Below are 270,565 nucleotides of genomic sequence, written 5' to 3' on the forward strand. Positions count from 1 at the left end.
AAGCAATTGTGAATGGGAGTTCACTCCGGGTTTGACTGTCTGTTTGTGTGTTATTGGCGTATAAGAGTGCTTGTGATTTTTGCACATTGATTTTGTATCCTGAGACTTTGCTGAAGTTGCTTATCAGCTTAAGGAGATTTTGGGCTGAGACGATGGGGTTTTCTAGATATAAAATCATGTCATCTGCAAACAGGGACAATTTGACTTCCTCTTTTCCTAATTGAATGCCCTTTATTTCCTTCTCCTGCCTGATTGCCCTGGCAAAAACTTCCAACTCTGTGTTGAATAGGAGTGGTGAGAGAGAGCATCCCTGTTTTGTGCCCGTTTTCAAAGGGAATGCTTCCAGTTTTTGCCCATTCAGTATGATATTGGCTGTGGGTTTGTCATAGATAGCTCTTATTATTTTGAGATACATCCCATCAATACCTAATTTAGTGAGAGTTTTTAACATGAAGGGCTGTTGAATTTTGTCAAAGGCCCTTTCTGCATCTATTGAGATAATCACATGGTTTTTGTCATTGGTTCTGTTTATATGCTGGATTATGTTTATTGATATGCATATGTTGAACTAGCCTTGCTTTGCAGGGTTGAAACCCACTTGATCATGGTGGATAAGCTTTTTGATGTGCTGCTGGATTCGGTTTGCCAGTATTTTATTGAGGATCTTTGCATCGACATTCATCAGATATATTGGTCCAAAATTTTCTTTTTTTGTTGTGTCTCTGCCAGGTTTTGGTAGTGGGATGATGCTGGCCTCATAAAATGAGTTAGTGAGGATTCCTTCTTTTTCTACTGTTTGGAATACTTTCAGAAGGAATGGTACCAGCTCCTCTTTGTACCTCTCGTAGAATTCGACTATAAATTTGTCTTGTCCTGGACTTTTTTTGTTGGTAGGCTATTAATTGTTGCCTCAATTTCAGAACTTTTTATTGGTCTTGTCAGGGATTTGACTTTTTCCTCGTTTAATCTTGGGAGGGTGTATGTGTTGAGGAATTTATTCACTTCTTCTAGATTTTCTAGTTTATTTGCATAGAGGTGTTTATAGTATTCTCTGATGGTAGTTTGTATTTCTGTGGGATAAGTGGTGATATCCCCTTTATCATTTTTTATTGCGCCTATTTGATTCTTCTCTTTTCTTCTTTATTATTCGAACCCATGGCAAAGAAGTTAAAAACCTTAAAAAAATTAGATGAATGGCTGACGAGAATAATCACTGCAGAGAAGTCCTTAAAGGACCTGATGGAGCTGAAAACCAAGGCACAAGAACTACATGACGAATGCACAAGCCTCAGTAGCCGATTCCATCAACTGGAAGAAAGTGTATCAGTGATGGAAGATCAAATGAATGAAATGAAGTGAGAAGTTTAGAGAAAAAGGAATAAAAAGAAACAAACAAAGCCTCCAAGAAACATGGGACTACGTGAAAAGACCAAATCTACATTTGATTGGTGTACCTGAAAGTGACAGGGAGAATGGAACCAAGTTGGAAAACACTCTGCAGGATATTATCCAGGAGAACTTCCCCAATCTAGCAAGACAGGCCAACATTCAAGTTCAGGAAATACAGAGAATGCCAAAAGATACTCCTCAAGAAGAGAAACTCCAAGACACATAATTGTCAGATTCACCAAAGTTGAAATGAAGGAAAAAATGTTAAGGGCAGCCAGAGAGAAAGGTCGGGTTATCCACAAAGGGAAGCCCATCAGACTAACAGCTGATCTCTTGGCAGAAACTCTACAAGCCAGAAGAGAGTGGGGGCCAACATTCCACATTCTTAAAGAAAAGAATTTTCAACCCAGAATTTCATATCCAGCCAAACTAAGCTTCATAAGTGAAGGAGAAATAAAATCCTTTACAGACAAGCAAATGCTGAGAGGTTTTGTCACCACCAGGCCTGCCCTAAAAAACTACTGAAGGAAGCACTAACCATGGAAAGGAACAACCAGTACCAGCCACTGCAAAACCATGCCAAATTGTAAAGACCATCAAGGCTAGGAAGAAACTGCATCAACTAACGAGCAAAATAACCAGCTAACATCATAATGACAGGATCAAATTCACACATAACAATATGAAACTTAAATGTAAATGGGCTAAGTGTGCCAATTAAAAGACACAGACAGGCAAATTGGATAAAGAGTCAAGACCCATCAGTGTGCTGTATTCAGGAAACCCATCTCAAGTGCAGAGACACACATAGGCTCAAAATAAAGGGATGGAGGAAGATCTACCAAGCAAATGGAAAACAAAAAAAGGCAGGGGTTGCAATCCTAGTCTCTGATAAAACAGACTTTAAACCAACAAAGATCAAAAGAGACAAAGAAGGCTATTACATAATGGTAAGGGATCAATTCACAAGAAGCACTAACTATCCTAAATATATATGCACCCAATACAGGAGCACCCAATTTCATAAAGCAAGTCCTTAGAGACCTCCAAGGAGACTTGGACTCCCACACAATAATAATGGGAGACTTTAACACCCCACTGTCAACATTGGACAGATCAACGAGACAGAAAGTTAAAAAGGATATCCAGGAATTGAACTGAGCTCTGCACCAAGTGGACCTAATAGACATCTACAGAACTCTCCACCTCAAATCAACAGAATATACATTCTTCTCAGCACCACACTGCACTTATTCCAAAATTGACCACATAGTTCAAAGTAAAGCACTCCTCAGCAAATGTAAAAGAACAGAAATTATAACAAACTGTCTCTCAGACCACAGTGCAATCAAACTAGAACTCAGGATTAAGAAACTCACTCAATTGGGAGGCCGAGACGGGCGGATCACGAGGTCAGGAGATCGAGACCATCTTGGCTAACACGGTGAAACCCCGTTTCTACTAAAAATACAAAAAATTAGCCGGGCGTGTTGGCGGGCGCCTGTAGTCCCAGCTACTTGGGAGGCTGAGGCAGGAGAATGGCATGAACCTGGGAGGCGGAGCTTGCAGTGAGCCGAGATCACGCCACTGCACTCCAACCTGGGAGACACAGCGAGACTCCGTCTCAAAAAAAAAAAAAAAAAAAAAAAAAAAAAAAAAGAAACTCACTCAAAACTGCTCACCTACATGGAAACTGAACAACCTGCTCCTGAGTGATTACTGGGTACATAATGAAATGAAGGCAGAAATAAAGATGATCTTTGAAACCAATGGGAGCAAAGACACAACATACCAGAATCTCTGGGACACATTTAAAGCAGTGTGTAGAGGGAAATTTATAGTACTAAATGCCCACAAGGAAAGCAGGAAGGATCTAAAATTGACAGCCTAACATCACAATTAAAAGAACTAGAAAAGCAAGAGCAAACACATTCAAAAGCTAGCAGAAGGCAAGAAATAACTAAGATCGGAGCAGAACTGAAGGAGATAGAGACACAAAAAACCCTTCAAAAAATCAATGAATCCAGGAGTTGGTTTTTTGAAAAGATCAACAAAATTGATAGACCGCTAGCAAGTCTCTTCATCTTTTGTTTGTTCCCTTTTTGTGTAGAAGCTTTCTAGTTTGACATAATCCCATTTGTCTATTTTCACTTTTGTTGTCTGTGCTTTGTGGTCATATCTAAAACATCATTGCCCAGACCAATGTCATGAAGCTTTTTCTTTGTATTTTCTAGTAGTTTTATAATTTCAGGTCTAACATTTAAGTCATTAATCAATTTTGAATTGCTTGTGTATATAGTGGGAGACAAGGGTCTAATTTTATTCTTCTGCAAGTGGATATCCAGTTTTCTTAACACTACTTATTGAAGAGAATTCTGGTGATTAAAAAGTCCAAGAGCATGGTTCTGGCATCTGCTCAACTTCTGGTGAGGGTCCCATACTGCATCACAACATGGTGGAGTAGCAGAAGGGGAAGTGGGCATGTGCAAAACGAAACCAAACATGAGAGGCAACCTCATTTTATAACAATCCTCTTATGGCAACCAATCTAGTCACTCAAGTGTGAAAACTCACTTACTCCCTGGAGACTGTATTAATCCCTACGAGAGGGCAGATCCTTCACATCTCAAATGCCTCTTAAAGGTCCCACTATCTCTCAACACCATTATATTGGGACCTAGCCTTTACATGAATTTTGGTGGGGACACACCATAGTCAAACCATAGCACCATATAAAAGCATGGTTTATTTTTGGGCTATCTATTCTTTCCCTTTGTCTACGTTTCTGTTTCTGTGCCAGTAACATGTTGTTTTGATTACTATATCTTTGTAGTAGATTTTGAGATCAAGTGGTGGGATGCCTCTAACTTTGTTCATTTTGTTCAATAATTCTTTGGATATTTTAGGTCTTTTGTGGTTCCATATGAATTTTAGTGTTGTTTTTCCTATTTGTATTAAAACTGTCATTGGAACTTTGATAGGGATTGCATTGAATCTGTAGGTCAGTTTGGATAATGTAGACATTTAAACAATATTAATTCTTACAACCCAAGAACACAGGCTACTGTTTTATTTATTTTTCTTCATTTTTTAAATCAATGCTGTAAAGTTTTCAAGTGTACAGGTATTTCACTTTCTTGATTAAGTTTATAACTAAGTGTTTTAGGTATAAATTATTTTTTGATGCTATCATACATGGGATTTTTAAAAATTTGTTTTTCAGAGAGTTTGTTGTTAGTATATAGAAGTGCTACTGATTTTTGTATGTTGATTTTGTATCCTGCAACTTTACTGAATTTACTTATTTGTTTTAAGATTTTTTTTGTGAATACTTTAGAGTATTCTGTATATAAGATCATGTTGTCTGCCACCAGGGACAATTTAACTTCTTCCTTTCCAACTTGGATACCTTTTATTTCTTACTCTAGCCTAGTTGCTATGACTAGGACTTCTGGTACTATGTTGAATAGGAGTGGTGAGGGTGGGCATCCTTATTTTGTTCCTGATTTTAGAGGCAAAGCTCTCCACTTTTCACTATTGAATATGATCTTAGCTGTGGACTTGTCATATGTGACCTTTATTGTGTTGCGGTGCATTCTTTCCATACCTAATTTATTGAGAGTTTTAATCATGAAAGGATGTTGAATTTTGTAAAATGCTTTTTCTGCATCTATTGAGATGATCATATGGTTTTTGTCTTTCATTCTATTAATGTGGTATATCACATTTAGTGATTTGCATATGCTGAACCATCTTTGCATTCTTAGGATAAATCCCATTTGATCATAGTGAATGATTTTGTTAATGTGCTGTTGAATTTTGTTTCTAGTATTTTCTTAAGAATTTTTCCATCTATGTTCATCAGGGATATTAGTCTGTAATTTTTTCGTGGTGTCCTTGTCTGGTTTTGGTATCAGAGTAATGCTGACTTTGCAAAATGATTTTGGAAGTATGCCCTCCTCTTCAATTTTTTTGGAAGTGGGAAGAATTATTCTTTACATGTTTGTTAGAATTCAGCTGTGGAGCCATCGGATCATGGGCTCTTCTTTGATTGGAGATTTTTTATTACTGATTCAATTGCCTTATTATTGGTGTATTCAGATATTTTATTTCTTCTTGATTCTGTCTTGATAGATTGTATTCGTTTAGGAATTTATCAATTTCTTTTAAATTTTCCAGTGTACTGTCATATAATTATTTATAATAGTCTCATAATCCTTTGTATTTCTGTGGTTTCAGTTGTAATATTGTCTCTTTCATTTCTGATTTTATTTATTTAACTTTTCTTTCTGTTTTCCTTAGTCTCACCAAAGGTTTGTCAATTTTGTTTATCTTTTTCAAAAAACCAACTTTTAGTTTTGTTGATCTTTTCTATTGTTTTCTTAGCCTCTATTTCATTTATTTCTGCCCTGATCTTTATTATTTCCTTTCTTCTACTAATTTTGGCTTAGTTTGTTCTTCTTTTTCTAGTTTCTTGAGATATAATTTTAGGTTGTTTATTTGGGTTCTTTCTTCTTTTTTTATGTAGACATTTATTGCTATAAACTTCCTTCTTAGAATTACTTTTGCTGCATTCCATTTGTTTTGGTATGTTGCATGTACATTTTCACTTGTCAAGATATTTTAAAATTTCACTTTAATTTCCCTTTGACATATTGGTTGTTATGGAGTATGTTGTTTAATTTCCATATACCTGTGCATTTTCCACAATTATTATCATTATTGATTTATAGTTTCTAGTTTCATATTGATTTCTGTTGTGGATTGAAAAGTTACTGGATATGGTTTCAATATTCTTAAATTTGTTAAGACTTTTTTGGCCTAACTTGTGATTTATCCGGGAATGTTCTGTTTGTCCTTGAGAGGAATGTGTGTCTATTATTGTTAGATGGAATGTTCTGTATATGTCTGTTAGGTCCATTTTGTCTAATGTTTAGATCAAGTCCAATGTTTCCTTATTGGTTTTCTGTCTTGATAATATGTCCATTGTTTAAAGTGAGGAATTGAAGTCCTCCAGTATTTTCTTCTCATCTTCTTTGTGATATTGCCCCTACTATTATAGTGTTGCAGTCTATTTTTCCCTTTATATCTATTAATATTTGCTTTATATATTTATGTGCTCTGATGTTGGGTGTATGTGTATTTAAAATTGTTATGGCTTCTTGATGAATTGACCCCTCTTTATCATTATATAACTACCTTGTTTGTCCCTTTTTACAGTTTTTTACTTAAAGTTTATTTTATCTGATGTAAGTGTAGCTACCCCTGTTGTCTTTTGGTCTCCATTTGCACAGAATGACTTTTTCCATCCCTTCACTTTCAGTCTTGTCTATTTTTGAAGCTGAAGTGAGTCTGTTGGAGGCACACTTATTGGGCTGTTGTATTTCTTAAAAATTTTCAGCCTCTGTATATCTTTTGGTTGGAGCACTTAACCCATTTACATACATGATAATAATTGACAGGTAAGGACTTACTATTGCCATTTTGTTGTTTTCTCATTGTTTTGTATTTCCTTTGTTCCTTTCATCCTCTCTTGCGTTCTTCTTTTGTGATTAGTTGATTTTCTCTTCTAGTTTGCTTTGATTCTTTACTTTTTATCTTTTGTGTATCTACTATAGATTTTCGCTTTGTGATTACCATGAAGTTTGCATAAAACATAATTATAACAGGCTATTTTAAGCTGATAAAAACTTCAGTTCAATTGCATGTGAAAGCTCTACACTTTTACTCCATACCCTCACAACTTATATTTTTGATGCCATGATTTACATACTTTCACATTGTGTGTCTCTTAACATATTATTGTGCTATTATTATTTTTAACACTTTTGTCTTTTAAACTTTATGCTAGAGTTATAAGTAATTTACTCACCACCATTATAATATTAGACTGGTCTAAATTTTACTGTAGTTACTTTTACTAGTGAGTTTTATATTTTCATATGTTTTCATGTTGCTAATTAGCATCCATTCTTTTTAGCTTGAAGAACTCCCTTTAGCATTTCTAGTAAGACAAGCTTGGTGGTGATGAACTTCCTCAGCTTTTGTTTGTTTGGGAAAGTATACCTTATGTTTTGAAGAACAACTTTACTGAGTACAGTATTTATTTTATTATTATGATTATTTTATTTTTTGAGACAGTCTCACTCTCTCACCCAGGCTGGAGTGCAGTGGTGCTATCTCGGCTCACTGCAACCTCCACTTCCCAGGTTCAAGCAATTCTCCTGTTTCAGCCCCCCGAGTAGCTGGGACTACAAGCGTGCACCACCATTCCCGGCTAATTTTTGTATTTTTAGTAGAGACAGGGTTTCACCATGTTGGCCAGGCTGGTGTCGAACTCCTGACCTCAAATAATCTTAACCTGCCTCAGTCTCCCAATGTGCTGGGATTACAGGCATAAGCCACCACATCTAGCCTGAGTACAGTATTTTTTATTGGCTGATTTTTTTACTTTTGCTTTTTTTATTTTTATTTTTATTTTATTTTATTTTTTTGTGGCGATAGGGTCATAGGGAGCTATGTTGACAAGGCTGGTGTCAGATTTCTGGCCTTAAGTGATCCTCCCTCCTTCACCTCCCAAAGTGCTGGCATTACAGGCATGAACCACTGTGCCTGGCCAATTGACAGGTTTTGTCTTTTTTTTCTGACTTCAGCACTTTGAATATATCATTCCACTCTCTCCTGGCCTGTCAGCTTTCTTCAGAGAAATACACTGATAGTGCAACTGAAATTCTCTTATATGTGATATCCTTTTCTTTAGCTGATTTCACGATGCTCTGTCTTTGATTTTTGGCTGTTCAAGCATATGTCTTTGTGCAGTCTTATTTGGATTGAATCTGATTGCAGACTTTTGAGCTTTCTGTACCTGAATATTTGTATCTTTCCCCCAATTGGGAATTTTTCCACTATTGTTTATTAAAACAAACTTCCTATCCCTCCCTTTTTCTCTTCTCCTTCTTTTTAATGTCCATAATTTTAAAATTAGTTCTATTGATGCTGCCCCATAAATCCCATAGGCTTTCTTTATTTGTTTTCATTTTTTATTTTTCTCTATGACTGGGTAATTTCAAATAACCTGTCTTTGAGTTCACAGATTCTTTTTTCTGCTTGATCAGTTTTGCTGTTGATATTCTCTATTGTAGTTTTTATTTTATTCATTGTATTCTTCAACTGTAGAATTTCTGTGTTTTTTTAAAATCTGAGATGATTAACTGATTAAATCTTTCTGTTAAATTTTTAGTTTTAAAATTTATTGTTTTCCTGGTTTCATTGAATTTTTCCCCCTATATTTTCCTTAAGTTGCTATGCTTCCTTAAAACAACTATTTTCAATTTTTTTTTTCAGGCAGCATATAGATCTCCATTTCTTTATGGGCAGCCACTGGGAATTATTGTGTTCTTTTGGTGGTTATATGTCTCCTTTATTTTTTGTGTTTCTTGTCAGCTTACACTGATTTTTGTGCTTTTGGTGGAGCAGTCACCTCTTCTAGACATTATGGGCTAGTTTCACTGTAGAAAGACCTTCTCCTATGGTGGGGTGTATGAAGCCACTTGTTGGGTGAGGTACAGTAGTTCTGGTATTAGTGAAGATGTACCTCCATGCAGTCTTTGTGCAACTCTGTAAGCTGAGGTTAGTGTTGACAAAGCTCATATGGCAATGGCTCCAGTGTCTGAGGCATGGCAGGTATAGTGCAGGGTCTTCACTCATCAACCTCCGGATGTTTACAGTAGCAGTGAGGACTGTTGAGAACTTCAGTGACAATAAGTTCTAGGGTCTTCTTGATCTCTTGCTCCTACTGTGAGGTTGTGGCTGAGTGAGTTACTCACTGACACTGGATGCAGCCTGTGGGCTTGCTCCTAGTAGTGGAAGCACTGGTATCTGATGAGTAGTGCTTGTAGAGTGGCCATGGAGCCTAGGTCTGAAGCACAGGCACGTATGGAAGGGACTATAGCTCTGGGGTCATGGTGGTAGTGTCAGTGGTGCCTAGGGTGCAGATACCCTTGGTGAGTTGGTAATGTTATGCTATATGTAGGTGCTTGTAAAGCAGTCAGGGAGCTGGGAACTAGAGCATGGGCATGCATAGAACTACAGTGACTTCAGGGTCAGGGTGAGGTCTTGCTCTCTATGGTGGCTGAGGTGGCATCTGGAGTGAGGCACAGGGAGTCCTTAGCTCTAGGACCTAGGGTGTGAGCTAGTTTGCTATACTCATGGCTCTGATTTGTGACTTGGGGTTGCATGCAACATAGCCTTGGAGCCTGGGTCCAATGTGCAGGCTCTTAATGGCAACTGAACTGGTATCTATAGTGCAGTCACACGCAGAGAAACTTTGGATCTGGGGCCTGGGGTGTGAAGTAGCTTTTTATGGCCATGGCTCCAATGTCCAAGGTATGGCAGGTACAGTGCAGCCACAGAGATTGTGTCTGGAGTGTGGGTACTTGCAGAGTGGCTATGGCTCAGGGATTAGGGTCCTGCATGGGGTTGGGAGAGGTGGCAGCTCCATCCCTAGAGTGCCACACTGGCAACTGCTTCTTGAGGAGCAGGAGTGTGCAGCTATTTCTTCCTTTCTGGGTTTCCCAATGGAATGGCCATTGATTACCTAATTGACCAAAGATGCTGGTGTTCTCTGTGGAGCGGGTCACTGGGGAACCATAATGGTTCCTGCTGTGTGGCTGATCCCAATAGCCTCTGTCTTTTATCTTTGTTCCTAGCCAACTCCTTTCATTTCGGGTATGCTGATCTCACCTGCTATCCTGTGTGTGTGTGTGTGCGTGTGTGTGTGTGTGTGTGTGTATATATATTCTCTGTTTTATTTTGCTCCACTGTGTTCCTGAAGATACTTAAATGGGCCCTTGAATCCTGTCAGGTGTATTTCTGTTCATGGGTAGCTGTGTATATTTGATGTTTTTTTTTCGTGTGTATGATGGAATGAAAACTGGTATCTCTTACTTCACCTTCTTGGTGACATCCTTTTTTAAAAATTTTATTTATTTATTTATTTTACACCATCATTCTGCATTTCTCTTATTTTCCTTTTTTTACACCAGACATCTTAAATAGTAATTTTTTAAGATTTCAATTGTTTTTAATATATTTCCATTTTTCCTTGTTAGCAAATCAAAATACAACTGTTTTTTGTAGATTGAGTTTGTATCTAGTGACTATGCAAAACTTATTTATTTGTTTTAGGAGTTTTAGGGGTTTTTCTTTAGTAGTGTCTTTTGGATTTTATATGTAGACAATTACATCATTGGCAAATAGTGGCAATTTTATTATTCCTTTTCATCTTTATGCGTTTCATTTCCTTTTCTTTCCTTATTGCGCTAGCAAGTACAATGTTAAATAGGAGTGCTGAGAATGGGCATCCTTGCTTTGTTATTTCCTTAGAATATATTTTTGAAATTTATTTTTTGAGTTAGGGATTTGTCCAAGTCTATGGAAGAAGTATTCTTTCAGCATCAAGTATGATGTTACTCTAATGGGTGTTTTTTTGGTAGTTGATCTTCATCAAATTGAAGTAGTTTTCCTCTATTCCTATTTGCTGAAGGGGTTTTTTTTTTTAAATCATGACTGGTCAAATTTTGAAGAATAATATTTCTATATTATATTAGTCTTTGATTGCTGCATAATAAATTACCACAGTCTTAGCATCATAAAACAACACCTATTTATTAGTTAGCCATTCTGTAGGTCAGAAGTCTGCCACATTGCAGCTGGGTTCTCTGCTCAGAATCTTACAAGACTGCAATCAAATTGTTAGCCAGCTCACTTTTCATCTGAAAGTTCTGGGGGAAAGTTCACTTCCAAGCTCTTTCTTGTTGCTGGCAGATTTCAATTCCTTGTGGTGGTAGGACTGAGATCCCTATTTTCTTGCTGTCCGGTGGCTCGGGGTTGCTCTCAGCTCCTAGAGGCCACTGACATCCTTTCCATGTGCCCTTGTCTATCTTCAAGCCCGCAATAAAGTGTCAAATCCTCTTATGCTTTGAATCTCTGATTTCTTTGACCAGCCAGAGAAAATGCTCTGCTTTTAAAGGACTCTTGTGATTAGATCAGGCCCACTTGAATACTCTTTTATTAGTCAACTGTGCCATATAACATAACCTAAGCATGGGAGTAAAAGCCATCAAATTCACTATTTCAGGGAATTTACCAACTTGTACACTTGTGATGGTGGTGCCAGAAATCTTTGGAGACATCCTCTGCCTACCACATACATCTACTGAGATGAGCATTTTTTTTTATCATTAGTCTGTTGATATGGTGAATAACATTATTGAATTTCAAACGATGAATGACTCTCATTCTCAGTATAAACCCCAACTGGTCATGATGCATTATCCTTTTTTATATTGTTAAATTTGATTTGCTCATATTCTGTTGAGAATTTGAGTCTTTGTTTATGAAGAATATTAGCCTGTTTTATTATGCTTTTATAATTCTTATGTCTAGTTTTAGTATCAGGGTAGTTCTGGCCTTATAAGATAAGTTGGAAGTGGAGTTTCCATCTTACTGAGCTAGAAAAGACAGGGAGGGAGCAGTCTTGGTTCAAATTCCACAGACTTGACTTTTCTTACCAAATTAAAAAATGTTTCTTGCAGTTTCTTCTTCATTTACTGTATTCTTTTACAACCATTTTCAGGGCTTTAAATGGTTGTTCTTAATTTTTTTCACCAGTTTCAGTGGGGAATATGTCCCATGGAGCTCTTCATGCTGAAGTTGATCCCCTGTCCATTTTTTTTCCCATTTTTGAAAGATCTATTTTGCTGAGTATGGAATTCTGGGTAGTTTTTTCTTTCAGCACATTAAAAATATCCCTCAATTGTCCTCTGACTTGCAGAGTTTCTAATGAGAAACGTGATGTAATTCTTTTTTTCCTCTGTATGTAAAATGTACATATTTTCTGGCTGCCTTAAAGATTGTTCTCTGTTTGATTTTTAGCAGTTTGATATGTATAGGTGATTTTTGTTTGTTTTATTTTATTTTAGTATTTATTGTTCTTTGTGTTCTCTGACATTATTGGATCTGTGGTTTGGTGTCTTATTAATTTTGGAAAATTTTCACCAATTGTCTTTCAAATATTATTTTCTGCCTTATTCTCTCCCTTTTGGAATTCTAATGCACACAGGCACACATTGTTTGATATTGTTTTTTGATTCTTGGATTTTTTCCCCCCACTCCTTTCTTTGTGTTTAAGTTGGTTAATTTCTATTAATTTGTCTTCAAGTTCACTGATTCTTTCCCTGGCTATATTATGTTTTCAGGTGAGCTTGCCAAAAGCATTATTTATCTCTGTTAGCATGTTTTTCATTCCTAGCATTTCCACTTGGTTCTTTCTAATAGCTTTATCTTTTCTGCTGAAATCCCCTGTGGAATCATGCATATTGTTCACATTTACCAATGAAGCCTTTAATATATTTATTATAACTACCTATATTTCCTATTGGATAGGTCCAACATCTGTGCCATATCTGAGTCTGCTACTGATTCTTGCTTTATCTCTTGCCAGTATTTTTTTTCTTGCTTCTTTGTATGACTCATACATTTCTGTTGAAAGCTAGACATCTTGTATAGGATAATAGAGGTTGATGTAAACATTTTTTATGCCTGGAAATGAGCATACTTACTTTTCCTCTAGGCCTTTAGTCAGTTTAGTTAGGACTTAAACTGGGTTTGGGTTTTGCTGTTGTTGTAGTTACCCTCAGAGCACCACAGGATTCTATTTCCTCTAGCTTTACCTTGTGTTTAATATGGGGCTGATTTGCTACAGGGGTTTTTCAATGTCTGCTCCACTCTCAGATTTAGGTTTGAGAAAGAAATAAAAGGGCAGTTCCTAATATTCGGAAACTGGCCTGACACTCACAGGTAGACGATATTATTCTCTTGTTAGATATCCACGATATCACAGAATGCCACCTCGGATAAGTTTATTCTGAGACCAAGATAAAAATGAGACAAAGAAAGGTCACTTCATAATTTTTTTTCTAAGCATAGAGATAAGCAAGTTCCCTTTGCCACCTGCAAAATACTGAACATCTTTGTCCCTTGGCCAAAATAACTGGCTGCTACTTCTTTATTAATTAAAACTTTATTTCCATTCTAGTATCTAGATAAGATTTGTTGAGATAGTAAATAATAGGATTGCCCTTACTTTATGACAACATCCAATCTAGAATGAACCCACCCTTCCTTAGACCCTTTCCCTAAATCAGCCAACCAAAGCCCAAATCCTATAATTCTAACATCCAATTGTTGAGACATTCCATGATTCCCTATGATGTGTGTTCTCCTTCCTTGCAATGAAAAATAAACCAAAGATTTTCAGCTACCAATGTGTAATTGGCTGGGTGGCATTGACAGAATTAGAGGTTCACAAAGATTCAGCTGAGACCCTCACTGCATTGGACTAGAATGCTTAATTCCATGACATTTGAGACCCCTTCTTTCTTTATGTGCTCAATGTGCCACCTACTTTTGATTAGAAGATACGTTTATACTAAATTGAGCTCTGCTCAGGCCACTGCACTCCAGCCTGGGCAACAGAATGAGACTCCGTCTCAAAAATAAATAAATAAATTGAGCTCTGGTATTTTGTTGGAGGTCTTCAATGTTGTGTTTATTTTGTTTTCTTAAAAGTAGGCCCCCCTTTGGGATTTTGGTTTTCTGATTAGATTTGTGTTGTTCTTTGATGACATTGTTCTCTAGCATCTACAGCTTGCTTGCCAAATGCCTTGTCTTGTTTGTCTGCTTGTCTATTGTCTTGAATCTTGTTTTTCTACAAGAAGAACCATTTTTGGGGAGATAATGGGAAGAGACCTGATAAGTTTATCCTCAAACTAGGCTTGGGGGATGAGAAGTTCAGATTTCTTTTTAGACTGGTATTTTTTGGACAAACTTTGCTATAATCAACATTTCAAACCTTATAAGGACTTTTCCCTTATTCTTTTTTTTTGTCTTTGTGAACTGCTTTTGTTTGAGTTTCATCTGCATGAAATCAGAAGGTTTGTCTCATCCCTGATGAGTAATGATCTTTGACTAAGATCTAGATATACAAGGACACGTGACCACCATTCTTACAGGCATATTGAGGTTCTCATAGGATCTTTTCAATCTAAAACTGTATCTCCTCCAGAATGGACAGTTTCCTTTATTTTTTCTTGGTACAACACGAACTCCTGTGTACACCTAACTGGCACAATTTCAGTTTGAAATTACAGTGGATGCTTGGGAACCTTTTGATATAGACAAACTTGTTCATTTGAGAGGTGCCTTTGAACAAAAGAGAATTGAAATGCTGACTGTCCAATGGTTTGCTTTCTTTCATTGGTATGAAGAGGGATTTGAATAAAATTTGCACTAAAAATTGCCTTTCTAAAAGATCATCTAGCTAAAACTAATGCAAAATATAAGCAACCTAAGACCATTTGCCTTGTGGATCAACTAAAATCCCATTTCAATTCTTCCTATCTGTGTCCCATTCTCCCTCTACCTCCTTTGCCTTCACCATCAGAACCTTATTTAACTTTCATGGAGTTCTTCCTTTTGTCTCCTTCTCTTTCTAAATAAGTTGCACTACCTCTTCCTCAAAATCCCTTAAAATTGCAACCTCAACAGAAGAAAGATCCCGGCAGTGAGCGGGACACAGATTTTAAGCCTGGGTCACACTCACTGCAATAGTTACATACATCCCTAATTCCAAAATAAAAAGAGAAAATTCAATAAAGTATTCAAACTTATTATGGGCACATACAACACGGGCCTCATGGACCTCTACCAACAAATTCACCTTTTGGTGGGGCCAGGAAATACAAAACCTTAGTTAGAAAAGGCCAATTGGAAAGACCTAGAAAGTGACTTCAAAAACAATCAGGACACCTTAAGCACAGCAAATAGGCCATAACCTTTTGAAAACTATACCATAACTCTTTCCCACTAAAATAAACCAGACCTTGACAGAATAGATCCATAAGATACTCAAAGACAGACTAATAAGCATTCTTAAAAAAATTTTCAGGGTTCACCCCCAATGTTGACATTTCTAATACTCTTTCCACTTTCTTTGATAAATTAAAGCCAGAAATTGCAGATATGGTACATAAAAAAAATTGCCTGGCAAACCATGTCACTAATTGAACTTCAGCATTTGGCTAAACATTTTTAAATGGCTTTAAATATCAAATGAGAAAGTAAAACCCCAAACTAACCTTATACAATTATAAGTAAAGCATTTAAATAGATATTTCTCATCCACAAGGGACAATAAATATTTTCCCTTTAACAAAGACACTTGCTGATACTATAAATAAATGGGACACTGGAAAAAATAACTGTCCCATCTTAACTAAAAAGAAAAATGAACTACCAACCCTCTTTTTTCTAAAGAATTATTATATGAAGCTGCTCTGCGGGGGATTCCCTTAAATCACAAGGAGAACTATCTTTAATAATAGAAAAACAAAAACAAACTTTTTTGGTAGATATGGGCACTACTCTGTTGACTATAAATCCCATTACAATTGCAACTCATTTTCCTTGGAGTCATAAAACTATTCTGGTGACAGGAATTTCAAACAATCCTCAAACTATTCCCAATACCTCAACCTGTGACTGTAACTCTCAGCCTCCTCATTAGTCAACATGTATTTCTTCTCCCTGACACCAATTATTGAAAGAGATCTTTTATGTAAATGTATTGCCAAATCAAATGCTCCTCAGGTGAACTACTTCTCAAAATACCTCATTATTCTTCCATGCATGATTCTTTAATGGTGCAGTTAGATATCAAGTTGACTATCCTTATAAGCTTGACCAAATCTGGGTTTGAGGATTTATGTGAGGTTCCTTATTCTCCAGCAGTTCTACAGATGTGAGAAGAATTCTAGGGATTAAACTTCTAATGTAGAAAAGGACTTCTTGAAATTCTTCCCTAAAGTTGTTTGATACCTTCTAAACCTAAAACTAAAGAAGGATTGAGCCCCTTTTGTGGAAGGTTTTATGAAATGATGACTAGTTACTTCTCACACTAGTCCAGGTAATATTCCAATGTTGCCTGTTAAAAAGACTCATGGGAGTGGATATTGATTTGTGTAAGACCTTAAGTCTAAAAATAAGATTGTGATTCTTTGTTTCCCAGTGGTCAGTCCCAAATCTAAATATTTTGTCCTAAATACTGCAAGAAGCCACCTACTTCATTGTAGCAAAGTTATGTTCTGCCTTTTTAGCATCCCACTGGATTCAGATAGTTTATATTTATTTGACTTCTTATGAGAAAACCAATGATATAGCTGGACTGTTATGCTCCAGGGATTTACTGACACCTTCCCTTATTTATCTGAAATTCCTGACTGGGACTTTAAGGATTTGAGATTTACTTATGATTCTCTCCTTATACAATGATCTTTTACTGTGTTCCAATGATGATATTGTACTATGCTTAAAAAACAGGAAAAGCTTTAAGATTGATTCTGTGTATTTATTAAATCTCTACAATACTTCCCAATGCTGGGGTTGCAGAGATAGTATAAACCTTTTTTTCTTTTTCTTCATGAAGGGTCCGGACATAATTGAGTCATAATTGAGTATGGACCCAATTATATGGGAATCATGTATAAAATATATTTCAATGATAGTATGCTTTTCAGGCTAAAAGAAGCATGTACAAGTTTATGTGCAAAGACTGGCAGAATATTAAAGATTGCTTTTTAAGATTCTAGATTCAATTCTGTGAAGAAAGTCATGGTAGCTTGATGGGGATGGCATTGAATCTATAAATTACCTTGGGCAGTATGGCCATTTTCACGATATTGATTCTTCCTACCCATGAGCATGGAATGTTCTTCCATTTGTTTGTAGCCTCTTTTATTTCATTGAGCAGTGGTTTGTAGTTCTCCTTGAAGAGGTCCTTCACATCCCTTGTAAGTTGGATTCCTAGGTATTTTATTCTCTTTGAAGCAATTGTGAATGGGAGTTCACCCATGATTTGGCTCTCTGTCTGTTATTGGTGTATAAGAATGCTTGTGATTTTTGCACATTGATTTTGTATCCTGAGACTTTGCTGAAGTTGCTTATCAGCTTAAGGAGATTTTGGGCTGAGACGATGGGGTTTTCTAGATATAAAATCATGTCATCTGCAAACAGGGATAATTTGACTTCCTCTTTTCCTAATTGAATGCCCTTTATTTCCTTCTCCTGCCTAATTGCCCTGGCCAGAACTTCCAACACTATGTTGAATAGGAGTGGTGAGAGAGGGCATCCCTGTCTTGTGCCAGTTTTCAAAGGGAATGCTTCCAGTTTTTGCCCATTCAGTATGATATTGGCTGTGGGTTTGTCATAGATAGCTCTTATTATTTTGAAATACGTCCCATCAATACCTAATTTATTGAGAGTTTTTAGCATGAAGGGCTGCTGAATTTTGTCAAAGGCCTTTTCTGCATCTATTGAGATAATCATGTGGTTTTTGTCTTTGGTTCTGTTTATATGCTGGATGACATTTATTGATTTGCGTATATTGAACCAGCCTTGCATCCCAGGAAAGAAGCCCACTTGATCATGGTGGATAAGCTTTTTGATGTGCTGCTGGATTCGGTTTGCCAGTATTTTATTGAGGATTTTTGCATCAATGTTCATCAAGGATATTGGTCTAAAATTCTCTTTTTTGGTTGTGTCTCTGCCTGGCTTTGGTATCAGGATGATGCTGGCCTCATAAAATGAGTTAGGGAGGTTTCCCTTTTTTTCTATTGATTGGAATAGTTTCAGAAGGAATGGTACCAGTTCCTCCTTGTACCTCTGGTAGAATTCGGCTGTGAATCCATCTGGTCCTGGACTCTTTTTGGTTGGTAAGCTATTGATTATTGCCACAATTTCAGAGCCTGTTATTGTTCTATTCAGAGAGTCAACTTCTTCCTGATTTAGTCTTGGGAGGGTGTATGTGTCGAGGGATTTATCCATTTCTTCTAGATTTTCTAGTTTATTTGCATAGAGGTGTTTGTAGTATTCTCTGAGGGTAGTTTGTATTTCTGTGGGATCGGTGGTGATATCCCCTTTATCATTTTTTATTACATCTATTTAATTCTTCTCTCTTTTCTTCTTTATTAGTCTTGCCAGCAGTCTATCAATTTTGTTGATCCTTTCAAAAAACCAGCTCCTGGATTAATTAATTTTTTGAAGGGTTTTTTGTGTCTCTATTTCCTTCAGTTCTGCTCTGATTTTAGTTATTTCTTGCCTTCTGCTAGCTTTTGAATGTGTTTGCTCTTGCTTCTCTAGTTCTTTTAATTGTGATGTTAGGGTGTGAATTTTTGGTCTTTCCTCCTTTCTCTTGTGGGCATTTAGTGCTATAAATTTCCCTCTACACACTGCTTTGAATGTGTCCCAGAGATTCTAGTATGTTGTGTCTTTGTTCTCGTTGTTTTCAAAGAACATCTTTATTTCTGCCTTCATTTCGTTATGTACCCAGTAGTCATTCAGGAGCAGGTTGCTCAGTTTCCATGTAGTTGAGTGGTTTTGAGTGAGTTTCTTAATCTCGAGTTCTAGTTTGATTGCACTGTGGTCTGAGAGACAGTTTGTTATAATTTCTGTTCTTTTACATTTGCTGAGGAGTGCTTTACTTCCAACTATGTGGTCAATTTTGGAATAGGTGTGGTGTGGTGCTGAAAGAAATGTATATTCTGTTGATTTGGGGTGGAGAGTTCTGTAGATGTCTATTAGGTCTGCTTGGTGAAGAGCTGAGTTCAATTCCTGGGTATCCTTGTTCACTTTCTGTCTCATTGATCTGTCTAATGTTGACACTGGGGTGTTAAAGTCTCCCATTATTATTGTGTGGGAGTCTAAGTCTCTTTGTTGGTCACTCAGGACTTGCTTTATGAATCTTGGTGCTCCTGTATTGGGTGCATATATATTTAGGATAGTTAGCTCTTCTTGTTGAATTGATCCCTTTACCATTATGTAATGGCCTTCTTTGTCTCTTTTGATCTTTGTTGGTTTAAAGTGTGTTTTATCGGAGACTGGGATTGCAACCCCTGCCTTTTTTTGTTTTCCATTTGCTTGGTAGATCTTCCTCCATCCTTTTATTTTGAGCCTATGTGTGTCTCTGCAGGTGAGATGGGTTTCCTGAATACAGCACACTGATGGGTCTTGACTCTTTATCCAATTTGCCAGTCTGTGTCTTTTAATTGGAGCATTTAGTCCATTTACATTTAAAGTTAATATTGTTATGTGTGAATTTGATCCTGTCATTATGATGTTAGCTGGTTATTATGCTTGTTAGTTGATGCAGTTTCTTCCTAGCCTTGATGGTCTTTACCATTTGGCATGATTTTGCAGTGGCTGGTACCAGTTGTTCCTTTCCATGTTTAGTGCTTCCTTCAGGAGCTCTTTTAGGGCAGGCCTGGTGGTGACAAAATCTCTCAGCATTTGCTTGTCTGTAAAGGATGTTATTTCTCTTTCACTTATGAAGCTTAGTTTGGCTGGATATGAAATTCTGAGTTGAAAATTCTTTTCTTTAAGAATGTTGAATATTGGCCCCCACTCTCTTCTGGCTTGTAGAGTGTCTGCTGAGAGATCCGCTGTTCATCTGATGGGCTTCCCTTCATGGGTAACCCAACCTTTCTCTCTGGCTGCCCTTAACATCTTTTCCTTCATTTCAACTTTGGTGAATCTGACAATTATGTTTCTTGGAGTTGCTCTTCTCGAGGAGTATCTTTGTGGCATTCTCTGTATTTCCTGAATCTGAATGTTGCCCTGCCTTGCTAGATTGGGGAAGTTCTCCTGGATAATATCCTGCAGAGTGTTTTCCAACTTGGTTCCATTCTCCCCGTCACTTTCAGGTACACCAGTCAGACGTAGATTTGGTCTTTTCACATAGTCCCATATTTCTTGGAGGCTTTGTTCATTTCTTTTTATTCTTTTTTCTCTAAACTTCCCTTCTCACTTCATTTCATTCATTTCATCTTCCATCACTGATACCCTTCTTCCAGTCGATCGCATCAGCTCCTGAGGCTTCTGCATTCTTCACGTAGTTCTCGAGCCTTGGCTTTCAGCTCCATCAGCTCCTTTAAGGACTTCTCTGTATTGGTTATTTTAGTTATACATTCGTCTAAATTTTTTTCAAAGTTTTCAACTTCCTTGCCTTTGGTTTGAATTTCCTCCTGTAGCTTGAAGTAGTTTGATCGTCTGAAGCCTTCTTCTCTCAACTCGTCAAAGTCATTCTCTGTCCGGCTTTGTTCCGTTGCTGGTGAGGAGCTGCATTCCTTTGGAGGAGGAGAGGCACTCTGCTTTTTAGAGTTTCCGGTTTTTCTGCTCTGTTTTTTCCACATCTTTGTGGTTTTCTCTACCTTTGGTCTTTGATGATGGTGACATACAGATGGTTTTCTGGTGTGGATGTCCTTTCTGTTTGTTAGTTTTCCTTCTAACAGACAGGACCCTCAGCTGCAGGTCTGTTGGAGTTTGCTAGAGGTCCACTCCAGACTCTGTTTCCCTGGGTACCAGCAGCAGTGGCTGCAGAACAGCGGATTTTCGTGAACGGAATGCTGCTGTCTGATCGTTCCTCTGGAAGTTTTGTCTCAGAGGAGTACCCCGGCCATGTGAGGTGTCAGTCTGGCCTCTACTGGGGGGTGCCTCCCAGTTAGGCTGCTCGGGGGTCAGGGGTCAGGGACCCACTTGAGGAGGCAGTCTGCCCATTCTCAGATCTCCAGCTGCGTGCTGGGAGAACCACTGCTCTCTTCAAAGCTGTCAGACAGGGACATTTAAGTCTGCAGAGTTTACTGCTGTCTTTTTGTTTGTCTGTGCCCTGCCCCCAGAGGTGGAGCCTACAGAGGCAGGCAGGCCTCCTTGAGCTGTGGTGGGCTCCACCCAGTTCGAGCTTCCAGGCTCCTTTGTTTACCTAAGCAAGCCTGGGCAAAGGTGGACTCCCCTCCCCCAGCCTTGCTGCTGCCTTGCAGTTTGATCTCAGACTGCTGTGCTAGCAATCAGCAAGACTCCGTGGGCGTAGGACCCTCCAAGCCATGTGCGGGATATAATCTCCCGGTGTGCCGTTTTTTAAGCTCATTGGAAAAGTGCAGTATTGGGGTGGGAGTGATCTGATTTTCCAGGTGCCGTCTGTCACCCCTTTCTTTGACTAGGAAAGGGAACTCCCTGAGCCCTTGCACTTCCCGAGTGAGGCAGTGCCTCGCTCTTCTTCGGCTCATGCACGGTGCACTGCACCCACTGTCCTGCACCCACTGTCTGGCACTCCCTAGTGAGATGAACCCAGTACCTCAGATGGAAATGCAGAAATCACCCATCTTCTGTTTCACTCACGCTGGGAGCTGTAGACCAGAGCTGTTCCTATTTGGCCATCTTGGCTCGGTCCCCGCCCTTTTACTTAATCAACACATCACTCCAACAATTCTCCCATCTCTCCTTTATTACATTTAGCAATATATAAAAATAATAAAACTTCAAAAGCAAATCAGATATGTCTTGGGAATGCAAAACTGGTTCAATAAAAAATGTAACCCACCATATGAAACAGATTGAAGAAAAAAGCCCATATTATTGTATCAATTGATGCAGAGAATCAACTGGAAAAGTTCAACACTCATTCGTGACTTTAAATAAAACACTCAACAAATAGGAATAGAAAAGGATTTACTCAACTTGATAAAAAGTATCTATGATCTGGGCACTCTGGCTCATGCCTGTAATCCCAGCATTTTGGGGGCCAAGGTGGGCAGATGTCATAAGGTCAACAGCTCAAGACCAGCCTGGCCAACATGGTGAAACCCTGATTCTACTAAAAATACAAAAATTACCTGGGCATGGCGGCATGTGCCTGTAATCCCAGCTACTCGGGAGGTTGAGGCAGGAGAATCGCTTTAACCAGGGAGGCGGACATTGCAGTGAGCCAAGATCGCATCACAGCACTCCAGCCTCGACGACAGAGTGAGTGAGACTCTGTTTCAAAAAGAAAAAAAAAAGAAGACATGTAAGAAAATCTTTATGGCATGGGCATAAGCAAAGAGTTATTAGATATTGAAGCACAATCTAAATAAGATATAATTGATAAATTGGAATTCCTCAAATTTTAAAACCTTTGCTCTTAGAAAGTCAGTGCTGAAGGAAGGAAAAGATGAACTACCAAGTGAGAAATAATATTTGCAAATCACATATTCAACACAAAACTTGTAGCTAGAATCCACAAAAATCAATAATAAGAAAACAAATAACCCAATTTAAAGATGGGCAAAAGACCCAAGCAGACACTTGACCAAAAAGGATATAGTGGTGCAAATAAGCACATGAAAAGATATTCACCATAATTAGCCATTATGGAAATAAAAGCTAAAAGTACAATTAGTACTGCCATATACTTATGACAATACCTAAAATTTAAAAATATAACACCTTCAAGTTCTGGTGAGGTTGCGGGAGAACTAGAACTCTTAAACCTTGCTGGTAAATATGCAAAATGGTAGAACTGCTCTGGAACACAGTTTGGCAGTTGCTTATAAACTTAAACATATACTTAACATATGACCCAGAAATCCCATACCAAGTATTTACTCTAGAGAAATCAAAACTATGTACATAAAAACCTGTACACAAATGTTTTTATTTATTTATTTTTTAAATTTTATTATTACTATACTTTAAGTTTTAGGGTACATGTGCATAACATGCAGGTTTGTTACATATGCATACATGTGCCATGTAGGTGTGCTGCACCCATTAACTCGTCATTTAGCATTAGGTATATCTCCTAATGCTATCCCTCCCCCCTCCCCCTACCCCACAACAGGCCCCGGTGTGTGATGTTCTTCTTCCTATGTCCATGTGTTCTCATTGTTCAATTCCCACCTATGAGTGAGAACATGCGGTGTTTGGTTTTTTGTCCTTGAGACAGTTTGCTGAGAATGATGGTTTCCAGCTTCATCCATGTCCCTACCAAGGACATGAACTCATCATTTTTTATGGCTGCATAGTATTCCATGATGTATATGTGCCACATTTTCTTAATCCAGTCTATCATTGTTGGACATTTGGGTTGGTTCCAAGTCTTTGCTATTGTGAATAGTGCCACAGTAAACATACGTGTGCATGTGTCTTTATAGCAGCATGATTTATAATCCTTTGGGTATATACCCAGTAATGGGATGGCTGGGTATTTCTAGTTCTAGATCCCTGAGGAATCGCCACACTGACTTCCACAATGGTTGAACTAGTTTCTAGTCCCACCAACAGTGTAAAAGCGAAAGTCAGGAAACAACAGGTGCTGGAGAGGTTGTGGAGAAATAGGAGCACAAATGTTTTAAAAAACTCCATTCATAATCATCAAAAATGGAAACAACCCAAATATCCTTTAATGACTGAATGTATAGACAACCTGTGGTATGTATATCCATATAATGGAATACTAATCCAGAAGAAAAAGAAACAAATTACTGATACACAGACCAACTTCAATGAATCTCAAAGGCACTACACTGAATAAAAGAAACTATTCTCAAAAATCACTTATTCTTTTTATAATTCCATTTATACAGTAACAGAAAACAGACCAGTGGTTGTCGGAATTTAGAAATGAGGAAAGGGCATGACTACAAAGAAATAAAACACGGCAGTTTTGGGGTTAATAGTACTGTTCTGTATCCTGGTTGTGGTAGTTGTTAACCAATCTACATATGTGTTAAAGTTTATAAGACAATAAACAAAACTTTAATAATTAGCTAATTTTAAAAATAAAAGTTAAAAGGTAATTTTGAAAACAAATGAGTTCTGCTAACAGGACAAGATGAATTAAATGTAATTTTCTCTATCCCACTCAAAACCATAGATATTATACATTAAAGAAAGATAAGGCTCTGAAAGGTAGAAAGAAAAAAATACCCTATTATCGTATCAATTGATGCAGAGAATCCATTGCAGAGAAAAAAGCACACTGGCTAGAGAGCATACAAGATGTTAAGTTCTCTGGGTTTTCTTTTCTTATTTGTAAACCCTTATTGAAATATAAATCACATAGCATATAATTCACCCATTTAAAGTGTATACATCAATGGATTTTAGTATGTTTACAGGATTGTGCAATCACCATCACAATCAATTTTAAAACATTTTCATTAGCCCCCAAAGAAACTCCTTACCCATTAGCAGTCATTTCTCATATGCCCCCAACTTGCATAAGTTGCAGTCACCCCTGCTGGGGATCCCGAGGCCAGAGTATGTAAAGTTCCTGGGACTCTGTGCGTGCCTGAGCAGCTGCTCTACTAAGACTTTATGAAGCTTTGTGTGTCATAACAAAGTCCCTGGTAGAGTGCGTTCATGAGGGGATCTCCTGACCTGAGGGTTGCAATGATTCCTGGGAGAAGTGTGGTTTCCCGGAGTCACACATTCACTCACTGCCTTCCTGGGCCGGGGGAGGTTCCCTTGGCTCCGTGTCACTCTGGGTGAGCCATCGCCCTGCCCTGCTTTTCTCCATTCTCCGTGGGTCGAGCTATTTTTCTGATGAGTCCCAAGGAGAGAACCTGGATATTTCCATTGAAGTTGCTGTATTTACTCGCCCCTTTCGTTCCTCTCCATGAGAGCCATGTACTGTAGCTGCTTCCAGTTGGCCATCTTCACTCGATCCCTTACCTATTATTTTCTTTTGTCACTTGTGTTTTTATGTCATATTTAAGGTTTTCTAACACATATGTGTTCTGTTGTGTATTCATTCCTTCTAACACAAAGCCACAAGACTTACCGCCATGTTTTCTTCTAATGTTTTATGGTTTTAGCTCTTACATTTAGGTAGATAGTCCGTTTTGAGTTAATTTTTGTACATAGTATAAGGTATGTGTTTACATTCGTTTGCAAGTGGATATCCATTTGTTTCATGACCTTTTTAATATTAATTTCTATTTTATTGTGGTAAACACATTTAACATGAGATCTACTCTCATAACAAATTTTTAAGTGCAGAAAATTAAGGTAAGAAACTTGTGTATATATGCAGTATTGTTAACTATATGTATAATGTTTTATACATTCATCTTGCATTACTGAAACTTTATGCCCATTGATGAGTAACTTCCAATTTCACCTTTCTACCAGTTGCTGGAAACTACCATTCCACTCTTTGATTCTATGAATTTGACTATTTTAGGTACCACATATAAGTGGAATCATGAAGTATTTGTCTTCCATACTGGTTTATTTCATTTAGTATAATGTCCTCAAGATTTATACATGTTGCATATAGCAGAATTTCCTTCTTTTGAAAGGCTACATAGTAATCAATTGTAGGTGTATCTTTATCTATTTATCTGACAATTGACATGTAGCTTGTTTCCACATCTTGGCTACTGTGAATTGCGCTGCTATGATAAAAGGAATGCTAATATTTCCTCCAGAGACTGGGCCCTGGGTTGCATGGGCAGTGAGGCAGGGTGAGATTGTGAGTGAGGGTCAGACTTCCAGGGCCTGAGAGCTGAGGCCTGGAATGGGTCTGTCAGGCTGGGTTTGATGAAGGAGGCAGACAGGAACTGGATGTTGGATTTGGAGAGGAGTGTGGGGTAGGTGGAAGGGTATTGTAGGCAGGAGCAGCAGGTGGTGGTAGGAGTTAGACTTCTCACCTTCCCCGGATAGCACCCCATTTGCTGCCCTTTCCTTGGCTTTTCTGTCTGGTAATCCCTCTGTGCTTCCTCACCCCACCTCTACAGGTGAGAATGGCTCACTCTCACCCACCAGAATTAAGAAGGAAGAAGCTTGTATACCTATCATCTGCTACTCATCACTGTGAGGCCAGTCTGCCTTTTCCAGTTCAGTCATCATGGAAGACTTCATGGTCAAACACCATGTGGCCATAAAGGACATCACTGGAGACGTGAAGTTGAGGTGCTCTAGAGAAGTAGAAAACGCATGGACTATGTAGTTGACAGTTATTCTTGTACTTCCTAGCTATATAAACTGTAAACAAGTTCCCGAATACCTTAAGATATCTAGATATTCTATTCACAAGTAACTGGTACAGAAAACATGAAAAGAAAACAAATATAGCCATATTAGAATTAAAAAAGATTAAATTTAAACTTAAATTCACTAAATAGGATAAGGAGGGTCATCAATAATAATACAGCATATTTTATGAAGTAGTCATAAACAATATAAGAGCTGAATACCTACCACCAAAGCTACCAGAATGCTAAATAGAAACATACTATATAAGTGGGGCCAATGTGGCTGACTAGAAGCAGTGGAGATGGGAGGCTCACATCAAAAAGAAACATAGCAGCATGTGAATCATGCACTGGCAACTGAGGTATCCAGGTTCTGTCATCAGAACTGACTAGGTGGCTGGTGTGACCCATGGAGAGGAAGGAAGAGCAGTGTGGTGCAGCAGCCCACCTGAGAGCCACACAGGGCAGGGGAGCCCCCAGGGGAGCCCCCATCCCCTGGCCAAGGGAGGTGCCTCCTTGAGTGACATCTCCAGATGTGGGAGTGAACCAGATGAATAGGGCCTGAAAAGAACCCCAAGCAAACCACAGCAGACCTATAGAAAGGGACCTGGCCATTGAAAGAAAAACAAACAGAAAGGAACAACTACAGCATCAACAAAAAAAGTCCCCACAAAAATCTCACCCAAGGGTCAGCAGCCTCAAAGATCGAAACTAGACAAACTCATGAAGATGGGAAAGAATCAACAAAACAAACACTGAAAACCCAAAACGCCAAAGGCCTTTTCTCCTCCAAATGATTGCAGCACCTCTCCAGCAAGGGTGCAGAACTGGATAGAGGATGAAATGGATGAATTGACAGAAGTAGGTTTCAGATGGTAGGTAATAACACACTCCGCTGAGCTAAAGAAGCATGTTCTAACCCAATGCAAAGAAGGTAAGAACCTTGATAAAGTAGCAGTTACAGGAACTGCTACTAGAATAAACAGTTCAAAGAGAAACATAAATGACCTGATGGAGCTGAAAAATGCAGCACAGGAACTTCGTGAAGCATACACAAGTATCAATAGCTGAATTGATCAAGCAGAAGAAAGGATATCAGAGTTTGAAGCCCATCTTGCTGAAATGAGGCATGGAGACCAGATTTGAGAAAAAATAATGAAAGGGAATGAACAAAACCTCTGAGAAATATGGGACTATGTAAAAAGACCGAACCTACAATTGATTGGAGTACCTGAAAAGGATGGAGAGAATGGAACCAAGTTGGAAAACATACTTCAGGATTTTATCCAGGAGAACTTCCCAAACCTGGCAAGATAGGCCAACATTCAAATTCAGGAAATACAGAGAACACCACTAAGATACTCCATGAGAAGACCAACCCCAAGACAGATAATAATCAATTCTCCAAGGTTGAAATGAAGGAAAAAATATTAAGGGCAGCCAGAGAGAAAGTCCAGGTCACTTACAAAGGGAAGCTGATCAGACTAACAGCAGACCTCTCAGCAGAAACCCTGCAAGCCAGAAGAGAGGGGTGGGCAATATTCAATATTCTTAAAGAAAAGAATTTTCAACCCAGAATTTCATATCCAGCCAAACTAAGCTTCATAAGTGAAGGAGAAATAGGATCCCTTTCAGACAAGCAAATACTGAGGGATTTCATCACCACCAGGCCTGCCTTGCAAGAGCACTAAATATGGAAAGGAAAAACCAGTACCAGCCACTGCGAAAAAACACCAAAATATACACTTGATCTTAGCCAAAAGGCTGAGAAGCAATAAACACACCAAAATATAAAGACCAACGACACTATGAAGAAACTGCATCAATTAGTGTGCAAAATAACCATATAGCATCAAGATGACAGGATCAAACTCACACATAACAATATTAACCTTAAATTTACATGAGCTAAAAGCCCCAATTAAAAGACACAGATTGGCAAATTGGATAAAGAGTCAAGACCCATCAATGTGCTGTATTCAGGAGATGTGCAAAGACACACATAGGCTCAAAATAAAGGAATGGAGGAAAATTTACCAAGCAAATGGAAATAAAAAAAAAGCAGGGGTTGCAATCCTAGTCTCTGATAAAACAAACTTGAAACCAACAAAGATAAAAAAAGAGAAGGGCATTACATAATGGTAAAGGGGTCAATTCAACAAAAAAAGCTAATTATCCTAAATATATATCCACCCAATACAGGAGCACCAAGATTAATAAAACAAGTTCTTAGAGATCTACAAAGAGACTTAGACTCACACACAATAATAGTGGGAGACTAACACCCCACTGTCAATATTAGACAGATCAACAAGACAGAAAATTAACAAAGATATCCAGGACATGAACTCAGCTCTGAATCAAGTGGACCTAATAGATATCTACAGAATTCTCCACCCCAAATTAACAGAATATACATTCTTTTCAGTGCCACATGGCACTTATTCTAAAATCAACCACATAATTGAAAGAAAAACACTCCTCAACAATTGCAAAAGAACTGAAATAATAACACACTGTCTCTCAGACCACAGTGCAATCAAATTAGAACTCAGATTAAGAAATTCACTCAAAACCGCACAACTACATGAAAATTGAACAACCTGCTTCTGAATGACTCCTGGGTAAATAATGAAATTAATGCAGAAATAACGAAGTTCTTTGAAACCATTGAGAACAAAGAGACAACATACCAGAATCTGTGGGATGAAGCTAAAGCAGTGTTAAGAGGGAAATTTAAAGCACTAAATGCCCACATCAGAAAGCTCGAAAGATCTCAAATCAAAATCCTAACATCACAACTAAAAGAACTAGAGGAGCAAGAGCAAACAAATCCAAAGCTAGCAGAAGACAAGAAATAACTAAGATCAGAGCAGAACTGAAGGAGAGAGAGACATGAAAAACCCTTCAAAAAATCAATGGCTTGGAACCAACCCAAATGCCCATCAATGATAGACTGTATAAAGAAAATGTGCCACATATACACCATGGAATACTATGCAGCCATAAAAAGAAATGAGATTATGTCCTTTGCAGGGACATGGATGAAGCTGGAAGCCGTCATTCTCAGCAAACCAACACAGGAAGAGAAAACCAAATTCCTTATGTTCTCTCTCATAAATGGGAGTTGAACAATGAGAACACATGGACTCAGGAAGGGGAACAACACTCACCAGGGCCTATTGGTGGGTGGGAGGCGAGGGGAGGGAACCTCGATGACTGGTTAATAGGTGCAGGAAACCATCATGGCACACGTATACCTATGTAACAAACCTGCAGGTTCTGCACATGTATCCCGGCACTTAAAGTTAAAAAAAAAAAAGAAAGGAATACTAACAATTTTAATTCTTATTTCAAAATAGAGCATGTCTAGTAAAAAAATTATTAATGACATAAAATAATTGACTAAAACATTTACAAATTGAGTATATATGTGTGTATAGGTAAATCTACACACACATATGTAAATATATACACACATTTTTTCCATAGATCCATAAAACATGCCATAGAGCAATCATTGAGCTTTCATAATCTGTGTCTGCCTTTTGCTTTGTAGTTTGGAGACCCTAAGATTAGTCACACGTAGATTCATATGTTTGATCAGCTAAGTTTTTGAGAAGGGACGTATGTGAAAAAAAATCAGTAGTAAATTGGTCTAGGTAACACGTAGACATCTGTACGTGGATTATTGGAACTTAAGCTTATTGGAACACAAAGAAAGAAGAGGTTATTTCTACTTGTGTTGAGAAAGATGGAGAGACAGAAAAGGCTTCATAGAGAAATGGTTACTTGGGTTGAGATAACACACAAATGAGACCTAATATCCATTAAATCGACAAGGTTCAGGGAAGGATGGTTCTGGTTAGAAGAGATGGCATGTGTAGAAGTATACAACATACATAGGGACATGATACAGCATGGCATAGAGGGAGAAAGCATTTCTTCACTCCAAACTAATGAGAGCCTCCCCTTTAGAGTATACTGCCACGAGGTGGCAGTAGGAGTCTTATTCTTGTGTTCTGAGGCATTGGTATGGCTGGTTAACTAGCCAACAGCTAAATCAGGAACGCAATCCCATTCACAATTACCATACACAAAAAATAAAATTCTTAGAAATACAGCTAACCAGGGATGTGAAAAGTCTCTAAAATGAGAATTACAAAGCATTCTTCAAAGAAATTAGAGATGACACAAACAAATGGAAAAACATTCTGTGCTCATGGATAGGAATAATCAATATTAAAATGGACTTATCGCCCAAAGCAATTTACAAATTCAATGCTATTCCTGTCAAATTACCAACGACATTCTTCACAGAACCAAAAAAAACTATTTTAAAATTGATATGGAACCAAATAGATCCTGAATAGCTACGACAATCCTAAGCAAAAAGAACAAAGCAGGAGGCTTCAAACTATACTACAGGGCTACAATAACCAAAACAGCATGGTACTGGTACAAAAATAGACACATAGACCAATGGAACAGAAGAGAGCCCAGAAATAATGCCACATACTCACAACCACCTGATCTTTGACAAAGCTGACAAAAACAAGTAAGGGGGGAAAAAAAACTCCGTATTCAATAACTGGTGCTGGGATAACCATTCTGGACATAGGAACAGGCAAAGATTTCATAATGAAGATGCCAAAAGCAATTGCAACAAAAGCAAAAGTTGACAATGGCATCTAATTAAACCAAAGACCTCTGCACAGCAAAAGAAATTATCAACAGAGTAAACAGACAACCTACAAAATGGTAGTAAATTTTTGCAAACTATGCATCTGACAAAGATCTAATATTTAGCATCCATAAGGAACTTAAATTTATAAGAAAAAAAAATCAACCCCATTAAAAAGTAGACAAAGTACATGAACAGACACTTCTGAAAAGAAGACATGCATGTGGACAACAAGCATATGAAAAAAAGCTCAACATCATTGATCATTAGAGAAATGCAATTCAAAACCACAAGAGATACCATCTTACACCAGTCAGAATGGCTATTATTAAAAAGTGAAAAAAAAAATAACAGGTGCTGGCAAGGTTGTGGGGAAAAAGGAATGCCTATACATTGTTGGTGGTAAATTAGTTCAACCATTGTGGAAAGCAGTGTGGTGATTCCTCAAAGAGCTAAAAAACAAAACAAAACAAAACAAACAAAAGAACAAAACAAAACAAAAAAACCACCATTTGACCCAGCAATTCCATTACCAGGTATATACCCAAAGGAATATAAACCATTCTACCACAAAGGCCTATGCATGTGTATCTTCATTGCACCACTATTCACAATAGCAAAGACAGGGAATCAACCTAAATGCCCATCAGTGGTAGACTGGATAAAGAAAATGTGTTACATATATGCTATGGAATACTGCACAGCCAGAAAAAAGAACAAGACCATGTCCTTTGTAGGAACATGGATGGACCTGGAGGCCATTATCCTTAGCAAACTAACACAGAAACAGAAAACCAAATACCGTATGTTCTCACTTATAAGTGGGAGCTAAATAATGAGAACATATGGATACAAAGAGGGGAATAACAGATACTGGGGTCTAATTGAGGGTGGAGGTTGGGAGGAGGGAGAGAAACAGAAAAAAACAACTATTGGGTTCTAGGCTTAGTACCTGGGTGATGAACTAATCTGTACAACAAACCCCGTGACGTGAGTTTACCTATATAACAAACTTGCATATGTACCCGTGAACCTAAAATAAAAGTTAAAAATGAAATATGTTGGCTTTTCTACTTATAACTATTTCTAAGCCTACCTACATAAATATTTGCTCAAAATAAAGCCCACCAACTTAAGAATGTAAGAAATGTTACTTTCTTTGCTTTCTTTAACACTGATCTTCCCTTTTACCATCTCTACTGAACTGGATGGTAGAAACTTATAAAATTTTAGCTATTTATAGACCCCTTCTCCTGTGACCCTCTACTTTTCACCAGGATTGTATTTAACTTCTGGAGAGAAGTTTCTGGCTTCAAGATGGCTGACTAGAGGCATCTGGTACTCACCTCCTTCTAAACTAAAGTTCTTTTTTAGTTTAGAATAATTAAAACAATGAGTAGATAATCACATTTGGAGCAGATCATCTAAGAGAGAACACTGGAATTCAGCAAAGAAATGACAGGAAACACCTAAAAGAAGGAAGGAGCGGGAAGCAAGGCAGGCTGCTTGGCTAGGATCAGCTGGGAGCACAGAGAGTCTTCCTAATGTGGGGAAAGGGTAAGTGAGACATCCCCAGTGGTCCACATTCCCACCGTAGACACCTGCAATCCTAGCCATAGGAGAGCCCCTCGGCCCTCATGGACCCTGAGACTAACATAGGGAGCTATCTGGAGACTGTGTGATGGCATTGCTTCAGAGAGGGAGCTCACACTGGGTCCTACACAGCCCCCTGAGTCCTAAGCAGCTAAACAAAGGTGCCATTTTGAGAGCCCAGCCCCCACCAGACTGCATCCTGCCCTGGGGCCCAATAGCCCCTGTATCTCCACATTCCTAGAACCTCACTGACATCCCCCATCCATGGCCACCACTGCTGCTGGCTGCTGCCACTAGGGCTGATGCATGAGCCACTGGTAGCAAGCCTGCCTCACAGCAATGGGGCTGCCATGCATTTACAAGCACCCTAAGGACAGGCTGCCCGACCATAGCCACCACCTGGGGCTGAAACACACACACTTCCCAGCCACCTGCCTGTAACTGCTGCCACTGAAAGCAACCCCACCCTCCCTAAGAGCAGGACCAAAGTATAGCCACTGTTTCCCTCACCAGAATATTCTGCTGGGGGGCTGGGTGTCACCCTGCCCATGCCTAACACAAGCACTGCTTGCATGCACTACGGAGGGGCCTGAGGATCGTACCACCCAGCCTGGCTCTACCCTCTCAGTGCCTAAGCATGCTATCTGGAAGTCTGGGGACTGCCCTGGCCCATCCACTACCAATGATACCTGAGAAATCCTCCCAGAATCCAGAGGATATGCCCATCCAACTTGCTATTACCACCACAGTTGGCATGCACCACCTGTGGTCCTGGTGACTGGCTTGCCCAGCCTGTTGCAGCCACTGCCAACACCAGTGCCTACTACTTGGGAGCCAGAGAGTTGTACTGCCAATGCTACTGCCATCGCACGTGCCACACCTGCTGCTCAGGTACCTGAGGACCTGCCCATCTGCCTGGATCACCACTGCCACTGCCAGCACCTAAACAAGTGACCTGGAGGCCCAAGAATCAGTTTGCCTGGACCTGCTAACACCAGGGCTAATATATGCCATACTGAGCCAAAGGACAGGCATACTCAGCCAGTTGCTGCCAACAGTGGGACCTGTGGACTGGCCCACCTGGCACACCATCTCCAGCAAAACTTCATCACAGCCTCCAGAAACAGCTGCACCCTAAGCCACTGAATAAATCACAGACAACACTGATGCTGTTTATAATTGAAGAAATAATGGAGACTACACTACTGCATACATCCAGAATCACAACCAAAATACCCTATCCAACCAACACCGTAGATACATCTTCAGGAAAAATTTCTCATATATGAAAGTAAATTTAAAAAATTGGAAGAAGTGACTGGTAAACCAAATGCACAGTTATCAATGTAAGGACAAAAGACACATAAAAAAGCAAGGAAATATAACACCTCCAGAGGAACAAAATCATTCTCCAGCAACAGATTTCAATGAAAAAATTTATGAAATCCCAGGAAAATAATGCAAAATAATGAAATTAAAGTATCTCAATTAGATGCAAGAGAACGCAGATAAAAATTACAAAGAAATCAGACAAACAGTTCAGGATACAAATAAGAAATTTACCAGAGAGATAGCTACAAAACAAATTTTAGAAGTTAAGAATTCATTGAATAAAATACAAAATACATTCAAAATCTTCAACAGTAGACTAAATTAGGCAGAAGAAAGAATTTTAGAACTTAAAGACAAGTCTTTTGAAATGACCCAGTCGGATAAAAATAAAGAATTCAAAAGAATGAACAAAGCCTACAAGACATATGGGGCACTATAAAGTGACCGAATATCCAAAATTTCAGTGTCCCAGAAGGCAGAGAGAAAACAAAAGGCATAGAAAACCTATTTAACAAAATAATATCTGAAAACTTCCTAAGTTTAGGGAGAGATTTAGACCTCCAGATACAGGAAGCTCAGACATCCCCAGATAGATATAATGCAAAGTCTTCTCCACAGCACATTATAGTCAAACTGTCAAAAGTCAAAGAGAGAATTCTTAAAACAGCAAGAGAAAAGCATCTAGTTACTTATAAGGGAATCCCCATCAGACTAACAGCAGACCTTTAAAAATATAATTTCAACTTTTATATTAGATTCCAGGGGTACATGTACAGGTTTGTTACATGGGTACATTGTGTGATGCTGAGGTTTAGGATACGAATGATCCTGTCACCCAGGCAGTGAATATAGTACCCAACAGTTAGTTTTTCAACCCTTTCTCTTTCCCTCTCCCCTGCCTCTAGTAGCCCCCAGTGTCTATTGTTGCCATTTTTATGTTAGTGAGTACCCAGTTTTTAGCTCCCATTTATAAACGAGAACTTGTGGTATTTTGTTTTCTGTTTCTGCATTAATTCACTTAGGATAATGTCCTCCAGCTGCATCCATGTTGCTGCAAAGGACATGATTTCATTCTTTTTTTATGGCTGTGTAGTATTCCATGGTGCATATGTACCACATTTTCTTTATCCTATCCACCATTGATGGGCACCTAGGTTGATTCCATGTCTTTGCTATTGTGAATAGAACAGCAGACCTTTTAAACAGCAGGAACATATCACAGCCTAGGAGAGAGTAGGACAATATATTCAAAGTATTGAAAGATAAAAACCTGCCAGCCAAAGATATTATACCTAGCCAAGTTATTTTTCATAAATGAAGGAGAAATAAAGTCTTTCCCAGATAAGCAAAAGCTGAAGGAATTCATCACCACTAAACTGGTCCTAAAAGAAGTGCTTAAGGGAGTCCTACAGCTGGAAGCAAAAGAACTATATCTACCATCATGAAAACTCATGAAAGTATAAAACTCAATGTAGAGCAAACACACAAATAAGAAAGAGTAAGGACTCAAGTGTTACAATTACAGAAAACCACCTAACCACAATGATATGAGAAACAGGAGAAAACAACTGATATCCAATACAATAAAAAATTAGTAAGATGACAGGAATAAACTCTCACATATCAAATAATAACTTTGAATGTAAATGAATTAAACTTTCCACTTAAAATATAAGGATTGGCTGGATGGATTAAAAAACATGACCCAACTATATCCTGACTACAAGAAATTTATCTCACTTGTAAAGACACATATAGACTGAAAGTAAAGGGATGGAAAAAGATATTTCATACAAATAAAAACTAAAAGTGATGAGGAGTAGGTATACTTATATAAGATAAAACAGACTTTATTCAAAAATAGTAAAAAGGGAGAAAGAAGGTCATTACATAATGAAAAAGGGATCAATTTAGTAAGAAGATATAACAGTTCTGAAAATATATGTGCCCAACACTGGAGTAACCACATATATATAGCAAATATTATTAGATCTAAAGGGAGAGATAAGACTTCAACACAATAATTGTTGTGGACTTAAACACCAGGCTCTCAATATTAGACAGATCATCTAGACAGAAAATTAACAAAGAAAATTGGATTTAAACTAGACTTCAGACCAAATGAATCTAAAAGACACTTACAAAACATTTCACCCAATAGCCGCAGAATACACATTGTTCTGATCAACATATGGAACATTATCCAGGATAGCCCATATTTTACGACACAAAACAAATCTCAACAAATTTTAACCCCAAAGATAGCCTCTGAAAAACTACTCAGCTCCTGAGAAACAAACTGACAAAACAGAATCTTGGACGCAGGACTAGCATTTACTGTGGACAAACAGGAGAAGGACCAAGAAGACCTAGACACTCTTACTAAGGTTCGTGCTGGTATAACTGGTGTTGATTCAATGCCTTCAACACACCCTCTCTACCTAGATCGCACCCCCTTTAACAAAACAAAACTAGAACAGAGGCCAAGGTCCCTCCTTCTCTAAGACGGACCAGAGGCCTTATGTTCTGGTTAAGGTATATTGATGTTGAGGACTTGATGACAACTGAGGTTGCCAAATTTTTTCAGCTCTTTTGAAAATTGCGACACAAGCCATCATGGTGCCGGGTAGCACACATGGGCATGTTTGAAAAATTATTTTAACTGGATTTGGAAATAGCTCTTAGATTGTACAATGGACTGATGTACTTTGTGAGTGGGTCCTTTGGGGCCAATGCACATTCAAGTGGTTGTAATGGATACTGCTGAATGTGTTGTGTTAAGTATGTGTAATACTTCTCTTGCTTATAAGGGATGTTTCCAATGGGGAAATCTTACAATTAGAGCAATGGTAAAAGGATGAGTACACAACTGGGAGCCCACCTGGCTCCCCTAGCCCAGCCATGTGGTGTCAGTGAAGCAGGGAAGGGGAAGACAGTAGAAAGAAAGATCTTGGTCTTGATTAAAGAGCTAGTAGAGATAGGAGTGCTTAAGGAAACTACCCCACAGGCTGTAAAGACTTCTTTACACTTGGGCCAGTGAGCCTTAAGGAGACCTTTGAGCTACAAGTCTCAGTGATTGACAATTACACAGACTGAAGCAAGTGACAAAAAGATGTAGCCACTAAGCAATAGTGCTCCCTGGGGTTTTGGATGCAGCACTTGCCTGACATGATCACATGGTATACCCCACTTGAAAGAGTATTACTGGCTTGTTATTGTGTGCTGGTAGATTCTGAGAGACTGACAAAGCAACAGCAGGTGTTGTTACACCTGACATCCCTACCATAGGATGGGTCAGAAATGAGAACACCAACAAAGTGGATGTTGTCCAATAAGCAATCATTATTAAATGGAAGTGGTATATTCAGGGAAAAATAAGGTAGTCATTATAGAATCTCACAGTTAAACGAAAGGTGGCTGGAAATACTCCAGATAAGCCTGTCTCAGATGTGGGGTCTGTGCTAGCACCTTGGGCGTCTTGGGGGCTTCAGTACACTGAGGTTCTTGAGAATGCTGGGACCTGGTTCACATACAGATAGGATACATTCAAGGCCAGCAGGTTGTGCTGGGACACTGCTGTGATGCAGCCCCAAAGAAAATTGTGCACTACAACTGCGCATGAGTAAGGGACCTCTGTTCAGTGGTGTATTTCCATGATGTTTGCCTTGGAAAATACACTGTTACATTTTCACTTACTCATGGGCAAGAACCAACAGGCTGGAAGAGTAGTGCCTGACAGTAAGATAACTGGATGACCAAGTCTCAGCCTCTGTGGAGACAAACATTATGGCAGCACATTGCACAAGACTCACAACCTCTGTGACCCACATGGACGCCCATGAAAAAGGACCCTTTGAGGATGAACATCAATGACAATAGCAAGCTGGTGAAATCTTCACTACCCATAAAAGGACACATGGATACAGATCCATTTGGATACAGCATCACTCAGGATATCGTAATCCATCTACAGTTCAGTACTGGGCCCAAAAAACAAGGGCTCATAATTTCAGAATATGAGACTAGGAAGCCTAGTGAATGTGCCCAGACTGACAACTACATAGCTGAGTGGCAAAGGGAGCTTTGGGGCATATAGCAAGAGGTAGCATACCTGGCTAGTCCTGGAAAATAGATGTATTAGTCCATTTTCACACTGCTATAAAGAAATATCCAAGTCTGGGTAATTTATAAAGAGGTTTAACTGACTCACAGTTCCACATGGCTTGGGAGGCCTTAGAAAACTTACCATCATGGAGGAAGGGGAAGCAGGCACCTACTTCACAAGGTGGCAGGAGAGAGAGAGAAAAGCCCATGGGGAAACTGCCATTTATAAAACTATCAGATCTCATGAGAACTCCCTCACTATCACAAGAACCCACGGGGGAAACTGCCCCCATGATCCAATCACTTCCCACCAGGTCCCTCCCTCAACACCTGGGGATTGCAATTCAAGATGAGATTTGGGTGGGGACACAAAGCCTAACCATATCGATAGAGTATATACCTCCCTAGTCTCCTCTTGAGGGTACTGCTGGACATTGACTTCCATAACTTTCAGGGTATGACATTGCCATCCCCATCTGCTTAGCAAATGTGGGCCATACCATTTAATGACTCTTAGATGGTCTATGTTACATATTTGGATACTCTAAACACATGATTAGACACAGATACTGCTTTTATAGCAAAAAGTATCCAATAGTGAGGAGCTACACAGATATTTATTGGACCTTTTATGCCCCGTATCATCCTAGGCAGCAGGCGTCATTGAAAGACAGAATAAACTCTTAAAGGAGAAGCAGAAAAAGATAACTGGACAACCAAGGGTCAGCTTCCAGTGGAGCACACACTTAAGTCAGGCAGTTTGGTCTGTGGCCCAAAAGGGTACCTCTCATTTAAATAGAATGCTTAATTATGAGGTTGGTGGGCATGGTGGGAGGGCGAAGAGGTCCTAACTGGCTTCAAGAGAATTAACCCTCATTCTACTTTTTTTCCTTTCACACCTACCCCTGGGAAACAGGGCTAATGGAATTTGTAAGCATCAAATAAAAAGTTGGGGGTGTTTGGGTGATTCTACATGATGCTTCTTTTGCTGCCCAGCTATGCTTTCTGAATTTGGGAAATTATGGATATTGATGATAATTATAAATATGAGGTGACAGCTCCTAAGGTGGTCCTCTGGCATGGCCCACGTGTTAGGGAGTAGAGATGTTCCAAGAACGTACAAAGACTATAAAAAGAAACTACTGAGCCACATAAGGATGAGATCAAGAACACAGTATGTGTAAGACATGGGTGAATTCAGAAAACAGTGAAGTGATTGCTACTGGAATTGGTTTTACTGGTCATGTGGCTACAGAAAGAGAAAAACAACCCCGAATGGTGGAGAGAGAACATCTTTAACTCTGGAGGGTCAAGAGTGGGGAGAAAGTCAATCAGCTTCTCTCTCTTATCCCTCAGTCCTTGTCCACAAGGCTTCTGGCCAATTTACCCCAGATTGCTTCCATAACCCACAACTTCTGATCAAGAAAAAAAAAAACACCTAAGTGTAAGATTTCTCAGAAATTTCACAACATCCACTGACTCCAGAAAGGAATAGCCTCCACTTTAAACAAAAGAACAAGATTAACTTTCTGAACACCAATATGATTCTCTTTAGCTTTATGTTGGGCACTTTTTTCATTTTTCACAGAATACTGTTTGTGCTAAACTCTCTAGAATGATCAGTAGTGGACAATCTTATTGCCCAGGACTTCCTGCTGGTTGATCAAGGTGGGGTGTGTGCAGTTGCCAACACTTCTTGCTGCAGCTGGATGACATATTTAACAGGCTTAGCTCTGTAGGGGGAGCCTGGTTGTGGTCTATCCTCCAAGCAGGCTTGAGCATCCTACTGGAGGTCCTAATCTTGTTCACCTCTGTACCTCAAGTATTTAACAATTTGAGAGTAATTAAATCAACAAATATAGTAACTTTATAGAAAAAAGAACCCTCATTCTCTCTTCCAGTCACTTTCTCCCCACCCCAGGTTGACCAAGATATAGAAATGCTTTGCATTTTTGAGCTTGTAATCGATGCATTCCACAGCTTCAAATGAATCTAAATGTTTACGGCATATTAGCCTTGTGATGAAAAGCACGGTCCCAGAAGTCTGGTATGCTGGGTTTGAATACTGAGTCTTCTGCTTACTGAATATGTAACTTTGAGCTAATTACTTAACCTTATCTTTAAGATGTGGTAATAATAATAGCTCTGTCATAAGGATAAATGTAAAAGGGACAGGCCGGGTGCGGTGGTTCGCGCTTGTAATCGCATCACTTTGGGAGGCTGAGGCAGGCAGATCACCTGAGGTCAGGAGTTTGAGACCAGTCTGGCCAACATAGTGAAACTCTGTCTATACTAAAAATACAAAAATTAGCTGGGCGTGGTGGTACACACCTGTAGTCCCAGCTACTTGGGAGGCTGAGGCAGGAGAATTGCTTGAACCCGGAGGCGGAGGTTGCAGTGAGCCGAGATTATGCCACTGCACTCCAGCCTGGGCAACAGACTGAAATTCCATCTCTAAATAAAATAAAATAAAATAAATAAATAAATAAATGGGACAGTCAACGTGAAAATCACTCTGTCTATTACAAAGTAATCTCACAACTTTTAGCTACTTCTTGTAATTTTTCCTAGGCACAAGTTTGAATTGATCATACTAACAGGAGCTAGTTTTTTGGGCTGTCCTGCATTGGTTAAGAGTGAGCAAAATCTTAGCCAAAATCTTAGCCTTTTTGGGTGACCAATTAACCCCAGTTTCCCAGGGACTTGTCTGATTTTAGTGCTGAAAGCCTTACATCCTGGGAACCCTCCTTACACATGGGCAAATCAGTATGATTAGTAATCCTACCCAGAATCTACATCTCCAGCCTGGATTTGTGGTCCTCTATTCTCTTTTTCATGTCTACAATTTTTTATATGGAGTAACTCCTGAATTATGATAACCAACTTTAAAAACATAAAATATCTCAATATGCTCCACTCAAGAATGTAAAGATTTACTGCAATTTTTGAGCTCTGAATTAATAGAAGCATGCTATCTTGCTAGGATAGGATTATTTAAACGTGTGAGGATGAATATTTTTCTGTCACTTCTCATGAAAAATTGAATTCTGAATGACTTGCATGGATCCACACAGGCCAAACAGGCAAAGGCTTGAACCACAGCTTATCTGAGTCATGGTTGAACACACTGATTCTCCCAGAATGTGAGGTGGTGGGAGGAATTGTCACAAAGCCAATTCCTACTTGCCTCTCTATCCCTCCAGAGAGGCTGTCATGAGAGTTTTTCATTACTTTTAAGGTTCTGAAAAGGTATAAAGCTTTCTGCCTCACCCCTATAAGAATAGAGCTGCAAAATATAAACCGCTTAGCTGTAGTCTGGAGTTGGCTCCTCAGCACTGGGTTATCCCACAGCTCATGTTGTAGTCATCTGGCTCCTTTTGTTTTGGTTTCATCCTTTCTTGTGTGCGGGACAAGGACTATGAGGAGCTGGCATCTTTGGCTGCCACACTCTTCCTTTCAGTGTCAATGTATGTAAGAAACTTTGTAAATCTAAAAGTAGCTCATTCTATCTACCAACCAAATCTGACACGCTTTTGCATTAGCTTGTCTTGTGTGTCCTTGACAAGAGATTTTAAGAGTTCTTTTTAAGAGGTCTTTATTATCTTGGTAATTGTGTTCACACTACCGAAGAATTAGAAGCCCCTTGAGGATTGGCAGCTGTCTTATTATTACATTATATCCTACCAGTATTTTTTGCAGCTACTGCTAGATTTTGTATGTCTTGGTCCTGGACTGCTAGAACTGTTTGTTGTACATCTTGGTGAGATGTGGCACACCTGCAGCCTTTCAGTTACCCAGAACTTTCAGTTTGAAATTTCCAGGAAAGTTTGGGAATAACGAATCTAACCTATTCACTTCAGCTGAGAAGTGAAAAAGTACGATCTGGGAGTTATGCATGGCAGTGGAGAACCCCACCTACAGGGATGTTTTGAAACTATATCAATGATTGAAAAATATTTTGTATAAAATAACAACAAAATAATGATAAGAAGAATTTGTGTACCTTGTGAATGAGTAATTCTACTCCTATTTCTGTGAAATGAAAATGTGTTCATATGTACCCCAGAGACTACTATAGCAAAAAGATTATCATAGCAGCATTATTAATTTTGTAACAGCAGAAAGCAATACAAATGTCCATTAACCGTAGAATGCATGCATAAACTGTGGTATTTTTATGCAATTGAATACAGTAATGAAAATGAATGATCAACATTATATGCAACAACATGGGTAAACCTCACAAACGTAAGGTTCAATGAAAGAAGCCAGAGAGAAAAGATTACCTACTGCATTATTTTATTTATATAAACTTGAAAAAGAGGCAAGATTAATCTATACCATTAGACATCAGGATAGTGATAAACCAGGAATGGAGAGAAAATGACTGGAAGAGAGAATGAGGGTTCTCCTTGGAAGTGGTAATGTTCACTTTTTTTTAACCTGGGTAGAGGTTTCATGGATGTGTTCAGTTTGTGAAAATTCATTGAACTGTACAAACATGATTTTGTGAAGTTTTCTATATGTATACTTCAATAAAAGGCTTATTACAAACATTAGCTCAAATTTATTGACCATTTTCTAAGTACTTAAGCAATAATTTGGAATAAGAGATCATGGTATTGCACACCTATGATAAACAAGAGACTTTACAGACTCCTTTGCAAAAATGATGTTGTTTCATTTGAAAATTTCCCCCAAGAACTTCAAATTCTACTGCCAATCCTGGTGTTCAAATTCCTAAGAGTATTAGTTCTGCTCTGGGGTAAGTAAGGGTTATAGTACCTGTGAGACTTAAAGTTCTTAAAAATAATATAATGTATACAAACACATTTTTGCAGCAATAATGCACATGTGAGGGCAAATTAAACCCAGACTGTAATTTCTGCAATTTTTAAAAATAAACCTTTGAGGAAAATAAATTGTTCTACAAAAAAGACACATGTTCTAGTTTGTTCATCGCAGCACTATTCACAATAGCAAAGACATGGAATCAACCTAGGTGCCATTAATGGTGGATTGGATAAAGAATATGTGGTACATATACACAATGGAATACTATGCCGCCATAAAAGGAATGAAATCACGTCCTTTGCAGCAACATGGATGCAGCTGGAGGCCATCATCCTAAGCAAACTAATGCAGGAACAGAAAACCTAATACTGCAAGTTCTCACTTATAAGTGGGAGCTAAATATTGGGTACCTATGGACATAAAGATGGTAACAAGAGACACTGGGGACTATTAGAAGGGGAAGAAGGGTGGGGAGAAAGGGCCAGTAAAACCACCTATTGGGTATTATGCTCAATACCTGGGTGATGGTATCATTCATGCCTCATCACACAACATACCCATATAACAAACCTGCACATGAACTGCCTGCATCTAAATAAAAGCTGAAATTATAAAAAAATACAAACAAACAACCCAATCAAAAAGTGAGCGAAGGACATGAACAGACGCTTCTCAAAAGAAGACATTTATGCAGCCAAAAAACACATGAAAAAATGCTCACCATTACTGGCCGTCAGAGAATTGCAAATCAAAACCACAATGAGATACCATCTCACACCAGTTAGAATGGCAATCATTAAAAAGTCAGGAAACAACAGGTGCTGGAGAGGATGTGGAGAAATAGGAACACTTTTACACTGTTGGTGGGACTGGAAACTAGTTCAACCATTGTGGAAGTCAGTGTGGCAATTCCTCAGGGATCTAGAACTAGAAATACCATTTGACCCAGCCATCCCATTACTGGGTATATACCCAAAGGACTATAAATCATGCTGCTATAAAGACACATGCACACGTATGTTTATTGTGGCACTATTCACAATAGCAAAGACTTGGAACCAACCCAAATGTCCAACAATGATAGGCTGGATTAAGAAAATGTGGCACATATACACCATGGAATACTATGCAGCCATAAAAAATGATGAGTTCATGTCCTTTGTAGGGACATGGATGAAATTGGAAATCATCATTCTCAGTAAACTATCTCAAGAACAAAAAACCAAACACCACATGTTCTCACTCATAGGTGGGAATTGAACAATGAGAACACATGGACACAGGAAGGGGAACATCACACTCTGGGGCCTGTTGTGGGGTGGGGGGAGGGGGGAGGGATGGCATTAAGGATATACCTAATGCTAAATGACGAGTTAATGGGTGCAGCACACCAACATGGCACATGTATACATATGCAACTAACCTGCACATTGTGCACATGTACCCTAAAACTTAAAGTAGAATAATAAAAAAAAAAAAAAAACTAGGAGTTAGGTACAAAGTATAGTTAGATAGAATGAGTAAGATCGAGTGTTTGATAGCACAACAGGGTGACTATAGTCAACAATAATTTATAGTACATTAAAAATAACTAAAATAGTATAATTGGAATATTTGTAACACAAAGAAATGCTTGAGGTGATGGATACCCTATTTACCCTGGTGAAATTATTACACATTGTATGCCTGAATCAAAATGTCTCATGGACCGTACAAATATATACACAATCTACCAATAAAAATAAAAAATAAAAACATCTAAAAATAATGAACTTTTTGAGTAAGTTTAGATTTACAGAAAAGTTGCAAAAATAGTACAGATAATTGCTGTATACCTCTCACTAAGTCGCCCCTAATTTTATCATCTTATTTTTACCATGTTATATTCACTAAACCTAGGAAACCAACACTGATATATAACAGAACTCTACACTTTCATGTTTGTCCATGAATGTCCTTTTTGTATTCCAGGATCCAATCCAGGATACCACATTCCATTTAGTTGGCATGTCTTGCAGTATCCTTTGATCTCTGATAGTCTATTTTTGGTTTTCATGAGCTTGACGGTTTTGAGGAATACTGGTTAGCCTTTCTGTACAATGTCCCTCAATTTGGGTTTGTCTTATTTTTGTTTACTTGATTAAACTGGGTTTATGGGATTTTACATCATAACAGGGAGTACAGGATATCCACATGACATCATTAGTGATGTTAACTTTGATTACTTGGTTAAGATACTGTTTGCTAGATTTATTCACAACCCTATTCACAATACAATTACTATTTTCCCCTTTCCATACTTTGTTCTTTAGAATTAAGTCACTAAGTTCAATCTACAATGAAGGGGTAGTTAACCTCCACCTCCTATTAGTACAGAGGGGCTACATATTCTACTTGAAATTCTTCTTTAGGAAAGACTTGTGTCTTCTCCTACATTGATTTATTCATTATATTATTTATCAGTATGGCCACATGTATATGCTTTAAATTTTATTTTATTATCCATATTTTTTGAAATCCAATACTACATCATTTATTTTCTTGCTCAAATTGTTTCAACTTTGGCCACTGGGAGCTCTTTTGAGTGGGCTCTAGTGACCTTTTGACATATCCCATTCCTTTGTTTTTTGAGTATTTCCTTACTTTCTGGTACTACAAGATGTCACAAGTTCACTTTGTATTTTTTTTAAAGCCCAGTCCTAGAATCAGTCATTTCTCCAAAGGGCTCTGGTTCCTTTTATTGGAAAACAATATTTAGAAATCACTAAGTGATGGGTTTACTAATTGTTATTGGGGGTGTTATTATTTCTAGGCCTTCTCAATGAGAGCTAGGGAATGTATTTCTTCTTTATGCTTAAACCATACATGCATAGATATATTTAATTGTTTCTGTATTCATCCATCTGTGTATATATTAAACTAAACATTTTTTTTTTGTTTCTGTTGCCCAGGCTGGAGTGTAGTGGTGCGATCTCGGCTCATTGCAACCTCCACCTCTTGGGATCAAGCGATTCTCCTGCCTCAGCCTCCCAAGTAGCTGGGATTACAGGCATGTGCCACCATACCCAGCTAATTTTTGTATTTTCAGTAGAGACAGGGTTTTGCCATATTGGCCAGGCTGGTTTCAAACTCCTGACTTCAGGTGATCTGCCCACCTTGTCCCAAAGTGCTGAGATTGCTGGTGTGAGCCACTGTGCCTGGCCAACTAAACATAATTTCATACTGCAGTTTCTGACTTCAATTCAGGACTGCATGCTGAGTTCTAGCCTACCCATCTTACTTATCTGTAACTTCTCTCTCTGATGGTAAGAAGTCTGGCTCCCACCATCTACCATCCCTTTACTTATTTATTCAACCCCAGTATACATGTAAAGCAGTTTCTAAATTACTAACCCACACTACAATGATGAAAATAATTTATAACCTAAACTACAGCATGTATGTAAAGTTCCTTTTGTTTTTAGCCTTTCAGTTTCCAGTCAAAACACAGTTTTCCAAAGTTACTTGGGTAAGCTCTTCCTTTTCTTCACATCTTCACAAAGTTACTTAGGTAAGCTCTTCCTTTTTTTGTCCTTCACTTCCTTTTTCAACCTTCACTATGCAAATATATGTCATTGTAGCATATATTTGTAATATAGTTAGATTCATTTGTCATTGTCTATATGTCATCCAGGGATCCCTGTATATCCTGGCTAATTGTTTCTTTTTTTTTTTTTTTTGCATATATTGATGTTTAGTCTTTGTGATGTATAGTTCTATGGGTTTTGATAAATGCATAGAGTTATGTATCCATCACCCCAATGCCATATAGAACAGTTCCCAGCCCAAATGCCTATCAATGATAGACCGGATAAAGAAAATGTGGTATATACACACCATGGAATACTATGCAGCCATAAAAAGGAATGAGATCATGTCCATTGCAGGGACATGGATGAATCTGGAAGCCATCATCCTCAGCAAACTAAAACAGGAACAGAAAACCAAACACTGCATGTTCTCACTCATAAGTGGGAGCTGAATAATGAGAACACATGGACACAGGGAGGGGAACAACATACACTGCAGCCTGTCCTTGGGGGGCGAGGGGAGGGAGAGCATCAGGACAAGTAGCTAATGCATGCAGGGCTTAAAACCAAGGTGACAAGTTGATAGTTGCAGCAAACCACCATAGCACACGTATACATATGTAACAAACCTACATGTTCTGCACATGTATCCCAGAACTTAAAGTAAATTTTTTTTAGAAAAGGAAGTATGGGTACCAAAACAGAGATATAGATCAATGGAACAGAACAGAGCCTTCAGAAATAATGACACAACTCTCTGATCTTTGACAAACCTGAGAAAAACAAGCAATGGGGAAAGGACTCCCTATTTAATAAATGATGCTGGGAAAACTGGCTAGCCATATGTAGAAAGCTGAAACTGGATCCCTTTCTTACACCTTATACAAAAATCAATTCAAGATGGATTAAAGACTTAAACGTTAGACCTAAAACCATAAAAACCCTAGAAGAAAACCTAGGCATTACCATTCAGGACATAGGCATGGGCAAGGACTTCATGTCTAAAACACCAAAGGAATGGCAACAAAAGCCAAAATTGACAAATGGGATCTAATTAAACTCAAGAGCTTCTGCACAGCAAAAGAAACTACCATCAGAGTGAACAGGCAACCTACAAAATAGGAGAAAATTTTTGCAACCTACTCATCTGACAAAGGGCTAATATCCAGAATCTACAATGAACTCAAACAAATTGACAAGAAAAAAACAAACAACCCCATCAAAAAGTGGGCAAAGGACACGAACAGACACTTCTCAAAAGAAGACATTTATGCAGCCAAAAGACACATGAAAAAATGCTCACCATCACTGGCCATCAGAGAAATGCAAATCAAAACCACAATGAGATACCATCTCACACCAGTTAGAATGGCAATCATTAAAAAGTCAGGAAACAACAGGTGCTGGAGAGGATGTGGAGAAATAGGAACACTTTTACACTGTTGGTGGGACTGGAAACTAGTTCAACCATTGTGGAATTCAGTGTGGCGATTCCTCAGGGATCTAGAACTAGAAATACCATTTGACCCAGCCATCCCATTACTGGGTATATACCCAAAGGACTATAAATCATGCTGCTATAAAGACACATGCACACGTATGTTTATTGTGGCATTATTCACAATAGCAAAGACTTGGAACCAACCCAAATGTCGAACAATGATAGGCTGGATTAAGAAAATGTGGCACATATACACCATGGAATACTATGCAGCCATAAAAAATGATGAGTTCATGTCCTTTGTAGGGACATGGATGAAATTGGAAATCATCATTCTCAGTAAACTATCTCAAGAACAAAAAACCAAACACCGCATATTCTCACTCATAGGTGGGAATTGAACAATGAGAACACATGGACACAGGAAGGGGAACATCACACTCTGGGGCCTGTTGTGGGGTAGGGGGAGGGGGGAGGGATAGCATTGGGAGATATACCTAATGCTAGATGACAAGTTAGTGGGTGCAGTGCACCAGCATGGCACATGTATACATATGTAACTAACCTGCACATTGTGCACATGTACCCTAAAACTTAAAGTAGAATAATAATAAATAAATAAATAAAGTAAGTAATGGGTTTTTCAACTTGGCTTTCATGGAATTTATATTGTCTTGGGGTCACTGAGATTCTCATATATGAAAATTTATCTTTTGCCTCATTTGGAAAGCTTTCAGTTTTTACTTCTTCAAATGTATTTTCTGCCCAAGTCCTGTCTCTTTGGAACTCCAATTATACATATGTTAGTTGCATTGATAATGTTCATCAGGTCTCTGAGTTTTGTTTATTTTTTCCCCAACATTTTTCTCCATGTTACTCAGATCTAATAATTTTTATCATTCTATCTTTAAGGTAACTATTTTTTTCCCTCTGTAACTGGCATTCTGTTATTGAGCCCATCCAATGTATTTTAATTTTACTTATTGCATTCCTCAGTTCTAAAATTTTCATTTGTGTTTTTCTTACAGGTTCTATTTCTCTTCCGAAGTTTCTTTTCCCTTCATTCATTTCAAATATGGTTTTCTGTACCTTATGGAGTATAGTTACAATAGCTGCTTTCAAGTTATGTCTCATAATTCCAACATTTAAGTCTCTTTTGTTTTGTCACATATTGATTTTCTTCTTCCTTGAGAATGGGGCACATTTTCTGGTTCTTTGACATGGACTAATTTTCTATCATATCCTGGACATTGCAGATGTTATTTTGTGTAGCCTCTGGGTTGTTATAATCTTCTGAAAAATGTTGATGCTTTTCTTTTAGCAGGCAATCAACCCAGTTAGATTCTGGCCATCAGTTCTGTCTTGCCTTTTCTGGGTTATAGTTAAAATCTCAGTATAGTTCTTAAAACTGGTATATATATATTTATATATATATATTTATATATATAAATATATATATTTATATATATATATATAAATATATATATTTATATATATATATTTATATATATAAATATATATATATTTATATATATATTTATATATATATTTATATATATATATTTATATATATATATATTTATATATATATATATTTGAGGCTGAGACTTTTGTAGGCGATTTAATTCTCTGCTCAGTTCCCTAAGCCTTTAAATACTTGTTTGGTTAATTCTTGAACATGCATTGTTTAATGGTTGGGGTGAGAATTGTGTGGTTTCATACACATATATGGGAATATTTTCTCTATCTCTTTTCCTTCTGAGACTTCTTGTTCATGCTGCATCCTACCCAGGTTCTTTTTTCTGCTTCCTCTGGCCAGAAAGATGGCAGAGAATCCCTCAGAGTTTTAGTCATGTGCTCTGCTCCAGTCTGTGAGTGGGACACACTCATGGCAAGGCTGAGAGGAGAAAAAAAACCCTGGACAACTTACCCTTATGCAGGTCACTTCTCTATGTTTTAACTCTCTTCCACAATCTGCCTGGTTTTAGTTACCTTGCAGAGTGCTTAGGCAGGTTTTCTTTTCTTTAAAAAAATTTGACCAGAATTTTTAGGTATAATTAATCAGTGTGGTGGTGCCTGTAGGGGGTTTATACTGCCATAGCTGAGTGGGAACTTCTAAGAGCACTGTATTTTAAATTTCATTCTATTTCTCACTTCTTTATTTAACATTATGTTGATAACTATCCATGTTGTTATATACAGATTTAATCGATTATCTTTTCCCACTGCATGAGATCATTGTAAGAGATCAAACGCAAATGCTCATACAACAATTTACATATTTATTCTGTGATTATACACTGCTAGGTTGCCCAAACTTTTTGCTACCACAAATAATGCCATGATAAACATCCTGTACATGTCACTTAGTAGGCCAGAAAGAGATCTTTTCTGGAGTGGCATTTCTCAGTTATAGTGTGAATGATTCTTAATTTCGCTAAATACTGCCAGATTGCTCTTCAAGATGACTTCACTGGTTTGCATTCTCAATTGAAGTACCTAAGGGTTCTTGTTTCCCCTCATCGGTTGACATAATCTGATTTGCTTATTTTTCCTATTTTATGGGTGCTGAATGAGGTCTCAGGCATCACATTGCCTGACTTCAAACTGTGCTATAAGGCCATAGTCACCAAAACAGCATGGTACTGGTATAAAAATAAGCATACAAACTGATGGAACTGAACAGAGAACCCAGAAATAAAGCCAAATACTTAAAAGCCAACTGATCTTCAACAAAGCAAACAAAAACATAAAGTGGGGAAAGGACACTCTATTCAACAAATGGTGCTGGCATAATTGGGAAGCCACAAGTAGAAAAATAAAACCGGATCCTCATCTCTCATCTTATACAAAAATCAACTCAAATGGAACAAAGACTTAAATCTCAGGCCTGAAACCACAAAAGTTTTAAAAGATAACATTGGGAAAACATTCTAGACATGGGGAAATGCAACAAAAACAAAGATAAATACATGCAACTTAATTAAACTAAAAAGCTTCTGCACAGCAAAAGAATTAATCAGTAGGGTAAACAGACAACCCACAGAGTGGGAGAAAATCTTCTCAATCTATATATCCAGCAAATAACTAATATCCAGAATCTACAAGGAACTGAAACCAATCAGCAAGAAAAAACAAACAATCCCATCAAAAAGTGGACATGAATAGACAATTCTCAAAAGAAGATATACAGATGGCCAACAAACATATGAAGAAATGCTCAACATCACTGATTACTAGGGAAATCCAAATCAAAACCACAATGCAATAACCAACTTACTCCTGCTAGAATGGCCATAATCAAAACAATAAAAAAATAGTAGATGTTAGCATGGATGTGGTGAAAAGGGAACACTTTTACACTACTAGTGGGAATGTAAAATAGTACAACCACTATGGAAAACAGTGTGGAGATTCCTTAAAGAACTAAAGGTAGATCTACCATTTGATCCAGCAATCCCACTACTGGGTATCTACCCAGAGGAAAAGAAGTCATTATATGAAAAAGACACGTGTGCACGCATGTTTATAGGAGTAAAATTCACAGTTGCAAAAATATGGAACCAGCCCAAATGCCCATCAATCAAGTAGATAAAGAAATTGTGATTTTATATATATATATATATAATACCATAAAAGGAGGTCTTAAAGATCATTATATATACATTTATATATGAATATATAATTATATAATTATATATAAAATAATAATATAATATCTATAATAATATAAGAATATATTATAAATTTATATATAATAATGTAATATATATTATAAATTTATATATAAATATTTATATATAATATAATATATACTATATATAAATTATATATAGTATATATAATATATAATACAATATAATATAATATATAATATGTATTATATTTATTATACTATATAATATACTATATATTATATAGTATACTATATAATATAATGTAATATATAAATTATATATATTTATATATTAGTATATAATAATAATTATATATTTATACACAAATATATATAATTATTATAATATATAATGACCTTTAAGATCTTCTTTTATGGTTATTGTATATATATAATCACAGTTTCTTTATCTACTTGTTGATCGATTGATGAGCATTTGGGCTGGTTCCATATTTTTGCAACTGTGAATTGTACTGCTATAAAAATGCGTGCACAAGTGTCTTTTTCATATAATGACTTCTTTTCCTCTGGGTAGATACCCAGTAGTGGGATTGCTGGATCAAATGGTAGATCTACCTTTAGTTCTTTAAGGAATCTCCACACTGTTTTCCACAGTGGTTGTACTAGTTTACATTCCCACCAGTAGTGTAAAAGTGTTCCCTTTTCACCACATCCGTGCCAACATCTATTATTTTTTATTTTTTTTGATTATGGCCATTCTAGCAGGAGTAAGTTGGTATTGCATGTGATTTTGATTTGGATTTCCCTGGTAATTAGTGATGTTGAGCATTTCTTCATATGTTTGTTGGCCATCTGTATATCTTCTTTTAAGAATTGTCTATTCATGTCCGCTTTTTGATGGGATTGTTTTTTCTTGCTGATTGGTTTCAGTTCCTTGTAGATTCTGGATATTAGTTATTTGTTAGATATATACTAATACGTATATCAGTATATATATACGATATACTAATACGTATATCGTATATATATACTATATACTAATACGTATGTCAGTATATATATACTATATACTAATACGTATGTCAGTATATATATACTATATACTAATACGTATGTCAGTATATATATACTATATACTAATACGTATGTCAGTATATATATACTATATACTAATACGTATGTCAGTATATATATACTATATACTAATACGTATGTCAGTATATATATACTATATACTAATACGTATGTCAGTATATATATACTATATACTAATACGTATGTCAGTATATATATACTATATACTAATACTATGTCAGTATATATATACTATATACTAATACGTATGTCAGTATATATATACTATATACTAATACGTATGTCAGTATATATATACTATATACTAATACGTATGTCAGTATATATATACTATATACTAATACGTATGTCAGTATATATATACTATATACTAATACGTATGTCAGTATATATATACTATATACTAATACGTATGTCAGTATATATATACTATATACTAATACGTATGTCAGTATATATATACTATATACTAATACGTATGTCAGTATATATATACTATATACTAATACGTATGTCAGTATATATATACTATATACTAATACGTATGTCAGTATATATATACTATATACTAATACGTATGTCAGTATATATATACTATATACTAATACGTATGTCAGTATATATATACTATATACTAATACGTATGTCAGTATATATATACTATATACTAATACGTATGTCAGTATATATATACTATATACTAATACGTATGTCAGTATATATATACTATATACTAATACGTATGTCAGTATATATATACTATATACTAATACGTATGTCAGTATATATATACTATATACTATACGTATGTAGTATATATATACTATATACTATAAGTATGTCAGTATATATATACTATATACTAATACGTATGTCAGTATATATATACATATACTAATACGTATGTCAGTATATATATACATACACTAATACGTATATTAGTATATATATACATATACTAATATGTATGTGAGTATATATACTAATATACATATGTATACTATATGTATACTAATATGTATACTAATATACATATTAGCATATATACTAATATACATATTAGCATATATACTAATATACATATTAGCATATATACTAATATACATATTAGTATATATACTAATATACTTATACATATTAGTATATATACTAATACACTTATACATATTAGTATATATACTAATATACTTATACATATTAGTATATATACTAATACACTTATACATATTAGTATATATACTAATACACTTATATATATTAGTATACACACTAGTATATATATCTATATATCTGGATATAAGTTATTTGTCAGATATATAGGTATATATTATATGTTATATTATATATTATATATATAGTCAATAATAATTTAATTGTACATTTAAAAATAAGTAAAAGAGTATATATATCATGATATATTATATAATATATAATATTAAGTAATATATACTTTATATTATATATAATCACAGTTTATCTACTTGTTGATTGATGGGCATTTATATATACACACACACTCACACACACACACACACACACACACACATATATATATATATATATATATATATATATACACACCATAGAATGCTACCCAGCTGTAAAAAGGTATGAAATAATCACATTCTCAGCAACCTGGATGGAATTGGAGACCATTATTCTAAGTGAAGTTAACTCAGGAATGGAAAGCCAAACATCATCGTATGTTCTCACTTAAGTGGATGTTAAGCTGTGAGGACGCAAAGGCCTAAGAATAATACAATGGACTTTGGGGACTTGGGGGAAAGGTTGGGAGGAGTTGAGGGATAAAAGACTACACATTGGATACAGTGTACACTGCTCGGTGATGCATGCACCATAATCTCAGAAATCACCACTACGGAACTTATTCATGTAACCAAACACCACTTCTTCCCTTAAAACCTATTGAATTTAAAATTAAAAAAAGAAATACAACTGATTTTTGTATGTTGAATTTGTTTCTTAGTTATTTTTTGTGGATTCTTTATCTACATATAAAGTTATGTGGTCTGCTAACAGGGACAATTAAACTTCTTTTTTTTCCAAATTGGATTACATTTCTTTCTCTTGCTGAGGATGTCAGTACTATGTTGAATATAAGTGGTGAGAGCAGGCATACTTGCTTTATTCCTGACCTTAGAGAAAAGGCTTTCCACTTTTCACCATTGAGTAGGATGTTAGCTATAGGTTTGTTGTATATGAGCTTTATTGTATTGAGGTACGTTTCCTTTTATACCTAATTTGCTGAGCGCTTTTTCTTAAAATCAAGAATTATTGTTGAATTTTATCAACGCCTTTTCTGCATCTACTGAGATGATCATGTGGTTTCTGTCCTTTATTCTGTTAAGGTATTCTATCACATTTAGTGATTTGCATGTGTTGAACCATCCTTGCATCCTTGGGATAAATCACACTTGATCATGATGAACGATCTTTTTAATATGGTGTTGAATTTGGTTTGCTAGTATTTTGCTGAGGAGTTTGCATCTATGTTCCTCAGGGATACTGGTCTGTAATTTTCTTTTCTTCTAGTGTCTTTGTCTGGTTTTGGTGTCAGGGTAATTCTGGTTCTGTAAAATGACTTTGGAAGTGTTTCTTTCTCTTCAATGTATTGGTAGAATTTGAAAAGGATTGATATTCATTCCTCTTTAAATGTTTGGTAAAATTCAGCAGTGGATCCACCAGGTCTGGAGATTTTCTTTGATGAGAGACTTTTATCACTGATTTAGTCTCCTTTCCCATTACATATCTGTTTAGATTTTCTATTTCTTCAAGCTTAAGTCTTGGTAGGTTTTATGTGTCTAGGAATGTATCCATTTCTTCTAGGTTATCCAATTTCCTGGCATATAATTGTTCTTAGTATTCTCTTAAAATCTTTTGCTTTTCTGTGGTATTAATTGTAATGTCTCCTCTTTCATTTCTGATTTTGAGTCTTCTCTTGTTTTTTCTTAGTTGATCTAGCTAAGGGCTTGTCAATCTTATTTATCTTTTCATAAAACCAACTCTTGGTTTCACTGATTTTTTTCCTATTGTTTCTCTAATCTCTACTTCATTTACTTCTGCTCTGATCTTTATTATTTCCTTTTTTCTACTAATTTTGAGCTTATTTGTTCTTTTTTTTCCAGTTCCTTGAAGTGTGATGTTAGATTGTTTGGGATCTTTTTTCTTTTTGATGTATGTATTTATTGCTATAAACTTCGTTCTTAGAAGTGCTTTTGCTGCATTCTATAAGTTTTAGTATGTTGTATATACATTTTCGCTTGTCTCAAGATATTTTAAATTTTCCCTTTAATTTCTTCCTTGACGTATTGGTTATTCTGGAATATGTTTTTTGATTTCCATATATTTATGAATGTTCCACAATTCTTATCATTAATGATTTCTAGTTCCATACCACTGTGCATATATTACTTGATGTGATTTCAATATTCTTAAATTTGTTAAGACTTGTTTTTGTCTGTCACTTTGAAAAAATTCAACAACCTTCATGCTAAAAACTCTCAATAAATTAGGTATTGATGGGATGTATCAAAATAATAAGAGCTATCTATGACAAACCCACAGCCAATATCATACTGAATGGGCAAAAACTGGAAGCATTCCCTTTGAAAACTGGCACAAGACAGGGATGCCCTCTCTCACCACTCCTATTCAACATAGTGTTGGAAGTTCTGGCCAGGGCAATTAGGCAGGAGAAGGAAATAAAGGGTATTCAATTAGGAAAAGAGGAAGTCAAATTGTCCCTGTTTGCAGATGACATGACTGTATATCTAGAAAACCCCATTGTCTCAGCTCAAAATCTCCTTAAGCTGATAAGCAACTTCAGCAAAGTCTCAGGATACAAAATCAATGTACAAAAATCACAAGCATTCTTATACACCAATAACAGACAAACAGAGAGCCAAATCATGAGTGAACTCCTATTCACAATTGCTTCAAAGAGAATAAAATACCTAGGAATCCAACTTACAAGGGATGTGAAGGACCTCTTCAAGGAGAACTACAAACCACTGCTCAATGAAATAAAAGAGGATACAAAGAAATGGAAGAACATTCCATGCTCATGGCTAGGAAGAATCAATATCGTGAAAATGGCCATACTGCCCAAGGTAATTTATAGATTCAATGTCATCCCCATCAAGCTACCAATGACTTTCTTCACAGAATTGGAAAAACTACTTTAAAGTTCATATGGAACCAAAAAAGAGCCCGCATCACCAAGTCAATCCTAAGCCAAAAGAACAAAGCTGGGGGCATCTCGCTACCTGACTTCAAACTATACTACAAGGCTAGAGTAACCAAAACAGCATGGTACTAGTACCAAAACAGAGATACAGATCAATGGAACAGAACAGAGCCCTCAGAAATAATGCCGCATATCTACAACTATCTGATCTTTGACAAACCTGAGAAAAACAAGCAATGGGGAAAGGATTCCCTATTTAATAAACGGTGCTGGGAAAACTGGCTAGCCATATGTAGAAAGCTGAAACTGGATCCCTTCCTTACACCTTATACAAAAATTAATTCAAGATGGATGAAAGACTTAAACGTTAGACCTAAAACCATAAAAACCCTAGAAGAAAACCTAGGCATTACCATTCAGGACATAGGCATGGGCAAGGACTTCATGTCTAAAACACCAAAAGCAATGGCAACAAAAGCCAAAATTGACAAGTGGGATCTAATTTAACTCAAGAGCTTCTGCACAGCAAAAGAAACTACCATCAGAGTGAACAGGCAACTTACAGACTGGGAGAAAATTTTTGCAACCTACTCATCAGACAAAGGGCTAACATCCAGAATCTACAATGAACTCAAACAAATTGACAAGAAAAAAACAAACAACCCCATCAAAAAGTAGGTGAAGGACATGAATAGACACTTCTCAAAAGAAGACATTTATGCAGCCAAAAAACACATGAAAAAATGCTCACCATCACTGGCCGTCAGAGAAAGGCAAATCAAAACCACAATGAGATACCATCTCACACCAGTTAGAGTGGCAATCATTAAAAAGTCAGGAAACAACAGGTGCTGGAGAGGATGTGGAGAAATAGGAACACTTTTACACTGTTGGTGGGACTGGAAACTAGTTCAACCATTGTGGAAGTCAGTGTGGTGATTCCTCAGGGATCTAGAACTAGAAATACCATTTGACCCAGGCATCCTATTACTGGGTATACACCCAAAGGACTATAAATCATGCTGCTATAAAGACACACGCACACATATGTTTATTGCGGCATTATTCACAATAGCAGAGACTTGGAACCAACCCGAATGTCCAACAACGATAGACTGGATTAAGAAAATGTGGCACATATACACCATGGAATACTATGCAGCCATAAAAATGATGAGTTCATGTCCTTTGTAGGGTCATGGATGAAATTGGAAATCATCATTCTCAGTAAACTACTGCAAGGACAAAAAACCAAACACCGCATATTCTCACTCATAGGTGGGAATTGAACAATGAGAACACATGGACACAGGAAGGGGAACATCACACTCTGGGGACTGTTGTGGGGTGGGGGGAGGGGGGAGGGATAGCATTAGGAGATATACCTAATGCTAAATGACGAGTTAATGGGTGCAGCACCCCAGCATGGCACATGTATACATATGTAACTAACCTGCACATTGTGCACATGTACCCTAAAACTTAAAGTAGAATAATAATAAAATAAAATAAAAAAGACTTGTTTTTGGCCTAACTTATGATCTATCCTGGAGAATTTTCTATGTGTGCTTGAGAATATTATATATTCTATTGGATAAAATATTCCGTAGGTCCTTTTTGTCTAAAGTGTATTTCAAGTTCAATGTTTCCCTATCGATTTTCTGTCTGGATGATCTGTGAATTGTTGAAGATGGGGTCTTGAAGTCTCCTACCATTATTGTATTGCAGTCTACTTCTCCCTTCAGATCTATTAATATTTGTTTTATATATTTAGGTGCTTCTATGTTGGGTGCATATATTAAATATGTTTATAATTATTCGATATTCACGATGAATTTATCTCATTATCATTATATAATGACCTTTAAGATCTTTTATGGTTTTTGACTTTAAGTCTATTTTATTTGACATATGTGTAGTTATCCTTGCTCTCTTTTGAATGATTGATGGAATAGATAAATGTCATGAATTGTTTTCTGCATGGGGGCACAGTGCACCATGTCACAAGAGACAGTCTAAGTACAAACTGATATTGTTAAAACATCAATATAGTCATTGTGGGATCAATAAAAACTTTTCATAGATTTTTATACATTACTGTTTTTATTCTGAATTGCATAAGATGGACGGGCACCCTATCTTTTAGTGTTTAGAACCTCTAAATGTTTTAATGTGGTAACACTTGAAAAACAGAAATGAATATGACCTAGTCCCCTGCTCCAGAGCAGCTCTAGGGAAGAGAGACATAGACACAAGGTATAACAACACTATGTAAATAGTGTTGGGATAGAGGGTCTGTAGGAAGGGTTGGTGTGGGAGTTCAGAGAACTACATTCCTCCTAGGGGAAACAGGAGAATCAAATAGGAACGGAGATACAGAGTGGGGAATAGAGAAGTCAAATGGAGAATAAGAGGGAGTGATAACTGAATAGGGGTAGTAAGAAGAAAAAGGGAGCTACATTGAGGAGAATGGAAAGTTGAAAGTAGGTATGGAGGGGAGGAGACTGACAGGCAGGAACGGAGACCCCCCTCTGGAGGCGGAAAGAGGCAGGACCACTTCCGGCCAGGGAGGGGGATAGGCTCAGACACAAGGAGAGGCTTGGAGAGAGCAGACGCCTTCTGGATTCAAGAAGACGAGGTGAGCTGAGGTACCTGGCTTTAGTGAAGACCCTGTGGGGGCTTCCTGGCTGCGGCTTCGACGTGCCTGACTCCACACGCCCCTAAGGTTTGAAGAAAACCTGCTGGAGGTTTGGGACCTAACCGCATCAAAGTCGCCTTTAGCGGTGCCTGGACCCAGTTCGCACGGGAGGAAGTAGGAGGCAGAATCCCCTTTGGGCCACAGAAAGTAACGATCTGGACTCGGTTCGGGCCGTGAAAGGGAGGGATGCAGACCTAGTTGGGACCGCAGAAAGGAAGGATCGAGAAATCCTTCAGACGGTAGCAAGAGGGGAGGAGGATACACACAGTTCGGGAGGGAGATAGGAGACGGCAGGACTCCGTTTAGGCTGGAGAAAGGGGGCAGTACCCCGTTTGGGCCACAGAATGGAGGGATCGGGACCCAGAGATAAGAGTGGGCAGCATCCCTTTTGAGCAACGGAAAGGACCAGACTCAGACAGGAGAAAGGAGGGGATATGACCCGGTTGGTTCCGGTTTGAAAGGGAAGAGACAGGACCTGGTAGGGTTTGAGAACAGGAATACACAGAAGGTTCATACAGTTGGATTTGGGGGTGAGGTATTCATGTTGCAGAAAGGGCGGAGCTGCACACTTGCAGACGTGGAAAGAGGGGGGAGTGGTGTTGGTTGGGGAAGGGGTGGTGCAGAGACGTACCGCAGAGCGGAGGGAGGGGGCTTATTAAAGGAAGGGAAGATGAAGAGAAATGCTGCAGAGCGGAGGGAGGGGGGTGTATTGGGAAGGGGCGGTGCGTGGCAGTACCGCAGAGGAGAGATGGGCGGTGTTGGGGTAGGGGCGGTGCGGAGTGGTACTGCAGAGCGGAGGGAGGGGGCTAGTGTTGGGGGAAGGGTTGGATCGAGATGTGATGCAGTTAGAAAGAGTGGGTCGGGGTGGCGCCAAGATGTTCTGTTGCTCTGAGAGCAGGGGGCAGATGTGGGATTGAGCTGGTTAGAAACTGTCCGGTTTACCAAGGCGCATGCGCGCGGAGGGCATTGAAGAATGGTTCTTTTGGGATAGAGGTGGGCCTAAGATGGGGGGTGGGGGCGCCTCTAGTCGGTGCGCATGCGCACTATCGAGTTGCGGAGGGGGCGTGTAAAGGGGTGGGGTCGTAGAACTGACTCTCTCGGAGGCAAAAGGAGCTGGGCCTTGGAAACCAGATGGCCTGGGTTTTTTAGGTATGAAAACCCAGGAGTTGAAGGGATTAGGGCCCAAGGTTACATGAGACTCCCCTAAGTCAGGATAGGTGAGATGTCTGATGAATCTCCCCCTCCCTCTCATTCTCTAACTCAGGCCCATTCCCCTCAGGCTCACCTGTTACTCGGCCTCCCAGAAAGATGGATAGGAGAAATGACTACGGATATAGGGTGCCTCTATTTCAGGTGAGGCCTCTCTGCATTCTCTCTAGGCCATCTGCCCCATCCTGAGTTCACTTACTGCTCTTCAGACCCCTTCCACCGTGTAGTTTCATAATTCCCTGCCTAACTCGTCTCAGTCCTCCCTTACATGGTGAAGGAGAGGAGAGGAAAACCTGCCTGACTCTATTCCTTCCTTGCTCCCTACCCCATTTTAATTAACCACTGCTCAGAGGAAGGGAAGGCCTTTGTGGAAAGGGATGGGCTTTAGCGAGGCCAAATGGCCCAGAGGATGGTAATCCTAAGTGTGTAGGGCCCTCTGCCTCCCCCGGGGAGCCTGGGGCTTCCCTTCCCTCCAGATATACAGACTGAGACCACAGAAGAGGACAGTGTCCTGCTGATGCATACCCTGTTGGCGGCAACCAAGGACTCCCTGGCCATGGACCCACCAGTTGTCAACCGGCCTAAGAAAAGCAAGACCAAGAAGGCCCCTATAAAGACTATTACTAAGGCTGCACCTGCTGCCCCTCCAGTCCCAGCTGCCAATGAGATTGCCACCAACAAGCCCAAAATAACTTGGCAGGCTTTAAACCTGCCAGTCATTACCCAGATCAGCCAGGCTTTACCTACCACTGAGGTAACCAATACTCAGGCTTCTTCAGTCACTGCTCAGCCTAAGAAAGCCAACAAGATGAAGAGAGTTACTGCCAAGGCAGCCCAAGGCTCCCAATCCCCAACTGGCCATGAGGGTGGCACTATACAGCTGAAGTCACCCTTGCAGGTCCTAAAGCTACCAGTCATCTCACAGAATATTCACGCTCCAATTGCCAATGAGTCAGCCAGTTCCCAAGCCTTGATAACCTCTATCAAGCCTAAGAAAGCTTCCAAGGCTAAGAAGGCTGCAAATAAGGCCATAGCTAGTGCCACCGAGGTCTCGCTGGCTGCAACTGCCACCCATACAGCTACCACCCAAGGCCAAATTACCAATGAGACAGCCAGTATCCACACCACAGCAGCCTCCATCCGAACCAAGAAAGCCTCCAAAGCCAGGAAGACAATTGCTAAGGTCATAAATACTGACACTGAGCATATAGAGGCTCTAAATGTCACTGACGCAGCTACCAGGCAGATTGAGGCCTCAGTAGTGGCTATCAGGCCCAAAAAATCCAAGGGCAAGAAGGCTGCCAGCAGGGGCCCAAATTCTGTCTCTGAGATCTCTGAGGCCCCACTTGCCACTCAGATAGTCACAAACCAAGCCCTGGCAGCCACCCTGCGGGTCAAGAGAGGGTCTAGGGCTCGGAAGGCTGCCACTAAGGCTCGGGCAACTGAAAGCCAGACTCCAAATGCTGACCAAGGGGCCCAGGCCAAGATAGCCTCTGCTCAGACCAACGTAAGTGCCCTTGAGACTCAGGTTGCTGCTGCTGTCCAGGCCCTGGCAGATGACTATCTGGCTCAGTTGAGCCTGGAGCCCACAACCAGGACCCGGGGCAAAAGAAACCGAAAGGTGAGATCTCTGACATTGCCATCCTTAACTTTGTGCTTCTTTTCCATTTCTACCCTTCTAGTTTGTTCATTTCTTCTATAAAAGTTTTACTTTGAGCTAGTCCCTGTGTTCAGATAGGCTGTGGAAGATGCTGAGAAGAAGGTGATATAGTTTCTGCTCCCTAGCAGTTCACAGATTGGTGAGGAAATAAGACATCCATACACTCAGCTACAACCTGTATGTAATACTACTTGTATTTAAATAGTAGTTACCACGTGCCAGGCTTTGTGTTGGGTACAGTTACACAGGGTATGTCTGAATGTCTTGAAAGTAACTCTTACCAACAAGGGATCATAGGTCCCAGTTTTACACTTAAGAAAACTGAGTCTCAGAGAAATGAAGTGACTTGTCCAAGAGGTACCAGCCAGCATAATTGGTGGTAGCCAGAGGAAGAGAAAGACCCTTAGGCTCTTATCTTGAGTTGTTCCTGGCCTGGCAGAGGAACGAAACTCCTTCCTGGAAGACAGTGAAAGATAAGCTCAGGACTCAGGGTGGCCAATGGCAAGGTCAGGATCAGGCTCCACTACAGCAAGGCTGAGGGAGGGGGTTAGAGGGACTTTCTGTCTGGAGCAGGCAAGGTGAGGAGACAGAGCCATCTCTTTCACCTGGTGACTCTGGACCTTCCTTCTTTCTGATGATGAAGTCCAAGCATCTGAATGGGGATGAGAGAAGTGGCAGTAATTACAGGCGGATCCCATGGGGCCGGAGGCCTGCACCACCGCGAGATGTGGCCATTTTACAAGAAAGGGTAAGAATCCAATGCTGTCCAGTCTCTTCTCTTCTTCACTTGCCCTCTTCTCTGCCTCCTTCCAAGTTTTCTGCAAGCATGTTAAGATCTCTCCATCTATTCCTCTCCTCCCAGGCTAATAAGTTGGTGAAATACCTGTTGGTTAAGGACCAGACAAAGATCCCCATCAAACGCTCAGGTAGTGTCCTACCAACCCTCCTCCTTGAGCTCTCCTCTCCACTCCCCTCTCCTCCCATAGTCTGGGAGTAACACTTTATGGCCTCTTTGTTCTGTCATATCTCCACACCTGCCCTCCTTGCACTCTGCCATGGCTGGCATCTCCCATTAACTCACTTCAGGTCTCTGATTGCACTGACCCAACAGGACTGGCAAAAGGGCTGCAGCTCTGTGGCCCCTGCTAAGCTCAGCTACTCTCACCTCTCCTTTTCTACAGACATGCTGAGGGATGTCATCCAAGAATATGATGAATATTTCCCAGAAATCATTGAACGAGCAAGCTACACTCTGGAGAAGGTGAAGGGGCAGTGCTGGCGGATGGGCGCAATGGGGAAGCTTTGAATCGAGCAAAGACATACATGTCCCTTTTGGAGAGAATCACAGAAACATGCTAATCCAGCCCCATTACTGTGTGAATGGGCAGACAGTGGCCTAGGGAGAGGTGTAGATTTGCCATGGGTCACACAGCATGTCAGTGATGAAAACATGGCTAGGACAGAAGCCACTCAAATTAGTCTCAGCTTCTATTCATAGTTGGACATATTCTGCATGTATTTCAGATCTCACCTCTCCCTTGTATCCCCATTTTCTGTCTCCCTAGATTCCTGCTCATCACAAAGATGATGTTGATGACAATAGTACATTTGCTGTGTGTTTACTGGGTGCCAGGCACTTGGCTATGTGCTTTATGTGCATTATCTCACTGACTTCTTACACATGCAGACCCCCTAAGTACACTGGGAGTTTTAGGATGCCCGGAAAGTTCACTGATACCTAAGCTGAATTTTGTGATCTCACAGGCTATTCTTTTACTTGGCAGATGTTTCGAGTCAATCTGAAAGAAATTGATAAGCAAAGTAGCTTGTATATTCTCATCAGCACTCAGGAATCCTCTGCAGGCATACTGGGAACGTAAGCTGGGAAAGGGCTGGAGTGGGAAGGAAGCTTCTGCTTTTATCTGTGCTGCTACCCCTTCTTTGTCCTACTTCCCCCATCCTCTTAGAGAGTCAGGAAAAACAGGGTCTCAAAAGCCCTGTCTCAGCACCTGCACATAGTTGGAGCCCTGCTCACAGTAGTGGCACCTGATTATGATTGACTGAAGGGTATAGGAGCCTAGGGTGGGACATTCCTGCTGTCAGGTTTGCTGTCTCTGTAGAAGCTTCCCAGGAAAGCAGGCCTGTCATTGCTTGCCTCTTCCGATGGAGTGCCTGGCCTGGCTTTGACAGAGTGGTTCTCAAGGAGGGCTTCCTGGTGTGGCTGGATCAGTATGCATGAAGCGCAAGAGTGTCAGTGGGGCTGAAGGTTCTGGGAGAGAAAGAAGGGACTCACATTGACTGAGTGCTTGTGTTGTACCAGGTTGACAGCCATTCTTCCATCTTCTTGGCAACCTGAGGAAGGGAGAATATGATTTTCCCATTTTACTGAATAATAGACCAAGGCTTGCAAGGTCTAAGTGCCTTGCCCAGGGTGGCATAGAGCTGGAAGCAGAGACTGGGCAGAATTCTGTATCTGAGGAATCTGGGAGAGGTTAGCCTGGTGAGCTGGCTGGTGTATCTTTTGCGGATGGCTGCTGAAACATAAACCTTCTTTCTGTCCTGTTGAAACATAAACCTTCTTTCTGTCCTGTTATTCCCTTAGGACCAAGGACACACCCAAGCTGGGTCTCCTCATGGTGATTCTGAGTGTCATTTTTATGAATGGCAACAAGGCCAGTGAGGGTGAGTGGCTGGGCATGCAGCTGAATGGGCGGCCATGGTCTGGATTCCATGTGTTCAATTTCTGTCCCTGTCTCCTCTTGCCTCCCCTCACAGCTGTCATCTGGGAGGTGCTGCGCAAGTTGGGGCTGCGCCCTGGGTATGACTGGGCTCTCTCAGCGCTTGCTGTCCGTGTTGTCCTTTGGCAAGAGAGGATGGTCCTAGGATTGCATCAGTCTGGTGGTCTGGTGGAGCGGGTGGGGTGCTGGACTGGGTAGAGGGCCCAGGGTTCTGACCTGGGTGGATGACGGGCAAATGGTCCTGAACTCTCTGCTGTCTCTCTCCTTAATGTCCTCTGTCTGTTCTAAGCTGAGATGTTAGATAGACCTTCAGGGATCCCTGACAAAGAGGCATCTGGTCTTAACTGCTTGCTTCTAGTGGCCATGTGCTCATTACTTTCTTCACTTCATTGAGACTGCCCCATGTGCTAGAGAGGTCTCTTCCATGTTGGGAAATGCCTCTGCCCTCATCTGGGCAGTTCTGATCTGTGTTCATGGGTTATTTTTCCCATTGTCAGGGTGAGGCATTCACTCTTTGGGGAAGTGAGGAAGCTCATCACAGACGAGTTTGTGAAGCAGAAGTAAGTGGTGTTTGGGGCTTTGTCTGGCCCTGAAGTGTTCTGGGTATACTGATCTGGTTCAGAAAGTGCTTAGTCAGTGCCTTTCTTATACTAGCTTTAGAGGGATGGGCATCCTGTGTCCTAGAACTGATACTGTCTAAAATTCCCATGGGCAGACCTTTCCAGGACTGGGCCAGACTCAACACAAGGCCCTTGCAGTGGGGTGCGCTCAGAGCAGAGGGCCTTAAGAATGGCTCCTCTGTTTACAACACACCCAACAGGAATCTGGGCTTACTCCTCACAGGTGGCATGATACTTTGGCCTTCCTGTGACATCATGCCCTATACATGTCTCCCCTGGAGAAGCCCAAGGGACTGCTTTGCACAGGGCCAGTGGGAAATGGCTCAGTATTGGAGGCCAAGACCATAAACTGTGTTTGGTAGTGAGTCTGGGGCTGGAGGGTCTTAGAAATCCCTCTCCAGGGGCTGTTTGTATTTGTTTGGAGGAGGTTGCCACCTGGTGTCTAGTGCTTAGACAGCAGGGTTGCTTGGTTAGAAACAAGTTTCATTTCCTTTTTCCAAGGTACCTGGAGTACAAGAGGGTCCCTAACAGCAGACCACCTGAATATGAGTTCTTCTGGGGCTTGCGCTCCTACCACGAGACTAGCAAGATGAAAGTCCTCAAGTTTGCATGCAGGGTAAGAGGAGAGCTGCCCGAGCTTGGCATATTAAGGCAATGGGATACCCTTGGCTGGGGCAGGCAATGCACAGGGATGGGCAGGTACAGAGCAGCCTGCAGCTCATATATAAACATGTGGAGCCTCCTTTATGTCCCAGGGTGCTGCTAGATATATAGTTTACATCATCTCATTCATTCTTCATACTTTGTATTAATCAGCATGGGCTGCCATAACAAAATACCATAGACTGGGTGGATTAAAAAACAAATTTATTTTCTCATAGTTCTTGAGGGCGAGAATCCTAGGTCAGGGTCCACGAGGGTCAGTTCCTGTTGAAGGCTCTCTTCCTGGCTTGCAGATGGCTGCCTTCTTGCTGTGTCCTCACATGGCTTTGTGTGTGAGAGAGAAGAGAGCAAGCTTTCTGGTGTCTCTTCTTATAAGGACACTAATCCTGTTGATCAGGACCCCACCCTTATGGCCTCATTTAACCTTAATTATCTCCATAAAGGCCCTATCTCCAAGTACAATCACACTGGGTGTTAGGGATTCAACATACGAATTTGGGGGCGGGCACAACCCTTCAGTTCATAACATATTTACGCTCTATCATTTCCTGTAATTATAAAGACACTTAGGCTAAGTGAGGTTAAGTAACTTGTCCAAGGTCATATAGCACGTAAGTCAGCAGAGCTGAAACTGGAGTTCAGAACTGACCCATGATAGAGCCCCAATAACTGAGAAGTTTAAAAAAGTATTGCTACTAGTTTAATACAAAGCCCGTAGGTTAATACATGATTACTAGGGTTGTTTTCTTATTATGATTATCATCCCCATTTCAGGTGCAGAAGAAAGACCCCAAGGACTGGGCTGTGCAGTACCGCGAGGCAGTGGAGATGGAAGTCCAAGCTGCAGCTGTGGCTGTGGCTGAGGCTGAAGCCAGGGCTGAGGCAAGAGCCCAAATGGGGATTGGAGAGGAAGCTGTGGCTGGGCCCTGGAATTGGGATGACATGGATATCGACTGCCTAACAAGGGAAGAGTTAGGCGATGATGCTCAGGCCTGGAGCAGATTTTCATTTGAAATTGAGGCCAGAGCCCAAGAAAATGCAGATGCCAGCACCAACGTCAACTTCAGCAGAGGAGCTAGTACCAGGGCTGGCTTCAGCGATGGTGCTAGTATTAGCTTCAATGGTGCACCCAGCTCCAGTGGTGGCTTCAGTGGTGGACCTGGCATTACCTTTGGTGTTGCACCCAGCACCAGTGCCAGCTTCAGCAATACAGCCAGCATTAGCTTTGGTGGTACACTGAGCACTAGCTCCAGCTTCAGCAGCGCAGCCAGCATTAGCTTTGGTTGTGCACACAGCACCAGCACTAGTTTCAGCAGTGAAGCCAGCATTAGCTTTGGTGGCATGCCTTGTACCAGTGCCAGCTTTAGTGGTGGAGTCAGCTCTAGTTTTAGTGGCCCACTCAGCACCAGTGCCACTTTCAGTGGTGGAGCCAGCTCTGGCTTTGGAGGCACACTCAGCACCACGGCTGGCTTTAGTGGTGTACTCAGCACTAGCACCAGCTTTGGCAGTGCACCCACAACGAGCACAGTCTTCAGTAGTGCGCTTAGCACCAGCACTGGCTTTGGAGGCATACTCAGCACCAGTGTCTGTTTTGGTGGCTCTCCCAGCTCCAGTGGTAGCTTTGGTGGTACACTCAGTACCAGTATCTGCTTCGGTGGCTCTCCCTGCACCAGCACTGGCTTTGGAGGCACACTTAGCACCAGTGTCTCCTTTGGTGGCTCTTCCAGCACCAGTGCCAATTTTGGTGGTACACTAAGTACCAGCATCTGCTTTGATGGCTCTCCCAGCACTGGTGCTGGCTTTGGTGGTGCTCTCAACACCAGTGCCAGCTTTGGCAGTGTGCTCAACACCAGTACTGGTTTTGGTGGTGCTATGAGCACCAGTGCTGACTTTGGCGGTACACTAAGCACCAGTGTCTGCTTTGGTGGCTCTCCTGGCACCAGTGTCAGCTTTGGCAGTGCACTCAACACCAATGCTGGTTATGGTGGTGCTGTCAGCACCAACACTGACTTTGGTGGTACACTAAGCACCAGCGTCTGTTTTGGTGGCTCTCCCAGCACCAGTGCTGGCTTTGGTGGTGCACTCAACACCAATGCCAGCTTTGGCTGTGCCGTCAGCACCAGTGCCAGCTTCAGTGGTGCTGTCAGCACCAGTGCTTGCTTCAGTGGTGCACCAATCACCAACCCTGGCTTTGGCGGTGCATTTAGCACCAGTGCTGGCTTCGGTGGGGCACTTAGTACCGCTGCTGACTTCGGTGGTACTCCCAGCAACAGCATTGGCTTTGGTGCTGCTCCCAGCACCAGTGTCAGCTTTGGTGGTGCTCATGGCACCAGCCTCTGTTTTGGTGGAGCTCCCAGCACCAGCCTCTGCTTTGGCAGTGCATCTAATACTAACCTATGCTTTGGTGGCCCTCCTAGCACCAGTGCCTGCTTTAGTGGTGCTACCAGCCCTAGTTTTTGTGATGGACCCAGCACCAGTACCGGTTTCAGCTTTGGCAATGGGTTAAGCACCAATGCTGGATTTGGTGGTGGACTGAACACCAGTGCTGGCTTTGGTGGTGGCCTAGGCACCAGTGCTGGCTTCAGTGGTGGCCTAAGCACAAGTTCTGGCTTTGATGGTGGGCTAGGTACCAGCGCTGGCTTCGGTGGAGGACCAGGCACCAGCACTGGTTTTGGTGGTGGACTGGGCACCAGTGCTGGCTTCAGTGGCGGACTGGGCACCAGTGCTGGCTTTGGTGGTGGACTGGTCACTAGTGATGGCTTTGGTGGTGGACTGGGCACCAATGCTAGTTTCGGCAGCACACTTGGCACCAGTGCTGGCTTTAGTGGTGGCCTCAGCACCAGCGATGGCTTTGGCAGTAGGCCTAATGCCAGCTTCGACAGAGGACTGAGTACCATCATTGGCTTTGGCAGTGGTTCCAACACCAGCACTGGCTTTACTGGCGAACCCAGCACCAGCACGGGCTTCAGTAGTGGACCCAGTTCTATTGTTGGCTTCAGCGGTGGACCAAGCACTGGTGTTGGCTTCTGCAGTGGACCAAGCACCAGTGGCTTCAGCGGTGGACCGAGCACAGGAGCTGGCTTCGGCGGTGGACCAAACACTGGTGCTGGCTTTGGTGGTGGACCGAGCACCAGTGCTGGCTTTGGCAGTGGAGCCGCCAGTCTTGGTGCCTGTGGCTTCTCGTATGGCTAGTGAGGTTTCAGGTAACTGCAATATTTCCATAGCCAGGACCCACAGGGATGGGTACAAGAGCTGGGAGATGTTGTAAGAAACACTAAGGCAGGACAGCAGGGTGGAAAGGTGAGGGCAATTAAGGAATTATGAGAAGACAGTGTATTTGGTGCTAAAATGTGTTCCTATTTGTTTTGTTTTCAGATTTATTCCCCATGTTTACAGATACCGCTAATAAATTGCAGTAGTCCTTCCCATGGAGCCAAAGTACATCCTTGGAATCTTTGTCCACACAGCAGTCAAGGCAGTTATGGCCAATCAGCTGAGGGTGTCATGTGATGGAAAAATCTGTTTGCTGTTCCTGCTTTATTGTTTGCTTTCTGTGTGCTGTCATATTTTGGTATCAGAGTTACATTAAATTTGCAAAATGAATTGGAGTTTTTTCTGTCTTTTAATGTGCTTAGGTAGTTGTGGAGTGGCATCTTGGGTTCGTAGAAGAGCTGGAGATCAGCATAGCTCTTTGGAGAATGTGGGTCTCCAGCTTTTGGCTCAAAGGCAAATATGATTTCAGCAGGATAGAGGCCTGGGGAAAGCATGGCAGGCAAGAGGATAACAGGTTGAGGAAAGATATGGAGAGGGAAAGCCTGGAGCAGAAGGCAAACGGAGAGGCTTCTGGACAGTAAGTACAGATTGATTTTGAATCACTGGTGTAAGAATGGAGGGAAGGGCAGAGGTCACTAGGGGTGGACATAAGAACAAGGGAGGGTTTAATTGGGATAGGAGAGGAAAACTTGGGCATATTGTATAGACTGTGGGGCAAAAGCTAACAGGAACAGGAGATAGATATGGAAGAGTCAGGAATTGACTGAAGTAGCCCATCCCTGAGAAGGTGGGATGGAATAGGGTACCAGAGAAGACAACCCTGACTTTGAACAGACTTAAGGGTGGCTGTGGATGCAGATAAATATAGATCTGCTTCAAGCAGGGATCAGCAACTTCTGTAGTAGACAACAACAACAACAAAAGGAGAGGTGGATTATACAAGGTTTAGGTCTTGCTGGGTGGTTGTGATGGAAGGACAAGGGAACAAAGGCAGCAAGTGTATGAGTCTGTCTCTTTACCACTGGGTCACTGGTACCTGGCTTATGGTAGCTGCCTGGAGAGTGGCTGAAGAGATGGCCCATAGTATCCAACATAGTTAGGGACAGAACACTAAGGATAGATTGGGGGACAATAGAGCATTCAAAGGACTCTGCTCTTGATGCTGTACAGCAACAAATATTGTTCATTCAAAAAATACTACAGGGCTGGGCACAGTGGCTCATGTCTGTAATCCCAGGACTTTGGGAGAGGCCAAGATGGGAGGATTGCTTGAGCCCAGGAGTTCAAGACCAGCCTGGATAACATAGTAAGACTTCGTCTCTACAGAATAATTGAAAATTAGCCGGGCATGGTGGTGTGCACCTGTGGTCCCAGCTCCTTGTGAGAGAGGCTGAGGTGGGAGGATTGCTTAAGCCCAGGAGTTTGAGGCTGCAGTGAGCTGAGATTGCACCACTGCACTTCAGCCTGGGTGACAGAGTGAGACCCTGTCTCAAAAAAAAAGAAGAAAATACTACATATATGCCTACTGTATGGAGGCACACTGCTAGGGATTCAGTGGATGACAGAGAGTTGTAAGGACTGGGGTAGTGGGTGGGCAGTGGTCAGACAGTTGGATGCTTACGTTTAAGAAGTCAGACCAGGGAGATGATACCAAAATCCATGGAGTAGGTGGTTGAAGGGGAGAAGATGATCACTGGAGTTGAGGGGGTCAGGGGACTGTGAGGCCAGAGTATTGGTTGGATCATTCACATAAACAGTGAAATCACTCAGGATGGCAGCAAGAGTTGGAGAAGAAAGGAGCACTTGGCTCAAGTGCCAGATTCTTCCCTGAGTATAAGGATGAAAGTGTCATGCCCACAGCCACCTTGCTGGAACAAGGCCCACAGGAACTCACAGGCACCTATCTTCTCCCCCATCTTTGGAGGTGCTACTGTAGAACTTTTCCCTCCAGGAAATCCTCACCCATTCCATGCCCTCACAGCAGCAGAGCTGGGTCAGGATTAGGGTCAGTACCTTGAGAACAACTGGAAAAGCCTCGCCATGACCTCCTCCTCTCCTCTTGTAGGCAGTAAGTCTTTATTCGTCAGAGAATAGGAATTAAGAAAGAAAGTTTCCTCCAGAGCTAGATAGCTCCTTGGTTGCGGCCAGCAAGCGAGGCTTGTTTGGGAGTTGCGGAGGACTTCTTCACTGGAAGTGGGGTGCCTCAGTGAGGCCAAGGCAGAGTAGGAGAAGAGCAAAGATAGCATTTCCTAAAGGTGGAAGGCGATGAGGACACAGGCAGTTTGACTTCTTGGAAAGGGCTCAGTAGTGGGCTGGGACAGTATCCAGGGCTTCCTCAGGTTCCCGGGTGATGTCCACATTCTGAGGAGAGAGCGCAGGATTAATAGGAAGGAGACAGCAGTGCAGGGCCCCAACCTCTCCCCTGCCTCTTGTCTTCATTGCCAGGCTCCCCTCTTTCAGCCAGGCCCGGATCCTGACCCTCAGGTAGGCCTGGGGGAATCTCAGCCTGAGGCCTTTTAGGCGGGAATTGCCCCAGCCTTGCATCTCCATGGTGCCTCGTGTCTGGGTTGTGGTTTCTGCATTTCTGGGTGCTGTTTGCTCCATCTGTTGGTGCAAAACACCCAGGCTTGGTGGGGTTGGGGCAGCCTTTCTGTGGATAAGGTGCTTTCACCATGTGCTGTGTCCACAGCCAGCTTGGGCCATGGAGTCCCCCACCTACCTCAGGCTTCTCCCGGTGTGTGTTCACGGCCTCCACATTCAGGTAGATGGATTCCACTTTGCAGCCTTAGAAAAGAACAATCCATCTGTCCATAGGCCCCCAAGGTAGGCACAGGTCTTCCCTGAGGTATCACCTCCCCTCCCCCATCACCAGCCACACCCCCAGCTTCATACTGTGTACAGATCATGACTCGCCTGTATGGAGGAGAATTTAGACAGCTATGTGATGTGTGGGGAAGACACCAGGCCTAAGAGGCAGCCAACAGGGTATCCTGTCACCTCTGCCCCTAACAGTCTTAGTTCGCTGAGCTTCAGGTGCTCATTTGTAAATGGGGATGGAGATGAGAGATGAACTCTGGCTGCCCACAGCTCTTGAGGTCCGCAGGACAGCAGTCTCATCTATGTAATATTGATGTAGCTCTGCGGATCCTCCAAGCCGTGTTAGGTGGTGAAGAGGTGGAAGAGTCCTGGGGCCACTGCCTTGGGCGATCAGTGCCAGGCAAAGTTTATCTGGAGGACAATGTGGTTGTGGCAACACCAGGAGTATGGAAGTTCACCTGGGAGTTTTAGGAAACCTGAAGACGGATGAGGGTGCATCATTGGGGCTTGGGGCTGACAGAGGGGGCCTAATGCCTGTGGAAGCTCCCTTAGCTTCATCCCTGTGGACTGCACCTTACTCCAGGCTTCAGTAGGTCATCTGCCCTGTTCGCACCCCAGAATAGATTTGATTCTGTCCCTCCCCTGTTCATGAACCTTTCATAGCTAATGTCCCAAGAAAGACCCTAAACTGCCCAGGCTGGTCTTTGTGCTCTTTCTCCAATACGGCCCTAACCTATAATTTTCCTCTGGTCCCCTTTGGGGAATCCCCCTTCCACAGCTTGGTGCTCTGTGCTGGGTGCTCTGGCAAAGACACAGAGTCAGAGCCAGCCCCAGATTTAGAAACCATCCTACTCTTTCCCTGTTATCCTACTACCATCAGTCCCACCCCCACCACCCACTAAGGGAACCTCCTGCAGGACACCCACCCAGGAAACCTCCTGCAGGACTCTTCTGGGCAAATGGTAGGCACTAGGGCCATGCTCATAGCCTCTATATGCCTGTCCTTTGATCAGGGTGGGAGTACTTACCATAAGCCACAGGAGTGAGTTTGAGCACTGTGTGCAGAGGGCACTTGAGATATGGAAGCTCATCTAGAAAGGAACAGGAAGCAGCCCTCAGAGGCAGGGTGCTGGCCAGGACACAGCCTCCCCAGGCCCCCAGGCTTGCTGGATGCTCCCCATTCCATGTCCCCTTGCCGTGGTGGGGCCTCACCAGGGGCCCACTCCCCACACCCTGCAGGGGCAGCACTGAGAGCACCTGGGAAGAGAGGAGGAGAGCAGGGAGGCAGGAATGCCTTGGAAAATGGTGGTAGACTGGACTGGGTGTCCTGCAGGAGGGTTGGGCCGGCCACCCTGGAGACGGCCACCACCTCACTCACAGGACAAATGAGACCCAGGCAGGCTTCTCTCCCGCCCCAAGCCTGGGGCCTTCAGCAGACCCCACACCACAAAGGCCCACAGTTCACGTCAGCAAGTGTTTTTTGAGACCCTGCTGTGGCAGTGGACAGCTCCCACAGCCTTCTCCCAGCCTGGCCCGCTCCCTCTGATCATCCCTGCCTCAGGCCTGGTGATGGACAAGCATTTGTGCATTCACTTGTTTCCAGTTATTGACATTATGCATAAAGTTGTTCTGAATATTCATATGCATTCTTGTCTGGGTCTATGTTTCCATTTCTCAGGCAAGCCCAAGAGGTGGGGACAGTAAGCCCATTTCATGGTCTCAGCCAACTGAGGCCTTGAGAGGGAAAATGCTCTCCGCAAGTCACACAGCCAGGAAGCAGCAGAGCAAGGCCTTGAACCTGGGACCCTGTGAGGCCAGAATGCATGCACTGGCCCCTACTGTCAACTGCCCCTGCCATCCAGGGGCTTGCAGTGTCCTGGGGGTGATAAACCCACCTGCTAGGCACTCTCTCCTGACACCCACTTTCCTGCCCACCTGCACATAACGCTACCCATTTCCCTTCATTTTGCAGGATCACCGACCCTCATGGCTTCCCTCAACAGCAGGTTCCACCCTAGGTTTCTGAGGTCTGCCACTGCCCTCCCAGCCTCCTGAGACATTAGGTTGGCTTTTTTCCTTCCTGGGCATCCATCCTGCTGCTCCTCCTTGTTTTTGTCATCATCAGGCCCTGGGCCAAGGGTGTTTTGCCCACTACCTCATGACACCCTTAAAGCTAGATTGAGGTACTACTGTACACCCTCCTTGTACACTTGAGGAAACAGACTCGGAGAAGGGAAGTGACTTGCCTGAGATCTCTGACCCAGCTCTGCCACTGCCTCCACTAATGACCTTGGCCCGGGCTCTTCTCTCTCTGGTCCTCAGTGTTCCCATTTCACAGGACAGGATTGGACTAGATGTACTCTGAGGGTGCCCCAGCCCTGATGTTCTGTGGGTCTGCATTCTCAGTCACATCATCTCTCTGGGCCTTGTTCCAGCATTCACCTAAGTAATGGGGTGGGTGGGGGGGTGAGAACATCTGTCCAGTGCTGCCCTGTCTGGCTCCCAGGACAGGTAGCCTGTGTGTAAAAAGCACTCCACACATGTCTGAGACGGGAAGTCCTCTGGCATGTACCTGGGATCAATGTCTATCCCTCACACTCTGAGCCCCATGACCTTGTGCCAGTCACTTCACCTTTCTGGGTCTCCCATTTCCTCATCTGGACAATGGGAGTTACAGCACCTGCCTCATGGTCTCAAAACATTGCCCTGAAAAGTAAAGATGTGAACAGAGAGAAATCTACCAGTGCAAGGACCCCCACCGCACATCCTATCACCTATTTCCAGTGAGGAAACTGAGGACCAGGCAGAGGAAATTCCTTATTTAATGTCAAGTTCTCAAGTGCCCTGGGTTCCAATTCTGGATGACTCCATATTACAGTGTTCTTTATTTTCAAACTAGCATCGTAGAAAAGATCCAAGACTGTAAAACAGTGTAGACATTGAATATAATTTTGCATTGCTCTGAGACACCTTAAAAATATCCTGGAAATGCTAACACATCAGCATCCACATTGGAAATGGAATCTCATGCCTGAAAGTGATATAACAGTTTTTTTTTTTTTGCCAGGCCAGCTGCCCCAGTTTGCAGTTCAGCCTATGCAGTCAGTGTGTAAATACTCTGTAAATGCAATGCCTACATATTTTTTTAAAAATAAATTATCATTTGAAAAACAATTTAAAATGAAAACATCACTATCTTGGGGAAATTACCCCTATAGCAAGGACAGAAACTTGTAATCAGGATCATGAAGCTATGAAAGGCCCTACTATCACCTGATGGTAGCATGCTTCACAGAAATACTAGCTCATCTTTTCCAGATTGAGGCAGACTGTTAACGTTGGCTTTGAAAATGTTAGCTAAGAATAATACTATACTAATAATAGCAGTTAATATATAGCCCACACAATGTGTCATGAACTGTTCTAAACTTTTTACTTATGTTATTTAAAATTCATCATTATTCTCCCCATTTTACAGATGAGGACACTGAGGCCAGAGAAGTTAAAGAAATTTGTGAAAGGCAGTACAGCTAGTATGTGAAAGAGAAAGAATCTGAACCTAGGCATCCTTGTTCTAGATACTCTTCTCTTAACTACTAAGATATAGATATCTAATTGTTGGTGTCAGTGTCTCAAATACCATCAAACATTCCCAAAGCAGAGATGAGGGTAGTACCTGAACTTTTATCCAGGAAATAGGCCAGGAGGCACCGCATGACAGCCTGGTGGCAGATCACCAGTACATTCTCCTGTCGTTCTAGCTCCATTATCACTGGCTCCAGACGCTGAACCAGATCCTCATAGGACTAAACGTAAGAGAGATACTTGAGTGAGAAAGGAAGATGAGGCACATTTGCCCAGAGGGGAAGAACTCTAAACTAGGAATCAAGAACATTTGGTTCCAGTGCCAGTTCAATTGTTGACCCACCAGTATGACCTTAGGCAACTCACTTCCTTCTTAGGGTCTTAGTTTCATTATCTGCTAAATGGGGGCTATCAATATAGTGGACCAAATAAATGTATCAATACAGTGGACTAAATAACAATAACAACAATACAACTCCCCACTGCAAATTGTCTTCTTAAATGCACTGCTGACCTTTCACAAAAATAAAGAAAATTTTATAAATATAGGGCCCCAAAATAGAGAAAAACGGAAAAAAACAAGTGATAAGTGGATGTAGCAGCCACAGCTGCCCTGCAGGCATTTGCCAATCATAGTAACTAAGAGTTTTGAGTTTTAAAAACCGTACGGAAGTAGAAGACAAGGCCTTGGGTGTGCACAAGGTGGGGAGTTAAGACTGAGACTCTCACATAAATCTGAGATGCTCAAAGGCCAAATCTTTACGCTCTAAGTGCAAACTAGAAAAAGTTCCTTAACAAGCAAAAAGAAACAACAAGAAAATGTGTCTGTCTCTCCTTGGCTCTCAGGGGAAATAAGTGAAAATCCTCCTGTATCAAATTCACACATAACAATATTAACCTTAAATGTAAATGGGCTAAATGCTCCAATTAAAAGATACAGACTGGCAAATTGGATAAAGAGTCAAGACCCATCAGTGTGCTGTATTCAGGAAACCCATCTCACATGCAGTGACACACATAGGCTCAAAATAAAGGGATGGAGGAAGATCTACCAAGCAAATGGAAAACAAAAAAAGGCAGGGGTTGCAATCCTAGTCTCTGATAAAACAGACTTTAAACCAACAAAGATCAAAAGAGACAAGGCCATTACATAATGGTAAAGGGATCAATTCAACAAGGAGAGCTAACTATCCTAAATATATATGCACCCAATACAGGAGCACCCAGATTCATAAAGCAAGTCCTGAGTGACCTACAAAGAGACTTAGACTCCCACACAATAATAATGAGAGACTTTAACACCCACTGTCAACATTAGACAGATCAATGAGACAGAAAGTTAACAAGGATATCCAGGAATTGAACTCAGCTCTGCACCAAGCGGACCTAATAGACATCTACAGAACTCTCCACCCCAAATCAATAGAATACACATTCTTCTCAGCACCACACCGCACTTATTCCAAAATTGACCACCTGGTTGGAAGTAAAGCACTCCTCAGCAAATGTAAAAGAACAGAAATTATAACAAACTGTCTCTCAGACCACAGTGCAATCAAACTAGAAGAACTCAGGATTAAGAAACTCATGCAAAACCGCTCAGCTACATGGAAACTGAACAACCTGCTCCTGAATGACTACTGGGTACATAACGAAATGAAGGCAGAAATAAAGATGTTCTTTGAAACCAACGAGAACAAAGACACAACATACCAGAATCTCTGGGACACATTTAAAGCAGTGTGTACAGGGAAATTTATAGCACTAAATGCCCACAACAGAAAGCAGGAAAGATCTAAAATTGACACCTAACATCACAACTGAAAGAACTAGAGAAGCAAGAGCAAACACATTCAAAAGCTAGCAGAAGGCAAGAAATAACTAAGATCAGAGCAGAACTGAAGGAGATAGAGACACAAAAAACCCTTCAAAAAATCAATGAATCCAGGAGCTGTTTTTTTGAAAAGATCAACAAAATTGATAGACCAGTAGCAAGACTAATAAAGAAGAAAAGAGATAAGAATCAAATAGATGCAATAAAAAATGATAAAGGGAATATCACCACCGATCCCACAGATACACAAACTACCATCAGAGAATAATATAAACACCTCTACGCAAATAAACTAGAAAATCTAGAAGAAATGGATAAATTCCTGGACACATACACCCTCCCAAGACTAAACCAGAAAGAGGTTGAATCTCTGAATAGACCAATAACAGGCTCTGAAATTGAGGCAATAATTAATAGCTTACCAACCAAAAATAGTCCAGGACCAGATGGATTCACAGCCGAATTCTACCAGATGTACAAGGAGGAACTGGTACCATTCCGTCTGAAACTATTCCAATCAATAGAAAAAGAGGGAATCCTTCTTAACTCATTTTATGAGGCCAGCATCATCCTGATACCAAAGCCAGGCAGAGACACAAAAAAAGGAGAATTTTAGACCAATATCCCTGATGAACATCGATGCAAAAATGCTCAATAAAATACTGGCAAACCGAATCCAGCAACACATCAAAAAGCTTATCCACTATGATCAAGTGGGCTTCATCCCTGGGATGCAAGGCTGGTTCAACATATGCAAATCAATAAACATAATCCAGCATATAAACAGAACCAATGACAAAAACCACATGATTATCTCAATAGACGCAGAAAAGGCCTTTGACAAAATTCAGCAGCCCTTCATGCTAAAAACTCTCAATAAATTAGGTATTGATGGGACGTATCTCAAAATAATAAGAGCTATTTATGACAAACCCACAGCCAGTATCATACTGAATGGGCAAAAACTGGAAGCATTCCCTTTGAAAACTGGCACAAGACAGGGATGCCCTCTCTCACCACTCCTATTCAACATAGTGTTGGAAGTTCTGGCCAGGGCAGTCAGGCAGGAGAGAGAAATAAAGGGCATTCAATTAGGAAAAGAGGAAGTCAAATTGTCCCTGTTTGCAGAAGACATGATTGTATATTTAGAAAACCCCATCGTCTCAGCGCAAAATCTCCTTAAGCTGATAAGCAACTTCAGCAAAGTCTCAGGATACAAAATCAATGTGCAAAAATCACAAGCATTCTTTACACCAAAAACAGACAAACAGAGAGCCAAATCCTGAGTGAACTCCCATTCACAATTGCTTCAAAGAGAATAAAATACCAAGGAATCCAACTTACAAGGGATGTGAAGGACCTCTTCAAGGAGAACTACAAACCACTGCTCAATGAAATAAAAGAGGATACAAACAAATGGAAGAACATTCCATGCTCATGGGTAGGAAGAATCAATATCGTGAAGATGGCCATACTGCCCAAGGTAATTTATAGATTCAATGCCATCCCCATCAAGCTACCAATGCCTTTCTTCACAGAATTGGAAAAAACTACTTTAAAGTTCGTATGGAACCAAAAAAGGGCCCGCATCGCCAAGTCAATCCTAAGTCAAAAGAACAAAGCTGGGGGCATCATGCTACCTGACTTCAAACTATACTACAAGCCTACAGTAACCAAAACAGCATGGTGCTGGTACCAAAACAGAGATATAGACCAATGGAACAGAACAGAGCCTTCAGAAATAATGCTGCATATCTACAACTATCTGATCTTTGACAAACCTGAGAAAAACAAGCAATGGGGAAAGGCTTCCCTATTTAATAAACGGTGCTGGGAAAACTGGCTAGCCACATGTAGAAAGCTGAAACTGGACCCCTTCCTTACACCTTATTCAAAAATTAATTCAAGATGGATGAAAGACTTAAACGTTAGACCTAAAACCATAAAAACCCAGAAGAAAACCTAGGCATTACCATTCAGGACATAGGCATGGGCAAGGACTTCATGTCTAAAACACCAAAAGCAATGGCAACAAAAGCCAAAACAGACAAATGGGATCTAATTAAAACTCAAGAGCTTCTTCACAGCAAAAGAAACTACCATCAGAGTGAACAGGCAACCTACAGAATGGGAGAAAATTTTTGCAATCTACTCATCTGACAAAGGGCTAATATCCAGAATGTACAAAGAACTGAAACAAATTTACAAGAAAAAAACAAACAACCCCATCAAAAAGTGGGTGAAGGATATGAATAGACACTTCTCAAAAGAAGACATCTATGCAGCCAAAAGACACATGAAAAACTGCTCATCATCACTGGCCATCAGAGAAATGCAAATCAAAACCACAATGAGATACCATCTCACACCAGTTAGAATGGTGATCAATATAAAATCAGGAAACACCATGTGCTGGAGAGGATCTGGAGAAATAGGAACACTTTTACACTGTTGGTGGGACTGGAAACTAGTTCAACCATTGTGGAAGTCAGTGTGGCGTCTCCTCAGGGATCTAGAACTAGAAATCCCATTTGACCCAGCTATCCCATTACTGGGTATATACCCAAAGGAGTATAAATTATGCTGCTATAAAGACACATGCACACGTATGTTTACTGTGGCACTATTCACAATAGCAAAGACTTGGAACCAACCCAAATGTCCAACAATGATAGACTGGATTAAGAAAATGTGGCACATATACACCATGAAATACTATGCAGCCATAAAAAATGATGAGTTCATGTCCTTTGTAGTGACATGGATGAAGCTGGAAACCTTCATTCTCAGCAAACTATCTCAAGGACAAAAAACCAAACACCACATATTCTCGCTCATAGGTGGGAATTGAACACTAAGAACACTTGGACACAGGAAGGGGAACATCACACCCCGGGGCCTGTTGTGGGGTGGAGGAATGGGGGAGGGATAGCATTTGGAGATATACCTAATGTAAATGACGATTTAATAGGTGCAGCACACCAGCATGGCACATGTATACATATGTAACAAACTTGCACATTGTGCACATGTACCCTAAAACTTAAATTATAATAAAAAAATCCTGTAAGAATTTATAACCACCAGACTTCCCTCAGGTGGGCTGGTGATTCAGAGCTACACTATCCATTTGGTTTGAAGAATGTTATGCTGAGAGTTTAATAAAAAGTGATCCCAAGTCGTTAGCTCCCAGGACTGCTTAGAAGAAGCAAATGAAATCTCTCTGGATTCTCTCAACTCAGGCTGCGTGAGATTTCCATAGATAAATTCTTGACAAGCTGGAGCTCATATAACACACAAGGAAATAAGCTACCATGAGTGAGAATAAGCAGAAACAAGAAGAGAACCCTAAAAACTTAAGATAAGGGATGCCACAATATAAAATAAATATGTTTGAAACTTTTAAAGAAATAAAAGGTGGAATAAAAAATGTAAGGAAGAAACAAGATGCCATCAAATATACAATGTAGATTTGAAAAATAACTAAATAGAATTTCAGAAATAAAAAATAGTCATTAAAATTGAAAACTCAGTGTATGGGGTAAGGAGCATATTGGATACTACTTAAATAGTGACTAGAAGATAAAGCTGAAGAAATTACTCAGGATGCAGCAAAAGATACAAAGAGATAGAAAATAGGAAGGAAAAGTTAGGAGACATGAAGAATAGAGGCAGGAGTAACATACATCCAATTGTATTTCCAGAAGAAGATAATAGAATGTGAGAGATGAATTTTTAAAGATAAATTGTCTGAGAGTTTTCCAGACTTGAAGAAGAATCCCAGTCCTCAGATTCAGGAAGTCTCACTAATCCCAAGCTATACATTAATAAATGAAAAGAAATTATCATCTAGACATATTAGAGGGAAACTTTAAAGCAACAATGATACAAAAACCTTAAAAGTAGCCAGAGAGGAAAGAAAACTAGACTGACAGCAGATTTCCTAGCCACAGTAGAAGCCAGAAGACAGTGAGGGTAATACTTTCAAAGTGCTGAGAGAAAACAACTGTCATCCTAGAGTTTTTACCCAGCCAAGCATCACTAGGATTGAGGACCCCCTCCTACCAAGACATTTTTAGACAAAAAGAAGGGTGTGTTTACTCACTAAAAAAGCTTCTAAAGAAAGATGGAAGGCTGGGCGTGGTGGCTCACGCCTGTAATCCTAGCACTTTGGGAGGCCGAGGTGGGTGGATCATGAGGTCAGGAGATGGAGACCATCCTGGCTAACACGGTGATACCCCGTCTCTACTAAAAATACAAAAAATTAGCCAGGTGTGGTGGCAGGTGCCCGTAGTCCCAGCTACTCGGGAGGCTGAGGCAGGAGAATGGTGTGAACCTGGGAGGTAGAGCTTGCAGTGAGCCGAGATGGGGCCACTGCACTCCAGCCTGGGTGAAAGAGCGAGACTCCGTCTCAAAAAATAAATAAATAAATAAATAAATAAAATAAAAAATAAATAAATAAAAATAAAAAAGAAAGACGGAAAATGAACTCAGAGGGAAGATTTGAGGTGCAAGGGGCAAGAATGATCAGAGGAATTAGTAAGCATGTGGTTAAATCTAAATAAACATTGACTGCATACAATAATAACAACAACAGGAATAATTCACTTGGGGGTTAAGACCAAGTTTGACCTAAAATACAAACAATTAACATGTAAATTAGGAGACACAATGGCCAGGGTTTTAAAGTTCTTCTGTTGTTTAGGTAGAGGGTAGAGATATTGATTTTAGATTTTGTTAATAATGAATATTAAAATGTTAAGGATTCAAGTTGGTTGCATAATAGCACTCAGCAAAAAATTATTATGAGTGATTTTGAAATACATTTTGACCTTACATCCTTATTGAGATATCAACTAAAAATTGAAAGAATCATGATGAAAAATTTTTAAAATGTTAAGGGTAATCTCTAAATGAATGGAAACAAATTATATAACTTAAATATGGATATAAAAACTTTATCAATCCTAAAGAGGGCAGGAAAAGAGAAAAAACTAAGCAGAGAGCTCAAGACAAGATAATAGTAATAAACTAAAAAAGTTAGTAATTACAATAAAAGTAAATATACCAAACTTACCATTCAAAAGACATATATTTTCAGTTTGGATTAAAAACAACGAAACCCAACTATAAGCTGTTTATAAGAGACACAAAACAAAGATACACAGAGAAGTTGAAAGTAAATGAATAGCTAAAAGTGAACTAGGTAAGGAGTCACCAGAAGTCACTGAATCTTGTACAGCTATATTAATATCAGATAAAATACGTTTTTAGGCAAAAAGGATTATCGAGGAGAAAGAGGTTTGGTCACTATGTAATAATAAAATGTGCAATTCACTGAGAAGACATAATTGCTTTAATTTTGTATACCTCTAATAACATAGCCTCTAAATACCTAAAGGAAAATGAGGGCAAATTAAGATGAATTTTATAATGTCATCTCTGTGGGTGAAGATTAAAAATGTGAAAGTGTTGTATAACTGAATAGAATATCTATTGTTTTATCCTCCCAGATGTCCTTCTTTTCTAATAACTTTTCCCAGCCATTTATATCAGAAATAAAGTATGACTAATAAATGCTCTAAAATGTGGAACTGGTTAAGTGGAGGCTTGATTAAAAGCAATGAGCATTCATCTCATATGGGGATAGGGAACTGATGGTCTGGTTCATGTAGTGGCAAAGAAGTTGATTAAATTATTAGCCATTGTCCCTTGGGACAATGCCAACTGCCCAGACAGGCTGGAGCTTTAGGCAACTTGGCAACAAAATATCAGGAAATCAGAGTATGTTGAACTATTTAAAGTGTCTTCATGAAGGGATACCAGAGACAAGGTCCAGGATAAAGTCAGCACTTCTGAAGCAGAAAGAGAATAAGCAAGAAAATTATGTAGCTTTTAAAAGAAAGGGATGGATCTATTGCCTATAGCCAAGAATCTAAAACAACCAAGGGCCAGATAATCATGTGCCTTGTGGGATGGCAGCTGCTGCAAGATATGCTTACTCTGTTTCTAAAGCTGTCTAGACAATTGTGGAATCCTAGCAGTTGCAATGAAGACACTGGGGAGTAGTCCTAGGCATTAGGCCACCCCGCAAACCTTACCTCTCCCTTGGGATAGCGGTAGCGATATTTATCTTGGTCTCGCAGTGCAAATTCTTCAGGGTAATGTTCCTGGATTTCTTCATAGGTCATCTCCTCACAGACACCCTGAGAAAAAGTATTTGGGGGCGAAAGTATTCACAAGATGAAATTCCACAGAGTCTTTGCCATAATTCTTCGATGATTGTGAAACAGTAGCACATGAGCACCTGGGTCTCTGTGAACACAGCTCTGGGTTTGTGCCTGTTGTCCATAAGTGTGTATGCGTGTGTGTGTGTGTGTGTGCGTGTGTGTGTGTGTGTGTGTGTGAGGTGTGTGGCTGTGTAGATGTGACAGTGAGTGTATGTGAGTAGATGTGTTCAGGCTGAGTGTATGATGTTTTTCTATGATTGTACAGATAGGTCTGTAGGTGTACATTATACATATAAGTATGTATTTTTATAAATATATGGGCATAAGGATTTGTGGCTGTGTTTACAAGTCTGTGTGCAGCATGCTTATGATATGTACTTGTGGTATGTTTAAAGACTTATGCCTTGTGTTTGTGTATTTGTCTCAGCATATGTTGTGTGCTTGCGTGTGTGTGTGTATGTGTGTGTATAGGGTGTCTAAGCATCTGAGAATGTGTCCATGTGGTCTTTCCATGCAGGTCTCAGTGTGTCTGTGGCATGTGTGTCTGTTAATGTATATGTCCCTCATTATGTCTCTGGTGTATATGTGAGAGTATCTGTGTGCCTGTGTCTGAAGACCTCTACTTTGGGAACTCTGGCAGATAAACAGGCATCCATAGACATCTCAGACAGGAAAAATTAACAAATTCCTAATGGTTTCAGAGTGGATTTGGGGGAGATACACTCTCCTCACTCAAAAAAGGAATTGAGTACTCAGAGAATGAGTTCCTAAGGAGCTTATGAGAGATTCCAAGTCTACTGAGAAACTCCCAGAGGTGAGGTGACTGCTGCTGGTGGTGGAAAGTGATGTTGGGTTTCTAAGGTTTCCTTCTGGGTATGTGGATTCCAATTAAATCTCCCTGTAGGGGGCCAGTGGCCTCTGGTTGTTGTCTATTGGGCCCATCTACCATGCCCCCATCAGGGGTGAGGAAGTGAACCCCTACCCCAACCCACAAACATCTCTGCAGTGTGAAACTTCTCCAACCCACACTGCCCATGGAAGAAAGTGCACCCTACTGGGTACACGAGGTCGTTCAAGATTGGCTTCAACTTTCTATTCTGAGGAGTACTAGGAGCCTGTCGCCTATGGAAATGGTCATTGACTCCTTATTGAGTCAAATTGCTTAACCTCTCCGAATTTTACTTTCCTTATCTGCAAAATGTGGAGAATTAGAACTACTTCACAGAAGTGTTTTGAATATTGGGAAAATGTAAGTAAAACATACTAGTACAGAATGCGCAAGGGACATTTTAAAGACTCAATCATTAGAATGAAGTATTAATATTTTATTACTCATGGAAAATAAACCAGAAACGTAAATTCTTGCTTTATCTTCATCCTAAATTCTTGCTTCTTCCTCACTCACCCCTCATAGCCAATTCCTGAGATTCCACCTCCTAAAGCTCTCTCAAATGGATTCCTTTTTTCCAGCCTCTCCATTTGTACTACTACAACCTTAGCATTTCCACACACATACAATACCCTCTTTGTTTATGAAGCTCCCTATCCCTGTCTCTCTGCCTGGAATGTCATTCTTGATCCTTTCTACTTGGTTCACTGTTACTCAAACCTGAGGCTTCAGCTAGGTATCACTTCTTCCAGGTAGATCTTGGCTGAGTTAGGTGTCCTGCCCCAAAGTCTATGCACCCATAGTCTTACCTATCAGAGCCTGTATCACACATGCTGTTCTCTATTTCTCTGTTTATTCCTCTGTCTACCCTATTTAGCCTGAAAATTCAGTGAAGACAGGAATGAATTAGATCAATTTCCACCTCCAGCATCACTCCAGAACCTGAAACAAGGAGGGGTTCAATAAATGTTTATACCACATGTGGGCCAGAAATAAGAAGCCACCAAACTTATGATGAAGAAATTTCATATTTGCTTGCATATATTTTACAGCAAATGTATGTGGTATACAGAACAATGCTGTATAGCCCTTTTCTAACTATGTGTATTTCTGTACCTCTATATTTATATACACATATGTATGAATGTACACACACATATATGTCTGTTTCTATAGAGGCATATCTAGCAGGCAAGTAAGTTAACCTACCCACACGCAAGTTATTTACACAAGTGGTGAAGCTTTTATGTTGACGCCTAACAATCATAACCTGTGCACTGCTGCCCAGTGCCATTGTACCTACAGTGCAGGTGAACAATGGAGAGGAAACAGCTCCTTTCTCAAAGAGCTCATGGAAGAACCTGACCCTGAAGAGAGACTGCTATACCACCAGGGTTGGGTCCTTCATGTCTCCCTCTCCCTCATCCCTTACAGCCAGTGCACCAGCAAGCCCTGCTGATTCCACCTTAATTTTTTTTTTTTTTTGAGACAGGGCCTTGATTGTCACTCAGGCTGGAGTGCAGTGGCATGATCACAGCTCACTGCAGCCTCAACCTCCCAGGCTTAAACAATCCTCCTATCTCAGCCTCCAGAGTAGCTGGGGTCACAGGCATGCACCACTGCACCCAGCTAATTTTTAAATTGTTTGTAGAGATGGGGTTTTACTATGTTGCTCAGGCTGGTCTCCAACTCCTGGGCTCAAGTGATCCTCCCACCTAGCCCTCCCAAAGTGCTGGGATTATAGGTATGAGCCACTGCACCTGGCCTGATTCCACCTTTGAAACATTCCCAAAGTCCTTCTTCATTCCATCTCCGATGCCACTACTCTGGTTCAACATGCCCCCACCTCTTGCCAGACTAATGAAGTCAACTTCTTACTGGTCTACTTGTTCATTCTGGCCTTCCTCCCACCAAGTTTCCACACATGCCCAGAGTGGGCTTTTTTGAAAAATGTGCAACACATTCAGATTACTCCTACTTGATGTGGACCCCATCAATGACATCTCATTGTTGTTTGGGCAGCATTTGAATCCCTCAACATGAACTATAAAGCCTGGTGGCCTGGCTTCCTTTCTAGCCTCATCTCCCTTTTCTTCAGATCTCACTATTGCTGTCCCAGCCTCTGTGCTATTCTTTCCTTCAATCCCCTGAAATTGCCATGCTCTCTTCTCATCTCTGGGTCTTCACATGAGTTATTTTCTGTCTCTGAATTAAATTTATTTCCCCACTCCCCAGACCATTTCATCTCCTTCTTATATCACCTCTAGCTTCCTCCAGGAAGCTTTCCTTGTAAATTCCCCAGCACCAAGTTGAGTCAGGAGCACCCTTACCCTCTGATCCTCCATAATCCCTTCTACTTCTCCTCTCATAGCCCTTTGTCACACTGAGATGTAATGTCCTATTTACTGTCTGTCTTTAGGATGAGGGCAGAGACTTTGTCTATTCTGGCCTTCACTGGATCCCCAAGACATAGAATAAGGTCTAGCACATGGCTAGTTGTCAAAAAAGTTTGTTGAATTAATTAGGCTCCCCATAGGGGCTGGAGCAGAGGCAACCCAGGGGATAATCCCAGACTCAAGTCACCCCCACACACAGGAGATTCACCCCATGCATCTCACCGCATCAATCTCATTCAGGGCCTTCCACTGCTCATAGGGGACACCCAGGGCCTCAGCTGTCTGGATGGTCCTCTTCATGTGACTGGTCCACACCTTCAGGGAGCTGATGCCCTGGGACTGAATGAAGTTGGCCAGGGCATAGGCATACTAGGATGTGGGGATGCAGAGGAGGAGAGAAGGGGAAAAGGAGAGGTGAGAGAGAGCAGGGTGGCCATCAGAACAAGCTCAGATCTGCCACAAATTGAGTGGTGATGAACAAGCAGAGCAAAGAGTTTAAATGTTCCAAACTTATAAAAAGCCATACTCTTTCCAATGTGATGGTGGGCCAAGGGAATAGAAAAGAGCATGACAGAGAGAGAGAGAGAGAGAGAGAGAGAGAGAGCGCTTATTTGACGATTGCTCACCGAAGCCCCTACTTGGTTATTCATTCATTCAAACAGGCCCACCTCTAACATTTGTGGAGCCTGGGACAAGAGTACCAATGGAGGCACTCCATGCACAGTCTATCTCTCCATTTCTGGCTCTATCCTGCACTTCTACGTGCCTTTAGTACATGCTTGTGGATAACCAAGTCACATGACCAAGTTCTGTCCACATTTCCACCTCCACTGATCCCCATGCTCCACAAACAGCAACCCCTTGGTCGTGTGATATGGCCTGACCTCAAGTGGACAGGCCATGTAGGCACTGATAGGCCCATGTAGGCACTGAAAGCGGACTCTAGACAAAAAGGGCAAAGAATTCTAGGTTTGGGGTTACCCAGAGTATGGACTGGAAGTAGGGGTTGTGGGATTTGGGAGACATTACTTTTTGACACTGTGAACACTTATTGCTTAAGCAGGGTTCCTGGTACCCAGGTTCTAAGGGCATTCACACATGTATTGAGTGTTCGTGGCCCTGTGCTGGGTGCTGGGGTGTTCTTGTTCTCAAGACATGGCCAGTCCAGTGAGGGAAACACTGGCAGCACCGAGGGGAACCATAAAGGGCTGTGGGAGCCCAGAGGAGCTAGTGATTTCCTCCTCTGTGTATAGGTGTGTCGTTAACTGCTGACGGCATGTGTTAGGAACATCTGCACAGGTGCAAAGTTCCAGGCACACATTTCTATATGCAGCTATAGGCGTTTCATACATACATTTCATTATGGACCTGAGTCAGGAGTCAGCGTGCTCTGGTGGAAGGAGCCCTTGACAGGGAGGTATGAGCCATAGGTTAAACTCCCTCAGCTCCCTTACATGGTCCCTTGTGCCCTCGGACACATCCCTGCCCCTCTCTGGCCTCATATCCAAAGAGCATTGTCTCATCTGGCCTGCTGTCTGGGGGCTGCACTTTAGATAGTGGATGGGGAGCACCCAGACCACAGCCTGGTACACAGTGGGTGCTGCGCAAGTGAGAGCTACCTCGACGGGGAGGTGCTTTGTAAACTGGGCCTGGTGCTCTGTGAGAAGCGTCAAGGTGGCGCCAGCTGTGTGCATGCACACACACAGGTTTGTGTGCAGGGAGGCGTGCCCTGTGGAGACAGCCACATGTCCAGCTGGGCTCCGAGCTGTGTGGGCAGGGCCGGGCTGGCTCCACCCAAGAGGGCCCTGGCTGCAGGGGCTGCCATGGGCTGGGGTCACACCTCGAGCAGCCTCTGACTCTGCTCTGAGGAGTGGGACATGAGGGAGTCACAGGTCAGCGTCTACCTCGAGGGGAGGCTGTCAGTCTGGAGGTAACAGAAAGGGAGACACCAGGGTGTGGCCATCCAGGATAGTGCCTTGCCTGGGGCACCTCCCCCCATCTCCAGTGGGGGAGCTGAGGGCAGGCCAGTAGGCCCGGCTTTCAGTCCTGGCTCTGTCTCATCCTGGCCGCCTGCCCTGGGGCTGCTCTCTGCTTCTTCATCCATAAACTTGTGGCAGGAATGCCCACCCCACAGACCTGTGGTGAAGATGAAATGAGCCACACATGCGGAAGCAGATGGCACCGTGACTGTGCATAGGTGTCCAATAAATGACAATTATGACAACAACTGTCCTTCCTGCACTTCATTTCCCACCTGTTCCATCCCCAAGCGGTCCTGCCAGCAGGAACAATACCTGTGCTAATAAGCCCAGGCACAGGGCCAAATGCTGTGGAAATGGATCCCTGTATTCAGCCAGCAACCAGCCAGTAGGTCACTGTGCCGGGCTGGGGAGAAGATACTCAGGCCAGGAGAGCCACACATAGGCCAGAACTGGGAGAGCTGGAGCCCAGGGCATGGCAACCTGCCTGGGAGGGAGGAGAGGATGGGGAGGGCTTCCTGGAGCAGGTGCTGGGCCTTGGAAGGGAGTGGGGAGGGCAGGAAGGACACTGTCATGAGTGGGGACAGGGGCTGCCAGTGTGACACCTGCGTTGGGATAAGGTCGGGAGGGCAGAATTGGGAAGAAGAGTGATTCAAGGGTGGGTCTCTCAGGGCAGCTGTATGTGCCACTGACAGTCACCCACTGACAGAGGAGACAGAAGAGGGTAGACCAGGTGGGGAAGCTGCACTAGCAAAGGCACAAACTCGTGAGAAAGATGAGGGAACCAGTCAGGCAGGGCCAAGGGAGTCACTGTCATGGAGCAGCTGGCTTTGGGCAGGCCTTGGGTGCCAGGGCCAAGCTCTTAGACCTGCAGAACAGGTGGCATTGGGAGCCATTCGGCGGCTGGGTCCAGACTGAGCAGCTGATGGGTGGAAGAGCAGGAGTGATGGAATCTGCTTCTCCCCCATCCCTGGGTCATTCCACCTCAGGACCCAGAATGTGGCCACCACTACACCTGCAGCCCACCTAGGACAGCCCAGCCAACCCATCTGGGTGTGTGTGGCCCACCCTACCTGCTTGCCGCGAACTGAGAGGCCAGAGTCACCTCCGATGCGGCCTCTGATGTTGAGTTCACTCTCGCCATGTCGGCAAAGGTAGATGGAGCGAGGTGTGACATGGATATTCATGAGGTAGTAGACTGTGCGGCTCTGGATGTGATCCTGCACTCGGTTCACCATGTAGCGTGTGCCCACGTCGAAGATCTTGATGTAGGACAGGTGGCTGGGCCAGACCCAAGCAGGAGCAAGGGCAGCTCAGGGGCTAATGGTGGTAGGGTTGACCCCGAGAGAAACCCCGAACCACACACCCTTTCAAACCTCTTCCACAACCCAGCTGTCACCTAATGTGATGCAATGCCTTGCCCTGTACCGAGTACCTGTCCTAGAGACTTGGTTATTGGCCACCCAAAGGAGCTCATTGCATGCTACCATTTCCCCCTGTCTCCTTCCTTCAGCCTCAACTTGAGCCAAACTGCCTTTTCACCTTCACTCATCCTGTTACAGGCAGCTGGGTTCTCTCTTCTGTGGTTCACACCCCTAACATAGTCAGAGAGAAGCAGTATCCTTTGCATCCCTGGCTAGCTCCAATGTCTTACTGGCAGCTCCTGACTTGTTCACTCCTCTACCCTTTCTGATCCTGAGTTGAGCTCTTCACTCCTCTTTTTTTTTTTTTTAGCCTCTGCTACATATTGTCTTTTATACTCTACACACAGCTACCAGATTGCCTCTGTGTGCATATGTGTGTCTGTGCATGTGTGTGTTTCTCTCCTCACTCAGAAGTGGGGTTGGCCTGGGTTATTTTCCTATTTGCTATGCAGTCAACAAACATACTCCAAACATACTCCTCTGTTCTAGGCATTGTGCTTGGCATGGAGACCCACTGTCTGTGCTTTGGGAGCTCTCTGGCCAGTCAGGAACAAATACTTGGAAACACATGATCAGTGCTCAACATTCATTCCATAAATAGTCACTCCCTCTAAGGTGTGCCAAGCAGTGGGGCATGGGGATACAGAGGTGGTCCACAACATTATTGGGGAACTTGTGGTCCTTGTCCCAAGTTCCTTACTGTATCCTCAATTCTGTGCTCTGTCATGAACTAATACCTATATACTGAATGATATTTAAACTGTTCAACCACCTGTTTGTGTAGAAGCTGAAGGGTGGAGTATAGGCACTGACTAATCAGAAGACTAGAAACATGGAGCAAGACTTCTGAGGCCTACGCTGTACCAGGCATTAAATCCTTTAGTTGTTGGCCTGTACAGAGTTCAGAGAAATCCCTGGGAAGAGGAGTGGAAGGCTGGGGCAATGGGGTGACACCAGCAGCCCTGGTTGCATGGTAACAAAACCGAGTGAATGGAAAGAGCTGCACTGCACTAACTCCAGGCAGGTAAGGTTGCTGATAGGTTTGGTTTCAGAAAGCCTCTCCCTAGTTCTTCCTAGAGAAGCCCTTTATGGCTGCACCACACTCATCATGCCCATCTGTGCCTAATGGCTTCCACAGGGCACTTGTATTTGTTGAACACTTTCTGTGCATCTGGCAGGGAGTGGGAACTTTTAAGCGCATGAATCCTCATAATATTGCTACAGAGCAGAGATTATCACCTCTGTTTCAAAGATGAAGAAACTGAGGCATAGAGAGAGAAAGTGATTTCTCCAAGGCCACCTTCTCGGGAAGAAGAACCCCAGAATGCTCCCCTCTCCAATCATTTCTTCTAGAACCCTCAGAGCCTAGGGATAGAAAATATCTGATGTAAACTTGTTGCCTGGCTACTGTCTGTTCCTAACACTAGGTCCTTTGAGGCTCTAGGAGCTTCCAAATTCCTCAGCTTAGTCTGATCTTCTGGTTTTGCCTTCTCACACTGAGCCCAGTTGGCCTCACTTTATGGTCCCATGCCCATACCCATATCTTCTCTGTTTCATTCTTGTCTTCATACCTTTGCTATTACTCTTGGAATATTTTCTGTATTTCTCTACTCTTGTTCAGATTTAACTAGGCACTTACAAAGTGCTATTCTCTTTGCCCGATTTCCAAAGTTGAGCTGCTATGCATTTATACCTCAAGAGCCGGCATATTCACTCTCTTTTTTGAGACCAGGATCATGTGAAGTCATTTAGAGGTGTTCCACACCAAAAATAGCAGAGTAGCTAATGCCTACCCTCATCCAAACTTTTAATTTTATTTAAAAATTTTTTAAAAAATTTTTAAATTTTTATTTAAAATAAAAATTATAAACTACAGAATATGGGGAGGTCCTCCCAAGTTCTGGTTTTATATTTTTCCACTTTGACTACCTTGATGCTGTTTTTGAAATAGTCAATATTATAAAAGCCTTTAAGCCAGCTGGGTGCGGTGGCTCATGCCTGTAATCCCAGCACTTTGGGAGGCCAAGGCGGGCAGATCATTTGAGGTCAGGAGTTCGAGAACAGCCTGGCCAACATGGGAAACCCTATCTCTAATAAAAATACAAAAATTAGCCAGGCACGGTGGCGGGCACCTGTAGTCCCAGCTACTCAGGAGGCTGAGACAGGAGAATTGCTTGAACCCAGGAGGCAGAGGTTGCAGTGAGCTGAGATCACGCAACTGCACCCCAGCCTGGGTGACAGAGCGGGACTCTGTCTCAAAAATTAAAAATAAATAAATAAATAAAAGTTTTTAAGATAGTTTTTTTTCTTAGTTTGGTAGCCCTTATCTTGCTGGTAACCTCAGTGTAGTCTGCCTATTGGGTAATCCAGCTCGTTTAGACCTTCTTCCTCTAAGCTGGACTGGGTCCTATGTTCCTACAGCCCAGTTGGTTTACTGTCACCAGAGTTGTGACCAACTGTGTACTCATTGTCTTCTCCAACTAACTGGACATTCTGTCAAATCAGGGACAGCCCTTTCCTCTTTTGATTCCACGTTCAGGGCTGGGACCTGATGCATAGACTGTAAATGTCTGTTGATGGAGAAATGATGACATAAAGCTGACCTTCTAGATCTGTCTTCTTCTGGCCCAAACTAATTCATCAAACAGCAACCTAGCAACTGCAGGGTCTAGGCCCAGGGCTGGGGCTTTGTCAATGCCGTTCTTTCACTTACATCCTTCACCCCGGCCTTCAGGCTCCTTTCACCATATGCTGTTAGCCCATATTGTGCCTTTGTGATAATTTTAAAAAGCCGTACTTTCCTCAGGGTCACACAGCCCTACTTCAGCACACATCTTGGTGAGAGAAGCGAGTGTACCCTTGACCAGGGTGCCTGTACAATGAACAATCTGCACAACTGGGATATGGGTTCGAGTATATATTGTGCTACTGACTCATTCATTGTGTAGCCCAAGGTAAGACTTTGACTTGATCTGGGTCTCAGTTCCTCCATCTAAAGAGTGGGGCAGTAACAGTGCTCATTTCTTGGTACTTCAGTTGGGTAAGGCCACTCTTTAGATTTCTTAGAGTGGTGATGACCATTTGAAGCCTCTTTATACTTCTCACTTGGGGTCTCTTCTCATCATAATACATTTTCAAAGAGAGTAGGGTTCTGGGAACATTCTATATCTAAAACTCACATCTGCTCTCTCCTATCTTTAGTTGGTATGATGACAGAACATTTCTTGTTTTTTTTTATGGGTCTTCTCATATGTCAAAGCACTATAGAAGCTACCCGAGGATAGAACCCACCTCTTTTGCCCCTATTTATACCCCCTACATATACCACAGCCCAAAGGGTCCAAATACTTGTTGATTGATGAGACATGGGAGTGTTGTGAAAAGAGACATGACTAGGAGACAGAACATGTAATTAGAATCCTAGCTCTACCCCTTGTGGTGGGAGCTTGGGAAAGTAATTTCAACTCTCTAAGACTCAATTTCTTTTTCTTGAAATTTTATGACCATAAGACTTATCTCAGCCTCCTTTACAGGAGTCCTAGAGGATTAAATGTAAGAAAGAAGGTATACATGTTTGGAAACTGAAGTGTCATTCACGTGTGAAGAACACTTTTGTAATAATAATCGCAACACCCACAGGAGGGGGGCATTTGTTCCCAGGGTCCTGAACTGTTCATATTGCTCAGGAAAGCACTATTTTAGTCATCTTAGGAACACCTTACACATCAAGGAATCAGAGCTGAAAGGATCCTTGAAGAAAGATCATCAAGTTCAGTTTCCTGATATTACAGATAGAGAAGTTGAGGCCCAGCAAGGGAGGATATTTACTCTAGGTTCTACAGGATATCAAAACTGGGTGAAAGATCTAGACCTTGACTTTGGGGTGCTGGCTCTTACCTGTCCAGTTCCTCATCCAAGGGTTGGTAGTTGACCTCATAGCACTCAATTCTCTTTAGAAAGTCTTCCAGAACCTTTTCCCGGTCACAGTCTATATAATCAGGGCTGCCAAGTTTCACTTGCTGGGAGCAGGGAGAACAGAGGTATCAAGGGAGACATTGGGAGACAGATGGTTTTCTTTGGAAGTTCCCTTAGAGACCATTGAGTACAAGATGCCTCATTATAAAGATGAGGAAATTGAGACCTGGAGAACACATCTTGCCCAAGTTTACAAAAATCAGCCAATTGAAAAGAAGCTGGTTGTGTGACTCCTCATTCCTAATCTCAAACAAGGCCTGTTACATTATACTCAGTCCCAGAGAATACACTCCTTATAAAAGAAGAACATTTATAAGAGGACCAGAAATTGTGATATGAGAAATGGCTGAAGAAGAGGAACTAGAGATCTTGGCCAGGGGTCATTATGACTTACATGTATCAAGTGTTTACCGGGAGATTATGATGTGCTGTCTTTGGATTTCTGAAGACTGGCCTCTCCTAATCCACCAATACCCACGTCTCCTCCCACAGTCCTCATCTCAGGTACTGGCACTATCACCTACCCAGTCATATGATCCTAAATGGAACCTGGGAGTCATCCTAGATGTCTGTCTTTCTATCATCCCTCACCTCTTAGCAGGTACCAAATCCTCTCCACTCTATCATCTCCTCTAAATATCCATTCTTTCTTGCTTGTGCTCACTATAGCTTTGTGCCCAATTACTTTGTCTATATTCTTTTTAGTTCTAATGTATTCACCATACTGGCAGCCAGAAGGGTATTTCTAATATGAACATCTGGCCAAAGTATTCTCCTGCCTAAAGCCCTTCTACATTTTGTCATACCTTTTAGAAAAAAGTGTGAATTATTTTAGCAGGTGGCTCATGGCTTGTCATGATTGGGCCCCAAATTATTTCTTCATCCTTATCTCCCATGGCTCCCTTATTCCTCCACACATTTGGCTTTAGCCAATTTAAGCTACTTATAGTTCTCTGGAGATGCCATACTTAGTATATGCTTATATCCTTATTTTCCATTCTTCACCCACCAAATTCTTATGTGTTCTTCAAGGTACCATTCATTTTAATTTTACCTCCATTAGGAAGGCTTCCCTGATTTCTGCCCCCATGCAAAGTTAGGCCCTCAGCACTGTCTTCCCAAAGTTCCTCTGTTCCCTCATCTCACCTCAGTTCTCAGAGTTCTGTATATATACTTGCCAGTCTTCCTTACTAGACTGTGCGCTCAAGGGAAGGACTCTCCACTATCCATATATATGTCTCTAATGCCCAGAATGGCCAAGACCAGGTATATAGTCAATTTCTATTGAATCAATAGATAGATAGATAGATGGGAGGATGAAGAAGGAAGGGAGGAAATGGACATGCTGTATGTCCCAAAAAGTTAAAAAAATGACCTATTAATAAAAATTACAGGGAGGCAGATTCCAGCTTGACTGGACCGCATTTGTTGAAAGCAATGGGCCCCTTGTCATTGCAGGTATAAAAAGAAAATATAGATATACATTTAGGTAAGATTTCAAGTATCTGATGGAGGGTAGAAGAAAATTACCCTTAAGGTCTCTTCTGTTCTTGAGCTCCAGTAATTTGATGAAGTAGGGAACAACAAAATGTGGTAAATGACCTAGTTCTAGACCACATGTCTAGAATCTAAGAGCAGTGATAGTTCTGGTATGAATTTTGGGGCAGAATAAAAAATGTAGGCTTTTGAGGCAGACAGCCAAGCCTGAGGTCCAGTCCCACTTCCATCCCTTTGTATGAATTTTTGACAATTCATTTATGCTTTTGGAACCTCAGTTTCCTCTCTCTAACATGGAAATAATCTCTAATATGCAGTTTTGTTGTGAAAATTAATGACAGTCAAGTTTGATATCTGGAGCATACAAAGGGCACTATATATGTTGGCTTCATTAAAATTAATAGAGTCATTGTAAGCCAGGATGGTTAGGGAATGCTTCCTATGAAAACTCAGAGAAGATCAGGGAGGAATACTTTCTTTAATCTCATGGAGTTGCCTTAGGCATAATCTCACCTCTGCCTTAGGCATGATCTAAGCCTAAGGCAGAGCAAAGTGGAAAAGTAACTGGTGGTCCTTACCCTGATGTTTTCTGCAATTATGCCAGGGTCATTACAAATGGACTCAATGAAAAACACCTATAAAAGAAACAGAAAAGAGATTTCCAGCAGGAAATTATGTTTGGTAGGAGCTGAACATAGCTTTACTCCTTTTCAATGGCTCTAAGTCATCTCCAGGGGCATCTCTGACAACATAATGCTCTCATACAGTGGTACTTCCAGGCTTCTGAGTTTCATGAGGCAAATTGGCTCTAAACTGAATGACCCCAGACTGTTGTTTTATATCTTTACTGGGTTTAGGTCTTATATAAGTTTTTTGTAGTGACTCTCTCCACTCTTTCCCCATAGCCAGCCTGTCTGCAGTCAACTTCCATTGCCTAATGTGGCACCCCTCCTTTCTTGTTCTGCTTTGCTGCTTCTGACTATATCCTGGAAAGTTAGAGAACCAAATTAAAATGTTGAGCTTATGGTTGCGGATTTGGCCGCTCTGAGTCCCCTGGTTTGCCTTTCTTTGGGGTTTGTGCTGGAGAAATAGGCTCTAGATAAGAGTTGGAGTGTTACCATACCTTGTAACCATGTTCTTTTGCAAACTGCAGGATCAGTGACCGTCGTTCTCTGGTAGTGTTGGTGGCATCAAAAACCTAGAGGCAGGTAATGAGATTGGCTTACTCTGAATCTGGTGCTAACAGAACACCTACTCTTTGCCCATCCCTGTGCTAAGTGGAGGGCTTCCATATGGAGGTAGAACTTGAACAAGGTCTTGAAGGATAGGAAGGATTCATGATTGGCTTATGACAATTTCACAAGCACATATTGGGCCCTTATGGTCTGTCCAGAAATGTATGCTACCCTGTGAGTGTAATAAGGCAAGAGGAAATTGTGGGTTTTTATTAGGGTCATTTTATAGGTGAGGTAACTGAGGCCTAGAAGAAGTTGGCTTGACCAAAGTCACCGAGAGTTGCTGACAGAGCAGAGCTAGAACTGGTTCTCTCAATTCCTAGCTGAAGCTTCTTCCTTCCTTATCACTTTAGAAGTCCTCTAAAACAGGAAACAATTCCCTAACCTCAGCACCTGAGATTGGACCATTTGCATATTTGAGAATCTCCTCCCCTTTTATAATTTGCAAATCCTAGCCAAAATATTGACTAGATATTTAGGTAAGTCTCTATAACTCAAAACTGTTTGTACTGCAGTTTTAAATTCTAATATAGTCCTGCTGAATTATTGGGGGTAGACTGGTAGTGTATAGTGGTTAAGAGCGGGGATTCTGAAGCTATGCAACCTGGATTCCACTTCTGGCCCTGCCAGGTATACGTTGTACCACCTTGGGAAATTATTTAATGTCTCTGTGAACCATTCTTCTGGGCTCTGAATTGGGGCATAATAACAACACCTATCTCAAGGGGGGAGCATAAAATTAAATTATTAATATATGCAAATACTCAGAACATAATGTTCTGTACACATTGGTAAATGTTCAGTACATATTAGCTAATTCCCTTCCCAGTAGTTACCCAAGGAAAAAATAAAAAATTTCTTTACCGCAACATGACCTTCCTCATGGCTGAGATAGTTGTGAACATCCTTCAGGGCTGCCAGGGCGCACTGCCTGAAATAGACCAGGAAAGAAAAAGAGGCAACCCTTATCCCCCAGGATGGATTTCTCTCTCATTGTCTGCAGTATCTTCTGTACCATCTCTCATGTCTTAGACTAACTTATCATGTATTGAACATCTACACAGGGTGCCCTACGCTTTAGGCACCGTGCTAAGCACAGAGGGGTCAAACAGTTGAAAGTGGCTATGTGTGCACAGCTTACACGGTTTACGGGCAGGTATAAAGTGACACAATCAGGAAAAGCTGAGCAATGACAGAAGCCATAATATTAAGGGCTCCAACCCTTGAGCTAATGGAACTCAAGCTGAACTGTTTTATGGACCCAAGTAGAGCATGTGGTCTGTGAAGTAAAAGGCATTCCTGGCATGGGTAACACACAGGCATGACAGTGGCAATGTATTTATGCTTTCAGCAAAAATCTCTTTAGTGATTACTCACTGCCAGGTTCTATAATGAAGGCATAAGGCACAGGCTCTATTCTGCAAGTACTCAGAGTCTTGTAGTGCAGAGAGACCTTGAGGTTGAACTGATGAGACTACAGAAACTAGAGTAGGCCAAGGTATTGAGATTCATGCCTCAAATGCTAAGCTGAGAAGTTTCTACTCTCTCCTGTCAGAAGTAGAAGACCATTAAAGGTTCTTGATAAGTGGATGGTTATGACCAGAAACAGGATTTGGGCAGGAAAATGGAAGGGCTGTTCCAACTACTGTTTGAGAGTCTAGAGGGCCTCCTTTCTGGTCCAGATTATTCTTGACCAGAAACAGGATTTGGGCAGGAAAATGGAAGGGCTGTTCCAACTACTGTTTGAGAGTCTAGAGGGCCTCCTTTCTGGTCCAGATTATTCTGCCCTACTCCCCCAATATCTGAACAAGGGCCTTTCAGCCATGAGACAGCACAGGTTCCTAAAATATTGGGTACTTACTTCCTGATTTGCAGGGCTTCCATGTTGTCTGGAAGAAAGAATTCATAGTTCTTGTAGCTCACTGCCTCTCGTCGATACTGGCCTAAATTAAACACTGAAAGCAGGGAGTGCCAGTGAAGAGGTTGGGAAGATCCCAGTGGCCAAAAAAATGTCCTTGCTGGGAGGGACCTCAGAGGTAGAAGAAGGTATAATTTGTAGCTACAAAATGTGCTTTTAAAACTTCAAATTATGGCTACCAGTTTATTTATTCCTCACAACAGCCCTGCAAAGTAGAGATCACTATTACCATTTTATAAATGAGGAAACTGAAAGTTCAGAGATAGGAAATAACTTACACAGTGTAAGTTATTTCCTATCTGTGGATATCTGAGATCAAACCCAGGTCTATTTAGCTCCATAGCTGGTGGTCTTTCCATTATTCTACTTTATCATAAATGCCAATCCTTAAAATGCCCTACTCCAGTGGAAAGATGAAGAAATGGAGATCTAGGGAGTAAAATTAATCACCAAGGGTCAAACAGTGAGTGAGCTGGTGACAGATATAGACTGGACCTCCTGACTTCTAGTCCAAAGTTATTTTATTTTTCTATATTATGAGGAAGATTCTAAATCTAAATCTCTAGGCCATACTTTCCCACTTGCAATGATGAAAAACTAGAGAGGAGGGAAGGAAAGGAGGAGAAAGAAGATAAGCAGCCAAAGAGTTAATATTTCATTCACTCATCTAACAAATACTTTTTGACTCCTACTCTGTGAATCAGGATATGAGCTCTGGGTCTCAGGGATTAGCCCGATCTTCATGATGGGGCCTTTAAGGCACTCACAGTCCAACAGGTAAGACAGTGAGTAAACCAGTAAATGGAGAGCTCCCACAGAGTTTGTTCAATGCTCTGACAAAGACAATATTAAGCCACGGAAGACAGTGAGAGAGAAGGAAAGACTAATTGTACTTGGAATGATCTGAGAAGGTTTCACCACTTGAACCAGGCTTTTTAGGGTAGGCACCTTTTACAGGCAGATATGGGCAGCGGGAGTCAGGAACAAAGGCATTCCAGGTAGAGGAACAGCTTGAGCAAGAGTATGGCATTGGCAGAAGGAAGAGCATGTTTGGAGGATGGTGAGTCATCCACTATAGCTGAGGCCTGAGATGCTGGAAGGGGCCAATTGTGGAGGGCCTTGAACAACAGGGTAAGGAGCTTGGATTTAAACCTGCAGGCCAAGGGGACCTTTGGAGGCCACAGGCATGTTCAGCTTTGTGCTTTGAAATATGACTCTGGAGGCCTTTGAGAGAATTGAGTGAAGAAGATAGAAAGCAGGGGAATCAGAACCCATGATGGGGCCCTTAAGGCAGAAACCCGTCTGCCAGTGTCCCATGTGCCTCTACACTCAGCAGATTTTCCTGAGAGCTTGCAGTCCTCCATGAGAGCTGCTCCTTCTCTCCTTCCCTTCTGCCAATGTCTTATTCCTCCCACAAGACTCAGCTCAAACATATCCTATGTAGGAAGCTTTCCTTGCCTTCCAGTTGGCATATCCCTTTGTGATTTCATACAGCGCCCTGCTCCTGCTCTAGAATTCCTAGATGATATGAGGTATTCTTATACATCCCAGCTAGACTCAGAACTCCTCAAGGACAGGGTGTGAGTCTCAACCAGTTTTGTATCCCCACTGCCTAGCAGGAGTTTGGGCACATGGTAAACCATCGGGAAACTCCTCACCAGTGAATTAGATAAAGAGAACATAGATGAACAGAAAGAAGAAATGGGAAAAAGAAACAAAAATTGGGGAGAGGAAGGAAGAGGGGGAGAGATAGAGTGAAGTGGGGCAGAGAGACAGGATGTTGAGATTAACAAGGAAAAGAAGGAGACAAAAAGAATGAAGAAAAGGAGACTATAGGGCTAACATGGGATTCTTTTCTCTTCCAATCAGTAGAATCATGCATTAGACTTGGCACAGTGAATATCAGGCTTAGAATCAAATAGACCTGGGTTCATATCTTGGTTCTGTAACTGGATATATGCCTTTAGACAAGGCACTTCACTCCTTGGGCCTTAATTTCCTCAGCTATGAAATGGTGAAGAAGTGGTAATGCTAATAAAAGTAGTAATATTGGTATGGCAATAATAGTAATGGCAATAAAAATAATATGTTACTCACAGGATTGTTTTGAGGTCATGGAACTTCTTGAGAGAAGACATTTAATCTTAATACTAGTTTTCCTATGCTTAGCACCTAGAGTGGTGTTGGGCACAAAGTATGTGCTCAAGAAGTTATAAAATGTATAAGAATGTAGTAATAGTGGTAGCAGTAGTCCTAATGCTGGTAATAATAATGATGGGGCATTTCTGGTATTGAGGACTTTGGCCTTCTACCTAAGTAAGGTTTTCAGCCAGTAGCTTTTATGGGGTTGTTGAACAAAGGCTTTCAGAGACATACCTTTAGTTGGTGTTCCTATCCAGTTGAGATATCGTGTGAGCTTTGTGGAGATATAGGTCTTGCCTCGAGCTGGTAAACCCACCATGATCACCATTGTGGGGGAATTGGTAAACTGGGGTATGGATGCTGAAAAATAAACAGACCCTCAAAAGCTTATCCTCAGATTCATAGGCTCTTCTGGTATTAGGCCAGAAATGTAGAGTTGTAAAGAACATGTCTCCCACCATTACAGTAACGAAAAAACCGGGAAAGTGAAAATTAAGAACTTCTCTCAGACTCATCAGAAAACTGAGGTTGCAGTACCACAAACCTGTAGAAACAACCATCTTCAAGGGAGCCACAGGAACAGGCATTTGCTTACCTGGTGCAGATACCACTGAACAACATACAAACTTTATAAGAGGATTCAGCTAAAAATTATAATGAATTGCTAAAGGCTGGTTATGGGCTAGTGTGAGAATGTGAAGCCTGTAGGGGCTGCAGACATAGGCAATTTTGCACCCCTTTGCAGAGTTTTCCTCCAGGAACTGCCCCAGGTGCTGACAAGAAAGACTGAGAAGAATCCTGAGAAAGATATCCTGTAGTTCTGCTCGGGCAGAACAGTATAATAGCTGTTGCTGAAATTCTGCACAGACTAGTTTCCCTATATTCTCTATGGAGCAAAAGCCTTACTATTCAGGGAAAAGGCAACAAAAACCAGCTTGAAAGTACTGGGAGAAACTCACTGCAGCTGGCAGAGCAGAATGGCCAACATCACTGAAACTCTGCCCATACCAATCTACCTTATCTTCCCAAAGGGAAAAAAGTCTTAGTCCTCAGAAGAAAGGGCAACAGAAACTGAGGGCACTGGTGAAAACTCACTACAGCTGGGGGAGAAAATTGAAAAAAAAAAAAGTCCTAACCCAGGAGGGGCAGGAAAATGTGCTAAGCCCACTTGGGTTAGAACATAGGAGGAGGGGCAGGAACACTTGTGAAGGTCATACCTCCAACACCCAGGGTAAGCCTGCCTAAGACTGAGACTTAATCAGCATAGCATAGAATGTCCCAGGTCCCCATTCCCCCACTACCAGGCTAAAAAGCATCAGTAAAAATAACAGTGGAATACATCTATAAGAGATTTAAGAGATATATTATCTCCAGGGTGTAGCACAAAGGGCGAACAAAGCAAGGAATAAAAACAATGTCTGAAGAGAAAAGCAATCATTAGGACCAGAGTAAGTTATGACACAGATGTTGGAAATATCAGACAAGGAATTTGTTTATTTATTTGGATTATTTTACTTTCTTTTTTTACATTATAGATTCAGGGGTTATATGTTCAGGTTTGTTACCTGGGTATATTGTGTAATGGTGGGGTTTGGGCTTCTAGTGAACCCATCACCCAAATAGCGAACATAGTACTCACTAGGTAGTTTTTCAACTCTTGCTCCCTCCCACTGTTCCCCCTTTTGGAGTCCCCTTTGTCTACTGTTTCCATCTTTATCAGATAGGAAACTTAAAATAGCTATGATTAGTATGTTAAAGGCTCTATTGGAAAAGTTTATCATGCAAGATCAGATAGGTAATTTCGGCAGGGAGGTGAAAAGTATAAGAAAGAATCAAATATAAATGGGAGAGAAAAAAACACAGTAACAGATCTGAAGACTATCTTTGATGTGCTCATCAGTAGACTCCGCACAGCTGAGGCATCAGTGAACTTGAAGATAGGTCAATAGAGATCACACAAACTGAAATGCAAAGAGAAAAAAAGAGCAAAAAAAGAAACCAGAACAAAACATCCAAGAACTGTGGGACAATATCAAACAGTATAACATATACGTATTTAGAACACAAGAAGGGGAAGAAAGAATAAGGCAGAAGAAATATTTGAAGACATAATGGCCAAAATTTTCCAAATTAATGACTGACACCAAACCACAGATTCAAGAAGCTCAGAGAACACCAACCAGGGTAAATACCAAAACCAAACCAAAAACCACACCCAGACAATATCAAATTCAAATTGCAGAAAATCAAGACAGAAATAAAATCTTGAAGATTGCCAGGAAGAAGGCGGTAGGTGGGGAACATCTTACCCACAGAAGAACAAAGAGAAGAATTATACCAGACTTCTTGTCAGAAACCACATAAGCAAAAAGACAGTGAAATGAAACCTTTAAAGTATTGTAAGAAAAAAATGCCAATCCAGAATTCCAAGTTCTGCAAAAATATCCTTCAAAAATTAAGATAAAATACTTTTTCAGACAAACAAAAACTGAGGAAACTCAACATCAGCAGACTGTCTTACAGTCTAAATATTAAAGGAAATTCTTCAGAAAGAGGGTTATGATATAGGTCAGAAAATTGGGTGTACATAATTAAAGGAAGAGTGTTGCAAAAGGAATAAATGAAGAAAAATATAACTATCATATTCTTAATTGTTCTAAAATATAACTGATCTTTTAAAGCAATAATAGTACCAATGTATTATATGTTTATTGCATTTGTAAAAAAAATAATGGAATACAACAATGAAACAAAGAATGGAAGGAAGGAATTGGGGATAGTCTTGTACTACACATGAAGCAGTATAGTATTATTTAAAGGTGAACCAAATTATATAAAAATGTACATTACAAACTTAATGGAAATGACTAAAAAAGTTTCTTTATAAGATATCTAAATAATAAATAAATACATGAGACAAAATGGGATCACACAAAATGAACAAATAAAATAATGAAAGGCAGAAAAAAAGAGGGAAAAAGGAAACGAAAGCCAAATACAGTAAATAGAAAACATCAAGAACAAATATAATGAAAAGAAAACAGAAAGATGGTAGATTTTAATCTAAGTATATTGACAATCACTTTAAATGTGAATCGACTAAACATTCCAATTAAAGACCGAGATGGTCAGATTAGATTAAAAAGTAGGATCCAACTACATGCCATTTACAAAACATATATAGTTGGGTCCAATTCTCAGACCTTTTATCTCTCACTAACTCAAATATAAAACTCTGAGAGAATGCATGGACAACTATATGAAAATTGAAAGGAAAATCTAAGTAGGTAGATCAGAGAAGACACCAGAGTTTGAAGTACCAACTAAACAATTGCAAATTCAACATTACTTTTCCCCCATTCAGTATCCTGAGCCTGAATTCAACATGGTGTGCAATCCAAAATGAGCATTGTTTAGCAGACAGAGATGCAGGAGAAGTCTTGGAGTTTTGGCTCAAGGAATGTAAAAGAGAACTAAAATTCGGAGAGTGGGGGAAATCCATTGGGTTTTTATTTACTCCTTCTTTGGTTCCACAGTGGAGGTAGTAAAAGCAAAGGTGGCTCAGAAGCAATAGTGGCCCAGAATGGGAGCCTCCAGGAATCAAAACTGTGGGATAAGGTCCTTCCTCTAGGTGAAGCCACGATGTCAAGAAGACACCTTTATACCAGTTTTTCCTCTCCCTCTCCCTCTCGTTCTCACTCTCCCTCTCCCTCTCTCATCCTCACTCTCTCCTCCTGCTACTTGTTTCTGGAAATGCTACAACCATGACAGTGGGTAGTTTTTGAAGAGAAAACAGAAATGAGAGCCCAGGGAACTGGAAAGTACTGAAAAGATAAAGGAAAGGGAAGAGTTTTGAAAAAGCAACAGTGTAAAGTTGATTTGAACCCCTGGGCTTACCTCTGACTTGTGACTCCTTTGATCTTCATTAGCATACCAAAGATTTGGAAACTCAACTACAAATTACACCTCCACCCAAGTCTCAGACTAACCACTAGATGGTACACATGCAGGACAGACCTATATAGTACTGAGAAAGGCTGGAAAATTGAATTGATGTGGGAACCAAAATATATAAAAGGCTAAAACAAAAATATAGACCTTCTCCATAGGATATAAACAAGATACAGAATCTCAACACAATACTCACAATGTCCAGGATACAAACTACAATTAATCAGCATGCAAATAACCATAAAAATTTCAATTAACATGGAAAAAGACAACAGACATGAATGATGAGATTACATTAAATTATCTTAAATTAGCTATAATAAAAATGCTTGAATGAACAATAACAAGCGATTTTGGAACAAATATTTAAAACAGAAGCACTCAGTGAAGAAACAGAAGATATAAATAGGCTTTACCATTCAGGACATAGGCATGGGCAAGGACTTCATGTCTAAAACACCAAAAGCAATGGCAACAAAAGCCAAAATTGACAAATGGGATCTAATTAAACTCAAGAGCTTCTGCACAGCAAAAGAAACTACCATCAGACTGAACAGGCAACCTACAAAATGGGAGAAAATTTTCACAACCTACTCATCTGACAAAGGGCTAATATCCAGAATCTACAATGAACTCAAACAAATCGACAAGAAAAAAACAAACAACCCCATCAAAAAGTGGGTGAAGGACATCAACAGACACTTCTCAAAAGAAGACATTTATGCAGCCAAAAAACACATGAAAAAATGCTCACCATCACTGGCCATCAGAGAAATGCAAATCAAAACCACAATGAGATACCATCTCACACCAGTTAGAATGGCAATCATTAAAAAGTCAGGAAACAACAGGTGCTGGAGAGGATGTGGAGAAATAGGAACACTTTTACACTGTTGGTGGGACTGGAAACTAGTTCAACCATTGTGGAATTCAGTGTGGCGATTCCTCAGGGATCTAGAACTAGAAATGCCATTTGACCCAGCCATCCCATTACTGGGTATATACCCAAAGGACTATAAATCATGCTGCTATAAAGACACATGGACACGTCTGTTTATTGCGGCATTATTCACAATAGCAAAGACTTGGAACCAACCCAAATGTCCAACAATGATAGACTGGATTAAGAAAATGTGGCACATATACACCATGGAATACTATGCAGCCATAAAAAATGATGAGTTCATGTCCTTTGTAGGGACATGGATGAAATTGGAAATCATCATTCTCAGTAAACTATCTCAAGAACAAAAAACCAAACACCGCATATTCTCACTCATAGGTGCAAATTGAACAATGAGAACACATGGACACAGGAAGGGGAACATCACACTCTGGGGCCTGTTGTGGGGTGGGGGGAGGGGGGAGGGATAGCAATGGGAGATATACCTAATGATAGATGACGAGTTAGTGGGTGCAGCACACCAGCATGGCACATGTATACATATGTAACTAACCTGCACATTGTGCACATGTACCCTAAAACTTAAAGTATAATAAAAAAAAAGAATCAAATGGATATTTTGGACTAAAAATATAATAGCTGAAATAAAAACTTAGGAATGAAAGAGTAGATAGAAATTTCATAGGTATTACAATGACAAGAGTATATAATAGCAATTCTAAACACATAAATTCGACAACATAGATGAAACAAATTCCTCAAAAAGAACAAACTGGCAAACCTTATCCAAAATGTAACAAATAATCTAAATAATCTAAATCCTTCTATAAATATTACTGAAATTGAATTTGTAATTAAAAATCTTCCCCCAAAATACCCAGGTCCAGACGGTTTCACTGGCAAATTTTACCATTCATTTAAAGAAGAAATAGCATCAATTCTATACAATCTCTCTATGAAACTAGAAGACAGGAAAATACATATCAACTTACTCTGTGAGGCCAGCATTACCCTGATATAAAAACCAGAAAAATAAGTGATACAAAAAAAGAAAACTCCAAGTCAATATCCCTCATGAACATAAGAATCCTAAAAAAATGCAAATGAAATTTGGCTATATATAAAATAGATAATTAATATACCACAAGAAAGCACGGTTTTTCCCAGGAATACAAGGCTGGTTCAATATATGAAAATCAATCAAAGCAATCCATTCTAAAGATGTAAAACCCCATGGTATGGTTTGAATACATCCTCCAAAGTTCATGTGTTGGAACTTAATCTCCAATGCAACAGTATTGAGAGGTGGGACCTTTAAGAAGTGATTAGGTCATGAGGGCTCTACCTTCATGAATAGAGGCTTCTTCCCTCATGAATGAATTAATGGCATTAATAATGGAATGGTTTAGTTAACTCAGAAAACAGTTCCTGATAAAAGGATAAGTTTGGCCCCCACACTCGCATGCACAGGCACGCACATAAGCACACTCTCTCTTGCCCTTTCACCTTCCACAATGGGATGATGCAGCAAGAAGGCCCTCACCAGATGTGGCCACGTGATCTTGGACTTCCCAGCCTCCAGAACTGTAAGAAATAAATCTCTGTTCTTTATAAATTAGCCAGTCTGTGGTATTCTGTTTTAGCAGCACAAAATAGATTAAGATGCCCCAAATTATATCAGCAGATGAAAAAAACTTTTTACAAAATACAATATCCATTCGTAATAAAACTCTTAGCAATTTGGAATAGAAGGGAGCTTCCTTAACCAGATAAAGAATATTTACAAAAAATCTACAGCTAATGTCATACTTTATGTTGACAGACTAAATGCTTTCTCTCTAATATCAGGAACAAGGCAAGGATGTCCACTCTCACGACTCCCATTCAACATAGTATTGTAACTCCCAGTCAATATTATAAGGCAAGAAAGGTAATATAAGGCATGCAAATTGTAAAGGAAGAAATAAATCTGTCCCTGTTCATCCATAATATGATTGTCTGTGTAGAAAATCCCAGGAAATCTATAATTTATTTTATGTTTTATTTTTTGAGACACAGTCTTGCTCTGTCACCCAGGCTGGAGTGCAGTGCCATGATCACGGCTCACTGCAACCTCTGCTTCCGAGGTTCAAGGGCTTCTTATGACTCAGCCTTCATAGTAGCTGGGATTACAGGCATGTGCCACCACACTTGGCTAATTTTTGTATTTTTAGTAGAGATGGGGTTTCACCATGTTGGCCAGGCTGGTCTCGAACTCTTGGCCTCAAGTGATCTGCCCACCTCAGTCTCCCAAAGTGCTGGGATTATAGGCATGAGCCACTGCAGCCGGCCCAAAATCTATTTTTAAAAACCTTTCTAGTACCAATAAGCAAGTTTATCAAGTTCACAGGATACAATGTCAACACATAAAAGTCAATCATAATATTATATACAATCAATAATTCATTTTTTTATTTTTTTAGTTTTATTATTATTATACTTTAAGTTTTAGGGTACATGTGCACAATGTGCAGGTTAGTTACATATGTATACATGTGCATGCTGGTGTGCTGCACCCATTAACTCGTCATCTATCATTAGGTATATCTCCTAATGCTATCCCTCCCCCCTCCCCCCACCCCACAACAGGCCCCAGAGTGTGATGTTCCCCTTCCTGTGTCCATGTGTTCTCATTGTTCAATTTGCACCTATGAGTGAGAATATGCGGTGTTTGGTTTTTTGTTCTTGAGATAGTTTACTGAGAATGATGATTTCCAATTTCATCCATGTCCCTACAAAGGACATGAACTCATCATTTTTTATGGCTGCATAGTATTCCATGGTGTATATGTGCCACATTTTCTTAATCCAGTCTATCATTGTTGGACATTTGGGTTGGTTCCAAGTCTTTGCTATTGTGAATAATGCCGCAATAAACAGACGTGTCCATGTGTCTTTATAGCAGCATGATTTATAGTCCTTTGGGTATATACCCAGTAATGGGATGGCTGGGTCAAATGGCATTTCTAGTTCTAGATCCCTGAGGAATCGCCACACTGAATTCCACAATGGTTGAACTAGTTTCCAGTCCCACCAACAGTGTAAAAGTGTTCCTATTTCTCCACATCCTCTCCAGCACCTGTTGTTTCCTGACTTTTTAATGATTGCCATTCTAACTGGTGTGAGATGGTATCTCATTGTGGTTTTGATTTGCATTTCTCTGATGGCCAGTGATGGTGAGCATTTTTTCATGTGTTTTTTGGCTGCATAAATGTCTTCTTTTGAGAAGTGTCTGTTGATGTCCTTCACCCACTTTTTGATGGGGTTGTTTGTTTTTTTCTTGTCGATTTGTTTGAGTTCATTGTAGATTCTGGATATTAGCCCTTTGTCAGATGAGTAGGTTGTGAAAATTTTCTCCCATTTTGTAGGTTGCCTGTTCAGTCTGATGGTAGTTTCTTTTGCTGTGCAGAAGCTCTTGAGTTTAATTAGATCCCATTTGTCAATTTTGGCTTTTGTTGCCATTGCTTTTGGTGTTTTAGACATGAAGTCCTTGCCCATGCCTATGTCCTGAATGGTAATGCCTAGGTTTTCTTCTAGGGTTTTTATGGTTTTAGGTCTAATGTTTAAGTCTTTCATCCATCTTGAATTAATTTTTGTATAAGGTGTAAGGAAGGGATCCAGTTTCAGCTTTCTACATATGGCTAGCCAGTTTTCCCAGCATCATTTATTAAATAGGGAATCCTTTCCCCATTGCTTATTTTTCTCAGGTTTGTCAAAGATCAGATAGTTGTAGATATGCGGCATTATTTCTGAGGGCTCTGTTCTGTTCCATTGATCTATATCTCTGTTTTGGTACCAGTACCATGCTGTTTTGGTTACTGTAGGCTTGTAGTATAGTTTGAAGTCAGGTAGCGTGATGCCTCCAGCTTTGTTCTTTTGGCTTAGGATTGACTTGGTGATGCAGGCTCTTTTTTGGTTCCATATGAACTTTAAAGTAGTTTTTTCCAATTCTGTGAAGAAAGTCATTGGTAGCTTGATGGGGATGGCATTGAATCTATAAATTACCTTGGGCAGTATGGCCATCTTCATGATATTGATTCTTCCTACCCATGAGCATGGAATGTTCTTCCATTTGTTTGTGTCCTCTTTTATTTCATTGAGCAGTGGTTTGTAGTTCTCCTTGAAGAAGTCCTTCACATCCCTTGTAAGTTGGATTCCTAGGTATTTTATTCTCTTTGAAGCAATTGTGAATGGGAGTTCACTCATGATTTGGCTCTCTGTTTGTCTGTTATTGGTGTATAAGAATGCTGGTGATTTTTGTACATTGATTTTGTATCCTGACACTTTGCTGAAGTTGCTTATCAGCTTAAGGAGATTTTGGGATGAGACAATGGGGTTTTCTAGATATACAATCATGTCGTCTGCAAACAGGGACAATTTGACTTCCTCTTTTCCTAATTGAATACCCTTTATTTCCTTCTCCTGCCTAATTGCCCTGGCCAGAACTTCCAACACTATGTTGAATAGGAGTGGTGAGAGAGGGCATCCCTGTCTTGTGCCAGTTTTCAAAGGGAATGCTTCCAGTTTTTGCCCATTCAGTATGATATTGGCTGTGGGTTTGTCATAGATAGCTCTTATTATTTGAGATACGTCCCACCAATACCTAATTTATTGAGAGTTTTTAGCATGAAGGGCTGTTGAATTTTGTCAAAGGCCTTTTCTGCATCTATTGAGATAATCATGTGGTTTTTGTCTTTGGTTCTGTTTATATGCTGGATTACATTTATTGATTTCCATATATTGAACTGGCCTTGCATCCCAGGGATGAAGCCCACTTGAGCATGGTGGATAAGCTTTTTGATGTGCTGCTGGATTTGGTTTGCCAGTATTTTATTGAGGATTTTTGCATCAATGTTCATCAAGGATATTGATCTAAAATTCTCTTTTTTGGTTGTGTCTCTGCTCGGCTTTGGTATCAGGATGATGCTCGTCTCATCAAATGAGTTAAAGAGGATTCCCTCTTTTTCTATTGATTGGAATAGTTTCAGACGGAATGGTACCAGTTCCTCCTTGTACCTCTGGTAGAATTCGGCTGTGAATCCATCTGGTCCTGGACTCTTTTTGGTTGGTAAGCTATTGATTATTGCTACAATTTCAGAGCCTGTTATTGGTCTATTCAGAGATTCAACTTCTTCCTGGTTTAGTCTTGGGAGGGTGTTTATGTGTCGAGGAATGTATCCATTTCTTCTAGATTTTCTAGTTTATTTGCATAGAGGTGTTCGTAGTATTCTCTGACGGTAGTTTGTATTTCTGTGGGATCGGTGGTGATATCCCCTTTATCATTTTTTATTGCGTCTATTTGCTTCTTCTCCCTTTTCCTCTTTATTAGTCTTGCTAGCGGTCTATCAATTTTGTTGATCCTTTCAAAAAACCAGCTCCTGGATTCATTAATTTTTTGAAGGGTTTTTTGTGTCTCTATTTTCTTCAGTTCTGCTCTGATCTTAGTTATTTCTTGCCTTCTGCTAGCTTTTGAATGTGTTTGCTCTTGCTTTTCTAGTTCTTTTAATTGTGATGTTAGGGTGTCCATTTTGGATCTTTCCTGCTTTCTCTTGTGGGCATTTAGTGCTATAAATTTCCCTCTACACACTGCTTTGAATGCGTCCCAGAGATTCTGTTATGTTGTGTCTTGTTCTCGTTGGTTTCAAAGAACATCTTTATTTCTGCCTTCATTTCGTTATGTACCCAGTAGTCATTCAGGAGCAGGTTGTTCAGTTTCCATGTAGGTGAGCAGTTTTGAGTGAGTTTCTTAATCCTGAGTTCTAGTTTGATTGCACTGTGGTCTGAGAGACAGTTTGTTATAATTTCTGTTCTTTTACATTTGCCGAGGACAGCTTTACTTCCAACTATGTGGTCAATTTTGGAATAGGTGTGGTGTGGTGCTGGAAAAAATGTATATTCTGTTGATTTGGGGTGGAGAGTTCTGTAAGCAATTCAAAATCAAAGTTAAAAAAAATTTACAATAGTTCTAATAAGACAAAATCTTTAGGTATAACACCAATAAAACATGTATAAAAGATCTGTATGCTGGAAATTACAAAATGTTGTTAAAAAATCAAAGAGCTACATAAATAGACATACTGTGTTCATGGACTGGAATACTCAATATGGTAAAGATGTCTATTCTCCCCAAAGTGACCTATATACGTAACACAATACCAATAAAAACCCTATCAGGATATTTTAGATATAGACAAGCTGATCCTGAAACTCATATGGAAGGGCTAAGAAACTACAATGGCCAAAACAATTTGCAAAATAAAAACAATGTTGCTGAAACTTCAAATTATACTGCAAGGCTATAGTTACCAAAACAGCATGGTACTGGTATAAAAACAGGCACATAGAGCAATGGAACAAAATTCGGAACCCAGAAATAAAGCCAAATACTTACAGCTAACTGATCTTTAACAAAGCATGCAATAACATAAAGTAGGGAAATGATACCCTATTCAATTAATGATGCTGGGATAATTGGCAAGCCACATATAGAAGAATAAAACTGGACCCTCCTCTCTCACTTTATACAAAAATCAACTCAAGATGGATCAAAGACCTATACCTCAGACCTGAAATCATAAAAATTTTACAAGATAACATTGGGAAAACTCTTCTAGACATTGGCTTAGGCAAAGAATTCATGACTAAGAGCCCAAAAGCAAATGCAACAAAAATAAAAATAAATAAATGGGACATAATTAAACTAAAATGCTTCTGTGCAGTAGAAGAAATAATCAGCAGAGTAAACAGACAACCAACAGAGTGGGAGAAAATATTCGCAAACTATGCATTTGATAAAGGACTAACATCCAGAATATACAAGAAACTCAAAACAACTCAGCAAGAAAAAACAAATAATCCCATCAAAAAGTGGGCAAAGGACATGAATATAGAATTCTCAAAAGAAGATATATAAACAGCGAACAAACACATGAAAAAATGCTCAACATCACTATCTTTCAGGGAAATGCAAATTAAAACCACAATGAGATACCACCTTACTCCTGCAAGAATGGCCATAATTTAAAAATAAAAAAAAATACATCTTGGCATGGATGTGGTGAAAAGGAAACACTTTTATAGTGCTGGTAGGAATGTAAACTAGTACAACCACTGTGGAAAACAGTATGGAGATTCCTTAAAGAACTAAAAGTAGAACTACCATTTGATCCAGCAATCCCACTACTAGGTATCTACCCAGAGGAAAGGAAGTGATTATATGAAAAAGACATGTGCACACGCATGTTTATAGCAGCACACTTCACAATTGCAAAACTATGGAATCAACTTAAATGCTCATCATCCAACGAGTGGATAAAGAAAATGTATCCATTTTCTTTATATCATATACCATGGTATATATACACCATGGAATACTACTCAGCCATAAAACAGAATGAAATAATGGCCTTTGCAGCAACTTGGATGGAGATGGTGGCCATTTTTTTAAGTGAAGTCGCTTAGGAATGAAAAACCAAATATTGTTATGTTCTCACTTATAAGTGGGAGCTAAGTTATGAAGATGCAAAGGGGTAAGAATGATATAATGGACTCTGGGGACTTGCGGGGAAGGATGGAAGGAGGGTGAGTGATAAAAGACTGCACATTGGGGCCAGTGTACACTGCTCAGGTGACGGATGCACCAAAATCTCAGAAACCATCACTAAACAACTTACCCATGTAACCAAAAACCATCTGTACCCTAAAAACTATTGAAAATAAATAAATAAATAAAACAATGTTGGTGGACTGAACTTTACTACATGATTTTGAGACTTATTATAAAGCCACAATACTCAGGACAGTGTGGTATTGGAAAAAGGATAGCAATCTAGATCAATGAAATAGAATAAAGAGCCCAGAAATAGACCCACTCAAATTTTGGACAAAGTCAACTAATTTTGGACAAAGGTACAAAGTCAATTCAATAGAGAAAATAGAGTCTTTTCAACAAATGGTGCTAGAACGATTGGAAGTCCACTGCAAAAAATGAACTTGAATACTTAAACCTTACCCAAAAAATAATTCAAAGTGGATCATAGGTCTAAATATAAAATGTAAAACTATAAAACTTCTAAAAAAAGGACTTGGGAGAGAATGTAAAATATTGGATATGCCAATTAGTTTTTAGTTACATCACAAAAAGCATTATCCACACAAGAAAAAAATAGATAAATTGAACTATAAAAATTTAAACATTTTTATTTACGAAAAATTTTAAAATAAAAATTGTTAAATATTTACATATTAACATTTTTTTATCTGTGAAAGACACAAAGGAATGAAAAATGCCACAGAATGAAAGAATATACTTGTACATTATATATCTGGTATATCCAAAATATATAAATAACACTTAAAACTGAACAATAAAAGATAAAATTTAGTTTTAAAAATTAGCAAAGCATCTGAACAAACATTTCACCAACCCAAATGTACAGATGGCAAACAAGTGTATTAAAAGATAATATCAATCATTGGGAAAATGAAAATTAAATGTGTAATGAGAAACACTTCAAGATACAGCTATTAAAATGGCTAGAATTAAATACACATATAAATTTACATGACAATATGAAATGCTGGCAAGGATGTATTACAAAAGGAACTCTCACTCATTGCTAGTGGAAATGCAAAATGGTTCAGGCATTTTGGAAAACAGTTTGGCAGTTACTTTTAAAATTTAACATACACTTGACATATGACCTAGCATTTTCACTCATACATACCTTTGGAAGGGAATTGAAAAATTAAGTTTACACAAAAATGTATATGAGAATATTTATGGAGCCTTACTAAAAATCACTAAAAACTGGAAACAACCAAGATGCTCTTCAGTTGGTGAATGGATAAACAAATTGTGGTACAATCATAAACTAGAATACCATACGGCAATTAAGATAACTGTTGATATTCATACAGCTAGGATGAATCTTAAATGCATTATGCTAAGAGAAAGAAGCCATATCCAAAAGCTGACATGTGATATAATTCCATTTATATGACATCCTGGACAAGGCAAAATTATAGGAACAGAGAACTGCTCAGTAGTTGCCAGGGGTTGGGGGAGGTCTGAAGGGTTGACTATAATGGGCTGTACAGGAGAATTTTTAGGGTGATGGAATTGTTCTATACGGTACTATGGAAGAGGATATCTGACTTTATACGTTTGTCAAAACTCACAAAACTGAATTTTATTGCATTCAAGTTTTTATAAATCAACCAAAATGTCTGAGCAACTCAATATTGAATGCAGTTTGCAACAAATGGTTCTAACTATATTACAAGTATATATATCATAATCTCACTAAATGGGGTGGAGAAAGAAAACCTGAAATAAATAACCACGAAAATAGTGTTTTGCTGAATATTTTAAGACTAATGACAGAAAGTAATTGTGTGTAGACACTGTACTCTAATTGATAAAATTGTTTCTCCCAGGGGTATGAGTTAACAATTCTGAAACTACCAGTGTAGTAGGGTGGAATAAATAAATAAACAAACAAACAAACAAATAAATAAATAAATAAATAACTTGTAGATAATGAGAGTCAGGTATTTCACAGTCTAAGAAAGAAGCTCATAGTAAACAAGGGAGAAGGTCTAGAATGATGCCTTATAGTGCAATTTAGGGTCAGAAATGGTATTAACTCATGTTTATTTTTAACGTATATATAAATAGACATCAAAATACAGACGGGTTAGCATGCACACAAATATTTCTTAGCTCTGTCTGCTGAGCGGGCTAGAATTAATGATACCCTAAAAGTAACAAAAGCATCCAGATCTTGGTTTCCAAATACCAATTTTCAATTACAGGAACCATGGTTTCTTGGAGAAGAGGCTGGTGTTATCTTGTAAAAAAGTAACGAAGTGCTAGAAAAATAAGGAGAATAGAAGTATATCAAAGGGACACAGGAGGGGAAAAGACAGGGATGAATAAGTGGAGCAAAGAGGATTCTTAGGGCAGGGAAACTACTTTAATACTGCATACATGTCATTATAAATTTGCTCAAGCCTATAGAATGTGCAACTCCAAGAGTGAACCCTAAAGTAAACTATGGACTCTGGGTGATAGCAATGTGTCAATGTAGGTTCATCATTTGTAACAAATACCCCTGTGGCAGTGGCTATTGATAATGGGAGAGGCTATGCATGTGGAGGGGAGGAAGGGAGAATATGGGAAATCTTGGTACCTTCTGCTCAATTTTGCTGCAAACCTAAAACTACTGTAAAATATAAAGTCTACTAAAAATAGAACAGAACGCAGAAGCCAATATGAAAGAGTTCCTAATGGGCAAAGCTGGGACAAGGTGACCAACAAAATAAATAAGTTGAGTATTATAACCCAAATAATTAAATATTTATGAGTACACACTTATATATATACATTGTTGAATAAATAAGTAGGGGAGAAAGGAAAAATCTTTATAGAGGGATTCCAAATAATAAATGTAGAATAAATAAGGGAAGCAGAAAATCATCATTAGAACACTACTGTAATAATTGCCACAGGCACAATCCACTGATTCATGCTAAAATTAGTGAGTGAAACTTTAAGGAGAATCTGAAGAGTTGCATAGGCTCAAATAATTTTACCCAAATTATTACAGTGTTTTTAATAAATTTCCACAAATTAGTTGATACTTCTCCCTCTAGGGGGTGGCATTTAATTTCCTTCCCCTTGAGTGTGGGCTGGACATAATGATTCACTTCCAAAGAATACAGTATGGGAAAGACAAATAGTAACCTGGCAGACCACAACTAATCTAACAGTTCAAGGTTAATATCATCAGCAATAAGTCATGTTGATATCATCTTCCCTCTGATGTGATGTGATGAGAAGGATACCTCACCTCTATGGTATTCTCCTTAAAACCCACAGCCCCAGTCTAAACATGAGAAAATATCAGAAAATCTCAAATTGAAGGTCATTTCACAAAACACTTGACCAAAATTGTCAAAGTTATGAAAAACAAGGAAAGACTGAAAAGCTGTCACAGATTGGATGATTCTAAGGAAATAAGACAATTAATCCCAACGTGGTATGCTGGATTGGATCCTGGAACATATAAAGGACGTTAGTGAAAAAACTGAAGAAGTCTGAATAAATTATGTAGTTTAGTTAATAGTAACTTACCCATGTTAATTTATTAGTTTTGACAAATATACCATGCTTATGTAAAGTGATAACATTGGTGGAAGCTGAATGAAAGGTATACAGCAATTCTACAATTGTTCTGTAAATCTAAAATTATTTAAAAATAAAAAGCTAAAAAATAAAAAAGCTTACTCCCAGGACAGACTTAGGTAGTAGCCATTCACTTCCTGAATGCTTTCCCTTCCTATCTAGACACTTCAGGTGGATAAAACTCTTATTTATCCTATCACCTAATCATGTTTTTAGAAAAGGATCTTATGACAGCTGGTCACATTTTCCTCAAGCTCTTCTGTAAACTTTCAGGTAATTTTAAGTAGTACGGTATCTTACTCAAGTTGTATATGGTAGAATATAGAAGAGAGATTTCTATTTCTGGTGATATTTTAGGCTATATTTGTAAAGAGTCCTTCCAAATACAAAACACCTAAAAATAATGGATTTAAAACAAATAAAGCATGGCTGAGCTGGTGTGAAACCAACAGAAATCCTCAGAGGCCAGGAATGAGAAAATAATTACTGATCTAAAGAGATAAAAAAGCACTAAAATCCATGTTTACCCTGGTAGCCTGGAGCAGTGTTTCACAAACATGAAATCAATTCAGTGGGTGCAATAGGCAGCATACAATATCACCCTTAATGATCCATACCTCTTGTTATTCATGACATTGTGTAGTCACCTACTTTTGAGTGTGGGCTGAATCTAGTGACTTGTTTTTAACCCATAAAATAAGGCAAAAGTGATGGGATATCACTCCTGAGATTTTATCACAAAAAGACTGGCCGTCCATTTTGTTGGTCCTCTTTGGCTCTCTCATTGACTTGCTCTGTTGGAAGCCAGCTGTCATGTTGTGAGCTTCCCTAGGGAGAGACCCACATGGCAAGAAGTTGAGGATGATCTCTGGTCAAGAGCTAGTGAGAAACTAAGGACCTCATTCCAATATGTTATGAGGAACTGAATCTTGCCAACAACCTTGTGAGTAAGTTGGAAGTGGATCCCTATCCACTCACTCCTACCCAGTAGAACCTTGAGATGACCAAAGCTTCAGCCAATACCTTGATTGTAGCCTTATTAGAGATACTGAGCCAGAGGACCCAGCTGAGCTGTGCACTGATCTCTGACCCACAGAAACAGACAAAATAGATGTTTGCTGTTTTAAGCCACTACGTTTTGAGGTTAATTTATTACACAGTAGTTGACACAATAATACAGTGGATCATAAAAAGCATATTTTTTGATTTAACATACACACACACACACACACACACAAACGTGTGTGTTTATTGAGTGGCAAAGTAAAAAACAATGTTTCTTCTCTGGGCCATTGTCAAAGGATTGACACATTTCTGGCTTAAAACTTGGGCTTTAAGAGATAGCACGTATAGAAGATAGTAAACAAAACTCTTTGGGCTCAAAGTAGGAAGTTGGATCTGAGAGCCTGACTAAAGTGTGGACCAGACAAAGGTGACGTAATCAGCGGGTGAAGAAGAAGCACCTAACTGAGACTGTCTCAACCTTGGCTCAATCGTGGAGGGAAACAAAAGAGTGAACAGTTCCTGAGATTTCCTAGCCCAGTCCTGCATTTATGTGGGTTTGGGGCTGGGATGTACATTACCCGTGTAGGAAGAAAAAAAGCCAACACACACACACACACACACACACACACACACACACACACACACACGAAAAACCTGTATGAATAAGAATCCACAGAAACAAACCAAAGAATCAGAATTGCAAAAGCTATAATTGGAATTATCTGATTTATACTGTGAAATAAGCATTGGTTGTATGTTTAAAGAAATGAAGAAGGTATCAACAGTATGTCAACGAAATGTGAGACTATCAAAGAAAGACTACATGAATTTTTAAAAGAATCAAATACAGCTTCTAGAAATTAGAAATGAGAGCATTAAAATTAAAAACTCAATGTATGAGGGTTAAACAGCAAATTAAACAGAGGTGATGAGATAATTAATGAACTGGAAAATAAATCTGAAGAAATTATATAGAAAGTACTGTAGGAATAACAAGATATGGAAATATAAAATAGAGATTAAAACACATGGCTAGAATGATAAAGTCTACCATGGGTTTAATTACAGTTCCAGAAAGAAAAGAATTGATGAAAGATACCAGTCCTCAAGTTAGGGAAGCCCAACTTTAAACAAAACAAACAAACAAAAAAAAACAAGCAACATTTAGAAAAATCATAATAAAATTTCAGAACACTAAAGCTGAATAGATCTTAAAAAGCAATCAAAGATAAAAGACAGTTTACCTAATGAGTAACAATTAGATTCGCAGTTGACTTCTCAACAACAATAATGAAAACCAGAGATAGTGAAATAATATTACTGAAGTTCTATGAGAAAATAACTTTTAACCCAGAATTGTATACTCAGAAATAAGTCTCTTCAAGAATGAGGATGCCATAAACACATTTTCATGCAAACAACTCTAAGAGAATTTATCACCAACAGACCCTCAATAAGGGTTCTATGGAATGTACCTCAGACAGAAGAAAAATAGTACCAAAAGAAAGGGCTAAGAGACAAGAAGAAATGGTGAGCAAGTAAAATGGTAAACATGTGTGTCAAACTAAGCCAACACTGACTTGAGAAACAACAATAAAAATGTCTATTTCATGGGTTTATAAAACAACTAAGCAAGGAACTTCTAGTTTCAGTTCCAAGAGCTTGGGAGTTCTTATTCTCATCTTTACAATAAGAAAAATTGGGTCACACTGAAAATCAATGACTTTTCTGGGACCCATTAGAGAACTGAGGCCATAGAGAAAACTACTACCTTGAAATCTGAAGAGTCAGGCACTTTCAGAGAGAGAGAAAGCATCTGAAATTTGCTTATCTCGTGCGGAAAGCACTGGATGCCAGAAGCTATTTAATACTTAACTACTACAAACAACTTTACACTTGTAAATTTATCTATTTAGAATATATGGATCAATTCCTTGAAAACCACAGCCTCTCACAAGTCAACCAAAAATAAAACAGGCACTCGAATAATCCTATAAACATTAAAATAATTTAGTTCAACATAAAATCTCCAGAAATAGAAATCTCCAGACCCAAATGTGTTTACTTCAAAAGTCTGTAACACTTTTAAAGAAGAATTAATGCAAATTTTAAACAACATTTTCAAAGAAATAAGAAGAGGAGGGAATATTTTCAACTAATTTTATGAGGCCAGAATTACCCTGATATCAAAACCAGACAAATGAATTACCAAAAACCCAAAAACTCTATAGTCCACTCTGTCATAAACTTAGATGAAAAAATCCTCAACAAAATATTGGCAGACAGAATCCAACATTACATGAAAATAATTACAGTCAGTCCTCCATATCTGTGGGTTCCACATCTGCAGATTCAACCAACAGCAGATAGAAAATACTTTTAAAAACAATAAAAATAACAAGAATAAAACACTACAAATAAAAAGCAATACAGTATAACAACCATTTACATAGCATTTACATTGTGTTAGGTATAATCTACAGATGATTTAAAGTAAATGAGAGGATATGTGTAAGTTATATGCAAACACTAGGCCATTTTATAAAAGGGACTTGAGCATTCATGGATTTTGGTATCTGCAGGGGTTCCTAGAACCAATCCTCTGCAGATACTGAGGGATGACTGTATATGCAATGATTAAGTGGGATTTAGTACAGGTATGCAAGACTAGAATAAAATTCAAAAAATCAATTAATGTAATCCACCCTATCAACAAACTAAAGAAGAAAAATAAATACATACTGACAAAGCACTTCATAAAACCTATTAATGATAAAAACTTTCAGCAAGTTAGGAATAGAGATGAATTACCTAAACTTGATAGGCACTCCTTTCTTTAAATAATTTTAATGAGTTTGAGCATTCAGCAATTTGTGAATTGGGAAGCACAATACACAAGCAGTTCAGGGCTCCACTGAGGGGGATCAAGAGAAAACTTTTATAAGGTGTTCTCAGAAGAAAGACGAAATAAATATTTGATTGCTTAAAGTAGAAAGTCCATAGTTAGAGGTTAGTTGGTGGTTTCTGAATGGTTAAGCTTAAGATTTTATATTTTTATTTTTTATTTTAAGTTCAGAGGTACATGTGCAAGTTTCTTAGTGAGATAAATTAATGTCACAAGAGTTTGTTGTACAGATTATTTTGTCACCCAGGTGTACCTATTACCTATTAACTAGCACCCATTAGTTATTCTTCCTGATCTTTTCCCTTCTCCCACCCTCCACCCTCAGGTAGGTCTCAAATGTGTGTTGTTCCCCTCTATGTCCATGTGTTCTCATCATTTAGCTCCCACTTACAAGGGAGAACATGCAGTATTTGGTTTTCTGTTCCTTTTAGGTTGCTAAGTATAATGGCCTCCAGCATCCATGTCCCTGCAAAGGACATGATGTCATTCTTTTTTATGGCTGCATAGTATTCCACGGCATACACATACTACATTTTCTTTATCCAGTCTATCACTGATGGACATTTAGGTTGATTCCATGTCTTTGGTATTGTGAATAGTGCTGCAATGAACATATGTCTGCATGTGTCTTTATAATAGAACGATTTATATCCCCTTGGGTATATACCCAGTAATGGGATTGCTGGGTTGAATGGTAGTTCTGTTTTTAGCTCTTTGATGAATCACTACACTGCTTTCCACATGGTTGAGCTAATTTACATTCCCACCAGCAGTGTATAAACATTCACTTTCTTCTGCAATCTCACCAGTATCTGTTATTTTTTGACTTTTTTATGATAGCCATTCTGACTGGTGTGAGATGGTATCTCACTGTGGCTTTGATTTGCATTTCCCTAATGATCAGTGATGTTGAGCATTTTTTCATATGCTTGTTGGCTGTATGTGTGTCTTCTTTTGAAAAGTGTCTGTTCATGTCCTTTGCCCACTTTTTAATAGGGTTGTTTTTTTCTTGTAAATTTGTTTAAGTTCAACTTGATAAGAAACTTCTATAAAGCAAACAAAAACTATCACCAACATTATACTTAAAAGTGAAAGACTAAATGCTTTCCCCCTAACATCAGGACTAATGTAAGGATTTCCACCTTCTCCACTCTTTTGACATAGTACTAGAAGTTCTAACCACTGCAATAAGGCAATAAAAGGAAATAAAAGGCATACGGTTTGGAAAATAATTTTTAAAAAATCCCTATTTGCAAATGTCATGATTGTCTACATAGAAATATCCCCCTAAACTACAGAAATTCCTCGAACTAACAAGTGAGTTCATCAAGGCTGCAAGATACAAGATCAACACACAAAGACAATCTTGAGACTTTCATTTCTGGCATGACAGCATGAGGAGCTCTAAAGACCCATTCTCTAATAAAACAAGCTCAGCTGGCAAAATTACAACACAACAACCTTTTAAAATCTCTGGAAATTGTCTTAATGGAATACAGTACATGAAGATATTTTTATTCAAGAAAATCTACTGAAATGTGGTAAGAACACAGTCTTTGATACATGTGCCATGCTACTGTTCCCGACCTTACTACTGTCCCCTCACTACTGGCTCCAAGCTTAGCTTGATAGAAGCTCCACTTAAGGTGTGTATAGCCAAGATGAAGCTCCCTTTCGTCTTGGAGAGAATGTCCCATCAATACTTTGGCATCTTACTGGAAGGAGCAGAGAGCTAGCATTTAGCATTCCCTTCAGCTCAGAATTGCAGAGGCTAAATTCCTGGCAAGTGTGGTTAAGAGGTTGGAGGATCCCTTCCTCCTCCCAGTTTTTACTCATAGAATGGAGGCTATATACCAGGTGCAATAGGCTAAGAATACTGAGGTCCTGATTACCCTCATTCCATCTTGCTCACAGGGTAGGTTCCACACCAGGATAGGCAAACTAAGACCAGAAGCTGCTGTCTCGCCCAGCACCCAGAACAGTGCTCAGACAGTATACCCATGGAGAGAAGAAATTCATAAGATGAGAGAGCTCTGAAACTCTCCCCCCAAAACTAACTTTATTTTTAACATAGTACAAAGAAGCTCAAGCCCAAGGATGTTCTCAAAAACTACAAGTTCACTTAACTAACAGCAACATAGGCCAGCTTGTTCATCAGAGAGAACAAGAGAGAGAGGGACAGGTAAGAAGAGCCCTTCTGGGGTATGAAGAAACCTCCAAGACTTACTTCACAAACTACTCCTGCTAGAGTTTAATTAGATAAGGCTGCTGGGCAATGCATGCTTCAGGACACTGCCAAACAAACAAACAAACAAAAAACAAAAACAAAATACAGCATTCAGCTAGTAATTAGTGGAGCCTAGAGTGTAATACCCCCATGTGGGCTGACAGCTTAATAGAGAGACTGGGAAAAAGTCAAAGAAAGCCCAAATTACCTGCAAGCCAAAAACTATGCACTCCAAGAAGCAACACTGAAGGGTTCACACTGCAGGGAAACATACTTTAAAAATAGCCTAGCCAAGTCACAAAGCAAAGAGTTATATAGAAATAAGGAAATGATACCAGAAGGTAATTCAAACCCACAGGAACAAATGAAAATAATAGAAAATAATAAATACATACATGTTCTCCTTAATTTTCTCAGCTTCCTTAAAACATAAAATTATATAAAATAATACTTATAATGATGTATTATTTAGTTTTTAGCATATACAGATATAATATATATATTATAATAGCTCAAAAAGGAAGGTGAAAGAGAGCTATATATGAGTAAAATTTTTATATCTCATTGAAATTAAATTAGTACAAATCTGAAGCACACTGATGTATGATGTATGTGAAAAGCCCTAGAACAACCACGAAGAATATACCTAAAAAATATATAATAAAAAATGATCAAATGAATTAAAAAGTTAAACTAGAATAATTCATTTAATGCAAAAGAAAGCAGTAAAGGAAGAATAGAGAGAAAAAGACATGAGCTCTATGGAAAAATAAAACTGCATATTTAAACCAACTATATCAATAATGATTTTAAATCAGAACAGATTAATCAACCCAATCAAAAGGTAGAGAATATCTAACTGAATACAAACAAACAAGATCCAACTGCATGCTGCCTACAGAAGATAGGTTTTAGACTGAAAGATACAAGGCAGGCCTGGTGGCTCACGCCTATAATCCGAGCACTTTGGGAAACCAAGGTGGGAGGATCCCTTGAGTCCAGAAGTTTGAGACCAGCCTGGGCAACATAGTGAGACTCCATCTCTATTCTAAAAAAGAAAGAAGAAAAAAGAGAAAGAAGCAAATAGATTAAAAGTAAAATAACGTAAGTAATACATCATGCAAACAACAACCACAAGAAATTTGGAGTGACCATACTAATATGAGACAAAATGGATGTTCAAAAACATTACTAGAGATATATAGGGACATTCAATAATGACAAAAGGGTCAATCCATAATGAATATATCACAAGTATAAACGTATATGCCTAAACAACAGAGCTGCCAAATACATGAAGCAAAACTGGCAGAATTGAAGGGAGAAATAGACAATCCACTGACAATAGTTGGAAACTTCAAGACCACTCTTTCAATAATGGATAGAACAACTACATAGAAGATCAACAACAGGGAAATAGAGGACTTCAACACAAAGTAGTAATAACAAACATCTGTAAAACACTCCATCTCCAAACAGCAGACTATACATTTTTCCAAAGTGTACATCAAACATGCTCCAAGAGAGACAATATTCTAGGCCATAAAAGAAGCTTCAATAAATTTGGAAGAATGGAAATCATATAAAGTATGTTCTCCAATCATAATGGAGTAAAATAAAAAATTAATAACAGAGAGAACTTTGGGAAATTCACAAATATGGGAACCTAAAGGAAACAGAAGAAGGATATAATAAGGATTAGAGGTGAAAATAATAAAACAGAGACTAGGAAAACATTAGAAAAAAATCAACAAAATCAAAAGTTGGTTATTTGAAAAAATTAATAAACTTGACAAACCTTTAGTGAGACTGACCAAGAAAAAAAAGAGAAAACTCAAATTAATAAATTCAGGAAAAAAAGAGGAGACATTACTACTGACTTTATGAAAATAAAAAGAATTATAAGGGAATATTATGAACAATCATAAACTGTATGCCAACACAATAAATGCCTTAGGTGAAATAGATAAATTATTAGAATGATACAAACTCTCAAAACTGACTAAAAAAGAAATGAAATCTAAATAGATCTATAACAAGGGGTTGAATAAGTAATGAAAAACCTTGCCAGAAAGAAAAGTCCAGGATTAGATGGTTTCACTGGTGAATTCTACAAACATTTAAAGAATAATACGATTCTTCAAAAGCTCTTTCAAAAAGTAGAAGAGGAAGAAGCACTTCCCAACTCATTCTATGAGGCCAGTATTTCCGTGCTACCAAAGTTAGGCACATATATTAGAAGAAAAGAAAATTATAGACCAATAGCTGTTGTGAATATGGATGTAAAAATCCCCACAAAACACTAGCAAACTGAACCCAGGAATGTATAAAAGGATTTATATGTATACATTATATATATGTATATATTATACTTATACTTTTTACATCACAATCAAGTTAGATTTATTATAGGAATGCAAGCTTGATTTAACCTTTGAAAATCAATTAATGCAACAGATCACATCAATAGAATTAAGGACAAAAAAACCAAATGATCATCATAATAGGCACAGATAAAGCATTTGGGAAATTAAATACCCCTTCATGATAAAACCAACAACAAATTAAAACTAGAAGGAAAGGCCCTAAACCTAATAAAAGACACCAATGAAAAACCCACAGTGAATATCACACTTAATGGTGAAAGATTGAATAGTTTCTCCCATGCCGCCTGCCAAGATCAGTAACAACAGAAGGATGTCTGTTTTCATCTCATCTTTTCAACATTCTAGTAGAGGTTATAGCCAAGGTAATTAGGTAAGAAAAAGAAAATAAAAGGCATCTGGATTGGAAAGGAAGAGATGAAATTATTTCTATTTGCAGATAACATAATCTTGTATATAGAAAATCCCAAGGAATGCACTAAAAAACACCATTGGACCTAATAAATGAGTCCAGCAATGTTGCAGAATATAAGATCAATATATAAAAATCAATTACATTTCTATAAAGTAGCCATGAGCAAACAAAATGAAATTAAGTAAAACAATTTTATTTACAATAGCATCAAAACAATAAAATGCTTAAAAGAACACTTTAAAAAATGTAAAACACTCTGAAAACTGCAAAACATTGGTGAATATAATTAAAGACCTAAGTAAATGCAACAACATCTCATGTTCAGGGACCTAAAACTTATTATTGTTAAGATGGTAATATTCCCTAACTAATCTATAGATTAAATGCAGCTTCTGTCAAAGTTTCAGCTTAATTCTTTGCAGAAATTAATAAATTGGTCTTAAAATTTATATGGAAATGCAAAGGACCTAGAATAGCCAAAACAATCATAAAAACAATCTGAAAAAGACCAAAATTAGAAGACATACTTCCCAATTTCAAAATTACAATTAAACTACAATAATCAAGAATGTGTGGTACTGGTATAAGGGTAGAGATACATATAAACAAATGGAATAGAACTGAGAGCCCAGAAGTAAACCCTTCAACTTATAGTCACCTGATTTTCATCAAGGGTGCCAAGACAATTAAGTAGGGGAAAGAAGAGTCTTTTCAAAAAATGCTGCTAGGACAACTGGATAGCCACATGCAAAAGAACGAAGCTGGATTCCCATCTCACACCACATGCAAATATTAACTCAGAATAAATTGAAAAACCTAAATGTAAGAGCCAAGACTATAAAACTCTTAGAAAAAAGCCTAGGCATATATCTTTGTGACTTTGCATGCTACAACATGGATTAACCTTGAAAACATGCCCAAAGAAACGAGCCAGATACAAAAGGCCACATATTGTATGATTCCCCTTATATAAAATGTCCAGAATAGGCAAATTCATTGAGACTGAAAGTAGATTAGTGGTTGCCAGGGGCTAAGGGGAGAGGGTCATCTGGAGTGAGTCTAGAGTATGGAATTCCTTTTTGGCATAAAGAAAATGTCCTGGAATTAGTGGTGATGGTTACACAACTATGTGAATATACTCAAAACCACTGTATACTTCAAAATGGTGAATTTTATGGTATGTGAATTATATCTCTATCAAAAACAATTTTTTAAATGTAGGAAAACACATACCAGGCAAATATTAAGCTAAATAAAGCTAATGTAGGTATATTAATATGAGAAAAAAGATTGATTATAGGGCAAAAACATCAATGATACCAAATTACCAGGTATTACCAGAGTTAATAATTTCCTTACATGGTGATAAAATATTCAATTCACAAGGAAGATATAGCAATTCTAAATTTGTTTGTAACTACGAACTTTCAAGATTGACAGAATTACAAGGAAACATTAACAAATTTTCCATATCAACAGGCAGCCAAAACCCCAGAAGAATATAGAACATTTGAGCCAGATTAACAAACACAACTTAATCGAGGTATATAGTACACTAAACACAACTGTAAAACGCACATTCTTTTCAAGTGCTCTTGGAACATTTACCAGATTGTCCATAAGTTGGTCCATAAAGCAAGTCTCAACAGATTTCAAAGAACTGAAATAATACAAAGTTTGTTCTCTGACCAGAATGGAATTAAAATAGAAATGACAAGAGCACTGATCTATCAAAACAGAAGCTGGTCCAAGGGCTGGCACCAAGTACTGGAGGCCTCCTGCTGTGGTAGGCATTAATCCTTTAGTTGCTAGATGATAATCAGTAGGTCCTGGCTATCCTGGGAAAGGAATTGAGGTGGCCAGGGTAACTGGGTAAGTGTTGGAGAGACTAAAAAAGCCTGGGAGAGTGCCTATTTATAAAATGGACTAGAAATATTCTGAAAATTCATATGGCCATACGATTGTGAATCTGTGGAATATCAGCCCTGTTTAGTAGGCCAATTATCTCATTGGACACTTAAATTAGAAAAGAAGAAAGTCTGAAAATGAATGAGCTGAGCAGCAGGCAACTCTATGAGTTAAAAAAGAACAACAGAATAAATCCAAAGAAAGTAGGAGAAACAGAATAATGATGAAAAAATAGTTAAATAGAAAATAAAGATAAAAAAGGATCAAAAAGTCAAAAGTTGATTATTTTAGAATTATAAAAGTGTCAAACTTATAGCAAGATTGATCAAGAGAAAAAAGGTGCAAATAAATAATATTATAATGAAAGAGAAGCTATAACTACAAATGCAACAGAGATAAAAAAGATACAAAGATAAGAACTTTACACAAAATAAATTTGAAAACTATGTGAAGTAGAAAAATTCATAGAAAACCATAACTTAGGAAAGCTTAAGAAAGCTAACTTTAGTGGAAATAGCAAACTGAAAGGACTCTATAACTGATAAAAGAGATTGTATCAGTTAAAATGTTAAAGGAGACACCAGGTCCAGATATTTTACCTGGAAATGCTGCCAGGTAAAATATTTGAGGAATGGCTAGTTCTGCAGACAACCTCTGTCAGAGGACAGAATGAAAGGAAATAGTTCCCACCTGATTTTATGAGGTTAGTGTAATCTTGACACTCTTGGAAAAATCACAGGCCAATCTCTTTCCTGAGCAAAATGCTAAAATCCTAAACAAAAAATTAGTGAAAGAAATTCAGAAGTTTTTATTTATCCCAGGACTGCAAGATTATTTCAACACAAGAAAAACTCTAATGTATTGTACCACATTAATGGGTTAAAATAGAAAATTAATGTCATTTCAGTGAATACAGAAAACATGTTTAATAAAATTCAATATTCATTCATCTTTTAAAAATTGTATTGGCAAACTCAGAATAAACAGGAACGTCTTTAACCTATTAAATGATATCTACCAAAAAAACTACAGCAAATTTGCTCAATGGTGAAACTTAAAATCGGGATCAGCATAAGAATATACATTATTAACATTTCTTTTCAACGTGTACTGCACATCTCGTGTGTGTATATTAAAGGCGGGAGGTCTTAGCAGTGTAATAATATAAGAAAGATAAAAATGAGGGTTGTGGGGAAAATGAAAGCTGTCATTTACATACAAATTATCAAAACTCATAAGAAAGTTTAGCAGGTTTGCTAGTTACAAATTCATTACATGAAAAACAAATACAGTTGTATACATTAGCAACATACTGCTATAAAATTTAATTTTCTAAAAAGGTACTGTTTAAGATAGCAACAAAAAATAAGCCAAAAAAATCTTACAATGGCATGCAAACCTTTTATAGATTAAATTATAAAACTTCACTCAACATGAAAAAGTCTGAATATATGGAGTGATATACCGTGTTTAGGGAAGACTCAATGTCACAAAGATGGCAACTCTCCTCAAATTGACTGATTTACAGATTGAATGTAATTTCCATCAAAATCCCAAAAGTTCTCTCTCTCTCTCTCCCTCTCTCTCTCTCTGTGTGTGTGTGTGTGTGTGTGTGTGTGTGTGTTTGTATATGTGTGTAACTTGGAAAGCTGATTCCAAAATTTATGGAGAAGGGCATTGGACCAAGAATAGCCAAGACACTCCATAAGAAGGACAAGATGAAGGGACTTGCTCTACCAGGATAAAGGTACAAGAATGCCCATTGGATTATTCTTCATAATCAAAAATTAGAAACTAACCAAATGCTCAACAATAGTAAGATGGATAAACTGTGGGATATTCACAAGGGGAATAAACAAACTACAACTGCTTGCAACGATAAAATGGGTGGTTCGCATAAACATAATGTTGGATGAGAAAAGAATATGCACAGCTGTTCAAGTACTTTACATGTTAATGTATTTAATCTTCAAAATAACATTAAGTAACTGTGTGTCTGCTAGAGAGGATGCTCCAAGAAAAAGGTGATTCAGACCTTACAGGGACCAATAGACTGGCCTCCCTAGCAAGAAGTGAACCAGACATTGTCCAGACTTGGCAACCACTATCTAAGTTTTTTGCATCTATGGTCTGATAAAATTTAGTCAAATATTAATGAGTGACTGTCTTGTACACACAGAGCCCCATTCTTGGCTATGGTGAGTGGTAGAGTGGAAGTAGCACAGAGTGACCATTTACTGAGCATCTACTATGAGCCAGGATCAGGGCCTGATGTTGAGGATATGATGGTAAATAAGACCACACACCCGCTTTCTTGTTTATATAACAAGAACAATAATAATTAGGATAATTAACAATTACTGCGTATGTACTATGTGCTGGACACTCTTCTAAGCACATCCCATGCTCCAGTTCATTTAATCTTCACAACTACACTGTTATTAACTTCCTTTTACAAGTGAGGAAACAGAAGCCAAGAGAGGTTAAGAGAGTTGTCCAAGGTCACAGACACAGGGGGAGATAGAGCTGGAACTCAAACCTAGGCAGTCTGGATCCAGAACCTCTGAATCAGTGAATTACTCCCAATAACACTGGGTTGCAGGCATTAATCCTGTTTTATAGCTGAGGAAAGTGACACTCCAAACAAAAGTAAGCACATATTTATTTTTCACCTTCTATTTGATAGAGACTATATTAGGTGATTTATGTATATTATCTCTCCAACTTGAAAGACACAGTTCCCAGGACTATAAGCATTCTAGCTCTGGAGGACCCGTGTATGCAGAGAATGGCTTGCTTGTTTGTCAACTAAACAGCCCCTTGGAAAAGGCCAAGAGTGGCTGGCTGGGCGAGGGTACCTCTCAGTCTCCAGGCTCCTAGATCTCCAGATGAGTGAGTGAGAGAGCTGGTGGAGATAAGAAAGAGAGAGAATAGGAGCCTAGTCTTTTTTCTCTCTCTTCCTCCACCCACACCCTACCTCCTGTATATTATAACTATATTTAACATCCTATATGCTCCTAGATCCTCTAAGCAACTACTGCTACCCCCAATATCCCTAAGCCTGGGCCTCCTCTAGCATTAGCAGACTGGAAACTTGGTTAGCTGGCCTTTGGGGTGTCTGAGTCCCACAGTCCACAGCTGCCTTATCTTAACCCACCTTATGGCCACTCAGGCCACAATCCCTGGGCTGGATGCACCTTGGTCCACCACTGTCGCCTGTTATCTATGGGAAATGGTACACTCCAGATTTTGTTTTAAATATGTACAGGTTTTGTTTTGCCCTTGATCTTTCTTAAATTTCCAAAGTGAGCACCACACCAGTGGGCTGGCCCTGAGAGACTGCCTCTCTCAAATTTCCAGAGCAGCAAGGAAGTCCATATGTGCCAGGAAGGCAACACTGGAGACAGGACATTAAGTGTTTCCCAACCTAGGCAGGTATAGACTCAGAAAAGGCCTGAGAAAGGAGAGGAGCAATACTGACCAGTGACATGGCACTGTTGTGTACCCAGCACCTGTCCCCTGAAAGATGATGCCAGGAGCCATCACCTTATTTCACCCAGGCACTATCAGTCAGGCAAGACCAACTCCCAGACACTTCACAGAAGTCACCAAAATGAAACATACTAGGCTATCACTGAACAGTCCTAAACTAGAAATCTTAAATTCCAAACAAGAAGCATTCCAAACAAGCTCTGCATAAGAAAGGAAAAGTTCCTAAAGATCCCTCTGATTAAGATGGTCTTAACCTAATCCTCCTTTGTCTTCATCTCTCTTTCCGCCTGTCTTCTCTCTCATTCTTTTCCTCACGTTTTTGACACTAGCCTCTATTTCATCCAGTTGTTCATCTATTCCAACTTTTAGGTTGAGGTAGGAGTGGATGGCAAGGGGAGGTGCATCCTTTGCTCTTCTACACCCACTCTACCACCACCACCTTTAAACCCACGGAAGCAAACCCCACTTACAGCCCCTTCTCCGTTGCAGCCTGCTGCTGCCGCTGCTGTGTGGAATCCAGATCTTCTGCAACCTGGTTTGGGTGAGCTCTCCCATCTCTGGAGACATCTTAGGAGTCGCACCGAATGACATCACTGCCCACAAGGTACCTGGCCTCACTTCCTATCTTACTAGCTGTCTTTTCTCTCGCTGTGGCCACAGCAGCAGGTGGACAGGGCTGGGACAGGGGGTGTACTGGGTTTCTGAGCCCTCTCAAAGTCTGTCTTCAGTCCCCTCTCTTCTTTCCTCTGGTCCTAGCCTGCCTCTGCTCCTGTATGTACTAGTGGGGTATTGGGTGCAGAGGGCGAGAGGTTGGGCAGAGGTCAGGAGAGGCCTCTGAACTCCAAGGGCTGTGTACATAGGAGGTAAGTTGGAGCCCAACAAGGAAGGCAGCCAGCAACACAGCCCAGGTCTGACCAGTCACTTCCCTCCAATGAAGACAAGACTAATAGAGTATGCAAATAAAAGACCAAAGATCATGTGCTTACAGCCTGTGTGGGGTATAGAGGCAAAGGTGATGGAGGTAGGTCTCAGCGGCTTTCCCAGCTTTGAAATAAAAAAATGGGCCCAAGTAGAATGTCAAGCTCCAACCCAGAAACCAAGATTCACATCAGAAATGCAAGGTTCCCAAGGACAAAAACACAAACACAAAGTCCCTACTGGGGAATGCAGTGTTTTGAGCTGGCAATTAGAGGCCCAAACTGGACATGGAAGGTCCACTACTTCTCTGCTTCCCCGACCCAAAATGGCATTGCATCCCTTGTCTTCTCTGGATTCTGCTGCCTTCCTTGCCACAGGGCCTCTCCCACCTGAAATGTGCTGCCTGGAGCACTCTTGAAGAGATGGGCACTATCCGATCATCTTTCTACTCTCTCCAGCCAAGGGCTAAATAAATAGGAGTAAACTGACACCTTTGGAAGAGTGCAGCCATTGCCTGGGGCTGGAGGTGGGGGAATGGTAAGCTCTGCCCACATGGCTGTTAGCCACCATCAGATGCCCTAAGGAGAATGACACTGGCATCATGAACTGATAGAAAATTTCACTAAAGTTCCTCATGCCAAGCTATTAGGATGGAGATTTAGGAGGGTGGAGGCTGCAGCAGGGAACAGAGAGCAATGGCCTCAAAGTAGGACAAGTCCATAGGCCAGAGTCATCCAGCCCAGATGACTCACTCTCACCTGCCCTCTCCCGCTCCCCTGACCCGTTGTTTTGAGGCTTTTATGTGTATAACTCATAGAACTGCACAGCTTGCCTCGAAGATGCACAAGTGTCCTCTTACTTCACTCTTTTGCAACCTTCCCACCCCCAATGAACCTCCAACGATTGGCTATGAAGAAGCTCAACTTTCTTCCACTGAGCTGGGCTACACAAGGGCAATCTCTTGGGGACAGAAATTTCCAATCCCTGCCCTCAAATGCTCTCAGTTCCACTTTGCCTTTTAAGAAGTTCCCTAAAATACATTTGCAAGCCGTAGTCTACACAAGGGTCAGATTCCCTCCAGTTGTTGTGTATAAATCATACCAAATTTTTAATACATTCCAGAGCCCACCTATCTAAATGAATCAACTGAGATAGCAGATCATGATGGTTAAGAGCAATAGGCTCTGGAGCAATATTTCTTGAGTGGAATCCTACCTCTGCCCCTTGTTGGCTATGAGGCAATGAGCAGAAGACTAAACTTTTCAGTGCTTCAGTTTTCTTATCTGGAACATGGGAATGATAGGAGTACCTACCCTCCTTAGGACTGTTGAAGATTCAATGTGTTAAAAAATGTAAAGCAATCTGTGAAATGTTAAAAATATATTATCTAACACTGTTACTCCCTTTGGGAGGTAAATGATCAGACACCTCCTTGACTAATCTGAAACTTCTAATATAATGCTGACCATACAGAAAACTCTCAGTTAAGGAAACTTACAATATTATGGGAAAGGGTTAACATTTATAATACACAAAGAGCTCCTGCAAATCAATTAGAAGGATGAATTTGGTTTTACTCTTTTGATTTTGTGTAAAGACTTGCAAGATCATTTCATCTCACCCTCTCAGGTAAGAAAACTGAGGTCTAGAAATATTTTCCTAAGGTCATGTAGTAAATCAGTGGCCAAGTCAGGAATAGAACACTAGGGACCTAATTTCTCCCAGGCCAGGGCTTTTCTTTAATTAATCAAACAAGCCTGATCTAAGAATGTGGTCTTACAGGTTAGCTCAGAACCTCTAGAGTCTCAGAACTAGACTTTGTAAGAGATACAACTCTTTTAATTCTAATAAATTTCCTAACTGGTATAAATCTGTTAATATTAATAATCTTAATTATAACCCTTTCCCTGTATGTTTTCCATTGCCCACAAAGCAACAACATATTCCTTATCTTATTTGATCCTTGCAAACATCCTTGTTAGCCTTACAGGGAAACTGAGGTCTGGGGAGGGGAAGTGGCATGTTCAAGGTAATCTAGCTGGTCACATGAACATCTCTTTTATGTTTACAATTTTGTCCTCATGGCCCTGCCAACAGGCAGAAGGATAATTTTAGCAGCAGGAAATCTGAGATAAGAAGCTGGCAGGCTTTTGACAAAGTCTTAAAGGGTAAACCTGGGGTCCAGGCTTGAAAGCCTAACTTAAAATTGCCTGGAATTAGCTATGAGATTCCTCACTACTGTTACCAATTCTGATCCCAGAAGCAGGAGACCAAAACAAGCTTTATGGAAAGACCTCAGCTTGGCACTCAAGACTTTTCAATCAAGCTTCAGCCTATCTGTCCAGCCATATCTCTCCTTAGATCATCCTTAAACTGCACTGGCTGACTCACTGGGCCCCAAAATACATGGTGTATTTTCCTGTTTTTTGGCCTTTGCTCAGCCTGAAATGCCATTTTCCTCCTTCTATTCCCAACAAAATCTGATCCACTTTTCAAGGTCTGGTTTGATGTTCACTTCCTCTGGGAAGTGACCCCTGTATCCTTGGGACAGGCCTTGTATTTGGTTCTTATATTGCCCACATGCTCCTATCTGAGCAAGTATCCACCAGTATTTTCCTGGTCTGCTTCCCCACTAGACTGTGAACTCCTTGAGTATGGAGACTAGATCTCAGTGATCTGTAATTTGTGTTTCCAGTGTCCAACTCAGGCCCTGGCACAGAGGACAGAGAAGACACTTGCTTATTGTGTTTGTGCAGTCTACATCTCTCTGCCCTAGATGAGATGAACTTGTGGACAACTAATCCTAGTTCAACAAGGTAAATATTATAACAGAGAGCTGTGCAGGGAATTGGATGGGAGAACTAATTTGTCTGAGGTAGGAGGTGGCATCCAGAAAGGTTTCTCTACCTTGAATGGGACAGAAACAGATAAAAGAATGAAGTCCTCTCTGAAAAGGGCCAATGAACTCGTGGCAGAGAAAGGGTTCAGTCAGTACCAGATTCTCATTCAAGATCAAGCTCTGACCTGCAGCTCTTGGTCTAAAATTCTAAAATGGGGCTATCTCTAGGGAAGAAAAGATTACAATGTGATTTCCCAAGGCCCCCAGATCCTGACCCCATACCCCTCCCAAAGTATAGGGCATGTGTATCGGGGGAGAATACCATGTAAAGCAGCATATGACAGTGCTGATGGATAATAAAGTCACGAATGGGGTCTCCCTATTGGTAGCTCTCAGACTGTTTGGGTATGAATGCATTTGTGGAGAGTGAAGGTGTGAGGGGAGATCGACCACACACTTACAAGCTAGGTGCATGTATATGAGTGTCAGGCCTTCTGTGACAGCAGCCTAGGATCCCCTTCCTTCTCACCCACTGTCCTGGCCCACCATCTCTCCACTATTTTCGGCCTCATGCCTGGGCCCCAAACCTCACTGAATCCTAGTCATGGAAGTGGCTCTCCACAGACTATAGTCGCACAGCAGCTGGAGGGTTTTGGGTGGGATTGCTTGTGGAGCCTATAGAAAAAGCAAGATGACTACTCTTAGAGCGAGGAAGTCCTGAAATGTCTCCAAAGAGCTTTGGTTTCTGCCTTTCCACTCTTCTTGATCGTGACAGCCCTCTGAGGAACGTTGGCTAGAGACTTTGATTTCCATTTTACTGAGGAAGCTACTGATGCCCAGAGAAGCAAGAGAGCTTGTTCAAAGCGCCACAGCAAATCAACCCTACTTTACACATCAGTGGGGAGGTAAGAGCTATAATCTCAATCACTCAGTTCATTCAAAACCAGACTTGACCAAGTTAGAGAGACTTTCACAGGTGCTAGTGAATTGCCCTGGGGGCCAGTGTCCCATAAAGGCCAGAATGGACTTTTAAAAATATACAGACAGATAAATAGGTTACATATAGATATAATCTTTTCCCCCACTTTCCCATGCCCTTTAATGCACACGACAACCAACCATCTATGCAAAGAAAACTTTCCAGAGGGCCTGAAGAATGGATGTGGATTTGTGCAACTCCTGCCTACTTTCCCTTCTTTCTCACCTACCTTTTATTCTAGAGGTTTTTTCTTCCATCGCTAATTATCCAACACTCGGTTCTCTTGCATTTACAGACCCCCAAGGCAGGTCCAGTGGGTGGCATCAAAGAGGAAGCCTGGAGGTGTTCGTTGGTTCCCTGAGAAGGCTGAGGACGTACCCTTGTTAAGTGGGGGATGTATGTGCTCTGTTGAAATATCAGCTGTTGTAGTTGCCAAAGACGTTCCTGAGCCACCAGAAGCCTTTTCTCTTCAGTCCAACCATGTGTTCACCTTGCCCCAAAGGTCAGAACTAATATTAACAAGCCACTGCAGAATGGGGAAATTAAAACCAGCCATGGAGACAGGCAAGTTCTGGATTTCGCTGGTGCTGAGTTTCAGATCGATCTTCAGTGTAAATGGGCATAATCCCTTACTGGAAAGCAATCTGGCAATATGAAGCAAGAGCAATAAAAATGTTCATTTCCTTTGTCCTAGTTATCGCACTCATGGGAGTCAATCCTGAGTCAATAACTCCCAAAGCATGAAGAAGCTCAGGACATGCAAATTTTTATTTTAATCACAGAGCTATTTTCTGATAGCAACAACTGGTAACCTTTTAAGTCCTCCAGGAGGAAAAGCAGTTTACTGCGTCTTTGCTGTAACCATTGAGGATGATGGCTCTAAGACTTAAATTCTGGGGAACAAATAATTATGCTGCAATTCTGGGTGAGGAACCTAAAGATGCATCGTTATGCTTTTCCCTGGACATTGGGCATATCCATTACTTCTAATTTTTGTGCTCTCAAAAACAAGCCATGAACCTGTCGATGCTCTTGCTATTATCCTTTGTTCATTCATTCACCTGACAAATATCTATTGCTTCCCAACATATGCTGTGTCCAGTATTAGGGGATGGGGCTAACAAGATGAACCAGACATGGTCATTGCTCTCAAGTTGCTGGCATTCTAATGGCAGCAGAAATAGAAGTCAATGATAGCTGTGTATTATAAGTACTGTGACAGAATGGACCATAGGGTGCCGTGGGGCCCCAGAGGAAAAGACTTAACTGGGGAGGTGTGTGGTCAGTAAAAACACTCAGAAAAGTAATTATTGAGCTAATTAAGACAGGGTGTGAATCCTGGCTCTACTACTTCAGTGTAAGAGAGAGTGAACTGTGAGAATGAAATGAATTCATTCGACGTCTCTAACTTAGCCTCCATGTCCCGAACTGGGTTGTCTTGAGAATGAAATGAGATAACATATACAGAAGAGCCATGGATGCATCCGGAGACAATGCTGCTCACGAGCTTACATTTCCTGGGCTTCGATTTCACTTATCTGAGAAACAGAACCAAGAGTAAGGATGTGTCCGGCTACATCCTTCAGAATGTTAAGAGCCAAGACAAAAGCTACAGGGCAGGCTTGAGACAGCCTCCTCCTCCTCCCCTCTGCCCCAATAAAGCCAAAGGCCCTCCTCCTAAGTCTTATCTCAGTGGAGCGACTCTTACTGCTCCCTCCTCCAACCATGAACTTCCCTTTGCCCAGTCCAACGCGAGCACTTAGCGCCAGCTATTCCTGGGGCGCAAGCGCTGCAGCCATCTGTGAACTTAGGTGGGCGGTCCGCCGCACTGAGGGCGGGGCTTTGGCAGCTGAGCAGTTCCGCTCAGGGTTCCGTCGCTTAAAAAGTGGCAAAATGCCGTTTGTAAGTAACCGGACGCACCACTTGGACTTCTGAGTAGAGGAAAAACGCATTGAGACTCAGCTGTCCGAGCGGAAGGAGCGGGAGCCCAACTGGAAACTCCTCTCGCCATTCATTGCCCCTAGGCTTCCGCTTTGCTTCCTTCAGCGTCCACCCAGTTCCTCCTCCCGCCAATGAGAGCTGAGGAAGTTGAAGCCCCCGCCCGACGTGCGTCAGGCGCTTTAGTGGTACGCACGAGAACGCCTGCGCAAACGCGCGCGGGAGGCGGGCCTGGCCAACTTCTGAACAGGAAGCAGTTCGCTCGCGCCTAGGTTGGCGCGGGCTGGGAGGTGTTCCAGCCCTTTAAGATGTTGCGCGTGGTGAGCTGGAACATCAATGGGATTCGGAGACCCCTGCAAGGGGTGGCAAATCAGGAACCCAGCAACTGTGCCGCCGTGGCCGTGGGGCGCATTTTGGACGAGCTGGATGCGGATATCGTCTGTCTCCAGGAAACCAAAGTGACCAGTGAGCGCTCTGGATTCCAGGATCCCTACATACTTTTTCTTTCCCGCTAACTTTTGTCCCCTGTCCCATGTAATTTTACTTTCCCAGTTTCCTATTCTTAGAGTCCTGTCCTTAGACCCAGGTCCCTTCCCTCTTAAACTTCCATTTCCCACCCTAGCTAGATCCCCTAATTGCACTCCATCTCCTGTCTTCAGCAAACTTTAGCTCCTTCTCGAAACCCCATATCTAGTCAGATTCCCACTCATTCTCCGGCCCCAAACTCAGTCCCCTGAATTTCCTCCTTCCATACGCTGTCCATCTCCCCGCCGCCAAGTCAAACCCCCGAATTCTTCATCCCTGCCCCAAGCTCAGATCCTCTAATTCCCACCCCATCTTTGACCCCAGCTCAGTCTAATTTCCTCTTTTTCACATTTCCACCTCAGAACCCCAGTACCCCTTATCTATTCCCATCTCTCCTCCCAGCGGAAAGTCCCTAATTCCCACCTCATTTCCCACCCCAAGCTTAGATGTCCTCTTATTTCTTCACCCTCTTATCTCCCCTCAGAATCCCCTAATTCCTTTTCCCTCCACCCCCAGTTCAGATCCCCTAATTCCCTCTCTCTTACCTCTCACCCTTAGCTCAGATTCCCACCATCCTCTCGTATGTCCATCCCCATCCCCAGCTTCCTCCTATCGTTCAGACCCCCAGGCTTAGCTCTGATTCTTTCCCCTTCCCACCTAATTCTCCACCTCCACTTCATAGTCTCTAACCGCCCCCCACCAAGCCTTCTAATTCTGATATCAATTTCCTCTCTGACATTTCCCATCTTTCTAGGTCCTCCTCTAATCATGGATATTTCATTCCCGTCACCCCCAACTCTGGCTCTGATGTGTGCAAGGAATTAGCCTACAACTGTAATTCCAGGCCTTTGTGTTTCTCGGATGCTAGTTTTACCTCTGACTTAATCTTACATTTTTTTTTTCCAGGGGATGCACTGACAGAGCCCCTGGCTATCGTTGAGGGTTATAACTCCTATTTCAGCTTCAGCCGCAACCGTAGCGGCTATTCTGGTAAATGGGGCTTTCTGTGGACTTTAAATTAGTGAGGGAGGCAGATAGGGGAAAAGGGTTTCCAATATTTGATGAGAGGGTAATAAGAAATCTTAGACATTTAGTTTACAGAGCTAAAGCTGCATAATAGTAAATTACATGAAATATAATTTTTATGGATAGAATTATCCTACTGGACCTCAGAAGTACAGTAGTAGTGTGGTGCTTAATTGTGTGAACTGTGGAGCCAGACAGCCTGGGTTTGAATCATGGCTCATTTCCTAGCTGTGCACCCTCTGGCAAGTTACATTACCTCTTGGTGCCTCAGGTTCCTCAGCTAGAAAATGAGGATAATGTTTACCTTCCGGGGCTGTTACAAGGATTAAATGAATTAATCCATGTGATAATAATAATTGCTAATACGTCTTGAGCACTCACCATGTATCAATGTAAAACACTTAGAACATTCTGTGGCTTTTTTAGATGTAGGAACTGAGACTCCAGGGTTTGAATAAGGTTGCCCAAGAACCACACTTTATGAAGATGACTTAGATGACTTGTGTGGGGACAATTGGAGTGGGACAGGCTGTGCAACAGGCTATTGACTGCCAGGTCTGCTCAGAGTGCCCTGTCTGTTCCCAGGTGTAGCCACCTTCTGTAAGGACAATGCTACCCCAGTGGCTGCTGAAGAAGGCCTGAGTGGCCTGTTTGCCACCCAGAATGGGGATGTTGGTTGCTATGGAAACATGGATGAGTTTACCCAAGAGGAACTCCGGGCTCTGGATAGTGAGGGCAGGGCCCTCCTCACACAGCATAAGATCCGGTAATAGCTCATATCTCCCTGCTACTGAGCACTGCTGGTGCTACTCTTTGAGTGTGAAGATTCTAAGGCTTGCCATGTAAACATACATGCACCGTGGAGAAGTTCCCAAATTTGCCTTTCCTGGTTTAGTCCTGGCTGGGCTACTCAGTGTGTGACCCTGGCAAATTTTTCCCCCCTCTGAAGCTTGAGTTTCCATCTCTACAATGTGGGGCTGGCCTAGTGATCCAGCTCTTATTACCATAGACATCTCAAAAGCAACTTAGTGCTGAACTCAGTGCCCCAGGTTGCTGTCTTTCTGGGTGTTCTGTGTGAATAGCAGCACCATTACCTGGTGGTAATCCTTAGATATCCCTCTCCCTGCCTTATCAGTAGTCAGTCCCCAAGTCCTGTGCATGCCAGATCATTTGTGTCTCTTTAACCCCTTTCTTTTCCATCCCAGACAGTCACAAAATGGAAGCCATGTGGTATGGGGAAGGGACAGAAGGGGAGGTTTGAAACTGACCCCTTTTGGGGGTTTCTCTTTTCTCCAGCACATGGGAAGGTAAGGAGAAGACCTTGACCCTAATCAACGTGTACTGCCCCCATGCGGACCCTGGGAGGCCTGAGCGGCTAGTCTTTAAGATGCGCTTCTATCGTTTGCTGCAAATCCGAGCAGAAGCCCTCCTGGCGGCAGGCAGGTACTGCAAGCCTGGGCAGTAAGGCTTCCTTGAGTTGGTCCTGGGTGCCCAGCCCTGTGTCAAGCTCCATTGAAAGGGATATGGACCCTTTGTCTCTGAGTTCTTTCACAGCATAGTTGCAAACACCAATATGCCCACCTGAATAGGCTCTGCTCAAAACAAACATGGGTTTTGTACTCTGAGCACCTATTCAGGCTCCTGCTCTTACTCATTGTGAGCCCTAGGGCTAGTCTTGCCTCTGTTTTCTCTTTTGTCAAATGAATATATGAATCTCTACCCTACACAATAGTTTTAAGGGTAAAATGAGATGAGAATGGTAAAGTGCGTGGGAGCAAAGGAAAGTCTTGTTCCAGCGGAGGACAGGAAAGTGAGGGTGGGTTAGAGCAATCAAGGGGAGGTGGTATCTGAGCTCAGCTTTGAAGGACAAGAAAAATGCCCATTGGCTCCTGATTAGTGAGGCAGTCATGTCAAACATGGAACACTGTCACCTTTGGAGATCAGAATTGGGTTGGTCAGATATGAAAGGCAGCAAGTTTGTGGTAAGATTGGAGAGGTAGGCTGTTATGAGTTGCTGTTGGCTAGGAAGCCTCAATATGGGAGAGGGCCTGTCTGAGCTCTTGGGCCCAGGAAAAAGTATATGGGCCAGGACTGCTGCACCCCTTTCTAACAATCCCACATTGTGTTTTTCAGCCATGTGATCATTCTGGGTGACCTGAATACAGCCCACCGCCCCATTGACCACTGGGATGCAGTCAACCTGGTAAGGCTCCCTCTAGGTGCCTGGCCCCACTCCTGACTGATTCTGTTTGTCCAGCCAACCAACCCTGAGTTTTTGGCCCAGGGACAGCTTCCTTTATGGGAAAGCGGAGCTTGGCTTGCAATACTATTCTTATAGTACTGAGGATTGGTCATTCATTCAATAGACAATACTGACTCTGCCCATGGCCTGGCCCTGAGCCACATACTGAGGACTCAGGAGTCAGATCCAGCCCTTGGCTCCTAGGAGCTCTCCAGCATGGTGGTGGGCTACAGACACATGGCTAGCCAATTATAGGATGGTATTCTCAGGGCAGAGGCACAGATGGCATCCCAGAAAGCTACAGGAGCTCAGAGATGGGATTCCTAGGTGAGCTCGGACATCAGGACAGGCAGCTGAAAATGGCTGAATCTTAACAGATGAGTAGAACAGAGCTTTGAAGTAGAAAGCATTCTAGCATGGGCAAAGGTTTCAAGGTGAGAATTTGCATTGTGTGCATGGGGAACCACAAGTCCCTTTCTTCTTAGTGACACAGGAAGGGAGGTGAGTGGCAGAAGGTGGGGCTGGAGAGTTGTTGGGGGTCAGATTTCAAGGACTGTGAATTCCACATTGCCTTGGTCATTTCCTTAATACACTGTATTTCTTGTTTATGAACTTTCAGTACCTCCCTGTTACCTCTGTGATGCAGAGAAAACATGGAGACCTAGCATTCAAGGCTCTCCTTGGTCTGTGACCTGTCTCTTATTTCCACCTTCAGTGTCCCTACACATTTTGTCCTCTCTAGACAGGTTGTCTCCTGTCGGCCCGTTGTAAAAGTTATTCTCATTCTGGCTTTTCTCACTGTGCCCTGAATTGGTGGACATGACCCCCTCCCTGTCTTTTTGTTATATGAACCTCTTATCTCTAAGTTCCCCTAGGCCCATGGTTTTCAGCCCCTAACTGCATATTAGAACAAAAATATCAATATCTTAGCACTACTCCAGATCAATGAACTCAGAACTCTCGAGTGTGGGGCCAGGGTAGTGGCACGTTCTAAAAGCCCCCAGTGTGACTTTATTGTGCAGCCAGGCTTGAGAACCACTGCCCTAGAATCCACAAGCCAGCTCTCATCTTTTCTTGCCTTATGTCTCACGATGGGGGATCAGTGATTTATGCTGGTACAGTCCTACTCAGCACTGGGCTTGGCTTAGAGAAGGGACCGTGGGAATATTCCTTGATTAATTCACAGAAGAGCTACATAAATGTAGATATGGCTCCCAGCTGGGAAAATGAGCAGAAGTGAGAGAATGAGAGAATGGTGGTGGTGGTGTGGTGGGGAGCGGAGATAATGCTACAAAGTGTGAGCCTTCAGTCCCTCCCTGCCTCATTCCTCTTATGCATTCATTCAGTGTGTTCTTTCAGATTCCTGTGATAGCATCATACATCTTTGTGCCTTTTCTACTTAGTTCAGAGGTATCCTAGATCTCTTATGTATACCTCTTTCATTTTCTCCTCCAGGAAAAGAGAACTAATAGTGCCAGCTCAGATGACTTACACAGTCTTTCCAAAATAGCAGAACATACCCACTTTCTACCAGGCTTGCTCTTTTAGTCTTGTCATTTCTGTAAATGGCACCATCATCCCCTTGATTGCTTCAACTTAAAGCCTGGGAATTGTGCTAGTATTGTCTTTCTTTCTTACTCCACTTCCCACATTCAGTTAGTCAGCAAGTACTGTTGATTCTAGCTACAAATCATCTCATAATTTCATGTTTCTGTCTCCTCTGGCACCCACCCTAGTCCAAGTGACCATCATCTTGCTTGTGTGACTATGGCAGCCATTTCCTGCTGGTATTCTGGTCTCCAGTCTGGTCTTTCCTCAAGTCTTTTGGGTACGCAGCACACTCCCTCCACAGGCCCAGCACAGAGACTGTTCTTAAAGTTAGGAGCACCCTCCACCTAGGTTACTCTTACTCAGCCCCCACACCTCAGCTCCAGATCACTTCTCGAAAGGAAGCCTCCTTGGTCCCCAGGAGTAGATCAGGTTCCTACTTTGTCCCTGGCATCATGCATGGCACATAATAGGTATTCCATGAACATTTCTTGCATTGAATGAGTGGGTGGGTAGGTGGATTGAATGGATGGACTGATGGATGATGGATTGGGGATCAGAGCCTAAGGAAGTATTCAGACCTGGATCCTTGCAGGTCCTCAGCTCAGGAGGTAGGAATGGTCATTGAGGGCTTTGACACACTAGATAAACCAAATAGTGCCAGAGGGTTTAAAGGAAGAAGCTGACAGTCTTCCTAACTCTTAACCCCAGCCCTGCTTCCTAGAGGCAAACACTTTTAACTTCCTGTTTTCCATCCTTTTGAAAAGCAGTTCCAGGAATTGCTTTGAGTAAGCAAACTTTCAGATTTGCCATTGACGGACCAATGCAAGACAAATGCAAGCTCGTGCAGAGGGAAAAACAAGCATGGTCTTTTAAATCAGTAAGGATGAAAATCAGAATCCCAGCTCTGCCAATTCCGGACTGTGTGACCTTGAGCAGTAGTCCTCTTGGGACAACCAAATTTTCTTATTTGCAAAATGCAGCAGTTAGTCTAAGTCCCTTCCAGTTCTAGGTATCTAGTTCTGTCTCTCTCTCTTCCAACCCCCTTTCCTCCTCACCTAGGAATGCTTTGAAGAGGACCCAGGGCGCAAGTGGATGGACAGCTTGCTCAGTAACTTGGGGTGCCAGTCTGCCTCTCATGTAGGGCCCTTCATCGATAGCTACCGCTGCTTCCAACCAAAGCAGGAGGGGGCCTTCACCTGCTGGTCAGCAGTCACTGGCGCCCGCCATCTCAACTATGGCTCCCGGCTTGACTATGTGCTGGGGGACAGGACCCTGGTCATAGACACCTTTCAGGCCTCTTTCCTGCTGCCTGAGGTGATGGGCTCTGACCACTGCCCTGTGGGTGCAGTCTTGAGTGTGTCCTCTGTGCCTGCAAAACAGTGCCCACCTCTGTGCACCCGCTTCCTCCCTGAGTTTGCAGGCACCCAGCTCAAGATCCTTCGCTTCCTAGTTCCTCTCGAACAAAGTCCTGTGTTGGAGCAGTCGACGCTGCAGCACAACAATCAAACCCGGGTACAGACATGCCAAAACAAAGCCCAAGTGCGCTCAACCAGGCCTCAGCCCAGTCAGGTTGGCTCTAGCAGAGGCCAGAAAAACCTGAAGAGCTACTTTCAGCCCTCCCCTAGCTGTCCCCAAGCCTCTCCTGACATAGAGCTGCCTAGCCTACCACTGATGAGCGCCCTCATGACCCCGAAGACTCCAGAAGAGAAGGCAGTGGCCAAAGTGGTGAAGGGGCAGGCCAAGACTTCAGAAGCCAAAGATGAGAAGGAGTTACGGACCTCATTCTGGAAGTCTGTGCTGGCGGGGCCCTTGCGCACACCCCTCTGTGGGGGCCACAGGGAGCCATGTGTGATGCGTACTGTGAAGAAGCCAGGACCCAACTTGGGCCGCCGCTTCTACATGTGTGCCAGGCCCCGGGGTCCTCCCACTGACCCCTCCTCCCGGTGCAACTTCTTCCTCTGGAGCAGGCCCAGCTGAACCAATGGAGGCCTGGGGACATCTGGCATGGTCACCCCTGCACATGATCTGAGGCCAGCTCCCCTTCCCTGAGCTGCCTCCTGCTTCTCCCTCAAAGTCTCCTACCCTTCTCTTCCTCTTTTAAGCCCTCTCTTCCTCGCTTTCCTTCCTACCTAGCTCCTTGTTGGTGAGCTTCTTGTGCCTTAATCCTGTGACCCAGCCCCTTACACCACTTTCCACCTTCCTGTCCGAAGTACACGGACACTAGCTGCCCCAGGAAGTTGTGTGATTTTAAATCACTTCTGTCTTTGCTGGAAAGTGTATTTGTGCATAAATAAAGTCTGTGTATTTGTTTCAGGGTTGCACTTTGGACATTGTGGAGGTACTCCATAAAGTTGAGTCAGAGAAGCTATCTCAATACTTGGTTTGCCGGCTGGCTGTAGCCCAATGATGTAATTCCCAGAGAAAGGGGAGGAGGGAGGGGGGAGGAGGGAATAGTGAGGCGTGAGCAGCAGTGCTCACCATAAAGGGTTCTCTGCTCAGTTGTAGGAATTTCCTGTACGGCTAAGGTGAAATCAGCAAGGAAGGTGGGCTGTGTAGCCTTAAACCAGAGCTTTCCAGCTAGTGCGTCCCACAGCTGCCACAGTGGGTTACAGGGTTGAAAGAAACGGTCCTCAGCCCTCAGAGTTGCCAGGCAGGGCCTGGGACCACACAAGTTTCAGGGACGATTGCCTCCTTAGCAAGTAGTATCATTAGTACCCCTAAGTGTGCCATGGAAATGTTTCCTGTATACTGTGACCTGGAAAGTGGGAGCATTGCTTTGAACACAGTGCTTGCTCTAGCCAAGCCTCTTCTCACCTTTGAAAATGGGACTGGTAGACCAGGCACAGTGGTGCACGCCTGTAATCCCAGCACTTTGGGAGGCTGAGATGGGTGGATCACCTGAGGTCAGGAGTTCGCAACCAGCCTAACATGGTGAGACCCCGTCTCTACTAAATACAAAAAAATTAACTGGGCGTGGTGGCGCGTGCCTGTAATCCAAGCTACTTAGGAGGCTGAGACAGGAGAATAGCTTGTACCTGGGAGGCGGAGGTTGCAGTGGGCTGAGATCATGCATTGCACTCCAGCCTGGGCAACAAGAGTGAAATTCAGTCTCCAAAAAAAAAAAAAGAAAAGAAAAAGAATGGGACTGGTAAATCCTGTTCTGTGGGATGCCGTGGGAGGGAGAGAGGATAATGGATTGAGGAAGACATCCATATCCCCTTATGGAAAATACCTCTTTGGTTTTGGGGAACCACTCCTTTCTAGGGAATTTGGTTAGGGCTGACTCATTTCCTGGCTTCAGGGGCTACCCTGGGCCCAGATTTCCAGGGCCCGGATTACCAGTGAAGCGTCAATCCCTGGATTTTTATTGAAACCATTGGAGAAGAGCCATCTCAAATAAATCTGCCAAGTATCCTAGCTCTTTGCAACTCACTGTGTAGTTTTTGGGCATTTCCTTCCTCTTTCTCATTCTGTTTCCCTGTTGGTAAAATGGAATGGTGACCAACAAGTGACCTATGGTTACCTCATAGATCTGCCACTTGTCTGAGGGAGTCAGAATGCACTTGTCTGTTCCCTGTCCAATAAAAGGCTTCACATGCTGTGGTTTGTGCTTTATTTTTAGGCTCAATTCAGCTAGAGGCACACAACAAAGCAGAAGACAGGAGTAGGCCTGGACCCAAGTGAAGCGCAGGTGGGGTGTGAATCCTAGGCAGCTGGCTTCTCAGGCATAGGTGGTGACATACTGGGGCCCCATGTTCCCGAAGTAGGAACGTTCCCACTCACTCATGAGCTCAAAGTGTACAGGACGGCGACAGAAATTGCAGGCAGCCACAGACACATCCTGGAGGGGCAGCCCCACCGCAGTCCAAGCCAGCAGCAGCTTCTCTGAAGGTGGTAGGGGGAGGGGAGGGAAAAAATGGGTTAGACTAGATCTTCCAAATCTGTCACAGTACAGATGAGCCAAGATATTGATCCCCCTCAACCCTTCAAGATACCTCAGGGCCAGAAGTAGCCTACTGTTTGCTTCTGTGTGTGCCGTGAATATTACCATTTGTATCTGGATGCTGGGATATATATTATAAAAGATTTGGAAGCTCTCCTTTGACACAATTTGAAGCCATACTGTCCTGGCCTGGACCACTCCCTAAGTATAGGATGTGCTGTGGCCCAAGAATGACTGTCTGCTTGGGAACTCTAAGCCCTATGAGGACAATGATAATGACAGTAACTATACTGTGTCATTGGTGCTATGACCAGGAAACCTGGGGTAGGGGGTCCACCTGGGGGTGTGAAAACCCAGAGAAGGGAACCTGACCTAGCTGGAGGAAGTACCCCAGGTACGTTCCAGGGCTCTGTTCTTGGCCTTTTCTGTGTTCATGCCCTTGTTGATCTTGTCTAGTCACATGACTTTAAAGACCATCTATATGCTGATGGTTCAGAAATTTTAATCTCCAGCTCACGCCACTCTACTGGTTTCCAATCTTGTATATCCAATGGCTTTTCTCCATCTCCACCTAGATGTCTAATATGCATTTCTAACTTAGGAGTACAACTGAGCTACTCATGTCCCTACCCTCCACCAAGCTATTCTACTTTTAGCTTTTCCCATCTCAGTGGATGGCAATTCCAGTTGCTCAGTCCAAAAATTTCAGAGCTATCCTTTATTTTTCTCTTTCTCTCTTACCCTATATCCCATCTATCAGCAAAGACCCTTGGCTCTACCTTCAAAATCTGACCACTTCTTATTGCCTTCATTATGATCAAGTCTGAGCCACCATCATCTCTCACCTGGGATATTACTGTAGCCCACTCTTGGGTCTCCCTGCTTCCACCCTTGCTCCCTTTTAGTGTATTCTCTACATAGAAGTTGGAGCAATTTTGTTAAAACCCGAGTCAGAAATATCAGTCCTGTGTTCAAATCCTTTCAAGGGCTCTCAGAGTAAAAGCCAAACTCCTTCTAATGGCCTACCATACCCTATACAATCTGGTCCCACATTGCCTCTATGTACTCAATTTTTCTGTCTCCCACTTGCTTATACCATTCCACCCACACCCATCTTCTTACTGTTCCTCAAATATAAAAGGAATACTCCTGTGTCTTCCCTGCCTTAGGATGTTCCCTCTGCCTGCGATGCCATTCCCTTAGATATCTGCCTCACTAACTTCACCTCCTTCAAATTTTTGCTCAAGTTTCACCTCAGCGTCTTCTACCCTTGCCACTCTAATACTACAACCCTTCTCTGAACTCGCCCCTGGCCCCTTATCCCATTCTCCTTATCCTGCTTTATTTTTTCCCATAGCACTTAGAACTAATGTGCTACTTAATTTGCTTATTTTTGGTAATTTTTTTTACTACCCCTTCCACTAGAATGTAAGCTCCAGAGGGTAGGAATTTTGTGTCTGATTTGTTTGCTACTGCATCCCCAGTGCCTAGAACAGTATCTAGTACACAGTTGGTACTCAATAAATATTTGTTGAAAGAATGCCTAAGTTAAGTCTACAAGATGAAGGAAAGTAAGCCAGAGGAAAGTGTGAGGGAGGGCATTCCAATCAAAAGAGAGCAGCATGAGCAAAGTCCCAGAGGTAAGAGAGCAGAAAAAAATGAGGGAACGACAAGTCCTTCAGTGTAGCTGAAAAAACAAAATGCATGTGGGGAGGAGGTGAGGGCATAGAGATCACCATGTGGAAGGCATTGAATGCTATGCTGAAGAGCTTCAACTCTGTCCTATATGTCAATGTTTCCAAATTTTGGACTATACATCCCTATCAGTACAAATGTTTTAGCATGTACCTCCAATCTCTATATTTGTTTATATATTATATACATGTATAACTGTCAGTCTGTATATTAAAGATCAGTATCAGTGATGCTTGATTTCCTATTTTTAAGATAAAAAAACATAAAATTCTAATACATATTCTGTTCCTTCACCCTGTAATCATTTTGCATACCCCTTGGAGGTCACTGCTTTAGAGTCTAGAGGGAAACATGAAGGGGTTTAAGCAAGGGAGCAATATAGTCAGAATTTTAGAAAAATCCCTCTAGTGGTCATCATCGAGAAAGGATTTGAGAGGAGCAAGAGAGAAGCAGAGAAATTAGGAAAAAAATCATGTTGACATGGATTAAAGAAGTGGCAGGGGAGAAAAGCAAATAGGTTTGAGAGAGATTATAGATAACTTTTGCAGGATTTCAGGATGGATTGGCTATGGAACTTAGGGACTGGTGGAGCCATCGTGGATGCCTCATATATTCTTACAAAAGCCTAGCCTAGGTGGACATTCAGAGAACCAAGAATACTGAGAGCTCTACAATTGAAGCCCAGAGCAAAAGAGAATACTGAACAAAAGGCCCAGGAGTCTGGGTCATCAGCTCAGAGAGGTGGTAGACCTAGCAGTTATGACCATGGAGGTAGAGACAGACCTCCCAGTTGCAACTTAGAAGCTGTGTGACCTTGGATCAGCGACTATATATTTTTGTGCCTCAATTTCCACATGTACAAAATGGAAATGATAAGAGGATCTCTAACTCTTGAGGTTGTTGTGGGGATTAGATGAGTTAATACGTGTAAAGTGTTTAGAACAGTGCTTGGCACATGGTAAGTACTTAATGTTAGCCAGCATTATTTAATGTTTTTGAATGAATGAATGGCGCCTACCTAGCTTGTCTTCCTTGAATTCTCATACTGCCCATGCTTCAGACAAACAGAATTATGTTGTCAATACATACCCACTGCTTTCCTATCTCTAGGTCATTGCTCGTGGAATTCCCTTATTCTGGAATATTCTTACAACATATTCACATGTACTTCAACATGCATCATAAAAACTTCCTTACTCACAAAGCCTCTCCAATTTCATCCTTCCCACCCTCTCTCTCCATAATGTGTCCACTCCCTCTAGCTCCCAGAATACTGGAGCTCATCATACTGGACCAGTACCATCTATATCTGGCTCCTCTGCTAGACCATCAACTGCCTACATGTCTTTCATCCAACAGGCCTGGAATGAGCACCTATTCAATGTCAGGCCCTGCATTAAAAACTACCCAGGCCGGGCATGGTGGCTCACGCCTGTAATCCCAGCACTTTGGGAGGCCTAGGCAGGTGGATTACGAGGTCAGGAGTTCGAGACTAGCCTGGCCAACATGGTGAAACCCCATCTCTACTAAAAATACAGAAATTAGCTAGGCATGGTGGCACGTGCCTGTAATCCCAGCTACTTGGGAGGCTGAGGCAGGAGAATTGCTTGAGCCAGGACCCGGGAGGCAGAGGTAGCAGTGAGCCAAGATCGTGCCACTGCACTCCAGCCTGGGCTACAGAGCCAGACTCTGTCTCAAAAAAACAAAAACAAAAACAAACAAACAAAAACAAAACTACCCAACAGAAATCCAACAAACATTAGGTGAATTGACTAAACTGGCATTTTCAGGGTAAATCTCAAACTACTCAGCTCTACAAGCCTCTCAATCCAGTCTCTATCTCATGTTGTCTTTGTAGACTCATAGATTGATACTCCCCTGCCCCACTCCATTCCTATGACCCTACATTCCAATACCACCTGCTTATTGTTCTTGATATATCCCTGGCTGCTTCTCATTCTCCTCACCTATCTTCATGCTCTTCCCTCTGGTAGGAATACTTCTTCCATGCCCTCTTTCTTTTAATACCACTCACTTTGCAAGACTCAGCTCAGGTGTCACCTCTACTAGGAAGTGGGTCTTGCATCCCTCAGGCTGAGTCAGGCCCCTCCTCTCTGCTCCGACAACTCTATCATGCACTGCCTTGTGGAGCTTTGATCATCCCTTAGTGTCATTGTTTGTGTTCACTATGGTATCCCCAACCAAACTGGAGCCCTACAAGTGTAGGGGCTGCTTCTCATTTATTTGTGACCCTAGTATAGGTGCTGGCACACATTAGATGTTCCAGAAATATTTTGTAAACTCAGTGGTCTCTGTCCTCTCAGCTTCTCTTTCAGATCCTGGGGCTGAGGGGAGGGAGGTCCTGTAGGCACCCATGTTGAGAACTTACCCACAAAATCTTCCATCATCTGAGGGCTGTGGTGGGGGGAGGGTGCCAAGCGCAGGAGCTCTTCACCCCGGGGGACAGTTGGGTAGTTGATGGCCTGCACATAGATGCCATGCTTGGAGAGCAGGAGATCACAGAGCTTGCTGTTGAGTGCTGCATTGCCCACCTGGACTCAGGAGAAAGGCTAATCAGTACCTGCCACTCTGGCTCCACCATCACTAGCTCCATTAAGCAGATGGAGGGAACTAGATGAGGGAACATCACTGAATTTTGGGATAGATTTTTTTTTTCCATTAGGGGCTTAGTGGCAGCTCCAGAATTTCTATCAAGGAGGAGCTCAGAGCTAGCAATTTGGTTTGAAAAGGATGGAGCAGAGGTGGTACCAGGAGCCCTGTTTGGAAGCTGTTTGCAGAGCAAGCACACTGATTTTACTTAGCTAATATCTTAGTTTGGGATGGTTCTGGGTGAGAAGATACCCCCCACCAAGCCAATTCTGGAACCCCCGCCAAGCCAATTCTGGGGTGCTGTCACTAAATTAATTCATAAAATGAGTGTTTAAAGGAAATACTAGGTTAGTCTAAAGAGCAGTGACTATTTCTCATCCACAAAATTGTCACAAATAAGTGTCCTTTCCCTGCCCTGGCTTACTGACTCACACAAATACGTGTTATTTAAGAAAGAAGTAGCAGTTCATTTTTAAAGGCAGTAAATGCTCATATTGAGGATCCAAAGTAGCAGCTAATCCTATGGCTTTTGATTTTATTTTTCTGCCCTCATTTCTCAATAAGAAGTACGTTTTACACCGTGACCATAAACGCACACATACACATACATGTGTATATGCAAATACCCAAAATGCATACAAATTTTTCACAAATTGATGATACCCTTAGTATGTGATGTACTCCAACATTTTCTGTTTCTTTTCTTTTTTTAATGCTAATGATAACCCACTAAGCTGATTTTGTGACCCATTAATTGTCTTGATCCAGTTTGAAAAACTCTGAATTATAGGCTGTGAGCACTCGCTATTGTTAGGGTTAGGATAATCTAATAAGCATGAGGTAATGGCTGATGCAAGGAAAAGACTGGTTAATCCAGAATGGCTGATAATTTTTCAAAAAGGGAAACAAAGCTGGCAATAAAGGGAATGGTTAGCAGGAAAGCAAATAATTGAAGACAGCAACAGATGTAGGTTTGTTGGGAGCGTGAGGCTCCCAGAATAAATAGGTGGAGAGGGCAATGGGCATGGTGGGGCTCTCACCCGGATGGGGATGATGTGGCTGGGGCAGGGGATGACAGGAAGGCCCCTGTCCATGAGTAGCTGGCGCATGTGCTTGACATTGCGCTGGTGGGCTCGCCTCAGGGCTTGGCCCTCCTCTCCCTTGAGCAGCCGCACAGATTCTAGAGCTCCAGAGAGCACCATGGGGGGCAGAGAAGTGGTAAAGATGAAGCCTGCAGCATAGGAGCGCACCATGTCCACCAAGTCACGGGTGCTGGCAATGTAGCCGCCCACACAGCCAAAGGCCTTGCCTGGAGACAGAAAGGAATAAGATATACACAGATCCCATAATCAGTCCCAGAGCAACAGGATCATGTGCCAGATAACACAAGGGGGTGCACCAGAAGTTGGGGCTCCAGGCTGTCTTCCCAGGCCTCTGCTCATCTGTCCATGACAAGGCAGTCGTAGCTGATAATTCTGCTGCTTTGAGATAGGACTTTCAAGTCTTGCCATATGCAATGACTAGATAGGCAGGAGCTGGGTGGGGACCTTTAGCTGGATAGGGTCAGGAGTGGAGCTAAGATGAAGCTTGGGGCTAGGGTGGGGGAGGGGTTTAGAAACACAGCTCTTCACATACTCAAGTTGAATCTAACTATTTGGCCTAGTTCAAGGTCTTTTCAAAAAACTCTACCAGACTTTCTCATCAACTCTGCAGTGGGATGCGAGTGGAGAGAGGGAGTCCAGGATGGCAGCAGCCTGGGGCTGTGAATTCTGTCCAAACAACCCCTATAGCTTTGGGGAGGAGGCAGAAAAGAATTTTGTAAGGGCCTCCTCTCTGGAGGGTATATAAGAAGGCCCAAAGCATTCACTTACCAAGAGTTCCAGAGATGATGTCAATCTTATGCATAATTCCATCACGCTCCCCAATCCCAGCGCCCCGGGACCCATACAGTCCTACAGCATGGACCTCATCCACGAAGGTCAGGGCCCCATACTGGTGGGACACATCACACAACTCCTCGAGGGGACAGATGGCACCTGAGCAAAGCCAAGGGATAGAGGTAGGACATCATAACCCTTCCCCAGCTCCATCTCCAATGTGGAATTTCCCATACATGCCTACTTTGGGTTGGAAAAGGGTGTTGTAGAGAGGAAGGAGGATGTGCGCCTTCATTTAGAACTATTACAAACCTCTGTGTATGGATCGATTGCCTGTATCTCATCCCTGCCTTCTCTCTCTCTCTCTCTGTCTCTCTGTGTGTGTGTGTGTGTGTGTGTGTGTGTGTGTGTGTGTGTGTGTGTGTGTACGTGTGTGTGCGCATGTGTGTGTGTTCCCCAGCCTGGGATCAAGGCTTGACTCTTTGTCTTTCTGTTTTTACTTCATTCTGACAATGTCTATTTTCCTGTTTCTGCTGTGTTCAGCCTAGCATCATTTCAATGGGAGAGATTCAGCCTAAGGATCAACAGTTTGGGCAGAGTTTGCACCCCAAAAATAGGTAAATAACTATTTATTTGCAAATGTAACGAGGTAGAATGGTACCAACATAGTTTCCACTAGAGAAATAATGAATTTGAATAGTCTCAGTGGTAGAAATATACAAAAGGGATAGGATAGTTTTACTTTATTGCTAGTGTTAGAAATGTGGGAGTGGGCATAATAGTAAGTTTCTTACATATATTAACTCATTTAATTTGCATACCTATTTAATTATTATCACTTACATTTTTCAAATAAGCAACTGAGAACTGAGACACAGAGCAATTAAGAAGCTTGCCCAAGCTAGTAAATGGTCATGCTAGGATTTGAACATGGATAGTCTGGTTTTAGAGCCTGTGTGTATAGTCATTACATGCCACTTAAGATACCTAAATCAGGGAATACTATGGACTCTTTTGTTTCAGTTGGAAAAGGGACAAACTGAAATGAGTTGAGGACCTCTTCCCTTAAATAAATCCATAAGAGGATGCCTAAAACACATGATTTCTACACAACAGGGCCAGCAATAGAAAGCTTTGGACATTGTTTCAATTGAGCAAAGAAAGGAGGTAGGAGTGTGAAGATCATTTAATTCTACTAAAGCATAATAACTAGAATGGTTTCTATCATCTCTAATTCTTACAACCAGATATTTTACCTTTGGGAAAATTGAGGCTTAGACAGTTAAAGAGTTACCCATGGTCATAGCCAGTAACTGTCAAAGGTGGGATTTGAACCCAGGTCTCTCTGACTTGAAAACCTGTTTTGACCCCAATGCTTCATACTGGACCTTGAAAAAAATCCTAGGCAATGGTTTTTGAAATTTCCTTCATAAAAACCAAACACTGGGATTATTGATTTACATATCATTTCTAACAAGAGAAGTGTTACTCGAGGAATTGGAGTTATATGTGTTAGGGTGCAGATACTCACTTTAGCACCAACTTGCTGAGCCACTCAAGATGAATTGGATGCCAACTCTGAACTTTAGTTTCTTTACCTATAAGATGAATGTAATAGCTGCCTCCATTCTTTGGCATTTACTAGCTGTGTGACCTTGGACAAATTACTCTTATGTCTCAGTTTCCTCATGTAAAAAATCAAAATAATAATAACACCTATCACATAGAATTGTTCAGAAAATTAAATGAATTAATACATGTAAAATACTAATAATTTTGCTTGGCACATAATAAACACTATAAATATTAGCTGTTATAATGTTATCGTCATCATCATCATCATGATCATCATGGTTTTTGTGAGACCAACACTAGTAAACATACACTCACTCATATACATACCATCCATGGAGTGGACAGTCTCAAAGGCCACAATTTTGGGTATCTTAGGGTTAGACTTCTCTAGAAGTTTCTTTAGGTGGTCAGGGTCATTGTGCCTGAAGACAAACTTGGCTGCTCCACTGTTACGGATACCTTGGATCATGGAAGCATGGTTGCCTGCGTCTGAGTAAATCTCGCACCCTGAGGAAGCAGATGTATAATCCTTAAGCTTCTGTCCCAGTACTCCCACTTCAACCTTCAGGTTTGACCTGGCAAAGAAAAGGGCCAACCCTTTCTTCCCTTTGAAGACCTTGCTCTGCTTCTTCCTTCTCTGGGAACTTTTGTGACACTTCTTTCTCCCTTGGAAGGACTTCACTGTTCCCAAATTCTGACCCCTACATCCTTCCCTCCAGTCATTTGTAACCCTGGTCTAGCCTCTGACTGCCTTGGGGTGGAAGAACATTTAATTTCCCAAGAAGCTTCAGAGTTTTTTGAGGACGGGACCTATTTTCCTTCTCCCCAATATATAAGATCAAGACTTGAAAAAGGGATTACCCCAGGGAATGTTTGTTGACTCGGACTGATGCTAGATTGTTCCTAGTCTAGATGAAATTCCATCCATTCCAGGTAGCATCTGCTTGTGGTTACAGGGATGGATATTTATCAGGCTTTTACTGTTGGAATCATAAGCTTATGGCATGTCAGAGCTGGCAGGGCTGTTAGTGATCATGGGATTCATCCCTTTACTATACAAGTGAGAAAGCTAAGGTCCAGAAAGATTTGAAGAATGCAGGGCTTTTTACTGGGCAATCCTGGTGGGGCAGGTGGGCATGTGAAATTGGTAGAGGGAGTTGATTCCTGGACCTCCCCAACCCCTGCCACCAACTGCACTGCCATCAAGGAACTGTGGCCTTATTATAAGATTAAGGGATAACTTCCACCTGAGAAAATGAGTTATGGCTTTCTGGAGAAAATGGCTTGAAAGACAAGCAGACTGGGAGTTGCATGGGAGCAAAAACATCTTATTATCTCTCTGTCTCTGGTGTCCAGTATAAGAGTAAGCACACAGTAGATGCTAAGTAAACATTTATTAAATGAATGGATAAATAAACTGATGACAGATTTATAAGTAAGTGAATGAGTATATGAATGAATGTATTACTGAATGAAATAGTGAGAGGAGGGATGCAAAAAGGTGAGACCGAAGAGATACATAGAAGCCAGATTATTGAGAACTTTAGAAGCTGTGATAAGAAATTTGGATTTGGTCCTGGGGGAATGGGGGTCCACTAAAGGGTTTTGACCAGGGCTGAGGGTGGGGTGACAAAGATAGTTTTGCATTAAAAAAAATTCTGACTGTTGTAAAGAATAGATTATCGGAGGGCAAAGGTAAAATTTTCTTTAAAAAATGATGTTGGATCAGGCTAGGATGCTGGCAGTAGAGATGGAAAGAAGTTTAATGGTTGAGGAGGGGATGGACTAAAAACAACTTAAAGATGTTGAGTTTAGTTGGGGCTTATGGGTGGACTCAAAAAAAGTTTCTGAGAAGTGGTGGTAATATTTTTGCTGTGCTGAAGAATCAGCAGGAGGTGAGGAAGTAGATAGTAAGAGCGAAGACTTCTCTCAAGCAGTTTGCCTGTTATAGGGAGGAAAGAGGGCAGTAGCTAGAGAGTGATCAGGGGTTGAGGCAATGTTTTTTTATAAGATACAAGAGACTTGAAAACATGTTTAAAGAGAGGGAGAGGCTGAAGATACAGGAGAGGAGGAGAGAGCCAATAGGTCAAGATTCCTAAGGTGGTAGAGGGGAATGGGGCACAGAGCAACAGTGGAAGGATTAGTCACAAGAAAAAGGATACTTCTTCCACTATGACAGAAGAGAAGGAGTGAGGAGAGGACATTTGAAGATGCTTATGAGTTTGTAGGTGCTTTGTGGCTGGGAGTCAAGGACATTGCTGTCTGGTATCTTCTATTTTGAATGTAGTAGAACATGAAGTTGTCTGCTGAGGGAGATGGGGAGGAGGGGGTGTGGGAAGGCTGAGGATAATGGTGGTTTGGCAAAACTGCCCCATAAACTTCGAGAACTGACCAGGGAAATGGGATTGTCAGAGACCATGGAGAACCCAGTAGAGGTTAAGAGTATGAATTTTTAGTGACTCCTGTCTGAGCAACTGTATGAGCCCGGAATTGATATAGTGAAGATGGAGGGTTGTATTCATTCTGGATTGGGCCTTGGCGGAAGGACAACAAGGCGTATGAGGTGAGGACATTACAGACTAGAGAGTAGGAGACTGGGAATATGGGAACCAGTGTACAAGTGAAGGGATTGGTTTTAGGCAGAAGGAGAGATATGCCTTCCATTGTAAAAGGAAAGAATGAGGCAAGGCTAGATAAACAATTAGATAAGTTCGTAGGTTTGGTGGCAATAAATAAGGATTCTCTGTCTGGGGCTTCTGTTTTTATTGTGAAGTAAGATGTGAGGTTATTTGCTAAGTGTGGAGGAGAAGGTAGTCAGAGGTTTTAGAAGAGGAGAAGAAGTTTGAAAAAGCTCCTGTGGAGACATAAAATAACTATGTATGTGTGTTAAGAGCTCAGTTGAGTTGGGAGGTGATGAATTTATAGTGTTTCCTTTCTGTGAGGTGGGGTAATGTTCCCCGGTAATGGTCCTCTCTACGTGCAGAAGGAGAGAAAGCAGAGGGATATAATTATCCAGTGTTGAGGATATGCAAGGTGGATAAGAAGGAAGAACAATGGGAGTGAGGGAACTCCAAATACAGGGAAGGAGTGATGGAACCAGTGAAACTGGATGCTGTATTGCAGGATACCAGCCCTGAACAAAGCTCAGGCCTCAGGCTTACCTGGCAGGATCTTGGCCAAGGTGAAGAGAGTAGAGTCATTGGCAACAAAGCAGGAGGAGAAGAGCAGGGCTGAGTCCTTCTGGTGCAGCTCAGCCAGCTCCTGCTCAAGCTCCACATGAAACTTACTGGTGCCTGAGATGTTGCGGGTGCCACCAGCTCCAGCACCATGACGCTGCAGGGTCTCCCTGGCCAGGAGAAAACAGGAGAAAAGGAGAAAAAGAAACTCTTGTCAGGCATCGAGGAACTGGGTAGGTTTCTCTTCCTTGATGGGAGTCAATGTTGAGTTAGTGATCCTATATAAACTGTGTCCTATGAGACAAAGTAGAGGGAAGGATGGGGAGGATAGGGAGACATGTGCCTTCCTTCTAGGACTGGAGGTACTCAGGGAGAGAGGGAGAAGCTAGGTTGAGCTTGAGTAGTTTGGAAGACCTAGAGGAAGTCACACTCCATCTCTGGCAATACTAATTCTGCAGCTAGATTAAAAACTCAGGCAGAGTGGGCCTTGCTTGGTCTCCCATCCTTCCCCTCCATAGCATTGGACACCGAAGAGTTTGGGAAACATGGTGTGTTGACTTATTTCATATCCAAGGAATAGATATGATGGAGGACCTTGGACAAAAGAAGTGGTGATAGAACCCAAGTTTCCACTGCCAGCTCTGCCTTTTTTTTTTTTCCATGTGTGGTTTTTCATCTCCTCTGGCCACTGCTGATGGCTGAAAGCCTACTACTCACTGTGTGGCTTGCAAGACCTGAGGGTGTCGGCTCATGCCCAGGTAATCATTACTACACCAGACGGACACATCCTTTGAGGCCACAGATGCCTCAGAGAAATGTTGGGCAAAGGGATATGCATCAGCCCAGCGGTTCACAGTCTTGAACACACGGTAGGTGTGATCCTGTTTCTTCTCCATGATCTTGTCCCTGAAAAACTGGTCATAACTGAAGACATAGTTTCCTGCAGGAGCAGATATGAGGATGAAAAGAATTCGTTTTAAGTCTCTCCCTGGCTAGTCTGTATTTTACCCATGTTGCTGATTTTGAGTTCTCCAACTCTTTTTCCACATATTCATTTATTTGCTCAGTCATTGACTTATGGACCACATTAACTCTCTACTACTTCATTCAGCCATCCTTTTGCTTACTCATTCACTCATTCACTCAGTAGTTCATTCACACATTCATTTAGACTTTCTTATGGCCTCATCTCTCTTCCCGGGTTGGTGTGGCAGCCTCCTTACTAGAATCACTGCTTTCAGTCTCACTGGAAGGAGTATCAACAGATCTTGTTTCTAGCGATCTCTTTGCCACTTCCTAGCTGTGTGGCCTTGAACAAGTCATGAATCTTCTTTCTTACTTTAAATTTCTTTATTTGTAGAATGAGGCTAATAATACTTTCCTTGGAGAGTTGTGAGCATCTGACAACCAACAACATGTAATATATTCAAACTAATAAATGGCACATGGTAATAGTAGTATTATTACTGCTATAGTATTAGTAGTCATAATAATACTAATAAAGATAGCTAATATTCAATTACATCATTATAGCTAACATTTAATGAATGCCTAGTACATGTAAGTTCTTTCCTAGGAACTTTATAAATATTTAATTTATTCCTCACAACAATGCTCCATGGACAGTTCTATTAGTATCTCCATTTTACAGATGAGGGAACTGGGGCATTAAGTGTTAGACAACTTGACCAGGGTCATGCAGCAAGTAAGTGTTCATCAAGTAAGTAACTCAGAGCCCACTTCTTTAACCATTACCACTACAAAATGGGGTAACTTTATTTCTAGGATAAATTGAAATAACGTTTGCCAAAGAGCTTGTTAAACTCTAGAACTCTTTACGTGAGACAGAAATCATGTTGCAGACAGCAATTTATATGGCTGCTGGAGGTGCAAACTGGTAACATCCTTGCTGCAGAGATGTTTGGAAATACATATCAAAAGTTTTTTAAATGCACATACTGACATATCTAGAGAAATATTTGCAGCATACTTAACAGACAAATGATTGATACTCAGAATTTATTATATAATCTCTGAAAAATTAACATGAAAAATTTCAACTCAGTAGAAAAATGGGCATAGAATATGAACAGACAATTCAATAAATGTAGAAAAAGATTCTTAATCAGGAAAAATAAAACTGGGAAAACAAAATTTCACCTATCAATTGATAAAGATTTAAAGTTTGATAATATCAAGGGCTGGTAAGGGTATGAGACTATGGATACCCTCCTTGATAACTGGTACAGCCATGTTGGAGGGCTAATTGACAAAATGTATTAATATCAAAAATGTACACATCCTTACATCCCAAGAATTTCCACCACTGAGTGTTTATCCTGGAGAAACACTTGCCTGTGTACACAAGGAGATACATTCAAGGATGTTTGTTGCACCACTGTTTGTAATAGAAAAAATTGGAAGCAACCAAATAGAGGAGTAGCCAAATAATCTCTATTATATCTATACTACAAAATATTTTGAAGCATTGAAAAATAAGGTAGATACATATGTGTTAAAGTGGAAGCATTTCCACAGTATATTGTTGAGTGAAAAAAGGGCACAGAGTAAAATATATAGCAAGATATTATTAGGTAAAAATAAAAATTGAAAAAAGTAATACTATACATTTTCTTTGAGTACATTTGTATGTATGTAAAACCAACCTACAATCTAAACTGAGAGAATACAAAAAATTGGAAACAACTTAAATTATAGATGCTTGATTAACTGAATGATATTGAATCCATACTATACCCATGACATATTTTTAAGTGAACAAAACAGCATAACGAACTCCAGGTAAAATAAGATCACACTTCTAACAAAAGCATGGGTGTGGTGAAGAGAGCAGAGGGTGTGTGTGTGTGTGTGTGTGTGTGTGTGTGTGTAGCCATAGAAAAATATCTGGGAGAAAATATAACAAAAACTTAATGGTGGAACTCTGCATGACTTAAATTTCCCTCCTTATACTTTCCTGTATATGTTGAAAAATATTTTACCATGAATCATATTCCTTTTACATTAGAAAATAATGTAAATGTCATTATGGAAAGGAATATAAACACATATAAGAATGGGGAAAAGGTGCTGTATGAAGGGTGAAAGTTTTTGAGGGAAGCATAGAGAAGAAATAATGGAAATAAGCCTAATATTTAATGAAGCCTCATTAGAAACACTTCCATAAATGTAATTTCACTTTCTTCTCATGGTAACCTATTGAGGTAGGTATTAAATGCCACTGAAGGAAAGTGTCTTACTTGCCAAAACACCTAGATCCAGCAAGTGCCAGCATTAAATTTTAAACTCAAATTTCCTTTGGTTCCAAGGCCCTTCTGTACTGTTTCCCCTACTGTGACAGAGGCCCTTTCAGAATGCCTTCCCTATTCCGGTCCCCTTTTTTTCCACCTCAGCAAACTCACCAGGCATATTGTTCTGAATCAGGTGTGTGACCTTCCCAGAGATCTGCTCCTGCTCCTGGGGACCGGAAAATGGCTTCCTTAGGCTGACTGAGACCAGGGAGCTAGGCAGATCTGAGACGGAATGTGAGATTCATTGGCCGTGAAGAGAATGGGGGAAAAAGAAAGCATGTGTTGTCCTCTTTAAGCTCAATGCAACACATGAAAATTCAAGTTTATAAGGTAAGGGCAGCTTCTACAGCGAGAAGAAATCTTCTCCAAGGTGAGCTTCTATTTATCCCCCCGAATGGAGACTATTACATTGTTAGGAAACCTTCTATAAGGTGAATCATACTTCTCTCCACTAGGATTTTCCCTTGGCTCAGGTAACTGGAGCAGCCACCCTGGGTCCTGCATTTAGAAAGTAGATGCAGGATAATGTACCTTACTCTTCTTTTCTAAACATCATTAAATTTCAATTTTGAAGTTTTTGTCCTTAATGATATCCCAAAGGGGCCTATGAAAGATGTCAACAGTGTGGCCATATCTCAAGGGTGATTATCTTGGGTGGTCTGCACTAATTAAGTTGACCTGGGGATCTGCACCCTGGTTAAAGGAGGTACCTACTCCCAGCTCTTTCTCTTTCATGCAAATCCATATTCTCATAGAGTGGTCTTGCTGAAATGTGGGACCCCAGCCTGTTGGGATCAGTTTAGCCACCTGAAAAAGAGGAGTCAAAATTCTAGAGGGCTCATCTTAGAATAATGACTAAAAGTTTCAGGAGCCCGTACATATGTGTTTGTCAGGTATGGTGTGCTTCAGCATACAGCCTAAACTGTTGCCTACCATGGCTCCCCTGGAAAGACTGGACTTCTCATCATGGGATGTGTACTGGCTGCTTTTGTATTAGCCTAGCTCAGGACTGTGACGTAGTGTGTTCAAGCATTAGGAGTAAAGGTTGCATAAGGTGGAACTTGACTCCAACCTGTCTTGAAAGCCTTCACATCTTCCTGGACTTCTGGGGCTGCCTTCTGCACAATCTTGCTCTTCCCATCCTGGAGTTCCGACAGCATGAAGGGACAGTGGCCCTTCGCCCAAGATGGAGAATCTATGCAAAGGTAAGAGAGTAATTTGGGGTGCATTTCTAGTCATAAGTTCAGCTCAACAATAATTGCTGAGATCTAATGTACCCCTAAAGCCCTATCTCAGGCTATTGTAGAGACACAGAGATAGATGAGTCTGGTCCCTGTGCTAGGGGAGCTACTAAACTGGTGGGAATGGCATACACTGAAGACACATTGTGAACAGTGCTGGGATAGAGGAAGTACATGGGCTACAGAAGTCCAGAAGAGGGAGGGGAAATGAGCCAGAATTGGAATTAGACAGTTTGGAGGTCTAAGCAGGCTTTGCAGAGGAGATGATGGCCAAGCTTAGTGTCAAATGAGAAGTATGAGATTCTCCAGTACAGGGTCTAGGAGAGGGTAATCTGACAGGAGCAAAGGCACAAACTCTTGACAGAATAGTTGATTTAGGCAATTTTAAGTAGTTTCAGCATGTCTGGAGTATAGTGTGTGAGGGACATGACAGTGAGACTGTTTCTTTTCTTTTCTTTTCTTTTCTTTGACAGATTCTCGCTCTGTTGCCCAGGCTGGAGTGCAGTGGCATGATCTTGGCTCACTGCAACCTCCGCCTCCTGGGTTCAAGCAATTCTCTGCCTCAGCCTCCCAAGCAGCTGGGATTACAGGCGCCCACCACCACTCCTGGCTAATTTTTTTATTTTTAGTAGATATGGGATTTCACCATCTTGGCCAGGGTGGTCTTGAACTCCTGACCTCGTGATCCACTCGCCTCGGCCTCCCAAAGTGCTGGGATTACAGGCGTGAGCCACTGTGCCTGGCCGAGAATGAGACTCTTTCTAGAGAACCTGGCAGAAGACAGATTCTGGGTATATTTTGGGGCCAGTTCATGCTATCTTGACACTTTTCACATGAACCGTCCTAATTATTAGGCAAAGATGGCCAGTATAACTTGGAACTTTTACCCCAGGACCCTAACATTCTCCCCTTTTGCTAGCAGCCTCTTCTTACCTCCTCCAGCCTTTGTTGCCTTAAGGTGGATTTGAGAACAGTTTGGTCCTTGGGTAGCCAGGATGGGACAGCGTCCAATACCAAACAGGAACTGGTGAGTCTTAACCACCTTGCCTAGGAGGCTTGTGGGGCCCCGGGCAAGCACTGGGCAGCACTGTAGCAGCATGGCTGCAGTCACCATCTTGAACCTAAAGTCCTGCAGAAGACATGGAAGAGATGAGGTTCCATCATGAGGGCCTGGCAAAAAGCCAAGCCTTTGATCCTCGTCTTCAGCTTCCCACCCAAAACTTGCTGCCTCCGAGATGCTCTTATTGCCCTTCCAGGGAAAGAACTTCTTTCCCAATGTTAACATGTACCAATAAAACATGAGGGAGGAAGAAATAGGAAACTGACTACTGGGCAAAGGGGTGAAGGAAACAGTTCTAACTGGAGGTCAGAAAGCCTGGATTCTGACTCACATTCTGGCACTGACTACCTCTGTGATGATGAGGATCACTGAAATGTGTTTTTGTGTGGCAGGATGAGAACTGCCAACCCACTAACCCTTTGATCAATACTTAAGGCCAAGAATCTTTCTAAGAATGTTGGTCTTAGCCAAGTGAAGATTCAGCCTGCTAATGCAAACATATGTCATTGAGTAGAGCTCCTGAGGCTTGGCCCAGGGTGTTTCCTAAGCAGGATCAGCCAGAGGGGAGAAGGAGCTTGAGGTCACATGTATCAGTTTAAGGAAATCAAGGGATCCGGAAGGAAGGGTAGGCCCTAGGTCCTACAGAATGTGTACCACCAGCCTGATATTATGCTGTCTTTGAATTTGCTCCTGTCTCTTGGATAAGCACAGATATAGGAAGAGGTGAAAGCAAGTCCCAGTGGGGCTGGAAAACAGGGACAAAGACATAGTCTATGGATTAGTGAAACAGGCAGAGGCCAAGACAGAGAAGAGAAAGGGGGCAAAGAGATCAGAAAAAGAGAAAGCAAATGACACACAGGCACTCAATAAATATTTGTTGAATTTTGGGGTAAATTGATGAATGAACAGAGTCTGAAATTGAGGAAGGAGAAGGGACTAGGAGAAAAGCCAGAAGAAAAGAAAATTTAGGAAAGATAAAAGGAGGAAAGTAGAGAGAGAACAAAGATGTGGTGGTGGTGGTAGAGTTAAAAGAACAGAAATTGAGGGGGAAAAAGAGATCAAAGGTAGAGGGAAAGGGAGCAGGGTAGAGATGAAAACAGAGATTGAGTCGAGAGAAAGAGAAAATGAAAAAAGAAAAAGGGGGTGGTGATAGTGCACACAGGGATAAAGGCAGAGACAGATAGACCAAGGGGCACGAAAGGGACATGAGGAGGGATCAATGAGTCTAGAGGATTATACAAAGATTCATAGAAGTGAGAACAGGAGTGGAGAGGATCCAGCAGGGGTAGAGAGTCAGTCAGACACAAACATAAAAAAATGCTGCCAGAAATTGCAAAAGGCTAAGTAAGTTTAGGGAAGAGAATCATGGCCCTAATTGAGGGAGATGAGAGAGAGACTGAGGGACAGAGAGAAGAGAGTAGAGAAAATGACAAGATCAAAGGATAGAGACAGAGAGGTGACTAAAGCAGGGGGATGAGGGTTAAGAGGGGTGAGAGCTGAGAGACACCAAGAGAAAGACAGCTAGAGAGAGCAAGAAGGAGAGACAGATGTAAAGAAAAAGGGCAAATTGGAAAGACAGAGTCAAAAAGTGAGACAAGATAAGGGACAGTACAATGGGAGAGACATGGGAGAATGTGAGAAGACTAAAGCACTGACACTGTGAAGAAAGTTACTGAGTAGAATCTACTAGCACCCTCAGCCTTATGTTTTGAGGGACAGGTCAGCTCATGGCCCTGCCCTCATATGGCAACCTCCTTCATCTCCCTCCCTTCCTGATCTCATAGAACAAGCACCCTCCCCGTACCTCACAAAACAACCTCTTTTTCTTGTTCCATCCCAGAGCAACCTCTCCCCCTCTCATGGGCTGTCACAGCAGCCTGGGTTGGTATGTGGGGCCAAGGCATGTGGGCCCTGAAATTGGAAAAGACAGAAGGGTTGTTGGAGGGACTAAATGAAACAATCCAAGTTAAGCCTTTAGTATAGTTTTTGGCACATAGTAAATCTTCAATAAATGTTAGCTTTTCTTATTAAAATTCCAGCTCTCCAATTTCATTGTTGGATGTTCTTGTTCAAATCACTTCCCCTCTCTGGATCTTGGCCTTCATCAGCTGTCAAACGTGAGGTAATTATGGCCACTTCACAAGGTAGGTAAGGAATTGGATCCAGTGCCTACCTCATATCTGGAGATATGTGTTTCCCTTCCCCTGCCTGCTTGTGAAAGCTAAAGCACTTGGGGCTGAGCCTGCAGACCACAGATAAAGTTGCCAGAGTTTATCGCCATTGGGGTCTGACCACTCCCCAAGCTGAGACCAGGGCGTGGGAGAGAAGAGGAGCCCCTTCCTGGAATCACGTCTGAGCATCTGGCTAGAGCTGGCCCTGGCTATTGGTGGTAAGAAATGGATGGCCCAGAAGTGCAGGCAAGGCAGATGACAAGGCTCCAGGCTCCTGTAAACTCCCCTAACATCAATACTGGCAACAATAATGCCAACAACATTGGGGTATGTAGTGGGAAGGAAAGCCCCCAATATTGGAGGCAAAGTCCAGTCCTGCCTTGGGATGGTGGAGAAGACCTACCTCCTGTATATAAAAACAGGAGAAATTAACACACATCATTACTAGGGGGCTTTTGGCCATGATATGCTCAGGGTCCTGGGAAAATATAGACCACTTCTTGGAATTTGTTGAATTCTCAAGTTCTTTCAAGCTCCTGTTCTCATTTCTCTTGTTCTGTTACTCCTTTCCTGAAATTTGCTCTGCCTCACTCTGCCTGGCCATCATTATACCCATGACCTTGTAGTCTAGTTACCATGGGCTCTGTTTCTATTCCATCTCATTACCTACCAAGAGACTAGAGTGAGTAAAATTGAATCAAGGAAGCATTTTAGTCAATTTAGGGTATAAAGAGTATAGGCTCTAGAGCCAAACTACTTGGGTTTGAATCCTGGCTCCACCACTCACTAGCTTTGGGACCTTAGAAAAGTCACTTCCCTGCTGTACATCTTATATCTGGAAAATGTTGGTAATAACAAGGACAATCTGCATCACAGGAATGTTGTGAAGATTCAGTAAGATAATCCATATAAAGCATTTAGCAGAGTACCTATCCCAGAGTAAACAGTAAAAAAGTGTTAAATATTATATTTAATTGATAGACTTTATTATTTTTATTTTCTCCATTTCCCATGTAGAAAAAATGAACGTACAGCCAAGGGAAGTCACATGAATATACCAGGCTGGGTTTGGGAAGCTAGAGAATTGATTCTTGTCCCAATCCTGTTACAATTTATTGTGTGAACTTGGGCTCTGTAATTCCCCTCTCTGGGCTTCCGTTTCTCCACTGACATTGGACTAGATAATTTCATAGATTCCGCCTAGTTCTGATAGTCAAACACTTACAGAGCCCTCTGTGCCAGGCCGTGTTCTCATGTCAACCCTGTGATGATAGGGAAACTGAATCCCAAAAAGATTAAGTAACCTGTCTAGATCAGAAAGCTAGTACATAGGAGAAGCAGGATTTGAACCTAGGCAATCTGTTTCCAGAGATTCCTAACTTAACCATTATGGATCTGTGATTCAAATATTACTACCTTTTTTTCTTGACTGAGGGCCTGACTCTAGACATTTATCTCCTCTGCTGCACTAACATAGGCCTCTTTCCAGGTCATATGCCATTTGTCACCAATGCCTTACCAAAGGAACAGATCTGTAACTACAGTGGAATTTCAGGTACTGTTGAATATTCATTTACTCTACCATTCAATAACTTATGTACCTAATGTGTGATAATGCTTGCCAGGCATCTTCTTAAAACAATACTTTTAACCAAAGAGATGATGGTGAAATTTGAGACCAAGTAACAGATCATTACTGAAAGTTTTTCCCTACGACTTTAAAATCCTCTCTTGTGTCAGCACCCAATCTGTACTCCCAGAGGTGAAAAGGGCCAACTGCAACTCTACCCCAGCAGACAGCCAGAAAACACTCATTGCAGCATTCCTTGTCCCCCACCCCCCCACCCCTTTTGTGGCCTGCTTTGCAAAAGTCAATTAGGTCTGGAAGGGAAGTGGTAATTTCTCTTCAGGAGTTGGAAACATCAGGCCTTACTTCTCTTCCTAGTACCCCTTTCCCACCATGAAAGAATCATACAGAACTTTAGATAACTGTAATCAGAGAATCAGAAATTCTTAGAAACAGGAAAATTTAGAAGATCACAAAATCAAAACTAGAAAGGGTGGTGGAAATTACAGGCCAAGCCTTTTTTTCAGAGAGTGAATGACTTGCCTAGGGTCTCACAGTGAATTAGGATGAGAATAGAAATCTGTTTACTTTCTGTATAGTGACACTACATTCCTCTTCCACTTTCTTCACTTATTTCTGCTAATTATTCATCTCTCAATTCCCCAAATCTCTCCTTACCCAATTCATCATTCCCATCACCCCCACATCCTCTTAGTTTCCCTCCCTAGCTCTTCCCCCACCCCTAGGCTCCCCATGGGCTCTGACCCACTGAGCTCTGCTGTCAGCCCAGCAGGTAGAGGGAGTCAAAGGGAGAGAGGAATGGGGAATTGCAGGAAGAAATATTAAGCCATCGTTCTTGATAGAGAGGAAGAGAGAGACAGAAACACAGAGACGGAGAGATACAAAGCCGAGGAAAGAGACAAAAAGGGGGAGAGAAAGAAATTTAGAGAAAAAGATAGTTAGAATTCAGAGGGAAAAATAAGAGAAAGCAAGAGTGTCAGAGAATGATGAAATGAAATGAATGATCTTGAAAACTAACAAAAGAAAGTAACGAAGGGAAAAAGAGAGAAAAAAGCTGAAAATGAGGAAAGACAGAAAGAGACATGGGAGATAAAAAGAAAATGAAAAAGAGACAGATTCTAAGAAACAAACAAAGGAAAAAGTCAGATCTACTCAGACCAGAGAGTCAGTGTGTACAGCCCTGAGAGACCAGCTGGCAGACCAGAGATAGGGTGCCAGGCTGAAAGCAGCTCTTACCTGTTGCCCTGCACTGAGGACGAACGAATGACAGGTGGGTACTTGGGTTAGGACCTGGCATTTATCCCTTCTCCTCTGACTCAGCCCCACCCACCCTGCCTTCTGCCGGCCTGGCCCTGCATTGGCCCCAAAGGTATCTCAGTCCCTTCCTTGCTAGAGATAAAACCCAAAGTAGCCCCTCCCTCTAGTGTACCCCCTCCCCCAGCTCTGGCTCTTCCCTATTTTCTTCTCTCTATAGGACAGTAAAATTAGCTCATTTGGGCTTTGGAATCAGACCATCCACATAGAGCTGGGATACCTTGAGCAAAACCACCTCTCTGACTATAGATCTCCTCAACTATAAAAGGAGGGCAATAAAACCCAGAAGTGACTGTGGCACAAGTTGGGAGGGCTCTGGAGTCAGACCTAGAATACAGTGTTGTGCTTATGAGCTCAAACAGTCAGCTTCCACAGACTAGATCCCCGGTTGTTGTAACAATTTGGTAATATCATGTATGGAAAACGCATACCACAGTGCCTGGCCCAAATAAATAACACCTACTGTTGACTGAGTGCTTACAATGCACCAGACCCTTCACTAAGTGCTTTACATGAATTAATTTAGCCACATAAGGACCTTAAAAGATAGGTACTATTATCCCTATGTTACAGATGAAGAAACTGAGGCTCAGAGAGGTGAGGTAACTTGTTGATAATTACCCAACTAGAAAGTACAGAGCCCGCCTATGAACCTAGGCAATGTAGTTACAGAACCCACACTCTTCTCTTCCTCTCATAATATACAATTAAAAATGTGAAGTTCTCTGTCTTATCTTTTCTATTACCTTCTCCTCCCTTTTTCATTTTCTTCCCCTTTTGTCACTCTCTTTTTCCCCTTCCCTTATCAATCCTAAGGCAGCAGGACCATGTTATAACCAGACAATTTCATCTTTAGAGCAGATTGTCATCATTAATATTATATTTACATAAATAAGACCATAGTCTACATATTGATTTGCAATTTCTTTTTTTTGTTTGTTTTTCATTCAACCATATGCCAATATACCATGGAGGTTACAAAATCTGAATGCACTGTAATTTATTTAAACACTCCCTTATTGATATAAATTTAGGTTATTCCCAAGGATTTTCCCCCCTCCATTATGATTAATGTTGCAATGAACATCTTTTGGCATTTGTGAGAGCATTTTTTTAGAGGGTGGCATCCTAAAATATAAGCATTCCTGGATCTAAAGGTAATAGACATTTAAAGTTTTTGATACTGCCAATTTGTCCTATACATGTGTTATACACCCCTCCCCACCCAGTGGTGTATAAGAGTAAATGTGTATCTATTTTCTCACAAACTCACCAATACCATTTGTTATTTTCAATTTTTAAAATATTTGTTAATCTTATAGGCACTAAAAATGGTATATCAGTGTTGCTTTGATTTGCTTTTCTTTCATTATTAATGAGATTGGGTGTCTTTTCATGTTTCTTTATCAGTTGTCTATTTCTCTTCTGAGTGGTCTACTTTTTGCCCATTTTGGGGGTGGGTTGGCAGTAAAATATAGTGGACTAAAAGCATGCACTCTGGAGTCAGACTCACCCAAGTCACCAAGTCACCAACACCTTAGCTATTTGGTTCACTTATCTCCAGATCTCTCATATATAAAATGGGACAGTCATAGAACCTACCCTATTGGATTATTGTGAGGATGAGATGAGAAGAACTTTGAATAATATTAATATTAACTCCTTTTCTGTGATATTTGCTGCTTCATCTGGATTAATTTATTAATTCAACAAATGTTTATTGAGTGCCTATAGCATGTCAGGTGTGGTGCTAGGTAGTGGAGATGCAGTGGCATGTAAATTGGAGAGTATGGGTATAGCATGGTGTATTTAACCATTTTTAAAACTAAAGATTAATTCCAGTTCTTCTAGAAGGTATTTCAAATGCAGCTGCAATAACCTTGACCTCCAACTCTTTAGCTGGCTAACCATTTGTCACTTTGAAAAGTGAGCTCAAAGGTCATCACTTCTGGGAGGCCCTTTTAAACCCCCACACTGGATCTTGTTCCCTCTTCTGGGCCCCCACATCTTCTCTCTCAGAATTTATCACACTGTACTACTGGCACCTTGTCTTATGTCTTCCTCCCACATCAGACCTTGAGCAACTTGCTGACAGGAATCTGGAACCATTGACTAGGGGGGCTGTCAGAAATGCCTGTTGCATTCAGATGCATTTCCTCCGTTCTTTCTACTCTGTTCTGCCTGTACCCAGAAAAGGAACTGGAAGAATAAAATCTACTGAGGTTAACAAACCTCTGAGGTGACGTAGAGAAAAACTCGAAGTGCCCTAATGGAGGAAAGTGTGTGGGACTTCCCAGGTCATTGGGAAGGATACTTAGGTGGTGCCTCTCTGTACTATTCCTGGTCCAGCTGAGCCCGTGAGTGTAGGTGGCTGTGGTTGTGCCTGATATCTCCTCTCCTTTAGAGGAAAATGTCTCATTTTCTCTTTGGGTGGTGGTTGTGTGATTCTCACCTTTTTATGAGGCAATGTAGTCTGGAGGGAGAAGTAAGTTTCAGTCCCATATGCTCATGTAGCGTGTCCAAAGGAAACACTTTCCTGGCCCTTCTCTACATAGTCCCCTCTCTCTCTCTGCATTGATTTGTTCTGTGTCTTGGCTGACTTCCTACCCATGTGGGAATTCCTCTGGAATCAGAGTCTAGGTCTGATTCATTTCTGCAACCCCAGTGTCAACCTGACAATAAGTAACTATTCAGACAATGTTTGATTGAATAGACTTCGGTGACTTAGGAGTTTCAACTTTTTACTTTGCAGTTGCACTGCAGTAGACATCATGGTACTTAAAGTTTTCTCTGCATCTTAGGTTATTTTCTTAGCATAGATTTTCTAAAAGTTTATTTATAAACCATAAAACTCACCCATTTTAAATGTGTAATTCAATGATTATTAGTATATTTACAGAACTGTGCAACCATCACCACAAATATTAGTATTGATTTTTAGTAATGGGATTATTCGACCAAAGGATATGGATCTTTTAAAGATTTTTTCCTACATTTTATCCAATATCTCTGTAAAAGGTTGTCCCAGTTAACGATAGTCTCAACCACTTGTGATGAGTGGGGATTAAGGAAGACATACAGGCTTTGTTGGGTTACTTCCTGAAGGGTTGGTCTCACTATCAGCATCTCTCTCCTTCATTAGCTATATCCCTTACCCACATTCTGGAATGAAACTCAGAGAGTAGCATGATAGCTATGTCCCAGACGTGCTGTGGTTTCTTCTTCATGTAAGATTGGTCTATAGTTTCCATTTTAATTTAAATAACACATCTGTTCTTGTAAGTTTTGGTAATACCAGCCAATATAATTATTTGCCCTAATACCATTTGGTGATGGTAGCTGGGTTGTTCTTAGACAGCTTTTCCAATGGTTTCCATGATAATTTGTTTATACGTTTTTTAAAAAACTTCTTCCCATATCAATTTTAGTAATCAATATTTTTCAAAATATCATAGAGTAATACAGAGAATTCTCTTATCATTTTTGGTTAGGTATAAAATTCCAAAGTCCAGTTTTTCACCCCTCAGAGTGTTATAAATATTATTTCATTGTTTAATAACACTTATAATTAGAGCTAAAATGTTCAATGTCAGGCTCATACTCTTCCTTTTATAAGTAATCTATATGCTTAGTAGGAATATCTTCCTATTAGGAGAATTAAAAAAGGTCCTGGTATATTAGTCAGGGTTCTCTAGAGGGACAGAACTAATAGGAGACACACACACACACACACACGTGAGTTTATATATAACTCTCATATACATACATATATATATTTATGTATATATATACATGTATATATATATGGGAGTTATTAAGTAGTATTAATTCACATGATCACAAGGTCCCACAATAGGCCAGCTGCAAGCCGAGGAGCAACGAAGCCAGTCTGAGTCCCAAAGCTGAAGAACTTGGAGTCCAATGTTCAAGGGCAGGAAGCATGCAGCATGGGAGAAGGATGTAGGCTGGGAGGCTAAGCCAGTCTAGCCTTTTCATGTTTTTCTGCCTGCTTTATATTTGCTGGCAGCCAATTAGATGATACCCACCCAGGTTAAGGGTGGGTTTGCCTTCCCCAGCCCACTTACTCAAATGTTAATCTCCTTTGGGCAACACCCTCACAGACATACCCAAAATCAATACTTTGCATCCTTCAATCCAATCAAGTTGACACTCGATATTAACCATCACACCTGGCATATATCTTAATACAGCTAGTAACTATTTATAGTTTTTGTCTTTTGGTAAAGAAGAATGTGTTTTCTTTCTCAATCCCCTATTCAGCAGGCAGAGAAAGCAATATGAGCAAAAGGAAAAAAGTTTAAAAGTCCCTAAGGTATTTCAGGAAACACTACAGAGCACAGATGATATTTTAAATGGGTTATGAAGCATGAGTTTACTGGATAAAGCACAGGGAAAGGGGCAATCCAGGCAGAGGGTACAATATCAACAAAATCAGGGAGGTCTTAAGATGTTTACTGCATTTCAGGAACAGTGAGTTTTGTAGATGTTGAGGGAGGAGGAAGAGTCTGGAATTACTTGCTCCGTCACTTTATGGAAGATGAGATCTCATCCTGGTACTTGGTTCTTCTAAATGTTACTGCAAGAATGAACAGTGATTAAGAACATCAGCCCTCGAGCCAGATTAACTGGGTTCTGCCATTTATTAACTGTGTGAACTTTGGGAGGTTATTTCACCTGTCTGAATTTCAGTTTCCTTGTCTGTAATATGAAGATACTGATAATATCTACTTTATAGTGTTTTTATGAAGTGTAAAAGAGTGAATCTGTTTAAAGTAGTTTTTTCCAATTCTGTGAAGAAAGTCATTGGTAGCTTGATGGGGATGGCATTGAATCTATAAATTACCTTGGGCAGTATGGCCATTTTCACGATATTGATTCTTCCTACCCATTAGCATGGAATGTTCTTCCATTTGTTTTTATCCTCTTTTATTTCCTTGAGCAGTGGTTTGTAGTTCTCCTTGAAGAAGTCCTTCACATCCCTTGTAAGCTGGATTCCTAGGTATTTTATTCTCTTTGAAGCAATTGTGAATGGGAGTTCACTCATGATTTGGCTCTCTGTTTGTCTGTTATTTGTGTATAAGAATGCTTGTGATTTTTACACATTGCTTTTGTATTCTGAGACTTTGCTGAAGTTGCCTATCAGCTTAAGGAGATTTTGGGCTGAGACAATGGGGTTTTCTAGATATACAATCATGTCATCTGCAAACAGGGACAATTTAACTTCCTCTTTTCCTAATTGAATGCCCTTTATTTCCTTCTCCTGCCTGATTGCCCTGGCCAGAACTTCCAACACTATGTTGAATAGGAGTGGTGAGAGAGGGCATCCCTGTCTTGTGCCAGTTTTCAAAGGGAATGCTTCCAGTTTTTGTCCATTCAGTATGATACTGGCTGTGGGTTTGTCATAGATAGCTCTTATTATTTTGAGATACATCCCATCAATACCTAATTTATTGAGAGTTTTTAGCATGAAGGGTTGTTGAATTTTGTCAAAGGCCTTTTCTGCATCTATTGAGAAAGTTCATATGGAACCAAAAAAGAGCCCGCATTGCCAAGTCAATCCTAAGCCAAAAGAACAAAACTGGAAGCATCACGCTACCTGACTTCAAACTATACTACAAGGCTACAGTAACCAAAACAGCATGGTACTGGTACCAAAACAGAGATATAGATCAATGGAACAGAACAGAGCCCTCAGAAATAATGCTGTATATCTACAACCATCTGATCTTTGACAAACCTGACAAAAACAAGCAATGGGGAAAGGATTCCCTATTTAATAAATGGTGCTGGGAAAACTGGCTAGCCATATGTAGAAAGCTGAAACTGGATCCCTTCCTTACACCTTATACAAAAATTAATTCAAGATGGATTAAAGACTTACATGTTAGACCTAAAACCATAAAAACCCTAGAAGAAAACCTAGGCAATACCATTCAGGACATAGGCATGGGCAAGGACTTCATGTCTAAAACACCAAAAGCAATGGCAACAAAAGCCAAAACAGACAAATGGGATCTAATTAAACTAAAGAGCTTCTGCACAGCAAAAGAAACTACCATCAGGGCGAACAGGCAACCTACAGAATGGGAGAAAATTTTTGCAATCTACTCATCTGACAAAGGGCTAATATCCAGAATCTACAATGAACTCAAACAAATTGACAAGAAAAAAACAAACAACCCCATCAAAAAGTGGGCAAAGGATATGAACAGACACTTCTCAAAAGAAGACATTTATGCAGCCAAAAGACATATGAAAAAATGCTCATCATCACTGGCCATCAGAGAAATGCAAATCAAAACCACAATGGGATACCATCTCACACCAGTTAGAATGGCAATCATTAAAAAGTCAGGAAACAACAGGTGCTGGAGAGGATGTGGAGAAATAGGAACACTTTTACACTGTTGGTGGGACTGGAAACTAGTTCAACCATTGTGGAAGTCAGTGTGGCGATTCCTCAGGGATCTAGAACTAGAAATACCATTTGACCCAGCAATCCCATTACTGGGTATATACCCAAAGGATTATAAATGATGCTGCTATAAAGACACATGCGCATGTATGTTTATTGCGGCACTATTCACAATAGCAAAGACTTGGAACCAACCCAAATGTCCAACAATGATAGACTGGATGAAGAAAATGTGGCACATATACACTATGGAATACTATGCAGCCATAAAAAAGGATGAGTTCATTTCTTTGTAGGGACATGGATGAAGCTGGAAACCATCATTCTTAGCAAACTATCACAAGGACAAAAAACCAAACACCGCATGTTCTCACTCATAGGTGGGAATTGAACAATGAGAACACATGGACACAGGAAGGGGAACATCACACACTGGGGCCTGTTGTGGGGTGGGGGGAGGGGGGAGGGATAGCATTAGGAGATATACTTAATGCTAAATGATGAGTTAATGGGTGCAGCACACCAACATGGCACATGTATACATATGTAACAAACCTGCACATTGTGCACATGTACCCTAAAACTTAAAGTATATTAATAAAAAATAAAAATAAAAAAAAGAAAAACTGCAAGATGAAAACTGTCAACAAATTCCATCCACATCCTCCCCTATCCCCAGCAAATCCCTCCCTGCCCCACCACCCAAGAAAACCTGGAAAGAAAAAAGCTTATCCAATTCTGCTCTCTACCCATATAATTCACATATTCATAATATGTAAAAAAAATTTTGCCTTTCCCCATTTAATAAATGATGCGTGATATTTACTTTATGCCTAAAAAAGCATCATTTGTCAATAAAGAAATTTTTAAAGCACCCATCCTATATGAGTTGGCAGCTGATTAGGTTAAACTGGCTGGATTAAAAACATCACTGGACTCAACAAGTTATAAAATGTGAATATGTTCGTTATATTTACTCTCAATAAAATGATAGGCTCAACACTGTTAGACCTAGCATATATTTACTGAGATACTATGTTTTTGGAAATAATCAAATTGTCAACTTACACTTGTTGATAACTTTTAAATGGGGAAGTTTAAATAGGGACTTGTATGAATGGCACATGAGGGTTTAGCTGTCTCTTACTTTCAATCAGTGAAATTGACCTATCCTTGAAGAGGCAGGTATAAATAAATAAGATGATGGAGTTGAATTTTCTGAAGTTTTTGTAATTTCATAATTTACTAGGTATGATGCTTCAAATGCATTTAGATCCAATATTAGATATTTAATATTCTTATATTTAGTATTTTAAAATTAGATATTTTATGGTTAGAAGTTTGTTGTACTAGTTCATGTGTGAGTTGATGGTAACCTGGAATAAGGAGGTAGCACTGACGTCAAATAAAATATAGAGACAAATCTCTGAGATTAAAACTTTTAATTTGGGAAGAAAGAATTGCAATTTGGAGTATACAGGCAGACCAGGTGTTCTTCAGTATGTCCAAAGAACAAAGAGAAATTTAGAGGTTTTATTTAAAAATAGAAATACTACACATTGCTCTTTGAGACAGTACATTGGCACTAGTAAGATTTTTGGGGAGGTGGCAAGCTCTTATTGTTGAGTGGTCGTAGTAGGTAAAAGTTGCAGCAGGCTGTTTCAGTAGCCATGAGATAAAACTGCTTTCAGGTTACAGCACGCAGTTTCAGCAGCCAGGCTTGCAGAGAATTATATTTTTGGAGCAATGTTATGTGCCCTGAGTGATTTTCCCCCCCTGGCTTCTTGACTCTGTTTTAGTTGGGTATGACAAGAATGACCCAATTCATATAATCAGCTTTCACAGTAGCGATGAAGATGGACAGAAGTGAATGGAACTGAGATATATTTAAAAGTAATGTCTGCAGCATTAGTCAAAATAGCCAAAAGGTGGAAACAACCCAAATGTCCATTGAAGGATAAATGGATAAACAAAATGTGGTATATACATACCAAAGAATACTGTTCAGCCTTGAAAAGGAAGAAAATTCTTTTTTTTTTTTTTTTAAACCACAGGCCTCCAGATTGGGCCACTAAAATTACTAGTTTATTTAGTGAAGAAACCCTAATGGTATTTTTTTAACCCTGAAAACAAGCATTTCCAGTTCTTTGCTGATGCCACATTTTTCTGAGATGAATGTTATTGTTACATGCTACTGTTACTATTTATGGTGCCCGGAGCAGTGTGGATTCTTTGCAAATATTATTATCTTGTCGATTTCTCATGGGATTTTGCAAATACTGCTTTTCCAGAAGAGGAAACCTGGTCTTAGAGAACTGAGTCACTGCCTAAGGTCACATAGACAGTGTGGGCCAGGCTGGGATTCAGCCCGGGGCTGGCCCATGTCCTTGTTCTTTTCAATAGCTTCTTCACTGTCACTTGCTTATTGCTTTCCATTTGCCAATGGACCATGCTTTATGACGTAGGAATTTGTGTTTTTGTTTAAAAGCATCAGGAAAATAATAAAAAAATTGAAAATATAGCTTAAGTATATTACGTATTAAACAAAACACCACTACTGTCAATTCACTTAAAGGAACTCAATATTTTCTTTTTTTTTTTTTGAAGAGATCATAAACCAGAGGCGGATTTTAATCTATTTTTAAAATTTTGGATCAGGATATGTCTACTTTAGCTACTTCTCTCTTTTTTTTAATTATTATTATACTTTAAGTTCTAGGGTACATGTGCACAACGTGCAACTTTGTTACATATGTATACATGTGCCATGTTGGTGTGCTGCACCATTAACTCGTCATTTACATTAGGAATATCTCCTAATGCTATTCCTCCCCCCTCCCCCACCCCACGACAGGCCCCGGGGTGTGATGTTCCCCACCCTGTGTCCAAGTGTTCTCATTGTTCAATCCCCACCTATGAGTGAGAACATGCAGTCTTTGGTTTTCTGTCCTTGTGATAGTTTGCTCAGAATGATGGTTTCCAGCTTCATCCATGTCCCTACAAAGGGCATGAACTCATCCAAAAAGGAAGAAAATTCTGACACATGCTACAACATGGATGAATCTTAAAAGCATTATGCTATGTGAAATAAGCCAGTCACAAAGGATGAACATTGTATGATTCCACTTACATAAGTTAGGTACTTAGAGCAATCAGATTCATAGAGATAGAAAGAATGGTGGTTGTCAGGGGCGGGGCGGTGGGGAGAATGGAAGTTACTGTTTAAGGATACAGAGTTTCCATTTGGGAAGATGAAAAAGTTCTAGAGATAGATGATTATGATAGTTGTACAACAATGTGATTGTTCTTAACCACTCAACTAACTATATTTAAATATGGTAAATTTTATGTTAAGTATATTTTACCATGACTAAAAAGAATAATCAACAAAACCTATATAAAATGCTGTAAGGTTTGCTTGCGTTCTTCCCCCAAATCTGAACCTGATCTCTGATAGGTCTGACCTTCTATAGTACTTTAGCTGTATCTATTTAACTACCTTTAGTTTCTACATTGTGAAATGGTATTTAATGCTATTTACCTATTCAGACTGGCAGCATCTCTGGTAGAACTTAATCTCCCATACAGTGTTACACTTAGCATTAGTAGGTGTTCAATAATTCTTTTTTTTTTTTTTTTTTTTTGAGACGGAGTCTTTCTCTGTCGCCCAGGCTGGAGTGCAGTGGTGTGATCTCGGCTCACTGCAGTCTCCACCTCCCGGGTTCATGCCATTCTCCTGCCTCAGCCTCCTGAGTAGCTGGGACTACAGGCGCCTGCCACCATGCCCGGCTAATTTTTTATGTTTTTAGCAGAGACGGGATTTCACCATGTTAGCCAGGATGGTCTCGATCTCCTGACCTCGTGATCCGCCCCCATCAGCCTCCCAAAGTGCTGGGATTACAGGCGTGAGCCACCGTGCCCGGCCTCAATAATTCTTATTGAAATACAAAGGCTAAAAATACTGGTTTATTTTTATAATTTCCAATTTTTTCCTAATAATATACAAGTTAAAAGGTTAAGCTGGTATTTTATTTCTTTGTTTCGTTGTTGTTGTTGCTGTTGTTTGACAGTTGGCAGAGCTAGCTGAGGTTTTATTTTGGAAAAAACCCAACTGAATTGTTTTGTAGCTGAAGGCATGGGCAAGGCAAGTACCCCAGGCAGTAAACTGCCCCTACATGTGGGCTGAGGGCTAGGGCTGAGCCTCTGGTGGGTCTCCTGTCCCCTATGCTCCCCCACACAGTGGTCTCCCCCACAGGCTCTGGGGCAGCCACAGTAGGGGTAGGCTGGGAGCGGCTGCCGTGGCGGTTCACATCGGCAGGACATCAGAGGACTCAGACACCAGCTTCCCATCACGGGTTTCAATCTTCTTCACAACCATGGCCCTGGAGGAGCAGGTGCAGCTGAAGGAGCTCAGACCCGGCAGCAAAATTGGCATAGAAGGGATGTAACTTAAGGTAATAAAAGCCATCTATGATAGATCCACAGCCAACATTATACTGAATGGGGAAAAGTTGAAAACATTACCCTGAGAACTGGAACAAGACAAGGATGCCCACTTTCGCCACTTCTATTCAACATAGTACTGGAAGTCCTAGCCAGAGCAATCAAATAAGAAAAAGAAATAAACGGCATCAAAATCAGTAAAGAGGACATCAAACAGTCACTGTTTGCTGATGATATGATCCTATACCTAGAAAACCCTACTAACTCCTCCAAAAATCTCCTAGGATTGATAAATGAATTCAGCAAAGTTTCAGGATACAAAATTAATGTACACAAATCAGTAGCTCTGCTATACACCAACAGCGACCAAGCTGAGAATCAAATCAAGAATGCAACCCCTTTTACAACAGTTGCAAAAAATAAAATAAAATAATTAGGAATATACCTAATCAAGAAGGTAAAATACCTCTACAAGGAAAACTATAAAACACTGCTGAAAGAAATCATAGACTTTGGGAGGCCGAGGTGGGCGGATCACGAGGTCAGGAGATCGAGACCATCCTGGCTAAAGCGGTGAAACCCCGTCTCTACTAAAAATACAAAAAATTAGCCGGGCGTAGTGGCGGGCGCCTGTAGTCCCAGCTACTTGGGAGGCTGAGGCAGGAGAATGGTGTGAACCCAGGAGGCGGAGCTTGCAGTGAGCCGAGATCCCGCCACTGCACTCCAGCCTGGGCGACAGAGCGAGACTCCGTCTCAAAAAAAAAAAAAAAAAAAAAAAAAAAAAAAAAAGAAATCATAGAAACACAAACAAATGGAAACACATCACATGCTTATGAATGGGTAGAATCAATATTGTGAAAATTTCCATACTGCCAAATGCAATCTACAAATTTAATGCAATTCCCATAAAAATACCATCATCATTCTTCACAGAACTAGAAAAAACAATCCTAAAATTCATATGGAACAAAAAGGAGTCCACATAGCCAAGGCAAGATTAAGCAAAAAGAACAAATCTGGAAGCATTATATTACCTGACTTCAAACTATCCTATAAGGCCATGGTCATCAAAACATGGTACTGGTATAAAAATAGGCATATATATCAATGGAACAGAACAGAGAACCCAGAAATAAAGCCAAATACTTAGAGTCAACTGACCTTTAACAAAGCAAACAAAAACATAAAGTAGGGAAAGGACATCCTATTCAATAAATGTTGCTGGAATAATTGGCGAGCCACATGTAGGAGAATAAAACTGGGTCCTCATCTCTCACGTTATACAAAAATCAACTCAAGATAGGACTTAAATCTAAGACCTGAAACCATAAAAATTGTACAAGATAACATGAGGAAAACTCTTCTAGACATTGGCTTAGGCAAAGACTTCATGACCAAGTGCCCAAAAGCAAACATGACAAAAACAAAGATAAATAGATGCAACTTAATTAAACTAAAAAGTTTCTGCTCAGCAAAGGAAATAATCAGCAGAGTAAATAGACAATCCACAGAGTGGGAGAAAATCTTCACAATCTACACATTCGACAAAGGACTAATATCCAGAATCTACAGGGTCCTCAAACAAATCAGCAAGAAAAAAAAAAATCCCATCCGAAAGTATTGTCCATAAATAGAAAGTTCTCAAAAGAAGATATATAAATGGCCAACAAACATATGAAGAAATGCTCAACATCACTAATTATCAGATAAATGCAAATCAAAACCACAATGTGATACCACCTTACTCCTGCAGAATGGCCATAATTTTAAAAATCAAAAAATAATAGGGCCGGGCGCAGTGGCTCTTGCCTGCAATCCCAGCTCTTTGGGAGGCTGAGGTGGGCGGATCACCTGAGGTCGGCAGTTTGAGACAGAATGACCAACCTGGAGAAACGCCCGCTCTACTAAAAATACAAAATCGGGCGAGTGTGGTGGTGTATGCCTGTAATCCCAGCTACTTGGGAGGCTGAGGCAGGAGAATCACTTGAACCCAGGAGGCAGAGGTTGCGGTGAGCCAAGATCGCACCATTGCACTCCAGCCTGGGCAACAAGAGCGAAACTCTGTCTCTAAATAATAATAATAATAATAATAATAATAATAATAGATGTTGGCATGGATGTGGTAAAAAGGGAACACTTTTACTCTGTTGGTGGAAATGTAAACTATTACAACCACTATGGAAAACAGTGTGGAGATTCCTTAAAGAACTAAAAGTAGATCTACCATTTGATCAAATGAAAAAAAAAAGTCATTATATGAAAAGGACACTTGCACATGAATGTTTATAGCAGCACAATCACAAAAGCAAAACTGTGGAACCAGCCTAAATGCTCACCGTCCAATGAGTGGATAAAGAAAATGTGGTGTATACACACCATGGAATACTACTCAGCCATAAAAAGGAATGAGATAATGGCATTCACAGCAACCATTATTCTAAGTAAAGTAACTCAGGAATGGAAAACCAAATATTGTATGTTCTCACTTATAAGTGGGATCTAAGCTATGAGGATGCAAAGGCATAAGAATGATACAATGGACTTTGGGGACTTGGGGGGAAGGGTGGATGGGGTGAGGGATAAAAGACTACACATTGAGTACAGCGTACACTGCTTGGGTGATGCATGCACCATAATCTCAGAAATCACCACTAAGGAACTTATCCATGTAATGAAACATCACCTATTCCCCAAAAACCTATTAAAATAAAAAAAAAAAGTTCTGGTGTAACAAGGAGTAAGAATTGGAGGTAAACAGACCAGTGAAGAGATTAGTCCAGGCAAGACACCAGGCTTGAATTAGGAGGAATCAATAGTCATAGTATCTACTACAATGACTTCTGTCATGAATTTTCTGGTGATTAATAAGGTTGTCCTGGTTAAGGCTTGTCATATGCATGACATTCATAAAGTTTTTCTCTGCTATAGATTGCTGATGCATAATCAGGCCTGAGGCCTAAATTAAGGCCCTGATGCATAGATGACACTCAAAGGGCTTCTCTCTACTGTGAATAATCTTGAAGTTTACACAGTTTGAGCTCCAAGTAAAAGTTTTTCCCATAGACACTATATCCCTAGGATTTGTCTCTACTATTGATTCTTTTATGTTTAGAGCTCCTGATGATTATCCTTGCATATTCACTGCATTTATAGGACTTTTTCCTACTGTGAATTCTCTGGCGGAGAATAAGAATTGAATTCTGCCTAAAAGCTTTTAAACACTAGTTATACTTTTAATGTATTTCCTTAAGACTAATTATCTGACTACCTAAAAAATTCAGAGTTCGGTATGATGATAAAATTTTGTGAATTTCTACTCCAGACTCTCTAGCCGATAGCTGCTCTCCTTTGGGTCATAAGGCTTCAGTTCTTCTCGTGGATATTATTTCAGGAACTCTCCCCCAGGAAGAACTGGCTGTTCAGTGACAGAACCAAAACAGTTTTCTTGGAAGGAAACACATATCACGCTATGTTCAACCTAGCACTCTGACTTGCCTTAATACTCAGAAGTTGTTCCAGAGTTGGGGGCCTAAGGAATGACCCTGCTTGTAACATCTCTAGACATTTTTCTATGACTAACATGTCTTGCTTTGGAATAGAATTCTTGCTGTCAGTCTTATCATCTGAAAAAAAAATAGGTATATGTGGTAATTGGCTTTGGCATGCTGAGCCCTCTTAAAACCCATCCCTAGCCATACAGGAGAATTTGCAGGAAAAATTTAGACAGGACCTTCTGAGAACTCAGAAATAGGTTCCTAGGAACCTAAGAGGATGGAAATCCTCAGATACAGGAACACATGTATGGAGGCTGAAGATAGAGGCCCAAGTCTGAGACATCTAAGCAGTGTCACCTCCAGAAAACCCTGTAAATTTTGCTAAGCCACAGCTAGCTAACCAGTACCCCCACTGTTTGAAAACAAGAAACAGAAAAACACTACATGTTCCTTTCAATATACATTCCTTCAACAAGTATTTGTGGAATGGCTGCTACGTTGCACGGTCTATTTTAGGTTACTGGGGATACAAAGAAGTCAAATAACATAAGAAGTCTGTCCTTGAAGGGCTCAAGGTCTTGTAGGAGAAACAGGCACATAAACAGGAAATCATAGAGGCACGGAGGAGAAACATCTGCCACTATCACAAGAGAGCAACTTAAGGAAGATTTCTGGAATAGGTGATATTTGAATTGAATCTCTTTTATTTTTATTTATTTTATTTTATTTTATTATTTTTTAGACAGAGTCTCATACTGTCGCCTGGGCTGGAGTGCAGTGGCACGATCTTGGCTCACTGCAACCTCCACTTCCCGGGTTCAAGCAATTCTCCTGCCTCAGCCTCCTGAGTAGCTGGGATTACAGGCACCTGTCACCACGCCCAGCTAAATTTTATATTTTTAGTAGAGACGGAGTTTCACCATGTTAGCCAGGCTGGTCTCAAACTCCTTACCTCAGGTGATCTGCCCGCCTCGGCCTCTCAAAGTGCTGGGATTACAGGCGTGAGCCACTACGCCTGGCCCTGAATTGAGTCTTAAAGGACAAGCAAGAGTTAGTAAGCTAGACCAAAACAACAACAACAAAGATGGATTCTGTGAACCTATGGATTATATAAGGGAAAAAAGAGAGGGATTGGAGAAGATAATTCTAGCCAGAGAAAAGAATGTAAAGACCAGGAAGAAAGCAAGCATAGGTGGACTAAAGGAAGCTTACAGAAAAGTGTGAACAGGTAAGACACAGGACATAAGCAGAAGACAGTTTATGACCAACTTTATAGATCTTGTAAAATACTTTGTTGTTGTTCCTGGCAACGTTGAGGAGCCACTGAAGGAGTCTAAACAGCAGAGTGACATGGCCATATTTCTGGGATAGAAAGATCATGCCAACATCCAGTGGGGAGGATGCAGATGATGAAGCCTGAACTGCAACAATGGCCTTGGAGACACAGAAAAGGAATTCATAAAGAGAATTGAAATTAAATGAACAGAATATTTGCTAGTTGCTTCCTATGTGTCAGACAGTATAACTTTTGCAGAGATTCACTTTTTTTTTATACTTTAAGTTTTAGGGTACATGTGCACAACGTGCAGGTTTGTTACATATGTATACATGTGCCATGTTGGTGTGCTGCACCCATTAACTCGTCATTTAACATTAGGTATATCTCCTAATGCTACACCTCCCCCCTCCCCCCATCCCACAACAGGCCCCGGTGTGTGATGTTCCCCTTCCTGTGTCCGTGTGTTCTCATTGTTCAATTCCCACCTATGAGTGGGAACATACGGTGTTTGGATTTTTGTCCTTGCGATAGTTTGCTGAGAATGATGGTTTCCAGCTTCATCCATGTCCCTACAAAGGACATGAACTCATCATTTTTTATGGCTGCATAGTATTCCATAGTGCATATGTGCCACATTTTCTTAATCCAGTCTATCATTGTTGGACATTTGGGTTGGTTCCAAGTCTTTGCTATTGTGAATAAACATACGTGTGCATGTGTCTTTATAGCAGCATGATTTATAATCCTTTGGGTATATACCCAGTAATGGGATTGCTGGGTCATATGGTATTTCTAGTTCTAGATCCCTGAGGAATCGCCACACTGACTTCCACAATGGTTGAACTAGTTTCCAGTCCCACCAACAGTGTAAAAGTGTTCCTATTTCTCCACATCCTCTCCAGCACCTGTTGTTTCCTGACTTTCTAACGATCGCCATTCTAACTGGTGTGAGATGGTATCTCATTGTGGTTTTGATTTGCATTTCTCTGATGGCCAGTGATGATGAGCATTTTTTCATGTGTCTTTTGGCTGCACAAATGTCTTCTTTTGAGAAGTGTCTGTTCATGTCCTTTGCCCACTTTTTGATGGGGTTGTTTGTTTCACTCTGATGGTAGTTTCTTTTGCTGTGCAGAAGCTCTTTAGTTGAATTAGATCCCATTTGTCAATTTTGACTTTTGTTGCCATTGCTTTTGGTGTTTTAGACATGAAGTCCTTGCCCAATCCTATGTCCTGAATGGTATTGCCTAGGTTTTCTTCTAGGGTTTTTATGGTTTTAGGTCTAACATGTAAGTCTTTACTCCATCTTGAATTAATTTTTGTATAAGGTGTAAGGAAGGGATCCAGTTTCAGCTTTCTACATATGGCTAGCCAGTTTTCTCAGCACCATTTATTAGATAGGGAATCCTTTCCCCATTGCTTGTTTTTCTCAGGTTTGTCAAAGATCAGATAGCTGTAGATATGCGGCATTATTTCTGAGGGCTCTGTTCTGTTCCATTGGTCTTTATCTCTGTTTTGGTACCAGCACCATGCTGTTTTGGTTACTGTTGCCTTGTAGTATAGTTTGAAGTCAGGTAGCGTGATGCTTCTTTTGGCTTAGGATTGACTTGGTGATGCGGGCTCTTTTTCAGTTCCATACGAACTTTAAAGTAGTTTTTTCCAATTCTGTGAAGAAAGTCATTGGTAGCTTGATGGGGATGGCATTGAATCTATAAATTACCTTGGGAGGTATGGCCATTTTCACAATATTGATTCTTCCTACCCATGAGCATGGAATGTTCTTCCATTTGTTTTTATCCTCTTTTATTTCATTGAGCAGTGGTTTGTAGTTCTCTTTGAAGAAGTCCTTCACATCCCTTGTAAGCTGGATTCCTAGGTATTTTATTCTCTTTGAAGCAATTGTGAATGGGAGTTCACTCATGATTTGGCTCTCTGTTTGTCTGTTATTGGTGTATAAGAATGCTTGTGATTTTTGCACATTGATTGTGTATCCTGAGACTTTGCTGAAGTTGCCTATCAGCTTAAGGAGATTTTGGGCTGAGATGATGGGGTTTTCTAGATATACAATCATGTCATCTGCAAACAAGGACAACTTGACTTCCTCTTTTCCTAATTGAATGCCCTTTATTTCCTTCTCCTGCCTGATTGCCCTGGCCAGAACTTCCAACACTATGTTGAATAGGAGTGGTGAGAGAGGGCATCCCTGTCTTGTGCCAGTTTTCAAAGTGAATGCTTCCAGTTTTTGTCCATTCAGTATGATACTGGCTGTGGGTTTGTCATAGATAGCTCTTATTATTTTGAGATAAGTCCCATCAATACCTAATTTATTGAGAGTTTTTAGCATGAAGGGTTGTTGAATTTTGTCAAAGGCCTTTGCTGCATCTATTGAGATAATCATGTGGTTTTTGTCTTTGGTTCTGTTTATATGCTGGATTACATTTATTGATTTGCATATGTTGAACCAGCCTTGCATCCCAGGGATGAAGCCCACTTGATCATGGTGGATAAGCTTTTTGATGTGCTGCTGGATTCGGTTTGCCAGTATTTTATTGAGGATTTTTGCATCAATGTTCATCAGGGATATTGGTCTAAAATTCTCTTTTTTTGTTGTGTCTCTGCCAGGCTTTGGTATCAGGATGATGCTGGCCTCATAAAATGAGTTAGGGAGGATTCTCTCTTTTTCTATTGATTGGAATAGTTTCAGAAGGAATGGTACCAGCTCCTCCTTGTACCTCTGGTAGAATTCAGCTGTGAATCCATCTGGTCCTGGACTTTTTTTGGTTGGTAGGCTATTAATTATTGCCTCAATTTCAGAGCCTGTTTTTGGTCTATTCAGAGATTCAACTTCTTCCTGGTTTAGTCTTGGGAGAGTGTATGTGTTGAGGAATTTATCCGTTTCTTCTAGATTTTCTAGTTTATTTGCCTAGAGGTGTTTATAGTATTCTCTGATGGTAGTTTGTATTTCTGTGGGATTGGTGGTGATATCCCCTTTATCATTTTTTATTGCGTCTATTTGCTTCTTCTCCCTTTTCTTCTTTATTAGTCTTGCTAGCGGTCTATCAATTTTGTTGATCTTTTCAAAAAACCAGCTCCTAGATTCATTGATTTTTATGAAGGGTTTTTTGTGTCTCTATCTCCTTCAGTTCTGCTCTGATCTTAGTTATTTCTTGCCTTCTGCTAGCTTTTGGATGTGTTTGCTCTTGCTTTCCTAGTTCTTTTAATTGTGATGTTAGGATGTCAATTTTAGATCTTTCCTGCTTTCTGTTGTGGGCATTTAGTGCTATAAATTTTCCTCTACACACTGCTTTGAATGTGTCCCAGAGATTCTGCTATGTTGTGTCTTTGTTCTCATTGGTTTCAAAGACCATCTTTATTTCTGCCTTCATTTCGTTATGTACCCAGTAGTCATTCAGGAGCAGGTTGTTCAGTTTCCATGTAGTTGAGCGGTTTTCAGTGAGTTTCTTAATCCTGAGTTCTAGTTTGATTGCACTGTGGTCTGAGAGACAGTTTGTTATAATTTCTGTTCTTTTACATTTGCTGAGGAGAGCTTTACTTCCAACTATGTGGTCAATTTTGGAATAGGTGTGGTGTGTTGCTGAAAAGAATGTATATTCTGTTGATTTGGGGTGGAGAGTTCTGTAGATGTCTATTAGGTCCGCTTGGTGCAGAGCTGAGTTCAATTCCTGGATATCCTTGTTAACTTTCTGTCTCATTGATCTGTCTAATGTTGACAGTGGGGTGTTAAAGTCTCCCATTATTATTGTGTGGGAGTCTAAGTCTCTTTGTAGGTCACTCAGGACTTGCTTTATGAATCTGGGTGCTCCTGTATTGGGTGCATGTATATTTAGGATAGTTAGCTCTTCTTGTTGAATTGATCCCTTTACCATTATGTAATGGCCTTCTTTGTCTCTTTTGATCTTTGTTGGTTTAAAATCTGTTTTATCAGAGACTAGGATTGCAACCCCTGCCTTTTTTTGTTTTCCATTTGCTTGGTAGATCTTCCTCCATCCCTTTATTTTGAGCCTATGTGTGTCTCTGCATGTGAGGTGGGTTTCCTGAATATAGCACACTGACAGGTCTTGGCTCTTTATCCAGTTTGCCAGTCTGTGCCTTTTAATTGGAGCATTTAGCCCATTTACGTTTAAGGTTAGTATTGTTATGTGTGAATTTGATCCTTTCATTATGATGTTAGCTGGTTATTTTGCTCATTAGTTGATGCAGTTTCTTCTTAGCCTTGATGGTCTTTACAATTTGGCATGTTTTTGCATTGGCTGGTACCGGTTGTTCCTTTCCATTTTTAGTGCTTCCTTCAGGAGCTCTTGTAGGGCAGGCCTGGCGGTGACAAAATCTGTCCGCTTTTGCTTGTCTGTAAAGGATTTTATTTCTCCTTCACTTATGAAGCTTAGTTTGGCTGGATATGAAATTCTGGATTGAAAATTCTTTTCTTTAAGAATGTTGAATATCGGCCCCCACTCACTTCTGGCTTGTAGAGTTTCTGCTGAGAGATCCACAGTTAGTCTGATGGGCTTCCCTTTGTGGGTCACCCGACCTTTCTCTCTGGCTGCCCTTAACATTTTTTCCTTCATTTCAACTTTGGTGAATCTGACAATTATGTGTCTTGGAGTTGCTCTTCTCGAGGAGTATCTTTGTGGCATTCTCTGTATTTCCTGAATTTGAATGTTGGCCTGCCTTGCTAGATTGGGGAAGTTCTCCTGGATAATATCCTGCAGAGTGTTTTCCAAGTTGGTTCCACTCTCCCTGTCACTTTCAGGTACACCAGTTAGACATAGATTTGGTCTTTTCACATAGTCCCATATTTCTTGGAGGCTTTGTTCATTTCTTTTTATTCTTTTTTCTCTAAACTTCTATTCACGCTTCATTTCATTCATTTTATCTTCCATCACTGATACCCTTTCTTCCAGGTGATTGCATCAGTTACTGAGGCTTGTGCATTCGTCACGTAGTTCTCATGCTGTGGTTTTCAGCTCCATCAGGTCTTTTAAGGACTTCTCTGCATTGGTTATTCTAGTTATCCAGTCGTCTAATTTTTTTTCAAAGTTTTTATCTTCTTTGTCATTTGTTCGAACTTCCTCCTTTAGCTCGGAGTAGTTTGGTCTTCTGAAGCCTTCTTCTCTCAACTCATCAAAGTCATTCTCCATCCAGCTTTGTTCCATTGCTGGTGATGAGCTGCGTTCCTTTGGAGGAGGAGAGGTGCTCTGATTTTTAGAGTTTCCGGTTTTTCTGCTCTGTTTTTTCCACATCTTTGTGGTTTTATCTACCTTTGGTCTTTGATGATGGTGACGTACAGATGGGTTTTTGGTGTGGATGTCCTTTCTGTTTGTTAGTTTTCCTTCTAACAGTCAGGACCCTCAGCTGCAGGTCTTTTGGAGTTTACTGGAGGTCCACTCCAGACCCTGTTTGCATGGGTATCAGCAGTGGTGGCTGCAGAACAGCGGATATTGGTGAACCACAAATGCTGCTGCCTGATCGTTCCTCTGAAAGTTTTGTGTCAGAGGAGTACCCGGCCGTGTGAGGTGTCAGTCTGCCCCTACTGGGGGGTGCCTCCCAGTTAGGCTACTCATGGGTGAGGGACCCACTTGAGGAGGCAGTCTGCCCATTCTCAGATCTTAAGCTGTGTGCTGGGAGAACCACTACTCTCTTCAAAGCTGTCTGACAGAGACATTTAAGTCTGCCGAGGTTATTGCTGTCTTTTGTTTGTCTGTTCCCTGCCCCCAGAGGTGGAGCCTACAGAGGCAGGCAGGCCTTCTTGAGCTGTGGTGGGCCCCACCCAGTTCGAGCTTCTGGGCTGTTTTGTTTACCTACTGAAGCCTGGGCAATGGCAGGCACCCCTCCCCCAGCCTGGCTGCCACCTTGCAGTTTGATCTCAGATTGCTTTGCTAGCAATGAGCGAGGCTCCTTGGGCATAGGACCCTCCAACTCAGGTGCGGGATATAATCTCCTGGTGTGCCATTTGTTAAGCCCGTTGGAAAAGTGCAGTATTAGGGTGGGAGTGACCCGATTTTCCAGGTGCCATCTGTCACCCCTTTCTTTGACTAGGAATGGGAATTCCCTGACCCCTTGTGCTTCCCGGGTGAGGCGATGCCTCGCCCTGCTTCGGCTCACACACGGTGCACTGCACCCACTGTCCGACACTCCCCAGTGAGATGAACCCAGTACCTCAGTTGGAAATGCAGAAATCACCCGTCTTCTGCGTCGCTCATGCTGGGAGCTGTAGACTGGAGCTGTTCCTATTCGGCCATCTTGGCTCCACCACAGTTTTCTTCTGAGATGTTTTTTGCTTATTGATTATTAGTAGTTATTTTAAAACTTCCTAATTTTTATCTTTTGTACTTCTACAATGTGGCAAATATTTTTGAGGTTGTTGTTTGCATTTTACATATGTTTATGTTCTTTAAAATCTCTGTTAAATAGCAAAGACATGGAATCAACCCAAATGCCCATCAGTGATAGACTGGATAAAGAAAATATCATACATATACACCATGGAATTCTATGCAGCCATAAAAAGGAATGAGATCATGTCCTTTGCAGGAACACAAGTGAAGCTGGAAGCCATCATCCTCAGCAAACTAACACAGGAACAAAAAACCAAGCACCGCATGTTCTCACTCATAAGTGGGCACTGAACAATGAGAACACATGGACACAGGGAGGGGAACAACACACACTGGGGCCTGTCAAGGGGGCGAGGGGAGGGAGAGCATCAGAATAAATAGCTAATGCATGCAGGGCTTAATACCCAGGTGATGGGTTAATAGGTGCAGCAAACCACCATGGCACCCATTTACCTATGTGACAAACTTGCACATCCTGCACATGTATCCTGGAACTTAAAATAAAATTTTAAAAAACTCTATTGAAATGTAGCACATATACAGAGAGGTGCATAAGTCATACATGTACAGTTCAATATATATTTTCACAATTTCAGTATACTTGTATAATCAGCATACAGAGGAAATAACAACATGGTCACCATCCCAGGAATTCTTCCCATGTCCATTTTAAATTATTACCCTGTCCCCTATCCTGACATATTTTTTCTACATTCCAATGCATTGATTCTGCAAAAACAATACATCTATTTCTTATTTTTTCACAGTAAAATTTTATACTACAAACCTCATATACTTACTTGAAAGATGTTCCAAGAATAAGCAGAATGAGATTAATAAAACCCAAATTGACTAAATGGGTTCTCACAATATAAGCTGGCATAAAAATAAATAAATTTATCTATTTTCAGCCAGGTGCGGTGGCTCATGCCTGTAATCCCAGCACTTTGGGAGGCCAAGGCAGGTGGATCACAAGGTCAAGAGATCAATACCATCCTGGCTAACACAGTGAAACCCTGTCTCTACTAAAAATACAAAAATTAGCTGGGTGTGGTGGCACGCACCCGTAGTCCCAGCTACTTGGGAGGCTGAGGCAGTTGCTTGAACCTGGGAGGCGGAGGTTGCAGTGAGCCGAAATCATGCCACTGCACTCCAGCCTGGGCGACAGAGTGAGACTCCATCTTAAAAAAAACAAAAAAAAACAAGACAAACCAACAACAACAACAAAAATTATCTATTATCACAGTAGCGACAATAATGCATACATAATAGTGACTTATGGATCAATGTTAACTATTCTAATTCTACTTTCCAAAGAAAACAGCAGTTCATTTTAAAAGTCTATTTACATGTCAGTGTTTTGTCTGGTTTTCCAGAGGACTGCTGCTAATTCCAGCATTAAAATGTAAAGTATCCACTTTGAGTGATTAGCTCAAATTGTGTTGGCATTGGGAAAAAATAAATCATTGCTTTTATTTTGGAATAACACAGAAAGACTCACTTCACATATAGAAACTGAGTCTGTGTTGTACATAACAACATGAGTTTGGGAAGTAAAGCTTTCAGCTAACTATTTCTAATACTGAATAGATATTTTACAACATAAACTTTACACATGGCCTCAAAACTGAAATCGAATTATAATTTCATCTTCAGTATGCCGCATTATATATTTAAGAATTACTTCCTAAGTTCTGTCATAGACAGAAAACCCCATTCTTAAGCATTGTGTTGAGTGGTCATTTAAAAGAAAAACTTATTTTTAACTAAGTATTTGGTGATGGTGGGGGCCAGAGAATGGTAGATATAACTGCCTTGATAAAAGGATCTTCGATATGCACAAATCTGTGCAAAAATCTTGATAATCCTTTATGGTTAAGGGCAACTTCATGCAACCAAATGACATGAAATTAAATCAATAACCTTTAAAAAGGATAACGTATTTTTTTCAACCACAACAGAGAGGAATATGAATAATGTACATAAAAACTGGGGTTCTGTCGATAATAGCAAGGACTATGTGTTGGTTCATATAAAATCTAAGAACATCGGCCAGGCGCGGTGGCTCACGCCTGTAATCCCAGCACTTTGAGAGGCCAAGGTGGGTGGATTGCCTGAGGTCAGGAGTTCGAGACCAGCCTGGTCAACATGACAAAACCTCATACCTACTAAAAATACAAAAATTAGCCAGGCATGGTGCTGCATACCTGTAGTCCCAGCTACTCGGAGGCTGAGGCAGGAGAATCTTTTGAACAGGGGAGGTGAAGGTTGCAGTGAGCCGAGATCATGCCACTACACTCCAGCCTGGGCGACAGAGTAAGACTCCGTCTCAGAAAAAAAAAAAAAAAGTATATATATATAAACATAAGACAACCAAACATTTAATTTTCTTATGATTTCTTTTAATATGCAGCATTGATTATGGTAGGTAGGTCCCTTCACTGGTTTTCTGCAAGTTTGAAGCTGTGTTTCTTGTGTCATTGCAGGCATTTCCATCTTCAGATCTGCTTTTATCTCTTCTTTGCATTCTTTGTCATCTTCATCTCCAGGAGATTTCTGGAAATGTTTAGAGGGCTTCTTTGAAGTGTATGACTTTATTTTTTCTTTTAGACTGCTTTTTCATTCTTTCTTTTGCTTTTTCCGTCTTCTTCTACTCTATCACCTTCTTCCTCATTGCTTGCCCTGGCAGTGTCTTCTACCTCAGTTTCTGAAGACTATTGTTGCTGAATTGCCTGGCATCCAGTAAACTTTATTCCTGGGTTGTTTTCTATTTCCCACAATCCTTCATTAAATCCTTTCTATTTGTTTGACTTTCTAACTGTCTTTGTATTTCTTATATGGGAAAAGGTCTTTGGAAACTAGAAATGCAGTCATGGAAGCCAAAAAAAAAAAAAAACTTCAGCTTTACCTCAAGATAATTTAGGAGAAGTTCGTTGTTTTTAATCTGTGGATATGAGTGATGTTAGCTGATGTGGAGTGCACTGCAGGGTTTCAGTACCAGTGTAGTAATATGGACAGCTGGGCCTCTGAAAGAGAGAGCAGGTGTGGATGAGTATGAGTAGAGACACCTCGATCATTTGGGAGTGGAGAAGAAGTTGGGGGGCATATCCTTAGCTCTTCAAGCTCTTTCCTCAAAATTTACCCACGAGTCCCCTCCTTTCAATTACTCTGTTTCCCACAGAGAAGATAATAGTAGCAATATCCTTCTTCTACATTTCCCCCAAGGCCCTGTGGTCCTGAGGTTGGGAGAGTGGTGGGAGAGAAAGGATAAGAGAGGAATGGGAGAGAACATGGAAACCCTGAAGTCCAGGTCAGTAGAAGAGGTAGGAGTCTTTTAGGCCAAAGAAAAGAGGACCCAAGTATTTCCTTGAACTTCGTAGCAACCAAGGATTAGACTACAGCAATGGAGAATCTTGAGGCAAGCCAGATAGTTGCAGAGAGCCCATCTGAGGGACAAATATAGGGCTTATCTTAGAGTTAGATTTCTAGAAAGCCCCTTAAGATGGGATAAGGGTCACAGAGTGGGCAATTGTGGGAGGGTTCCTGGTGGAGGTTGGGGATTGGAGTGATGGCCTGGGGGTGATTTAAAGTAAGAACACAATACTGGACTGAAGAAGATGGGGAAGGGTTCCAGCAAGAAAGCCTCCCTTCAGAGTGCAATGTGGAGGCAGCAGCTGCAGTGCCCGAGAGCCTGAGTTTTGGAATACCTGCCACTATGGATTCTAGAAGTAGTGCCAGATTTCTTCCTTGTAGTAGTGAATTTCTTCCCTGTCCTCATTTATTTCAATAGGGTAGAGGCAGGAGAGGAAGAAAAGATGGAGCCTTTTGCCTATGATTAATAATAAAACCACTGTATTCTAGAAACAGAGAGAGGCAGGATGAGGTACAAAGAAAGATACCTGTTCTGCCGAAGATTCTCAGTCTCTGGATCTCTTGTCAAGATAACCTTATATTTACTCGCATATGGCTGAATTGACTAGTTAGTACCAAATTGATGCAGAGAGGAAGGAAGACAAGGGGGTAGGAGCATACACAGGTGGGATTAATTTTACTCAACTTCACCAACAGACTTTGTTCATTTCTGGTGGGGGATGGCTGTAGTGGTAGAGAAATAGACTGTGGTGGGAAAGGGGAGAGGGGATAAGGTATAACATTTTCTGGCCCTTCCTCCCCCGTTTTGTGTTTTTCCTTTTCTCTCCTCTCATGACCAGAAGTCTAGACAGGAAGCAGAGGTCGGTTACCAGGGAAACTGAAGCTGAGTATGCTTGATTCACGAGCTTGTGAGATAAAAGCAAAATTGCTACTCAAAATGCAAGACTGTATGGAGGATGGGTATTAACCAAATAAGCAAAGATTTATTCATCCTTATAATTATTGTACATAGATATATAAATCCACAAAGATGAATAGCTTTTCCTAAATGTTTAGTTGAGAATCAGTCTATGGAATGGCCTTGAATCCTGCCCCTGCCGCCTTCCATTCTCACTGCTGGCCCCATGCTGTCAGTCTCCCAACATGCCTTATGTCTGAGTATGATGGAGTCCTAATGATATTGCCTCTGTACGTGGCTCTGTCAGTTACAGGGAAAGAAACTAAGGGAAAAAGGAAGCATCAATTCACCTAGCTTTAAAAGCAACAGAGAGATAAACCTCAACCATCAAAATCTTTCCCTAGAATTCCACCTAAAAATCCCAGCAAATCTAACCAAAGTACTGGTCTTTCAATGTCTAATTAATATGTATTTGTTTTGGGTCCAGTATCAAAGAGTTCTACGAAAATGCAATTAGAATACATCACCATTCCTTATACGCTGCTGCCCCTAGTGTAACACATGTGGATTGCACTCTCTTGACAGTTGTAGCCAGTTATTCCATTTCACTGCTGTATGACGGGTTTTAGACTTGTATCTGTATTTTTTAAGATATGCAGTTGAATATTTCTGTTAATCTTTTTGATTATAGAGAAATGAAGCAGATAGCCTACCACTGGCCATAATATTTTTCTGATGGGAAAATACATTCTGCTCTGTGGCAACTGCTTTCTGATGCAGTCTCTATTGTTGCATTTTAATAAAAATCATCCTCTGCTTGTATACTCCCATATGATTTCAGAATATTTATGCTGATGTCAACTCGGTTGTAATAATTGATCTCCACTGAGACCTTAGAAGTTAATGTGAACCTGCATTTAAAGTTTAATTAGGGAGTAAAAAGTGTCGGGGGGTGTTCATATCTGTCTGTACTCTCTTCTACAACTGGAAAACTTTCCCTAAAAAACAAAAAACTTGTATTTGAGTAGTGGTGTGTGTGTGTGTGTGTTTGTAGATGGGGCATAAAGGTAGAGTGATAAGAATTGACAAGCACCAATATTTATTGAGCACTACTAGGTGTGATATAATTTGCATTATTTTATCTGAGTATTACATACAAGCAATAAGTTGGGTTTTGGTGCAGTCATTGAACCTTTCACCTGCCATTTTTTAAATTGTATGAGGCTAATTCCTTGTGGATAGCAGGGTGAACAGAAATGTTATTGGTACTGAGATCTTTCTGTCACTTTTAGTTGCCATAGCCCTTTGTAGTTTAGAGAAACTTCTGATAAGGAAATTAATTCTCACAGGCTAGGCTTGCTTTCCATGCAATACTTCGTTTAACCCTTCCTACAAACACTTTGATGTAGATACTATTACTATCTTGAATTTACAGTTGAGGTACTTGGAGATGAGAAGAGCCCAAACCCAGGTCTTCCTGTTTCTGAAGACTGTGTTTTTCTGCCTCCCTTATGTAGTAAAACCGGAGAACAGTCTGGAGTGTTAGTCTTCGAAAATTTTATTGATGCTATGCACAAACATTTCCTGAAACACCAGGGAGACCCTGACATATCTCAATTCTTCCTCAAAAAGGACCATTATATATATATAAATTAACTGCCCTCCACCCACTAATTGAGCACTCATTTCTCCATTCAGTCCTCTCTTCACAAAAAAAAAGGAGAAATATTGAATGCCTTCAGGATTGAGAAGCTAAATCTGATGAAATTAGCGTGGGACATTAGCATGGTATATTAGTTTGCTAGTGCTGCAATAACAAAATACCACAGAATGGGTGACTTAAACAACAGACATTCATTTTCTCACAGTTCTGGAGGCTGGAAGTCCAAGATCGAGGTATATATAGGCTTAGTTTCTTCTGAGGTCTCTCTCTCTTTGGCTTTCAGATAGTCACCTTCTCACTGTGTCCTTACATAGTCTTTCTTCTGTACCTATGCACCCCTGCTGTTTCTCTGTGCATACAAATTTCCTCTTCTTATAAAAGCATCAGTTAGATTGGATTAGGGCCACCTAAAGGTTTCGTTTTTACTTAATCACATCTTTATAGGCTTGATATCCAATTACAGTCATATTCTGGAGTAATAGAAGTTAGAGCTTCTCAAGTAGCACTTCAATTAATTAATTAGCTAATTAATTTTTAATTGAAAAATACAAATTATATATATATGAGGTGTAACTTGATGTTTTGACATATGTGTACAATGTGGAATGATTAAATCAAGCTAACTAATGTATCCATTGCCTCATATAATATCTATTGCAGTAAGAACATTTAAAATCTACTTCTTTAGCAATTTCAAGTATATGATACATTATAATTTGCTATAATCAGTCACCATACTGTACAATAGAGCTCTATAACTTATTTCTCCTTCCTAACTGAAACTTTGAACCCTTTGACCAACATTTCCCCATTTCCTACAACCTCCTGCCAACCCCTGGTAACCACCATTCTACTCTCAGTTTCTATCAATTAGATTTTTTTAGAGTCCACATATAAATGAGATCATGCAGCATTTGCCTTTCTGTGTCTGGTTTACTTCGCTTAGCATAATGTCCTCCAGGTTTATGTGGATTGTTGCAAATGAAAGGATTTTCTTCCTTCTTAAAGCTGAATAGTATTCCATTGTGTGTGCCCGTCTCTGTGTGTGTATACTCCACATTTTCCCTATCTATTGATTCATTGATGGACACTTAGGCTGATTCCATATCTTGGCTATTGTGAATAATACTGCAATGAACATGGAAGTGCAGGTATGTCTTTGACATAGTGACTTTACTTCCTTTGGGTATATAGCTAAAAGTGAAATGGCTGAATCATACAATAACTCTATTTTTAATTTTTTGAGGAATCTCCTTACCGTTTTTCATAATAGCTGAACTGGTTTACATTCCCACTAATAGTGCTCAATATCCCCCCAACACTTGTTATCTTTTGTTTTTTAATGATGGTAGATATTCTAATGGGTGTGAGGTGATATATCATTGTGGCTTTAATTTGTGTTTCTCTGATGATTAGTGATATTGAGCACATTTTTATGTAACTGTCAGCAATTTGGATGTCTCCTTTGGAAAAATATCTATTCAGGTCCTTTGCCCATTTTTAAATCAGGTTATTTATTTTCTTGCTATTGAGTTGTCTGATTTCCTTATATATTTTGGATATTAACCCGTTATCAGATATGTAGTTTGCAAATATTTTCTCTCATTGTGCAGGTTGCATCTTCACTCGATTGTTTCTTTTTCCATGCAAAAGCTTTTTACTTTGATGCAATCCATTTGTCTATTTTTGCTTTTGTTGCCTATGCTTTTGGGGTAATATCCCAAAAATCTTTGCCAGGACAGATGCTAATAAGCTTTCCTCTATGTTTTCTTTCAGTACTTTTACAGTTTTAGGTCTTATATTTAAGTCATTAATCCATTTTGAGTTGATCTCTGGTTTTTTTTGTGTGTATTTTTTTTGTTTTAGTAAATTATATTTTCAGTAAGTTTTCAATAACCAAATTGAAAAGTGTGTCTATTTATTCCTGACTAGGCTAAGACATGTAGAAATATATCACTACTGTTCAACTGTTGGGAGTAGGGAGGCAATGAACACAAGGAAACTCAGACAGAAAAAGAAATGTAAATTAACATCTCAAAATATTATATTATTACTTTAAAATTATTTAGTAAATCACATGGTCTTCTTATTTGAAAGAGAGGAACTGTGGGATGGTAAGGGTGTACAGAGGGTAGCTGCTAGTGAAAGTCCAGTGGGCTCCAAATATTCTATAAAATCACAATATAATGTATAAGAGAAAGAAGAATAAAGGAATGAGCTACTTTATTTTCATATGATTTCTTTTAAAATAGTGATTTGTAACACCTGTTTCTCTTTTCTTATTCTTTGCAACTTCTATTTCAGGTTCAAGGGGTACATTTGTAGGTTTGTTACATGGGTAAGTTATGCGTCGTAGGGGTTGGCGTACAGATAATTTTGTCACCCAGGTAATCAGCATAGTACCTGATAGGTAGTTTTTCAATCCTCACCCTCCTCCTGCTCTCTACTCTCAAACAGACCCTAGTGTCCATTGTTCTTTTTAAATATTTTTTATTTTTAATTTTGTGAGTATATAGTAGGTATATGTATTTGTGGGTTACATGAGATATTTCGTTACAGGCATGCAAAGTGTAATAATCACATCAGGGTAAATGGGGTATCCATCACTTCAAGCATTTATCCTTTGTGTTACAAACAATCTAATTATACTCTTTTAGTTATTTTAAAATGTATGATTAAATTATTATTGACTGTAGTCACCCTGTTGTGCTAGCAAATATTAGGTCTTATTCATTCTTTCTAACTATATTTTTGCGCCCATTAACCATCCCCAGTTCCCTGCCACTTCACCACTACACTTCTTAGCCTCTGGTTACCACCCTTCTACTCTATCTCCATGAGTTCAATTATTTTAATTTTTAGCTGTCACAAATAAGTGAGACCATGTGAAGTTTGTCTTTCTGTAACTGGCTTATTTCACTTAACATAATGACCTCCAGTTCCATCCATGTTGCTGCAAATGACTGGATCTCATTCGTTTTATGGCTGAATAGTACTCCATTGTGTATAAGTACCACGTTTTCCTTATCCATTCATATGTTGATGGACACTTAGGTTGCTTCCAAATCTTGGATATTGAGAATAGTGCTGCTGTAAACATGGGAATGCACATATCTCTTCGTTATCCTGATTTTCTTTCTTTTGGGTATATACCTGGGAATAGGATTGTTGGATCGTATGGTAGCTCTATTTTTAGTTTTCTTGAGGAACCTCCAAACTGTTCTCCATAATGGTTGTACTAATTTACATAGCCACCAACAGTGCAGGGGAGTTCCCTTTTCTCCACATCCTCACTAGCATTTATCATTGCCTGACTTTCAGGTAAAAGCCATTTTAACTGGGTTGAGAAGATATCTCATTGTAGCTTTAATATGCATTTCTCTGATGATCAATTATATTGAGCATCTTTTCATATACCTGTTTGCTATTTGTATGTCTTCTTTTGAGAAATGTCCATTCAGGTCTTTTGCCCATTTTTAAATGAGACGATTAGATTTATTTCCTATAGAGTTCTTTGAGCTCCTTATGTATTCTGATTATTAATTCCTTGTCAGATGGGTAAGTTGCAAATGTTTGTCCCATTATGTGGGTTGCCGCTTCACTTTGTTGATTGTTTCCTTTGCTGTGCAGAAGCTTTTAAACTTGATGTAATTCAATTTGTCCATTTTTGCTTTGGTTGCCTGTGCTTGTGGGATATTGCTCACGAAATCTTTGTGCAGTCCAGTGTCCTAGAGAGGTTCCCCAATGTTTTCCTTTGGTGGTTTCATAGTCTGAGGTCTTATAATTTAAGTCTTTAATACATTTTGATTTGATTTTTGTATATGGTGAGAGATAGGGGTGTAGTTTCATTCTTTTGCATGTGGATATCCAGTTTTCACAGCACTATGTATTAAAGAGACTGTCCTTTCACTAGTGTATGTTCTTGAGAACTTAGTCAAAAGTGAGTTTGCTGTAGATGTGTGAATTTATCTCTGGGTTTTCTATACTGTTCCATTGGTCTGTGTGTCTGTTTTTATGCCAGTACTGTGTTGTTTTGGTTACTATAGCTCTGTAGTGTAATTTAAAGTCAGGTAATATGATTCTTCCATGTTTGTTCTTTTTGCTCAGTATAGCTTTGGCTATTCTGTGTCTTTTGTGGTTCCATATAAATTTTAGAGTTTTTTTCTATTTATATGAAGAATATCATTGGTATTTTGATAGGGATTGCATCAAATCTGTAGATTGTTTTGGGTAGTATGGACATTTAAAAATATTGATTTTCCCAATCCATTAACATTTAATTTCTTGCATCAATGTTTTATAGTTTTTATTGTAGAGATCTTTTACTTCTTTGGTTAAGCAAATTCCTAGTATTGTATTTTGTGTATATTGTAAATGGGATTACTTTTTAAAATTTCTTTTTCTGATTGTTCGCTGTTAGCATATAGAAATGCTACTGATTTTTGTATGTTGATTTTGTATCCTGAAATTTTCCTGAATTTGTTTATCAGTTTATTAGTTTTCTCGTGGAGCCTTTAGGTTTTTCCAAACATAAAATCACATCTCTGCAAACAAGGATGATTCGACTCCTTCCTTCCCCTTTTAGAGGTCCTTTATTTCTCTCTTGTCTGATTGCTCTAGGTAGGACTTCCAGTACTATGTTGAATAACAGTGGTGAAAATGAGAATCCTTGTTCCAGTTCTTAGAGGAAAGGATTTCAGTTTTTCCCCATTCAATATGATACTAGCTATGGACCTGTTGTATATAGTTTTATTATCTTGTGATATGTTCCTTCTATATCCAGTTTTTTGAGGGTTTTTATCATGAAGGGATGTTGAATTTTACCAAATGCTTTTTCAGCATCAATTGAAATGATCATATGGTTTTCGGCCTTCATTCTGTTGATATGATTTATCACATTAATTGATTTGTATATGTTGAACCATCCTTGCATCCCTGGGTTAAATCCCACTTGGTCATGATGAATGACTTTTTTTTAATGTGTTGTTGAATTTGGTTTGCTAATATTTTGTTGAGGATTTTTATATCAATATTCATCAGTGATATTGGCCTATAGTTTCCTTTTTGTGATGTGTCTTTGTCTGGTTTTGGTATCAGGGTAATATTGTCCTTGTAGAATGAGTTTAGAAGTATTCTCTCCTCCTCTATTTTTTGGAATAGTTTGAGTAGGTTTAGTGTTAGTTCTTCTTTAACAGCTTGGTAGAATTCAGCAGTGTAGCCATTGGATCCTGAGTTTCCTTTGCTGGGAGACTTTTCATTATGGATCTCCTTCCTTGTTATTGGTTTGTTCAGGTTTTGGATTTCTTCATGGTTCAATCTTGGCAGAATGAATGTGTCTAGGAATTTTTCCATTTCTTCTAGATTTTCCAAAATATTGGCATATAGTTGCTCATAGTATTCACTAATGATCCATTGAATTTCTGTAGTATCAGTTGTAATGTCTCCCTTTTCGTCTCTGATTTTACTTATTTGGGTCTTGTCTCTTTTTTTGTTAGTCTGGCTAAAGGTTTGTCCATTTTGTTTATCTCTTCAAAAACCAACTTTCTGTTTCATTGATCTTTTGTATATTTTCTTCATTTTAAATTCATTTATTTCTACTCTGATCTTTATTATTTCTTTTCTTCTAATTTTTGGTTAGGTTTACTCTTGCTTTTCTAGTACTTTTGGATGCAATGTTGGTTTTTTTTTTATTCGATGTATTTGTTGTTTTTTGATATAGGCACTTACAGTTATAAACTTCCCTCTTGGTACTTCTTTTGCTGTATGCCATAGGTTTTGGTGTGCTGTGTTTACATTATCATTTGTTTCAAGACATTTATCAATTTTCTTCTTAATTTCTTCATTGACCCACTGGTCATTCAGAAGCATATTGTTTGATTTCCATGTACTTCTATAGTTTCCAAAGTTCCTGTTGCTATTGATTTCTAGTTTTATTCCATTTTGGTCAGAGAAGATGCTTGATATTATTTCAATTTTTTGCGTGTTTGAAGACTTCTTTTGTGGCCTAACATATGGTCTATCCTTGAGAATGATCCATGCGCTAAGGAAAAAAAATGTGTATTCTGAAGCTGTTGGATAAAATGTTCTGTAAATATCTGTTAGGTCCACTTGGTCCATAGTGCAGATTAAAGCTGATGTATCTTTGCTGATTTTCTGTCCAGGAGATCTGTCCAATGCTGAAAATAGGGTGTTGAAGTTTCCAGCTATTATTGTATTGTGGTCTATCTCTTTCTTTAGCGCTAACAATATTTGCTTTATATATCTGGGTGCTCCTGTGTTGGGTGCATATATATTTATAATTGCTATATCCTATTGCTTAATTGACTCCTTTAGCATTATATAGTGACCTTCTTTGTCTCTTCTCATAGTCTTTGTCTTGAAATGTATTTTGTATGATATTAAGATAGCTACTCCTGCTCTTTTTTGGTTTCCATTGGCATAGAATATCTTTTCCCATCCCATTATTTTCACTTTACGTGTGTCTTTATAGGTAAAGTGGGCACCAGATCATTGGGTCTTGTTTTTTCATTCTTTCAACCACTCTGTGCCTTTTGATTAGAAAGTTTGGTTCATTTACATTCAATGTTATTATTGATAAGTAAGATCTTACTCCTGCCATTTTGTTTTTGGTTTTCTGGTTGTTTTGTGTGTCTTCTCTTTCTTCTTTTGTACCTTCCTGTTTTCCTCTTAGTGAAGGTGATTTTCTGTGGTGGTATGCTTTAATTTTTCCTTTTTATTTTTTGTGTATCCATTATATGTTTTTCAATTTGAGGCTATCATGAGGTTTGCAAATACTATCTTATAACAATTATTTTAAACTGTTGACAACTTACCACTGATTGCATAAAAAACCCAACAAACATGTACAAGGAAAACTAATAAACAATGTACACTTTAACTTCATCCCATCACTTTGTAACTCTTTGTAGTTTATCTTTATTTTACTGTTTCTGTTTTGAAAAGTTGGTGGAGTTATTATTTTTGATTGGTTTATCATTTAGTCTTTCTACTGAAGATAAGAGTAGTTTACACACCACAACTACAGTGTTACATTTTGTGTTTTTCTGTATGCTTATTACCAGTGAGTTTTGTACCTTCAGATGATTTCTTTTTTCTTTCTTTCTTTCTCTTCTTTTTTCTTTTTCTTTTTGAGACAGAGTTTCACTCTTGTTGCCCAGGCTGGAGTGCAATGGCATGATCTCGGCTCACTGCAACCTCCACCTCCCAGATTCAAGCAATTGTCCTGCCTCAGCCTCCCAAGTATCTGGGATTACAGGCGTGTGCCATCACGTGCAGCTAATTTTTGTATTTTTAGTAAAGACAGAGTTCCACCTTGTTGGTCAGGCTGGTCTCAAACTCCTGACCTCAGGTGATCCACCCACCTCGGCCTCCCAAAGTGCTGGGATTACAGGTGTGAGCCACCATGCCCAGCCTCAGATGATTTCTTATTGCTGATTAACATCCTTTTCTTTCATATTGAAGAATGCCCTTTAGGATTTCTTGTAGGACATGTCTGGAGTTGATGAAATCCCTCAGCGTTTGTTTGTCTGGGAAGGTCTTTCTCATTCATGCTTGAATAATATTTTCACCAGATATACTCTTCTAGGATAAAAAATTTTTTTCCTTCAGCGCTTTAAATATATCATGCCACTCTATCCTGGCCTGTAAGGTTTCCTCTGAAAGGTCTGCTGCCAGATGTATTGGAGCTCCATTGTGTGTTATTTGTTTCTTTTCTCTTGCTGCTTTTAAGACTTGTTATTTTTCCTTGACCTTTGGAAGTTTGATTATTAAATGCCTTGAGGTACTCTTCTTTGGGTTAAATCTGCTTGGTGTTCTATAACCTTCTTGTACTTGAATGTTGATATCTTTCTCTAGGTTTGGGAAGTTCTTTGATATTATCCCTTTTAATATGCTTTTCATATTTATCACTTTCTTTGCCTCGTCTTTAAGGTCAATAACTCTTAGATTTGCTCTTTTGAGACTATTTTCTAAATCTTTTAGGCATGCTTAAAATTTTTTTTGCCTCCTCTGATGGTGTATTTTCAAATAACCTATTTTCAAGCTGACTAATTCTTTCTTTCTTTTTTTTAGGTTCTATTATGCTTTGTTTTTATTATACTTTAAGTTCTGGGGTATGTGTGCAGAATATGTATGTTTGTTACATAGGTATACACGTGCCATGGTGGTTTGCTGTACCCATCAACCCGTCATCTACATTAGGTATTTCTCCTAATGCTATCACTCCCCTAGCCCCCCACCCCTGACAGGCCCCGGTGTGTGATGTTCCCCTCCCTGTGTCCATGTGTTCTCATTGTTCAACTCCCACTTATAAGTGAGAACATGCAGTGTTTGTTTGTGTCCTTGTGTTAGTTTGCTGAGAATGATGGTTTTCAGCATCATCAATGTCCCTGGAAAGGACATGAACTCATCCTTTTTTATGGCAGCATAGTATTCCATGGTGTACATGTGCCACATTTTCTTTATCCAGTCTATCACTGATGGGAATTTGGGCTAGTTCCAAGTCTTTGCTATTGTGAACAGTGCTGCAATAAACATACGTGTGCATGTGTCTTTATAGTAGAATGATTTATAATCCTTTGGGTATATACCCAGTAATGAGATTGCTGGGTCAAATGGTACTTCTAGCTCTAGAACCTTGAGGAATCACCACACTGTCTTCCACAGTGGTTGAACTAATTTACATTCCCACCAACAGTGTAAAAGCATTCCTATTTCTCCACATCCTCTCCAGCATCTGTTGTTTCTTGAGTTTTTAATGATCACCATGCTAACTGGCATGAAATGGTATCTCATTGTGGTTTTGATTTGCATTTCTAATGACCAGTGATGATGAACTTCTTTTCATACGTTTGTTGGCTGCATAAATGTCTTCTTTTGAGAAGTGTCTGATCATATCCTTCGCTCACTTTTGGGTGGGTTTGTTTGTTTCTTTTTTCCTTATAAATCTGTTTAAGTTCTCTGTAGATTCTGGATATTAGCCCTTTGTCAGATGGATAGATTGCAAAATTTTTCTCCCATTCTGTAGGTTGCCTGTTCACTCTGATGACAGTTTCTTTTGCTGTGCAGAAGCTCTTTAGTTTAATCAGATTCCATTTGTCTATTTTGGCTTTTGTTGCCATTGCTTTTGATGTTTTAGTCATGAAGTCTTTGCCCATGCCAATGTCCTGAATGGTATTGCCTAGGCTTTCTTCTAGGGTTTTTATGGTTTTAGATCTTACGTTTAAGTCTTTAATCCATCTTGAGTTGTATAAGATGTAAGGAAGGGATCCAGTTTCAGCGGCTAGCCAGTTTTCCAAACACCATTTATTAAATAGGGAATCCTTTCCCCATTGCTTGTTTTTGTCAGGTTTGCCAAAGATCAGTTGGTTGTAGATATGTGGCATTATTTCTGAGGCCTCTGTTCTGTTGCATTGGTCTATATATCTGTTTTGGTACCAGTACCATGCTGTTTTTGTTACTGTACCTTGTAGTACAGTTTGAAGTCAGGTAGCATGATGTCTCCAGCTTTGTTCTTTCTGCTTAGGATTGTCTTGGCTATGAGGGCTCTTTTTTGGTTCCATACGAAATTTAAAGTAGTTTTTTCCAATTCTGTGAAGAAAGTCAGTGGTAGCTTGATCGGGATAGCATTAAATCTATAAATTACTTTGGGCAGTATGGCCATTTTGACAATATTGATTCTTCCTATCCATGAACATGGAATGTTTTTCCATTTGTTTGTGTCCTCTCTTATTTCATTGAGCAGTGGTTTGTAGTTCTCCTTGAAGAGGTACTTCACATCCCTTGTAAGTTGGATTCCTAGGTATTTTATTCTCTTAGTAGCAATTGTGAATGGGAATTCACTCATGATTTGGCTCTCTGTTTGTCTGTTATTGGTGTATAGGAATGCTTGTGATTTTTGCACATTGATTTTATATCCTGAGACTTTGCTGAAGTTGCTTATCAGCTTAAGGAGATTTGGGGCTGAGATGATGGAGTTTTCTAAATGTCCAATCATGTCATCTGCAAAGAGAGATAATTTGACTTCCTCTTTTCCTACCTGCATACACTTTATTTCTCTCTCTTACCTGATTGCCCTGGCCAGAACTTCCAATGCTATGTTGAATAGGAGTGATGGGAGAGGGCATCCTTGTCTTGTGCCAGTTTTCAAAGGGAATGCTTCCAGTTTTTGCCCATTCAGTATGATATTGGCTGTAGGTTTGCCATGAACACCTGTTATTATTTTGAGATACCTTCCTTCTATGCCTAGTTTATTGAGAGTTTTTAGCATGCAGGGCTGTTGAATTTTGTCAAAGACCTTTTCTGCATCTACTGAGATAATCATGTGGTTTTTGTCATTGCTTCTGTTTATGTGATGGATTACGTTTATTGATTTGCATATGTTGAACCAGCCTTGCATCCCAGGGATGAAGCCAACTTGATCGTGCTGGATGAGCTTTTTGATGTGCTGCTGGATTCAGTTTGCCAGCATTTTATTGAGGATTTTTGGATCAATGTTCATCAAGGATATTGATCTAAAATTCTCTCTCTTTTTTTTTTGTTTCTCTGCCAGGCTTTGGTATCAGGATGATGCTGGCCTCATAAAATGAGTTAGGAAGGATACCCTCTTTTTCTATTATTTGGAGTAGTTTCAGAAGGAATGGTACCAGCTCCTCTTTGTACCTCTGGTAGAATTCGGCTGTGAATCCATCTGGTCCTGGACTTTTTTGGTTGGTAGGCTATTAATTGCTGCCTCAATTTCAGAGCCTGTTATTGGTCTATTCAGGGATTCTACCTCTTCCTGGTTTAGTCTTGGGAGGGTGTATGTGTCCAGGAATTTATCCATTTCTTCTAGATTTTCTAGTTTATTTGCGTAGAGGTGTTTATAGTATTCACTGATGGTAGTTTGTATTTCTGTGGGATCGGTGGTGATATCCCCTTTGTCATTTTTTATTGCATCTATTTGATTCTTCTCTCTTTTCTTCTTTATCAGTCTGGCTGGTGGTCTATATATTTTATTGATTTTTTCAAGAAGCCAGCTCAGGATTTATTTTTTTAAGGGTTTTTCGTGTTTGTATCTCCTTCAGTTCTGCTCTGATCTTAGTTATTTCTGTCTTCTGCTAGCTTTTGAATGTGTTTGCTCTTGCTTCTCTAGTTCTTTTAATTGTGATGTTAGGATGTTGATTTTAGATGTTTCCTGCTTTCTCTTGTGGGCAATTACTGCTATAAATTTCCCTCTACACACTGCTTTAAATGTGTCCCAGTAATCTGGTATGTTGTGTCTCTGTTCTCATTGGTTTCAAAGAACATTTTTATTTCTGCCTTCATTTCGTTATGTACCCAGTAGTCATTCAGGAGCAGCTTGTTCAGTTTCCATGTAGTTGTGAGGTTTTGAGTGAGTTTCTTAATCCTGAGTTCTAATTTGATTGCACTGTGGTCTGAGAGACTGTTTGTTATATCTGTTCTTTTGCATTTGCTGAGGAGTGTTTTACTTCCAATTATGTGGTCAATTTTAGAATAAGTGTGATGTGGTGCTGAGAAGAATGTATATTCTGTTGATTTGGGGTGGAGAGTTCTGTAGATGTCTGTTAGGTCTGCTTGGTCCAGAGCTGAGTTAAAGTCCTGGATATCCTTGTTAATTTTCTGTCTCCTTGATCTGTCCAATATTGACAGTGGGGTGTTAAAGTCTCCCATTATTATTGTGTGGGAGTCTAAGTCTCTTTGTAGGTCTCTAAGAACTTGCTTTATGGATCTGGGTGCTTCTGTATTGGGTGCATATATATTTAGAATAGTTAGCTTTTCTTGTTGCATTGATCCCTTTACCATTATGTAATGCCCTTCTTTGTCTCTTTTGATCTTTGTTGGTTTGAAGTCTGTTTTATCAGAGACTAGGATTGCAACCCCTGCCTTTTTTTGCTCTCCATTTGCTTGGTAAATATTCCTCCATCCCTTTATTTTGAGCCTATGTGTGTCTTTGCACGTGAGATGGGTCTCCTGAACACAGCACACTGATGGGTCTTGACTCTTTATCCAATTTGCCAGTCTGTGTCTTTTAATTGTGGCATTTAGCCCATTTACATTTAAGGTCAATATTGTTATATGTGCATTTGATCCTGCCATTATTATGCTAGCTAGTTATTTTGCCAATTAGTTTATGCAGTTTCTTCATAGCGTTGTTGGTCTTTACGATTAGTTTTTTTTGTTTGTTTGTTTTTTTTGCAGTAGCTGGTACCGGTTGTTCCTTTCCATGTTTAGTGCTTCCTTCAGGAGCTCTTTTAGGGAAGGCCTGGTGGTGACAAAATCTCTCGGCATTTGCTTGTCTGTAAAGGATTTCGTTTCTCCTTCTCTTATGAGGCTTCGTTTGGCTGGGTATGAAATTCTGGCTTGAAAATTCTTTTCTTTAAGAATGTTGAATATTGGCCCCCACTCTCTTCTGGCTTATAGGGTTTCTGCTGAGAGATCCACTGTTAGTCTGATGGGCTTCCCTTTGTGGGTAACCTGACCTTTCTCTCTGGCTGCCCTTAACATTTTTTCCTGCATTTCAACCTTGGTGAATCTGACCATTGTGTGTCTTGGAGTTGCTCTTCTCGAGGAGTATCTTTGTGGTGTCCTCTGTATTTCCTGAATTTGAATGTTGGCCTGCCTTGCTAGGTTGGGGAAGTTCTCCTGAATATTATCCTGAAGAGTGTTTTCCAACATGATTCCATTCTCCCTGTTACTTTCACGTACAGTGATCAAACATAGATTTGGTCTTTTCACATAGTCTTATACTTCTTGGAGGCCTTGTTCATTTCTTTTCTCTCTTTTTTCTCTAACCTTGTTTTCTCGCTTTATTTCACTGAGTTGATCTTCAATCTCTGATTCAATCACTTCAATCACTTCATCGATTCAGGTATTAATTCTTATGTATGCTTCATGAAGATGTAGTCCTCTGTTTTTCCGCTCCCTCAGGCCATTTTTGTTCTTCCCTAAAATGGGTTCTTCTAGTTCGCAGTTCCTGTAACCTTTTGTCAAGGTTCTTAGCTTCCTTGCATTGGGTTAGAACATGCTCCTTAGCTCAGAAGAGTTTGTTGTTACCCACATTCTGAAGCCTACTTCTGTCAGTTTGTCAACCTCATTCTCTGTCCAGTTTTGTGCCCTTGCTGGAGAGGAGTTGCAATCATTTGGAGGAGAAGAGGCATCATTTGGAGGAGAAGTTGCGATCATTTGGAATTTTCTGGATTTTTGCACTGGTTTTTCCTCATCTTCATGGATTTATCTACCTTTGATCTTAGAGGCTGATGATCTTTGGATGTGGTTTCCGTCTGGGGGTCCTTTTTGTTGATGTTGATGTTATTGCTTTCTGTTTGTTAGTTTTTCTTCTAACAGCCAGGCCCATCTTCTTCAGGTCCACTCCATACCCTGTTCGCCTGGGCATCACCAGTGGATGCTGCAGAACAGCAAAGATTGCTTCCTGCTTCTTCCTCTGGAAGCTTTGTCCCAGAGGGGCACTGGCCTGATGCCAGCCAGGGCTGTCCTGTATGAGGTGTCTGTGGACCCCTGCTGGGAGGTCTCTCCAAGTCAGGAGGCACAGGGGTCAGGGACCCACTTGAGGAGGCAGTCTGTCCCTTACCAGAGCTCAAGCACTGTGCTGGGAGAAACCTCCTTGTCAGGATCTATCCTCTCTTCAGAGACGGCGGGCAGGAACATTTAAGTCCACTGCAGCTGCACCCACAGCCACCTCTTCCCCCAGTTGCTCTATCCCAGGGAGATGGCAGTTTCATCTATATGCCCCTGACTGGGCCTCTGCCTTTCCTTCAGAGATGCCCTGCCCAGTGAGGAGGAATCTAGAGAAGCAATCTGGCCACAGCCACTTTGCCAAGCTGTGATGAGTTTCACCCATTCCGAGCTTCCAGACCTCCTTAACACTGTCAGGGGAAAACCACCTTCTCAAGCCTCAGTAATAGTGGATGCCCCTCCTCCCACCAAGCTCCGATAGTCCCAGGTAGACATCAGACTGCTGGGCTGGCAATGAGAATTTCAAGCCAGTGCTTCTTAGCTTGCTGGGCTCCATAGGACTGGGACCTGATGAGCAAGACCACCTGGTTCCCCGGATTCAGCCCCCTTTCCAGGAGAGTGAACAGTTGTGTCACACCGGGTTCCAGGTGCTACTGGGGTACCAAAAAAACATAAAACTCCTGCAACTAGCTCAGTGTCTGCCCGAACAACTGCCCAGTTTTGTGCTTGAAACCCAGGGCCCTGCTGATGTTGGCACAAGAGGGAATCTCTTGGTCTGCAGATTGCAAAAACTGTGGGAGAAGCGTAGTATCTGGGCCAGATAGCACAGTACCTGACAGCTTCCCTTGGCTGGGGGATGGAGATTCCTAACTCCTTACACTTCACGGGTAGGCGATGCCCCACCCTGCTTTTGCTCACCCTCCATGGGCTGCACCCACTGCCTAACCAGTCCCAATAAGATGAACTGGGTACCTCAGTTGGAAATGCAGAAAGTGCTTGCCTTCTGTGTTGGTCTCGCTGGGAGTTGCAGACCAAAGCTTTTCCTATTACGCCATCTTGCCAGATCCCCGCAACCATCCCATATGAATTTTAAAGTAGTTTTCTTCTAATTCCGTGAAGAATGTCATTGGTAGTTTAATAGCAACATCACTGAATCTATAAATTTCCCTGGTCAGTTTGGCCATTTTGAAAATATTGCTTCTTCCTGTTCACGAGCATGGAATGTTTTTCCATTTGTGTCATCTCTGATTTCTTTGGGCAGTGTTTTGTAGTTCTCATAGTGGAGATTGTTCTCCTCCCTAGTTAGCTGTATTCCTAGGTATTTTATTCTTTTTGTGGCAATTGTGAATGGGATTGTGTTTCTGATTTGGCTCTGTGCTTGAAGGTAGTTGGTGTACAGAAACACTCCTGGTTTTTGTACATTAATTTTGTATCTTGAAGCTTTCCTGAAGTTGTTTATAAGATCAAGGAGCTTTTGGGCAGAGATTCTGGGATTTTCTAGGTATAGAATCACATGGTTTCCAAACAGATTGTTTGACTTGTGTGAAAAACATAGTGGAGTAGAAGCAAACACGTGTCAGCAATGGAATAGAAAAATAAAAGTGCCCATGAATAAATTTAATTTGAATGTGAAGAACTAATATGAAGCAAATAACACAGTCATTGTGTGGGATATGTTAAAAGACTTGAGGAATTGAGGAGTGGCTTTTTTTTGATAGAGAGATTCTAAAATAGGAAGATGGCTATTGTCCCAGAGTTAACATGTAATATAAAAATAATAACTAGTATCTCAACAGGAATATTTTAGCACCTGATCAAATGATTCTGAAGTTCATCTGAAAGACCAACGTGTCAGAATTGATAGAAAAGGAGAAATCAATGAGGGAGGGCAAGCATTATTTCACATTTCAAATATAATTTAAGCTACAGCAATTAAAATAGTGTAGTAGTGGTACAGGTATAAACAACTCAATGGAAGAAAATTAAAAGAAGAGAGTTACATACAAAATTGAGTGGGGATGTAGGTGATGATAAAAGAGCCATTTCAAAACAGTGGGTGCAACAGGGATTCAACAAATAATGTTGAGTTCCTACCACTTTAATTTTGTCCAGATGGATCAAAGATTTTGAACGTACAATAATGCAACCAAAAACTATGAATGTCTTATATTGGAATGGGTTAGACAATTGCAAGCATGACAGCAAACTCGTGAAGGAGGCAAGAAAATGATTTATGGAAGCGTATATAAAACAGATATTAAAATATTTAAGATTTATTTCTATGATGGTGAAGTTTTCTGAAACACATTATTAGAGTAACCTGGGGCTCATATTCTCCAAAGCCACTGGAAGTGAAAGAAAGGGTGGGCGGGGGAAAAAGAAAAGTGCTTTGCAAGTTCATTTTCGTTGTCAGGAGCGCTGGTGGTTTAGGTTCTCCACAGACGCAGGAAAACATCAGTCACGAGGCGAATGTCCCAGTCAGTGTGCATGCTGCACAGACCTGTTGCTGCACTTGTCTGTTGTTACGCATGTCTGTTGCTACACGTGTCTGTTGTTGCGCATGCGCCTTGCTGCCCGCCTTCTGTCCACACACAGCTCTGCAAGGAGAGTGTCTTCATTCTTTCCGCCATCTTGATTCTTTGTCACTGACCGAGACTCAGCCGGTAGGTCCGCAGAGCGGTCTTCCTGGGAATTTAGTTGTGGGTGAATGTGTGGAGGAGCCAGCTGGCTTTGGACAGGTCCTGCGGCACAGTCCGTGGCTTCCGAGGGAAAAGGGCCTCGCGGTCGTCGTCCGGCCCCTCCCAGGTCGGGATGCCACCGTGGGACTTGTCGTCGTGGCTGGGCTGGGACGAGGGACGAGGGAGGAAGGTGGGCCACAGAGGGGAGGGATCGCGTGAAGATGGGGCGAGTGCTGGGGGTGCTGTTAGAGGTGTCTGAGTCTCGAAAACTCCTGGAACCCTCTGAGAGAGGACAGTTTCCAGACTCCTCGGTAGGGACGCGGGAAGAGACCATGTGGTCAGTAAGGAAGGGGCCTGGGAACTGGGAACGCTGTGGGCCGGTGACTGTGGCCCCGAGGTCTGTAGAGTGCCTGGCAGAGGTGTCCCGTGAGGAGCATAACGTTCACTCTGTTTCACAATTTCTCACCTCCGCCATGGACGCCATGGAAGGAATGGGCGAGGCTGTGCTTTCCAACAAGACTTGATTTTGAGAGAGGTGTGGGGGTGAAATGGGCCTAGCAAATCAGAGTGGGACAAAAGCAGTAGTCATTTCAGTTTCAATTCTCTGCCCTTTTTTCCCCCAAATGTCTTCATGATGGAGAGTCTAATTGTGAAACCAAAACGCAGAAATGTCCTCTGTCTTTTGCTATGGCGTTAAGGGGATTTCTATGCCTCTTCGACTATGATACAAACAAATCTGTCCTTAGTTTGATTGGAAAGCGTGGGTACTTATCAATGCTCTGTGAATTACGTTGAAAATATTTTCAAAATTAAAAAAATACAAATCACCATTTTGCCATGGAATGTTCATATATATAGCTAAGTTCTTATACACTTTTTCCAAATAACAGTATTCTATTTTCAGTGGGAAATATGAGTGAGCATGTGAGAACAAGATCCCAATCCTCAGAAAGAGGAAATGACCAAGAGTCTTCCCAGCCAGTTGGATCTGTGATTGTGAGTCCTTTAACATTTGATGTTTCCTATTAACACAATTTATTTTAAGAAATATTTTTGAGCTAGTGTACACGCACTGATACAGGTGTTCCATGCTGATAAAAAATGATGATGGCATCTCATGAAGGAAACGTTGGTTCAGGAATATTATATTCTGGTGTTACCTGTATGGATATGGATATTTCTCTCTCTCTCTCTCTCTATATATATATATGTGTGTGTGTGTGTATATGTATATATGTATATATGTATGTATGTATGTATATATGTATGTGTATATATGTATGTATATACGTATGTATGTATATATACATATATGTATATACATATATATGTGTTTATATATGTTGGAAAAATGTCTTTAGATGTGTGATTCGATGCACATATGCATTTGTGTATTTATATTATTGACTTTTTATTCACACACACACTTACACCCTTAGGTCCAGGAGCCCACTGAGGAAAAACGTCAAGAAGAGGAACCACCAACTGATAATCAGGGTATTGCACCTAGTGGGGAGATCGAAAATGAAGGAGCACCTGCCGTTCAAGGTGAAGGGAGAGTGGAGAATAATGCTTATGGGTGGTGGAGGTCTATTTATGCATTGTATTTTATGACATACCAGTAACAGGAGGACAGAAAGCATTAGGAAGGAATCTTAAACATTTCCTACTGCTGCTGTGTGGAGGGGTGGGACAAGGACGCATAAAAAGCCACTAAGCTTTCCTACCACTTTGACGGAGGCTTTTTATTGATTGGGTATTTTCATGGTTGCCATAAACCTTTTTCCAGAGCTCCTGTATGCTTTGTTCAGCCATTTTCTGTTTTTTGTTGCTGTGGAAGAATGGCAGCTTGCAGCTTCCTAGTCTGCCATCTGTGGACACGTCATGTATTTTTTAAGAAACTTTTTAACACACCTTTATTGATGCTTCCTCATACCACGTAATATACTAAGTGCTGGAGATGTCAGTGCCAAATTTTTGCCTAAAGCTCATAGTCTAGTCAGATTGACTCAAACAAATCGCTGATTTAATGTGATAAGAATAAGAACAAATGAGTACAAAAGGGACAAGTAAGTTGTCTAGGGCCAGCCTTGGGAAAGGAAAGGGCAATGTTTGAACATCTCTGCTTTCCTGTTTTCCTGGCAGCAGATTCCTGAAATAATTAGCCTACAGGTTTTTACTTCATAATGATGAGGGAATAAATATTATCATTTCCTTGTTCATAGTTCATGTTTTAATTTGTAAACTGATGACCTTTTTATCTTTTAAGGGCCTGACATGGAAGCTTTTCAACAGGAACTGGCTCTGCTTAAGATAGAGGATGAGCCTGGAGATGGTCCTGATGTCAGGGAGGGGATTATGCCCACTTTTGATCTCACTAAAGTGCTGGAAGCAGGTTTGTTATTCATTTAAGATGCAAACTATTGTATTTCTATTTTCACAGTATTTTGTGTGACACAGAGGTAAAATTACTGCTACTTTAATATCATACTTCACGTCTGAAGGTTCTTTGAATGTAGTTCAGACCCCAAATGGCTGCCTTACACACTATCAGGGATAGAGGGCCAGGTGTGGTGGCTCATGCTGTTAATTCCAGCACTTTGGGAGGCCGAGACAGAAAGATCACTTGAGGCCAGGACTTCCAGAGATGGAGAAAAATTGGGTCAAAGCTAATTGGATTACGATATGAAAGATATGAAACATGCTAAAACAGTAGATTTCAAGTGTCTTCACAGCTATATGAAGTAATGCATATATTAATTAGCTTGATGTAGCCATTTTACAATGTGTATATATATATATTTAAAACGTCATGTTTTACATGATAAATATATACAATTTTATGTGTCATTTTTAAAGAAAGATGAAAACGTGTTCTGACTTTTAAATGTAAGTCATTTTACCAACAGCCAATAATTTTCAAATATTTTTATAGAGGCCTGTTTTTAACAAATACATAACATGTTTATAATAAGCATCAGTTTATATTGTGATGTTAACTGTGTTGGTAATGGCTTAAAGCTAGCGTGGATATTCAGTTTACTGTATAAACTGAACTGCTTGTAGGCATGTAAAGAGGCAGGAGTACCCGTGAAAATAGTGACAAATGTTCGCCCTACTTAAAGCAACTACATGATGGCTACACTAGTCCAAAGTAACGTTTTTACACTTTTTCACAAGAGAGACAAAACAAATGTAATACTGACTTTTCTATTTCCTTCACTTAGGCCGTTCTAAGCATATTCTATATTCAGAGTGTCATTTCATATCAGACTATTTAAATGATACTTTAAAATATCTTTTTCCCTTAGGATTTTATTTCGTTGAATTTTCATTTAAAGTATATGTGTTTTTTTTTTTTTTGCTTTCCACTTATACATACAAAATACACTTGATTTAATTCATTCTGAACTTGAACAGTCTCTTCGTTTCCTTATTCTACTAGAAAAAGTGGCATGAATTAAAAATATTGTTAATATGCCTGGAAGTCTACCTTCAGAGTTTATTCAGAGGCTAACTGGCTGTAAGCTAAAGGGTCACTCACCCTCAGGGTTCTGATATTAGTTCATCAACACGGTAGTTGTATACCTCTAGTGTCATATGAATAAAAATCTGCTGAGTAACGGGCCCTAATTTAATATTTATTTTATAGGTGATGCGCAACCATAGGTTTCAAGCAAGACAAATGAAGACTGAAACCAAGAACGTTATTCTTAATCTGGAAATTTGACTGATAATATTCTCTTAATAAAGTTTTAAGTTTTCTGCAAAGAATCCTTACACAGTTTTGTTAAATTTATTTCTGGATCTTTAATACTCTTGAGAATTGTATCTTTTTTGAAAGTTTAAATCCTGTATTTGAGATGGTACATAGAGATAAAATGTTGGTACATTGATTTTCTATCATAGATAGATAGGAACCTGGACGCTTTCATAGGGGGATGCCAACAGCTGCACAGATGGAAAAGGCCACCTGGGGCCAGGCATGTCCACCATGGGCTTTCCACCTCCTCGTTTTTAGCACATGCACAGTAAGAATGAAATGAGCAACATGGAGTAGCTCAGGCTGAGGACCCGCCTGCATAATAAAAGATTAGGTTGGGGGCTGCCAGAGATTCACACCCTATGCAGATGGTACACCTGGTCCTAACCGGTTGTTTGTACCCTATGTAGGTGATCAGATACTACCTCCCCACTAGCTCATCTATAAAAACCCCTGCCTTTCACTGCTGGATGGCAACCGTTTTTTCTGGGACCCCTCTCTGTAGTAGAAAGCTGTTCTCTTTGTTTCTCCTATTAACTTTCTGCTCTACACCTCACTCTTGGTGTGCCCATGTCCTTGATTTCCTTGGCTGTGAGACCAAGAACCCTGGATGTTACCCCGGACAGCGAGGCCACTTCAATACTAGCTGTGGGTCTGTGGTATATGGCTTTTATTACATTGAAGTATGTTCCTTCTTTCCCCGGTGTTTTGAGGGTTTGTATCATGATGAAATATTGAGTTTTATTAAATGCTTTTCAGCATCGATCGAAATGACTATATGGTTTGTATCCTTCATTCTGTTGATAATGATTTATCACATACATTAATTTGCATATGTTGAACCATCCTTCCATCCCGGGGATAAATCTCACTTGGTCATGATGATGATTCTTTATAGCGTATTGTTGAATTTGATTTGCTGGTATTCTGTTGAGGATTTCTGCATCAATATTCATCAGCGGTTTTGCCCTGTAGTTTTCTTTTTCTGATGTGTCTTTGTCTGGTTTTGGTATCAGGGTAATACTGGCCTCATAGAATTAGTTTGGAAGTATTCCCTCCTCCTCTATTTTTCAAAATAGTTTGAGTAGGATTGGTATTAGTCCTTCTTTAAATGTTGGGTAGAATTCAGTAGTGAAGCCATCAGGTCTGGCGTTTCTTTACTTGAAGACTTTTATTATGGCTTTGATCTTGTTGCTTGTTACTGGTCTGTTCAGTTTATGGATTTCTTCCTGGTTCAATCTTGGGAGGTTGTATGTATTTAGGAATTAGTCCATTTTTTTCTAGATTTTCCAATTTATAGGCATGGAGTTTCTCATAGGAGCCAGTTATGATCCTTTGAATTTTTGCAGCATCAGTTTTGTAATGTGTCCTTTTTTATTTCTTTTTCTTTTTTCTTCTTTTTTTTTTCTCGAGACAGTCTCCTTTTATCGCCAGACTGGAATGCAATGGCACAGTCTCAGCTCACTAGAACCTCCACCTCCAGGGTTCAAGCAATTCTCTTGCCTCAGCCACCCTAGTAGCTGGGATTACAGGCGCCTACCACCACACGTGGTTAATTTTTTGTATTTTTAGTAGAGTTGGAGTTTTGCCATGTTGGCCAGGTTGGTCTTGAGGTCCTGGCCTCAAGTGATCCACCTGCCTCAGCCTCTCAAATCCTTTTTCATTTCTGATTTTATTTATTTGGGTTTCTCTCTTTTTTTCTTAGTTTGGCTAATGGTTTGTCAATTTTGGTTAACTTATTAAAAAAACAACTTTTTGTGTTACTGCTCTTTTGTAGGGGTTTTTCATTTCAATTTCGTTTATTTCTGCTGGGATCTTTATTATTTCTTCTAATTTTTGGTTTGGTTTGCTCTTTCTTTGCAGCTCTTTAAGATGCATCATTAGATTGTTTAGTTGAAATTTTTACCTGTTTTGTTGTAGGCACTTATAGCTATAAACCTCTTTCCGAGTACTGCTTTTGCTGTATCCCATCGTTTTGGTATGTTGTGTCTCCATTATCATTTGTTTCAACAACTTTTTAAATTTCCTTCTTAGCTTCTTCATTGACCCATTATTCATTCAGGAGCAGATTATTCAGTTTTCATGTATTTGTATAGTTTCCAAAATTCCTCTTGTTATTAATTTCTAGTTTTATGGCATTGTGGTCTGACAAGATCCATGATATTATTTCAGGTTTTTTTTTTTAATGTTTTGAGACCTAACACATGGTCTTGTCCTTAAGAATGATCCACGTGCTGAGGAAAAGAACGTGTATTCTGTAGTCGTTGGATGAAATGTTCTGTAAATATCTATTAGATCCATGTGTGTGTAGTGCAGATTAACTCTATTTTTGTTGTTGTTGTTGTTGTTGAGTTTCTGTCTGGCAGATCTGTCCAATACTGAATGTGGGTTGCTGAAGTCTCCATCTATTATTTTATTGGGGGCTATCTCTCTCTTTAGCTCTTATAGAATTTGTTTTATATATCTGCGTGCTCAAGTGTTGGGTGCATATATATTTAAAATTGTTAATATCCTTTGGATGAATTGACCCCTTTATTATTGTATAGTGACCTTTAGTCTCTTCTCAAAGATTTTGTTTTGAAATCTATTTTTTTCTTATTCTTTTTGTATCTTTTAAGTTCAGGCATACATGTGGTGCAGGTTTGTTATACAGGTGAACTTGTGTCATGGGGGTTTGTTGTACAGATTATTTTGTCGCCCAGGTATTAAGCCTGGTACTCATGAGCTATTTTTTCCTGATCCTCTCCCTCCTCCCATCCTCCACTCTTTGGTGGGCCCCAGTGTCTGTTGTTCTCCTCTGTGTGTTTATTTTTTCCCATTTATAGCTTCCACTTATAAGTGAGAACATGCAGTATTTAGTTTTCTGTTCATGCATTACTTTGCTAAGTATAATGACCTCCAGCTCCATCCATGTTCTGGCCACGGAGATAATGTCATTTCGTTTTTATGGCTGCATCCTATTCCATGGTATATATGTACTCCATTTTCTTTATCCAGTCTACCATCGATGGGCTTTTTGGTTGATTCCATATCTTTGGTATTGTGAATAGTGCTGCAGTGAACATATGCGTACATGGGTCTTTATGACAGAACAGTTTATATCCCTTTGGCTGTATACCCAGTAATGGGATTGCTTGGATGGAATGGTAGTTTTGCTTTTAGGTCTCTGGGGAATCAGCACACTGTTTCCTACAATGGTTGAACTAATTTAAGTTCTACCAACAGTGAATAAGTGTTTTTCTCCACAATGTCACCAGCATCTGTTATTTTGTTCTATTTTAGTTTTTTTACTTTTTAATAATAGCCATTCTGACTGGTGTGAGATGATATGTCATTGTGATTTGAATTGCACTTCTCCAATGATCAGTGGCTTTGAAAGCTAGTTTTGTATTTTGTTGGTTTAAAGTCTGTTTTATCAGAGACTAGGATTGCAACTCCAGCTTTTTTTTTTCTGCTTTTCATTTACTTGGTCAGTATTCCTCCATCCCTTTATTTTGAGCCTGTGTGTCCTTTGCACGTGTGATGGGTCTTCTGTATCTGTCACACCGATGGGTCTTGACTTTTTATCCAATGTACCAGTCTGTGTGTTTTAATTGGGGCGTTTCTCCCATTTACATTTAAGATTAATATTGTTATGTGTGAATTTGATTCTGTCATCATGATGCTAGCTGGTTATTTTGCACATTAGTTGATGCAGTATCTTCATAGTGTTGTTTGTCTTCATTTTTTTGTTTGTTTTTGCAGTGGCTGGTACTGCTTTCTCCTTTTCATATTTAGTGCTTTCTTCAGGAGCTCTTGTAAGGCAGGCCTGACGGTGACAAAATCCCTCAGCATTTGCTGTTCTGGAAAGGATTTTGTTTCTCCTTCCCTTACGAAGCTTAGTTTGGCCGGATATGAAATTCTGGGTTGAAAATTCTGTCTTTAGGCTGAGACAATGGAGTTTTCTAGATATGCAATCATGTCGTCTGCAAACAGGGACAAGTTGACTTCCTCTTTTCCTAATTGAATACCCTTTATTTCCTTCTCCTGCCTAATTGCCCTGGCCAGAACTTCCAACACTGTGTTGAATAGGAGTAGTGAGAGAGGGCATCCCTGTCTTGTGCCAGTTTTCAAAGGGAATGCTTCCAGTTTTTGCCCATTCAGTATGATATTGGCTGTGGGTTTGTCATAGATAGCTCTTATTATTTTGAGATACGTCCCATCAATACCTAATTTATTGAGAGTTTTTAGCATGAAGGGTTATTGAATTTTGTCAAAGGCCTTTGCTGCATCTATTGAGATAATCATGTGGTTTTTGTCTTTGGTTCTGTTTATATGCTGGATTACATTTATTGATTTGCATATATTGAACCAGCCTTGCATCCCAGGGATGAAGCCCACTTGATCATGCTGGATAAGCTTTTTGATGTGCTGCTGGATTTGGTTTGCCAGTATTTTATTGAGGATTTTTGCATCAATGTTCATCAAGGATATTGGTCTAAAATTCTCTTTTTTGGTTGTGTCTCTGCCCGGCTTTGGTATCAGGATGATGCTGGCCTCATAAAATGAGTTAGGGAGGATTCCCTCTTTTTCTATTCATTGGAATAGTTTCATAAGGGATGGTACCAGTTCCTCCTTGTACCTCTGGTAGAATTCGGCTGTGAATCCATCTGGTCCTGGACTCTTTTTGGTTGGTAAGCTATTGATTATTGCCACAATTTCAGAGCCTGTTATTGGTCTATTCAGAGATTCAGCTTCTTCCTGGTTTAGTCTTGGGAGAGTGTATGTGTCGAGGAATTTATCCATTTCTTCTAGATTTTCTAGTTTATTTGCGTAGAGGTGTTTGTAGTATTCTCTGAGGGTAGTTTGTATTTCTGTGGGATTGGTGGTGATATCCCCTTTATCATTTTTTATTGCATCTATTTGATTCTTCTCTCTTTTTTTCTTTATTAGTCTTGCTAGCGGTCTATCAATTTTGTTGATCCTTTCAAAAAACCAGCTCCTGGATTCATTAATTTTTTGAAGGGTTTTTTTGGTCTCTATTTCCTTCAGTTCTGCTCTGATTTTTGTTATTTCTTGCCTTCTGCTAGCTTTTGAATGTGTTTGCTCTTGCTTTTCTAGTTCTTTTAATTGTGATGTTAGGGTGTCCATTTTGGATCTTTCCTGCTTTCTGTTGTGGGCATTTAGTGCTATAAATTTCCCTCTACACACTGCTTTGAATGTGTCCCAGAGATTCTGGTATGTTGTGTCTTTGTTCTCGTTGGTTTCAAAGAACATCTTTATTTCTGCCTTCATTTCGTTATGTACCCAGTAGTCATTCAGGAGCAGGTTGTTCAGTTTCCATGTAGGTGAGCGGTTTTGAGTGAGTTTCTTAATCCTGAGTTCTAGTTTGATTGCACTGTGATCTGAGAGACAGTTTGTTATAATTTCTGTTCTTTTACATTTGCTGAGGAGTGCTTTACTTCCAACTATGTGGTCAATTTTGGAATAGGTGTGGTGTGGTGCTGAAAAAAAATGTATATTCTGTTGATTTGGGGTGGAGAGTTCTGTAGATGTCTATTAGGTCCGCTTGGTGCAGAGCTGAGTTCAATTCCTGGGTATCCTTGTTAACTTTCTGTCTAATGTTGACAGTGGGGTGTTAAAGTCTCCCATTATTATTGTGTGGGAGTCTTAAGTCTCTTTGTAGGTCACTCAGGACTTGCTTTATGAATCTGGGTGCTCCTGTATTGGGTGCATATATATTTAGGATAGTTAGCTCTTCTTGTTGAATTGATCCCTTTACCATTATGTAATGGCCTTCTTTGTCTCTTTTGATCTTTGTTGGTTTAAAGTGTGTTTTATCAGAGACTAGGATTGCAACCCCTGCCTTTTTTTGTTTTCAATTTGCTTGGTAGATCTTCCTCCATCCTTTTATTTTGAGCCTATGTGTGTCTCTGCATGTGAGTTGCGTTTCCTGAACACAGCACACTGATGGGTCTTGACTCTTTATCCAATTTGCCAGTCTGTGTCTTTTAATTGGAGCATGTAGTCCATTTACATTTAAAGTTAATATTGTTATGTGTGAATTTGATCCTGTCATTATGATGTTAGCTGGTTATTTTGCTCGTTAGTTGATGCAGTTTCTTCCTAGTCTCGACGGCCTTTACATTTTGGCATGATTTTGCAGCGGCTGGTACTGGTTGTGCCTCACACCAGTTAGAATGGCAGTCATTAAAAAGTCAGGAAACAACAGGTGCTGGAGAGAATGTGGAGAAATAGGAACACTTTTACATTGTTGGTGGGACTGGAAACTAGTTCAGCCATTGTGGAAGTCAGTGTGGCGATTCCTCAGGGATCTAGAACTAGAAATACATTTGACTCAGCCATCCCATTACTGGGTATATACCCAAAGGACTATAAATCATGCTGCTATAAAGACACATGCACACGTATGTTTATTGCGGCACTATTCACAATAGCAAAGACTTGGAACCAACCCAAATGTCCAACAATGATAGACTGGATGAAGAAAATGTGGCACATATACACCATGGAATACTATGCAGCCATAAAAAATGATGAGTTCATGTCCTTTATAGGGACATGGGTGAAATTGGAAATCATCATTCTCAGTAAACTATCACAAAGACAAAAAACCAAACACTGCATGTTCTCACTCACAGATGGGAATTGAACAATGACAACACATGGACACAGGAAGGGGAACATCACACTCTGGGGACTGTTGTGGGGTGTGGGGATGGGGGAGGGATAGCATTAGGAGATATACTTAATGCTAAATCACGAGTTAATGGGTGCAGCACACCAGCATGGCACATGTATACATATGTAACTAACCTGCACATTGTGCACATATACCCTAAAACTTAAAGTATAATAATAATAAAAAATAAAAATAAATAAATAAATAAATAAAAATAAAAGAAAATTCTTTCTTTATGAATGTTGAATACTGGCCCCCACTCTCTTCTGGCTTGTAGGGTTTCTGTAGAGAGATCCGCTGTTAGTCTGATGAGCTTCCCTTTGTAGGTAACCTGACCTTTCTCTGTGGCTGCCATTAACATTTTTTCCTTTTTTTCAACCTTGGAGAATCTGATGATTATTGTCTTGAGATTGCTCTTCCCAAGGAGTAGCAGAGTGGTGTTTTCTGTATTTCTTGAATTTGAATGTTGGCCTGTCTTGCGCGGTTGAGGAAGTTCTCCTGGATAATATCCTGGGTCTCTGGGAAATGAGCACACAGTTTCCTACAATGGTTGAACTAATTTACACTTCCACCAACAGTGAATACATGTTTTTTTTCTCTACTATGTCACCAGCATCTGTTATTTTATTGTATTTTTTTACTTTTTAATAATAGCCGTCCTGACTGGTGTGAGATGATATCTCATTGTGGTTTGAATTGCATTTCTCCAATGATCAGTGACTTTGAACTTTGTTTCATGTGCTTGTTGGCCACGTGCACGTCTTCCTTTGAAAGTGTCTGTTCATGTCCTTGGCGCACTTTTTAATGGTATGGATTGTTTTGTTTTGTTTTGTTTATTGACATGCAGTCTCGGTCTGTTGCCCAGGCTGGAGTGCAGTGGCACGATCTCCACTCACTATAACCTCCACTTCCCAGGTTCAAGCTATTCTGCTGCCTCAACTACGCTAGTATCTGGGATTACAGGTGTGCACCACCTCGCACAGCTAATTTTTGTATTTTATGATAGAGCCAGGGTTTTCCATCTTGGCCAGGCTGGTCTTGAAATCCTGGCTTCCAGTGATCTGCCCATCTTGGCCTCACAAAGTGCTGGGATTACAGGTGTGCACCACCTCGCACAGCTAATTTTTGTATTTGATGATAGAGCCAGGGTTTTCCATCTTGGCCAGGCTGGTCTTGAAATCCTGGCCTCCAGTGATCTGCCCATCTTGGCCTCACAAAGTGCTGGAATTACAGGTGTGAGGCACCACGCGTGGCGTGTCATTTTAGTGTTTTTTGTTTGTTTGTTTTTTGGTAAATTTCTTTAAGTTCTTTATAGATGCTGGATACAAAACCTTAGACAGATGCATAGTTTGCAAACATTTTCTTCCATTCTGTGTGTTGGTTGTTGTCTCTGTGGATAGTTTTGTTTTTTTTTTTTTTTTTTTTTTTTTTGCTGTGCAGGAGCTCTTTAGTTTAATTAGATCCCATTTGTCAATGTTTGCTTTTGTTGCCATTGCTTTTGGCATCTTCGTTATGAAACCTTTGCCTTTTCCTGTGTCCGGAGTGACGTTGCCTACGTTGTCTTCCGGGGTTTTTACAGATTTGGGTTTTACATTTAAGTTCTTAATCCACCTTTAGTTAATTTTTTTAATAAGAAGTGGTCCAGTTTCAGTCTTTTACATACAGCTAGCCAGTTATCTCAGCACCATTTATTGAATAGGGATTCCTGTCTACATTGCTTGTTTTTGTCAACTTTGTTGAAGATCAGGTGGTAATAGGTGTGAGGTGTGCAGCATTATTTCTGGGCTGTGTATTCTATTTCATTGGTCTCTGTGACTGTTTTGGTACCGGTACCATGCTGTTTGGATTACCGTGGCCTTGTATTATAGTCTGAAGTCAGGTAATATGATGCTTTTGGCTTCATTCTTATTGCTTAGGATTGCCTTGGTTATTTGGGCTCTTTTTTGGTTCCATATGAATTTTAAAGTACTTTTTTTCTAATTCTGTGAGGAATGTCATTGGTACTTTAATAGGAATATCATTGAATGTATGAATTGCTTTGGTCAATTAGGCCATTTTGCCAGTATTGCTTATTCCTGTTCACGAGCATGAAATGTTTTTCCATTTGTTTGTGTCATCTCTGATTTCTTTGAGCAGTGTTTTGTAGTTCTCATAGTAGAGATTGTTCTCCTCCCTCGTTAGCTGTATTCCTAGGTATTTTATTTTTTTTTTTTGTGGCAATTGTGAATGGGATTGTGTTTCTGATTTGGCTCTGCGCTTGAAGGTAGTTGGTGTACAGAAACACTTCTGGTTTTTATACATTAATTTTGTATCTTGAAGCTTTCCTGAAGTTGTTTATAAGATCAAGGAGCTTTTGGGCAGAGATTCTGGGATTTTCTAGGTATAGAATCACATGGTTTCCAAACAGATTGTTTGACTTGTGTGAAAAACATAGTGGAGTAGAAGCAAACACGTGTCAGCAATGGAATAGAAAAATAAAAGTGCCCATGAATAAATTTAATTTGAATGTGAAGAACTAATATGAAGCAAATAACACAATCATTGTGTGGGATATGTTAAAAGACTTGAGGAATTGAGGAGTGGCTTTTTTTTTTTGATAGAGAGATTCTAAAATAGAAAGATGGCTATTGTCCCAGAGTTAACATGTAATATAAAAATAATAACTAGTGTCTCAACAGTAATATTTTAGCACCTGATCAAATGATTCTGAAGTTCATCTGAAAGACCAACGTGTCAGAATTGATAGAAAAGGAGAAATCAATGAGGGAGGGCAAGCATTATTTCACATTTCAAATATAATTAAGCTACAGCAATTAAAATAGTGTAGTAGTGGTACAGGTATAAACAACTCAATGGAAGAAAATTAAAAGAAGAGAGTTACATACAAAATTGAGTGGGGATGTAGGTGATGATAAGAGCCATTTCAAAACAGTGGGTGAAACAGGGATTCAACAAATAATGTTGAGTTCCTACCACTTTAATTTTGTCCAGATGGATCAAAGATTTTGAACGTACAATAATGCAACCAAAAACTATGAATGTCTTATGATATTGCAGTGGGTGAGACCATTGCAAGCATGACAGCAAACTCGTGAAGGAGGCAAGAAAATGATTTATGGAAGCGTATATAAAACAGGTATTAAAATATTTAAGATTTATTTCTATGATGGTGAATTTTTCTGAAACACATTATTAGAGTAACCTGAGGCTCATATTCTCTAACGCCACTGGAAGTGAAAGAAAGGGTGGGCGGGGAAAAAAGAAAAGTGCTTTGCAAGTTCATTTTCGTTGTCAGGAGCGCTGGTGGTTTACTCCACAGAGGCAGGAAAACTTCAGTCACGAGGCGAATACCCCACTCAGTGCGCATGCTGCACAGACCTGTTGGTGCCCATGTCTGTTGCTATGCGTGTCTGTTGTTGCGCAGGCGCCTTGCTGCCCGTCTTGTGTCCGCACAGAGGTCTGCAAGGAGAGAGAGTGTCTTCATTCTTTCCGCCATCTTGATTCTTTCTCACTGACCAAGACTCAGCCGGTAGGTCTGCAGAACGGTGTTACTGGGAATTTAGTTGTGAGAGAATGTGTGGAGGAGCCAGCTGGCTTTGGACAGGTCCTGCGGCACAGTCTGTGGCTTCTGAGGGAAAAGGGCCTCGGGGCCGTCATCCAGCTCCTCCCAGGTCGCGACGCCACCATGGGACTTGTCCTGACTGGGCTGGGATGAGGGAGGAAGGTGGGCCGCAGAGGGGAGGGATTGCCTGAAGATGGGGCAAGTGCTGGGGGTGCAGTTAGCGGTGTTTGAGTCTCGAAAACTCCTGGAACCCTCTGAGAGAGGACAGTTTCCAAACTCCTCAGTAGGGACGCGGGAAGGGACCGTGTGGTCAGTAACGAAGGGGCTTGGGAACTGGGAGCGCGGTGGGCTGGTGACTGTGGCCCCGAGGTCTGTAGAGTGCCTGGCAGAGGTGTCCTGTGAGGAGCATAACGTTCACTCTGTTTCACAATTTCTCACCTCCGCCATGGACATCATAGGAAGGAATGGGCGAGGCTGTGCTTTCCAACAAGACTTGATTTTGAGAGGGGTGTGGGGGTGAAATGGGCCTAGCAAATCAGAGTGGGACAAAAGCAGTAGTCATTTCAGTTTCAATTCTCTGCCCGTTTTTTCCTAAATGTCTTCATGATGGAGAGTCTAATTGTGAAACCAAAACGCAGAAATGTCCTCTGTCTTTTGCTATGGCGTTAAGGGGATTTCTATGCCTCTTCGACTATGATACAAACAAATCTGTCCTTAGTTTGATTCGAAAGCATGTGTACTTATCATTGCTCTGTGACTTAATTTGAAAATATTTTCAAAATTAAAAAAGTACAAATCACCATTTTGCCGTGGAATGTTCATATATATAACTAAGTTCTTACACACTTTTTCCAAATAACAATATTCTGTTTGCAGTGGGAAATATGAGTGAGCTTCTAAGAGCAAGATCCCAATCCTCAGAAAGAGGAAATGACCAAGAGTCTTCCCAGCCGGTTGGATCTGTGATTGTGAGTCTTTTAACATTTGATGTTTTCTATTAACACAATTTATTTTAAAAATATTTTTGAGCTAGTATACATACACTGATACAGGTGTTCCATGCTGATAAAAAATGATGATGGCATCTCATGAAGGAAACTTTGGTTCAGGAATACTATATTCTGGTGTTACCTGTATGGATATGGATATTTCTCTCTCTCTCTCTATCTCTATGTATGTATCTGTCTGTCTGTCTATCTATCTATCTATCTATCTATCTATCTATCTATCATCTATCTATCTATATGTGTGTGTATGTGTTTATATATGTTGGAAAAATGTCTTTAGATGTGTGATTCGATGCACATATGCATTTGTGTATTTATATTATTGACTTTTTATTCACACACACACTTACACCCTTAGGTCCAGGAGCCCACTGAGGAAAAACGTCAAGAAGAGGAACCACCAACTGATAATCAGGGTATTGCACCTAGTGGGGAGATTGAAAATCAAGCAGTGCCTGCTTTTCAAGGTGAAGGGAGAGTGGAAAATAATGCTTATGGGTGGTGGAGGTCTATTTATGCATTGTATTTTATGACATACCAGTAACAGGAGGACAGAAAGCATTAGGAAGGAATCTTAAACATTTCCTACTGCTGCTGTGTGGAGGGGTGGGACAAGGATGCATAAAAAGCCACTAAGCTTTCCTACCACTTTGATGGAGGCTTTTTATTGATTGGGTATTTTCATGGTTGCCATAAACCTTTTTCCAGAGCTCCTGTATGCTTTGTTCAGCCATTTTCTGTTTTTTGTTGCTGTGGAAGAATGGCAGCTTGCAGCTTCCTAGTCTGCCATCTGTGGACACGTCATGTATTTTTTAAGAAACTTTTTAACACACCTTTATTGATGCTTCCTCATACCACGTAATATACTAAGTGCTGGAGATGTCAGTGCCAAATTTTTGCCTAAAGCTCATAGTCTAGTCAGACTGACTCAAACAAATGGCTGATTTAATGTGATAAGAATAAGAACAAATGAGTATAAAAGGGACAAGTAAGTTGTCTAGGGCCAGCCTTGGGAAAGAAAAGGGCAATGTTCGAATATCTCTGCTTTCCTGTTTTCCTGGCAGCAGATTCCTGAAATAATTAGCCTACCGGTTTTTATTTCATAATGATGAGGGAATAAATACTATCATTTCCTCGTTCATAGTTCATGTTTTAATTTGTAAATTGATGACCTTTTTATCTTTTAAGGGCCTGACATGGAAGCTTTTCAACAGGAACTGGCTCTGCTTAAGATAGAGGATGAGCCTGGAGATGGTCCTGATGTCAGGGAGGGTATTATGCCCACTTTTGATCTCACTAAAGTGCTGGAAGCAGGTTTGTTATTCATTTAAGATGCAAACTATTGTATTTCTATTTTCACAGTATTTTGTGTGACACAGAGGTAAAATTACTGCTACTTTAATATCATACTTCACGTCTGAAGGTTCTTTGAATGTAGTTCAGACCCCAAATGGCTGCCTTACACACTATCAGGGATAGAGGGCCAGGTGTGGTGGCTCATGCTTTTAATTCCAGCACTTTGGGAGGCCGAGGCAGAAGGATCACTTGAGGCCAAGACTTCAAGAGACAGAGAAAAATTGGGTCAAAACTAATTGGATTACGATATGAAAGAAATGAAACATGCTAAAACAGTAGATTTCAAGTGTCTTCACAGCTATATGAAGTAATGCATATATTAATTAGCTTGATGTAGCCATTTTACAATGTGTATATATATATATTTAAAACGTCATGTTTTACATGATAAATATATACAATTTTATGTGTCATTTTTAAAGAAAGATGAAAACGTGTTCTGACTTTTAAATGTAAGTCATTTTACCAACAGCCAATAATTTTCAAATATTTTTATAGAGGCCTGTTTTTAACAAATACATAACATGTTTATAATAAGCATCAGTTTATATTGTGATGTTAACTGTGTTGGTAATGGCTTAAAGCTAGCGTGGATATTCAGTTTACTGTATAAACTGAACTGCTTGTAGGCATGTAAAGAGGCAGGAGTACCCGTGAAAATAGTGACAAATGTTCGCCCTACTTAAAGCAACTACATGATGGCTACACTAGTCCAAAGTAACGTTTTTACACTTTTTCACAAGAGAGACAAAACAAATGTAATACTGACTTTTCTATTTCCTTCACTTAGGCCGTTCTAAGCATATTCTATATTCAGAGTGTCATTTCATATCAGACTATTTAAATGATACTTTAAAATATCTTTTTCCCTTAGGATTTTATTTCGTTGAATTTTCATTTAAAGTATATGTGTTTTTTTTTTTTTTGCTTTCCACTTATACATACAAAATACACTTGATTTAATTCATTCTGAACTTGAACAGTCTCTTCGTTTCCTTATTCTACTAGAAAAAGTGGCATGAATTAAAAATATTGTTAATATGCCTGGAAGTCTACCTTCAGAGTTTATTCAGAGGCTAACTGGCTGTAAGCTAAAGGGTCACTCACCCTCAGGGTTCTGATATTAGTTCATCAACACGGTAGTTGTATACCTCTAGTGTCATATGAATAAAAATCTGCTGAGTAACGGGCCCTAATTTAATATTTATTTTATAGGTGATGCGCAACCATAGGTTTCAAGCAAGACAAATGAAGACTGAAACCAAGAACGTTATTCTTAATCTGGAAATTTGACTGATAATATTCTCTTAATAAAGTTTTAAGTTTTCTGCAAAGAATCCTTACACAGTTTTGTTAAATTTATTTCTGGATCTTTAATACTCTTGAGAATTGTATCTTTTTTGAAAGTTTAAATCCTGTATTTGAGATGGTACATAGAGATAAAATGTTGGTACATTGATTTTCTATCATAGATAGATAGGAACCTGGACGCTTTCATAGGGGGATGCCAACAGCTGCACAGATGGAAAAGGCCACCTGGGGCCAGGCATGTCCACCATGGGCTTTCCACCTCCTCGTTTTTAGCACATGCACAGTAAGAATGAAATGAGCAACATGGAGTAGCTCAGGCTGAGGACCCGCCTGCATAATAAAAGATTAGGTTGGGGGCTGCCAGAGATTCACACCCTATGCAGATGGTACACCTGGTCCTAACCGGTTGTTTGTACCCTATGTAGGTGATCAGATACTACCTCCCCACTAGCTCATCTATAAAAACCCCTGCCTTTCACTGCTGGATGGCAACCGTTTTTTCTGGGACCCCTCTCTGTAGTAGAAAGCTGTTCTCTTTGTTTCTCCTATTAACTTTCTGCTCTACACCTCACTCTTGGTGTGCCCATGTCCTTGATTTCCTTGGCTGTGAGACCAAGAACCCTGGATGTTACCCCGGACAGCGAGGCCACTTCAATACTAGCTGTGGGTCTGTGGTATATGGCTTTTATTACATTGAAGTATGTTCCTTCTTTCCCCGGTGTTTTGAGGGTTTGTATCATGATGAAATATTGAGTTTTATTAAATGCTTTTCAGCATCGATCGAAATGACTATATGGTTTGTATCCTTCATTCTGTTGATAATGATTTATCACATACATTAATTTGCATATGTTGAACCATCCTTCCATCCCGGGGATAAATCTCACTTGGTCATGATGATGATTCTTTCTAGCGTATTGTTGAATTTGATTTGCTAGTATTCTGTTGAGGATTTCTGCATCAATATTCATCAGCGGTTTTGCCCTGTAGTTTTCTTTTTCTGATGTGTCTTTGTCTGGTTTTGGTATCAGGGTAATACTGGCCTCATAGAATTAGTTTCGAAGTATTCCCTCCTCCTCTATTTTTCAAAATAGTTTGAGTAGGATTGGTATTAGTCCTTCTTTAAATGTTGGGTAGAATTCAGTAGTGAAGCCATCAGGTCTGGCGTTTCTTTACTAGAAGACTTTTATTATGGCTTTGATCTTGTTGCTTGTTATTGGTCTGTTCAGGTTATGTACTGGTTTTTCCTTTTCATATTTAGTACTTCCTTCAGGAGGTCTTGTAAGGCAGGCCTGATGGTGACAAAATCCCTCAGCATTTGCTTTTCTGGAAAGGATTTTATTTCTCCTTCCCTTATGAAGCTTATTTTGGCTGGATGTGAAATTCTGGGTTGAAAATTCTTTTATGACTGCTGAATATTGGCCCCCACTCTCTTCTGGATTGTAGGGTTTCTGTAGAGAGATCCGCTATTAGTCTGATGTGCTTCCCTTTGTAGGTAACCTGATCTTATTCTTGGGCTGCCCTTAACATTTTTTCCTTTGTTACAACCTTGGAGAATCTGACGATTATTTGTCTTGAGGTTGCTCTTCCCAAGGAGTAATAGAGTGATGTTTTCTGTATTTCATGAATTTGAATGTTGGCCTGTCTTGGTAGGTTGGGGAAGTTCTCCTGGATAATATCCTAAGTGTGTTTTCCAACTTGATTCCATTCTCCTCGTCACTTTCAGGGACCCCAATCAATCATAGGTTTGGTCTTTTCACATAGTCCTATATCTCTTGGAGGCTTTGTTCATTTCTTGTCACTTTTCTTTCTCTGATCTTGTCTTCATGCCTTATTTTAGTAAGTCGATCTTCAAACTCTGATATCCTTTCTTCTGCTTGATTATTTCAGCTATTGATACTTGTGTATGCTTCACGAAGTTCTTGTCCTGTGTTGTTAAGCTCCATCAGGTCATTTATGTTCTTCTCTAAACTGGTTATTCTAGTTATCAGTTCATGTAGCCTTTTATCAAGGTTCTTAGCTTCCTTGCATTGGGTTAGAACATGCTCCTTTAGCTCTGAGGAGTTTGTTGTTACCCATCTTCTGAAGCCTACTTCTGACAGTTTGTCAAACTCATTCTTCATCCGGTTTTGTGCCCTTGCTGGAGAGGAGTTACCATCATTTGGAGAAGAGGCATTCTGGTTTTTGGAATTTTCAGGATTTTTGCACTGGTTTTTCCTCATCTTGGTGGATTTATCTACTTTTGATCTTTTAGGCTGATGACCTTTGGATGAGGTTTTTGTGTGGGGGTCCTTTTGTTGATGTTACTGCTTTCTGTTTTTTAGTTTTTCTTCTAATAGTCAGGCCCGTCTTCTGCAGGTCTGCTGCAGTTGCTGGAAGTCCTCTCCAGACCGTTTTCCTGGGTATCACCAGTGGAGGCTACAGAACAGCAAAGATTGCTTCCTGCTCCTTGCTCTGGAAGCTTTTTCCCAGAGGGGTACCACCCTGATGCCAGTCAGAGCTGTCCTGTATGAGGTATCTGTCGACCCCTGCTGGGAGGTCTCTCCCATTCAGGAGGCACAGGGGTCAGGGACCCACTTGAGGAGGCAGTCTGTCCCTTAGCAGAGCTCGAGCGCTGTGCTGGGAGAAACCTCCTTGTCAGAATCTGCTACTCCCTTCAGAGCCAGCAGGCAGTAACATTTGTCTGCTGCGGCTGCGCCCACAGCTGCCCCTTCCCACAGGTGCTCTGTCCCAGGTAGATGGGAGTATTATCTATAAGGGGCTGCTGCTTTTCTTTCAGAGATGCCCTGCCCAGTGAGGAGGAATCTAGAGAGGCAGTCTGGCCACACCTGCTTTGCCAAGCTGTGGTAAGTTCTGCTCAATCCGAACTTCCTGGCCTCCTTAACACTGTCAGGGGAAAACTGCCTACTCAAGCCTTAGTAATGGCAGACGCCCCTCCTCCCACCAAGTTCGATCATCCCAGGTCGACTTCAGCCTGCTGTGCTGGCAGTGAGAATTTCAAGCCAGTGGTTCTTATCTTGCTGGGCTCCATGGGAGTGGGATCCGCTGAGCGAGACCACTGGTTCTCTGGCTTCAGCCCACTTTCCAGTGGAGTGAAGGGTTCTGTCATGCTGTGGTTCCAAGCTCACGCTTCCCTTGCCTGGGAAAGGGAGGCCGTCCAGCTCCTTGCAGTGTGATAGTACTTGATACTCAACAAAGTGTAACTACTATACCTGTTATTAATAATAAAAAATAATAGTAATGAGTGACCATAGCAAATCCCTCTGCATGAATTCACTAGGGTTTGTGACTGTTGTTCTACACTTTGACCAGAAGCATCTAGTGGTTGTGCATTCTTCACATGATTTTCATTCATAACAAAGGTTTGATAGACTCTTACTCCCTCAACCTCAAATCTGCCATCAGAATGGGCCTGCATTCCATAATTCACTGAAGAGATACCTTGTTACAGTCCTGAATAGAGATTGTGGCTGGGGCTGGGACCAGGGAGCTGCGGAGGTGAGATCTGATGGTGAGACTGAATGAAGGATGTTGCTGAAGAAAATGTTATGGAGGAGGAGGCTGATGCCCACACAGCATCCTTAGGGAAACGGTAGAAGTTTTCACAGGAGATTTTGTGACTTTTTGCTGTGGGGTCTGCAGCATCAGTGCTCTTTCCTGTCCTGACAATGTCCCCTCCCCCAGATGATCCTACCTCCAGCCCTCAGTAATTGGTTGCTCATTTAGGTGAGTGTCTGTGTGTCATCCAAGTGGTGGGTGTTGTATAATAGATTCAGTGATGGGAAGAGCTACTGTTTACTTAATCTACTGAGTTCCCAAGTGTTTTACATGTATTATCTCACTTAGATCTCACAATGTCCATGTAGAGTAACTATTTCCCTTATCTCTTTTATACAGATGAGGAATCTGAGGCTCAGCATGGTTAAGGGAGACAACATTCTCACAGCCTGTAGAACCTGTAGAGCTTGGAGATTAGGAAAGTGGACTCCTGGGTGGAATACCTGGCTCTTCTTCTTAGAAGAGCTATGTGATCTGGAGCTAATCACTTAATATCTAAGCTTCAATTTCTTCACCTATAAAGTGGGAATAAGCAGCACATCAAAACATTCAGTCTGTTTTTGCTCAGTGCACAATGTTGCAGTTTGAAATCTATCCTGCTGCAGGTTCTCTTTATCTCACTCTCCCTGCCTTCCCCCTGCATACACAAGCCTCTCACAACAGTGTGTATGCTGGTGTAGGGAATACTGTGCTTGACTCCGCAACATCCATTGTATTCCAAGATCTTTCCATCTCAGACTTTAATGGTCATCCTTTCTATCTTCAGAAATGGGTATGTGACCCAGTGTTGGCCTAGGTGAAAGAAGAAAATATATCCTGGGGACTCCTGTGAAATAATTTTTTGCTCCTAGGAAATAGCAGACACACAAATTCCTCTTTTGCTTAGGGATATAAACATTTTAATCCATGAGGCCTGGAAAAATTATAGCTATCTTGAGACCACCTTGAGGTTTAACCCAGCATGTAAAAGGGTAGAGCACATAGGAAAGAACTTGGGTACATGACGACATCTTTAGTCCCTTGAAATGTCAAAGGAGGATTAGAGTACTTAGCTTGAACATCTGTTGGGAGGCTCGAGTGAAATGAGCATAAGACCTGCAATTCTTCTTGGAAAAAGGAACAGCCAGCTCCTTTGCCACTCACAGCCTTCATGACTGGCTTCATCCTCTAGCCTTGTCTCTCCATCCTCTTTCATATTTACATATTCATTCATTCATTTAATGAAATAAGCAGGCAGTGAGGGCCTGTGCTGCACCATGGCCTGCTCTAGGAATAGGGGATAAAGCAGTGGCCACAACAGATAGCACATCTGCTTTACTGGACCCCATGTTCCTTCATAGAAGAGAGAGTGTATACTAATAGACAAATATAAACATGATGGAAACCTAATGGGCTTGTTTTCTGTAACTTTTTCCCTTCAGGGACCATGAATAGTTTTGTGTGTAAGGACTGAGAATCTCAAGGCACATGTAGAATTGGGGCTACTCAATTACATGTCTCATGCATTGATTGGTTCTTTGGCTAAACACAGCAGGCTTTTCTTGGGGCTTTCTTTTTTCTGCAACCATTGGGTTCTCTGGATTGCCTGCTTCTCCAGTTTCCATTGTGGAATATATAAGGCAGTAAGAACATTCAGGGCATGAAGCAGAAGGAAGCAGATTCCTCCACCCACAGCACGAATTTCTGCATGTTGGTGCTAGTGCCTCAGCTTAATAGATACAGGAGCTTTCCATTTGGTCTGGTATCTCTTGTGTGGGAGTGCTAATAGCATGCTCATGCCTGCTGCATGGATCTCATGGAATCATTGGGTTAATTAAAAATTGTTGAGGGTGTAGGTATTTAGCTTTGTTTTTCATGACAAATAATTGATAATCACTCATTAATCGTTTACCTTTTTCTGAAAGATACTCTGCATTATGTGTGTTTGTATGTGTGTATGTGTGTGTATATAGATCTTTTATATGTGTATATATGTATATATACATATATAAGGGATATGTGTATATATACATATATAAGGGATAAACTGCCTGTCACATATATGTGTATAGCTATAAGACATGCAGATTATATATATATATATACACACACACACACACACACACACTATGTATCTTTTATGTGTGTGTGTATATATGTATTATATGTATTGGATTTTGACAAGGAACTGGGTGAGCTGCAGGTTAAATTATGTGTGTGTATATGTATATTATATATATACATATAAACACACACACATATATAAAAGACATGCAGATTATCCCTATGTCCTCTTCTCTGACTGTTCTTCCCATGGCCCTCCTTTGCCTGAACTCAACTACCCCACACAGACTTGCCTTCAATATTTATGCACCTTGGTTGTTCTTTTCAGACTAACTTACTGAGTAGAAGTTTACCAGGTCCAACAGGATCCTGTCGTTGTCACCCTGTCATCTTCTGCCTTCTGTTCAGGCCTCATTCCTGCTCCCAGCTGCACTGGTGTCCTTGCAGTGTCTGTGCTTTGTCAGGCAGGCTCTGCCTCTGACACTTTTTCCAAACTGTTTGATCTGTCTGGAAAGTTCTGACCCCATGTATCTGCTTGGCTGACTCCTCTGCCCTTTCACATCTTCGTCAAAATGTCACTTTCTCAATGCAGCCTACCCTGGTCACTCTGTGTAATAATTTAATCTGCAGCTCACCCAGTTCCTTGTCAAACTCCAAATTTCCCTTGCCTTGCTTGACTCTCCCCTTTTCTACAGCACTTAACACTTTCTAAAATACCGTGCAATTTGTGAATTTAGCACACTGACTAGTTACAGTCTTTCTCAATGTCACCACCTTCAGAATCTAAGACATTGCCTGAAAGCTGGCAGGTGTCAATGAATGTTTGTTGAACTAATTGATCTTTTGGAAGTAGCATAAATAGGAACATCATTTCCATTCCTGTCAGGAGATAAGATGGAATTTACCTTCGTAGGCACAATATGTGTGACTTTAAAAAAAATTGCATACATTGCAAATCTGTCTAGTCAGCTATGAGGTGTTCAATGGCTAGAACATGAGAAATTTTTCTATGAAATTCCACATAGTAGCTGGCACAGTTCTCAATCTAGTGTGAAATTTAAGTACCATTTCCCAAGTCTCAAACAGTAAATGACATCTTTAGAGTTTATGTTTCTGATGCATATAAGTATTTTTCATTTAATATATATTTTTGATTCAAAAAGTATCATTTGATAAATGCAATGATAAACTATTGTGAAAACCATACTATGGGATATCTTAAATATCACAGTAGGTGTAATGGTACATCTAATAGTTTGTACTATTCTAAGAACTTTTTTCTATTTTGTTTCATTTGATCATCATGTCAGACCTTCCAAAAATACCATCTGTACATCCATGATATCTTTTTTTTTTTTTTTTTTGAGACGGAGTCTCGCTCTGTCACCCAGGCTGGAGTGCAGTGGCGTGATCTTGGCTCACTGCAAGCTCCGCCTCCCGGGTTCACGCCATTCTCCTGCCTCAGCCTCCCGAGTAGCTGGGACTACAGGCGCCTGCCAACACGCCCGGCTATTTTTTTTTTTTTTTTTGTATTTTTACTAGAGACGGGGTTTCACCGTGTTAGCCAGGATGGTCTCGATCTCCTGACCTCATGATCCGCCCGCCTCGGCCTTCCAAAGTGCTGGGATTACAGGCGTGAGCCACCGATAAAGATATCACCTCCGTGATATCTTTAGTAAGAGGATTAAGAGATATATAACTAATTTAACTAACATACTAGGAAGCATTTCTTACACTTTACTGACATAATTGCATTTAGTTCATATAGCTGAAGTCCTCTGTGTTTGGTAATATTACAATTCCTTTTTCTCAGATCAGAACGCTGAGGCACAAAGAACTTGTGTAATTTGCAAATGATTGCAGAGTTTTAAAATAGCATAGAAGGGATTAGAATTCATGGAGGTTATTTTGGAGTATAATAAAATGCATCCTTAAAAAAAAGCTACCTTGCTCATTGTGTTAGTAGGGATGATTCTGAATGAAAGTAACAGAATATTCCTACCTAAACTGTTTCAAGCCACGAAGCAATTCCTATTCATTAACAAAAAATGAGTGGGTTTTGTTGGTACAGGTATTGGAGGGGCCTACAAAGAGTTCCAATGAGATATCAGTAGATATCTATTACAGCAGCTGAATTGGCTATTATAAATGAGAGCAAATGTCCACAAAAAGACTTGTTCATAGAAGCTTTGTTTGTAATAGCCCAAATCTTAGAGCCAACATGTCCATCAAGAGGTGAATGGATAAAGAAACCATGGCATATCCATACCATGGAATGCTAATCAGCAACTTTTGATACACACAACAAACTGTATGGACCTTGAGGGCATTATGCTGAATGGAAAAGGCCAACCCCAAAAGGACACATATTGCATGATTCTTTTTTAAGTAACAGTCTTAAAATGAAATGATTAGAGAGATGGAGAACAGTTGAGTTATTACCTGAGCTTAGAGATGGTGCTGGGATGGTGGTGAGTGTGACTACAAAGGGATAGCATGAGAAAGATCTTTATGGTGATGAAACAGTTTTGTAATTTGATTGGATTGGTGATTACACATATCTCCACATATGATAAAATGACACAACTACATACACATTGTTCCAATGTCAATTTCCTGATTTTGATACTATACTATAGTTATGTAAGCTATAAACTGTCTTGGGGGAAACAAGGTGAAGGGTGTATTATCTTTGCAACTTCTTGTGCATCTATAATTTCAAAATAAAAAGTGAACACAAACACACACACACAAGTATATTTCAACAGACCTAGTGCTTCTGGGATCCAATCAATAAAGTGAAATGAAACCATTTAAAAAACAGGAAATCAGAAACACTGCGTAGATGCTTTATACCTTATTGTCAACATGGTAAGGGAGGAAAGACTGAAACCTAAGGAGGGAAAATGACAGCTTGCACCATGAAAACAATATTACCAAGAGTATAGAATCATTGCTACCCGGTTGCCATTGCCAAAAAGCAACTGCTTCCAGCATATGCCAGGGTGATGCTAAAATACTGGAGGACAGATGCTGATGCCACAATTGGATTGAATTGCCAGCTGATGTGATTCTTTGTCATAAGACTGGATGCTGTTACTCCTCCTGACCATGTTTTCAAAAGGATTCCACTCAAGCAGTTGGTAATGTTGACGTTCATGACCCCATTTATTTTGATCTTCCTTTACCTGAGGATGGTAGTCTCAAGAGTTTTTCTGCTTATGTTTATAGGAGCCTCTGAAATGATGCTTCTGTTTCAGGCTTCTGTTTTGGGTTCTTCTTCTTTCTTTCCTGTGCCCTTTCTTGTAGGAGAGTAGGCTGGATAGTTCCAGGATTGAGCATCAAGTTATTGAGTTCTTGTGTTAGGTTATCCCAGGAAGAATGGGAGGTTACTTTCTTCCTGGTTGAGATCCCAGAAGTGTTTCCCATATACCCCTGGCAGCAGTGGCATTCACATTTGAATCTCTTCTGATCTGTATCACGTGAGAAGGAGGCTTTTGCTTTTCTGTCAACCTGATAAGGTGCCATGGGCTTGATATATCTCTGTCTCATGCATTCTACTAACTTTTTTTTCTTCTGGGGTAACCTTGAACTTTCCCACTGCTGATCTTCCAGCCGCTCAAAGAAAAAAACATATATTAGAAACACAAAGATTGTGTTTAAAACATGTTATGTTGCATATTATTCCTGGAATGCCTATAAAAACACCTACACACATTTCAGGAAGAGTCCCTGATAATTTCAGCAACTGAAATCTAATAAATTTATTTAGTAATTTCTTTTGGTAAGCACCAACATAAGCAAATAATGTAGTCCAAAAATGGGGAAATATTGGCTTTAACCCTATTTTATCCCCACTGGATTACACATGCCACAAGAAACCTCAGGATCACACATCTTCAAGTGGAGAGTACATATCACAATTTCTAAAGTTACAAATACTGAGATCTTTTGCAGCACTGCTCCTCAAAAAGCCTACTCTTTGGCTTACAAAAAAATCTCAGGCCAGGCACGGTGGCTCATGCCTGTAATCCCAGCACTTTGGGCGGCCAAGGTGGGCAGATCACGAGGTCAGGAGATCGAGACCATCCTGGCCAACATGGTGAAACCCCGTCTCTACTAAAATACAAAAAATTATCCAGTGTAGTGTCATGCACCTGTAGTCCCACCTACTCGGGAGGCTGAGGTAGGGGAATTGCTTGAACCTGGGAGGTGGAGGTTTCAGTGAGCTGAGATCGCATCACTGTACTCCAGCCTGGTGACAGAGCAAGACTCGGAAAAAAAAAAAAAAAAAAAAAAAGAAAAACACCTCAGACTCCCTCCATTAGTTGCATGTAATACGAGGCAGTCCTATCTCAATGGGCACCTCGAGATTCTTAGGCCCCACGAATAAATGTATTCCTGATCCTAGGAGGTAAGATACTAGGGACAGTGATGCATTTACATTTTCATTTATTTGGACTGGAAGAATGAAAGCAATAAAAGCAAGCCCCAGCTAATTCAGCTCCTTATGACTCCTCTCTCCCTCAGCTACAGTTACTCACTCTAGAGGCTTAAATATTCAATATTCCTTGGAACAAATATGTGCTCAAATTGCTCATTACCTAGAGTTTCCTTCACCAGCCCACATCCTTTCTTAAGACAAGCAAAAGACTTGAAAAAAGGAAAGTGAACCGAAAGAGAAAGTCATTGGCCACAGATTCCATTTGGTGGGTGATTTCCTACATTTTACTCTTCCAGTCTTTTGCAAGATTTCCCTCTAATTCAGTCTTACACACACTTACTGAGTGCCTGTCTCATGACCTCCCCTGTGTCAGTGATACAGAGATATGTGACAGATAATAAAAACCACTTATTTAGTGTAGCCTGTGGGCCAGGTACTGAGAGTTGGGAGTTTTAGATCCATTAACTTACTAATCCTCCCTGCAACTTACAAAGTAGGTAAGATTATTGTTATTTTGCAGATGAAGAAACTGAGGCTTAATGGCAGAATGACTTAAGTGTCAGGGCCAGGATTGGAATTCATTTGTGTTCTATATTATACCAAAACCAATGTCAATAATAATTGTGAATCCAAGAGTAAAGGGGGCTGGGAATGAAAATGTAGTCAGGATTAGGTCATGGAAAGCATCGAATGTTGTGATAACAGTAGCAAAAAAGGCACAGACCATATGACAGCCTGGAACAAACTCCATCCAGCATGAAGCTGCAATATCTCTGGGGACAGAATTGGGCATGAGCTCAACTGATCCAGACAATATATGGGTTATATATTTATAATTGCTAGACATGGACACATGCATTGGGAGTGGGTGATTCGTGTTCAGGATCCCAATGAAGTGGGTGATGAATGGAAGAAAAGCTGAGAACACTGCATTAGAGGAAGAAGTGGCTCTTGGCAAGACCCTCTAACTCTCTGAACCTGTTTTCTCCCTGTAACTAAAGAATAATAACTTCTGGTCTTAACATGGTGGTATAGAAGCAAGCTGAATTCACTTCCCCCAACCTCAGCAAAATGGGGAGGAGGTGGAGTTAAAGTATAGAAATTTTGTGTGTTTTTGCCTTCATTGGTTTCTATTATTTTTATTTATAAGTTGTATCGTTAACATAACTTGTTATATCTGTACAATTTTGTGTAAGCCTCATGACAACAATGGCACAAAAATCTATAATAGATTCACTAAAAATTAAAAGCAACAAATTAAAACGTACTACCAGAGAAATCACTTAACCACAAAGGTAGAAAGTAATAAGGGAAGAAAGGAAGAGAGAAGTCAAAACAACCAGAAAACAGGCAACAAAATGCCAGTAGTAAGTCCTTACTGAACAATAATAACACTGAATGTAAATGGTCTTAATTCTCCAATTAAAAGGCACAGAGTGGCTGAATGGATAAAGAAGTAGTTGGGGTGTTAACCCAACTATATGCTGCCTTCAGGAGACTTAGTTCACCTATAAAAACACACATAGCCTGAAAGTGAAGGGGTGGAAAAAGATATTCCATGCAACTGGAAGCCAAAAAAGGTCAGGATAAGCTATACTTTTATCAGATAAAATAGACTACAAATGTAAGATTTTAAAGAGAGACAAAAAAGATCACTATATAATGATAAAGGGGGGTCAACTCAGCAAGAGGATATAACAATTACAAGTTTCTATGCACCCAACACGCAAGCTCCCAAGTCTACAAAGCACACATTAATAAATCCAAAGGGAGAGATATACTGCAATACAATATTAGTGGGGGACTTTAACACTCCACCATCAGTAATGGACAAATGATCTAGATGGAAAATCAACAATAACAACAATATCAGAGTTAAACTACACACTAGATTTAATAGGCCTAACTGACATTTATAGAACATTTCATCCAATTACTGAAGAAGACACATTCTTTTCATCAGCACATGAAATATTCTCCAGAATACATCATATCTTAGGCCACAAAAGAAGCCTAAATGAATTTTTAAAAACAGAAATTATATCAAGGATCTTTTCTGACCATAATGGAATAAAACTAGCAATCAATAACAAGAGGAACCTTGGAAAATACACAAACACATGGAAATTAAACAACATGCTCCTAATTGTTTTTTTTAAAACTTTATGGGTTTTTTTTACATACTTTAAGTTCTAGGGTACATGTGCACAACGTGCAGGTTTGTTACATGTGTATCCTTGTGCCATGTTGGTGTGCTGCACCCATTAACTCATCATTTACATTAGGTTTATCTCCTAATGCTATCCCTCCCCACTCCCCTCACCCCACGACAGGCCCCAGTGTGTGATGTTCCCCTTCCTGTGTCCATGTGTTCTCATTGTTCAATTCCCACCTATGAGTGAGAACATTGCGGTGTTTGGTTTTCTGTCCTTGCAGTGGTTTTCTGAGAATGATGGTTTCCAGCTTCATCCATGTCCCTACAAAGGACATGAACTCATCATTTTTTATGGCTGCATAGTATTCCATGGTGTATATGTGCCACATTTTCTTAATCCAGTCTATCATTGTTGGACATTTGGGTTGGTTCCAAGCCTTTGCTATTGTGAATAGTGCTGCAATAAACATACGTGTGCATGTGTCTTTATAGCAGCATGATTTATAATCCTTTGGGTATATACCCAGTAATGGGATGGCTGGGTCGAATGGTATTTCTAGTTGTAGATCCTTGAGGAATCGCCACACTGTCTTCCACAATGGTTGAACTAGTTTTCAGTCCCACCAACAGTGTAAAAATGTTCCTATTTCTCCACATCCTCTCCAGCACCTGTTGTTTCCTGACTTTTTAATGATCGCCATTCTAACTGGTGTGAGATGATATCTCATTGTGGTTTTGATTTGCATTTCTCTGATGGCCAGTGATGATGAGCATTTTTTCACGTGTCTGTTGGCTGCATAAATGTCTTCTTTTGAGAAGTGTCTGTTCATATTCTTTGCCCACTTTTTGATGGGGTTGTTTGATTTTTTCTTGTAAATTTGTTTAAGTTCTTTGTAGATTCTGGATATTAGCCCTTTGTCAGATGGGTAGATAGTAAAAATTTTCTCCCATTCTGTAGGTTGCCTGTTCACTCTGATGGTAGTTTCTTTTGCTGTGCAGAAGCTCTTTAGTTTAATTAGATCCCATTTGTTAATTGGAAAAAACTACTTTAAAGTTCATATGGAACCAAAAAAGAGCCCGCATTGCCAAGACAATCCTAAGCAAAAAGAACAAAGCTGGAGGCATCAAGCTACCTGACTTCAAACTGTATTACAAGGCTACAGTAACCAAAACAGCATGGTACTGGTACCAAAACAGATATATAGACCAATGGAACAGAACAGAGCCCTCAGAAATAATACCACACATCTACAACCATCTGATCTTTGACAAACCTGACAAAAACAAGAAATGGGGAAATGATTCCCTATTTAATAAATGGTGCTGGGAAAACTGGCTAGCCATATGTAGAAAGCTGAAACTGGATCCCTTCCTTACACCTTATACAAACATGCTCCAAATTGTTTACAATTTCTTGAAGCAAATACCAAAATCTATGGGATATGGCAAAAGCACTAAGAGGGAAGTTTATACCAATAAATGCTCCTGTCAAAAAAGTAGAAAGTCTTCAAATAAACAACCTAATGATGCATCTCCAGGAACTGGAAAAGAAAGAACAAACCAAACCACAAATTAGTAGAAGAAAATAAACAATAAAGATCAGAACATACATAAATGTAATTGAGACTTAAACATGGAAATATATTCCGTGCTCATGAATTGAAAGAATTAATATTGTTAAAATGACCACATTTCTCAAAGTAATTGACAAATTCAGTGCAATTCCTATCAAAATACCAATGACATTATTCACATAAATCAATATATAAAAATGACATTTGCAGTCCCATGTTTATTGCAGCACTATTCACAATAGCAAAGACATGGAATCAACCCAAGTTTTCATCAACAGATGAATGGAAAGAAAATGTGGTACATATATACAATGGAATATCATTTCATTGTAAAAAAGAATGAAATTCTGTCATTTCCAGCAACATGGTTGGAACCGTTTATGTTGAGTGAAATAAAACACAGAAAGACAATATTTCATGTTCTCATGTGAAAGCTAAAAAAGTGGGTGGTGGCCTGAAGGTAGAGAGGAGAATGGTGATTATGAGAGGCCAGGAAGGTTAAAGGGAGAGAGGGATGAAGGGAAAAAAGAAAATAAATGTATTCATTACCACTGAATTGTACAGGTAAAAATGATAAAGATGATAAATTTTATATGTATATTTTTACTTCAATTAAAAAAGAATAAAATCCACTATTTCTTGTTGCATTGTGTATGAGTGATTAGCACAGGGCCTGTCCATTTTAGGCTTTTTAGAAATAGCCACATTTTCCCTTCTAAAATTGATTCTAAGAAATAACTGATTGAATGTAAAAAGACTTATGATCAAAGATGTTTACAGTAGCCTTTTTTTTTTTTTGTAATAATGGACAATGTATGGCTCTAGAGCCTGTGAACTTTCCATCACATGTTTCAAGTAAAGATATTGACATTGCTGGGAACAACTGTGGAAGGTCACAGTGAAAGGTCAGTTACTGGGGTGAAGTTAGTAGACAGATTTAAATGCTGGGCCAGTTTCCTGTTACTTGCAAATTATAAGCAGAAACACTTAAATTTTACTAGAAAGAATATGAAGAAGGTGGATTTAAAATTTTCTGAATGGACCAAGATTTAATTCTGGCTCAGAAAAGGGTACTTAAAAGTAGAATCTATTTATTATACTTGATATGTCTGTCTGCTTGAAAATATTTGTAAAATATTTTATTTTGATTTTTAAACAGTATGGAAGTGCCTCAAAAAACTAAAAAAAAAAAAAAAAAATAGAACTATCATATGATACAGCAATTCCACTACTGTGTATACACCGAAAAGAAAGGCCCTCAATTAATGTTTATATCTGGAATGAATGAAGTGCTTGGTACAGAGAGGGTGCTGAGTGAACTACAGCCTTTATTATTGCTGCTTTCCTGGTTGATTGAAGCTAAGAGGAGAGGAGATAGTCAATGAGAGAACAGTACAAGTTGCCAAGACACTGAGGAAGGAAATTGCTTGGATGTGGTCACCAACATCCACCTAGTTGCCTAGACCAGCACCCTAGCAGTCGTTCTTGATTGAGCAGGTGCCACCCTTATTAGTCAAATGGTCCACACCCAGCATGGAGAGGAGCCCTGAGGCAGGAAGTAGGAGCCGGATTCCTTTGTAGTTTCCTTTATGCCACCTCATCAAGCCTCAAGTTTATAAGTGCTTCAAATTCCCAGTCACTCCCTGTTCTGTTGTCAGTATTTATAACAGATATTAATATTAATATTACCCCTCTAAATATGAATGCAATTCCAGTGCAATCTGATCATTCCCTCCCATTAAATGACTATCAAGAGTAATGACAATGATTATTATTTCCAATCACGATGTGTTGAACACATCAACACTGTAATATAAACTATGAACCCTAATGTATACAGGGGGAAAATGAAGCTCAGCAAGAAATAGTGGCAAGGCGAGTTGGAGAACATTGTGGTGGCATATGTACACAGTGGAATAGTATTCAGCCTTTAAAAAGAAGGAAAGACAGAAATCTTGTTACATGCAACAACATGGATTAACCTGGTGGCCATTATTTAAGTTAAATAAGCTAGGCACAGAAAGAAAAATATTGCATGATCTCACTTACATGTGAATCTAGAAAGTTGAACCTAGAAGCAAAGAGTAGAATGGGGTTACCAGGGCTGGGGAGTGAGTGGGGAGATATTGGTTAAAGAATGCAAAGTTTCAGATAGGAGGAATAAATTCAAGAGGTTTATTGTATGCTGCTCTGTCTATGGAGTAGCTGTTCTTTTATTCTTTTACTTTCTTAATAAACTTGCTTTCACTTTGCACTGTGGACTCGCCCTAAATTCTTTCTTGCATGAGATCCAAGAACCCTCTCTTGGGGTCTGGATCCAGACCCCTGTCCTGTAACATATTTCTGGCAACCACAGAAGGGACTATAGTGCAGAAACCCTGACTCAACGGCTAACTTTGGGTAAGTGTTGGGGTCCTGTAACATCTTTCTGGTGAATCCTGAAGGGACAATACTGAAGAAACCACCCCCACCAACCCAAAGGAAATAGAGTGCAGCACTGATTGGATGACTTTGGGTAAGTGGTGGGGTACTTGAGTAAAGAATGGGATTGGGTTAGAGGCCCAACTTAGGGGAGTTAGAGTCTCTCCTAAGACAGAGTGGGTTAGAGGCCCCTCTTAATAAAAGGCAAGGATGCTTGACTGACCTTGGGTTAGAGGCCTGACTTAGGAGGGTTAGGGTCCCTTCTAAGATTCAGGGGGTTAGAGGCTCCTGTCGGTAAAGTCCCTCTCAGCTAAGAACGGGTTCGGCACTGTGGAATGTGAACTGCTATTCTCTTTGGATTAATCTGCCTTGCATTCTTTGCTGATGGCTATGGGTGATAAGATTAGGCATGTACAGGATTGTGGGACATGGGAAGCTTTTTCCTCCCTAAAAGGGGAAACTCGAGAGCTGATAGGATTGCTGGAAAAGATCCCTGCTCAACTGGCAGCAGCCGCCTGAACTTTTCAGTGTCACTGCAATGGGTGGGTCTTTCTCTGGCTTCCCTGATCATTTCGCCGTCCCCACCCTGCCACAGGCAATGCTTTTCTTTCTCTCCTTTCTCTTTCTTTTCTATTACTCAGGGCAACAATCTTGCCCAGAAACCACATGTTGAAACTCCTGGTCGGAGGCTGGATTAACAATGACAGGGCCCAACCAGGGAAAAGTTTAAACCTTGCGAGTTTAATTGTGGGTGCTAACCAGAGTGGGTAATGTCTATATTTTTTCACATGGATTTTGCTCTGGCCAGAACAGAAAAAGATAATTTTTCCTTTGTGTTGTTGCTTGGTGCCTAGGGCTATGGTGTAGCCAGCCGGGTCACTAGGCCTGCTCAGGGAAAGGGAACTCAGAAGCCTGGCATGCCAGCAAAAGGATAAGAATTTCTTACCAGTCAGATTTCTGGCACTTTCTCTCTCTGTGTGTGTGTGTGTATGTGTGTGTGTAAACTGGATGTTTCCCTCTGGTCAGTTATGCCCTTGGGAGCTTGACCTTGTAACGATGTGGCCATGCTTTCTCTTTTCACAATGGCAGCCTGGGTTCAGGGTTCAATTCCCAGCTTAGGGGATGATCCTTTATCTTCTATCTGTCTATGTATTTATATGCGTTATGTGTGTGATGTTTATATATGAAAGAGCTTTAGTTAGTTTGAAAATAAGAGCTTAAATCAAATATTTTTTCAGGAAAGTAAAAAGTGTACTGCCTTTTAGTTATGTTTCAAGAACTGTGGCACACTTGTTATTAAATTCTAATCTCATCAGTTGTTTTTAAGTTTGTTTCTGCAATTTAGGCTAACCCTGCTTATGCCTGTAAACCAACCAGTGATCTCTGACTGCTGCTCAGAAGAAACAAGAGGGATGATGGGTAATGTAAAAATCTGGATCAGTATTCTAATTCTGGGCACATTACAATCAGCTAACAAACCCATATCAGCTTAATTCCAATAGTTGCTCAGTTCATGAAAAACTTTCTAATTTAGTTTACTTGGAATAACTTTACCTATTTTGCTTTACTCTTGTGGAATATATTGCTGTTATACTCTTTGTGTAGGAATACAGGACAAGCTTACTGAATGTTTTCTTAAACTAAACACGTATTAATCTTCCAGATATCACCTCTTGTCAAAACTCAAGAATCATAAATGGCCCTCAATATACTGATGCTTTCTAACTGAGTTCCTCTCTACCCTGAACACAAGAGACCCTAATAGTTAGGCAGGAATATCGTCGCCCCTGCTCAACCTGAAGAAGTTACAGAAGATGGATCTTCATCCCTCTACAACCCTTAGGGTTAAGGGTTCACTTATAAAAGGGAGGGGGGAAATGTCAGAGGCATGTGAACCAGAACTACCCCATCTTGAATTGGAGCTGGGTAAAATGAGGCTGAAATCTACTGGGCTCCATTCCCAGATGGTTAAGGCATTCTAAGTCACAGGGTGAGATAGGAGGTCGGCACAAAAGACACGTCATAAAGACCTTGCTGATAAAACAGGTTGCAGTAAAGGAGCTGGCTTAAACCCACCAAAACCAAAATGGCAACGGGAGTGACCTCTGGTTGTCCTCACTGCTACACTCCCACCAGTGCCATGACAGTTTACAAATGCCATGGCAACATCAGGAAGTTACCCTATATGGCCTAAAAAGGGGAAGCGTGAATAATCCACCCCTTGTTTGGCATATCATCAAGAAATAACCATAAAAATGGGCAACCAGCAGCCCTTGGGGCTGCTCTGTTTATGGAGTAGCCATTTTCATTTTCTTTTACTTTCTTAATAAACTTGCTTTCACTTTGAAAAAAAATCTATTGTACATCATGTTGACTATAATAATGACAATGTATTGTATTCTTGAAAATAGCTAGAAGATTTTGTGTTCCCTCCACACACAAAAAATGCTAAGTATGTGAAGTAATGCCTGTGTTAGTTAGCTTGATTAAGCCATTCAACAATGAAGATGTATCTCAAAACATCATGTAAACCAGGCACAGTAGTGTTCCCCTGTAATCCTAGCTACTCAGGTGTTGGAATTTGCTCAGGATGGTGGCAGAAATATTAGGGAAAGTTATAGGGAATAGTCACAAACCTTTTTGGAAGGCCGAAAGGTTACATAGCTTGTAATAATTGAACAGGCTGAAGGCGGCTTGTTCTTACCTTAGGGCATTAGGTCATAGGGTAAATACTAGGGACAATAGAGGCTTCCCCAGTTAAGTCTGTTTATCCTACCTCCATTAACTAACCTTTGAGCCAGATGGCCCTATGGGGGGGGAGAGGGAAGGTCGACCAGGGAAATTGCACCCTAGTGGTATTTACTTTAGATCACAGTACCTGAGCTTTAATCATTCATAAAACTTCTCTCTTAATCATGTTAATTATCCACGAGTGTGTTTACTCCAAGCTTCTTTTGTTAATTCTATTCCAAATAAATGCCTGAAGTGCGAGCTGCTCAGGGCCACGGCTGCCATTGTTTACAGGACTCTCCTTGGAGTCTGTGAGTGGCCTCGGACCCTCAGCTGCACTGGCGAAGCAGAATATCTGTGTGTCAATATACTTGATTCATCTGTTGCTGGGCCAGGGGTCTGCAAGGGACAGACTCCCTGCAGCTAGTGCCCCTGCAAAAGGAGCACTGCCTCACTCAGGAGGCTGAGGTGGGAGAATTGCTTGAGCCCAAGAGTTTGAGACCAGCCTGGACAACATAGTGATACTCCATCTCAAAAAAAAAAATCATGTTTTACTTGATAAATATATACAATTTTTATGTGTGCATTAAAATATATAAATAATTTTTGAAAAACAGCAAAACAAGATGTTCTGATGATATCAATACTGGATATTTAAGTTTAAATAATTTCTTGGGTGGAGTGATAGTGGCGGAGTGATGTGAGGAGAATGATGCCAAGGAAAATTATTTATAATTTATAAGCAACAGTTGGCATCAAACACCACTGCAGAAGTAGTAACACATCTAATGGTTTGAAGTATTCTAAGCACTTCATATATCTTCTCTGACCTACTGGAATTTGACCCATAAGGAATCAATTAAGTGTTTATTAATTATTTTGTGCATTGATTTTCTGACCCTGAATAGAATGTCTATGCTTCAAAGACAGGGATTGTGTTGTCTTCTGGTTCTGGCTTTGCCCCCAACAAATATCTAGCAGAATAGGTACAAAAGCGTTTGAGCTTGTCGAAGAGAAGGGATAAAAGAAGGATGACTGGCTAACACAATGTGGCTTCTAGAACGAGGCAGTAGATCCCTTCAGAGCCGCCTGATGTTAGGGAAAACACCCATACAATCCAGAGCCTCAGTCTCAGCTCCCTAACAATTCTATCTTGAGATCTCTCTAAAAAGTAAGCATATTTATACACTCACACCTCTTGTGTTGAGGATTATATGATATAAGGAATATAAATGTTGGTGCTTGCAAGTGTAACCCTGACTCGTGGGACTGTCTCTTAGCCCTTAACATCCATTCCTTAGAGGCAGTGGGGAAAGCCATCTGGAATGCAAGCTCTGGAGCCACAGCCTGGGTTTATATCCCAGATCACACATTCACAAGCTGTGTCTTTGAGCAAGTTGTGTGACCTCTCTGGGCCTTGGAAGCTCATTTGTCAACTGGGGATAATGATTGTACCTACCTTATAGAATTATTGGAGATGATTAAATGAGGTAAAGCATGTGAAATACTCTGCAAAGTGCCTGGCACACAGGACACAATTGCTACACTTCAGTTTAGGGCAACATATCGTGATTAATAACATCTCCCCACAACATACCTGCAGCCTGAGTCCTCTGTTCAAGTTTAGGCCTTTGAATTAGGAGTAAATATATTATTATCCTTCCCCATCTTTCCCTGAGACAGGGGAAGAACCATTCAGGGTCACTTTAATTCTCAAACTCTCTGTTGAGATCCCACCAGAGGAACTGAGTTCACATGAACTTACCTGTTCAGAAATCTTTTCTGGGTACACAAGAAGTTATTTTTTTGCTGCAACAGACCCCTGGATATACGTCATCAAAAACAGATTTTCCCAGAGTAGTACTTATTTTCTCATGAGGAGACTGTCCTTGTGACTGGCTGGGTACTTTCCAGAGGGCTGTATGAGGAAAACAGATTTAATCCTTTACATGTCATAAAAAGCAGGACACACATCTTAACCTTCATACCATTTTGAAATGGCGCAGTGGTGCTCTGGGCCCCATACTAGAGTCATAACAGTGCTGTTCATAGTCATCCATAGTAGACACTGGAGAACAAAGAAAGAAACATGGAACATCTAAGCAAAGGACACCAGCACTAATGTGAAGGTGGAAGGTACTTGCACCTGCAGGCAGGAGCCTATGCTTCCAACTGCTTTCCATAGTGGGGAGTGGGGCCCCACTGCCTGCCCCCAATACTGTCCCTTCTTCAGTATCCCAACTTCTGACCTGTGAACTCAGTTCACATTTGTAATTCCCCCTTGAGTTACTGTGTACTTTTACAGCTCTCTTTTCCTATGCCTCTTTAGTGTTTGCTTGGGGTTTTCTCAGTCAATCTGATTCAGGAATTGCCCATAACTTCTCAGGTCTAAGGTTCCTCTTCCTTATTTTGCAGTATAATTATGATTCAAAGGTAAATCTCTATTCTGGCATGTTCTGAGACTTATGCCTGGAGCCAAAGACTAGAGCCTCTTCTCAGGCCACCATCTGGATTCCACATCCAGGTGGCATGGGAACAGGACATTTCTGAAAACCATTGCTAGAATGATTATGTTATGTGGCACTTTTGTATTTTTGGCATCACTGATGATCATCAGGAGCATGACCCAATTGATACACTGTAAGGTAAGACCCCTAGAGAATACTGTAACATAGTCAAATATATATATATATATATATATATATATATATATATATATATATATATATGTAATGGCAAGGGGAAGGGTTCAAGGAAACAGACTGAGAAGGAGTGACCAAAAGAGGCAGGAGGAAAGTAAGCAGAGTGGCCTTTCTGTAGAAGTGAAAAATGTTACCTGGACTTTCCAAGTCCCATAATCACTGGGTTCACGTTCTTGAACCTGCTGAGATAAGCCTAAATGGCACATATGCCTCCCATCTACAAAGTAAAAATAACAGACAGGAATGTTGCATTCTTCCAATAAGTATTTATTGCAGTCCTACTCTGCTATATCAATTCATTGTATACAGGAAGGCTCCAAAGAAGTACTCATAGCAGCTTCAAACTGCATTGTCCAAGATGCACTGTGAAAGGGAAAATGTGTGTTTTATAGTGGTATGATAAGGTTCTGAACAAGGTGTGGGGATAAAAAACACATAAACCCTCTATATTAATAGAAAGTTGAGCTGAAAGATTTGCTGTATTCAGTCATTTACGGTATATTATTTCCAACACACTAACTGATGTTTATTAGTTGTATAAAAATAGCTACAGTGGGCCAGGTGCGGTGGCTCACGCCTGTAATCCCAGCGCTTTGGGAGGCCGAGGCAAGTGGATCACGAAGTCAGGGGTTCGGAACCATCCTGGCCAACATGGTGAAACCCCACCTCTACTAAAGATACAAAAAAAAAAAAAAAATAGCCTGGAGTGGTGGCACACACCTGTAATCCCAGCTACTCAGGAGGCTGAGGCAGGAAAATCGCTTGAACGCAGGAGGCAGAGGTTGCAGTGAGCTGAGATAGCACCATTGCACTCCAGCCTGGGTGACAGGGCGAGACTCCATCCCCCTACCCCCCCCAAAAAAATAGCTACACTGTACTGAGTGGCATGGGTCATCATCACTCATACATAAATGTGTCAGAGCATCAGTGAGCACCAGGCTCCAGGATCTGTGCTTTGGTGGACTTTTCTCACACATCCATGTTTTCTGCAGGTTAATAGACCTCAAAGAGCTCACAGTTGGTGGGGACGGGGAGCCATATTGAAGATAATGACAAAACAACAGATGAAAACCATGGTGGGCATGAGAAAGGGGAGGCTCGAAACACAGAGGGGGGCCCCTTAGCCCAAGTGGTCGGGAACAGCTTCTCTCAGGACACGCTATGATGTATAATATTATAATCCCCACTTGCAGATGAGGTAACTGAGGAACAGAGAGGTTAAGCAACTTAAGTGGTGGAACACATTTTCAACCTATGTCTCTTGAAATGCAAAGTCCTTTGCATTGTGAATGTTACTAATCTTGTGAATGTTACCCATCATGATATGGTCATCTGTTTTGATTCACATTCGTCACCCATACTTCCTCCTTATCTTGGTTCACTCCTTTACATTCTTCAAATCTGCTAAGTATAATAAATACATGAGGCCTTTCTTCTTTTATAGGCTGGATTGCTACTAAAACGTTAAGCTTTAATCCATTCTCCATCCACAGAGTGGGTTAATGAGAAATGAATGGATCACTGCTGCCAAAGTGTTAACCAGCCTGTTACACTGAGTATCAAACACAAATTAAAAATGCTATCCATATGCAGTGATCAATTGGAAACCCACTGCTCCCCTTTAAATCTATTCACAACACCCTACAATAGTGGATTTTATCAAATGTCAGGAGTTCCCTTGCAGGAGATAACACCTGTTTGATTTTCCATATTCACACACACCAGTTATTGAGCATTGTTAATAAATACTGCTCATTGCCATATGGAAATCCTTTCTTATTTTTCTTGGAGCAATGGAGCCAAACAAAGCCATGGAGCCAAGCAAAGCCATGAGCACTTGATTGTTTGACATATTATCATATGACCAAATTTCCAATAACAGTGCAACTCTGATGCCCAATATCTGCTCCACACAGGCAAACTGGTTATCCAAGGAGTCATTCACTCACTAGATATTCCTGACAAACTTGTTTAAAGAAGTATAAGCTAATGAAGGAGATCAAAAATATTGAAACATGTCTAATGATACCTCATATGTTCTAGAATGAGATTCTCTGATTACTTCAATATGAGAAATGTGTTTCCCTATTGAATTAACCTTCCATTGCTGCCATAACAATTTGTCACAAACTCCATAGCTTTAAATTGAAGAAGGAATTAATGAAATCAACTATAACCTAATAGTAGTAATAGATATTTTAAAATCCTCTTAAAGTTGCTGCAAAATATGACCCCCCCCGACCTTACAGTCAAGTTAAAAGAGAATATTAACAGCCTGTCTTCTCTCTGTGGACAGTGGACCTTATCTATACTCCCCAGCTCCACATTCCTCAAAGTTTATTACAGGCCCAGCGAGTTCCTGCACGGCTGCAGGGTCGCAAGACCGATAAGTTTAGGTTGCAAGACATGTTTCTCTCAAGATGTAAGAAATGTTGTAAATGCTGCCTTTGTTTCTTGCTTCTGTAACTTGCTTCCTGCCTCACGTAGTTCCCGCCTTAAGATGTTTAAAAGTAGGAAAAGCCCTTTGTTCAGGGCTCAGACTTTCTGTACATTTGTCCGGCAGGAATCTCAGATCCCATTCAGAGACTTCAAAGAGGTCTCACCCATCCCATTGGCACTTACAAAAGGTCCCACAAACCCAGGGAGGAAATGGTACCATTTTCTCCAGACACATCTGTGAAATCTGTCTGTGAGGTCTTCACTCATTTACAGTTTGTCATTTTAATTCCGCTTAGCACAGAACAACTAAGAGTAGTACGGTCTGCAGAAAAAAAAGGAAATGAAAAAATGACATAAATCTTGCCCCTACACTCAATGCCCTTTTTCTGGACCAAGGATAGACTAGAAGCCCAGCTGTCCTGGCATAGTCCTCCATGCTGATGTGTGGCTTACCCAGGCACAGTGTGCATGACTTTTCCCAGGCCATGGCTGGGCTGTTTGGGTCTCCATGTTTCCCACCTCCAGGAGAGCAGGAGAAATGGAATTAGGTCTCAAGGCCTCACCCAGACAAGACTCATGGAGGCTATAACCAGGGCTGGCCTCCTACAAGTTATCCTGCAGAGAAAAGCTATATCTTCCCTGATCAAGGAAGCGTGGAAGAGGGTGATATGGATCTAGAATTGATGCCATGTTCCAGGCAGACAAGAAGAGATTCAAACTGCTTTTGACTAAAAAACCCTTATATAATGATAACAATACCTAGAATATATTGGGCATTTAATAAATCACAATACTGTTGCTGCTACTGCTATTGTTACTGCTGCTGCTGCTACTACTACTACTACTACTAATAATAATAGCAATAACAGTTCTCATTTACTTACTCCTTCTAACGTACCAGACACAGCATCAAAAGATGTGCCTTCACTTATCTTTTAACTGTTCCCATCATCCCAGTTAGCCAATCAGGAAATGGAGGTCCACAGAATCATAGTAACTGCCTAAGTTCACAGAAGTAGTAAGTGCTGGAGCTCAGATTCTAACTCAGATCTGCTTCATTCCAAAGCCAGTTTTATTAAACCCTGTCCTATAATGTCTTACATCAAGAAATAGTAAAATATGTTAGAAGGTTCTAGTGTTTGGTCCTGGGGTCCTGGGCGATGACAACTTCTGACTCATCATTATACCAGTCACCTAATATCTAATCAGTAGGATTGCCTGGATCTCATTTCTTTAATTAAACAAGGGCATAAGAGATATTCTATATATGGGCTAAAATCTGATCATCCTCCTTATACCTACTCACAGGGTAAGATAATTAAATAAAAGAGAAAAAGTGATGGTGAATGATCCAGTTATCTGTTGCTACATTTTAAAAAATGCTCCACCACTTGGCGGCTTCAAGCAAAAAATGTATCTGTGTCCCACATAGTTCTATGGGTTGGCGGGTATCAGCTTTCTTGGGGTCTCTCATGCAGTTGTAGTCAGTTATGAATGGCAACTGTGGTGTTCCAAAGGCTCCACTGGCCTGGACTTCCAAGTAGACTCACTCACATGACTGGATTTTCATGCTGACTGTTGGCTTATTTGAGGTTTACAACTTTGTATCCTCCACCTGGCCTTTCCCTATCTCTTGGGGTTCTCTTAGCATGATGTTTGTGTTCTCAGAAGGAACACTCCAAGAGTGAGAGTTTTAGGAGACATGGGTGGAATTAAGTCTTCTTATGACCTAGACTTGGAAGAAACATGCATCACTTCTGCCACGTTCTATTGCTCCAACACAGCCCATATTCAAGGGGAAGGGAGTTAGACTCCATCTCATAGCATGACAATCAATGAGTGCAGACAGGGAAGGAAGTTCTTGATGATGGCCATATTTAGAGAATACCTACCACAGTGAGGATGTGGTGAACCAGCATTAGCACCCTTGCAGGTAGGACTGTACAGCCTGGGAATAAGCACCAATGGTATAAGCACAAAAACCCTCAGATACGGTAACTTCCCTTCAAATTATTTATTCCAACCAGGGGCAGTGGGTCATCCCATAATCCCAGTACTTTGGGAGGCTGAGGCGGGTGGATTGCCTGGGTCCAGGAATTTGAGACCAGCCTGGGCAACATGGCGAAACCCCATCTCTACAAAAAATATAAAAATTAACTTGGCATGGTGGCGTGTGCCTGTAGTCCCAGCTACTCAGGAGGCTGAGGTGAAAGGATCATTTAAACCTGGGAGGTGGAGGTTGCAGTGAGCAGAGATAGTGCCACTGCACTCCAGCCTAGGCGACAGAGGAAGACCCTGTCTCAAAAAAAAAAATTGTTTATTCCTAGGAAATAACAACACAGGCATACAAAGATTTTTGAACAATGTTATCACTCTAGTTTTCTTGGCAGGAGCAGAAAACTTCAAATGATCTAAATGCCCATCAGAAGGAAGTTGCTTGAAAACATTGATACACATCCAAACACTGGAATGTATTGAAATTCAGGTCAAATCCAGAAAATAAAATGTGGCCCCTGTAGAGAAGGGGTTGAGACAATCAAGGCCACCAGGTTATCTGTATTGTCTTTGGCTCACAGAACCTTAGCCATGTTTTCCCATCTTTGTTTAATATTCCCCCCAAACACACACTCTGCCTTCCTCTGGGGATCTTCTGGTTATTTCAGCTTGCAGAGCACTTCCTCAGGCAAGCTTTCTCTGTCACCCCTCCATTAGGCTAGTTTTCCCTGCCAAATCCTCTTTTAGCCTACCTTCATTCTCTTAAAGTGTTAGGTAGAGCACATCAGTTTGTTGTAATTGCTTGCATAATTATCTGTTTCTGCACTCCTACTAATTGGAAGCTCACCCTTTTGCTATTTTATCTGGGGCTAGAGTAGTGTTTGAAGAGTCTGGAACTTACATATTAGGAACATGTTGTCCCCACAGAGTCTGCAGCAGTAGACTCTACTACTTGGAGCATTACTCCACAGATATCCTCCCAAATAAAGTATTTCATATCTTTCAGCAAAATCTATCCTCTGAGTCATGAGATACTTAGTGTTTTAAAAAAATTTTCAGCTATGTGGGTTTTGTGGTTATTATTATATGATTATTGTAGGTTTCCTGTTTACAGCTTAAATGCAGTTAGAGAAGAATAAAACATTCCTGGGAGTTTTCAAAGAAAATGAGAATGAATAGAGAGACAAGCTAGTATAGCTTAAGTATAGTCGTGGGGGTTTGCTGTCCACTGGAGGAAGCTACCACAAGGGCTCCCCTAGGTAACAAATTCTCCACAGCCTAGCCTCTTCATGTAACATGTACAGAACTGTTGTATTTTCTTGGCCCATCAGGGGTGTTTTTTGGTGGATATGTAATCACAATCGCATCATGGTGTGCCCTACTCAGCTCAGTGACTCTGGTGTGGGCATGTAAGAATAGGGAATAATGGAAATATAGCATGTGATACAGAATTTGTAGCATATGGGACTTTTCAAAGCTACTTACAGAGACAGAATCAAGTTTGGATTAGTAGAGCCATTGCTTATTAATGTCTTTCAGTGCTTGTAAATTGTCAGTCACTCCCCTAAAGTCACTCCTCAGAGAACGTAGACTCCTCCAGGGTGGATTCCTCTGCCTCTTTTGATCACTGTTGTATGCACAGCAGCTAGCACAGTGCCCAGCACACCATAGGCCATCACAGGTAACTCTGGATTGAATTAATGGATCTCCTCTCCCAGGAGACTGTGAGACCCTTTGAAGCAGCCTCGTTGTCTGGGGTAAATACCAAGGTTCTTGGTCTCATGGCCAAGGAGATCGAGATCGCAGACACACACACAGACAGGGTGAGTTTGGAGAAGGAGTTTAATAGGCAAAAGGAAAGAACAGCTCTCCATCACAGAGAGGGGTCCTGAGCCAGTTGCCAAGTTGTAGTAAAAATGTCAGGGTTTTTATAAATGGGCTAGCAGCGAGGAGGGGGCTTGTGAAGAGGGGATGTCTTATCCTCCTAGGGCCTGACAGTTTAGTTAGGACGAGGTGTGCTATCTGTACAGAGCAGAGTTTTTGTTTTGTTTTGTTTTTTTTTTTTATCAGCTCTTATCCCATTCCCTGACCACATAGGCTGACTCTTAGTCTGTGTTTCTTTGTCCTGCTTATCTGGGAGGGAGAGTTTCTGTGTCTGTTTCAGTACATCTTCTTGCAGCTGCAGGCATCCCCTGGAGTGTGTTTTTAGCTTCTCTAGCTTAGTGTGCCTAAAGGGAAAAGAATGTCCTTATTAAGGCCCACTGTTTTACTGGGGCCCATTGTATAAGTGTGAAGTTTGATAATTACCCAGGAGACTTCCCCCACCTCCTTCTGTGTCTGAGCTGTCTTATCTGTGTTTTACTGTCTGCTCTTTCAGGTTGCTTGTTGTTAGAAGAGAAGTGATTTCTTTGAATTGCATAAGGTTAGAAAGGGAGCTATTTTTGAGCTGCTTTTTGTTAAAAGGAGTTTTCTGCCAGGGACTGGCTTTATCATGTCTACCTAAATAATTTCTTTCTGCCTCCTATGACACCTTGAGGGCAAGAACTATGTTTAATTGGTCTTTGCAGATCCAGCATCAGTTGGCTGGATGAAACCTGCTAAATGTCACTGAGTTCCTGTTTATTGAATTAACTAACTTCATTTGGAAGTAAGACTGACAGAAACCTCCCCTCAATCTTCCCATTCCAATCCAGAGTTTGTATATTTATGTTATCCTGCAAACACTTCTAGTCAGCTGTAAGATTCAGGGATGACGATGAGAACCTGATTAACTTTTCCGTGAACTCCACACAAAAGATGACATAATTCTTAGCAGAGTATGACTTAGGATAGCATTTCCTAGAACCCTGCAATTCAAGAGTCGCTTTTACAGTTGCTGCTTTCCCTGCACTTCAGTTCTACTGTTTTATGATGATGCCATACTTAATTTTAGAAAAATCTCTTGGCATAAAACAAAATGATACTCTGAAATATTTTAAAACAAAGTGCCAAACAGGCGTAAGTTATGAGACTTTAATCATTTGTGCTATGTAAACCCATCATGTATCTTCTGCTGGTACCCTCCAGACAAAGAACGTGAGGAACACCTTGAACAAAGTCTCACGGAGGGAGAAAACATACACCACGGAGCACATTGGGGCATCTCATTAATATGGTGCTAGAATGTACTTCTTAGAATCTTTTCTATAGGACTTGGGCTTATGTTAGGTGATTTGCAGGAGGACTCAAAAAGTGGGGCTTTTCTCTAATTGAACACCGTCAGGAAGTGGGGGATAATTCTATGATTAAGTATTGTTAATGTAAAAAAAAACAGGATTATAAATTTGGAAAAAGGAGACTATTTCTTATAAAGGGTTACAGCCTGCAAGGTGGCCTTCTCACAGGCTGGGAAGCATAGCCTCTGGCAAAGATCAGAGAGGTGCACTTCAAAGAAGGAGGGGTTGGGGTAAGGTGCTTTATTCTGAACAGATTGGCTAAATATACATATTCATCAGGTTACAGAAGAAGCTAGAAATATTCATGAAGGTGGTCCTGATGCATGCTTATTGAACAAACGTATGTAACATATGACCCATGTTAACCTTGTGGTGAAGATGTTAACATTTAAACATATTACAATTAGGCCCTATATGTCAAAAGGTCTTCTCAGGATGCAAAAGCACTCAAGTGGGAAGCCTCTGTAAACTGACCAGAACCAGTCCATGATTGGTGGTCTTCTTATCTGGAGAAAGTTCCTGAAATCAGTCTCTTGTCCAATCAAAGTTGTCATTATGGCTTGTGAAACAGGAGGTCAGTTAGTATCTGGTGATAAGCTACAATTATTTTAATATTGCTTATCTCTAGACCAGTGCTCCTTTGGCTGCTAGAGAAAAAGAAACACCTTGTAGCAGTTAGAACAGAGTTTGTTACTCTTGTCTGGCATGGCTTTAGGTCTTGTTTGTAGTTTGGTATCTTGTTGCCACAAAGAGTCCATTCTGTCAGTCTTATGATCTCTGTTTTAACATTAATGCTGGGAAGCTGCTGTGTCTTAACCATAAAAGGGAGAGGGGTTTAACGGGGCATGTCTGACTTCCCTTCCCTTCATGGCCAGGAGCTCAGCTTTGTTACTGAGAACCTTCATTTTTTTAGAGGTTGTTTAATTATTTTTTCCTCTCTCTCTCTTTTCTCATTTCCCCAGCTCTCCATTTCCTACTTAGTCCATAGAAATACAAATATAACCCTTCACTTCCCTCTTACCAGACATTCCCTACAGGACAAGTTCTTCAAACTATGTGCTGCTCCAAGACAGATCTCTTCTCCAGAGCTGACAGTTGATTTGCAGACCAAAGCACCATGGAACTTTTACCTCCAGGGGGCTGCCTTGGAACTTCCATCTTCCAGGGGTTGCCTTGGAACTTTCATCCACCAGGAGGGCTTATTGAAAGCATGAAAGCTTAGCCACTTTATGACTTCTGCCTGGAAAGGTACCAACTCACCTGTTCCATAGATAAGACACCAAGATAGCAGGGGGACCCCTGCACTTGTTCACTTCCCCCTCACCTTATAAAAATGCCCACTTTCTGCTCCAAAGGTGAAGTGGCACATTTAAAGGCAGGATGCTTTGTGCCCCTTCCCCCAAGCTAGCTTTGGAATAAATCCACTTTTTTTTGTGGCCTTGCTCTTGTTAATTAAACCTCTACATGCAGCAAGCAACTAACCTACTTTTCAGTTACAGTTTTAAAGTTTTTCTAGGGTCCCTTTGGTCAAGAAGGGATCCATTCAGGCATTGGGGGGGTTGGGATTTTATTTTTAGTTTACCTCATCTTTTCAATTTTTATCTTGAAGGTGCAAAGATAAAACCATGGTCAAAGGTTTAGTTGGAAAAAAAGCTGCAGTCACTCATTTTCACCAGTGCTGCTAGCGGTGAATCTGTATGGATCTTCAGCAACTTGATCATTGCCTCCTCAGAGGAAAGAATTCAGGCGAGGGGTAGAAGTAGGTATGAGGCAGAGGGAGAGACCAAGGCAAGCTCTAGAGCAGGAGTGAGCAGGAATGAGAGGAAGCAAAGTTCATTAGGAAGAAGGCCAAGTGGATGACTTGAGAGATCCAAGTGCCCCATTTGGCCCTTGACTTGGGGCTTTATACATTGGCATGGTTCTGGGTTTGCATTTCTTCTCCCTTGATTTTTCCCTTGAGGAGGACCGTCCGCATGCACAGTGACCCTACCAGCACTAGGGAGGGGCCGTATGCACAGCGTGTTTACTGAAATTGTGCGCATGCTCACTTGAGGCATTATTCCCTAACCAGTCACGCGTTCACAGAAGGTCATATACTGGTTAAATTTTGCCATTTTGCTTCTTAGTGCACATGCTTCAGCCCACTCACCCAACTCCTGAGATCTTATCAGGAAGCTGCTGATCACCAGTTCCAAGTGTTTTCTATTAGGAGACCGTCTTTCTCTGGCATCAGCTGTGCCAATTATTATTTTATAGAAACAGTTCAACTGCCTGACCATCACCTGGTGGTCACCTGGCATTCCTTGGACGGGGGGTGGAGGGGGGCTCCCCTGCCCTGCTCATGTCTGCCTATCTAACACCAGGATAAGCAATTCTAATTGTTAAACCAAAAAAATAGGTGCCAATGAATTGGAAAACTAATGGTGTCTTGTACAGAAGTTGTCTTCCTTTGTAGTTTGGATGAAATGATGTTGTTAACAGTACCTGATAAGGTCTTTTCCACTGCTGCCTAAGGACAGTGTTTCCTCAATGACTTTTTTCCAGAAGACCAGATCTCCAGGTATTAGGTCATGCAGAGGCTGCTTAGGTGTGTGTTCTGGAAATGCAGCTTGTACATGTTGGTAGCAAAACTAGAGGCATCATCTGAGTGTGTGGCAATAATTGTAAAATTATCCCATCAATGTTGATTCTATATAACTGCCAATTTGTCTTTGCTATTGTAATACATAAAATAATTTTTCTAATCCCCACTTTTATGATGGCAATCATAAAATCATAAAAGTTAATTAGCAAACATTTCTAGATTCTTTATCTCTCTAACAGAGAGATCTCTCTAACAGAGTCCTGAAAACTCTGTTTCTATAACATTTCAAAGTTATGGACTAACCCTAAACCATACCTGTGACCAGTATAAATATTTGCTCATTCATATTTTGTCAGATGGCAGGACTAGACAAGGGCAAGTAACTTAACCGAATGAACAGATTTAATTTCTGAGAGAAAGTTACATTTCAAGGGTAAATTCCAGTCTGGGGTAGCAGAACTCACTTGCCAGTTATTAGCTTTTCTTTTTCAGTATGAACCACAAACAGAATTAAAGCAAGGATATCCAAGGATGTCTTTAGAAGGTCTGTGCAGGATATGGATAATTGCCTAACACAGTTAAGAAATCATATATTTTTCTTCGTCAGGCAAAGGAGGAAGGTGCAGCAATGCACAGGGATGTGTTAAGGGGAAAGCGATGATGTTTCATAGGAGGGTAGGTGACTAGCCAAGAAGCGCTGAGGATTTCCTGTCTATAGAATATTATACATAGTTTGGGGAACTGGTAAGTTTAGTGGAGACCCAAGAACTAAATTAGCTAAAGTTTTTGCACCTTTGGTTCTTGCTGCTATTTGAGTTAGACAAGGTAGATAGATATGCCTTGGCACCCAGATCTAATAAAAGACTGAAATAAGTAATTGGCCTCTTACAATTCCTAAGTATTCTTAAAAGGACCTTTAATGCTTTTGCAAACTTTTAATTTTAATGGACAAAATATAAAAAGGATTTGTGAACCTAGCCTTCTAAAAAGAATTCTCTTCATAGTTACTACACCAGTCTTTGTGCTTAAACTTGCATATACTTCTTATAACCTAAAACATATACAATATTTGAAATATATTTTGTTAGGATATTTTACTTATGGAAAATTAACATAGGAAGAGAAATTTTCATTTTCAGTGTTTTTCTGTGATTTTTGTAAACAAAAGATTATCATTGTTTTGGAATTAATTATCATTTGTAGAATTTTAGATATGCCTAATTAATGTCATTTTCTTTCCTTTTCTAGGGCAAAGGAGTGAATCACTGTGTTCCTTTAAGGCCATTTTAAGAAAGCACAGAATGGGTTAGGCCTAAAAGTCAAGGAAAGACAAAATCAAGAATATTGGGTAGAGTAGGCAATATAGAAGCACTAAGCATCTAAGGATAAGAAATATGTATAGGCAACATTGTAAATCACATGGTAATCAACAATGGTATGTATGAGAACTTAAATTTTTTCAACAGTAAAGAATCACTTAAGAAATGATTGAGGAGTATCTCAAGATGCACTAAGAACTAATGGAAAAATTTGGCAACAAATAGGAACCTCTACCAGTCTGGCATAAAATAGCATATTTATATTTTATATTAAAAAAGAAAAAGAGGCCTATTATCTAATTTTACTGTTTTTTGTGCTTTATTCATGTGACATAATATGTACATAATGGCATATGCATCACACATATGTATAACAACACATACATTTTGAGAATACATATAGACATATATACACATATATGTACATATAGTCTTAAATATTACATATAAGATATATATGATATATCCTATATATAGGTTTTCTAGATATCATATATGTTATATATATATATAATTTCATTGGGAATGAGTATCTTAATGAGATGGATGGAGTAGGCTTATGCCAGGGGTCTTTGAATCAAAGGATGTTTGCTAACATCAATATTCAGATATTCAAATTCTCCCTTTGATGCCTGTAGATTTTAAAGTCTGAGTCTAATCCACCATTATAACATTAAGGATGTGCTAGAAGTAGAGTTCTCTTTTGTAAAGTGGGAAGAGGAGGATTATGAAAAAGGAAGGCAAAAAAGTGTAACCTATAAGCCATTCTCCAGCAGATGAGTCTAGCACTTATGGAAGTCTGAAGACTCGGAAATGGAGTTTCTGAAGCCACCTGGTCTCACAACATCTTGGAAAGACTTTGTGCATTCCCAAGTTCCCATGAATGTAAGGAACACGTTTGAAGACTGCTGCTTGCCATACGAGATCTCACACCCTAGGCAAGCATGGAAGTGTCGAAGGTCCAGTGACCACTAATAATATCAAACACTGACATAGAAATCTCAAATGGCCTCTTGGCGACTCACCTCTGGCAATGAATGAGGTCTTCATCCTGAAATTTGGGGTTCCCTCTTGCATTTTATCTAGTCAAGTAAACAACTTATTGGGCTGTTTCTCCATAAGAGAGAACACACATGTAAGAACCAAAAAGGAGAAGAGTGAGGCTGGAGCATCCATTCTCCAAAGTTTACTTTTGTCTTCCAAAATTTTGGACAAAAAGGCAGCTATGAATTTGATGGACATAGGGGAGAACACCTGCCTCCAAGATGGCTGTGCTAGTCACACTGCTTAGAGGAGGAGCCCTTCATTGGGTGTTAGGAAAAGAACCCAATCAGATAAATACCACTAACATGGAGAAAGTGCTTTGTTTTGAAGCTCAGAATGTCATTAATATTAATGGAGTTGCTTGAGTGTTGGGATTCTCTGTGAGGCCTGGAGTGTCTCCCAGCCTGGAAGGATAGGGACTTTGAGGGATTTGCACCTAAGAAGTAAGCAGAGTTCTCTTCTCCCTCCTTTCCCCTGGTATCCTTGCAATAAGCTCTTGTTACATAGGTTGCTTCAAAACCTTAAAGAAACCGACCATTGCCTTCACAAAAGAGATACTTTTCTTCCCCTACAATTTCTTCTGGGTGTTATACCCGGAAACTTTATGGATGAAAGAAATCCACCTTCTGTGTGGGCAGCTCTACCATCCCTCACCTGACCACAACCCTCATAGAAGTCAGAGTCATGGGCTTTACATTGAGAAAATTGTATCTACCCCTCTTTAATTCTGTCTCAGGATGCCAGCAGTGAACAGAAAGTTTGAGGTCCACCATCAAGGAGACAAGGAAGGCTGTTCTCCCAAGGGCATGGTTTTTCCCACCACATCACAACCTATTCATCATCTACATATTACGCAACTTCCCATCTGCCCAGAGCTTGCATCTTTATTGCACAATGGGACTCTCTGTGAGACCTCTCTGCAAATGGGCATAATTATATGCTCACACCCATAACTTTACAGTGGCGATTTTATGAGTTAAAAATGTAAATATTGATGTTTGCAGGTGTAACATTGACATATTGAACTTACTCTTAACCCTTGACATTCATCAGGGCTTATGGTCATTAAAAATGGAGACTGAAGTCAGACTCCCTGGATTCCTATCCCATCTCGGCAACATCCAAGTTCTTTAAACTTGTGCAAAGTTCTAAATGCTCTGAGCTTGATTTTCCCCTTCAATAAATTGCAGATACTGATAGCAGCAAAATTATAGTACTTTTGTGACTGATTGACTGAGTTCAAGCAGGTCAAATAAGTGAAATAATGCACACACTGCTGGGTACACAGGATGCAATGAGTACACCTCAGCTATTATGATCAGATCCTCCACTACTTTCCCCACACATGCACCACCTAACTCCCAGCCTCTCGTTCAATGTTAGGTCTGTAAACTACACATATAGCAATCCTTTTCTTTCTTCTCTTCCTTTTGATTTTGGGAACAAATCTTGCGAAGTCATTTTAACTCCCAAACTGTCTGGTGTAGAATCTTTTGCTCATATGTTTGAAGTCAAATCTGAGGGAAAAACAGTTGATGACTTTATTTTTTAATTTTTTTGGAGCTCAGCTCCACAAACTGCATCAAAATGCATGCAGCCACAGGAAAGAACTTATTTGCCCATCATGGAAACATTATAGCTTTGTTTAGATTCTATGTATAAATGAGATCATGCAGTGCTTTTCTTTCTGTGTCTGGTTTATTTCACTTAGTATAGTGTCCTCCAAGCGCATACATGTTGTCCCAAATGACAAGATCGCCTTCATTTTTAAGGCTGAATAATATTCACATTTATACACATATACCACAGTTATCACAATTTCCCTATCATTCATTCATCAATGGACACTTAGGTTGGTTCCATATATTGGCTATTTTGAATAATCCTGAAATGAACATGGTAAGGCAGATATCTCTTCAAGGTACTGATTTCATTTCCTAGAATAGTGGTTCCCAGAGGTCTGGGGTGGGGAAAATGAAAAGATGTTGGTCAAAGTATACAAGCCTTCAGTTATAAGATGAATAAGTTCTGGAGACCTAATGCATAGCACAGTGATTATAATTAATAATAAGTATTATATACATGAAATATGCTGAGAGAGTAGATCTTCAATGTTTGCACCACACACACACCCAGAGTAACTATATGAGGTGATAGGTGCATTGATGAGGTTGGTTATGGTAATCATTTCAGAATGTGTATCAGAACATCGCGTTGTAGATCTTGAATATATACAACATTTATTTGTCAGTTATACCTCATTAAGTTGAAAAATGCTATCACCAAACACAGGATATCTATAATTTAACTCTACAAAGGAAAAAATAATATTTTTAATTAACTGTGCTATGAAAATGTAAAATACAAAATACATGCCAACACATTGATATGATTTGTCTCCTGCAGAAGGCATGAGAGTGACATTCACATGCACCACATGAGGGGTAGCAGACAACAAGGAAGCCTGGCGCCTCTAAGCCTGGGACACCAGAACCAACTTGCAGGAACTTACACTGTGGGCAGATGACTCTGCATCTCTTTGCTTCTTGCACTGGAGAATGGGAATTCCCTGCCTAGCTAGTTTGACTGCTGGCCCTACCACAGCGTCTCAACCAGGGAGGTGACTGTATTCTCACTCCCTGTTTATAATGCCCTGTCCTGCAACTTAAACCTCAGAGCACTTTGAGCAAACTTTAACTCTGGAAGACATCCTCTCCTTTTCAGGATTGGGTGGTGATTGCTTTCATTTAATCTCATTTCTGAAGCATTCTGATGTCCAGAAATTACTCCTAATTAATAAGCCATTTTATTTTCAGTCCCAATTATGACATATCTATATCTAACACACACAGACACACATATGCACAAACCCAGTCCATCATCTCCATCCAATTTTTTGATTAATCTTCCCTTATACACAGTGCGGACTGCTGGGGTTTCTGAAATGAGTACCTGGGAATACACGGGACAAGAGCTGCTAATGGGAGCTGAAAGGGTAGGAAGCTCTAATAATCAGAACTGAGGGAGCAACACGTGGATTTCCAATCAGAGAGGTGGAGTTTGGAATCAATCATGTCTCCTTTGGCTGTATTCTATCTTCCACAGTATTAGACTCTTTCATACCTGTGGCAACAGCCTCCCTTCTCCAGCACTTCATGTAACACCTGCATTCCCTTCGGTCTTAATCACTTCATATTTTCCTAGTTATGAGACCCTGACTTGGGAGGACTGGGGCAGAGGGGCTTTATCAAATATCATTTCTATGAATGTCCCCTTCCCCACTGGGGTTCTAACTTATAAATTCATGGAGTCCTGTTCATACACCCACCAGAAGAACTGTATTGGTGGGCCACTGTTTTTTATGTGGAAGCTCCTTATCCTTCAAATGTGTTGGGGGCAGAAAACATAAGAAGAAGCATTAGTCTCATAAACATTAAACAATTATTTAATTGTCTACTCACTAATACTAGTCACAGGGAAGGGCAAGAACAATATATTTGGTGGCGAGACACATAGAAAAGGTATATGCAGGTACAACTGAAGAAGTTTTTTTCCCATTGGGTTGGTGGATGTATGTTACAAAAACGCTTACATCATCAAAGAGGCAATAAGGCCTCTGATGATAAGGGGCAAATATGTGCCAGTTGGTGGTGAGAGTTTGAACAAAATAACATGTTTACCTCCTGCCATCTCCCTTTTCACAAGACAGGGCCACAGCAATGTGTGGGATGTGGGTTTTAAGTGTTCAGTCATAGAAAGCACTCATAAGTAATTTTTGGGTGGGTGGATGAGCTGATTGACGACCGTGTTATTTGGAAAGAAGGCCAGCCATTCTATCTAGAAGCCCCAGGAGGGAGTGGCCCATGTACAGACCTATGGCAGTTGTGATGCTAGCGAATCTTGGAATACATGGATAAAGAAAATGTGATGTATATCTACACAATGGTATGCTATTAATCCTTCAGAAATGAGGACGTTCTGTCAACTTCAGACAACATGGATAAAATAGGAGGACATTATGCTATGTGACATAAGCTAAACACATAAAGACAAATACTCCATGTTCTCACTTATATGTATAATCTAAAACAGTTGAACTCATAGAAGCAGAAAGTAGAATGGTAGTTACCAAAGGCTGGTGGGTTGGAGAAATAGGGCCACAATAGTCAAAGGGTACAAAGCCTCAATTAGACAGGAGGAATAAGCTTGATTTTAGATCAATTGCACAGTATGTCGAATATAACTAATGATTATGTCGAATATAACTAATGATTGCATTCTGTACTTTTTAATATCACTAAGAGTAAATTTCTAATTTTGTTTGAACAACAAAAATGTTAAATATTTGAGGTGATGGTTATATTAACTAGCTTAATGTAATGCAGAAAGGTAGAACCTGAAATCCAGAGAAATAAGTTATTTCAGTAGGTTGTTTTTTTATGTAGGACACCTGGAGAAGAAAAAGGCATGGCCAGCTCCTTTATTCAGATAGATCAGTCTGTGAAACTTCTTGCAGTTTTCCAATCATAGTTGAGTTCAATTCAACTTGCACTAACACTCCACCAAAAGTCTCAGCCCTGCTTCGTGGCCCTGCTGTCATCTTCCCTCCTGGCCCTGAGTATTTCTTTGGTTTTTGTTCAGGATATGACATTCTGGACATTGGTAAGTGCCATTTGATTTGAGCTCTTATCTATTACTTATCAATATACACTCTCAGAAATGGCCCCTAGATTCCTGCATAATGATCAGAACTGTCTCTCTCTCTCTCTCTCATTAATGCTGCCTCTTTCTCTCACACACACACGCGCACACACACGCACTCACACACACACGCACACTCACACACACATACACAATGTAGTAATGGGCTTGTCAGGCCCTTTCTCTGGTTGGTTTCCCCAATATTTTTGTCCCTTCAGTCCCTGAGATTGGTTCCATTATTCAGCACAGGTGTTCAGGAGACAGAGACATGTGGTAGCCATGTTTTCAAACATGTCCAACATAGGTGAATGAATATACTTT

At 40.4% G+C, this 270,565-nt stretch overlaps 6 protein-coding genes, 1 non-coding gene and 1 pseudogene across 43 annotated transcripts, besides 18 other annotated features; 5 read left to right on the top strand and 3 right to left on the bottom strand.

Annotated features, from left to right (window-relative positions):
* Nucleotides 59,334-69,941, top strand: TRO (trophinin). Of its 20 annotated transcripts, NR_073148.2 has the most exons (14): nucleotides 59,334-59,388; nucleotides 60,728-60,801; nucleotides 61,088-62,278; nucleotides 62,961-63,065; nucleotides 63,180-63,243; nucleotides 63,499-63,578; nucleotides 64,102-64,193; nucleotides 64,920-64,999; nucleotides 65,093-65,135; nucleotides 65,553-65,615; nucleotides 66,177-66,291; nucleotides 67,113-67,220; nucleotides 69,251-69,541; nucleotides 69,714-69,941. NR_073148.2 is itself a non-coding variant. In XM_017029770.2 (13 exons), exons 2-13 carry the CDS (start codon nucleotides 60,757-60,759, stop codon nucleotides 69,846-69,848), a joined length of 2,121 nt encoding a protein of 706 aa, XP_016885259.1. In that variant the 5' UTR covers nucleotides 59,334-59,475; nucleotides 60,728-60,756; the 3' UTR covers nucleotides 69,849-69,941. The 20 variants fall into 20 exon arrangements, 18 of the variants coding, with proteins under 18 accessions (XP_016885259.1, XP_016885258.1, NP_001034794.1 ...); NR_073149.2 differs by lacking the exon at nucleotides 61,088-62,278; XM_017029770.2 differs by lacking the exon at nucleotides 69,251-69,541 and having other exon boundaries at nucleotides 59,334-59,475.
* SNORA11G (small nucleolar RNA, H/ACA box 11G) lies at nucleotides 65,815-65,945 on the top strand. Its single transcript, NR_145717.2, has one exon. It is a non-coding gene; the product is annotated as a small nucleolar RNA, H/ACA box 11G (small nucleolar RNA).
* Nucleotides 71,471-137,299, bottom strand: PFKFB1 (6-phosphofructo-2-kinase/fructose-2,6-biphosphatase 1). Of its 10 annotated transcripts, XM_017029578.2 has the most exons (15): nucleotides 132,421-132,698; nucleotides 129,149-129,230; nucleotides 101,767-101,892; nucleotides 99,334-99,490; nucleotides 98,337-98,403; nucleotides 97,361-97,435; nucleotides 96,816-96,872; nucleotides 94,663-94,784; nucleotides 90,415-90,622; nucleotides 87,585-87,731; nucleotides 83,949-84,053; nucleotides 76,105-76,234; nucleotides 73,457-73,519; nucleotides 72,331-72,395; nucleotides 71,471-71,972 (listed from the first exon to the last, which is right to left on the bottom strand). In XM_017029578.2, the coding sequence occupies exons 3-15, from the start codon at nucleotides 101,858-101,860 to the stop codon at nucleotides 71,913-71,915; spliced, it is 1,350 nt and encodes a 449-aa protein (XP_016885067.1). In that variant the 5' UTR covers nucleotides 101,861-101,892; nucleotides 129,149-129,230; nucleotides 132,421-132,698; the 3' UTR covers nucleotides 71,471-71,912. The 10 variants fall into 10 exon arrangements, 9 of the variants coding, with proteins under 9 accessions (XP_016885067.1, XP_047298114.1, XP_024308157.1 ...); XM_047442158.1 differs by lacking the exons at nucleotides 129,149-129,230; nucleotides 132,421-132,698 and adding an exon at nucleotides 136,916-137,299 and having other exon boundaries at nucleotides 99,334-99,361; XM_024452389.2 differs by lacking the exons at nucleotides 129,149-129,230; nucleotides 132,421-132,698 and adding an exon at nucleotides 136,916-137,299 and having other exon boundaries at nucleotides 99,334-99,427.
* Nucleotides 74,472-74,633: a silencer, noted in NCBI's record as "fragment chrX:54962395-54962556 (GRCh37/hg19 assembly coordinates)". NCBI's record gives its function as "represses an EF-1alpha promoter that drives an FKBP-Casp9 reporter gene in an ReSE screen in HepG2 liver carcinoma cells {active_cell/tissue: HepG2}" and the evidence as "EXISTENCE:reporter gene assay evidence [ECO:0000049][PMID:32094911]".
* Nucleotides 89,180-89,680: an enhancer, noted in NCBI's record as "H3K4me1 hESC enhancer chrX:54977103-54977603 (GRCh37/hg19 assembly coordinates)". NCBI's record gives its function as "activates a minimal SCP1, AML or CMV promoter by ChIP-STARR-seq in naive H9 embryonic stem cells {active_cell/tissue: H9 hESC(naive)}" and the evidence as "EXISTENCE:reporter gene assay evidence [ECO:0000049][PMID:30033119]".
* Nucleotides 138,754-138,893: a silencer, noted in NCBI's record as "silent region_20865". NCBI's record gives its function as "represses an Ori minimal core promoter by ATAC-STARR-seq in GM12878 lymphoblastoid cells {active_cell/tissue: GM12878}" and the evidence as "EXISTENCE:reporter gene assay evidence [ECO:0000049][PMID:35858748]".
* APEX2 (apurinic/apyrimidinic endodeoxyribonuclease 2) lies at nucleotides 138,873-147,567 on the top strand. Of its 2 annotated transcripts, NM_014481.4 has the most exons (6): nucleotides 138,873-139,089; nucleotides 140,056-140,139; nucleotides 140,761-140,941; nucleotides 141,472-141,618; nucleotides 142,309-142,378; nucleotides 145,028-147,567. In NM_014481.4, the coding sequence occupies exons 1-6, from the start codon at nucleotides 138,933-138,935 to the stop codon at nucleotides 145,943-145,945; spliced, it is 1,557 nt and encodes a 518-aa protein (NP_055296.2). In that variant the 5' UTR covers nucleotides 138,873-138,932; the 3' UTR covers nucleotides 145,946-147,567. The 2 variants fall into 2 exon arrangements, with proteins under 2 accessions (NP_055296.2, NP_001258677.1); NM_001271748.2 differs by lacking the exon at nucleotides 140,761-140,941.
* Nucleotides 146,166-146,460: an enhancer, noted in NCBI's record as "tiled region #2439; HepG2 Activating DNase matched - State 5:Enh, and K562 Activating non-DNase unmatched - State 18:Pol2". NCBI's record gives its function as "activates a minimal TATA promoter and a strong SV40 promoter by Sharpr-MPRA in HepG2 cells, with weaker activation in K562 cells {active_cell/tissue: HepG2 | K562}" and the evidence as "EXISTENCE:reporter gene assay evidence [ECO:0000049][PMID:27701403]".
* Nucleotides 146,166-146,580: a biological region, named in NCBI's record as "Sharpr-MPRA regulatory regions 2439 and 5762".
* Nucleotides 146,286-146,580: an enhancer, noted in NCBI's record as "tiled region #5762; HepG2 Activating non-DNase unmatched - State 5:Enh, and K562 Activating DNase matched - State 18:Pol2". NCBI's record gives its function as "activates a minimal TATA promoter and a strong SV40 promoter by Sharpr-MPRA in HepG2 and K562 cells {active_cell/tissue: HepG2 | K562}" and the evidence as "EXISTENCE:reporter gene assay evidence [ECO:0000049][PMID:27701403]".
* On the bottom strand, nucleotides 147,565-169,487 carry ALAS2 (5'-aminolevulinate synthase 2). 3 transcript variants are annotated; one of them, NM_000032.5, is made up of 11 exons: nucleotides 169,452-169,487; nucleotides 164,330-164,525; nucleotides 163,228-163,350; nucleotides 162,267-162,377; nucleotides 159,562-159,784; nucleotides 158,830-159,014; nucleotides 155,996-156,175; nucleotides 154,088-154,252; nucleotides 153,257-153,525; nucleotides 151,996-152,158; nucleotides 147,565-147,853 (listed from the first exon to the last, which is right to left on the bottom strand). In NM_000032.5, exons 2-11 carry the CDS (start codon nucleotides 164,508-164,510, stop codon nucleotides 147,690-147,692), a joined length of 1,764 nt encoding a protein of 587 aa, NP_000023.2. In that variant the 5' UTR covers nucleotides 164,511-164,525; nucleotides 169,452-169,487; the 3' UTR covers nucleotides 147,565-147,689. The 3 variants fall into 3 exon arrangements, with proteins under 3 accessions (NP_000023.2, NP_001033057.1, NP_001033056.1); NM_001037968.4 differs by lacking the exon at nucleotides 162,267-162,377 and adding an exon at nucleotides 166,261-166,367; NM_001037967.4 differs by lacking the exon at nucleotides 162,267-162,377.
* Nucleotides 153,526-153,928: an enhancer, noted in NCBI's record as "pAp-I8(403)-LUC construct fragment". NCBI's record gives its function as "erythroid enhancer in human K562 cells" and the evidence as "EXISTENCE:reporter gene assay evidence [ECO:0000049][PMID:9642238]".
* Nucleotides 153,526-153,986: an enhancer, noted in NCBI's record as "ptk-I8(460)-LUC construct fragment". NCBI's record gives its function as "erythroid enhancer in human K562 and mouse MEL cells" and the evidence as "EXISTENCE:reporter gene assay evidence [ECO:0000049][PMID:9642238]".
* Nucleotides 153,690-153,928: an enhancer, noted in NCBI's record as "pAp-I8(239)-LUC construct fragment; minimal active enhancer fragment containing the CAC-A, CAC-B, GATA-A and GATA-B motifs". NCBI's record gives its function as "erythroid enhancer in human K562 and mouse MEL cells" and the evidence as "EXISTENCE:reporter gene assay evidence [ECO:0000049][PMID:9642238]".
* Nucleotides 153,694-153,717: a protein binding site, noted in NCBI's record as "GATA-B site". NCBI's record gives its function as "important for erythroid enhancer activity" and the evidence as "EXISTENCE:protein binding evidence [ECO:0000024][PMID:9642238, PMID:27044088]".
* Nucleotides 153,730-153,753: a protein binding site, noted in NCBI's record as "GATA-A site". NCBI's record gives the evidence for it as "EXISTENCE:protein binding evidence [ECO:0000024][PMID:9642238, PMID:27044088]".
* Nucleotides 153,747-153,767: a protein binding site, noted in NCBI's record as "CAC-B site; CACCC site B". NCBI's record gives its function as "important for erythroid enhancer activity" and the evidence as "EXISTENCE:protein binding evidence [ECO:0000024][PMID:9642238]".
* Nucleotides 153,809-153,822: a protein binding site, noted in NCBI's record as "CAC-A site; CACCC site A". NCBI's record gives its function as "important for erythroid enhancer activity" and the evidence as "EXISTENCE:protein binding evidence [ECO:0000024][PMID:9642238]".
* Nucleotides 162,267-163,246: a silencer, noted in NCBI's record as "pAp-I3(850)-LUC construct fragment". NCBI's record gives its function as "erythroid silencer in human K562 erythroleukemia cells {active_cell/tissue: K562}" and the evidence as "EXISTENCE:reporter gene assay evidence [ECO:0000049][PMID:9642238]".
* Nucleotides 162,267-169,492: a biological region, named in NCBI's record as "ALAS2 intron 1 and 3 erythroid regulatory elements". NCBI's record gives its function as "regulatory_interactions: ALAS2".
* Nucleotides 164,511-169,492: an enhancer, noted in NCBI's record as "pAp-I1(4.9kb)-LUC construct fragment". NCBI's record gives its function as "erythroid enhancer in human K562 and mouse MEL erythroid cells {active_cell/tissue: K562 | MEL}" and the evidence as "EXISTENCE:reporter gene assay evidence [ECO:0000049][PMID:9642238]".
* Nucleotides 166,627-217,419, top strand: PAGE2B (PAGE family member 2B). Of its 5 annotated transcripts, XM_011530785.3 has the most exons (6): nucleotides 166,627-166,845; nucleotides 168,117-168,182; nucleotides 214,544-214,635; nucleotides 215,079-215,187; nucleotides 215,909-216,034; nucleotides 217,292-217,419. In XM_011530785.3, the coding sequence occupies exons 2-6, from the start codon at nucleotides 168,122-168,124 to the stop codon at nucleotides 217,306-217,308; spliced, it is 405 nt and encodes a 134-aa protein (XP_011529087.1). In that variant the 5' UTR covers nucleotides 166,627-166,845; nucleotides 168,117-168,121; the 3' UTR covers nucleotides 217,309-217,419. The 5 variants fall into 5 exon arrangements, with proteins under 5 accessions (XP_011529087.1, XP_011529088.1, XP_016885002.1 ...); XM_011530786.4 differs by lacking the exons at nucleotides 166,627-166,845; nucleotides 168,117-168,182 and adding an exon at nucleotides 169,413-169,485; XM_017029513.2 differs by lacking the exons at nucleotides 166,627-166,845; nucleotides 168,117-168,182 and adding an exon at nucleotides 213,540-213,766.
* Nucleotides 166,704-166,723: a transcriptional cis regulatory region, noted in NCBI's record as "ALAS2 GATA1 binding motif range of bases targeted for CRISPR/Cas9 perturbation among clones A-1, A-2, A-4 and A-9". NCBI's record gives its function as "positively regulates ALAS2 gene expression in K562 erythroleukemia cells {active_cell/tissue: K562}" and the evidence as "EXISTENCE:mutant phenotype evidence [ECO:0000015][PMID:27044088]".
* HDGFL3P1 (HDGFL3 pseudogene 1) lies at nucleotides 192,245-194,424 on the bottom strand (annotated as a pseudogene).
* Nucleotides 217,420-227,527: 10,108 nt separating the features above from the next.
* Nucleotides 227,528-231,352, top strand: PAGE2 (PAGE family member 2). Of its 2 annotated transcripts, none has more exons than XM_017029353.2 (5): nucleotides 227,528-227,755; nucleotides 228,523-228,614; nucleotides 229,012-229,120; nucleotides 229,842-229,967; nucleotides 231,225-231,352. In XM_017029353.2, exons 2-5 carry the CDS (start codon nucleotides 228,531-228,533, stop codon nucleotides 231,239-231,241), a joined length of 336 nt encoding a protein of 111 aa, XP_016884842.1. In that variant the 5' UTR covers nucleotides 227,528-227,755; nucleotides 228,523-228,530; the 3' UTR covers nucleotides 231,242-231,352. The 2 variants fall into 2 exon arrangements, with proteins under 2 accessions (XP_016884842.1, NP_997222.1); NM_207339.4 differs by having other exon boundaries at nucleotides 227,528-227,613.
* Nucleotides 255,139-255,436: a transcriptional cis regulatory region, noted in NCBI's record as "candidate enhancer chrX.1184 targeted for multiplex CRISPR interference". NCBI's record gives its function as "positively regulates ALAS2 gene expression with high confidence in K562 cells {active_cell/tissue: K562}" and the evidence as "EXISTENCE:mutant phenotype evidence [ECO:0000015][PMID:30612741]".

The sequence above is a fragment of the Homo sapiens genome, chromosome X, assembly GCF_000001405.40.
Source record: "Homo sapiens chromosome X, GRCh38.p14 Primary Assembly".
Taxonomy (NCBI): Eukaryota; Metazoa; Chordata; class Mammalia; order Primates; family Hominidae; genus Homo; species Homo sapiens.

What these genes read in the sequence shown, in the direction of transcription:
- TRO (NM_001039705.3), top strand. Translation starts at nt 60,757, where the DNA reads ATGGATAGGAGAAATGACTACGGATATAGGGTGCCTCTATTTCAG. An exon ending in TGGCAACAAGGCCAGTGAGG is followed by an intron (nt 65,000 to 65,092) that starts GTGAGTGGCTGG and finishes CTCCCCTCACAG; the next exon opens with CTGTCATCTGGGAGGTGCTG. An exon ending in TCCTCAAGTTTGCATGCAGG is followed by an intron (nt 66,292 to 67,112) that starts GTAAGAGGAGAG and finishes TCCCCATTTCAG; the next exon opens with GTGCAGAAGAAAGACCCCAA.
- PFKFB1 (XM_017029576.2), bottom strand. Translation starts at nt 132,541, where the DNA reads ATGTCATTCGGTGCGACTCCTAAGATGTCTCCAGAGATGGGAGAGCTC. An exon ending in GATAGGAACACCAACTAAAG is followed by an intron (nt 99,491 to 101,766) that starts GTATGTCTCTGA and finishes GGTCCCTCCCAG; the next exon opens with CAAGGACATTTTTTTGGCCA. An exon ending in TAATTGCAGAAAACATCAGG is followed by an intron (nt 94,785 to 96,815) that starts GTAAGGACCACC and finishes CCCTGCTCCCAG; the next exon opens with CAAGTGAAACTTGGCAGCCC.
- APEX2 (NM_014481.4), top strand. Translation starts at nt 138,933, where the DNA reads ATGTTGCGCGTGGTGAGCTGGAACATCAATGGGATTCGGAGACCCCTG. An exon ending in CAACCGTAGCGGCTATTCTG is followed by an intron (nt 140,140 to 140,760) that starts GTAAATGGGGCT and finishes GTCTGTTCCCAG; the next exon opens with GTGTAGCCACCTTCTGTAAG. An exon ending in CTCACACAGCATAAGATCCG is followed by an intron (nt 140,942 to 141,471) that starts GTAATAGCTCAT and finishes TCTTTTCTCCAG; the next exon opens with CACATGGGAAGGTAAGGAGA.
- ALAS2 (NM_000032.5), bottom strand. Translation starts at nt 164,510, where the DNA reads ATGGTGACTGCAGCCATGCTGCTACAGTGCTGCCCAGTGCTTGCCCGG. An exon ending in GGCAACAAAGGCTGGAGGAG is followed by an intron (nt 163,351 to 164,329) that starts GTAAGAAGAGGC and finishes ACCTTTGCATAG; the next exon opens with ATTCTCCATCTTGGGCGAAG. An exon ending in GCCACATCATCCCCATCCGG is followed by an intron (nt 152,159 to 153,256) that starts GTGAGAGCCCCA and finishes TCCTGAGTCCAG; the next exon opens with GTGGGCAATGCAGCACTCAA.
- PAGE2B (XM_011530785.3), top strand. Translation starts at nt 168,122, where the DNA reads ATGCCATTTGTCACCAATGCCTTACCAAAGGAACAGATCTGTAACTAC. An exon ending in TAACTACAGTGGAATTTCAG is followed by an intron (nt 168,183 to 214,543) that starts GTACTGTTGAAT and finishes TTCTATTTTCAG; the next exon opens with TGGGAAATATGAGTGAGCAT. An exon ending in AGCCAGTTGGATCTGTGATT is followed by an intron (nt 214,636 to 215,078) that starts GTGAGTCCTTTA and finishes TTACACCCTTAG; the next exon opens with GTCCAGGAGCCCACTGAGGA.
- PAGE2 (XM_017029353.2), top strand. Translation starts at nt 228,531, where the DNA reads ATGAGTGAGCTTCTAAGAGCAAGATCCCAATCCTCAGAAAGAGGAAAT. An exon ending in AGCCGGTTGGATCTGTGATT is followed by an intron (nt 228,615 to 229,011) that starts GTGAGTCTTTTA and finishes TTACACCCTTAG; the next exon opens with GTCCAGGAGCCCACTGAGGA. An exon ending in AGCAGTGCCTGCTTTTCAAG is followed by an intron (nt 229,121 to 229,841) that starts GTGAAGGGAGAG and finishes TTATCTTTTAAG; the next exon opens with GGCCTGACATGGAAGCTTTT.